Source organism: Aulonocara sp. 'chitande type north' Nkhata Bay, linkage group LG1, assembly GCF_057382095.1.
Source record: "Aulonocara sp. 'chitande type north' Nkhata Bay isolate Kocher_YH1m ecotype deep benthic linkage group LG1, A_spYH_male_GT1.1, whole genome shotgun sequence".
Classification (NCBI taxonomy): domain Eukaryota; kingdom Metazoa; phylum Chordata; class Actinopteri; order Cichliformes; family Cichlidae; genus Aulonocara; species Aulonocara sp. 'chitande type north' Nkhata Bay.
Genome location: NC_141344.1, coordinates 27,950,008 through 28,234,814, shown reverse-complemented (window position 1 = coordinate 28,234,814; position 284,807 = coordinate 27,950,008). Strand labels below are relative to the sequence as shown.

Below are 284,807 nucleotides of genomic sequence, written 5' to 3'. Positions count from 1 at the left end.
GAAGCTGCTCAGGACCAGTCATACACTGAATGTATTTGCACTGTGAGGATGCAATTACGTGCTTTTATAGTTTAAGATCGTGCCAGTGCGCTTTAATTTGCCTCAAAGACCATTCCATTTGCCGTCTGCAAACACTAGTTTACTTAGAGCTGTTCATTTAAATATATCCACACATTCAGGATTGGAGGATGAATTCAACTTTAAAATTTTCTCTCCTTACTCAAAATGGAAGGAAACTTTGACTACACATTAAAACCTTGCATCTGACAGTGACAGCTAGAGGGGGTGACTTGGTAGTCGTCTGTACAGGGGTCAGCGGAACCTCTGAAGCAAGGGGGGGGGCGGGGATTCCTCTGTTAAGTGCGAAAATTGGGCTTGAAACGGGCCAGAGGATTAACATTAGAGATAGCAGAAGCTTGGTGTAGAAGCCCACAAAAACAAAAAGTCATGGCAGAGAAGTTTGAGTCATTGATGAACATCCACGGCTTTGACCTGGGTTCTCGCTACATGGACTTGAAGCCTCTGGGCTACGGAGGGAATGGCCTCGTGTTCTCAGCAGTTGACACTGACTGTGACAAGCGTGTAGCCGTGAAGAAAATTATCTTGACTGACCCCCAGAGCGTCAAGCACGCCCTCCGGGAAATCAAGATTATCAGACGCCTCGACCATGACAACATTGTCAAGGTATGTTGGGAGGTTCAAAGTTTAAAAAAAAAAAAGAAAACGTTGCTATCTTTTTTTTATCTGGCTGTGACAGAAAATGAAAAGACTTCATGATCAACACATACCCTCCTTTTTATGGAACTAGGTGTTTGAGACGTTGGGCCCCAGCGGTCGCAGGCTAACAGAGGATGTGGTGTCTCTTACGGAGGTCAACTCGGTCTACATTGTGCAAGAGTACATGGAGACTGATTTGTGTCAGCTACTGGAGAGGGGCCTTCTCTCAGAGGATCACGCCCGGCTCTTCATGTACCAGCTCCTCAGGGGCCTTAAATACATCCACTCTGCCAATGTGCTGCACCGTGACCTCAAGCCTGCCAACCTGTTTGTCAACACGGAGGACCTGGTACTTAAAATCGGGGACTTTGGACTGGCACGCATTATGGACCCTCACTACTCTCACAAGGTAAGACCAATTGCAGAGTTTTGCTGGTCTGCTGTGGTTTATGATGGGTGGTTATAATGCAGCACAGGCTACAGCGCAAAGCAGAACAAATATAGCAGCGCTGGTGAACTCTTTGCCCATATACGAGTGCTCTGCTGCTCTGACACGAGATGTTTATTGCCCAGTAATGTGGTACTCCCCAGGGTGACTCAGTTTTTTGAGCAGGAAGTGAGCTAGAAAGGATGTGGTTCCTTGAGGTAAGGCCTCGCCTTCCCTTCTCATAAGTGAGGGTTGAAAACAAAGCCGTGGGAAACATTTTTTTCCATTATGTAAAAGTATAGACGATAAGAATTGGAGATTAGTTTGTGATAATGTGGCTTAATTAAGACGTGCTACAATAGGATCTCCAGCGGAGGGTGTGTGTGTGTGTGTGGGGGGGGGGGTGTAATGTTTTCACAATGACACAAAACCGGAAGAGTTCAACGTTGCGCCTCCATCAGCTTTTAGAGAAAACTGACGAAGGCTTGAGGCTGCAAAAATTTGTTGTGGACATCCTGCTCTTAAAAAATAAAAATTGAGGATTTGTTACATCTGAAAGGAGGATGCTTTGCATGAGTTCTCTTTGCATGAGGTCATTGCTCCAATAAGCAAATTCTCATGCATGAGACTTTTAGAAGTGAAGACATTTGTGTCCCTTGCTGTTTTCTTTGTTCATGGCTTTTCACTGGTTTCTGAAAGATGCTTACTGTAAACACGTGCTTAGAAAGCCAAATGCTGGCACGCCATCTGTTGAATGCACACATTTTAATGCTTTCTATAAAACCACCTTTGTTCTGTGAAGCAATGTAATTGTAGCATTAAAGAAGCTGTTTCTGTCTTCAGTGTGAGAAGAGTATAGATCAGCCTGTGTAATTGCAGCCACGTGGGAGGCCTGTGTAGCTCTTGTGTGTTGCTGTCACCTTTATAAAGGGATGAGGAAATTCCAGTTGATGGCCATATGGTGGTGTAATGTGAGGAAATCTAGGTTGGGAAGCCTGTCCCTCCCTCTGTGTCTCTGCCCGGATCTTCTTGAGGCGCTAAGGTGGTCAGATGCTTGCATGTGTCTCGGATTAGTCACAGAAGGGAAATGGGGCTCAAGTGATGGGTGATCTCACTGGATGGTACTGTCTCATTCATATCCATTACTCATCCAGGCTCCTGCCACACAATGCATCCCTCGAAATAGACTTACGCACCCTTGTTTACCATAACTGGCTTAATTGCCAGTTAAATACGAAAACTGCGTTTTGGTCATGTAGTCACATTTTCAGCTCTGACTGTTTTCATATGAGTCATGTCTTTTGAGACAGTATGTCACTGCGCACTAGGAAGAGTAAGGTAATAGTTGCTGGGAATGAATGAGAGCTTCACAGTTTAGTGTCTGTAGCAGGCCAGATGCTTTAGAGAAGTTTTTTTATTTTTTCCCTCCTTAAGCTGCTTGCCTGGGGTCAGAGCTCAAAGATGTACTGCAGCAGATTACTGCTGTTTTGCTCAAAGATGGAAACGCTATAGTCAGATTGACTAACTGGTTTTCCATGAAGCTCTCCTTACTGTGTTTTTGTTTGTTTTGTTTTTGTTTTGGGTTTTTTCATTGTTTTTGTGATAATAGCTGTACCAAGGGGCAAAGTTAAGCTAGTATCTTTACCAACCACCTTTTTATGGCTCCTAGACTCATTTAAAGTGAGTGTCTAAGAACAAATGAGGCGTGTTTAAAAATGAACTTGGCACCCCCAGATAACACACCAGTGGCACAGCGTGAAGGTGTTAAAAAACAGTTGGTTTTACTGTTGACCACATGCCACATTCACTGGGGGGCAAATGCTCTTTCACGACCACCCTCTACTTAGAGCATAGGGTCCGAGACGCAGTGCTGGAGTGCAATGTATTTGAATAACATCATTTCTAAAAAAAAAACAGCTCTATTTTTCAAGTGAACTTCAGTTTCTAGTTTAGCTTCGGTAATGTGATCTTGGATTCATGCATCAGTGGTGCATTCACCAGGCGTTTGTTTAATCCTTTCCTCCCACGCTTTTTCTTTCTTATAATGCCTTGGCTAAAAGACATCAACAGCTCATGGTTCCCTTTAGGCTTTTAATAATCCTGCATAGCTTTGTTTTAAGCACAACTACCTGTTTCTGTGGGGAAACAGTTTCTGTCTCTGTGAGCTTTGAGGTCTCGCCTAATAGTGGCTCATACTCAAGAATGACAAAAATTCACGTGTACTCATCCAACTTTTCCAACCCCAGTTCCCCTCCTTTTCCCAGCCAGCCCTTTGTCTCATTGTGGGAGCCTTGCTCAGAGCCTTATTTGAAGCTGATCTAAAGCCTGCGTTCGCTTTCAGTCTTGTCCCAAACTTTAGCTAGAGACTAAGCTGAACCAAAAGTCAGTCAAAGAAGCTTTTAACAGTTTTAAACAAGAATTGCTGAGGCTTTAACAATTTTTACTGTGTGTCTAAGTTAAGCAGTTTGAGTGTGTCAAAAATACATTCTCTAGAAGTGACATCCAGTCTAGTCTTCGCTATTCTTGTGATTTATCACTGAGAGATCGTTTGGCTTGGCAAACCATTTAAAGGTTTGTCTTTTTATGACGCCTAGAAAAAAGTGGCAAACTTGTCAGACATTCGCATAATTTTGTGCTGTGGAAACAGTTGTTTGCATGTTGCCTGTCAGACTATTGAATATTGAAAAAGTGTGATCTTGTGCTTGCCTGTGGTTTGGTATAATTTTCAGTAATTTGAGATGCTATAGAGGTGATAGCCGTGACGTTGTTAGGAATGTTATAAAAGACCTTCACAAGGTTTGTTTCTGCCACACATTCATCAAAGTGAACAATTCTAAGCCACAGCTGCAATAAAAAGCATACTTGACCCAGTTATTTAGCTACCACTGGGCCTGTCTGGTGCCAGACTTTACAAGATTCAGAATAAATGCAGCAAAGTTGACTTCAGGCTCGATGAGTTTTAGAGAGCTGGTTTTGATTATTCCACCCTGTACTTTCTTGATTTTAAACAGTAGTTTAATCTTGTTCTGCAGCAAGCAGATGTATCACAAATTATTCAGAGAAGCCAAAGATCCAGATGGAAATGTTTTTTTTTTTTTCTTATTTATTAGGCGCACATCCTCCTCATTTAGTACTTGACAGTTGAACTCGGAAGTGAATCTGTATTGGCAACAAAATTGATTACTTATTTTTTGGTCAACAGCTTTATCCTGGATTGGGAGGTGGGGGAGGATCTTTCTGATTCTCCAGAAGCCACCTTTACTGACATCTGGTTAAACCTGCTTGAGGTTGCTCTGACTAACCACAGCCTGTCACATGGAGAGGCCTAGTTATGAATCATTAAATGTCAGCCTGAGCTGTTGTAGATCCAGTAGTGAAGTTATTCACCAGCTGCTGCTGGAGGTACTGACATTGTTAATGCTTTAAAGCTTTATGGTGAATGGTCCGCTTGAAAATCTGTAAAAGAATTGAGCTGGAAGGTTCACCTAATGCACTTTATGCACTTAGCTGGTAGGCAAACTTTAATCTGTTCCTTTTAGTTCAGAGTCCATTACGCATTGTCCTTACTCTCTGCAATGACTCTTTCAAGCTAACCTAATTTACATTCTCTGTTAAGCTGGTTGTGTGTGTTTCTCCCCCGTAAACACAATCTCACAGGTCGGCTTTACCAGCTGCTTCTCAGAATGGGTTCTGGTCCCAGTCACTAGGTATGACCTGTCTATGTGCCAGACTATCTCTTAATTCCCCCCACCTCTTTACAATCTTTATAGGTCCCATCAAAACAAGGGCTTGCAGGCACTTAAGGATAGGATGACATCAAGTATTTGTGGCTAAATTTGGGCAGAAATGGGAGCCTCCCACAGTGGTGAGCAGTCCATTTTGGTCCCACAAACTACCACTCCATGTGGGGGGGAAAAAAGAGCGCAGCAAGGGTGTTGTTTTACCACTCCCCCTCCCCCCATTGAGTGTGTAGACACACATACAGAGGTCAGCTTCCTTTATGCTTGGTGCCCTCCTGGCCTTGTGACTAGTCAGGCACTGTTTGAGTGCAGGTTAGTGGCAGTGGGGTATTATCCTGCTCAGACTGCTGACATGGCCTGCTCTCCCCTCTTTTCATTGGTCTCTTCTTTTTTGGGCGGGGGGTCTTTGTATGCTGTGTGGTGTACGTGACCAGCACAGAGTACGGCTGTTAAGGAGATGGCACAGGGCTCTGAATGTTTAGCACAGACTTGCAGGATAGTGTCACATCTCCTGTTACCTGTATTGTGTGGCAAACGTGGAGGTACATGAAACAAGGGTAATCATAGCTTTAGAGCTGGGCGATATGAGATTTTTTCATATCACGATATGTTTTTTTTTTTCATTTCAGGCGATAACGATATCTATCACGATATAAGCCAAATAACTATATTTGTAAGATTTAAATGTGCCGTTGCTCACAAGTAAAATGTGAAATAATCAGCAGCTTGTTTTTATTTAAATATTTATTTCCCATAATAAGTTCAACAGGGTAGATGTACTTAAGGAACATGAGACTTTTTCAGATAAATAAAGGCAAGTATTGCAAACTACACAAAAGGCAGCCGCTAAAGCGTTTAAGTTTCAAAATAGAACAAACAAAACAGACTAAATTGTCAATTCCACTTAGAAACAAAATATTAATTCTAAAAATAAATCTTAGTTTGTTTTACAGAAGAACAGACAAAACTGACTAACTTTTGTCAATATCAAATAAACTGAGAACTAAAAGGAAATTCTCAATCTCTCCTTGTTGTATAGCTTAGCTTTTCAAACAGTTTTAACAGTTACTTTAGTCTGACAAAAGCCGAATGACGAATTAGCGCTTCCAGTCAGAGACTGAGGCTACGTCCACATGTACACGGGTATTTTTGAAAACTGAGATTTTCCGTTTTCGTTTTAAAAAATAATCCCGTCCACACATAAAGGCAGAAATGAAGGAAAACGCTGCTATGAACATGCCAAAGCAGCAGGTGGAGCTAGATTCCTAACCGTGCCGAAATGTTGGCCAATCAGAAGTCTAGAAGCCTCGGTGGGAAAAAGTAAACAAAGCTGGGGCATAGAAGCAGAACCGAGTCGTATGTGTGGACGGACAGTAACTGTGTGTATATGTAAGCATTTAAACACTGCAGAGAGTAGAATTAACAGTATTGTAGAAATTCATTTCACCGAAACAATAACGTGGCGCACAGTGTGACGCATGCACCAGTTTATTGTATTTCCAGACTTGCTTTCGGCACAATTTACAGTGCACGCTACTCTGTTTTTTGTCAGACTTGAAATAGCCGAAATACCTTCACACTACGGAACTTCTATGGCTCTTCCGTTTGACAATCTCTCCGGCATTGGAACCATCATCTGTTTTCTCTTCGGTCACGCTCGGTTGATTTTTCTAGTCAACACACTCATTTCCTCCATTACGCGCTGGCTCCATTACGCGCTGGCTGCTTCCCAAACAAACACACGTGCGGCTTGGCACTTGTGCTGTACGTAACAAGTCACGCGACGTGACGCTGTGGCTGTGATTGGTTCGGCTCTGCGCTACTTAATTTGGATTGGCTGACCTTTTATTTATTTATTTATTTTTGAGGACAAGAGCGGCGAGGTCTATCGCGATAGCTTAATTTCTCTATCGAGTAAAAGTTATATCGCGATACATGTCGTTATCGTTCTATCGCCCAGCTCTACATAGCTTTTATTGTGAATCACTGCAGACTTATGAGCATCTTACCTCTGAATGAAAACAAACTGAAAGTAACTTGTCACTCATAAAAAAATAATAATAACAATAATAATAATGATAATGCTGCACTATTTCCAGTACTGTAATGTATTTTTTAGAGGGTTACAATTAATGTCTGGTTTCCCACCACGACAGGGCCATCTCTCTGAAGGTCTTGTCACAAAGTGGTACAGATCTCCTCGCCTGCTGCTCTCTCCTAACAACTACACCAAAGCCATCGACATGTGGGCTGCTGGCTGCATCTTTGCTGAGATGCTCACAGGGAAAACCCTGTTTGCAGGTAAATGTTGACTCAGTTTGTTATGTCAGACTCACTCCTCACACCTTGTGTAAAATCAGTCTTTAAGGTGGCTCAAGTGACAGAGTTAAATGTCAAGTATAGGTGTGATGACACATATGCTAATTTTGTTTGTTAAACACATGGTAAACCAGACAGTCTGGTTTGACTTTGCGTATTCGGCCGGTGCAGGGAGAGACTGTTCTTGTTAAAACAGCCTTGAGCTGACCACAAGGCAAATGAAATCTCAATTCCCATGATCTGAAGCAGATCATGGGAATCGAGGCTGCCTCACTCAAACTCCCTCAGTCATGCAGAAGTTGAGTCATGGGTTCTCCTCTAAAAAACTCCATAATATTTCTGTTTGCTGTTTCAGGAGCTCACGAACTGGAACAGATGCAGCTGATCCTGGAGTCAATCCCTGTACTACGAGACGAAGACCGCCAGGAGCTCCATAGCGTAATTCCCGTCTTTATCCGCAATGACATGACCAAGCCTCACACACCATTGGCCAAACTGCTGCCTGATGTCAGTCCGCAGGGTAAGTACCACTTTAATTAATCAGAAGTACTTGGAGCCTTATGAAGTGCTTGTGAACCCAGGGTCATGGTCGTGTACTTCATAGATCACATCTCGTATTTCCAGCTTGATAATCTCATTGTCCTTCTCCTTTACAGCCCTTGATTTCCTGGAGAAGATCCTGACCTTTAACCCCATGGATCGTCTGACTGCGGAAGAGGCCCTGGCACACCCCTATATGGCTGACTACTCCTTCCCCCTGGATGAGCCTGTGTCTCTGCACCCCTTTCACATTGAGGATGAGGTAGATGATATCCTGCTCATGGACCAGAGCCACAGCCACACTTGTGACAGGTGTGCCTTCTCACTTATTTCCCTCTCACATATTCTCTTGGGATTAACTTCAGCGGAATTTGTTTTGCTGTGCTTGCTGCAAGTGAGCAGCTCTCACTGTTTGACTAGAGTTTATTTGCAAACTTAGTCTGTATATGACTGTTGCTAATGAAGTCTTTCTATTTCTTTATCCATTAGGTATCATGAGAGCCAGTTCTCAGAAGCTGACTGGCACTTGCACAGCACCCATGACCCAGACGAAGTTCAGGTTGACCCAAGGGCACTCTCCGATGTAACGGACGAAGAGGTCGTCCAGGTGAGTTATTTTTGACAAACGCTTCAAACCTACTATCAAAACTATTTTCACTGCTTTTTCAGAACCTTAAGGGTGATTAATTCTGGGCAAGGAAGCAAGTATTGGATTGATCTTAAAGCGGTATACATCAATAAAAGCCTTAAGGCCGGGTTCCCATTCATAGATTGAGCTTTATTGCTAACATAAATAAACATTATTTCAGAGGTGGCCTTCCTTGAATTTTACATGTATTTTTGTTTGGATAGGCTTAATCCATGTCTGAAAAAAGCTAGGTGCAAGAGAGCTCATTCCTTACTAATATAAATTGGATTTAAATCAGTACTGACTTAAATGATCAGATTCTGAAAGGTAGCTGTTGTCTTTTTCTAGGTGGATCCTCGTAAATATGCTGATGGAGATCGAGAGAAGTTCCTGGACGAGCCGTCCTTCGACTACTCAACCCCATTCCCACTAGAGAGATCTTGGCAGGATGACCACCACGAGAACAAATACTGTGACTTGCAGTGTAGCCACACCTGTAACTACAAGGCTGTGTCGCCCTCCTACCTGGACAACCTCATCTGGAGAGACAGTGAAGTCAACCACTACTACGAACCCAAGCTTATCATCGACCTCTCCAACTGGAAGGAGCAGCAGAGCAAGGAGAAGGCAGACCGCAAGTCCAAGAGCAAATGCGAGAAGAACGGGCTGGTAAAGGCTCAGATCGCATTAAAGGAGGCAGAGAAGAGCCCTGTAGAGAAGGACAAAGTGCAAGAGAAACACCAGACGGAAAAGCCTCAGAGCCAGCAGAACCAAGGCTTTGACTTTGACTCCTTCATTGCCAGCACCATCAAGCTGAGCCTGCAGCCGGAGCCCTGTCAGGAGGTGACCCTGCTCAACGATGTGGGGCTCCTGAATGAGGTGGGCCTCCTGAACGAGCTCAACTTTTCTGTCTCCCAGCTCGAGGCTCCTCGCTCAACCTCTATGTCCAAGTCCATAAGTCAGGAGAAGGAGGAGAAGTGCCTGGTAAATCTCGCCCAGCTAGGTGGCGGAGGGCTGGGAGTGGTCGGCGGGGACTGCGTCTGGCCTGCTCGCCCCTGGGAGAGCTCTGGGGACACGGTCGGAGAGAATGACATTTTGATAGACGAAGCGTGCTGGGACATTGGCAAAGAGGACCACCTCCAGAAGGAAAGCCCTTACACCAGCTACCTGGACCACCTGTTCAGCAGGAGGGAAGAAGCCGTCTCCGAGACTGCCAGCCCGCAGATTGGGTCCCCGGTGGTGAGAGAGCTAGACGAGAGCTTCCTTGACAGAAGCACGGAGATTGTGCTCAATATGCAGCTGGACTCTCTGGCCCTTCCTGGCTTTGACAGCACTGATGAACTGCCTCTAAAATCCATCCAGGCGTCCCTCACCCCCTGCGCTGTCAAATGCTCCCCACAAATTGCCCACAAAACGTACAGCAGCATCTTCAAACATCTTAATTAAGGAAATGTATATCTTCCTCACAGTGCAAAATCTAGGCAGTTTTGTTTTTATGTTGCTTTTTTTTTTAAAAATAATATGGTATACTGTACTTGAATCATTTCATACCTTTTTTTTGTTATTATTATGTTTGTTTGTTTGTTTGTTTTTTTAAAGAGTCGAAAAGGGTGATTTTATTTAAAGAGTTTTGATCATCACTCTGAGCCTTGATCACCAGGCCTTCATGGGTTAATGTCTACACCCTCATTGCTATACTGGCATGTCAGTCGCACATTTAAGTACTGTAGATGAAAGAGGAGCGGGAAAGAAGTATCTAGAGGAGGGAGGATGAGGTAGAGAGGATTTAAGAGATGAAGTTTGGCCGTTCTGGGTGTGACATAAAGAAGGAAGGTAGACGCTAACATTGCTGTGGGGTTTTAAAGTGCTCTCAAACAGCCTTTCCTGGGGTGGGGTGTCTTGTTCGTCATGTTTTTTTTGTTTTTCCTTCTTTTTAAAATATTCTTTGACCTTCTGACATTTTTTTTCCCCTGAAGAAAGCTTCCTTGAAAACCCTTTCATACTGTAAATCTGACACATGATGCCAGCAGCAACCATTATCGTAGGCGTTAATGTAAATGTGTTATCTACCTCAAGGTAACAGCCGCGAGAGACACTCGAAGCCGCACTAGTGCTTTACACACATGACCATCCTCATACCATGAAATGAAGTGGTCGCGTAGATGAAATCTGTCTCACTTTAGCAATTAACATAGTGAGGTGTTTCAGTAATCATTTATTTATTTCTAGCAAAATGTGCGCTATTTATTTTATCAAAATGTGTTATTTCAATGTGATTATTGAAGATTTGAGGAGTTGGGCAGACTTCCATTTTCATTTTTGGCACTATACGGGCGTGCAAGTGTTCTTTTGTTTTAAGGTAGGATGCATATTCATGTGTTATGTTGAAGTCGAGGCTTTCCATTTTCCATCAATACTGTTCTAATGGATATCTTTTTTTTTTCTTTTTTTTTAAAAAATGGGTGCGTTTTGTCTTTAGTGGAGAAAAAAATTATTTTATGGTTTAAAGAAGCGCCTAAAAGTCTTAATTTTTTTTTATCCAAATGTAAAAAAATAAAATAAAATTAAAGTTGCGTGCATGGAGGCAGGAGAAAGGTACAGTTAATGGTGAGTATAATGTACGTCAGTTTTAATTGTACTTTTTTGTTTTTTGTTTGTTAAATTTCTATGTACTTTTTCCAGGCAAGCATGATGAAATTAGGTTAAGGTGTAGCATGTAGAACACTTACGGACTTTTTTTGTAATCATTGGTTCCCCTGTTCTACAAAATATCTCAATAAAAATTATTGGCAGAGAGTTTAGCCTCCTCTTCCTTGTTCTTGATCGGGGATTGGCCCCGTCATAAACCTGGTCCTTGGAGAAGACGTGCCGCCAAATCTACGTGCCACTTTTAAAGTCCAAGTAAGCAGACTGGATTTCACTGGAAGTGCTGGGGACACGGGATTTGAATCACCAGCTAAATGTAGCTCTGGTTGAGACCACCATATTTCAAAGCTGCCAACTTGGTTTCCACCTGCTTCTCATATAAAATGCTACAGAGAAGCGAGCAGGATTACACGACAAGTACTTTTCCATTCTACAGTCCTGTTCTCTAACACCGACGCAGCATAACTACATTTCCAAACTTCCTGTTAGGGAACAACTTCACGAGATGAAATCGGACTGTGGAGAAATAATAGGTTTTTGTAGGGTGTGGTGACATTGTCAAAGTCACTCTGACAGTTCATTTTCACATCAATCGTGCAGGATCGTAGGGTTGTTTGGATTTTTGGGGGGTGGGTGTACTAAAATGTGCAAAGACAAGCTTGTCTGGCTCACATTAAAGGCAGTGATTCTAAGTGAGGTAGAGCCAGTTTTAATCAACCAGTGGGCTGATTGGGATGCTTTGGTTCATATTCTTGGATGGCATGATTTTGTCTTAAAGCCAAATCTTTCTAAACAAGTTAGTACTTGTGCACGAGAATGGGCATTTCTCTTTTAGCATTGGAAAATGTTTTAGTCGCTAAACACGGTTGTCTACAGTTTGTAGTCATCCATTTTCTTAACTGCTTATGATGTCCAGGATCACAGTGGAGCTGAGGCCTATCCCAGCTACATGGCGCAAAAGGCAGGGTACTTCCAGTTTATCGAAGAGCTGAAAACGGAGACGATTCACATCTTAATTAAACTACCTGGAGAGATTCTGTGTAGGCACGGGGACTGGGAGAAACTCCGGACCCCGCCTGGAGATCCTCTTGCTGTGACAGCGCCTCCCAGTTTTTATTCATTTATTCTCTGGCAGTAGAAACGCTTTGTTCTCCAAAACATGGCAGCATTAATCCACTGTGTATGTCATCACATGCAGAACAGTTTATCTAGTTGTCAAAATCTGCCAATGCCACTCCGTGCCAAGTCATGAACGTGAACATTGTAAAAAACATTTATAGAACTTGAGCGCAACAGTCGGATGAACATATCACAGGGAAACAGCCTGTCTGTGATAGGGGAAGAGGAGTGTGGTGGTGTAGCGAAGGACAGATAACCGACGCGAGGGATGCTGCGTAAACGGCGGTTCTTCCTCCGTTACACTGCAGAGGGACAGCACTGGGTGTGAGGCTGATTGAGTGACAGGCTGTCCCGTGATACCCGGCACTGTTACGTTACTGTAATACACTATTGCACACACATAATCCCTGTGGTTTGTTCTCAAAGTGTGTGTTTTTGATGTTCGTGGTCTATATAAGTTATGTGCAGTGCTTGTGTTGCTAGTTTACAGTACTGAGTCACCCTTAGAGGGTAAAAGAGCCCCTCCCAGGTCACAGTACACACCAATGCTCTTTCTCTTTATAAAACTTGAAATCCCCATTTGAACATTTTTAAATGTGATCCACAAAGTGAAGTGAAGCATATAAAGTCTGGTCACGCAGAAGCTGTTTTACCCAGTTAAGCACGTCTCTAACCCAGAGCTCACGAGCCTCTGGCTGACTCTTGGCTAGAATGCGTTTGTTTTGAGTGGCAAGGCTTCTCTTAATATGTTACTGTTTGCCCATTGAGGGCAAACTGCTTTAATACTGCCTTACAGTGTGCACAGTCCTCTGAGCAGGCAAGAGTCTTTATTTTAAAGTAATATTAGAGAGTGAGGGGGGGGGAATCGTGGTACAAAGGTTGGAACCCGTTGTCCCTCAGTAATCAGCTACAGCTGGGCTTGGATTTTTCACCGCAGCTACTTCGTGCTGCGAAAAAATTAGGCCAGCTCTGTCTTGTTTTTCTGCCTTCCTAGTAACGACACAAGACGCGGCCACTGTGATTAAACCCTGCTTGAATACTGAGATGAAAGCCAACACCTGATTTGCATCAAGTGCAAGAGTAAGAGGCGTGCCCAACAACCAAATGTAGGCCAAACACTCTGAAGAAAGCACTCTTTCCACCACAACAGCATGTATTCCACATCTTCCCTCTGCAGTATTTTTTTTCTTTTTACTGCAGCTTCATATTTGCCTAGATTTATGTGTCGATCCTCTGTTGTCATTCCCCACCCGAGGTCTTCCTCATGCCCTGGGCCTGTCAGGTGCCACCAGGTTAAAAATAAAATCCAGCAGCACCAGGATAAGCAGCTCAACTCACCATCAATCAGCTGACAGTAGCTTACCACATCGCCTCCTAATTCAAGGTTATGAATGCTATTCTCTTTCCTGGGAAGCCAATTAAAACTCCTAGATGAGGAACTGCTTAAGCTTCCACAGAATTTCCTTCAACGGCGAGCCCTAAAATACCTCGTGTAAAAGCGGTGACCTGCTTGGCACTGGCTGCAGGTTTTGCACTCGGGCTGAACAAACGTGGGGACAAAGCTTCCGGCAGTTATCTGCCACAAATCGAGACTGCTCATTATGGCTGCACGGTGTCAGGATGTGTGTCCATATTCAGACCAGAGCTGTGCTGAGCACCGGTCACTAAAGTTAGAACACAAAGTGCCTTTATAAATATAGACGTCGCCACTTTGAAAGCTTCGACTCTGGCCAAAATTACAGCCTGTCCCGACCACTGATATCAATGTGTCGTTTCTAAGCTTTGACATCACAGTTACAGATTCTCCTCAAACTGGGAGACACTGTATAGTGGAGGGGAACGAATATTTGCAGTACTTCTGACTTGAATCATGCACTTTATATTAATACATTCCAGCTTGGCTGCTTCTCCAGTAATGGAAATTAAAGCAGTCATTGTGTGGCTGGGAGGGCAGGGGGGGAGACACGAACCCTTTTCTGGCCTCCTAAAGGAGAAACGTGCTGGAGAGACTGCTGGATGCACAGCAGCCAGTCTTTCAGTGTTGTTTAAAACTTGAAATCCAAACTGTAGAAAAAGTCACAGTACGCAAAATAAAAGTCGTTTTCATACTCATCGTTTTAAGAAGAGAACGAAAACGCGCCGGCACTCACTTTAGGACTCGAAGCACTTTTGGGGCCGCTGTGATAAACAACAGCAGCTAACATCATAATAATGTGCCCTTAATCAGAGAAAAACAATCTAAAAACCCGTTGATATTCACAGAGTCCTCGTCACAAAATGTTCCCTGTGCCTGCAGAGTAGCAACAGCTGTTCCCAGTGAAGCCCATTTATTACACAGAGACGACCAATTTAGCTGAAGAGGGTCCATTATGAAACAATTTTCTTTTGTGTGCATGTGTGTGTGCATAAGCAACGGAAAGGACAAAAATATGACATTTTGTGGTGTTATACAATCAACATGTTCCATTTTACTAAGTTAGATTGTAGTAATAAAGTGATTTATTAGGACCAAAGTGCTTCTTGAAACTAGTCTGCCACTACTGAAATGCTTCCCAACACTTACTTGGGCAATTATGCTGAAGCTTGATCTAAATGAACTTTAATTTCAAGCATGTATTCTGAGTAGAAACAGCTTAAACAGGTTTGCAGACTTTGGCCCACAAATAAGGTTTTAAATATATCCGTGTTCTTTTTGGAGACCATCTTTGCTGTTGCACAGTTCTCCCATAAATCCCAGTGTTGGATTCTTTAGGTGCCATCATGCTCTCTCCCTCCCTCTCTTTGTTATAATATCTCTGACATGCATTCTGGGGAGAGTTTCCTCACTTCCCTCTCAGCGTGTCTGCAAGGAAAACAAAAAGAGTCCCTGAGAAGGAATCACCTGCTGTGTGCAGGACTAAAGGTTCAGGTCTCAGAAAGTCTACAGATTCTCACTGTGTCGACTGTTCGTTCATAATCAATTATTACGGCGATGCTTTAGATGAGGTACGCTGAGTCATAGATGCAACGTTTGTGTTATATGCACACCCTCTTCTGGCTGGTGCTACTTTAAGGTACCTATGAAATTTAGACCACTGTTATGGAGCAGTGTTAGCACAGCGCTCTTGGTATGTTTTTTCTTTCTTAGAATTGTGTAAAGAATAAACAATTCTGATTAATTACACAATCACTAATTATAAACTGTTTATGATATTTAATGGAATATTGCACTCCTGTGTTTCAATGGCACATTGTGTTATGCAAGTACATAATGTTAGATGGCTAGTTGATCATTAAACCATTGGGCTGAATGGTTTATGATTACAGTCTCCGAATAGCCGCAAAACTACCTCCTCCTGTTCACACTGCAGGTCTTAATGCTCAATTCCGATTTTTTGATCAAATCCGATTTTTTTGTTTGCTTGTTCACACTACAAATAAAATGTGACAGCAAACGCGCTCTAGTGTGAACCCTCAAAGCGGCCTGCATGCGCAAAAGAAGACGTCACACACAACGCGCTCTGTTTAGACCCAGACCAAACACTATTGTTTGACTGATGGCCTTAATATGAAACACTTGTTTCAGACTTTACGTTTTCCAATTTTGCTTTAAGTTATAAAGTTATGTTGTTATTTACATTTGGCCTAATAATGATCCTTATTGCTGTTTTAGAGGAGCGGTGCTTCAAAGGATAGTTGCAGATTTCTGTCAGAATCTGCAGATTATACAGTACAAATAAAATGTTCACGTTTCCACAACGCTGTCTTTCCAACAGTTTCACTAACATCTAGACTGGATGGCCAGGAAGCGTTCACGATGTCTTCTCGGGCGCTGATAATAGGCGTCTGTCTTGTGTCAGTGACGTAAAAGACGGATTTAATGCGACATGACCATTCACACAGCAGTCGCTTTCTAAAACATCAGATATGTATCAGATTCAGTACCACATACGAAAGTGACCCAGGTCGGATTTGAAAATATTGGATTTTTTGCTGTTCACACTGTCATACCATGATCGGATATGAGTCGCATAGGGTCAAAAAAGTCAGATTTGATGCGCTTTCGCCTGCAGTGTGAACGTGGCCTTAGAGTGCTAAGAACTTTTCCTTTTATTTGTCAGCCTCAGACATGGCACTGGTTTTTGCAGCTCTGTCTCTGCTGACTCTCTGACTGCCGTTCTGTTGAAAACATAAATATTGTGCAGGCCTCCCTCGTGCTCTCACCCATGTACACATGACCCGTTGGGTTGTTCTGTGGTGTCCAGCTTTGGGGCGTTGTGGTCTGGGGACTCCATGGATTGGGTTTGTTCCAAAGCATCCCACTGATGCTTTGCATTGACATCTGAGATGTTTGGAAGCTGGGTCAACGCTGTCCAGCTGGGCAAGGCTGCTGCCATCAGGGAGCATGATTACCAAAACACTGCACACTCAGTCAAAGAGACAGGGCCCAAAGTTCCCCAGAAGAACATTGCACTGTAAGAGGATAATGACTGTTATTCAAGTCATCTGTCAATGGTTTTAATATTGTGACTCCATTAGGAATTCATTGTTATTTAAACAATTTCTAATCAATATATTGTTCCATTAGACAATAATAAATGTGCTTTTCTATCAAAAAAGGATCTTTTGAAGTGATCCCAAGCCTTTGAACAGTAATGGCAGATCTGTATTTATGTGGCTGAGCATGACTGAGAAAAAAAATGAAAGTGAAAGAGTGAGTCAGAGAAAGAGGGGGAGAGAGAGTCTTATCAGTCCTCATTTTCCACACAGTGGCCAGTTTTCCAAGCAGGGCTAAAGAAAAAAACCCCAAAAACCTGCACACATTCCTGCCATAATAATGAGTCCTTATTTTTTCCAAAACAATGTTGACCTTGTCCAGGAAGTGGACTTTTTTCCACTGCGGTGTCATTACAGACACACAGAGAGCTCAGTTTACAACAGGGGTACACAGCTGATGCGTATCTCGGCAGCAGACTGCCACGCACATTACACTGTATTGTCTGACTGAAGCTCAGCATAATGCATTTTCCACCACAGAAGGCACAAAAGAGTACTACTTAAACATGCATACACGCTTACGCGTCCGTGTGTGTGTGTCTGTGTGTGTGTGCATGTTATAAAACCTACCAGGGTACACCTGCACTTTACAGAAAAACGTAGCGATGCAATGTTCTCTGCTGATTCATCCAGAAAAAAGAAAGACAGAAAAGAAAAAAATGAGGAAGCATCACAAATTATGTTTCACCTCCAGTGTTTACGTAATTTTGCTTCTGGTAAATATTTCCATCCGATCGTGACCTGAGTCGTTCTCACGCCAGTTTTCTTAAATTAGACCGAGGATCATCATCATCAGTTTTACTGCCTTCTTATTGACTGAGGCATAAACACATCTTCTTTCATAACAACGTCAAAGGACTGTGCCTAACTATTTCTGTAATTATTATTATAATTATTAATAAATCTTTAATTTAAACAGGTATTCTCAATGAAATCAAGATGTCTTTTTTTCCAAAGAGAGCTGTTTACAAAAAACTGAAAAAGTGAGACAAACACATGTTAAAATGACACAACAGCAATTAAGAAAAACACGGGCGAGAGTAGCCACAGATAAATACATGTAATCTTTTAGATTATCTTTAGACAGTTTGTTACCAACAGCTTGTTGCCAAAACCCCCTCAAAAAACAGATATTTTGCTCTCATTCTTCTATTTTAGTCCATGAGGAATGTCAAAGATAACACAGTCTGGCAGACATGAAATTTGCCGAAAACTTGGCAAGTGTTAGCATGGCATCCTAAAAAAATCTGAGGAAGTACTGAGAACTATCTGCAGCAGAAGAACTGAAAATCATGTCCTTATTAAATAGAGAAAATGTGGGAAACACCAGATATCTCACCAGGATGTGAGAGATGCATCTGGCTCTTCAGCTGATCCGTCTACTGTTCACTGAAGCCTCGCCAGAAATCATCATGTCATTCCTAAAGAAGGGAAACAGGAAGAAAAGTTGGAGTTATGGCAAATTACACATGAACTGACTGAAAATGTGGTGGCAACAGGTCTTATTGGGGGATGTCTGGAGGTCAGAAGAGAGGTATGACAGAAAACTGATGGAATTATGATCACAGAAAAGTGCTGTCAGATGATCCCAGATCCACCATGCAGTAGAAAAATCACACAGTAAACACTATCAGTTGTGGACTGGCCTCCCCAGAGCCTGGACCTCGACATTACTGAAGCAGTGTGTGATCGTGTTGAGAGAAAGTAGAACAAAAGGCAGTTAAAATCCAAAAAAGATGGAGCCCTACCAATTATTGACTTTCAAGATTGTACAAACTCAAACTCAAAAACAAAGAATACATTTTCTCTTTTTCTAGTCTAATCTAAAATGAGTCAGGTGCAAGCAGGGATTTGATTCCTACAAATATTTAACTCATGTAACTAGAAATTAAAAGATCTCAAAATGAATCTACAGTATAAGTGATGTTGGACATGGGCATGTGTGAAAGAGAACTAGCCTGTCATTTTCAAATGAAGAGACAACTCTGGATCATATTTACTTGGTTTAAAATCTGTGTTCATGTATTTTGCAGACAACAGAAGAGTTTCCAGAAACACGATGTGCAGGGTAGCTGATTTTCTGACCTGTCTTCAATCACAAACAGAACAAAGGAGAAGCAGAATGGGGGCAGGAATAATGTCTTCAGAAGATAATTTAAGGATTTGAGTGGTATTACGATGCAAACTATTGCCTATCTTCAAACTCCTACATGAAATAAAATCATCACCTTTTGGGGGAGTATTTTCTACTCGGTGTGTGGGAGACTTGAAGTGGACACTTCAGACTGAAACACATTTTGTAAACAGTGGTTATTTGATTATGTTTCTTTGGGTCTAAATGAATTAGAAATTAGACAAAGCTCAAAGAGTGTGCTGAAGGAGAGACGATGCCCTTTGATATTAATGGATTAACATATTTTAAGCGTAAAGTGGATGTGATTTATGCAAGAGAGCTTCCCGAGCCCTCGAGGTAATTGTGGGATTCTTCCACCCCCGGTGACAGAAGGCAGGGTATTATCACGACACTCGGCATATACTTTAGATCCGCTGTGGAAAAACACCTTTAAAATTCATCTCATGAGTTAGAATTATGCAGTTTTCCTACAAAAAAAAAAAGAAATGTGCCACTTTCTCAGAAAGAATGACGTCATTATAATTTTACAGAGGCTACAGGTAAAAAAATCAGGCGAGCTTTAATCAGAAAGCAGGATTGCCGTGAAATGAATGCGGGCATTCGTGAGGCTCGTGTTTGCAATTTAGATAGAGATGCGACACCCTCTTCGTTTTCGTCCTCTCTGCCAAATTTATCTGCATTTCACAGCCAGATCGCTTGTGATATTATCTGTGATTAGGGTTTCGAGCAGGTTATCTGTTCACATATGGCGAATGTTGGATCAGCTCTAACGAAGGCAAATACGTGTTTTGTCAAAACACAAAATGTTGGCTGAGTAATTTGGCTGGAAGTGAGCAGACTTAATTTCTTGAACTGATCTGGTGCTGTTGTTTCACAGAGCTGCTCGCAACAGCACCAGTGTCACTGAGGATGGTGAACTCAAATCCATGACACTGGAACTCACAGGTTCACACCGGTTCACGTCTGCACCTCTGGATCCAACCTCGCACCACCTACTGATAAGAAAAGCAGCAGTAGAGACAGTTTACACAAATGCACAGATGGGTGACAAATTAAAGGAAAAACCTGAACCATTAAATCACTATGGAAAAGGGATCTGGTGGCAAAAAAAAAAAGAGCAAATCATCTTCATCCTGTGATAAAACCCTTCTATCCTAATGGGAGCTGTTTCTTCTAGGATGGAAATGCCCCCATCTGTAGTGCAGAATCGTCAAAATAAATAATAAGGGAACATCATTTGTAAAAAGGTGTTCCATTCATCAAATACATTACTAGAAACTCAGTCACAGTATCGTGCCAAGGTGCAGTAAAGTTGTCCTAGTGGCACATTGGAGCACTTCCCAAGAAACTTCACATTGTTCTTTGTTTTGTTTTTCCTTTAATTCACCACTCATGTGGAACTTGTTATGTTTTAGATAATTCACCAGGGCAATCACTGCCACTTGTGATGCAGTTAATCTTTTTCTAGTTGCTCTTGAGGGACTTATATGTTAAATATTAAATCTTTGTTTGATCGGGGACATATTCAACAGAAATGCGCCTGCCTGCATGTCTGCCATCCTGGAGACAGATACACAAGGTCTCCCGCTTGATGGTTTGCTTTTTGGATAATATGAGCAGTCCATTTAATGTTTTACCAAAACTCAATCCTGAAAAACCTTTAAGCTTTTTCAATGACTTACCCAGAATTGGTAACTGTAGACTTTATGGCTGCTTACTATGTGGAGAACAAAAAACTATTTGGAGTAACATTTTTCTCTCCCACAAGGGAGGGAGTATACGATCAGTTGTGGTTTCTTTATCTGTTTGTTAGGAGTCTAGCAGCCACAGACTTCAAGATGTCATTTTAAAATTTTGTGGAATGGTAGACACCAGTAACACCTCAAGCTGACTTAATTTGGGTGAAAACTGGGTCAAGGTCACACCCTTTTGTGTGTGTGTGTGTGTGTGTGTGTGTGCTCCCTCAACAAATGTCACAGTTGAGGGAGCTATATTTGATTTCTTTGCCCGTAAGAAATGCCATCCATCTAATTTAGGGTCACAGAGCATGGAATCGATCCTGTCTGTCTTAGGACAAGAGGTGGATACGCACTGGACAGGTCACCGGTCTCTCACAGGGCTAACACAGAGAGATGACCATTCACACTCACGTTCACACCTATGGGCAATTTAGAATCACCAGTTAACCCACTAACTGCATGTCTTTGGACTGTGTGAGGAAACCGAAGCACCCGGAGAGAACCCAAACAGGCACAGGGAAAACATGAAAACTCCACACAGGAAGGCCCTAACTACATGGTGGATTTGAACCCAAGACCTTCTTGCTCTGAAGCAGCAGTGCTAACCCCCACACTTTTCCTCAATTCCTTCTAATCCAAAGTGGTGTCACCTTTACCCAACTTTCCCAATTCCTGCTGTTATTGATGCAAGTTGTGACCCTTGAGCAAGGCACATGAACTTGAGCTGTTCTGCTTGTTGGGAAACAGATCAAGCTATTTGCAGCTTTCAGGTCTGTTTCTCCAGGCTGCTGTGTGGATAAGAAAAAAACTGAAATCATACGACTAGCTTTCACAGCCATTCACTTTAAATATGTATTTTTTTCCTATTGCTTGGAGCCACAAAATAACTAATAAAAAAGGCAACCAAACAGAGCTCGGCTACCATTTGTTCTTTTAAGAGCCCAGTAATTGAGTTTTAATCACAGGTAAATTAACACATATTTACACTCATAGTTTGTCTCAGGTTTAAAAAAAAGCATTTTGGTTGAACACCCCACCCATATGATCCATCAAAACCACAAAGCTTTACCGGTATCTGCTTCCATCACTGGCCCTTTCACTGTTTTGCAACAGTAATCCAGACCTAAGATCATACCTTTGCAACTCCAACCGCAAAACAAAGCAACAATTACCAGCACACAAAATGAATGGGCCAACTCAATACTTAAAATGGATTCAACTGCACCTTTACTGCAGAGATCTGGGTACAATCCTGGATGCTGATCCCTTTGCCTTTGTGCATACAGGTTGACAGTCTTTACTTTTAATATGCTACATGGCTTTGTTCAAAACAGATCCTCAACATTTTTACCTGAAGGAGGGACTCCTGCTCTTTTCTTGCACCTTCTGGGGTCTCTTCCAGACCCCTGCCCCATTATAGACGTTTTACCGGCAGTATAGGGGTTGTTTCAGGAGGTTATGATATAGGGTGGAGTTAGGGACGTGTTGGATGCCATCACCAGTACCCAATACCAGTGAGGACACTTCAGCGGAAGAGAAACTGCCACACCTGGTCAGGTGTTTTAAAAAAATTAATTATTAAAAACAGATTAGAGCAGGGGTGTCAAACACAATACCCGTGGTCCAGAATCGGCCCATCAAAGACCCCAATCTGGCCCACAGGGCAGCTTTGGAAAATGTAACAGAGGGCATTGAATTTGGACTTTGAACTGTAGTTTCAAAGGTTTTACAACATTTCCTACTGATAAAGACCTCAATCACTGCCATTCAAACTACACCAAAGTAATTAAGTAATAGATAAACAATAACAATTACAGAAAAGTTCCTGTTTTGTTTTGAAAACACACAGTTTAACGTCCCTGGTAGGCTCCCATAAGCCGCACTGGTTCACTACAGAGCACCATCTAGTGGAGACTCTGAAGAACTGCATGTAGCTCAAACGATACCCGACAGATACACAGTAAACACATTCTCCGTGAGTTAGTTCTTCTTAGTGTTTTGCTAAATGACAAGTTAAATCCTGGAGTCACGCGCACCACAAGCCAGAAGCGCGTCACGAGCGCTGTGTTTACGTTGCCAGGACACAGTTGTCTGGCTACTGCGGATCCCAGGTGATTTACCTAAAAGCGGATTCTCCTGAGCGCTGGATTCACCTGAGGATCAGATGAACATGAACAGCACACACAGTTTTCCGGATAGCACACAGGATATTAAAAATACCGCCGTCTGAGGCTATCTCCTCCTTTTGCTCCCAAACAAATACATATTTTGAGATGGCTTTTTCTTAGCGCGCACAGGTTGAACGATGAAGGCCAAAGCTCTGTCAGTGAAGGAGTGCGCCTGGATGTCCGAGGACTGCCACCTGGTGGACATACCGCGTGAAGCTACCCAGAGGGACACCCTTTGCTTACCGAATATCTTCCAAAAGTCCAAAAAGGTGAAGCCTCTGACAAAGACTCGGCCCAGCCCCAATTGCCAGGTTTACTACACAGCCAGGGAGCTTCTGCTGGAGGTGCTGGACAGAGAAGCGATCCGGGAGCTGATCAGGAGAGCTGCCGGTGTGAAGGCAGGGCCAAATCGGCAGTCACACTGCCAGAGCAGGGAGCAGAGCACAGATGTGTCTGAGGAGGGGTATGCTGATGCAGTGACGTGGTTTTCTGTGGTCCTGCAGAGCGGCCTGTCTTTGGGGGAGAACTGCAACTTTGGGCATGATCTAAATGTGAAACTAGACGGATGGCAGGGCGTGCTAAAGAGAAACAGCATCCAGGCCGACCTGCTGTCTCTGACCAGACTGGAGGATGGAGAAAAGCTGGAAGTCCTCTCTGCTTTCTGTGGCCACATAACCCAGCGCTACCAGGCCCTCCATACGCCGGGGCCAAACCTGGCTGTAAAGAAATACAGACTGTCCTCTCAGCAGGAGCACTACTCTGTTTATCTCGCTCTCCTCTGTGACCCAAGCTCGGGGTTCATCTGTAACATGTATCTGTACTGTCCAGAGCAGCTCCAGAGGCAGAGTAAGAAATCTGTTGTCGAGCAGGTGGTCAGACACCTGCTGAGACCTTTCTGCAACCACAGGTGTGTGGTTCAGCTGGATAGCTCTGCCTGGATGGAGGAAAGGCTCACACACATCTTGTCTAGATTAGGGTTCACCATTCATTTTGTTCCCGCTGTTAAGAGGCCACCATCTTCACCACCTGAGGGCTCCATGATGTCTGAACTCATTGCCCACCTGCAGGGTTGGACAGGACCTGCCCTCGTTCCCCTGTCTGATCCAAAAGGAACAGGGGTGGATGTATTCCTCCCAGGCCTTTGGGTGACGCTGCATGTGATCTGCATCAACACATTTGTGCTCCACACTCTGCAGAGCCAGAGCTCAGGAAAGAAGGTCAACCTGACACAGTTCACCAGGACTCTGGCCTCTCAGCTGGCCATGAACAGCAGCACCGCCGTGCCCGTTCTGCCACGACTGAACAGCAGCTCATACCAAGAGAAAAATGTCTCAAATATTTGTAAGCAAAGGTTAGTCCCGCTTTTTGTCACAGATCTTCTGCAACGTCTTATGGCTGCTGCAATGTTTGATGAATGAAATAAGCCAAACAGAAAAAAACGAAATTCTGAAAACTTTATATTTAGCTTAGTATTTAATTTATAAGTGTGTGTTTTAGATCTTTGATCCCCACACTTATCACTGAGCCTTGAGCACCCATAACCCGATTCTGACTTTGTCTTCCTTCCTTGCTCATCACCCCACATAACCTGCCATAGAGCCTTATTGCTACTTGTAGCTGATTTTTAATTTCCTGTGTTATCTATCCCACCACTTGACACACCACATTCTAATGTGATAACCAGGGTTTTTAATATTGTGACCTTTTAATGTGAAGATTTGAACAAATAAATCCTGTCATTGATATATTTGATATTTTTGCTTGACTAAATTTTCCTGCAGGACAAACACCAACATCTGTGGTCAGGTGACGGTGAAAGGAAAACACAGGTGCAGCTCTGCAGTGAGGCTGCAGAACAACTGGAACAGACCAGGAGTGTGTGGGTTAGACAATTCTGGCAACTCTTGCTACTTAAATGCAGTGTTACAGTGCCTGTGCTCCACCGTGCCCCTCGTAGAGCACCTCCTGGATCAGGAAACACGCAGAGAACTGGAAAAGTAAGACTGAGCATGTCTAAGGATCTTGGAAAGAAAAGCGTCTGGACTTCTTTAAGTTGCTTGAAGACGTTTCACCTCTCATCCAAGAAGCTTCTTCAGTTCTAAGGTCAAATGGTGGAGAGTCTCAGATTTAAACCCAGTGGGAGTTTCCCCCGAAAGAGGGACAAAGGATCCCCTGATGATCCTCTACCTAATCACATGAGCCAAGGTGTGAAAACGGGTGTGGGTCACAATCAGCCAGGGTTTCGGGTGAGCTCATTGTGAAATCTGGCCCCACCCTATCATGCAATTTCCTGAGGTCAGATGGCCCAGGATGTGAGTGGGCGTTAAGGCGTCTGGGAAGGGAACTCAAAACTGGATTATAGATGGCAGACGGTGTCGTAAACCACCGCCTCTGTTCAAAGACGGTCGCTCACAGTGGACATAAATGGCTTCTTTCACTCCTCCTTCAAACCATCTGTCCTCTCTGTCCAAAATGTGAACATTGGCATCCTCAAAAGAGTGACCTTTGTCCTTTAGATGCAGATGGACAGCTGAGTCTTGTCCTGTGGAGGTGGCTCTTCTGTGTTGTGCCATGCGCTTGTGAAGTGGCTGTTTGGTCTCTCCAATGTAGAGGTCTGGGCATTCCTCGCTACACTGTACAGCATACACCACATTGTTAAGTTTGTGTTTTGGCGTTTTGTCTTTCGGATGAACCAGTTTTTGTCTGAGTGTGTTGCTGGGTCTGAAGTACACTGGGATGTCGTGCTTGGAGAAAACTCCTGAGTTTTTCTGATACACCGGCTACATAAGGGACATACATGTAAAGGAAGCACTCAAAACATGTGGTTATCCTATTTGGGCGTTTATAAAGTCAGCAAAGAGACACAGAAAAGAAGATCAGACACCAGCGAGGGAGGATAAGAAAGACAGACGCAACAACATTGTCATCCCCTATGTAGCCGGTGTATCAGAAAAACTCAGGAGTTTTCTCCAAGCACGACATCCCAGTGTACTTCAGACCCAGCAACACACTCAGACAAAAACTGGTTCACCCGAAAGACAAAACTCCAAAACACAAACTTAACAATGTGGTGTATGCTGTACAGTGCAGCGAGGAATGCTCAGACCTCTACATTGGAGAGACCAAACAGCCACTTCACAAGCGCATGGCACAACACAGAAGAGCCACCTCCACAGGACAAGACTCAGCAGTCCATCTGCATCTAAAGGACAAAGGTCACTCTTTTGAGGATGCCAATGTTCACATTTTGGACAGAGAGGACAGATGGTTTGAAAGAGGAGTGAAAGAAGCCATTTATGTCCACTGTGAGCGACCGTCTTTGAACAGAGGCGGTGGTTTACGACACCAACTGTCTGCCATCTATAATCCAGTTTTGAGATCCCTTCCCAGACGCCTTAACGCCCACTCACATCCTGGGCCATCTGACCTCAGGAAATCGCATGATAGGGTGGGGCCAGATTTCACAATGAGCTCACCCGAAACCCTGGCTGATTGTGACCCACACCCGTTTTCACACCTTGGCTCATGTGATTAGGTAGAGGATCATCAGGGGGTCCTTTTGTCCCTCTTTGGGGGGAAACTCCCACTGGGTTTAAATCTGGGACTCTCCACCATTTGACCTTAGAACTGAAGAAGTTCTCGGATGAGAGGTGAAACGTCTTCAAGCAACTTAAAGAAGTCCAGACGCTTTTCTTTGCAAGCTCCTTTGACTACCATGACCTGGATGACTGAGAACCTTCACAGACTAAGACTGAGCATCTTCGTTTTATTCTCGGACTCACCTGAGGGTTGGCAGTCATGTTTTTTTCCAGTAGTTTAACCTCTTTTCATGCAGGTCCAAGTGCCTTGTCGCTGAGGTGTTTGTCCGCCTGCTAGAGGAGATGTGGCTGGGGACGAACTCCAGCTGTGCCCCCGTAGAGGCCAGGTCGGTGCTGTGCTCCATCTTTCCCCAGTTCAACAACTACTCCCAGCAGGACGCCCAGGAACTGCTCCTCTTTCTCCTTAACACGCTACACGACGACCTGAAAAAGGTGCAGAGACACCTGCGCATCTGCACCATCACATAGCCTGTTCCTCTCTGTAATATAAACCTACGGAAACCATAACTGAGTGTGTTTTTGTGCGTATGTGATTGTTTACAAGGTTGCAAAGGACCAGATGCACTGTTCAATACGACAGCAAAGGCAAGAACACAATAGGTACTGCACCACTGAAAGCACCATTGTGTCACAGCTGTTTGAGGGCCAGCTGAGCTACATAACCCTCTGCATGCACTGCGATCAGCAGGCGTACAGCACACAAACGTTTACTGTGCTGTCACTTCCGATTCCTGCCGGCATCCTTAAGTGCTCCATTCAGGCAGGTTTTTTTAAACACCATTCAGGCAGGTTTTTTTAAACACCATTCAGACTGTTTGCATTTGATATACTGACGGTCTCATCCCTGCAGTTCTGTGCTTGTCTTTTATTCTCGTTTCATGTTGTGCAGGACTGTCTGTCGCTGTTCTTCGAGCAGACTGTCCTAACTGGGGGAGAGCAGCTGCTGTGTTCAGTGTGCAGGATGAGGAGAGAAACGGCGGTCATCACTAGTTTGGACAAACCTCCAGAGATCCTCATGTTACACCTAAAACGGTGAGAAGGAATGGATCGTCATCTCTTAAGATACTTTATTTACAGAGTATATGTTCAGTCGATAAAATCTTTAAATTTTATGAATGGATGTGTAACATTTAGCAGAGCATAATCTCACTTTAAGGTCCACTCAGGAGTGTAGCTGCTCTGAGATCTTTGATCTTTAGAAGGAGATGAACTTCAGCAGGGTGCTGTTTGAAAGCAATTAAAGGACTTAGTCGATGTTGCCTAGATTCAGTGTTGATCGTGAAAACGGCAGTGCACAAAACTTTCACATTCACGTCACATGATACAATTAATATCATCATGACCAAAATTGAGCAAAACCAAGAAGGCTTTATAGGCTTGAGGGGGAAAAAAACAGATGCTTAAATAAATTGGTTCTTCCCCATGTACAATTTTCTAGATCCGCCACTGCTCTGGAGACATTCATTTTTTTAGTGACCAATTTCAGTCTGTTTTTGGTCTATTTGAATTACAGCAACAAAGGTCATGACAGTAACAGAGAAGCAACAATATGCATTTGAATAATTCAAGGACTGAGTTTGTTAAATTATTAGACAATAAAGACTCAAAAAATTAATTAACTGATTTCCAATAATGGTCTTTTTGCTTGTAAGTACAAAAACACGAATAGCGCCATTTATCAGTATTGAGTAACCGACCTTTGCTACAAATAACATGTATTCATGCATGCATTAATTCAGCAGGCATCATGAATACTTAATACTCGTTATGCATTCTATTATGAAGTGTTTCTGCTTCCAAATACCCCGGAGATACAGGAAGGCTAAGATAAATCAATAACCCCCACTGTTTTTTAAGAGTCAGTGTTTCAAACTAAACTTATTTCCTCCGCCGCAGGTTTGGCTGTAAGGGGAAGAAGCAGGTGAAACTGAGGACTAATGTCGCGTTCCCCATGAAGCTCGACTTGACCCCATTTCTGTCGAGCTCAGTGCATAATGTCTCAGATTCTTCATACCATCTTTATGCTGTTGTGGTGAGTGAACATGAAGAAGATCGTAATATGAATTTGTGAGGTCATGTTTGTGTTTTGCCGAAAGATATTTGAGCGCACTGCAAACATCCACACTCGTAGATTCAAAGACTTGGGGATGCATGACTGCCGAGACCGCGAAGGCTCAGGGCTGTAAATGAAATGCATGACGCCACTTTGGCAGTCAGGGGTATGTCCAGAAGGGGGGCATGGGGTGGCAACAGCCCCTTCTGAAAGATGACTGCCCTCGGCCCTTGAGGACAGTCATCTTTGGCAGGTTGGACTAGAGTACTGTTAATCTTACAGTCCCCAACACTGTTATATAAGAGCATGAATACTACCAGTAGGAATGTAACGGAGTACATTTACTCCAGTGATTTACTGAGACTTATTTGGACGTGTTGTTGCTTTCTTCTGTTACTCCACTATATTTTGGATGCAATTACTGTATTTATACTATTTATTTTGCAGCTTTTTAAATCTTTGGTTATTAATTTCCTGATAAATTACATTATTATATAATTAAAATAATCAACAGCTGCAATATTAAAGAGACCATTTTAAAATTCCTAGGAACACCCCTGGTGCCAGACTTTTTCTTAGGCAGGGGCGCAAATCTCATTTTTCATCCTGGGCCAATTTGATCTTATGTGGGCTGGAGCAGTGAACCAATCCCCCTTCTAACAGTGTAAAGTAGTTTAATAATTTAATGTGAGATAACTCAGTATGAGGAAAATGAAGTGCAGCTTCAATAAACTGTCCCAGTTTTAATACGTGATAAAGAAATGCTGCTGCAGTTAATGAAACAAACCCAACTTTTTTGGGCTTAAATAGTAAAACACAAATCTGTAACATTACAGAAAAACTTTTGGCATTGCCACAATGTGCTTTGCATCATTTTAAGATCACCCAGGCAACACAAAGGGTTTAATGTTTAGGACTTGGCACCTGTTATGTAATTAAAACTGTAATATTTACATGAAATGACAAACTGTGTGGAAAACCATGGAGTTTTCACCACATCTGTTTTTTTTAATGTATTCATTTCATATTTTTTAACAGAACCACACAGGTCATCTGAACATGGGTCACTATACGGCTCTGTGCCACAACGCCTCAGCCCAGACCTGGCACTTGTTTGACGACTCGCTTGTCAGAGAGGTACAGGACACCCTGGTGCAATCTCCCAACGCCTACATGCTGCTCTACAGCCGCAAGCCTTTCCAGAAGCCAAAGATCCAAGGACTGTGAGCTTTGCAAATAGAAGACCAAAATCAGTTTCCCTCTTGAAAATGTTTCTTATCATCTGCATTTGGTTCAACATCTCTGCTGCTCTTTGTACTGTTAGCATCTCCATAACAATTAGAAATAAATTGTGAGTTCAGTGTTAATGTATAATGTTTAACTATCACACTATCTCCAAACCACAGGAAGACAGGGACATCAGGTTGATAAGGGCTTTATGACAGTACTTAATACATGCTGAAGATATCTTGGAACATTTGTTCACAAACACACACAGAAACTAATTTGAAGCAGTTTTAATAAATAGACATATGAGTTGTTTGAGATTAATATAATCGTTATATCTGAAACACTTTCAGAACATTGAGGGGGGGGGGGGGGGGGGGGGGGGAGTACAAGTGAAAAGAAAATAGCACATGATCTCATGCGAGGCAATAAAAACAGTCAGGAAGTTCAGAGTCTAATCCTACCCCTTAAGAGCTCTGGTCCATTCTAAAAAAATAATCAGCTTACTTTGTGCTTGCCCTTGTCAGTCGGCTGGTCAGTCAGGCAGAGTGCGTTGACCCTATCACACTCGTGTAAGTGGCTAAGGTCAATTTCTCACGTCTTCACATTCTCCAGCTCAATACTAAACATTAAAGTAATTCCTGAAAAAAAAAAAAAAAGAAATCTAACCAAGCCTCAAACAAATAAAGACCAAAAATCACTAGTATGAACCAAACAGGATGTCAATCTATCCTGATACATTTGCCTCTAAATAGTGTTTGAGTATAATCATGTAAAGAGTAAGTATGTTTAACTGACAATAACCTTTACAGAAGACTGTAGGGTTTCCTTTCATTAGCTGAACCGAGCAAGACAGAGAAGATATCAGCATCAGTTTAAAGCATTCTGAGTAGAGCGCTGAAATCGGCTGTTAAACAAATATGTTCTACATAAACAACTTAATGTGATTGCATAAGTGGATAAGTGCAAGAATGTGGCTAATATGAACAAGCAAAACTCCGTCCTTTACCTCAGGAAGAATGCTAAAAATCAGTCACAGTCTCTTCAACACCCCTCGTTAATAAACAAGAGAAGGCTCTACAGGTAAACCCCTAAAACATATGGTTTGCCTTTATGAATATGGAGATAATATAATGGCTGCTACTTTCACGAAAAAAATAATAATAATTTGGTCACTTAACAGATAAATATTTTGCCCTAAAGTATTTACATTTGTAATGTGCAACATCAGCGTAGGTAGGTATGTACATGCCACCTAACTGTTAATCCTGTGTATGCACAGTACAAGAAAGCTGAAAATCAGTTCTGCGATAGCGCTGTCCACACCGAGTGTGAAAGAAATGCGAGTGAAGAGCGTCTGGACCAGCGGTCAGCCCTACAGCACAACTATGGTAGAGAAGTCAGATTTAAAGGAGGATCCATTTAGTCTCTAGATGATCAGTAACGTGAACAGATGGCATATTTTAAACAGCTATGGCTCCTCTAGTAGCTGAAGCGTTGCACAGTGTGCCTGCACCGTTCTCCTTTCTGGGACAGACGAGATCTCATGGCCACTCGCTCGAGTAACTCCCCGACAAGTTAACTGCAGCTTTGTGCACCAGGTCCTCAGAGCTGTGATTCTAAAAAGAAAAAAGCATTGCTGCTCTGGTGTATTAGTGTGCCTCCTTTATGTCCCACAGCACCATCACAGGGTGGAGTAAAACAGGATATAGGCTGCAGAGGACTTGACGGAGGAGGTGGAAATGTCAGACACCTCATGGTCGTCGAACTTGTACCAGCGCTGTTTGGCGGCATTCTTACAGTAGGCTGTGTAATGGCCACCATCTAAACCCCCATAGTGGTTCTGGTAGTGGAAAAGCAGACGACAATCAACTGTTACTTAAGCATTACAGGCTGCTGTTTTCAATGTTTTAAACCAGGTTTTTTCTTTCCAATCTTGCCTGTATAAATATTTTACTATCCTGTCTTGCTGTTTAGGGACCAAACACATTTATGTACCAAAGCTACTGAGCCAGTACAGCTCTTGTGTTGCCTATTTGCCAAAAGACTGGCTGTAGTCCCCAAGCAGATCCAACTCATTGTTTTATCATTTAGACAATTGTTGATGTTACTTTGATAAACTGTACATCCACCTTGCTCCCTACATTTGTTATATTTGGGAAACCAAACAACTCATTTAAAAAAAAAAAAAAAAAAAAAAGTGTTCTTAGAAAGCCCAGGTTTTCACAGATTGATCATACAAAACTAAATGGCCCATGCTAGATCTATCGATTTAACGTTTACTGAAGCCTGAGTGGGACCAAAGATATTGCACCATGTCAAAATAATTGTAAAAATTCACCAGTTTTGTTCAGTAAGCAGACCTTAAACTTTGCATGTAGCAGTTTGTAATCATTGCTCATCTGCTGATCTTACCACAGATGATACCATATACAACTTGAGATTTTGACTATGAAGATATCAGAATTGGTATATATAAATAATTTGGTCATTCAGCCAGACCTTTAACGAATCCTGTGTCTGTCAGTAGAAGCAGCTATACCGAGACCAAACTACATACAAACACTTCTTTCTCACCAAAATAGAGAAATGGTATCATGGTGGTACCTGCTGAATTTACTGCCCAGGTCACAGGACCCGTTGGCATTATGCCTCAACTTAATACAGTTCAGGAAATCATATTTATATAGATCGGCTCAGAGGGTTCCTGAGCAGACTGTTATTTCAGAATAAAATGTTTATGTTAAAATTTTGTTTAGTGCATAAATTTAAAAATATTGGCAAAGGCCAGTGATTTGACCTTGAGGTCAAGGTTACTGAGATTGAAAGTGATCAAAGATTTTTAGTAGACACCACAATGGTATCAGTTTGAAAACCCTAGGTGACTTACTTCTCAAGTTATTGCAGGTGCAAAGATGTTCAGAATATGTGACCTCTGACATTTAGTTTGAGGTCACTGAGATTAGAAGAGATTTTTTTGTACATGTTCCCATGTTATCAATTTGAAGCTACTGCTCACTACTCACAGCTACATTCTCGAGTTATTGCATTCACAAATTTAGGTGTCCATGAAGCCCGCCTGCCTGGCGGGGTGACAACAATACTTCATCAATCTTTTACACCAGAGCAGTAAAAACAGCAGCAGTCATTTCAGTTTCACTTACAGACACTCCGTAAAGGTTGTATCTCTTCAGGCTCTGTTTGGGTCCAATGACGTACTGGGCCAGGTCCAGACTATCTAAAGGGAAGTCTACAGATGTCTGCAGTTTCTGCTTCCATCTACCCTCATAGGAGAACCTGCAGGAAGAACCCCCACAACAGGAAATAATGTTAATGTCAAAAATAGCACTCCTGTAAAGCTTATAAAGTGAGGAGTGAAAATAGACAGATAAAAACTGTTTTACTGCTTTGATTACAGACCGTTTCAAGTGCACCAGGAGGATGGGTGGGACCTTCCAGATCTCCAGTTTCTTGGTGGAGTCTCTGTGGGCTTTGCAGTGTCTGCAGAACACCTTGTTGTTGTCAGTCAGCTTCTCTTCCTTGGAGAATAGCCTCAGACAGTCCTACCCGGAAGTAGAAAAATCACTAATTATTAACCATAGTTATGCATTTAATCAAGAGTAATAATATCTACACAACCACAATACATTTAATTGGCTAGTTTGTCCGAATGAATTCAGAGAAACAAATGCTGTCACGATGTGAATATGTTAGATAACAATATGTGTGCTTGACACGAGAGCAAAAACATGCTTTGATATGCCCTGACCTGTAGGGAGCACTTGCTGGTGGAGGCCAGAGGCAGCGACAGGTACATGAAGGTCTCAAATGTCCGTGACTTGCGATGGCAAGTCAGACATTGCACAGTGGACTTGAACTGCCCCTGGAACAGTGCTACGATGATGGACTCGTTCAGAAGCTTGTGTTTGCTCCAGGCCAGGTCAGCACCCGTTTGATCATCCAGATGGTCATTTTCTTCTTCCTTGTACCGCTTCCTGTTGTCCGCCTGACCAGAAGTGAAAGAAAATAATTTAAAATGACACAAGCCTAAATTAACGGCTAGAGACACCTGCCTTTGTGATTCAATTAAAAATCAATGAATAATGGCAGATGTTCACTATACCACCTATCGATATCACGTTGCAGGGAGAAGTGAAAACTCACTAAAAACTACATGAAGAATTTTCAAGCCATAATCTCTGTATTCATCTCTCGAGTATTGTTCAGCTTATTAGCATGCAGTTCAGCCAGTTCACTCTCAGTATGACAGGCAGGAAGATATGGCAGGTTAACACTTGCTAATTAATACCTTATTAATTAGTATGATTTACAAAAAAAAAAAAAAAATCAATTATCCCAGAGAGACAGAGTGGACTGGGACTGGGCCAGCATGATGGCACACAGGTCAGAAGATCACACAAAAGGGACATGATGAGATGGCGTGCGTGATGACAAATGCACATCACCAGCTGCTACAATCGAATCGGCATCCTATGCTCAAAAAGAAAATGGGTTGATGTACTTCTGCAACTTAACCCCAGGTGGAGACAATTGTCACTGTATCACTCAGCTGATACTCTAACAGTATAAATAAAAGACCTTCAATAGGAAAAATAACTCAGAAAAAAAAACCCTACTACCTTTGTGGTTATAGTAAGTTTAAAAATATAAAATACTGGTGACTCCTCAGCCTCCTAGTAGACACACCTAGGGTATCAATTTCAAAAAGTCATTGCAGTCACAAGATTTTCAGAAATACAGTTATCAGAAGTACTCTAACCTTGAGGTCAAGGTCATTGAGATTCAAATGTATCCAAGATTATTAGTACATACACATACAGCATCATTTTTAAGGTCTTACATCACCTCGTTCTCGATCTATTGCTTCACAAATGTAGGTGACCACAATATCAGCCTCTTACAGCTGAGTTGTAAAAAAAACATACAATCACACAATTGCTTTGTCGTCATCCCCCCCCTGATCTAAATGCACATGAAGCCAGTAAAAACAAAATAAACGAAAGGAAAGACATCTGTTGATACAGGCAATGAGCATGTCTTGGGTCAACATGCACAGAGGTTCTGACAGAGCATCAGACCAGACAGATGCAGACACGTCACACGCACACTGCTGCAGGAGGACCAAAGACACACAGCTATTTACTTACTCTCTAATTTGCCATCAAAATGAAACCCAGTGAAAAAAACAGAAAGAAGGAAAATGATAAAAAAGACTAGGACTTCATTGTTAACAGGCAAGTGTGCAACAACATACAGGGATACTAAAAGGAAACCTGAGAAAGCTGTGGTTCAACAGAATAAAGGATGCACTGTTAATTTAGTCAATATTTAAATAAGAGTGAGAATATTTAGATGTTAATGGTTGTCTTTTCATGTAACCATTGTAAGACTTTGTTTATGCCTCACTGGTGGCTGTGGAATACCCCTTATTAAGTTTTCACACTACCTTGTTGAGGTCCTCATGAAGCCCATCCATGAGGAACAGCAGCAGCTCCTGGGAGTCTTGCTGGTCATAACCAGCAAACTGCTCATTGATCTTGCCTATGGTGATCTTGAAGTCACGTGGACTGATGCACTTGTACAGACCAGCCCACAAGGCCTTCATGATTACACCAAACTCCTCGGCCACCTCCCCTTTGTGGCCAAGAATATTGTGCCTGAAAGAGAACAGAGGCTCCGGTGTTATACATTCCCCCGCATACAGACCTCATTATGACCAGCAATTCCACTTATCTCGGATCTAACCTGTTTATATCCTCTAGGTAGCAATTGTTGTTGAAGTATTCAGCCAAGGCAGGAGTGTTGCAAAGAGACTGTAAGATTGAGTTCATATAACATGTGTTGCCCATGTTACGAAGGCCAGTCAGTGATGCGCCCAAACCCCCAAATGTGGGATTGAGGTTGCGAATTTTGGCTGCTGAAGGACGCGCAATCTCCACTTTAGAATAGACTTTGGCAGGTGCAGGTCTGAAAGAGAAAAGAGTAAAATAAGAGAGCCAGACTAGTTACTACAGATGAATCATCAAAGGAAGTACCACAGTGTAATATATACAAAGAATACAGGTCATACATACCATTGTTGCTTTAACAGCACAAAAAGCATAATATTTAATTGTAAAACAGGTTCAAACTAAACATGAACAGTCACTGAAATTACTACCTTATCACACATTTTCTGCTCATTTAACTAAACAGCCTGAGGAAATACTATCAAAAGCTACTCTTCTATCCACACAAACACAATCTGAATCACCTTTATGACACTCCAACACATCATCTTCATACCAGAAGAAGTATTTTGCAGGCTTCTATTGTCCTTTATAATATGCAGCTATTATCTGTTCACTTAAAACATATTTATAGGTGCACAGCGTGTCTTACTTGGTTTCTCTGTTGATTGTGGGTATGACAGCAGTAGCGGTCGGGGCAGTGGCCTTTTTCTGTGCCTCCTCTCTCAGGTCCTGACTGATGTCAGGGGAAGAGTAGGAGCGTTTCAGTTTAGACTGCTCCTGCTCTTGTTCACGGTTTGTGTCTGGCTCAGCTGGTCGTGGTGTTTTCTGTTTGACTGTTGGTGGTGTCGATGGTGGGGTCTGGGGAACAGTGACTTCAGGAGGGTACAGGTGGACACGATTGGTTGGCGAATGGTAGTATCGGTAGGTCCCCGTCACTGTGTCAAGGAACTAGCCAAGAAAATTAAGCGGAAGAAAAGAAAAGCATTTGGTAAAATTTAACCATAAACCTTTAAACTTTTTTTCCTTTGAACTTTCACCCTCAGTTATTTCAAATGAATCACTTATTTCAGGTTTGGTTATCTGGTACCTTCATCCAACCATCAGGAAGACCCGGTACACTCCTACCCATCTCTTCACTCCTTGCTCGGGTCAGAGGCTCCCTCTGTGAAGACACACACACAAACACACTTTATTTAATAAGATCATACAAAAAATTATTGTAAAGGCTTTCACAGTCACAGCAGGGCTGTGAGAGTCACAGTCTCTCACAGCCCTGCGGAAATCTAACAAACGCATTAAGTTTGACAGACAACACTAACCCCAAGTGTCCAGGACTTCAAATTTAATAAAGGACAAACTACAATTGTTTAGCAGTGGCTTCACTTCTCTATCAAACTGTTCCTCCATTTTGACAGTGACAGGTTAAACTGAAGGAAGCGATCAGCCTAAACAGGACTAGTTAGTAAAAATGGGGGGGTTAGAATCTAAAGTTTCAACCTACACATGCCACCTTTATATGAGGAGCATTACACTATTTGAAGTTTTATCTTTACAATCCATCGCCTTCAGATGGTTCAAAATGCTGCTGCTCGCCTGCTAACCGGTACCAAACGGAGAGAGCATATAACCCCAATTTTAGCCTCTTTACACTGGCTCCCTGTCCCCTACAGGATCCAATTTAAACTCTTACTTTTTGTTTTTAAGTCACTCAACGCCCGAGCCCCCCCCTACTTGTCAGAGCTCCTCTCTGCCTATGCTCCAGGAAAACCCACGAGATCTAGTTCAAAACTATTGTTGTCCATTCCACGGACTAACCTCAAATCTCGTGGTGATAGATCCTTTTCTGTGGCAGGTCCCAGACTTTGGAATAGTCTCCCCTTTAATATTAGATCTGCTCAAACTCTTGAGCAATTTAAATCTTTACTAAAGACACACTTTTACGCTCTGGCTTTTAACACATTATGACCCAAGCATTTTGGATTTATCTGAATTAGTTAGTATTGTTTCAATTCTTCTATTTTATTGTTTCTATTGTTATTATTGTATTACACTGTAGTTTTTAATTTTATTGTTATTGTTAAGCACTTTGTGCAGCATCGGCTGTTGGAAATGTGCTATATAAATAAATCTGACCTTGACCTTGACCTTGACAAATAATTGTTATTTGGGCTCTAATTGTTATACTTTAGCTCTAGGAGCCAAACTAGGTTCTAATCCTTTAACTCATTAAAACAGTTTAGTGGATTGTGTGTTTAAAAAAAAAAAAGTACATTGTTTAGGATGTGCAATTATGACGAAGAATTTTTAACATCTTCTTTTAACCAATGATTTAAGACACTAGGACCTTGTGGGATGACCTTAAACTTTCATTTGTTTGTGACAGTAATTATCTCTGACAGAGAAGAGGACTCACCTTAATCTCACTAACAATATGGTTGGGAGCCGGGGAATCCAGAGACATACTCTTAGAGGGTGTGTCAGAGTTCTGCTCTTTTCCTCTCCTGTCTTTTTCATCCCATGCTTTGTTTATTTTATTTTCCTCATCTTCTGCTTTTTGCCTTTCCAGTTTCTTCTTCTCCTGATGTCTTCTCTCCTCCTCTTCCTTCTTTCTCTTCTCACTTTCTTCCTTTTCTAGCCTTTCTTTCGACTCCTGTTTCTCCTCCTCTAAACGACGCTGCTGCATGCGTTTCTCCTGCTCCTGCTTTGCTTTCTCCATCAATGCCACTGCTTCGGAGTGTATCTGACTTTGTTCTTCTTTAGAAAGAGAAGCATTAGGAGCAAAGGGTGGTTTAACTGAACGGTCTGGGACAACTGGGCCATTCTGGGTAGAATCCTTTGCTGACCCGTTTTGGCTGGGCTTAGGTTCAGGTTTCTTGGTACGGTCAAACTGGGACAGGAGAAGAGTCATGTTTAGACACATTTGGAGTCCTTTAATGCTTTGCATTCTCTAAAGGTTTAACAGTTATCAGGGCAAACAATACCTGAGGGAATGCTTTGGGTGTTGCAGGTGACTGGCTGGATGTGCTTGCAGCAGGGGCCTTCTTACCCAAGTCCTGACCTGAATTTGTGGAGCCGGTGACAGAGAAATCAACACTGTCGGGCAACCTATCAGCGACTATGGAAGTTTTAGATGTTGGAGGTTCTGCTGGTGTGATCCCATTCACCAGCACAGGAGCTGATGGTTCCTGAGGCTCAAGTGAAACTTCAGGCTCGGGTGGAGGTGGGGTTGGAGGTTTTGGTTCCTCAAGGGATGGGTAGCTAAAGTTCACTGTTGAAAACATCAAAGAAAATGTCTACATGTAAGACAAGAGTCCAGTCACAATTAGGAAGTAAGTGAGTAATACAAAATTATATAAAGTATATTGTGGTTTTTATTTTCTATCTCATAAAATGAGAAAACATAGCATTAAAGGGCCATTTTTTAAATAAACTGTACTACTCATACTCACACTGAGGAAGGGTGTTGGTAATGGTCTGTCGAGGTGGTCTAATTTTAGCATTGGTCGTATACATGGGGTAAAACAACAGCCAGTTCTCATAGCCACCCTCCAGCACCAGCGGCTCACTACGCAGGATGGTGATGCTGTCCCACTGTGCAGTTATCAAACACAACATTGTAATTTTACATGAAAACACAGGTATTGATATTTACAAGCTACTGCATAAAGTCAACCACCCGCCAGACACAGTTACCTTAAAAAGAGCATCTTTGAGGCTCTGCAAGGTGGTCCCCAGTTTAAGGTCAGTGACAGAACTGAACCAATCCAAGAGGATGACATAATCTACAAATCCCCGCCGTTTCCAGTGCTCTTTGGACTCTTCTGGCAGCTTTGCCTCAATCTGATTCACAGTGATTCTGAAAAGTCAAAACATTTCATTATCCACAGGTTGACCAAACCCCCCCCCCCAAAAAAAAACACAGACACAAAAACAAACTGAAGGTAGAAAGATCAGTCCATTCATATTATTATTTGATAATGAATCACACATGGTGTGTTAGAACAAACTTCAATCAAGTTTGAAGCTTCGCTTCTCACCCTGGGCTAATGGCCTCCTCAGGCACGCTGATGCAGGTTTGAGCCGGGACCTGAATGTGAGACTCCTCAAAATCTCGATGGCTGCGTGCATCCATAACAATTATTGCGATAGTCTGGTCCTTCATCATGTTGAAAAGTTTCTCAGCCGTGATCCCACCAGCAGGCAGCGCAGCTGTCAGACAAAATTCATAACTCAGCACTAATAAATCAACTAAATTCAAAGATAAAAAAAAAGTGACTGCTTTGAGGTTTTCCACTTTACCTTTTGAGGTTGCATTCTTCAGTTCATTCTGTTCAGCTTTCACCTGCGACACACATCCACAAAGACTCATCTCATTAGCATGTTGACATAAACTGGATTTTTCCCCTTATACTAAAGGTACAAAAAAGAATCATTACGATTTCAATACAGGCATTCAAATATTAATTAAGCTACGGGTGTTTGCATTATTATTATTATTAAAATCCACTGTAATGCCCAGTAGGGCAAAGAAAACATTCGAAGTCTTTATATCTCACTTTATTTTTCAAAGGCACAGAAATGCTGTGTGCAGTAAATATCTCAATACCTGTAACCACCTGCAAAATTCAACTCTTATACTGTGCTTTAGTTTAGATCCTTTTGGGAGGGTTATTGATCGATGCAGTTTTTATGTAAGCGTAAATTTGGTAAACTATCGGAAAGTTACATATAAGACAGTAAAATACTCTTTTTGATTTGCAACATATTTCTAAAAAAAGTTGGGATAGTGGCAGATTCACCACTTTCTTGCATCACATTTCATGTTTAAAAAACTAATAAGAACTGAGGAGATCAGCTACTGTGGGAAAGTGCTTTCCAGTCACTATCTGAGTTCAGCTTCATACAGTTCAGAGTCTTCTTTGGCCTGTTTTGTTGTCCAAGTGTTTTCAATGGGGGACAGGTCTTGAATGCAGGCAGACCAGTTTGACAAACTCTATTATCTGAGTATTCCTTTTGTGATGTGTGCAGAATGTCCAGAAGGTGACACATCTATGTCATCTGGATGGAAGAATAATCCATTGCAAAGCCTATATATCTTACGTAAATGGGGCCCTCAAAAATAATTCCAAAACCAGCAATATACTTTGCAAAGAGTATACACACTGGCAGCAGTGTGTATACTCATTTCAAACCTTCACCTTTTTGCTGTCCTTCCTGTTTGTGAATGACGTTTTTGGAGAGCCCCGATCGCCATCTTTTTCTGTCATTTCCTCCCTCCTCTTCTTCTCCTCTTGTCTCTCCTTTTCCTCTAGTTTTTTTCTCACCTCTACCTCTTCGTACCTGTTCAAAATAGGTAGGAAATAAAGATCAGTTAAGTGAAACAGAATCAATATCCTATTTTACAGTGTCTGAATTAAGAAAGTGAGCATAATCATGACAGCTGAAACCTCTAACCTGAGTTTAAGACTTTCAGACAGCTTTTCAGCTTCTTCAATGGCTTTCTTAAAGCTGTTTGTCCCAAGCATAGTCACGTAATACTCCTGTGCACATCAGAGAACACTTCAAGTAAATAATCTGCCTTCATGTGAAAAAAACATTAGGTTAGCAATACAAAAAGAATGAACAAACTTATAAATATTAGGTATACCGGTTGCTGCTTGAACTCTGGTCTCTTCTTGATGATGTCATATACTGTCAAATACTTCATGTACAGTACATAAGCTTTCTCCTCATCTCTGTCCAGACGGCACTCCTCTGCCGCCTTGAATATTTTGCAGGCACTCTGGACATAACTACAAACACGAAAAAAGTATATGTAAGTTAAAGATTTTCATCTCCACATGACTGCAATGTGCTTCAGTCACAGAAGCCAGAAAATTGAGATCAGTGACAAATGTCTTTTTATTAGGTAATAATTTCTGCCCAAAAAAAATATAGTAACATTACTTTCTAGTGCTTGTCTTGTCTGGCTTAATTTCAGCTTTTTTATTGAGGTCCCCCAGAGAGGTGGACAAATACAGCTCTTTGACCCCGGTGGAAACTGCAGGCATCTTGGCGAATGTGTTGAGTCAGAGGTCACTGGCAGGCAAAAGGGTCAGTGGTGTAGACAAGCTCCGAACATCTCTAGATAAATGTTTGTGAAAGAGAAAAACACAAACACACGCCGTTTATACTAGAACTGCTGTTCTAGTTTCATAGAACAGTTCAATCTGCAAAAGAACATTTAAGCCACGGTTAGCAAAAACGTCTCAAAAAGTTTTCCCGTGCCGTCGGCGGTTGTGTAGTATTTAGAAATGTCTAGAATTAGGACAGGCTAAGCCGAAACGATGACACTTCGCAGATAAATCACTTATTGGCTATGACACGGCGCTTGGCTGTAGTCAACAGACCCAGGGCATGTCAACACTGACGACAACAACATAGTTTTCTCGCTAATGTTAGCCGCTAACCACTACTCGGCTGGATGCTTTTACGAAGCAGCTAAAGGTCAACTAAACTGACAGCATTCGGTTTAAACCTTAAACCTACTACTTGGCTGATAAAAAAAAACCTATTTAGCCCCTTAAATGTGCACCTGGCGTTGTTACCTTCCTCGTTAGCCTGCTAGCTACGTCAGTTAGCAAGCTGCGCTTGGAGCGCACGTAGTTAAGCGTTAAGGTTAGCTTATGAGAACTATTTCCCTACAACAGAGACAGTCGAGTACATAACACCCCCCATATCACTGAGGTCTATATTACTGTCTGACAGTTTGACAATATACATTTAGTTTTAAAAAATACCTCTTTATGATCCGTTGCTTACATTTTAGCCACTTTTTGACAGCTGATTCTGATTTCTTGTTCCGCTTCCTCCTTTTTTCCCCAACCCGTTCTCTTCTTCTTCTTCTTCAGCTAATTCTTAGACGTTGGCATCCTTACTATCACACTACCGCCACCTTCTGGAGTCATTTTTTTCTTTCCTGATACCCGTTTCCCACATCTTTGCTGCCAAACCACATATTTTGTGATGACTCCTGTATTTTATCTGTATTGCTCTGTGACTTTTAAGTGCACGTACTTACATTGTTCACTACTATAGTTTATAGCGCTACTCTTCAACTGCTGTAGATATATTCATAGCACTCTGTAGATCTGTTTACCACAAATTGGTACATATGTAGCATATCTGTATATTAGTTCATATTACATCTGTATATCTGCCCGTCTGTATAGCAATATAGAATATCTGTATTCTATACACCTCATCTGTATGTCTGTACATATGTATACATCAGTACATCTATACATTTGTCCGCAGTACATCTGTATATTTGCTCTCTGTATAGTTATATAAACATCTGTATACTTCATTTATTTGTACATAATCTGTACATAACTATTCCCACCTTTCATGCTACCCTTATCTGTATATAATCTGCTCTTAATGCACTTAATGCACCTTGCACTTCTGATTAGATGCAAACTATATTTTGTTACCCTGTATTTATACATGTTTAATGACAATAAAGTTGAATCCTATCCTATCCTACTGCCATAACTCTGTATAGTTAAAACAGTTTTATTCTGCCCAGTGATTAATATGTTTTTGGTTCTTTTGTTTATATATAGAGCCGTGTGAAAAAGTGCACTTCAGACCCAGCCACGCCGTCAGACAAAAACTGGTTTGTCCCAATGACAAAACTCCCAAACAGAAACGAAACCACGTAGTATTTGTTTGCAGTGCAGCAGGAGTACTCAGACCTCTACATTCTAGAAACTACAGCTACTCCACCTCAGCAGGATGAGACTCAGCTCACTCTTTTGAGGATGCCAGTGTTCACATTTTGGACAGACAGGACAGATGGTTTGAAAGAGGAGTGAAAGAGGCCGTCTATGTCTACTGTGCACCACCATCTTTGACTACAGGGGGTGGTTAATGATACCAACTGTATGTAACCTACTGTGCAGATTTGAGAACCCTTCCCAGGCACCTTAACACCCACTCAAGCCTTGTGTCAGTTAATCTCAATGAGTCACATGATGGTTTCACCCAAAACCTCTGCTGATAATGATCCACACCCCTTTTCACACTTTGGTTTGTTCGATGAGGCACGTGATCACTAGTGGGTCAACAGCCCTCTTAAGGGACAACTCCCACTAAGGTTTAAATACCTGGGACTCCCCACCATTTGGTTTTAGAACTGAAAAAGCTTCTCAGTTGAAAGGCGAAAGGGCTCGAAGAGACTTAATAAAGTCCAGTCTCTTTTCTTTTTAAGATCCATTACCTGGATGACTGAGAAGCTACACTGACATATTCTGAGGAGTACCATCCCAGTAAATTCACTCAAGGTCAGATCATGCAATGCACAGACAAACCAAGGGCTACATGTCAGGTTCCATTGGCTTGTTAAATGTTGAAAGCTGGTTCTCTCTAAAAAAGGACACAGCAGTAAGGATTAGGTTCACAAAGTTGCATCAGGACAAACCTTTGGACAGACAAAAACAAAGTTGAGATGTTTGCCCATAATGTACAACACCACAAGCACCTCATACCAACTGTCAGTGTAGCGGTAGAAAGGTGATTATTTGGACTTACTTTCAGCCACAGGACATGGGCATGTTGCATTCACTAATCAATCATGAACTCCATATACAAAGTGTTGTGGAGTTAATAATGAGATTATGATGAGTTAACAATCTTTCTAAACAGCTCAAGCTTGGCTGAAACTGGTTCACAGATTAGAAGAATTGTTGGTGTTACAGGGGCTCAGTCAAAGTCCAGACCTCAACTTGATTGAAATACTCTGGAGGAACTTTAAGAGCCCGAAAATAAATATTTGTCCGCAAACATAAATGACCTGAAGCAATGCTGTAAAGAAAAATGGGTCAAAATTCCTGAGAGACCAATAAAGTCATACAGAAAATAGATATTCCTGCTAAAGGGGGCTCTGCAAGCTGCTGAATCATGGGGTCTAATGAGTTTTCACAAGGCTGCATAGAGACTCTACCTGCTCTTCAAATGGACAGCTGAGAGGAAAATGATGAGCTGTTGAAGTCAACACAAAGAAAGCTTGTTTCTAAGTTGGCTCTGACCTTCAGCTTCTTTTCTTTCTTCTACTGTGATGGGCTTCCCATACAAAGGAATATATTCACATCTATATACAGTATGTAATTCCCTTTTACATCAAGGACATTGTATATCATGTATTGTACTGTACTGTAGTAATGGTCAGTTTTGAAACTGAAAATGAATCTTTCTTTTTGAAAGCAGAGCGTACTTGTATTTTCTTAGGACTGCCCTATTAACAGTAGCTTACAGCCATGCCAGACTGGTCTGCAGTTAAACCAGTCTGATCTGTTGTACACACAATGGTTCAAATGGAACGGATAAGTGCTGCTTTTGTCACATTCATACCATGATTTAATAAATCACCTGTTAAGTTGTGAGTTTTACATTAAAGTGATTTTAAAAAAGTGAAACAAAACAATAAAAAAGCAAAGCTGTTATTAGATAAGTGACTTTCTGCATTACATTTTTATTTGGTTCATTATTTTCTACCTCCAACATTCCTCCTATGCAAGGGGAACATGTTTAAACTGACACTTAGTTGCTTTTCCAATTTTTTTTTTAACCTTCAGTCACAGCCAGTCTCATCATTAGTCGTTAGTTTTTCCTCTCTGCTCTTCATGCTGTTGTTTTGCTTTTTTTGGTTTGCATTATCAAGCTCAAAGTTTTCTTTGTGACGGGCTTATGTTGCACAGCTATTTTCAGCTTATTTGAATAAAAGCAGCAGAATCAGACCAAATAAGAAGCACTCTCACTTTGATGTCACAAGGCAGCGATCAGGCTTCATTGCACAATAATGCTTAAACCCGCTTTCATCAGGCTCACCCTCTCAAATTTAAAAGCACACAAGGAGCACAATAGTCACAGTGTACTATGCTCCATATCACATAACACTTATTTCTGTGTATAGTAACACACCCACTCCTGCCATTAGTCATTGCATGCTACCAGTTTTCCTACATAAAATCAAAACTCTTTGTTCTTGATCAAATTTAAATAACCAGTTTGGCTAGTTTAGAAGAATCGTTAACCTATGTGACAGTTTGGAGACCAGATGTCAGATGTAAATATATCTACATAAACTCTTTAACCATTTTAACAGTAATAAACGATACTTACAAAATTGTTAATAAATGGCTTATAAACTGTCCATGAACATTTCTTCGCAACTGAGGTTAAGAAACACTGTAATTCATCTAGTAACACCATATGGATCGTTTTTAAAAATGTATGTTTTAATAAACAGTTACTTAAAGATTGGGCAGATAGTGTTGCAGTGACGTAGATCACAAGGCAGCCAGTCCAGAGACCATGTTTCATGTCCTGTGTCACTCTCAGATTGGTTGAGCTCATGAAAAGATTATGATTTTGGTTAAACTAGACCCATTCTCAAAATTAACCCTGCAGACTGGAAAATGTACGTACCTACAGTGTTGGGGAGTAACGGAATACATGTACCGCCGTTACGTATTTAAAATACAAAATATGAGTAACTGTATTCCGTTAGTTACCGTTTAAAAGGGTGGTATTTAGAATACAGTTACTTTGTTGAAATAAAGGGATTACGCGGCGGTCTTTTCCCTGGCTACGAGCCCGACAGGGAAACCGACGTGTTAGCCAGAGGTCCCTTTACTACGGTTTGGAGCTGCGGACCTATTTTATATACGCGCGGAATAGTTTTCTATATGAGATCGCTGCAAAAAGTGCAGCCTCACCTAATGTCCACCCTACTGTTACTCATTTTATATTAAGATTTAAAAATCTAGTTGCTATTGAGTAGCCTTCAGTAATAGTAATGAATCACACAGGAACAGGACATTCATTAGTTGTAAAAAAGCATGATAATATATTAAGTAATCCAAAGTATTCCGAATACGTTACTCTCATTGAGTAACGTAACGGAATACGTTACAAAATACATTTTGGGCCATGTATTCTGTAATCTGTAGTGGAATACATTTCAAAAGTAACCTTCCCAACACTGCGTACCTACTAGTACCTACTTAAATGTGACCCCAAAGGCTCCGTGTTGTGCACAAGGAGCCATGATTTCATGTTGTTTACACCCAGTTCTGACTCCACCATCTGAATGTGGCAGGAGAAATCTACTCATCAGACCCGGCAACACTTTTCACATTTTCTGCTGTCTAGTTTTGGTGATCCAGTACAAACTGTAGCCTCAATGTCCTGTGCTTAGCTGACAGGAGTGGGTATCAGTGTGGTCTTCTGCTGCTGTAGCACATCTGCTTCAAGTTTTTGATGTGAAGAAACTTTTCCCAGAGAAGTGCTCCTCACTGGATATTTTCCTCTTTCAGACCATTTCTCTGTCAACCCTCACACAGTCATTTAAATCACTTTTCTTTCCCATTAGATGCTGTCATGCTAATGTCAAATGGAGTTGTTGCTGTGTGACTGGCTCATTAGATACTTGCATTCACAAGCAGACAGTTGTATGTAAGAATTAGGAAGATCCACCTCACCTTTGCCACTAAAAGTGTGTCACAGTACCTGCAGCAAAGAACAGCCTGTGTGTATCTCTGGAACCACGCTGGGAATGTGGAGAAGTTCAGTGATGAAGCCTTTTCTTGCTCTCAAACCAGGCACATTTGATTAGAAGCTTCCATGCGAAGTTGCTTGTTCGCAGCTTTAATGAAGGAAATGATAGAATAAACACTGATGCAAGTGCATTTATGGATTTCTTTAACTTTGTGTGGTTCTTTTCATCTTATGTGACAAAACTAATGACATTTTAAATGAAAGAATTATACTATTATTAGAGAGCAGTAAATGGTTAATGGTAAAGTTTAATCAAGTACAAGCGTGCACAGTGTGTTACAAAAAATAACTACAAATGAATTAAAATAAATGAAAGAGTAAAAAAATAAATCTTCCGTTGTTGCTTGCCAGTTATTCATTTTTGATTCATGAATTCATTGATTGATTAGATATGTTTACATATGTCTTAGATAAACATGTTATTAATTTCAGTGTGCTTGCTCTTTCTCGGTGACTTACCAATAATGCGTGCTTTGTAGGTTTGAATTGTGGCTCGATTGTCATCCAGCGACTGGTTTCCCCAGAGCACCACATGAGAGCTATCACATGCTGAGCACAATGCATAGTAAACAGTGCAGTGTGCGAACAGTCCAGGTGCTGCTCAGGCTTTTGTCAGGGTTTAAAAGGCTGCAATAAGCTAATGACATAAATGGTTTTCCCTCATCATCCCAGTACCTTTTACTGTGTTTACATTTATTGTTTGTTTATTTTTTTTTTACTTTTATTACTTTGTGAAGAGTCATCATACATTGAAAATATCGCTCATCATGATCCATCATCATTCATAACCTGTTGGAGTAAGAAGAGGGGAGGAAATGAGACTGGAGGTTAATTGTATCGAATTGTGTTTCCCTAAAGATTAAGGGTCAGAGAGATGTCACCAAATATATAATTTACACACACGCACACAAAAAAAAAAAACAGAAACCTTGTGAGGGGGCCTGAACACCAGTTTGAAAATATAAGGGTCTCTGTATAATCTGATTTGACACATAAATTATTTTTCTGCATTACAGAGGGATTCAGGTGTAATGGTGAAAAAGAATTCTTCATAACTTTTATATAACCTATTACACTATTGATTATATTGTTCTAATCCTGTATCATTTCACGTGGATATGAAAAAAAAATAAAATCTCCGGCTGCAAGAGGAAAGTAAATATTTAGTGCAAATGTGAAGCCAGTGATGGAAAAAATACATGAAAGACATTTGCCTTGTGGTTCAAATGCGTCACCAATTTGGGGCGTGTTCTTCACAACAGGATCTATATAGTGGTGTAATCTCTGCTCCCAAATACACAAAGCCTCACTGCAGTCACCTGTTACACACGACAAAGTAACTCGAAGAGGTCTCATCTCCGAAAATGCAAGCTGAGGAATACAATCGCAGAGGTAATCATGGACTCATTTTGGATGATGTTGATATTTAACTTCAAATGCCAACAAGCACATAATAAAGAAAATGAATATGAATAACTTGCAGTGATCTCTTATTGATCAGGTAAGGAGATGGTGGACTACATCACAAAGTACCTGGGCTCCATCAGGGAGAGGAGGGTCATTCCTGATGTGAAACCTGGCTACATGAGGCAGCTTCTTCCTGAGGCTGCACCTACGGAGCCGGAGGACTGGGAGAATATCTTCAATGACATTGAGAAGGTCATCATGCCAGGGGTAAGTGTCGCAGCAAAACCCAATTTAAATTCACCTTGCTTGTTCAGTTCACTGAAATGATCATGAAATACATTTATGGCAAGCGAGTGTTTTCCTATCTCTCTGCCCAGGTGGTTCACTGGCAGAGCCCTCACATGCACGCCTACTATCCCAGTCTGACTTCATGGCCCTCTATGCTCGGGGATATGCTGGCAGATGCAATCAACTGTGTTGGGTTCACTTGGGTACGCAATGACCAAAAAGACAATCAATCACATGCTACCATCTGCTTCAGTGATGTCTTATTTTCTTGTTTTTTCAGGCCTCAAGCCCAGCATGCACAGAGCTGGAAATGAATGTGATGGACTGGCTGTGTAAAGCACTAGAGCTCCCCTCTTTCTTTCTTCACTACCATCCTGACAGCAGAGGTGGAGGCATCCTGCAGGTGTGCAACATCCTAATCTGTTTGCTCTAGAGCCACGAAGTTTACAGTCTTTCGGGGCCTCATTGTGTTTCTGACCTACTTGGCTCTCTCGTCAGAGTACAGTCAGTGAGAGCACACTGGTTGCTCTGCTGGCAGCCAGGAAAGATAAAATCCTGCAGCTGCGGGCCGAGCTTGACCAGGACGTGGACGACTCCGTCATAAACTCAAGACTAGTGGCCTACGCTTCGGATCAGGTAAGCTGCACAGGAGCTTCCTATCAGCCTGATAAACTGAACCGTAAAACTGATCAGATGTTGCTTTTATAGGCTCATTCATCAGTTGAAAAGGCAGGACTGATCTCACTGGTGAAGATCAGGTTTCTGCCGACCGATGACGAGTTGTCTCTGAGAGGAGACACTTTGAAACAAGCCATACAAGAAGACAGGGCAAGAGGACTTGTCCCCTTCCTGGTATGTGTGTTTGAAACCTCAATGGGACATTTCTGCAGAGAATTTAAGAATCCCCATATTGTTTTGAATCTAGTAGCTTACCTAATATGTGCCACAATACCCATCACATTTTTAAAAGCATATACTAACGCTGCAGTATATAAAAATCAGAATCGGCAGACTGTAGCATCAGCCAATCAGTGCCTTTGTTTGATTTTTCTGCTGCATGGCAAACACAGATGCATGCAGAAACTGTTTTACAATCTATTTTTTGATGATGCATTTAAAGAAAATCAAATGTCTGGAAGTTGAAGTTCAGCTTCATTTCTTTTAAAACTGAAAAGTTGTCCGAATAATTTCTTTTTAAACTTGGAAAAAAATATGAAAATAAGTAGCAAAACGTTGTACATCATTAATCGGGACACTTGTATATCATCTCATATCATGAGGAAACTGTGATTTTTAGCTTCAAAAGTACACAACAAACCCGTGTTGCATGTTGGATCTCATCTGACCCATTCTGTCATTTTCAGCTGTGTTCAACTCTGGGAACTACTGGAGCGTGTGCCTTCGATAAGCTATCGGAACTGGGACCAGTCTGTGTGTCTTTTAATTTTACTTCCAAATCATACTGCAGAGTCAGACTTATTTTTTTTCTTTGCATACATAAGATGAAGTTAGAAGTGAAATTGAAATCTTTTTGCAGGTGAGGAAGAGGGACTCTGGCTCCATGTTGATGCCGCGTATGCTGGCTCTGCCTACTTTTGTCCGGAGCTCCGCTGGTCAATGAAGGGCATTGAATTTGCACACTCTTTTGTTTTCAACCCTTCTAAGTGGATGATGGTCCATTTTGACTGCACAGCATTCTGGTGAGTAGAGACATTTAAGCCATACCTCAACTCTGTCTCTATAATATCTGCAAAATTACATCTGACAAAGTGCAAATTTAAACAGAAGAATGCTTTTAAGCTGGTGATTTAATTAACTGTTGATCTCAGGGTAAAGGATAAATACAAGCTCCAGCAGACCTTCAGTGTTGATCCTGTTTACCTCAGACATGAAAACTCACTGGCAGCCACCGACTTTATGGTTCGTCATCATTACTTATTCACCAGTTCAAAATGTTACAGTCTCATCTGAACACTACTTTTTTTCTTTGGTTCAGCACTGGCAAATACCTCTCAGTCGACGCTTCCGTGCTCTGAAGCTCTGGTTTGTTCTGCGCTCCTTTGGATTGAAAAACCTCCAGGCTCATATCAGACATGTAAGTGGCATTCTTCTAAAATAGATATCAATATTAGACTTCCATTATAGAAAGTGTATTTAATGTGAAGTTTTGTTTGTTTGCTTTGGGGTTTTTTTAGGGGATTGAGATGGCAAAACTCTTGGAGTCTCATATTAGGAGCAACACAGATTTTGAGGTTCCTGCTAAGAGGCACCTCGGCCTGGTGGTCTTCTGCCTGAAAGTATGCAACTTGTCCTTGTACCTGAATTGTGCAGTAAACTATAAATATGTTGACCTTATAGTTTTCACCAGAAAATCATTACTGACATGTGCTAAGAAGTCCCGATTACGCCTTGTTCAATGGTGGTTTGTTATATACCTGAATGTGGTCAGCTAGTTCCCAGATGAAATGGCAAAAATAGTAGGAAAAGGGTAAACACAGATGTCTTAGTAAGGGTTTTGTGGCTTTACACAAAGACTTATAAACATTTTATTGTATCTTCTTTTTGTTGGGAGGGAACACTTTGACCCAGGAGCTGCTGAGGAGACTGACCCGGTCAGGCACCATGTACCTCATTCCTGCGGATATTTATACCAAACGCATCATCCGGTTTACGGTGACCTCACAGTACACTACTGCCGATGACATCCTCAGGGACTGGGGCATTATCTGTAAAACAGCTTCCACTCTCCTGGCTGAGACACAGGCTTTGAATTATGCAGACCAGTCACAATCAGGGGAAGATGATGTAATAGGTGATGAAGAATACCAAGACCTGGTCTTAGACACCGGGTCTGATGAGAAAGAGGATGCTGTTGCCAGGCTGGAAAAAGCTCAAGTGGAGTTGTGGATTGACAAAGCTTGGAATCGGTCTAGAAGACCAATGCGATCTCTTAGCTGCAGCAGCGAGCCCCTGCCTTACACTTATATCAGGTCCCTGTGTGGCTATGATTTTGAAACGAGGCCTATAGTCGAAGATGCTGCTGGTGGCCTTCCTGTGCCTTCAACAACAGGATCTGGTGCAACAATAAATATTGAGGAGATGCCTTCAAATGATCTGGGAAAACAGGTCCTGAAAAAGCTGACAAAGTTCTACAGCGTTCCCAGCTTCTGTAACCAGTGGGTGCAGTGTGGTCGGCACCAGCTCTGCTGCCCTCTGAAGGTTTCTCCAGCAGCTCAAAAGCACTTACCCTCCACCTGCAGAAGAGTGAACTGTATGTCTTCCTCTGCCGTAACAAACACAGCCCCCCCTCCTACGCCACTGGAAACTTCCACTGCTCCTAAACTCCTCTGACGAGCCCAAAACCAGCACAAAGTGTACCTCACATCCACACAATAATTCACCTATTGATTGATAAGCAGTTTGCTTCAGCACACAGTCAACCAACACAGTCACCAAATAACAGTGTCGGCGATATGGGATTTACTCATATAAAAATCATTAAAAACAAGAAAGTATTTCAGACTAAACAGTTGAAATATAAAAAAATGAAATGCATGCCATTATATGTTTGTATATCCACAATGTAAAGATTAATGTAAACACTAATGTTTTTGAGACTGACAATAAAAAAATCAGCGCTGAACTCGTTTAAAGCCTGAGTCTTCCTTCTGCAATGCAGTTGAATAACTCCTGAGTCATGGGTATGTAGCCCTTATTGTCTTCCAGGTAAAACAGAGGATCCTTGATGAGAGCAGGGTTAAAACCTTCCTCTGCCAGCTTCACCTTCATCTGCTTAAAGGTGCTCGTCACTACCAATGCATCCTGCCAGAGAAAAATGAAATGGTTACGGGATTATTGCTAAGATGTATGCAGATATATCTTAATGTGATCATTCATTGAACTTTATTTACCTGTATGCGAACGAAGCGTGGTCTTGCGTAGCTGGGCAAGTAGTTTTTGACATGCTGATATAAAGCTTTGCCATCAAAGTCCATATTTTCTTTCAGTTTTAGCGCTGCCATTCCAATTCTTCCCTCGTGTCCTATTCAGTGAAGGTCAAAGTAAAAAGAAGAAAAAATACCCTCAGAATCCAGACATTAATCCAAACATTCAGAGTTTTTCCTCAGTATGTCAGAAATATGCGATTAATCTCAGAATTCCAAGAAAAAACTTCTGAATTCTGAGTTTTTTTCTTAGAATTCTGGAAAAAAAAGATGTTTGTAATATTTATGAGACATACATCACAATAATCTTGCTTTTAGTGTCATTATTACCTGGCACCTTCACACCATAGACATTAGCCTCTTCAACAAAGTCAACTGCGAGCAGGTGGTCAGCCACCTCCGTGGTTGCCACATTTTCTCCTTTCCACCTGTAACAGATATAATACAGAGTATTTGCAGAACTCAGCTGCAGTGTATCTTTTTTCAGCAGGGACACACAAAAGTAACAAACTTCCCTAAAACACTGAGATAATAGTTCATCAAAGATGTTTAGGTTTAACTATAAAGAATAAAATACTGAAAGCAATTAGATTAGACTCACCACAGTGTCCGTAATTCTGAAATTATATATGATATATCCTAAACTTGAGGGTTTTACTGTTTTTTCCATAGCTTAAATTCTATTTCAAGTGAAGAAGTAAACTTTCTGGCCTTATTTTACAACTATAACCCCAGATTGTAAGCAATCTGTTAAACATTCATCCAGCTGTTCCAGACAGAAGGACAACTGCTGCCTAAGCGCAAACCTGTATTGATCCCGTATGTGTCAGTAGTATTGGATCAGTTGAGATGCATTTTTTCTAAACACTGAGTCTCTGTGGCTTTTAAACCCCAAAACACGCTGCACCAAAAATTGGTCCACCCCACGGATCGGTTTTCCCAACACAAACAGAGTAATATAGTGTATGCTGTAAAGTGCCAGGAGGATTGCCAGGATTTATACATTTGCAGGGCAGTGGACACTCTTTCAATGATGACGATGTACACATCCTAGACGGGGAGGAACGCTGGTTTGAGTGCAGTCACTTGGATGAGTGACATAACGTTTCTCCCACTGAAAACGCTACATCCAGATTAACAGAATCAACTTTTTGGGGGTCACACTAAGTTGTGCTTTTAAGACAAAAAACACTCTCTGGTACTCCTTGTCCTGACCTTTCACCCAGATTGTCAAATTCATTTATTATGTTTCACAGACCTGAAAGTGTCTCCAATGCGGTCTTGAAAGAAGAGAAATCCCTCATCGTCAATCTTTAGAAGGTCGCCACTGTTAAAGTACATGTCGCCCTTCTCGAACACATCTCTTAGCTTCTTCTTGTCTGTCTGCTGCTTGTCCTTGGCATAGCCACTGAAGGGTGTTCTTTTTCCAATCTTTGCCACAAGCAGACCAGTTTCTCCTGCGAGTAAAAGTAACAGTATACGTTTAAATAGCAGCTTAAAAGGCAAGGCGGCACCTTAAGAGACAGGCTCACCTCTTGGGACTTCAACACAAAATCCTCTGGAGTCTCTGACTGGCTCCTCTTTTTCTGTGTCAAACCTTATGAGGGCATATTTGCATGCCATCTGAAACAGTTTACAGATACATTGAAGAGAATAAGCAGTTAGTCATATAAATCATGCCACATCTCCATATACAGAGGTCAAGTTAACCTCTGAAAAAAGGCTCACTGGCCTCACAGAGACTCACAGCCAATTGTCCACCAGTGGCACTAGTTTCAGCCATTATGCAAATGTACTCTTTATAAGGTTGTTGCATTCAGCTGAGACTGAAGTTACTTGAGTGAAAAAAAGGTTTCTCTAAAAAAGCTATGACTTAAGCCATGGTTCTTCTAAGCATGGCTTAGGTTTGCAAAATTCATCTGAACAAACCACAAGACCTTTGGGAAAATGAACTGTACACAGTGACATATTTTGTGAAAAGCAAGCACAGCATAAAAACTGTGAAGCAGGATGGTGAAGAGGAGATGGTCTGGACTAGTTTTGCAGCCAAAGGACCTGATCATCTTGCAGTCATTAAGTTGACCATGAACTCCTCCGTATACCAAAGTATTCTAGAGTCAAATGTGAGACCATCTGTCTGACAACTGAAGCAACTTGAAGTGACATTATAAAGAAAGGTGGACTAATGTTATCGTTTTATAATTATGTAACTTTAGAATTGAAAAAGGGTGTGCTTTTCTTTTTCACATCTATCCATCTTCACAACCTTGCGCCTCCATATTTATCTGATCTTTCCATACATACTCATCCCCTCGTACACTCCGCTTCAGCTTCCCTTCGGTCTCTTCCACCTGCTCGCCTGACTACCATGGGACTCAGAGTCTTTAGTTATTCTGCCCCGAGACTTTGGAATGCACTTCCACCAGATCTCTGGACTACAAACTCTCTCATTAATTAGAAATCACGTCTCAAAACCCATCTATTCAGAATTGCATACCCTTGATTCCGTCTCGGTCTATTTTTACCTTGCTTACTTTTCATACTTTCATGCTGGCTTTTTTCCCCTCATTTACCTTATGTTTAAAGTTTATTTTGCAATATTTGTTGTATTGTTGCATTGTTGCTACTTTTTTGTGACCTTGAGGGTCTTAAAGGTGCCTATAAATATAATGTATTATTATTATTATTATTACATCTTACTTTGTAGAGAAAATTTTCTCTGCCAACAGCTCCAACTTTCCCACCATAGTTGATAAAGCCAACATTCCCTTCAGTTGCTCCGTAGCATTCACAGATACAAATGTTCCCAAATCGCTCCAGGAACTCAACCCAGGTGTCTTCCCTTATTCCGTTCCCTACGGCCAGTCGGACCTTATGATCCTTGTCATTGTCTCTCTAAAAGAAGGCCAAAGGAGAGGTGAGAACATAAACAATGACCATAAGAAACAATGCTCCTGACTGAAGCAGGTTGGTAGAAATCATTAAAACAGTTTGAGCTTCTAATGCATATCCCAATATTGTCATCACTATGACCTTAAATTTGTGTTTACCTTTGGTGTGTTGCAGAGGTAGCGCATAACCTCGCCTATGTACTGGATGACAGTCACATTGTACTTTCTACAGTCATTCCAAAAGTTGGAGGCAGAGAACTTGCTTCTCAAAACAACAGTGGTGCCTAAAAATGGAAAGATACAGAGTTCAGCAAATATGCCGCTTCATGCTAAGAGTTCAGTGTTGTAAACTCTGCAAGGCGAACTTTAGGACTTCAAAGTACAAACAATGGAAGCGGGTGTAGTTTGAGGTCATGTATATGTTGGTTTAACCTGCAATAAATTCAGTGGAAATCTTGATTTGTGGTTTTATTTTTAGGTAATGTTTCATGTATTACCTCTTTCTATAGTTCCACAAAGTCCCATAAGAAAAGCAGCACTGTGATACAGAGGGAGATTTATGTAGATGACATCATCTGAGCGCACACCAGCAAAGGTCAGGAGAAAACTTCCCCTCCAAACCCTCTTGTGTTTAAGCACAGCTGCTTTTGGAAGCCCTGTAAAAACAGATGTAGCACAGTTAGTCCTCATTCTCAGGTGTCCCACCAATTTAATACTGTGAACTGTGAAAACTCCTAAAATATAACACTGTGCAGACATGGGTCAATATTCTGCTTAGATAAATAGATTTTTTATTTGTAATATTTTTCATTATAGGATTATTTCATTAATTTCTTTTTATTTAGTTTGGGTTTTTGTTTTTGTACACTAACTGGTACCTTACACCAGCGGTCCCCAACCCTTTTTGCGCCACGTACGGACCGGTTTATGCCCGACAATATTTTCACGGACCGGCCTTTAAGTTGTCGCGGATAAATACAACAAAATAAAACTAGTACCGGTACCGAAAAAAAAAAGATTTATTCATAAAACACGTGAAAAGACCCAGGAAAACCGAGTTAACGATAAAAACGATAACAAAGTAACGCTGAAAACCGATAAAAACCCTGAAAACCATACATTTCACACCTGAGCCTCAGTGTTGTGCCAAAAAGTGATTTCCAATGTTTCTGTGTAGTTTTTATGTGTAATATCTTTACGTATGTTCGTAAATAGACTTCGGTGAACAGGGTTTACAAAGGGGTTATATAGAGAATTAAAAAATTATCCGTTTTTCACGTATCTTTACAACTCTGTGTTACTTTATAACCAATCTGGCCCTTTATCCCCACTTAAATATTTTTACAGAACTATTGTAATATTTGCTACCATTTCTGCTGTGCTCTTGGCCAACTTACTCTTACAAAAGACATTTTTAATGTTAATGAGATTTTTTAACTGCATAAATAAAGGTTATATAAAAGTCACTGCCAAAAACTGATTGCGGCTTCTACCTTGTTACACGAATGTTGTTTGTGGCTCAAGATGACTTTATGTCATCCATAAGGGATGCATTTGACATATGTTTCACATATTATAGCCCAACAAGTTACTTATAGCAGTTTAAATACGAGCAATCAGTTTTTGGCAAATACCGGAAATCAGTTTTTGGCAGACAATCACTTTTTGACACAACACCGGTACCAAATGACTCACGGACCGGTAACGGTCCGAGGCCGGGGGTTGGGGACCGCTGCCTTACACCCGATACAAATAAAATATATTTTACCTTTTTGGATATACACGAATTTCACTTCTTATCTACACCGTATACCTATGTACAAGGAGTTTGGTTGTATCCTTACACGTTGGCTAAAATAATGCAAACATATTATTTACTCTTATAAATGAAGTAAGCTAACTAAAACAAGGAAAGTCAGACAGTTTCTTTCATGTGAGCGTCGCTTTGAGTTTAATTTCCAGCTGTCTCTCTTTTCTTTTTAAAATCCCAGACATCCCTCTTAACGGATCCATCCTACATCCCGCTCTGACGTCAATTAGGAGCGCGTGCACCTGGACCAAACCAAATGATGAAATAATGAGGGGGTTTTTTATGGTGATAGGTTAATAATTTTCATGAAAAAAGCTAAATGACTATTGTGCTGTTTTCATGGGATCCTGTCAGTCATTAGAATCGTCATCACTTTTCTCCCCACTGCTCCTTCAATTACTCAACCTCTGCACGAGGCCAGATAAGCCCTCGAGGTTACCTGTGGTTCCTGATGTGTAGATGTACACCGCAGGACTCTTGATGTTAATGCTGGCCCTGAGCTGACGGGACAGGGGCTCGTCTGACTCCATCTGAATTTTGTCAGAGAGGCTTTCGATGCCGTCCACATGACAGTGCTCACGGAGGATAAACACAAGGATACCCTGCTGCTTCAAAGTGGGCAGCACCTCCTCTATTGCTCCTTGAAGGTCTGAGAGCGAGGGAGGTAAAAAGAAAAGAGGTGCTGATCAGTCATTACAGGGTTACATAAATGTGTGTTTAATAAACAGTCGATCTATTTGATGGTGAAATTAATAAGATATACCCATGCAACTTTAGTGCAGTCCAAACCTCCCAGATTAAAAAAAATAGTCAGAGATACAAAAAGATCTTTTTAAATGAATTAGACAATATGATCACGTGATATTAAAAAACGAAAGATATGCGCACGTTTAAAGTTAATTTCATTAAAACAAACCCCAACAGCTTACTGCAGTATTTACGCAGCTTACCAGCGCCAGCGATCAGGACTTTGGCTTCACAGCAGGAGAAACAGTGCAGCAGGGATTTGGATCTTATGTTGACGTTGAGGAAGGACGCTGTGCATCCCAGCTTGGACAGTGCGAGCCACATCCATACAAACCACGGCTCGTTGCCCAAGAAGAGGGCTACCGTGTCCCCCTGCTTGAGGTGGGCATGCGTTAACAGAGCCCTGGCCACTTTGTTGCTTTCTCTGTCGGCTTGGCTGTACGTGTAGGAGCTTTCCTCGTAAACTATGAACTTCTTATGCGGATGCTCCGCCACTTTGTCCAGAAAACGATCTAAAATACTGTAAAACTTTTTCTTGATTCTACTCATGCGTATACCGACATAAATGGAAATAAATGTGTATGTTAAATCTTTCAAAAAATAAGGATTCCGGAAGTAAATCAGTAAGGGCAAGACTGCCAACGCGGTGCACAAAATATATGCAAGCATTTTTGTTTTTTAAAAAAGACGAATATGTCAGACCTGCTGCTGGATTCATACATCACCTTTCAACGGACTCCAGCCCTTGGATCATTTCCGTTTACGCCTCCTGAACTTTGAACGAGTTTGAGAGTTCGAGGGGTTAAAATGGGACGACACCCCCCTTTGCCTGCTGTGATTTGTGAGTCTCTTTCTTAACGTTTTTCCTTTTTCTTTCTTTTTTTCTTCTTCTTTTTTTGGCTGGGGAGGAATCACATGAACTCGATGTAGCAGTAGTAAAGTATTTAAAAAAACTGAGGAATAGAATTTTTAAATACATATTTTTCTTAATTTTATATATATATAGATAGATAGATAGATAGATAGATAGATAGATAGATAGATATATCAACTGACCTCGGCACACCTGCACCAGGGTAAACCTCCGCCTACCGTAGTCCTGCTTTACATGTGAAAATAGAGCAACAGGACCGCTGAGTCTTTGACTTTATTTATTTTCTGCTGTGTTTTACTTGCATCTATTTGAAAGAGTGAGTGTAAACACAAAAAATATTTTATTTTATGTGCTGGAATGTGCAGAAAATAGGTTTAAATGTTAAACTAATTTATTCAAGTCAGAGAATGTTGCATATAATTAAATTTTTGCTTGATGCATAAAGTTAAAAGATTAAAACTAATAAAACAAGTTAAAAAAAAGAGACTTTTCCATTTGATTACATTTTGTATGATGGATTATGTAGAAAAAGTAGAATTGGGCTGAAAGATCTATCGCTTTATCACCTCTTCAGGTTGTAAATCGTGTTTTTAAAAAGTAACTAAGTAATTAATTACTTTTGAAAATAAGTAATCAGTAAAGTAATGGGATTACTTTTTTGGGGAAGTAATCAGTAATTAGTTACTGATTAGTTAATTTCATTAAAACAAACCCCAACAGCTTACTGCAGTATTTACGCAGCTTACCAGCGCCAGCGATCAGGACTTTGGCTTCACAGCAGGAGAAACAGTGCAGCAGGGATTTGGATCTTATGTTGACGTTGAGGAAGGACGCTGTGCATCCCAGCATGGACAGTGCGAGCCACATCCATACAAACCACGGCTCGTTGCCCAAGAAGAGGGCTACCGTGTCCCCCTGCTTGAGGTGGGCATGCGTTAACAGAGCCCTGGCCACTTTGTTGCTTTCTCTGTCGGCTTGGCTGTACGTGTAGGAGCTTTCCTCGTAAACTATGAACTTCTTATGCGGATGCTCCGCCACTTTGTCTAGAAAACGATCTAAAATACTGTAAAACTTTTTCTCAATTCTGCTCAAGCGTATACCGACATAAATGGAAATAAATGTGCAATATAAATCTTTCAAAAAATAAGGATTCCGAAAGTAAATTAGTATGGGTAAAACCGCCAACGCGGTGCACAAAATATATGCAAGCATTTCTTTAATCAAGAGGAATATGTCAGACCTGCTGCTGGATCCAAACGATCGACTTTCAGGAGCCTCCAGCACCTGTTGGATCATTTCCGTTTACTCCTCCTTAACTTTCTCTCCCCTTTTCCTCTTTTCTTTACTGGTGAGGAGTCATGGGAATTTGATGAAGTAGTAATCATTTAAAAACCGAGGAATTATATTTTTTAAACATAGGCCTATATATCGCCTGATTTTTTTTCTTTAATGTTATTCACCTGGTTACTCCTAACAACAAGTTCACATTAGGGCATTCAGGGGCCATTCTGAGGTATTGATAGCTTATGTCTCATATGACCCATAGTTACTTCAAACCAAGACTGGATTTTGTTACTACACTACACACGGCACACACTCGTAGACATTTATTTTTATTTTATTTACACTTTCTATTCACACTTTAAAGAAATATTTGCCACATGTCATAGAAAAACTTTGTTTGCAGAAAACAGGTTCCTTTCTTGGTCTATTTTTTTTTATATATATTAAACCATCTTCCACCATCACTGGACCTGTTGAAGAGAAAAACAAATTATTAATTTATAGAGGGTTTATCTTTTTCATTGGATAGTACTGAGACAGATACTAAAAACAAACATGAGACTTATAATTCGGTGTTGTTTCTGAATTTTAATTACTAAAGAAGATCCACTTAAAAAATGTATATCATCATTTTCAGAAATATCTTAAAGGTGTTACCATATTCTTTAACTAATTCCGTTTGACAGATTAGATATAAAGTATGGGATCTAAAAGAATAGATTTCCAGAATATCAAAAAATAAAATCTATAGTAAAAAAGAAATTGAAACCTAATCAAGTCGAATTACAAACACCACCAAGTGTGGTACAATTCCTTAATCTCAAACCCCCCAAATTACTGTCTAAAATACATAAGACACTCTCTAAAATAGATGAGCCAATATCCCTCCCTATTGCAAAATGGGAAGCGGATCTATCAGTCATCTGGTCTCAAATATGCTTGCAAACCTTTAAATTGATTAGAAATCCCAATCTAAAATTAATGCAATATATTGCATTAATTTATGCATTAATTTTAATGCATGCATTAATTTTAAATGCAATCAATGTAGTGTTTTGTATACAAAACACTACATTGATTGCACAGTAAATGTCAATGGATGTTCAGGATGGGTTTTACGTCTTCTAACAACTGCTCACACTGTCAAGGCAATGCACCTGACAATTACATCCATGATCTTTGGTTCTGTCCACCAGTTCAGAGGTTTTGGTGCTCGATATGTGAAAACTTATCAAAGTGTCTCACTGACGGAATGATTTAACCAGAATTATTTAGTTATCTGACATCTAATGTATAATATACAGTTACATTCAATTCTATGCAATATGCACAACAATTACCTTAAAGTATTAGGATATCGTTGCTGTTGAGCAACGCAGCATCAACAGCGATCAACTCGAAGGAAAATGACAACAGAGGCAAAATATCCGGAAGGTCTTTGGAAATTTTATTACACACTAACACACATTACATCCTCTCTTCACGGCTGCGTTTTAGGGGTGTCGAACTCATGGCCTCGAGGGCCGGTTACAACCAGATTAACTCATACAAGGATTTTTACCTCACCCCTCTTCATAACCTTCTGGCTGATCAATGTAGATTTCATAATCGATGGAAGCGTGTAAACATGCTGTCTTCACATCCATTTGATGGAGTAACAGTCCTGCGCTGCTTTCTGTAACAGAACTCTTATGCTTGTTAAGTTAGCTGCTGGTGAGAATGTCTCTCCATAATCTATCCCCATCTTCTGGCTGTAGCCCTTGGCTATGAATCTCGCTTTGTATTAGTCATTTCCTTCAATGTCACTCTTAACGGAATAAACCGACTTTCCCCGCACTGTTTTCTTCCTCTTTGGTGAAGTGGTTTGGGTGAAAGTGTCGTTTCCCTTAATGATTGGATTTCTTCATCCATAGTTTTAATCCAGTTCTTTGAGTTAGATGATTCTAAATGTGTGTGGGACAGCACACACTGCCCTGTTATCAGTAGTCTATGGTAGTGTATGGTTGCTACCACTGTTGTCAGTTACAAAGTCATTTAGATGACTAAGTTTTCTTCTCTCCCTTTTTGATAAATCCATAACTGTTCGCTTATTACAGCATCTGTTCTGTGTTACAGCTGCTGTTTGGATAGGAATAGTTCCACAGGCATTTTGGTAGTGACTCTCAATTAACATGCACTTGCCCATTTCAAAAAGAGTACACTACCCCCTCGCGGCTGTACCATTTTGATGGGGTAAGTACAGCGCTGATGTCTCATGCTTAATGCCATTTTTCCTTAGCAGGGTTTGGAAATCTCTGCAGGTGAACTCTGTACCATTGTCCGATCTGATGCATTTTACATTGCCATATGGTGCAACATCTGCTAGAAATTTCTCTGTTTCTTGCAGTGTATCAGTTTTTTGTCTTCAGGAAATATACAAACACTGAGTTTGAATAATCATCAGTGAATGACTGCACATATTTGTACCCATCAATAGATTTAGTGGCCATCAGACCTGCTAAATCTGTGTGTACCATTTGTGAAGGAGCTTTTGCTCTTGTATTGGGATTTCTGTTCCGGGTTTGTGATTTCCCTGGATACACACTTCACATTCCTGATCAGGTCTGTCAGTTTTTCATGTAATTTGCATACCGTTAACACTCTGAAATCTTAGTATATCTTCATAGTTGCAATGACCTAATATCTCATGCCATCCCTGTTCGTCATGACAAGCATTACATTTATCATTACTCTCAACTTCAGTTTGCAAATATATGTATAATTTGCCATACAACTGAATGTTTGAATGTTTCGTCCTTGTGGGTCAACATGTCCTGCCCTTGTTTAAAGTTGACTGTTGCTAATATAGTGGCTGACTTTACTAAGAAAATGTCTTGGGGGTATGATGGAATAAACAGCGCATCTTTCAGCATTGCTTTGCATCACTGGCCTGTATCGTCAATCAGTAACATCTCTGCGTCCCCCTCTCTGTTGGGCGATGCCTCTGTACAGGGTACCATCTTCCAGCTCCTGTGCGTCTCTGGTTTGAGCTCTTGAACTTGGCTATGTCGTTAATGATGTGTGAGGTATCCCAGGTGCCCACCAGCAGACCTTTTGCCTTAATGCTGTATGCTGACTGCTGCTGCTGGACTTCGATGTCTGCACCCTTGATCCTGAAGGCATAATCCGACGCTTCTGCTTTGGATCCATTGCCGCTCTCATCTGCAACCTTCCTCAAGCCATCTTATTTGTATTTATGTCTAGATGTGATATCATTGTGTGTATTGCTCTTGCAATTACATTTTTTGCAGGTGGTAGCCTTTAAGTCATTGTTATTCATCCTTCTGTTAGTGAGGAAACTTTTCCTTCCGGGTCCTGCTGGTGCCATTGAGAAGAGCAAGCAGCATCTGCTAAGTGTACTTTTGGACCACTGAGTATTTGGACTACTTTGAAGTACTCACAGACACATTTCATATACAGCTCTATATTTATACACAATGTTGTTGTTTTTTTGCCAGCTTCTACATTGTTATTTGAATGACTATTTAAAGATATTCTCTTAACTTTTGCTGAAGACATTACAGTTTTGCCTTTGTACTTTGAGAGATGAGTCAATAACTTAAAGGAGGGGTTCTCGTTTTTGGGGGGGGACCAGGGAATCTTACACTGGGTAAAATTTTTCCGAGGAGCCCCTTGTAAACTTCATGCTGATAAAACTCTGGGTGCTTTGTAATGAGATGCAACTTTAGCTTTGCTGGCTTCATTACTTCATTTGCTAGCACTTAAGGGCACACAGCACATTTTGGTTTTCCTTCATCATTCTCTCTCTTTTTTTTTTAACACTTTCTCTTTATTGATTTTCATCTTATTTTACATACAGAACTAAAGAGGGCAAGGGAAACCAACACATTCACATATGTTCACATATTCCAAAATACACAACGCCTTGTTTTACTTACACAAATTACATATTACACAGGTGCATGTTCCATTCAAACAAATTCGCAGCTGTCTCTCTGCATTACAGAGGTATCAGTTTGTCTGTAACCAACACTTAGTAATTGCCTTTTTGCATGCAACCATAATTATTTTCATTAAGTATGAGTCTCTGTTATTTATATCCTCAGGGATATTCCCAAGGTACATGGTACTAAAGGAGAAGTCCAGTGTTACTTCTAGCACATCCATCACCATTTGTTTAGTCTCCTCCCAAAAGGTCTTCAGTTTAGGGCATGACCAGAAGACATGGAAGCAACCTGCAGCGACCTCCCCGCACTCCCTCCAGCATGAAGCGCCTGAACCACTTATTTTGGATTTCCACTTTGGTGTGATGAAGAATCTAATTAAATTCTTCCATCCAAAATCTCGCCATGTTAAAGAATTTGTGGTAGATAACACATTCTTCCACATCCGCAACCAATCTTCCTCTGAGATAGTTATACCTGCTTCTTTTTCCCATCGATGACTGACATATCTTGTTGAGGTCTTTTTCATAACTGTAAAACTTCTGTACATTTTGCCTATAGTACCTCTTATAATGTTCTCACCATAAGCATCCATAAATATTTGGATCACACCACTAGCATCTGCGTCAAGCATTCTAATTTCCTTCTGGAAGAAGCTCCGAACCTGTAGGTAACGATAAAAATCTTCCCTGCCGATCTCGTAAATCTGACACGTCCTCAAAATTTATCAGCTCCCCATGCTTCACTATCTGACAGATCGCAGTGATTCCATGCCTGGACCACTCCCTGAATTTATGGTCTAACAATGCTGGAAGGAAGCGTGGGAGATACGCTGGCCATCCCAGCAACCCTATTTCCCTATTAAGACCAAAAATTTTAATCACATCTGCCCATTTTTTCAGGGAAAAACTTACACATAAATTTTGCATCTGATATGCCTGTGGTAAACTCTCAAGAGACCCCAGAACAGACTGTATTGGGAAATCCATCAAAGAAAGCTCAATGTCCTTCCATTTTGCCTCAAACTTAGAGTTACACCAGCACACTAGAGGTCTGATCTGGGCAGCCAGATAGTAATCCTCAAAGCACAGTAGAGACATGCCCCCCCCCCGCGCTCACCAGGCAGCTGCATTGTTGCATATTTCACTCTCGACCTTTCATTTCCCCATACAAATCTTGAGCAATGCATATCCCACTCCCTAAATTGTTATCTTTATTGCTCTAAATCTGCTGCCCAGATCGAGGAGGAGCAGACCCCACCTCTCCAGATCTTCATATATCTTCTTGTTCACCTGGTTATAATTAACTTCATATAACAATGCAAGGTCTTTTGTCAGCAGGATCCCCAAATACTCCATTTGAGATTGATGCCATCCGAATCTATATCTTGCTACCAATTGTCTTGAGGGGTTAAAGAAGAATGTCAAGCTTTGAGTTTTTTGAATGTTTAGTCTATAACCAGACAGTCTGCCATATTCTTCCAGTATTTCCATAAGCAGAGAAATTCCCTCTTCCGGGTTTCCTAGCGCTACCAGCACGTCGTCTGCATACAAGAAAATTTTATTTTCCACATTCCCCGTTGTAACCCCCTCCAATCGAGTCTCTTCCCTGATGCATTGAGCCAACGGTTCAATGAAAAGGTTAAAGAGCAGCGGGCTCAACGGGCAGCCTTGCCTACAGCCACGTTGTAGTGTTATCCGATTTGAGAGGCTTCCATTAACTTTGATCCTTGCTGTTGGAGACATATAAATCATTCTTATACATTGAATAAACCTGTCACATAGCCCAAATCTCTTCAACACATGAAACACAAATTCCCACCCGACCGTATACGGTCGGTGGCAACACAAATTCGGGTGGGAATTTGTGTTGGCAACACTTTGCTAGATCCGCCCCTGCACAGTTACCAGCTGTCAGCTACATAGAAAAGGATCCTGGTGTTATTTGTCTCTCAGAAACAGTTCATAACTTCCCTTCAACTCATTCATGTCGCCTAAAGGGTAAACCTATTTCTCCATCACCTGTTCAGCTCTGATGATTCAGTAAGGACATCTCCTGGTTTCATCCTCATGTTTCCCTCTCACCAGATAACCAAACCGACATCATGACCAGCAGCTTTTACAGCTGTGGCTCCAGCAAACATCAGCTGATAGTAGAAATTAATATTAAATAAATTCTAACAACAGCTGATCAAGCTTAAACGTGCTGCTGTTGTTTAGCGCGACATCTGCTGGTTTCCTGTTTCTGGCGCAAAGTGGGCGATAAACAAACAAGAGAGACGATCAGCTGATCATTGATCAGTTTCATGATTGAAGTAGCAATAGAAGAGGCAGCTGTAAAGACAGAATAACTCCAGCTTTGTGTCTTTTTCCATCCTAGCTGAAGTACGGGACAAACTGCGTCTCTTCTCAGCTCAATACGAAACGCGTAATATTTTCTCTGAATGAGGGACCATTCCATTTTTTAAGGAGCTGTTGGCAACTCTACTAACTAACCTTATGAATAAAACAAAGTTCACTATCAGTAACATCATAGCAACCGAACAGCTGTATAGAAACTCCTCATGCTAGCTCACACAGTATGAGGTATTGTAACTGACTGTAAAAAGTTAGCACAACGAAAATAAACTGCACCTAAACTTGGTTTATATCGGACCCAGATAGACTGCAGGTCATAACTTCACCTGACACTTGGACCGGCAGCCACCTCGGGTCTCTCCTCCTGCCTCACCTTCCCTCATCCACCTGTTGCCTCTGTGGAAGCTCTCCCATAGCCACCACCAAACAACTGAGTTATTTTTACACATCGGCCAGCATCTGGCCAATCCACCACCTCTCATTGTTCATGCCATTACAAAAAAAAAAATAATAAGTCATCAGCCCACCGTGCAAATGTCCGATGGCTAGTCCAGCTATGTTAACTTGTTAATCTTTCACCGAAAAAATGTTTTCTGCGGTGCTGTCTTTCGTGCTTGGCTCTCCTACCTTTGCTAACATGATGCTCATAGTGCAGAATCCGGTGCTGCATTCACTTACCCTCGGATATCTGAGCTTCACTGTGAAACCATAATCATACATTTGATATTTCATTAAATTTTATTGTTTTAGCTTCGGGGTGGCACCTGGGGTGGCCAGTCTGGTTGGGGGGGTGGCCTGTGCACCCCCAGGCCACCCCGCTGGACACGCCACTGCCGGGGTGAGCTCTCTCTATCCCTAGGTTCTTCTCGCTGCCCAAGTCCACGCCGTCCCCCAACTCCTTTATCATCATGCTTTCCACATACCTTAGCATGGAGGTGCCTTCTATGTTCTCAGGGATGCCGTATGTTATTACGGCGTGAGCGCCCCTCCAAATCCGTAACCTTCTCTTGGAGCTGCCTCTGGTTATCCAGCAGCTGAACAATGGCATCCCTCACTCCAATGTCCCATTTCTCCTTCCCTACCATGTTTCTTTCCATTTTTTCCAGACGTTTCCCCACCTCCTCGATCCTGCTTGTGGCGGCGGTAACCTCATTTGTCTTACTCTCAAGTCGCGTTTCTAAGCTTCGGCCTGGGGCTCGTCCCTTCTTATTTTTATCTCCGCTCATTATTCTTGAGAGGAAAATCGCTTTGAATGGATTATATTCTTGAATTGCGGATTATTTTAGCTATCGATGCAGGAGCTCCTGTTTATGCTGCTACTCTCGCCACCATGACACCGGAAGTCCCCTCACTCCTCCTTCATCATTCTCAATAAACACAAACTCCAGGTAACTGTCATACCAGAATCAGAATCAAAATTGTGTTTATTGGCCAAGTATATGTGCAGACACATACAAGGAATTTGGTTCCGGTAGATGATGACTCTCAAGCACAGCAATTTAAATCACACACACACACACACACACACACACACACACACACACACACACACACACACACACACACGTCTATATATACATTATACATGCATACACATTGTGAAATGCACTACACACAGGTACACACACACACACACACACACACACACACACACACACACACACAGGTCTTTATCACATTTATTTATAGTTTTCCCTGGTTTATGACTGAACACAGTCTGACAGCTGTCGGTCCCAGCTGATTTCCCTCTCCCTCCGCTCCTCTCCATCTCACTATAAAAAGGGAAGGAAACCACCATCAGTCCAAATCGCCATCAGCTGTTCTCACCAGCATCTCCAGCACCGCCCCGTTGAGCTCACTGCACCACTCCTCCCCTGCAGCCGCGCCCGGGACCACACCTCCGCCACACACATACATACACAAAGCTGTGTAAATCTAAACTTATATACATAAAATACAGAAATGAAATGAGGTGGAATGAATACTACAACTGTTTAGAAGGGAGATGGCGAGGGGAAAGAAACTGTTCCTGTGTCGGGTGGTCCTGGTCTGCAGGCTTCTGTACCGTCTGCCAGAGGGCAGCAGATCAAAAAGTCTGTGTCCAGGGTGTGAGGGGTCTGTGATTATTTTCCCTGCCCGTTTCCTGGTTCTTCTCTAAGCTTTATTTTCATTTTTAAATTGGAAAACGAACAAAAACAAACAGACACACAAAGCAAAAAACAAACAAACAAAAAAAACCCCAAAAACAAACAAACAAACAGAAAACTCACAACTATGGGACAGAGCAAGTATCATCAAATAACCACAGCATGGCAGGCCATTGTGACCACAGAAGCACTCCCAGGTGCACACTCTTGTATCTATGCCTTTCAAGGATAACCTCAAACATCTGAAAACCAAACACAGAAAATACAGGCTTAATAATAATAATAATAATAATAATAATAATAATAATAATAACAATATTGATAATTACAGAAATTTAAAACAAACAAAAACAAACAAAAAACAAAGAATTCAAAAAAAAAAAAGTGAGCAAAACAGAAAACACATCATGTGAACCCCTCCCACCATCCCCCCACCCTTTTACCCCTGTATGGCTCTCAACCTCATCACATTCGTGTATCCAGACAGCCCATATTTACACCTATCTATAGAAACTCTCATGCACAGGAATCAACATCCCACAAGATAAAACTGCAGCATTCAGGAAATCGAGTCAGGAGGGCCTAACCGGGGATCAACTCAAGGCAGACCCAGGGGGATTTGCGTCATCTCTATGATCTGTTAGGTCCAAAGACGGTAGTACTGACAGGAAGGGGCCCCAAATTTTTTCGAAGGTTCCATATTTCCCTTTTACACTATGCAATATCTTCTCAGGTGTGCAGTAGGACGCTAGCTCATTAATCCAGTGTCTCAGTGTTGGAGCGTTTTCAGATTTCCAATGTAGCAAAATACATTTTTTCACTGCAGTACTCGCAAGTAAAATAAAATATTTCTTATGATAATTCACATTTATAGAACCTGTGTCACCTAGAATCCATAGTTTTGGGTCCAGTTCAATTTGGATCCCCATTACTCTTGAGATTATTTCAATGGCCCGTCTCCAGAACTCTTCTATCACTGGGCAATTCCACAGCATGTGCAGGAGATCACCATCTGTCACCTTACATCTCAAACATTTGGGGGAATAATTAGTATCAATTTTATGTAACCTATAAGGGGTGTAATATATCCTATGAAATATATTAAATTGCATTTGCCTGTGATTTGTAGAAATTAACATGGTCTGTGCCTGTTCCAATAAATGGTGCCATTCTACCTCTTCATAGACATAGCCCAGGTCTGTCTCCCATTTTCTTTTTATAGACGCTTTATTATGGTCAGGTAACTTTTCATTGATAATAGTATATATAGAAGATGCTATTCCTTTTATTGACTTCCATGGTTTGGTGCAAAGATGCGTTTCAAGAGGAGTTTCTTTAGGTATCTCGGGGAATAATCCTTTGGATTTCTCTTTGACCCAATCTCTTATTTGTAGGAATTTGAAGAAACTTTGTCCTGGGAGTTTGAATTTTTCCTTTAGTTGTTGAAAGTCAATAAATGTATCATTATTGTATAAGTCGGCAACAGTTCGAATATTTCTGTCCTTCCATCCCCGCAATATTGGGTCAGCAATATGATGAGAGAGATCAGGGTTGCCCCATAAGGGTGTCCTTCTAAGAAATGAGATATTTATTTTCAGAAGTGAGTGGGATTCCTGCCAGGCACAGAAGGTGTTTAATATTATCAAATTGTTTGTGAGCTTGGATAGACATTTTTTTGTACCTAAAAATGGAACATCTTTTAATGGTATGGGGTTCACCTCATGTTGTTCTATTGGAACCCATCGAACCTCACTCCTCTCTGCATGTAGCCAGATCCAAATTGATCGGTACTGGGAGGCAAGATAATAGTTCCTAAAGTTTGGTAAATTAAGTCCTCCCCTTGAATATGGGGCCTGTAGTGAGGAGAGTTTGACTCTTGGATTTTTCTTTTGCCATATGAAAGAAGTTATGAGTTTATTAAGCTCTTTGAAGAAACTTTTAGGAACATTTGTAGGGAGACATTGAAATAAGTAGATAAACTTAGGCAAAGTGTTCATTTTAATAACATTAATTCTCCCTATAAGAGATAATGGAAAATCCATCCATCTCTGAATATTAAGTTTGGTTTGCTCCAACAGTTTGATATAATTTAGTTTGAATATTTGATCCTCGGATTTACCAATTTGTATACCCAAATACGTAAATCCATTATTACACCACTGTAATGGGTCAGTAAGAGCTCTAATACGGCTATCTTGTATATTTAATAACATAATCTCACTTTTGGTATAGTTTAACTTGTATCCTGAGGCTGCACTGTATTCTTTAAGACACTTCATTAAAGAGGGAATTGATTTAAGAGGGTCCGTTATATACAGTAGGAGGTCATCTGCGTATAGAGAAAGTTTACGTTCACTTGTGCCAAATTTGATTCCAGATATTAGTACGGATGGCAACTGCTAGTGGTTCGATCGCAATCGCGAAGAGCAAGGGGGAGCTTGGACAACCTTGTCTGCAACCTCTAGTTTAAGAGAAAGTGCCTGAGAGCACATTATTTGTTATGATATTGGCTCTGGGGGCATTAAAAAGTGTCCTAACATAGCGGGTGAACTTTTCTCCGAAGCCCATGGCTTCCATTGCCTGAAATAGAAAGTTTGGCTCAATCCTGTCAAATGCTTTATTAGCGTCCATGGAGATTATTAGCAGTGGGTCTTGGTTTTTTTGAGCAGTGTTCAGTATATGGAGCAAACGTCGCACATTATCTGCTCCATGTCTGTTTTTAATGAAGCCTGTTTGGTCGGTATTTATTATCTTAGGCATAATGTCCTCCAATCTGAGTGCAATTATTTTAGATAATATTTTAAAATCTGCATTTAAGAGGCTGAGGGGTCTGTAAGAGTCACATCTCTGTTTGTCCTTGCCCGGTTTTGGCAGTAATGTGATTGTTGCAATTTCCAATGATTCTGGTAATTTATTTTTTTCTAAAGCTTCTTTAATCATATTTGTAAGTGGTGTCAATAATTTATTAGAAAAAGCCTAATAATCAACTGGGAATCCATCTGGTCCAGGGGTCTTATTATTTTGTAAACACTTGAGGGCTCGAAGAACCTCCATCTCAGATATATCTGCATCAAGCAGTTCTTTGTCCTCATTATGTAATTTAGGAAGGGTTATTCCATCTATAAATCTTTTTGCAGCAGTACTGTCGATCCCTTGCTCCTTATACAGATCTTCATAGAACCGTTTAAACTCGGCATTTATGAGTGCTGATTCATCAAGAAGTTTATCATCTTCCGTTAATATTGTCCGTATAAATTTATCAGATGTTTCTTTCTTAATTTGCCAGGCCAGTAGTTTACTTGTTTTGTTTCCAAATTCGTAGTAGTGATATCTAGTTCTGGCCATGGCTGCTTCTGCTCTGCTGGTGCATAAATTATCATATTGCAACCTTGTTTTTGTTAATATATTGAGGTATTCTTCCTTTTTGGTAGCAATATATTCCTGCTCCAAGTTTTTAATGTCAATCTCCAATTTAGTTATCTTCTCTCTAACCTTTTTAACCTTATTGGCACCGTATGACATAACCATACCTCTCATATAGGCTTTGAGAGCTTCCCAAATATTGGCATGTGAAGAGGAGTTTGAATTGGCATCTAGGAAAATTTCAATATTAGTGTTCATATATGAAATAAAATCAGAGTCTCCTAGCATATAATTTTTAAACCTCCACCTGTGGGTTGCACTTTGCGACATATTGGTAGCCCAGGAAAGTTTAATGGGATTATGGTCTGAAAAAGTAGTCGCTAAGTAGGAGCAATCTATCACTGTTGCCGTCATATTTTGTGGTACAAGAAACATATCAATTCTAGAGTGTGTATTATGTACTGGTGAAAAAAAGGAGAAGTCCCTCTGGCCTGGATGAAGGTTTCGCCTCACATCAATTATGCCTATATCCTTCATACCTTGGTTCAGTGCTGTTGCTGCCTTGGATAGTGAAGCTGTTTTGGGTGAGGACCGATCCAAAGAGGGATTTAGGACCAAATTAAAGTCTCCACCCACAATATACTGGCCCTCAATTGTAGCCACTTTCATTATTGATTGATTGATTGATTGATTGATTGGTAATTTATTTCAACATGTGAACAATATACAAGTACATTTAGAAAAGAAATGAGAGAAAAAAAAATATATACTATACAAATTACATACAAAAAAACATTCTGATTAATTTACATGTTGAAAGGGAGTGGGAAGAAGTATACACTTATTTAATCCCACCCCTGTCCCATAAATTATCAGTGAATATTTAGTCAGCTTCCTTACTGATATAATTTGTAATAAAAATAGTGAACAGATTTCTGATATACTATATACTATAATATCACATCATGAATTTTTTGTTTGTTTGTTTTTAAATAGAGACATTCACTTAATTTAAATATTTTCCTTTTCTTTATAGATCGAGAAGATCATATTTTTATAACTCTTTTTGAACAGTTTTATGTTTGGACATTGCTTTAATTCCATATTCAGTTTGTTCCATAGTTTCACTCCTTGAACAGAAACACAAAAGCCTTTTCTTGTAGTACGTACCTTCATTGTTTTGAAGTTACAAAAACCCCTTAAATTATAACTTCCTTCTTTCAAAAAAAACATACTCTGAATATTACCTGGCAGTTCTTTATTTTTTGCTTTGAATAGAATTTGTGCTGTTTGGAATTTCACTATATCGTCAATTTTCAATATTTCAGACTGCAAAAATAGTGAGTTTGTATGTTCCCTATAACCTGCATTGTGGATGATTCGAATTGCTTTCTTTTGAAGAGTAAAAAGTGAATGTAATGTGGTTTTATAGTTATTGCCCCAGACCTCTGCACAATAGCTTAAGTATGGTGAAACCAGTGAACAGTAGAGAATATGAAGTGATGTTCTGTCGAATACCTGTTTTGCCTTGTTTAGTACTGCAATGCTTCGTGATACTTTGGAATGAATATATCTTACGTGAGCTCTCCAGTTAAGTTTTTCATCTATTATTACCCCCAGAAATTTATTTTCACTGACTCTTTCAATATCAACACCATTTATTTGAATCTTTGCATTTGTATTTAAACTACTATTTCCAAATAACATAAGTTTAGATTTATTCAAATTTAATGATAATTTGTTTTTATCAAGCCAGAACTTCACTTTACTTATTTCATTAGTCATATCCTCCAATAAATTCTGCAGATCATCACCAGAGCAAAAAATGTTTGTATCGTCAGCAAAGAGAACCATTTTTAATACTTTGGACACTTTACAGATGTCGTTAATGTACAAGTTGAAGAATTTTGGACCCAAAACTGACCCTTGGGGTACACCACAAGCAATGTCCATACATAAGGAGCAACCACCATTTATTTTCACAAACTGCTTTCTGTCACTTAAATAACTCCGGACCCAATCTAAAACTACCCCTCTGACACCATAACGTTCCAGTTTTCTTATTAATATATCATGATCTATAGTGTCAAATGCCTTTGTCAAGTCTATGAATAACCCAGCCACATATTGCTTTTTGTCTATGGAATTTGTGATGTATTCTATTGAATCTAATAGTGCCGATGATGTTGATCTGCTTGATCTGAATCCGTACTGACTCTCAGTGAGTAGTTTATGTTTATCTATAAATTTTTCCAGTCGGTTTTTAAACAGTTTTTCAAGAACTTTTGAGAATTGAGGTAGTAAAGAGACAGGCCTGTAGTTTGTGAAATGGTGTTTGTTTCCAGATTTGTATAGAGGTATAACTTTTGCTATTTTCATTCTGTCTGGAAATCGACCAGTTTGAAATGATAAATTACAGATGTATGTAAATGGTTTTATAATAGCCTCAATGACTCTTTTAACCACTATCATATCAATATCATTACAATCCAAAGATTTGTGATTTTTACATTTTTTGACAATTTCAAGAACTTCATTTTCATCAACGGCTGTGAGAAACATAGAATATGGATTTCTGTCAATCAGTGTATCGGGTTTTTCCTGTGCTTTCCCAGGATGAGTGATTGTTCTTGCTAAATTTGGTCCAGCAGTTACAAAGAATTCATTGAGACTATTTGCCACAACATCCATATTGTATTCTTCATGGTCATTACAAATGAAATACTTGGGATAGTTCTTTTGTCCAGTCCCACATTTTATAACACTGTTCAGGATTTCCCATAATCTTTTATTATTATTTCTATTTATATCTAATTGCTTCTTATAGTATTCCTTTTTACTAAATCTAAGTATATTAGTTAACCTATTTTTATATCTTTTGTATCTGATTTCAGCATCTTTAGTTCTCGTTCTTAAGAACTCTCTATATAGAGCATTTTTCTTTATACATGCATTTTGCAGACCTTTTGTTATCCATGGACAGTCCATATATTTCTGTTTCCTACTATATTGCTTTATTGGACAGTTGGTATTGTACAGTAATGTAAATATTCTAAGGAAATTATTATAAGCACTATTAACGTCCTGTTCCTGATATACTTCACCCCAGTTTTCCTTCAATAAATCTTTTTTAAATGCATTCATTCTTTCTTCTGTTCTTACTCGTCTGTACTCTTTTTTACTGTCCATTTTATTGATCTTGTAATTCCTATCATAGATTGTAAAAATTGGAAGATGGTCACTTATGTCGTTAATCAGGAGTCCACTTACAGTCTTATTTTCAATGTCATTTGCAAAAATGTTGTCTATGAGAGTTGCACAATGTGATGTAATCCTGGTAGGTCTAGTAATTTTAGGGAATAGATTCATACAGTGCATTGTGTTTATAAATTCCTCAGTGGTTTTATGTTTATTTGGGTTTAGCAAATCAATATTGAAGTCTCCACAAATGAAAACTTTTTTGCGAGCTATTTCAATAAATGTTTCTTCTATCCAGTCTTTAAATGTCTCAATACTACTACCTGGAGCTCTGTATATACAGCTAATGATTACATTTTTACTTTTTTCTTTACAAATTTCAACTGTAATACATTCTAGTACATTATCAATCACGATCGTCATCTTTTCCACCACATTAAATTTCAAGGATTTGTCCACATACAAGGCCACTCCTCCTCCTCCTTTGTTTTGCCTAGTTATAAATGTGAATTCATAACCCTCCAGTTCAAAGTCTGTTCCTTTTTCCATATTGATCCAAGTTTCTGATAAGGCAATGACACTAAATGGATGTGAAAACTGGTTAAGATATTCTTTGATATGACTAAAATTAGCATAGAGACTTCTACAGTTAAAGTGGATAATTGATAATTTATTCTCAGTTTTAATCCTCTGATTGTAGTCTTTATTTGTATAGTAGCAGCAATTGTTATTGTTAGATGAGAAAAAGTTGTTGTCTGGATCTATTTCATATTCCAAGTCGTGTGTATTGTGATCCATATAGTTAAATGTTTTCAGTTCCAATTGATCATATTCTGCAACTGTCTGACTGATGCAGCTGATTCTTCCAGATGTATCTGAGTTCTTCCTTCCAGTGTGTGTCATAAGTGAGTGTGTGGTTGTCTGTTACCTTGTTTGCCGTCCAGATCGTGTTGCTCACTGATATTTTTCGAGATCCGCCATATTTTTAATGGTCAGAACTTTGGCTTCCTCTGGTGATCCGTTTAGTTTAATGAATATTTTGCAGTTCGTCGTCCAAGTGCCTTGGATTTTTCCCAGCTTCTTAAGGTGTCGCGCTTTTTTGGCTATTTCAGCGTTGTGTTTGGTTAGATGTTCATTGATAAAGACATTAGATCCTTTTAATTTTCTTCCTTGTTTCAGCAGCGTAATCTTGTGCTTTCGATTTACAATTAAGTTGTTAAAGAATAAAGGGTCGTCGTAGTTGGGCCCATATATATTTATCAAAGTTATCTTATTTCTATTTATTTCACAAGCTACAAGCAAGAATCTGCCATTTTTGTCCTTTTCAACTGAATTTAGTTGAAAGTTCAGGTGTTTATTAATAAGCAGGGTGACTCCTCTTGCTTTGGAAGTATATGGCGAGTAAAAAACATTGCCTACCCAATCTCTTCGTAATTTTAAATGTTCAGCGTCTGTGAGGTGACTCTCCTGGATAAAAGCGACATCTACACGCTGCCTCTTTAAGTATGTCAGCATTTTTTCCCTCTTAATAGGTGAATTAATCCCTCTAATATTCCAAGATATACAAGTTAGATGACCCTTAATTTAAGTTTTTTTTTTTAATATGAATGTCTTGGACAGGTACGTGTCATGGTATTCAACTCTGGGGATTTCTGAACACATTCCTGCTTTTCTGAGTTTCGATGTGGTGAAGCTCTGTCCATGGGTATAATAGTAAGATACAGCCTAGACCAGGGAGCTATCTGAACAGTTGCGTAAGTATGAGTAAAATTTTTGGTAAGAGACCATACATAACCCCAAAACGTTAAAATAAAAACCTGCCTCATAAAACCCCTATAACAAAACCACATTAGGTAGGTAATTCAGCTAAACAATAGTGGTGGCCCAGGCAGCTGTTAAGGTTGAAACTTTAGCCACTCTTGGTGAGATATTTACAGCAAAGTACTAAATTTTTACAGTCGGATACAGAACATAACTGTGTAAGGGACAAATAAACTGGTTGATCAAGATTTAATCACACTCATCCAGTAGGGGGTTGATATCATGATCATAAATGCACACAAAATCTGTACTTTTATGAATTCGTACACATTATTTTAACTGAGAAACGAGCAAATATTTATATTAGTTATCAAATACTGGATTACTATAAATCATATCTCCAATTCGTCTGAAAAGTGGAGGATGGAGAGTTTCTATGTCAATGCTTGATGTTATAGTCTTTTTTCCCTTCATTTTGCCCCCACCCCCAAAGTTAACAGTGGAGGGCTTCTCATCTGAGAGTACAAGAGCGAATTGCTTTGTTGAAATCAAATTAGATCACTTTAGTCTACTCACTCGGAAGATCTTTCAGATAACGTTGTGCTTCAGCAGGAGTGGGGAAAATTTTGATAGATCCCTGGTGCCTGATGCGAAGTTGCGCTGGGTACATCAGAGCATATTCAATCTCCTTCTCTCGCAGCCTCTGTTTCGCGTCACGGAACTCGTCTCTTCTGCGTTGCAGGTCTACGCTGTAATCCGGGAAAAAAGATATTTTCTTATTCTCATACGTCATCTCTCCCCTACTTCTAGCCAGTCGGAGGACTTTCTCTTTGCCTCTGAAGTTCAGAAACTTAGCAATGAGGGGCCGTGGTCTGTCAGACTTCTTCCTGACGTGGTGTACTCTTTCAAGGGTAATGTGTGAGGTGAAGTTATCATTCCCCAGGATTTATGGTATAAATTTCTCCAAAAATCCCACAGCGTCGCAGCCTTCTGCTTGCTCAGGGATGTTCAGTATCCTCAGGTTGGACCTTCTACTGCGGTTCTCCAAGTCGTCAATTTTGTCTTTGAGTTGCATTGTCAATTTCTCCATTTTATCGACACGGTTGTGTGCATCTTTAATGTCGTCTTCGTTTGCGCTCACTCGCGCCTCCATCTCCTCAACCTGCTCGGAAAGCGCATTAAGAGAGGATTCAATTTTCGTCAGGGTTGCTTGTATATCGGCCGTTTTTTTGTCAATATGTTTCGTGAGGTCCTCTTTAGTTTCCTTGATAGCATTGAGTAATTTGCTAATTGGCAATTCCTCCTCCCCATCCGCCATATTTCTTGTTGCCAATGTGTGCAGGTGTCCTGAAGTTTTAGCCGTTTTCTTTCGTTTTGAGTGTCGCAAATTATAACTTGCCATACAGAAGTTTCCTTAGTAACTTTGCCTCTTGCTATGGTCCGGAATTGTATGAGGGCAAGTCAGGATAAAGATAGATTCCTGGGCCTACCGCAGGGAGCTCACGAATACACGTCTACTCTCGTCCGCTGTCAGCCATCTCCCTCCGCCCCGTTTCCTGGTTCTTGAGAGGTACAGATCCTGGATGGAGGGCAGGGGGGCGCCGATGATTCTTTCTGCTGCCCGTACAGTCCGCTGCAGTCTGCTCTTGTCCTGTTTAGTGGCTGCACCATACCAGACTGTGATGGAGGAGCACAGGACAGACTCGGGTAGCTGGTGACACACTGAGCTGAGAGAGTTTTGAAGAGAGAAGTTCAGGCACGATGGTGTTAAAAGCCGAACTAAAGTCCACAAACAGGACCCTGGCATAAGTTCCCGGGGGGTCGAGGTGTTACAGGATGTAATGCAGCCCCATGTTCACTGCCGACCTGTTTGCCCAGTAGGCAAACTGCAGAGAGTCCAACTGGTGGCCTGTAATATCCTTCAGATGGACTAACACCAGTCGTTCGAAGGATTTCATGACCACAGACGTCAAGGCGACAGGTCTGTAGTCATTCAGTCTTGTGATGATGGGTTTCTTGGGAACAGGGATGATGGTGGAGCGTTTGAAGCAGGAGGGAATTTCACACAGCTCCAGGGATCTGTTGAAGATGCGAGTAAAGATGGGAGCCAGCTGTTCACCACAGGTTATGAGGCAGGAGGGTGAGGTGTCTGGTCCGGGGGCTTTCCTGGGCTTCTGTTTCTGAAATAGTCGGCTCACATCCTCAGTGTGTATTCTGAGTTTCAGGGAGAAGGAAAGGGGGGTGAGAGGTGTGATGGAGGTCGTTGAGTCTGGATTGGAGAGGGTGGTGGTGGTCGTTGAGTCTGGAATGGGGAGGGTGAAGGGGGGAGAGGTGGAAGGTGTGTTGGTGGTCAATGTCTGAAGCAATGTCTCTGGGGAGGGGAGGGTGAGGCGTGGGAGTCTGTCCATCTTAAACCTGCAGTAGAAAGTGTTTAACTCGTTGGCCAGGTCTTTGTTTACTTCAACAGTGGGTGGGGGGTGTCTGTAACTGGTGATTTCCTGCAGGCCCCTCCACACTGACAAAGGGTTGTTGGCTGAGAGCCGTTCTTCCAGCTTCTGGGAGTAGATCCTTTTAGCTGCTTTGATCTCTTTGGTCAGTGTGATCCTGGCTTGCTTGTACAGGGCCCTGTCACCACTTCTGTAGGCGTCCTCCTTGGCCTTACGAAGATGTTGGAGTTTAGGAGTGAACCACGGTTTATTGTTGTTGTATGTGCAAAAGGTCTTAGTTGGCACACACATGTCTTCACAAAAACTGATGTATGTCATATGTTCTAATGTTAGCCGATTTGGCTTTTGCATTTCTTGATGAAGTGGACCGACTTAAATATTTGTCCATAGCTCAACCCTTGATGACGCACATGTATTTACATGCCACTAGTTTGAGAGCCACTGACCTAAAGGACACATCCAGATGTCAAAGGATTAAGAAGATTGTAATAAAACACAAGTTGAAGAGTTGTGAATGATACATATCTATATATCTTCTCTTCATTTCAATTCTTATTATGAGTTAAAGAGGACAGATGTTCTGATTTTACTCGTATACGTCACATAATGACTCAGTGCAAAGTTTTTGTTATTGTTAGAGTGAGTTAAGTTACCTTTAAATCCCAAATGGACCTGAGAAAGGTGATGATGGTGACATTCTAAAGACACTTCTGGAACGTGGTCGGAATGTCTGTCAAAAAACTGCACAAACGCTAATGTCAAGGAAGAACACTGATCAGGTAATTTATACTGGTATTTATTTAAACTACTTAGCACCGTTACAATAAGCTAAAATTGTCTTTACTCCAGTTTTTGCTGCCGCTGCTAATAAGGAATGAGGGATTTCTGTGTATGTTGATTTACTCACTTATGTGGTTGTAAATCCAGCGTGGCAGAGCAGAGAATGAGGCCTCTTTGTCTCCTGCCTTCTCATTGGCTGACCTCCACTCCCGGTCCCTCCGCCCCCAATCCCCTATAACCCCGACCACCCTTCAGTTACAAGTTTTGCAACACATTCCTCGCAAACAGTGTTGCAAAAGTATCAGTCTATCAGTCAACACATTTGTGAATATTTTTTTCTGTAACTACATTTAAAACACATGTGCAGTGTGTAGAGAAGAATATGTACAGGTGGAAATTTCAAAGTACACGTTCACATTTTTTCTACAAATTGTTCCTTTTTATTCTACAACTTCTCATATTTTGCAACAATACTTTCATACATTCCCAGCTTCTGTAACCAGTGGGTGCAGTGTGGTCGGCACCAGCTCTGCTGCCCTCTGAAGGTTTCTCCAGCAGCTCAAAAGCACTTACCCTCCACCTGCAGAAGAGTGAACTGTATGTCTTCCTCTGCCGTAACAAACACAGCCCCCCCTCCTACGCCACTGGAAACTTCCACTGCTCCTAAACTCCTCTGACGAGCCCAAAACCAGCACAAAGTGTACCTCACATCCACACAATAATTCACCTATTGATTGATAAGCAGTTTACTTCAGCACACAGTCAACCAACACAGTCACCAAATAACAGTGTCGGCGATATGGGATTTACTCATATAAAAATCATTTTAAAAAAAAGAAAGTATTTCAGACTAAACAGTTGAAATATAAAAAAATGAAATGCATGCCATTATATGTTTGTATATCCACAATGTAAAGATTAATGTAAACACTAATGTTTTTGAGACTGACAATAAAAAAATCAGCGCTGAACTCGTTTAAAGCCTGAGTCTTCCTTCTGCAATGCAGTTGAATAACTCCTGAGTCATGGGTATGTAGCCCTTATTGTCTTCCAGGTAAAACAGAGGATCCTTGATGAGAGCAGGGTTAAAACCTTCCTCTGCCAGCTTCACCTTCATCTGCTTAAAGGTGCTCGTCACTACCAATGCATCCTGCCAGAGAAAAATGAAATGGTTACGGGATTATTGCTAAGATGTATGCAGATATATCTTAATGTGATCATTCATTGAACTTTATTTACCTGTATGCGAACGAAGCGTGGTCTTGCGTAGCTGGGCAAGTAGTTTTTGACATGCTGATATAAAGCTTTGCCATCAAAGTCCATATTTTCTTTCAGTTTCAGCGCTGCCATTCCAATTCTTCCCTCGTGTCCTATTCAGTGAAGGTCAAAGTAAAAAGAAGAAAAAATACCCTCAGAATCCAGACATTAATCCAAACATTCAGAGTTTTTCCTCAGTATGTCAGAAATATGCGATTAATCTCAGAATTCCAAGAAAAAACTTCTGAATTCTGAGTTTTTTTCTTAGAATTCTGGAAAAAAAAGATGTTTGTAATATTTATGAGACATACATCACAATAATCTTGCTTTTAGTGTCATTATTACCTGGCACCTTCACACCATAGACATTAGCCTCTTCAACAAAGTCAACTGCGAGCAGGTGGTCAGCCACCTCCGTGGTTGCCACATTTTCTCCTTTCCACCTGTAACAGATATAATACAGAGTATTTGCAGAACTCAGCTGCAGTGTATCTTTTTTCAGCAGGGACACACAAAAGTAACAAACTTCCCTAAAACACTGAGATAATAGTTCATCAAAGATGTTTAGGTTTAACTATAAAGAATAAAATACTGAAAGCAATTAGATTAGACTCACCACAGTGTCCGTAATTCTGAAATTATATATGATATATCCTAAACTTGAGGGTTTTACTGTTTTTTCCATAGCTTAAATTCTATTTCAAGTGAAGAAGTAAACTTTCTGGCCTTATTTTACAACTATAACCCCAGATTGTAAGCAATCTGTTAAACATTCATCCAGCTGTTCCAGACAGAAGGACAACTGCTGCCTAAGCGCAAACCTGTATTGATCCCGTATGTGTCAGTAGTATTGGATCAGTTGAGATGCATTTTTTCTAAACACTGAGTCTCTGTGGCTTTTAAACCCCAAAACACGCTGCACCAAAAATTGGTCCACCCCACGGATCGGTTTCCCCAACACAAACAGAGTAATATAGTGTATGCTGTAAAGTGCCAGGAGGATTGCCAGGATTTATACATTTGCAGGGCAGTGGACACTCTTTCAATGATGACGATGTACACATCCTGGACGGGGAGGAACGATGGTTTGAGTGCAGTCACTTGGATGAGTGACATAACGTTTCTCCCACTGAAAACGCTACATCCAGATTAACAGAATCAACTTTTTGGGGGTCACACTAAGTTGTGCTTTTAAGACAAAAAACACTCTCTGGTACTCCTTGTCCTGACCTTTCACCCAGATTGTCAAATTCATTTATTATGTTTCACAGACCTGAAAGTGTCTCCAATGCGGTCTTGAAAGAAGAGAAATCCCTCGTCGTCAATCTTTAGAAGGTCGCCACTGTTAAAGTACATGTCGCCCTTCTCGAACACATCTCTTAGCTTCTTCTTGTCTGTCTGCTGCTTGTCCTTGGCATAGCCACTGAAGGGTGTTCTTTTTCCAATCTTTGCCACAAGCAGACCAGTTTCTCCTGCGAGTAAAAGTAACAGTATACGTTTAAATAGCAGCTTAAAAGGCAAGGCGGCACCTTAAGAGACAGGCTCACCTCTTGGGACTTCAACACAAAATCCTCTGGAGTCTCTGACTGGCTCCTCTTTTTCTGTGTCAAACCTTATGAGGGCATATTTGCATGCCATCTGAAACAGTTTACAGATACATTGAAGAGAATAAGCAGTTAGTCATATAAATCATGCCACATCTCCATATACAGAGGTCAAGTTAACCTCTGAAAAAAGGCTCACTGGCCTCACAGAGACTCACAGCCAATTGTCCACCAGTGGCACTAGTTTCAGCCATTATGCAAATGTACTCTTTATAAGGTTGTTGCATTCAGCTGAGACTGAAGTTACTTGAGTGAAAAAAAGGTTTCTCTAAAAAAGCTATGACTTAAGCCATGGTTCTTCTAAGCATGGCTTAGGTTTGCAAAATTCATCTGAACAAACCACAAGACCTTTGGGAAAATGAACTGTACACAGTGGCATATTTTGTGAAAAGCAAGCACAGCATAAAAACTGTGAAGCAGGATGGTGAAGAGGAGATGGTCTGGACTAGTTTTGCAGCCAAAGGACCTGATCATCTTGCAGTCATTAAGTTGACCATGAACTCCTCCGTATACCAAAGTATTCTAGAGTCAAATGTGAGACCATCTGTCTGACAACTGAAGCAACTTGAAGTGACATTATAAAGAAAGGTGGACTAATGTTATCGTTTTATAATTATGTAACTTTAGAATTGAAAAAGGGTGTGCTTTTCTTTTTCACATCTATCCATCTTCACAACCTTGCGCCTCCATATTTATCTGATCTTTCCATACATACTCATCCCCTCGTACACTCCGCTTCAGCTTCCCTTCGGTCTCTTCCACCTGCTCGCCTGACTACCATGGGACTCAGAGTCTTTAGTTATTCTGCCCCGAGACTTTGGAATGCACTTCCACCAGATCTCTGGACTACAAACTCTCTCATTAATTAGAAATCACGTCTCAAAACCCATCTATTCAGAATTGCATACCCTTGATTCCGTCTCGGTCTATTTTTACCTTGCTTACTTTTCATACTTTCATGCTGGCTTTTTTCCCCTCATTTACCTTATGTTTAAAGTTTATTTTGCAATATTTGTTGTATTGTTGCATTGTTGCTACTTTTTTGTGACCTTGAGGGTCTTAAAGGTGCCTATAAATATAATGTATTATTATTATTATTATTACATCTTACTTTGTAGAGAAAATGTTCTCTGCCAACAGCTCCAACTTTCCCACCATAGTTGATAAAGCCAACATTCCCTTCAGTTGCTCCGTAGCATTCACAGATACAAATGTTCCCAAATCGCTCCAGGAACTCAACCCAGGTGTCTTCCCTTATTCCGTTCCCTACGGCCAGTCGGACCTTATGATCCTTGTCATTGTCTCTCTAAAAGAAGGCCAAAGGAGAGGTGAGAACATAAACAATGACCATAAGAAACAATGCTCCTGACTGAAGCAGGTTGGTAGAAATCATTAAAACAGTTTGAGCTTCTAATGCATATCCCAATATTGTCATCACTATGACCTTAAATTTGTGTTTACCTTTGGTGTGTTGCAGAGGTAGCGCATGACCTCGCCTATGTACTGGATGACAGTCACATTGTACTTTCTACAGTCATTCCAAAAGTTGGAGGCAGAGAACTTGCTTCTCAAAACAACAGTGGTGCCTAAAAATGGAAAGATACAGAGTTCAGCAAATATGCCGCTTCATGCTAAGAGTTCAGTGTTGTAAACTCTGCAAGGCGAACTTTAGGACTTCAAAGTACAAACAATGGAAGCGGGTGTAGTTTGAGGTCATGTATATGTTGGTTTAACCTGCAATAAATTCAGTGGAAATCTTGATTTGTGGTTTTATTTTTAGGTAATGTTTCATGTATTACCTCTTTCTATAGTTCCACAAAGTCCCATAAGAAAAGCAGCACTGTGATACAGAGGGAGATTTATGTAGATGACATCATCTGAGCGCACACCAGCAAAGGTCAGGAGAAAACTTCCCCTCCAAACCCTCTTGTGTTTAAGCACAGCTGCTTTTGGAAGCCCTGTAAAAACAGATGTAGCACAGTTAGTCCTCATTCTCAGGTGTCCCACCAATTTAATACTGTGAACTGTGAAAACTCCTAAAATATAACACTGTGCAGACATGGGTCAATATTCTGCTTAGATAAATAGATTTTTTATTTGTAATATTTTTCATTATAGGATTATTTCATTAATTTCTTTTTATTTAGTTTGGGTTTTTGTTTTTGTACACTAACTGGTACCTTACACCAGCGGTCCCCAACCCTTTTTGCGCCACGTACGGACCGGTTTATGCCCGACAATATTTTCACGGACCGGCCTTTAAGTTGTCGCGGATAAATACAACAAAATAAAACTAGTACCGGTACCGAAAAAAAAAAGATTTATTCATAAAACACGTGAAAAGACCCAGGAAAACCGAGTTAACGATAAAAACGATAACAAAGTAACGCTGAAAACCGATAAAAACCCTGAAAACCATACATTTCACACCTGAGCCTCAGTGTTGTGCCAAAAAGTGATTTCCAATGTTTCTGTGTATTTTTTATGTGTAATATCTTTACGTATGTTCGTAAATAGACTTCGGTGAACAGGGTTTACAAAGGGGTTATATAGAGAATTAAAAAATTATCCGTTTTTCACGTATCTTTACAACTCTGTGTTACTTTATAACCAATCTGGCCCTTTATCCCCACTTAAATATTTTTACAGAACTATTGTAATATTTGCTACCATTTCTGCTGTGCTCTTGGCCAACTTACTCTTACAAAAGACATTTTTAATGTTAATGAGATTTTTTAACTGCATAAATAAAGGTTATATAAAAGTCACTGCCAAAAACTGATTGCGGCTTCTACCTTGTTACACGAATGTTGTTTGTGGCTCAAGATGACTTTATGTCATCCATAAGGGATGCATTTGACATATGTTTCACATATTATAGCCCAACAAGTTACTTATAGCAGTTTAAATACGAGCAATCAGTTTTTGGCAAATACCGGAAATCAGTTTTTGGCAGACAATCACTTTTTGACACAACACCGGTACCAAATGACTCACGGACCGGTAACGGTCCGAGGCCGGGGGTTGGGGACCGCTGCCTTACACCCGATACAAATAAAATATATTTTACCTTTTTGGATATACACGAATTTCACTTCTTATCTACACCGTATACCTATGTACAAGGAGTTTGGTTGTATCCTTACACGTTGGCTAAAATAATGCAAACATATTATTTACTCTTATAAATGAAGTAAGCTAACTAAAACAAGGAAAGTCAGACAGTTTCTTTCATGTGAGCGTCGCTTTGAGTTTAATTTCCAGCTGTCTCTCTTTTCTTTTTAAAATCCCAGACATCCCTCTTAACGGATCCATCCTACATCCCGCTCTGACGTCAATTAGGAGCGCGTGCACCTGGACCAAACCAAATGATGAAATAATGAGGGGGTTTTTTATGGTGATAGGTTAATAATTTTCATGAAAAAAGCTAAATGACTATTGTGCTGTTTTCATGGGATCCTGTCAGTCATTAGAATCGTCATCACTTTTCTCCCCACTGCTCCTTCAATTACTCAACCTCTGCACGAGGCCAGATAAGCCCTCGAGGTTACCTGTGGTTCCTGATGTGTAGATGTACACCGCAGGACTCTTGATGTTAATGCTGGCCCTGAGCTGACGGGACAGGGGCTCGTCTGACTCCATCTGAATTTTGTCAGAGAGGCTTTCGATGCCGTCCACATGACAGTGCTCACGGAGGATAAACACAAGGATACCCTGCTGCTTCAAAGTGGGCAGCACCTCCTCTATTGCTCCTTGAAGGTCTGAGAGCGAGGGAGGTAAAAAGAAAAGAGGTGCTGATCAGTCATTACAGGGTTACATAAATGTGTGTTTAATAAACAGTCGATCTATTTGATGGTGAAATTAATAAGATATACCCATGCAACTTTAGTGCAGTCCAAACCTCCCAGATTAAAAAAAATAGTCAGAGATACAAAAAGATCTTTTTAAATGAATTAGACAATATGATCACGTGATATTAAAAAACGAAAGATATGCGCACGTTTAAAGTTAATTTCATTAAAACAAACCCCAACAGCTTACTGCAGTATTTACGCAGCTTACCAGCGCCAGCGATCAGGACTTTGGCTTCACAGCAGGAGAAACAGTGCAGCAGGGATTTGGATCTTATGTTGACGTTGAGGAAGGACGCTGTGCATCCCAGCTTGGACAGTGCGAGCCACATCCATACAAACCACGGCTCGTTGCCCAAGAAGAGGGCTACCGTGTCCCCCTGCTTGAGGTGGGCATGCGTTAACAGAGCCCTGGCCACTTTGTTGCTTTCTCTGTCGGCTTGGCTGTACGTGTAGGAGCTTTCCTCGTAAACTATGAACTTCTTATGCGGATGCTCCGCCACTTTGTCTAGAAAACGATCTAAAATACTGTAAAACTTTTTCTCAATTCTGCTCAAGCGTATACCGACATAAATGGAAATAAATGTGCAATATAAATCTTTCAAAAAATAAGGATTCCGGAAGTAAATCAGTAAGGGCAAGACTGCCAACGCGGTGCACAAAATATATGCAAGCATTTTTGTTTTTTAAAAAAGACGAATATGTCAGACCTGCTGCTGGATTCATACATCACCTTTCAACGGACTCCAGCCCTTGGATCATTTCCGTTTACGCCTCCTGAACTTTGAACGAGTTTGAGAGTTCGAGGGGTTAAAATGGGACGACACCCCCCTTTGCCTGCTGTGATTTGTGAGTCTCTTTCTTAACGTTTTTCCTTTTTCTTTCTTTTTTTCTTCTTCTTTTTTTGGCTGGGGAGGAATCACATGAACTCGATGTAGCAGTAGTAAAGTATTTAAAAAAACTGAGGAATAGAATTTTTAAATACATATTTTTCTTAATTTTATATATAGATAGATAGATAGATAGATAGATAGATAGATAGATAGATAGATAGATAGATAGATATATCAACTGACCTCGGCACACCTGCACCAGGGTAAACCTCCGCCTACCGTAGTCCTGCTTTACATGTGAAAATAGAGCAACAGGACCGCTGAGTCTTTGACTTTATTTATTTTCTGCTGTGTTTTACTTGCATCTATTTGAAAGAGTGAGTGTAAACACAAAAAATATTTTATTTTATGTGCTGGAATGTGCAGAAAATAGGTTTAAATGTTAAACTAATTTATTCAAGTCAGAGAATGTTGCATATAATTAAATTTTTGCTTGATGCATAAAGTTAAAAGATTAAAACTAATAAAACAAGTTAAAAAAAAGAGACTTTTCCATTTGATTACATTTTGTATGATGGATTATGTAGAAAAAGTAGAATTGGGCTGAAAGATCTATCGCTTTATCACCTCTTCAGGTTGTAAATCGTGTTTTTAAAAAGTAACTAAGTAATTAATTACTTTTGAAAATAAGTAATCAGTAAAGTAATGGGATTACTTTTTTGGGGAAGTAATCAGTAATTAGTTACTGATTAGTTAATTTCATTAAAACAAACCCCAACAGCTTACTGCAGTATTTACGCAGCTTACCAGCGCCAGCGATCAGGACTTTGGCTTCACAGCAGGAGAAACAGTGCAGCAGGGATTTGGATCTTATGTTGACGTTGAGGAAGGACGCTGTGCATCCCAGCATGGACAGTGCGAGCCACATCCATACAAACCACGGCTCGTTGCCCAAGAAGAGGGCTACCGTGTCCCCCTGCTTGAGGTGGGCATGCGTTAACAGAGCCCTGGCCACTTTGTTGCTTTCTCTGTCGGCTTGGCTGTACGTGTAGGAGCTTTCCTCGTAAACTATGAACTTCTTATGCGGATGCTCCGCCACTTTGTCTAGAAAACGATCTAAAATACTGTAAAACTTTTTCTCAATTCTGCTCAAGCGTATACCGACATAAATGGAAATAAATGTGCAATATAAATCTTTCAAAAAATAAGGATTCCGAAAGTAAATTAGTATGGGTAAAACCGCCAACGCGGTGCACAAAATATATGCAAGCATTTCTTTAATCAAGAGGAATATGTCAGACCTGCTGCTGGATCCAAACGATCGACTTTCAGGAGCCTCCAGCACCTGTTGGATCATTTCCGTTTACTCCTCCTTAACTTTCTCTCCCCTTTTCCTCTTTTCTTTACTGGTGAGGAGTCATGGGAATTTGATGAAGTAGTAATCATTTAAAAACCGAGGAATTATATTTTTTAAACATAGGCCTATATATCGCCTGATTTTTTTTCTTTAATGTTATTCACCTGGTTACTCCTAACAACAAGTTCACATTAGGGCATTCAGGGGCCATTCTGAGGTATTGATAGCTTATGTCTCATATGACCCATAGTTACTTCAAACCAAGACTGGATTTTGTTACTACACTACACACGGCACACACTCGTAGACATTTATTTTTATTTTATTTACACTTTCTATTCACACTTTAAAGAAATATTTGCCACATGTCATAGAAAAACTTTGTTTGCAGAAAACAGGTTCCTTTCTTGGTCTATTTTTTTTTATATATATTAAACCATCTTCCACCATCACTGGACCTGTTGAAGAGAAAAACAAATTATTAATTTATAGAGGGTTTATCTTTTTCATTGGATAGTACTGAGACAGATACTAAAAACAAACATGAGACTTATAATTCGGTGTTGTTTCTGAATTTTAATTACTAAAGAAGATCCACTTAAAAAATGTATATCATCATTTTCAGAAATATCTTAAAGGTGTTACCATATTCTTTAACTAATTCCGTTTGACAGATTAGATATAAAGTATGGGATCTAAAAGAATAGATTTCCAGAATATCAAAAAATAAAATCTATAGTAAAAAAGAAATTGAAACCTAATCAAGTCGAATTACAAACACCACCAAGTGTGGTACAATTCCTTAATCTCAAACCCCCCAAATTACTGTCTAAAATACATAAGACACTCTCTAAAATAGATGAGCCAATATCCCTCCCTATTGCAAAATGGGAAGCGGATCTATCAGTCATCTGGTCTCAAATATGCTTGCAAACCTTTAAATTGATTAGAAATCCCAATCTAAAATTAATGCAATATATTGCATTAATTTATGCATTAATTTTAATGCATGCATTAATTTTAAATGCAATCAATGTAGTGTTTTGTATACAAAACACTACATTGATTGCACAGTAAATGTCAATGGATGTTCAGGATGGGTTTTACGTCTTCTAACAACTGCTCACACTGTCAAGGCAATGTACCTGACAATTACATCCATGATCTTTGGTTCTGTCCACCAGTTCAGAGGTTTTGGTGCTCGATATGTGAAAACTTATCAAAGTGTCTCACTGACGGAATGATTTAACCAGAATTATTTAGTTATCTGACATCTAATGTATAATATACAGTTACATTCAATTCTATGCAATATGCACAACAATTACCTTAAAGTATTAGGATATCGTTGCTGTTGAGCAACGCAGCATCAACAGCGATCAACTCGAAGGAAAATGACAACAGAGGCAAAATATCCGGAAGTTCTTTGGAAATTTTATTACACACTAACACACATTACATCCTCTCTTCACGGCTGCGTTTTAGGGGTGTCGAACTCATGGCCTCGAGGGCCGGTTACAACCAGATTAACTCATACAAGGATTTTTACCTCACCCCTCTTCATAACCTTCTGGCTGATCAATGTAGATTTCATAATCGATGGAAGCGTGTAAACATGCTGTCTTCACATCCATTTGATGGAGTAACAGTCCTGCGCTGCTTTCTGTGACAGAACTCTTATGCTTGTTAAGTTAGCTGCTGGTGAGAATGTCTCTCCATAATCTATCCCCATCTTCTGGCTGTAGCCCTTGGCTATGAATCTCGCTTTGTATTAGTCATTTCCTTCAATGTCACTCTTAACGGAATAAACCGACTTTCCCCGCACTGTTTTCTTCCTCTTTGGTGAAGTGGTTTGGGTGAAAGTGTCATTTCCCTTAATGATTGGATTTCTTCATCCATAGTTTTAATCCAGTTCTTTGAGTTAGATGATTCTAAATGTGTGTGGGACAGCACACACTGCCCTGTTATCAGTAGTCTATGGTAGTGTATGGTTGCTACCACTGTTGTCAGTTACAAAGTCATTTAGATGACTAAGTTTTCTTCTCTCCCTTTTTGATAAATCCATAACTGTTCGCTTATTACAGCATCTGTTCTGTGTTACAGCTGCTGTTTGGATAGGAATAGTTCCACAGGCATTTTGGTAGTGACTCTCAATTAACATGCACTTGCCCATTTCAAAAAGAGTACACTACCCCCTCGCGGCTGTACCATTTTGATGGGGTAAGTACAGCGCTGATGTCTCATGCTTAATGCCATTTTTCCTTAGCAGGGTTTGGAAATCTCTGCAGGTGAACTCTGTACCATTGTCCGATCTGATGCATTTTACATTGCCATATGGGGCAACATCTGCTAGAAATTTCTCTGTTTCTTGCAGTGTATCAGTTTTTGTCTTCAGGAAATATACAAACACTGAGTTTGAATAATCATCAGTGAATGACTGCACATATTTGTACCCATCAATAGATTTAGTGGCCATCAGACCTGCTAAATCTGTGTGTACCATTTGTGAAGGAGCTTTTGCTCTTGTATTGGGATTTCTGTTCCGGGTTTGTGATTTCCCTGGATACACACTTCACATTCCTGATCAGGTCTGTCAGTTTTTCATGTAATTTGCATACCGTTAACACTCTGAAATCTTAGTATATCTTCATAGTTGCAATGACCTAATATCTCATGCCATCCCTGTTCGTCATGACAAGCATTACATTTATCATTACTCTCAACTTCAGTTTGCAAATATATGTATAATTTGCCATACAACTGAATGTTTGAATGTTTCGTCCTTGTGGGTCAACATGTCCTGCCCTTGTTTAAAGTTGACTGTTGCTAATATAGTGGCTGACTTTACTAAGAAAATGTCTTGGGGGTATGATGGAATAAACAGCGCATCTTTCAGCATTGCTTTGCATCACTGGCCTGTCTCATCAATCAGTAACATCTCTGCGTCCCCCTCTCTGTTGGGCGATGCCTCTGTACAGGGTACCATCTTCCAGCTCCTGTGCGTCTCTGGTTTGAGCTCTTGAACTTGGCTATGTCGTTAATGATGTGTGAGGTATCCCAGGTGCCCACCAGCAGGCCTTTTGCCTTAATGCTGTATGCTGACTGCTGCTGCTGGACTTCGATGTCTGCACCCTTGATCCTGAAGGCATAATCCGACGCTTCTGCTTTGGATCCATTGCCGCTCTCATCTGCAACCTTCCTCAAGCCATCTTATTTGTATTTATGTCTAGATGTGATATCATTGTGTGTGTTGCTCTTGCAATTACATTTTTTGCAGGTGGTAGCCTTTAAGTCATTGTTATTCATCCTTCTGTTAGTGAGGAAACTTTTCCTTCCGGGTCCTGCTGGTGCCATTGAGAAGAGCAAGCAGCATCTGCTAAGTGTACTTTTGGACCACTGAGTATTTGGACTACTTTGAAGTACTCACAGACACATTTCATATACAGCTCTATATTTATACACAATGTTGTTGTTTTTTTGCCAGCTTCTACATTGTTATTTGAATGACTATTTAAAGATATTCTCTTAACTTTTGCTGAAGACATTACAGTTTTGCCTTTGTGCTTTGAGAGATGAGTCAATAACTTAAAGGAGGGGTTCTCGTTTTTGGGGGGGGACCAGGGAATCTTACACTGGGTAAAATTTTTCTGAGGAGCCCCTTGTAAACTTCATGCTGATAAAACTCTGGGTGCTTTGTAATGAGATGCAACTTTAGCTTTGCTGGCTTCATTACTTCATTTGCTAGCACTTAAGGGCACACAGCACATTTTGGTTTTCCTTCATCATTCTCTCTCTTTTTTTTTTAACACTTTCTCTTTATTGATTTTCATCTTATTTTACATACAGAACTAAAGAGGGCAAGGGAAACCAACACATTCACATATGTTCACATATTCCAAAATACACAACGCCTTGTTTTACTTACACAAATTACATATTACACAGGTGCATGTTCCATTCAAACAAATTCGCAGCTGTCTCTCTGCATTACAGAGGTATCAGTTTGTCTGTAACCAACACTTAGTAATTGCCTTTTTGCATGCAACCATAATTATTTTCAGTAAGTATGAGTCTCTGTTATTTATATCCTCAGGGATATTCCCAAGGTACATGGTACTAAAGGAGAAGTCCAGTGTTACTTCTAGCACATCCATCACCATTTGTTTAGTCTCCTCCCAAAAGGTCTTCAGTTTAGGGCATGACCAGAAGACATGGAAGCAACCTGCAGCGACCTCCCCGCACTCCCTCCAGCATGAAGCGCCTGAACCACTTATTTTGGATTTCCACTTTGGTGTGATGAAGAATCTAATTAAATTCTTCCATCCAAAATCTCGCCATGTTAAAGAATTTGTGGTAGATAACACATTCTTCCACATCCGCAACCAATCTTCCTCTGAGATAGTTATACCTGCTTCTTTTTCCCATCGATGACTGACATATCTTGTTGAGGTCTTTTTCATAACTGTAAAACTTCTGTACATTTTGCCTATAGTACCTCTTATAATGTTCTCACCATAAGCATCCATAAATATTTGGATCACACCACTAGCATCTGCGTCAAGCATTCTAATTTCCTTCTGGAAGAAGCTCCGAACCTGTAGGTAACGATAAAAATCTTCCCTGCCGATCTCGTAAATCTGACACGTCCTCAAAATTTATCAGCTCCCCATGCTTCACTATCTGACAGATCGCAGTGATTCCATGCCTGGACCACTCCCTGAATTTATGGTCTAACAATACTGGAAGGAAGCGTGGGAGATACGCTGGCCATCCCAGCAACCCTATTTCCCTATTAAGACCAAAAATTTTAATCACATCTGCCCATTTTTTCAGGGAAAAACTTACACATAAATTTTGCATCTGATATGCCTGTGGTAAACTCTCAAGAGACCCCAGAACAGACTGTATTGGGAAATCCATCAAAGAAAGCTCAATGTCCTTCCACTTTGCCTCAAACTTAGAGTTACACCAGCACACTAGAGGTCTGATCTGGGCAGCCAGATAGTAATCCTCAAAGCACAGTAGAGCCATGCCCCCCCCCCGCGCTCACCAGGCAGCTGCATTGTTGCATATTTCACTCTCGACCTTTTATTTCCCCATACAAATCTTGAGCAATGCATATCCCACTCCCTAAATTGTTATCTTTATTGCTCTAAATCTGCTGCCCAGATCGAGGAGGAGCAGACCCCACCTCTCCAGATCTTCATATATCTTCTTGTTCACCCGGTTATAATTAACTTCATATAACAATGCAAGGTCTTTTGTCAGCAGGATCCCCAAATACTCCATTTGAGATTGATGCCATCCGAATCTATATCTTGCTACCAATTGTCTTGAGGGGTTAAAGAAGAATGTCAAGCTTTGAGTTTTTTGAATGTTTAGTCTATAACCAGACAGTCTGCCATATTCTTCCAGTATTTCCATAAGCAGAGAAATTCCCTCTTCCGGGTTTCCTAGCGCTACCAGCACGTCGTCTGCATACAAGAAAATTTTATTTTCCACATTCCCCGTTGTAACCCCCTCCAATCGAGTCTCTTCCCTGATGCATTGAGCCAACGGTTCAATGAAAAGGTTAAAGAGCAGCGGGCTCAACGGGCAGCCTTGCCTACAGCCACGTTGTAGTGTTATCCGATTTGAGAGGCTTCCATTAACTTTGATCCTTGCTGTTGGAGACATATAAATCATTCTTATACATTGAATAAACCTGTCACATAGCCCAAATCTCTTCAACACATGAAACACAAATTCCCACCCGACCGTATACGGTCGGTGGCAACACAAATTCGGGTGGGAATTTGTGTTGGCAACACTTTGCTAGATCCGCCCCTGCACAGTTACCAGCTGTCAGCTACTTAGAAAAGGATCCTGGTGTTATTTGTCTCTCAGAAACAGTTCATAACTTCCCTTCAACTCATTCATGTCGCCTAAAGGGTAAACCTATTTCTCCATCACCTGTTCAGCTCTAATGATTCAGTAAGGACATCTCCTGGTTTCATCCTCATGTTTCCCTCTCACCAGATAACCAAACCGACATCATGACCAGCAGCTTTTACAGCTGTGGCTCCAGCAAACATCAGCTGATAGTAGAAATTAATATTAAATAAATTCTAACAACAGCTGATCAAGCTTAAACGTGCTGCTGTTGTTTAGCGCGACATCCGCTGGTTTCCTGTTTCTGGCGCAAAGTGGGCGATAAACAAACAAGAGAGACATCAGCTGATCATTGATCAGTTTCATGATTGAAGTAGCAATAGAAGAGGCAGCTGTAAAGACAGAATAACTCCAGCTTTGTGTCTTTTTCCATCCTAGCTGAAGTACGGGACAAACTGCGTCTCTTCTCAGCTCAATACGAAACGCGTAATATTTTCTCTGAATGAGGGACCATTCCATTTTTTAAGGAGCTGTTGGCAACTCTACTAACTAACCTTATGAATAAAATAAAGTTCACTATCAGTAACATCATAGCAACCGAACAGCTGTATAGAAACTCCTCATGCTAGCTCAGGCAGTATGAGGTATTGTAACTGACTGTAAAAAGTCAGCACAACGAAAATAAACTGCACCTAAACTTGGTTTATATCGGACCCAGATAGACTGCAGGTCATAACTTCACCTGACACTTGGACCGGCAGCCACCTCGTGTCTCTCCTCCTGCCTCACCTTCCCTCATCCACCTGTTGCCTCTGTGGAAGCTCTCCCATAGCCACCACCAAACAACTGAGTTATTTTTACACATCGGCCAGCATCTGGCCAATCCACCACTTCTCATTGTTCATGCCATTACAAAAAATAATAATAATAATAAGTCATCAGCCCACCATGCAAATGTCCGATGGCTAGTCCAGCTAGGTTAACTTGTTAATCTTTCGCCGAAAAAATGTTTTCTGCGGTGCTGTCTTTCGTGCTTGGCTCTCCTACCTTTGCTAACATGATGCTCATAGTGCAGAATCCGGTGCTGCATTCACTTACCCTCGGATATCTGAGCTTCACTGTGAAACCATAATCATACATTTGATATTTCATTAAATTTTATTGTTTTAGCTTCGGGGTGGCACCTGGGGTGGCCAGTCTGGTTGGGGGGGTGGCCTGTGCACCCCCAGGCCACCCCGCTGGACACGCCACTGCCGGGGTGAGCTCTCTCTATCCCTAGGTTCTTCTCGCTGCCCAAGTCCACGCCGTCCCCCAACTCCTTTATCATCATGCTTTCCACATACCTTAGCATGGAGGTGCCTTCTATGTTCTCAGGGATGCCGTATGTTATTACAGCGTGAGCGCCCCTCCAAATCCGTAACCTTCTCTTGGAGCTGCCTCTGGTTATCCAGCAGCTGAACAATGGCATCCCTCACTCCAATGTCCCATTTCTCCTTCCCTACCATGTTTCTTTCCATTTTTTCCAGACGTTTCCCCACCTCCTCGATCCTGCTTGTGGCGGCGGTAACCTCATTTGTCTTACTCTCAAGTCGCGTTTCTAAGCTTCGGCCTGGGGCTCGTCCCTTCTTATTTTTATCTCCGCTCATTATTCTTGAGAGGAAAATCGCTTTTAATGGATTATATTCTTGAATTGCGGATTATTTTAGCTATCGATGCAGGAGCTCCTGTTTATGCTGCTACTCTCGCCACCATGACACCGGAAGTCCCCTCACTCCTCCTTCATCATTCTCAATAAACACAAACTCCAGGTAACTGTCATACCAGAATCAGAATCAAAATTGTGTTTATTGGCCAAGTATATGTGCAGACACATACAAGGAATTTGGTTCCGGTAGATGATGACTCTCAAGCACAGCAATTTAAATCACACACACACACACACACACACAGGTCTTTATCACATTTATTTATAGTTTTCCCTGGTTTATGACTGAACACAGTCTGACAGCTGTCGGTCCCAGCTGATTTCCCTCTCCCTCCGCTCCTCTCCATCTCACTATAAAAAGGGAAGGAAACCACCATCAGTCCAAATCGCCATCAGCTGTTCTCACCAGCATCTCCAGCACCGCCCCGTTGAGCTCACTGCACCACTCCTCCCCTGCAGCCGCGCCCGGGACCACATCTCCGCCACACACATACATACACAAAGCTGTGTAAATCTAAACTTATATACATAAAATACAGAAATGAAATGAGGTGGAATGAATACTACAACTGTTTAGAAGGGAGATGGCGAGGGGAAAGAAACTGTTCCTGTGTCGGGTGGTCCTGGTCTGCAGGCTTCTGTACCGTCTGCCAGAGGGCAGCAGATCAAAAAGTCTGTGTCCAGGGTGTGAGGGGTCTGTGATTATTTTCCCTGCCCGTTTCCTGGTTCTTCTCTAAGCTTTATTTTCATTTTTAAATTGGAAAATGAACAAAAACAAACAGACACACAAAGCAAAAAACAAACAAACAAAAAAACAAAAAAAAAACCCCAAAAACAAACAAACAAACAAACAAACAAACAAACAAACAAACAAACAGAAAACTCACAACTATGGGACAGAGCAAGTATCATCAAATAACCACAGCATGGCAGGCCATTGTGACCACAGAAGCACTCCCAGGTGCACACTCTTGTATCTATGCCTTTCAAGGATAACCTCAAACATCTGAAAACCAAACACAGAAAATACAGGCATAATAATAATAATAATAATAATAATAATAATAATAATAATAATAATAATAATAATAATAACAATATTGATAATTACAGAAATTTAAAACAAACACAAACAAACAAAAAACAAAGAATTCAAAAAAAAAAAAAAGTGAGCAAAACAGAAAACACATCATGTGAACCCCTCCCACCATCCCCCCACCCTTTTACCCCTGTATGGCTCTCAACCTCATCACATTCGTGTATCCAGACAGCCCATATTTACACCTATCTATAGAAACTCTCATGCACAGGAATCAACATCCCACAAGATAAAACTGCAGCATTCAGGAAATCGAGTCAGGAGGGCCTAACCGGGGATCAACTCAAGGTAGACCCAGGGGGATTTGCGTCATCTCTATGATCTGTTAGGTCCAAAGACGGTAGTACTGACAGGAAGGGGCCCCAAATTTTTTCGAAGGTTCCATATTTCCCTTTTACACTATGCAATATCTTCTCAGGTGTGCAGTAGGACGCTAGCTCATTAATCCAGTGTCTCAGTGTTGGAGCGTTTTCAGATTTCCAATGTAGCAAAATACATTTTTTCACTGCAGTACTCGCAAGTAAAATAAAATATTTCTTATGATAATTCACATTTATAGAACCTGTGTCACCTAGAATCCATAGTTTTGGGTCCAGTTCAATTTGGATCCCCATTACCCTTGAGATTATTTCAATGGCCCGTCTCCAGAACTCTTCTATCACTGGGCAATTCCACAGCATCTCAAACATTTGGGGGAATAATTAGTATCAATTTTATGTAACCTATAAGGGGTGTAATATATCCTATGAAATATATTAAATTGCATTTGCCTGTGATTTGTAGAAATTAACATGGTCTGTGCCTGTTCCAATAAATGGTGCCATTCTACCTCTTCATAGACATAGCCCAGGTCTGTCTCCCATTTTCTTTTTATAGACGCTTTATTATAGTCAGGTAACTTTTCATTGATAATAGTATATATAGAAGATGCTATTCCTTTTATTGACTTCCATGGTTTGGTGCAAAGATGCGTTTCAAGAGGAGTTTCTTTAGGTATCTCGGGGAATAATCCTTTGGATTTCTCTTTGACCCAATCTCTTATTTGTAGGAATTTGAAGAAACTTTGTCCTGGGAGTTTGAATTTTTCCTTTAGTTGTTGAAAGTCAATAAATGTATCATTATTGTATAAGTCGGCAACAGTTCGAATATTTCTGTCCTTCCATCCCCGCAATATTGGGTCAGCAATATGATGAGAGAGATCAGGGTTGCCCCATAAGGGTGTCCTTCTAAGAAATGAGATATTTATTTTCAGAAGTGAGTGGGATTCCTGCCAGGCACAGAAGGTGTTTAATATTATCAAATTGTTTGTGAGCTTGGATAGACATTTTTTTGTACCTAAAAATGGAACATCTTTTAATGGTATGGGGTTCACCTCATGTTGTTCTATTGGAACCCATCGAACCTCACTCCTCTCTGCATGTAGCCAGATCCAAATTGATCGGTACTGGGAGGCAAGATAATAGTTCCTAAAGTTTGGTAAATTAAGTCCTCCCCTTGAATATGGGGCCTGTAGTGAGGAGAGTTTGACTCTTGGATTTTTCTTTTGCCATATGAAAGAAGTTATGAGTTTATTAAGCTCTTTGAAGAAACTTTTAGGAACATTTGTAGGGAGACATTGAAATAAGTAGATAAACTTAGGCAAAGTGTTCATTTTAATAACATTAATTCTCCCTATAAGAGAATGGAAAATCCATCCATCTCTGAATATTAAGTTTGGTTTGCTCCAACAGTTTGATATAATTTAGTTTGAATATTTGATCCTCGGATTTACCAATTTGTATACCCAAATACGTAAATCCATTATTACACCACTGTAATGGGTCAGTAAGAGCTCTAATACGGCTATCTTGTATATTTAATAACATAATCTCACTTTTGGTATAGTTTAACTTGTATCCTGAGGCTGCACTGTATTCTTTAAGACACTTCATTAAAGAGGGAATTGATTTAAGAGGGTCCGTTATATACAGTAGGAGGTCATCTGCGTAGAGAGAAAGTTTACGTTCACTTGTGCCAAATTTGATTCCAGATATTAGTACGGATGGCAACTGCTAGTGGTTCGATCGCAATCGCGAAGAGCAAGGGGGAGCTTGGACAACCTTGTCTGCAACCTCTAGTTTAAGAGAAAGTGCCTGAGAGCACATTATTTGTTATGATATTGGCTCTGGGGGCATTAAAAAGTGTCCTAACATAGCGGGTGAACTTTTCTCCGAAGCCCATGGCTTCCATTGCCTGAAATAGAAAGTTTGGCTCAATCCTGTCAAATGCTTTATTAGCGTCCATGGAGATTATTAGCAGTGGGTCTTGGTTTTTTTGAGCAGTGTTCAGTATATGGAGCAAACGTCGCACATTATCTGCTCCATGTCTGTTTTTAATGAAGCCTGTTTGGTCGGTATTTATTATCTTAGGCATAATGTCCTCCAATCTGAGTGCAATTATTTTAGATAATATTTTAAAATCTGCATTTAAGAGGCTGAGGGGTCTGTAAGAGTCACATCTCTGTTTGTCCTTGCCCGGTTTTGGCAGTAATGTGATTGTTGCAATTTCCAATGATTCTGGTAATTTATTTTTTTCTAAAGCTTCTTTAATCATATTTGTAAGTGGTGTCAATAATTTATTAGAAAAAGCCTAATAATCAACTGGGAATCCATCTGGTCCAGGGGTCTTATTATTTTGTAAACACTTGAGGGCTCGAAGAACCTCCATCTCAGATATATCTGCATCAAGCAGTTCTTTGTCCTCATTATGTAATTTAGGAAGGGTTATTCCATCTATAAATCTTTTTGCAGCAGTACTGTCGATCCCTTGCTCCTTATACAGATCTTCATAGAACCGTTTAAACTCGGCATTTATGAGTGCTGATTCATCAAGAAGTTTATCATCTTCCGTTAACATTGTCCGTATAAATTTATCAGATGTTTCTTTCTTAATTTGCCAGGCCAGTAGTTTACTTGTTTTGTTTCCAAATTCGTAGTAGTGATATCTAGTTCTGGCCATGGCTGCTTCTGCTCTGCTGGTGCATAAATTATCATATTGCAACCTTGTTTTTGTTAATATATTGAGGTATTCTTCCTTTTTGGTAGCAATATATTCCTGCTCCAAGTTTTTAATGTCAATCTCCAATTTAGTTATCTTCTCTCTAACCTTTTTAACCTTATTGGCACCGTATGACATAACCATACCTCTCATATAGGCTTTGAGAGCTTCCCAAATATTGGCATGTGAAGAGGAGTTTGAATTGGCATCTAGGAAAATTTCAATATTAGTGTTCATATATGAAATAAAATCAGAGTCTCCTAGCATATAATTTTTAAACCTCCATCTGTGGGTTGCACTTTGCGACATATTGGTAGCCCAGGAAAGTTTAATGGGATTATGGTCTGAAAAAGTAGTTGCTAAGTAGGAGCAATCTATCACTGTTGCCGTCATATTTTGTGGTACAAGAAACATATCAATTCTAGAGTGTGTATTATGTACTGGTGAAAAAAAGGAGAAGTCCCTCTGGCCTGGATGAAGGTTTCGCCTCACATCAATTATGCCTATGTCCTTCATACCTTGGTTCAGTGCTGTTGCCGCCTTGGATAGTGAAGCTGTTTTGGGTGAGGACCGATCCAAAGAGGGATTTAGGACCAAATTAAAGTCTCCACCCACAATATACTGGCCCTCAATTGTAGCCACTTTCATTATTAAGTTGTTAAAGAATAAAGGGTCGTCGTAGTTGGGCCCATATATATTTATCAAAGTTATCTTATTTCTATTTATTTCACAAGCTACAAGTAAGAATCTGCCATTTTTGTCCTTTTCAACTGAATTTAGTTGAAAGTTCAGGTGTTTATTAATAAGCAGGGTGACTCCTCTTGCTTTGGAAGTATATGACGAGTAAAAAACATTGCCTACCCAATCTCTTCGTAATTTTAAATGTTCAGCGTCTGTGAGGTGACTCTCCTGGATAAAAGCGACATCTACACGCTGCCTCTTTAAGTATGTCAGCATTTTTTCCCTCTTAATAGGTGAATTAATCCCTCTAATATTCCAAGATATACAAGTTAGATGACCCTTAATTTAAGTTTTTTTTTTAATATGAATGTCTTGGACAGGTACGTGTCATGGTATTCAACTCTGGGGATTTCTGAACACATTCCTGCTTTTCTGAGTTTCGATGTGGTGAAGCTCTGTCCATGGGTATAATAGTAAGATACAGCCTAGACCAGGGAGCTATCTGAACAGTTGCGTAAGTATGAGTAAAATCTTTGGTAAGAGACCATACATAACCCCAAAACGTTAAAATAAAAACCTGCCTCATAAAACCCCTATAACAAAACCACATTAGGTAGGTAATTCAGCTAAACAATAGTGGTGGCCCAGGCAGCTGTTAAGGTTGAAACTTTAGCCACTCTTGGTGAGATATTTACAGCAAAGTACTAAATTTTTACAGTCGGATACAGAACATAACTGTGTAAGGGACAAATAAACTGGTTGATCAAGATGTAATCACACTCATCCAGTAGGGGGTTGATATCATGATCATAAATGCACACAAAATCTGTACTTTTATGAATTCGTACACATTATTTTAACTGAGAAACGAGCAAATATTTATATTAGTTATCAAATACTGGATTACTATAAATCATATCTCCAATTCGTCTGAAAAGTGGAGGATGGAGAGTTTCTATGTCAATGCTTGATGTTATAGTCTTTTTCCCTTCATTTCGCCCCCACCCCCAAAGTTAACAGTGGAGGGCTTCTCATCTGAGAGTACAAGAGCGAATTGCTTTGTTGAAATCAAATTAGATCACTTTAGTCTACTCACTCGGAAGATCTTTCAGATAACGTTGTGCTTCAGCAGGAGTGGGGAAAATTTTGATAGATCCCTGGTGCCTGATGCGAAGTTGCGCTGGGTACATCAGAGCATATTCAATCTCCTTCTCTCGCAGCCTCTGTTTCACGTCACGGAACTCGTCTCTTCTGCGTTGCAGGTCTACGCTGTAATCCGGGAAAAAAGATATTTTCTTATTCTCATACGTCATCTCTCCCCTACTTCTAGCCAGTCGGAGGACTTTCTCTTTGCCTCTGAAGTTCAGAAACTTAGCAATGAGGGGCCGTGGTCTGTCAGACTTCTTCCTGACGTGGTGTACTCTTTCAAGGGTAATGTGTGAGGTGAAGTTATCATTCCCCAGGATTTATGGTATAAATTTCTCCAAAAATCCCACAGCGTCGCAGCCTTCTGCTTGCTCAGGGATGTTCAGTATCCTCAGGTTGGACCTTCTACTGCGGTTCTCCAAGTCGTCAATTTTGTCTTTGAGTTGCATTGTCAATTTCTCCATTTTATCGACACGGTTGTGTGCATCTTTAATGTCGTCTTCGTTTGCGCTCACTCGCGCCTCCATCTCCTCAACCTGCTCGGAAAGCGCATTAAGAGAGGATTCAATTTTCGTCAGGGTTGCTTGTATATCGGCCGTTTTTTTGTCAATATGTTTCGTGAGGTCCTCTTTAGTTTCCTTGATAGCATTGAGTAATTTGCTAATTGGCAATTCCTCCTCCCCATCCGCCATATTTCTTGTTGCCAATGTGTGCAGGTGTCCTGAAGTTTTAGCCGTTTTCTTTCGTTTTGAGTGTCGCAAATTATAACTTGCCATACAGAAGTTTCCTTAGTAACTTTGCCTCTTGCTATGGTCCGGAATTGTATGAGGGCAAGTCAGGATAAAGATAGATTCCTGGGCCTACCGCAGGGAGCTCACGAATACACGTCTACTCTCGTCCGCTGTCAGCCATCTCCCTCCGCCCCGTTTCCTGGTTCTTGAGAGGTACAGATCCTGGATGGAGGGCAGGGGGGCGCCGATGATTCTTTCTGCTGCCCGTACAGTCCGCTGCAGTCTGCTCTTGTCCTGTTTAGTGGCTGCACCATACCAGACTGTGATGGAGGAGCACAGGACAGACTCGGGTAGCTGGTGACACACTGAGCTGAGAGAGTTTTGAAGAGAGAAGTTCAGGCACGATGGTGTTAAAAGCCGAACTAAAGTCCACAAACAGGACCCTGGCATAAGTTCCCGGGGGGTCGAGGTGTTACAGGATGTAATGCAGCCCCATGTTCACTGCCGACCTGTTTGCCCAGTAGGCAAACTGCAGAGAGTCCAACTGGTGGCCTGTAATATCCTTCAGATGGACTAACACCAGTCGTTCGAAGGATTTCATGACCACAGACGTCAAGGCGACAGGTCTGTAGTCATTCAGTCTTGTGATGGTGGGTTTCTTGGGAACAGGGATGATGGTGGAGCGTTTGAAGCAGGAGGGAATTTCACACAGCTCCAGGGATCTGTTGAAGATGCGAGTAAAGATGGGAGCCAGCTGTTCACCACAGGTTATGAGGCAGGAGGGTGAGGTGTCTGGTCCGGGGGCTTTCCTGGGCTTCTGTTTCTGAAATAGTCGGCTCACATCCTCAGTGTGTATTCTGAGTTTCAGGGAGAAGGAAAGGGGGGTGAGAGGTGTGATGGAGGTCATTGAGTCTGGATTGGAGAGGGTGGTGGTGGTCGTTGAGTCTGGAATGGGGAGGGTGAAGGGGGGAGAGGTGGAAGGTCTGTTGGTGGTCAATGTCTGAAGCAATGTCTCTGGGGAGGGGAGGGTGAGGCGTGGGAGTCTGTCCATCTTAAACCTGCAGTAGAAAGTGTTTAACTCGTTGGCCAGGTCTTTGTTTACTTCAACAGTGGGTGGGGGGTGTCTGTAACTGGTGATTTCCTGCAGGCCCTCCACACTGACAAAGGGTTGTTGGCTGAGAGCCGTTCTTCCAGCTTCTGGGAGTAGATCCTTTTAGCTGCTTTGATCTCTTTGGTCAGTGTGATCCTGGCTTGCTTGTACAGGGCCCTGTCACCACTTCTGTAGGTGTCCTCCTTGGCCTTACGAAGATGTTGGAGTTTAGGAGTGAACCACGGTTTATTGTTGTTGTATGTGCAAAAGGTCTTAGTTGGCACACACATGTCTTCACAAAAACTGATGTATGTCATATGTTCTAATGTTAGCCGATTTGGCTTTTGCATTTCTTGATGAAGTGGACCGACTTAAATATTTGTCCATAGCTCAACCCTTGATGACGCACATGTATTTACATGCCACTAGTTTGAGAGCCACTGACCTAAAGGACACATCCAGATGTCAAAGGATTAAGAAGATTGTAATAAAACACAAGTTGAAGAGTTGTGAATGATACATATCTATATATCTTCTCTTCATTTCAATTCTTATTATGAGTTAAAGAGGACAGATGTTCTGATTTTACTCGTATACGTCACATAATGACTCAGTGCAAAGTTTTTGTTATTGTTAGAGTGAGTTAAGTTACCTTTAAATCCCAAATGGACCTGAGAAAGGTGATGATGGTGACATTCTAAAGACACTTCTGGAACGTGGTCGGAATGTCTGTCAAAAAACTGCACAAACGCTAATGTCAAGGAAGAACACTGATCAGGTAATTTATACTGCTATTTATTTAAACTACTTAGCACCGTTACAATAAGCTAAAATTGTCTTTACTCCAGTTTTTGCTGCCGCTGCTAATAAGGAATGAGGGATTTCTGTGTATGTTGATTTACTCACTTATGTGGTTGTAAATCCAGCGTGGCAGAGCAGAGAATGAGGCCTCTTTGTCTCCTGCCTTCTCATTGGCTGACCTCCACTCCCGGTCCCTCCGCCCCCAATCCCCTATAACCCCGACCACCCTTCAGTTACAAGTTTTGCAACACATTCCTCGCAAACAGTGTTGCAAAAGTATCAGTCTATCAGTCAACACATTTGTGAATATTTTTTTCTGTAACTACATTTAAAACACATGTGCAGTGTGTAGAGAAGAATATGTACAGGTGGAAATTTCAAAGTACACGTTCACATTTTTTCTACAAATTGTTCCTTTTTATTCTACAACTTCTCATATTTTGCAACAATACTTTCATACATTCCCAGCTTCTGTAACCAGTGGGTGCAGTGTGGTCGGCACCAGCTCTGCTGCCCTCTGAAGGTTTCTCCAGCAGCTCAAAAGCACTTACCCTCCACCTGCAGAAGAGTGAACTGTATGTCTTCCTCTGCCGTAACAAACACAGCCCCCCCTCCTACGCCACTGGAAACTTCCACTGCTCCTAAACTCCTCTGACGAGCCCAAAACCAGCACAAAGTGTACCTCACATCCACACAATAATTCACCTATTGATTGATAAGCAGTTTACTTCAGCACACAGTCAACCAACACAGTCACCAAATAACAGTGTCGGCGATATGGGATTTACTCATATAAAAATCATTTTTAAAAAAAGAAAGTATTTCAGACTAAACAGTTGAAATATAAAAAAATGAAATGCATGCCATTATATGTTTGTATATCCACAATGTAAATGTTGTTTGTCATAAATCAACACTAATGTTTTTGAGACTGACAATAAAAAAATCAGCGCTGAACTCGTTTAAAGCCTGAGTCTTCCTTCTGCAATGCAGTTGAATAACTCCTGAGTCATGGGTATGTAGCCCTTATTGTCTTCCAGGTAAAACAGAGGATCCTTGATGAGAGCAGGGTTAAAACCTTCCTCTGCCAGCTTCACCTTCATCTGCTTAAAGGTGCTCGTCACTACCAATGCATCCTGCCAGAGAAAAATGAAATGGTTACGGGATTATTGCTAAGATGTATGCAGATATATCTTAATGTGATCATTCATTGAACTTTATTTACCTGTATGCGAACGAAGCGTGGTCTTGCGTAGCTGGGCAAGTAGTTTTTGACATGCTGATATAAAGCTTTGCCATCAAAGTCCATATTTTCTTTCAGTTTTAGCGCTGCCATTCCAATTCTTCCCTCATGTCCTATTCAGTGAAGGTCAAAGTAAAAAGAAGAAAAAATACCCTCAGAATCCAGACATTAATCCAAACATTCAGAGTTTTTCCTCAGTATGTCAGAAATATGCGATTAATCTCAGAATTCCAAGAAAAAACTTCTGAATTCTGAGTTTTTTTCTTAGAATTCTGGAAAAAAAAGATGTTTGTAATATTTATGAGACATACATCACAATAATCTTGCTTTTAGTGTCATTATTACCTGGCACCTTCACACCATAGACATTAGCCTCTTCAACAAAGTCAACTGCGAGCAGGTGGTCAGCCACCTCCGTGGTTGCCACATTTTCTCCTTTCCACCTGTAACAGATATAATACCACAATGTCTGTAATTCTGAAATGATATATCTCAAAATGAGGGTTTTACTGCTTTACTTATTTTTTTAAATCTAGCTTCACAGACAGTGTTACATCTATGTCAGTTTTTTATTGCAGAATAAAGTGTTTCATGTCTACTTTAAGGCAAAAACACTCTCTGGTACTCCTTGTCCTGACCTTTCACCCAGATTGTCAAATTCATTTATTATGTTTCACAGACCTGAAAGTGTCTCCAATGCGGTCTTGAAAGAAGAGAAATCCCTCGTCGTCAATCTTTAGAAGGTCGCCACTGTTAAAGTACATGTCGCCCTTCTCGAACACATCTCTTAGCTTCTTCTTGTCTGTCTGCTGCTTGTCCTTGGCATAGCCACTGAAGGGTGTTCTTTTTCCAATCTTTGCCACAAGCAGACCAGTTTCTCCTGCGAGTAAAAGTAACAGCATACGTTTAAGTAGTAGCTTAAAAGTCAAGACGGCACTTTAGGAAACAGGCTCACCTCTTGGGACTTCAATACAAAATCCTCTAGAGTCTCTGACTGGCTCCTCTTTTTCTGTGTCAAACCTTATGAGGGCATATTTGCATGCCATCTGAAACAGTTTACAGATACATTGAAGAGAAAAAGGAGTTAGTCATATAATTTGCATATACTATATAGGCTGTATACACCAGCAAACATTTGAAAAAAACAAAAACAAGAAAAGTCATGTGAAAAAGAAATTTCACCCACTCTTCACTTCAAAGATTTTATGCATCAAGACAAAATAAAATATATTAATCTGGTTTGGAATAGGTTTTACAATCAAGTAAATACAACATCAGACGAGTAACAACACACAAGATGTTACATTGTCATTATCTTTTTAACAAAGATTCAGCCAAAATGCGGAAGCAGTGTGTGGAAAAAGGAAGCAGACATTTCTGCAGTTTGCTGGTCTGGAGCACTTAAGTGTTGTGTTAACAGGATGCCATTAGGAAAGACATCAGCAGTGATCTTATAGAAGCAATTTTGGTTGCACATCAGTCTGGGAAGGGTTACAAGGCAACTTCCCAAAAATCGGAAATCCATCATTCTGCAGTAAGAAGATTATTCACAAGTGGCAAAAGATCAAAACAGTTTTCAGTCTTCCCAGGAGTAGACGTTTAAGTAAAAGCTCAAGCTCAAGCTCAGACTTAATGTTTAGAGCAACTACAGAAAAAAAAAAGTTGGAATGGCCAAGTCAAAATCCAGACCTGAACTTCACTGAAATGATGTGATTGGACCCTAATAGATCAATGCATAAATGAATGCTCCCAAACCTCAACAGCCTAGAATGACGTTGTAAAAAAGAGTGGACTAATTATCTTTAGAATTGAAAGAGGGTGTGCTTTCTTTTTCACATGGTTATATCTCCCAATCTACATCTTACTTTGTAGAGAAAATGTTCTCTGCCCATAGCTCCAATTTTCCCACCATAGTTAATAAAGCCAACATTCCCTTCAGTTGCTCCGTAGCATTCACGGATACAAATGTTCCCAAATCGCTCCAGGAACTCAACCCAGGTGTCTTCCCTTATTCCGTTCCCTACGGCCAGTCGGACCTTATGATCCTTGTCATTGTCTCTCTAAAAGAAGGCCAAAGGAGAGGTGAGAACATAAACAATGACCATAAGAAACAATGCTCCTGACTGAAGCAGGTTGGTAGAAATCATTAAAACAGTTTGAGCTTCTAATGCATATCCCAATATCGTCATTAGTAAATTATGACCTTAAACTCGTCAAAGGAGCTTGCAAAGAAAAGCGTCTGGACTTCTTTAAGTTACTTGAAGACGTTTCACCTCTCATCCGAGAAGCTTCTTCAGTTCTTCTCGGATGAGAGGTGAAACGTCTTCAAGTAACTTAAAGAAGTCCAGACGCTTTTCTTTGCAAGCTCCTTTGACTACGATGACCTGGATGACTGAGAACCTTCACAGACACCTTAAACTTGTGTTTACCTTCGGTGTGTTGCAGAGGTAGCGCATGACCTCGCCTATGTACTGGATGACAGTCACATTGTACTTTCTACAGTCATTCCAAAAGTTGGAGGCAGAGAACTTGCTTCTCAAAACAACAGTGGTGCCTAAAAATGGAAAGATACAGAGTTCAGCAAATATGCCGCTTCATGCTAAGAGTTCAGTGTTGTAAACTCTGCAAGGCGAACTTTAGGACTTCAAAGTACAAACTATAGAAGCGGGTGTAGTTTGAGGTCATGTATATGTTGGTTTAACCTGCAATAAATTCAGGTGAAATCTTGATTTGTGGTTTTATTTTTTGGTAATATTTTATGTGTTACCTTTTTCTATAGCTCCACAAAGTCCCATAAGAAAGCCAGCAGTGTGGTACAGAGGCAGATATATGTAGACAGTATCGTCTGAGCGCACACCAGCAAAGGTCAGGGCAAAAGCTGGCATCCATACCCTCTCATGGTTAATCACAGCTGCTTTTGGAAGCCCTATAAGAGCAGATGTAGTACAGTTTTATTGTCATCCTTTTACTCAACCTCTGCATGATAATTGTATGAACATAGATTAGAAGTCAAGGCCAGATAAGCCCTCGAGGTTACCTGTGGTTCCTGATGTGTAGATGTACACCGCAGGACTCTTGATGTCAATGCTGGCCCTGAGCTGACGGGACAGGGGCTCGTCTGACTCCATCTGAATTTTGTCAGAGAGGCTTTCGATGCCGTCCACATGACAGTGCTCACGGAGGATAAACACAAGGATACCCTGCTGCTTCAAAGTGGGCAGCACCTCCTCTATTGCTCCTTGAAGGTCTGAGAGCCAGGGAGGTAAAAAGAAAAGAGGTGCTGATCAGTCATTACAGGGTTACATAAATGTGTGTTTAATAAACAGTCGATCTATTTGATGGTGAAATTAATAAGATATACCCATGCAACTTTAGTGCAGTCCAAACCTCCCAGATTAAAAAAAAATAGTCAGAGATACAAAAAGATCTTTTTAAATGAATTAGACAATATGATCACGTGATATTAAAAAACGAAAGATATGCGCACGTTTAAAGTTAATTTCATTAAAACAAACCCCAACAGCTTACTGCAGTATTTACGCAGCTTACCAGCGCCAGCGATCAGGACTTTGGCTTCACAGCAGGAGAAACAGTGCAGCAGGGATTTGGATCTTATGTTGACGTTGAGGAAGGACGCTGTGCATCCCAGCTTGGACAGTGCGAGCCACATCCATACAAACCACGGCTCGTTGCCCAAGAAGAGGGCTACCGTGTCCCCCTGCTTGAGGTGGGCATGCGTTAACAGAGCCCTGGCCACTTTGTTGCTTTCTCTGTCGGCTTGGCTGTACGTGTAGGAGCTTTCCTCGTAAACTATGAACTTCTTATGCGGATGCTCCGCCACTTTGTCCAGAAAACGATCTAAAATACTGTAAAACTTTTTCTCGATTCTACTCATGCGTATACCGACATAAATGGAAATAAATGTGTATGTTAAATCTTTCAAAAAATAAGGATTCCGGAAGTAAATCAGTAAGGGCAAGACTGCCAACGCGGTGCACAAAATATATGCAAGCATTTTTGTTTTTTAAAAAAGACGAATATGTCAGACCTGCTGCTGGATTCATACATCACCTTTCAACGGACTCCAGCCCTTGGATCATTTCCGTTTACGCCTCCTGAACTTTGAACGAGTTTGAGAGTTCGAGGGGTTAAAATGGGACGACACCCCCCTTTGCCTGCTGTGATTTGTGAGTCTCTTTCTTAACGTTTTTCCTTTTTCTTTCTTTTTTTCTTCTTCTTTTTTTGGCTGGGGAGGAATCACATGAACTCGATGTAGCAGTAGTAAAGTATTTAAAAAAAACTGAGGAATAGAATTTTTAAATACATATTTTTCTTAATTTTATATATATATATATATATATAGATAGATAGATAGATAGATAGATAGATAGATAGATATCAACTGACCTCGGCACACCTGCACCAGGGTAAACCTCCGCCTACCGTAGTCCTGCTTTACATGTGAAAATAGAGCAACAGGACCGCTGAGTCTTTGACTTTATTTATTTTCTGCTGTGTTTTACTTGCATCTATTTGAAAGAGTGAGTGTAAACACAAAAAATATTTTATTTTATGTGCTGGAATGTGCAGAAAATAGGTTTAAATGTTAAACTAATTTATTCAAGTCAGAGAATGTTGCATATAATTAAATTTTTGCTTGATGCATAAAGTTAAAAGATTAAAACTAATAAAACAAGTTAAAAAAAAGAGACTTTTCCATTTGATTACATTTTGTATGAGGGATTATGTAGAAAAAGTAGAATTGGGCTGAAAGATCTATCGCTTTATCACCTCTTCAGGTTGTAAATCGTGTTTTTAAAAAGTAACTAAGTAATTAATTACTTTTGAAAATAAGTAATCAGTAAAGTAATGGGATTACTTTTTTGGGGAAGTAATCAGTAATTAGTTACTGATTACTTTTTTCAAGTAACTTGACCAACACTGGTAGCAAGCGAGCTAAGCACAGGGATGCATGTACCGTTTGCACAGTGTGGTGAACGAGGGAAAAAAGGTGGTCAAAGTATTAGAGCAATCCATCTTTAAAACATCTAAATGGGGCAAATTATAATTTTCTTTCAATTTTAAAATAAAAAAGATGCTGTTGATGTCATCCAGGGAAGGACGGACGTTGTTTTGCTGTGCTGTATTTTAATGTGAAGTGTACATATTTATTTTTTATATTGCATGCATTGGTTATATTTTTGTGCAGTGTTTTATTTAGTTTGCATGTTTTAGTTGCCGGCAAATTGTCCTGGAGAGACTCCGCCTTTTTCCCCGTTTTTACTAATTGGACACACCTGAGAGAAAAGAAAAGGTAATTTACAGAGTGCTCAAGGACACATAAGAGGTTTGGAGCCGGTGTTCAACGCAAATGGAACACGGAGAATGCGAGACAGACAGAGGAAAGACACAGACGATCAGAGGGGAGAGCGAGAGACGATCAGAGAGTAGAGATGATCAGATGGAGCAGACGACCAGCGACTGGGAAGAGAGATTACCAGCGACTGGAAAGGGGAAACGATCAGAGGAAAAAAGGCAGATGACCAGCGACTAGGGACGCGTAGCGGCAGTCTGGTGGCAATAACGACAAGAGCCAGCTCGTGCACTGCGGGAGAACAGAAGCAGTGAGACCGCGGTGCCGATTGCAGTTTGAGGAAGCGGCGGGCGGAGTTGAGAGCTCTGCCCACCCGGGTAAGTCTTTGACTTATCCTTTTTATAGAGTAAACTGCCAAAGGAATGGTGACTGCCGCCCCCTCCCTTTCTTCAGTGCACCAGGACGTGGAATGCGGGGAGGAAGGCGAGGACTCCGCTGGGTTTCCCTCTTTTAATACTACGCTGGACCTCTTAGTTTTCTGTGACTTTTAGGCCGTGGTGGATTCCACTGGACTTTTAATGTTGTGTGTTATTGATTTTTATTGTGTCTTCCCTTGGCCAAGGTTGTTTTAATTCATTTTATATTTTTAACTATTTAAATATAATTTATATTTTTAATTCTACAGTTTTTGTATCGTGTGCTTTTCCCTCGGCGGCTCCACTGCTCTGCCCGCTTTGAGGAAGGTTTCCTTCCTTTTAAAAAACACAAACCATCTTGGAAGCATAATCAGCCTTTCCGCTCCGTTACATTATCATTTCAAATAATAATTTTATAGGATATCAAGCATTTTAAGTAGAGATGGTGTTCTTCACAAACTAGCTGGTGTTATCTGTTAATAAGCCAATAAAATGCATTATCAAAATAACCCTATGACTTTCAAACTGGGGCAGCACGGTGGCACGGTGGTTAGCACTGTTGCCGCACAGCAAGAAGGTCCTGAGTTCAATTCCACCATCAGGCCGGGGTCTTTCTGTGTGGAGTTTGCATGTTCTCCCCGTGTTTGCGTGGGTTCTCTCCGGGTACTCCGGCTTCCTCCCACCGTCCAAAGACATGCAGCTTGTGGGGATAGGTTAATTGATTAATCCAAATTGTCACTAGGTGTGAGTGTGAATGGTTGTCTGTCCCTGTGTGTTAGCCCTGCGACAGACTGGTGACCTGTCCAGGGTGTACCCTGCCTTTCGCCCTATGACAGCTGGGATAGGCTCCAGCGCCCCCCGCGACCCTGAAAAGGATAAGCGGAAGCGAATGGATGGATGGATGGACTTTCAAACTGTTAGAATTCACTTTTTACTTAACATGTTTTATTTCATAGTAGTGGAGAAGTCCAGTGATATCTGATCAGGTCAGTCTTACAAATTGCTCTCCGATGCATCCATCGGAGTATGAGTGTGTGTGAATGCTACTTAGAAAGCGCTTAGAACAATGTGCTTGTGTGACTGGGTGTGAATGCACAAGTTGTGTAAAGCGCTTTGAGTGCTCAGAAGAGTAGAAAAGCGACCAGTCCAGTCCATCTGCCCACCCCTATCTACCATTAGGCTGTGGTTGTGATTCCCAGTCAGATCATACAGTCCACTATGATGGTAGATTTGCTCCATCTGTGCCTTTGTATTTCTTCAGTATTCTCACTGTTTTTGATTTCACTACAGCACACCATGTTCACTCACCTGAAGGGTTTACCAGTTCAGCCTCATGGCTCTTCCAGGTCCCAGCCGGTATTGTGCCTAAACACCTCAGCCTTACAATTATCTGCAGAACTCAGTACCAACTGAAAGTTCAATGGCCTGGTCATTCTTCACCTAGTCTGCACACCAGCATATTCCCTCTCCGGATGTAAGATGAGTCCATCTCCGTGAACAAACTAACACTGTGTTGCCTTTTCTGAGATTCTCAGTTCCTCTCAGCACTTTCTAAATAAACACTTGCATCTCACACACTGTTGCCTGAGTGTGCTTTCTGGGTTTAGAAAACGAGTAAACATGATATTGTCAGGGAACTCCCGAGTTCCTGAAAACATTGGTTCTATTCTAATGGCGCTCCACCAAATGCAAACTTCCACCCATGATTCAAATGGAATACCAAGTTGATGCATAAACAATAGGGATTTTTGAAACCTGGGCCAGGTATAGAACGTGTAAAGTGTAAACATCGGAAAACATGCTTATGTGCACTGTTATTTAACAATATCTGTTAATTACTGGTCAATCTAATGGCTTTACAGGGAATGCTACTGTCGTAACTCAAAGAAAGGTGTCAGGAAGGCTCCTTGTCTGAACCATGTTACTTTTAGTGTGTGTGGCAGATGTTGGATAACACCTTTGTCAGTATGAAGCCTGTAAAACTCTCGATGACTCTGGCTCGGATCAAAGTAATCAGATTGTCAGATTATAAATGTGACCTTGAGCTTCAGCACAGTGTCCATGAGAACCCATTAGGTGATTAATGTGAGCAAGTTTGGTTAAATTCTGACCACTAGTTGTGATATTTGTGATTCTTGTGAACTACAAATGGACAGACAGTTAGATGCCTCACCACAGCTCGTTTTGCTGGATGAGCTGAAAGTGTAACACCCCTTTCAACACTTTCAAGCTCGGGACTATCTGATCTCCATGAGTTGCACTCCAGTGCTTCCAAAAGTAATATGAACAGTGGAATAATTATGGTCTTGTTTTTCTGCAATTTTCACACTTGGCAAAGACAGGTAGGTCAAGTGGGTTTTGTCCAGTGGCTGCCAAATAATGAGCTGAAAACATTAACAGAGGATTTACATCAAAGATTCCTGTGCGGCTCTCCAGCCACCTTCCTTTAACACAACCAACTGATCATAAAAACATAAAAGCAGATAAGGCAGAAAAAACATTACACAACAGTTACACAGTAATAAAGCATTGGCTGCTTTTTCACCCATCCTGTCCTTGAAAATGGTACTTCTCCATTTTCAGAAAAAATGTGCAGAAATGCATGTATGTGTATAGACAACCTCGCTCCTTCCCTCCCCCACATTTAGTCTGGTGCTGATTTTCATGATTTGGTAAACCCAAGCCACATTTTGTGGCTGAACGTGAGGATAACCCAGGCTCTGTGGTTCCCACACAGTCAGGAAAGGGAGTAAATTCTAGATGTTGAAGTTAATTTACTGACTGCTGATTTGCTACTCTGTTTCAACCACACTGAGGAGTGAGGCTCAGGCAGTGTTTGTCTCCACCTAGTGACTGTTCCACGTCACATGTCACATCTGAAATTTTTGTAGTGAGCAAAATCAGAGCAAGCACAAGCACGAAAACTGCTTCTGGCTTAACTTTAATTCTGAAGAAAGCAACGCACATTTACAGTTACTGACACATTATTATAAAATGCATTAATATCATTCCCCTTAATATATAATTTTGTAAGTATTAAATGATCATGAGGTACTCATCACTTGAAGAAAAGCAAATAATTCTTGTGAAGTACATAAAAAGTAAGTATGAAATAAAGTATGTAAACTACACCGTCTATCCATAGTGTTTCTTCACCACAATTGTCGTACCATAACACATGAACACAACACTGAAAAAAAAGTACATGCATAAACAGAAGTCAGCGTGCGAGTAAATACACATTTATAGTGTGACAAACCCCGCCCCTTGTACACAGAGTCCCACGTGCTGCCTTAAAAAATGTGATTTAACCAACTAGAGCATTATTGAAAAGTGTGTGTTTCTTCCCTGAGCTGGAAGTTAATTCATTAAAAATACCAATTACCCAAAAAGCTTGCACATCTGGTGAAAACTGAGAGCCCGCTCATAGTTTCGTGCTTCCTGATATGATGGCATGATAGATCTGAGCTGTCAGTGGTACGTAGCTCTTGGCATTATCATCAAGGATGTAAAGAGGGTCCTGGATACGTCCTGGATCAAATCCCATCTCCACTAATTTTACCTTCATCTGTTTGAAAGTCCCAGTTACTTCCACAGTGCTCTACACAGAAAGAAATCATCAATATTGGATCAATGATTACTCTGTTTCTTTTCAAAAATTAAAATATGCCTGGTGTTTCATCCTAAACTGAAACAGAAAATTAAATTATCTGCATCCTTATAAAGCGAGGACGTGCATATGAGGGCAGGCAGCTGACCACATGGTTGTATATTTTACGTCCGTCAAACTGGACTTCTTTCTTCAGAGTGACAGCTGCCATCCCTATCCGCCCCTCATGGCCTACATAGCAAAACAAAGGTGGTGATGATATTCTTATAGAAATCATGGTGAGCTGAAAAAATACAGAGAAAGTAACAATCACCTGGCACTTGGACTCCGTAAACGTTGGCTTCTTTGAGACAATCACAGATCGTCAAGATGTCAGACACCTCGGTCGTGGCAACATTCTCACCTTTCCACCTGTGGGCTCACACAAGTTGCAACTTCATGTCTATTGCAGGGCTCTTTATACCAGAGGCGAAACTAAAATGTGCAAGTTCATCCATGTAGAAAAAAAAGTCCTGACAAGTATTGTGAACAAACCTTCTCAACAAGTAAATGTCCTATAAAACAATTACTGTACCAATTGTAAATCTGCTGTCAACACAAAACTGCTGTATTACTGTTAACGGTCGGGTTGTGTAATTAAAATAAACACAAAAAAAAGAAATCTAGTTTGAAAAGAGTGCTGTGTAAGAATCATGGGTTGTGTTTTCACAGCAAAAGGCTGATTATAAAACACGTAACCAGGATAATAAATTGTTTCGTTTCAACTTTTTTCCTTTTTAAATAAACATCATTTGCAGCATTCATATTCATATATACTGTGGGGGGAAATAATTAATCGATGCCATGCTGAATTTGTAAGTTTGCTCTATTACAAAAAAAACATCAGTCTCTAATCTTTAATGTTAGTTTGAGCTTCATGTAGAGAGACAAAATGTAAACAAAAAAGCAACAAAAAAAAAAACACATTACATAATAGTTAGAAATTGATTTGAACATCATTGAGTGAACACACTGATTCTATCAATTCCACATACGCCTGATCTCAACTCGTTCTATGTGTGTGAGCACACTAGTCCAGAGAATCTAATTCTTCCATTTAAACCTGTCCACCACCATGAGCAAAACCAAAGAACTGTTAAATGACATCTTGGACAAGGACATCATTCAGACCTGCACAGAGCTGGTATGGGCTACAAGACCATTAGCAAGACGCTTGGTGAGAAGGTGACAACTGCTGCTGCAATTATTCAGAAATGGAAGAAACATGAAATGATCATCTGTCGTCCTTGATTTGCAGCACCATGCAAGATTATGCCTTGTGGGATGAGGACGGTCCTGAGAAAGGTGGAGGATTAGTCCAAAACTGCACAGGAGGAGCTTCTTAATGATCTGAAGACATCTGGGAACACAGTCACACACTGCACCATAATAGACTGACATCCTACAGTGCCCGCTCAAGAAGGCACATGTACAGGACCATTTTAAGTTTTCCAGTAAACAATGACTAAATGACTAGGAGAAGGCTTGGGTGAATGTTCTGTGAGCCGATAAAACCAATATTGAACTCTTTGGCATGAACTTGACCAGTTATGTTTGACGGAAGAGAAACACTGAATCTGAGCCAAAGAACACCATCCCCACAGTCAAGCAGGGAAGGTGGATACATTATGCTTTAGGACAGTTTTGCTGCTAACTTCACCACACTGAAGGGCAAATGTACAGGGCCATGTGCCACAAAATCTAGATCTCATCATCCATGAAACATCTCACTGTAGGTTGGCAACTAGGGTTACTCCACCAAATACTAAAGCCCAATTTAGACTTTTGCAGGAAAAGTACATCGTAATTTATGACGTAATCAGAAACCCTACAAGCTGAAGACTGCAGGTGCACGCCAGGTTACATGGAAGGTTATGGCATTATGACGTAGACTACGTGCTGAAGCATAACTCAGGCATAAGGCATGCTTTGCTTGGGGATGAAATACTTATTCACTTAATGACATGAAAATCAATTTTTACCTTTTTTTTTTTTTCCCCTAAATAGTTGCCTGGTATTCTGGTTTCTCCATTAAAATGAAAATACCATGAAAAAATTGAGACTCTTCTATTTCTCTTTTTTTTTCTTCTTTTAAACGAGCCAACTTAACAAATTTAGCAAAGAATCAAATAATTATTTCACTCACTGTGTCTAATAAAGCCCGTTAGAATTAAGCATTTTATGCTTTTAGCAGTGGAAAGTCAGCCACCTCTTCAGGTTTCATCCATTTGTTGAAGTCTCATTTGTAATTAAATAATAAGGCTAATGCTTCAGCATGAACCTGAAAATTAGTTCTGTAAACAAAAATAATTTTCCAAATGAAATCATGGTGGGTTCAGTACCTGAATGTGTCACCTACTCGATCCTGGAAGTAAATAAAGTTATCTTTGTCGATCCTCATCAGGTCTCCCGTGTTGAAATAAAGATCGCCCTTCTTGAGAACATTGTGAAGTCTCTTCCGCTCAGTTTGTTCTTCATTCTGCGCGTAGCCAGAAAATGGGGCCAAGTTTGTAATCTTTGACACCAGCAGTCCTGGTTCACCTTTAAAAAAAGAAAAGTGAAGAAGATGCACGTAACTTGCAGAGAGTTTGTGTCTGCTGGGACAGAGTCCAGGCTCCATTGCGGATGAATTAATGGATGGATGTGCCATTCGAAAGAAGAACTGCAGTTATTCTTTACCTTTGCGCGACTCAATGCAGAGGCCGTTAGCATCTCGTACTGGCTCATCTCGCTCTGTGTCATACTTAACAAGGGTATAAGGGAACAGCTTCTACAGGACGAACATGATAATATGTGTTCAATACAATATTAAACCAACATAAAAAGTACTATCTACGCACATAATATCTCTTTTTGCAATAAAGAAAATACTTTCAATAGTTCATAAAATCAAGATAATTTATAACACGTGCTAATCTGTCAGGTTTGCTTGCACACTTTTCAAAGATTAATTATTTTAATAGACAATCTGTTAAATATTTAGTAAATCTGAAAACGTTCCATACATATAACATTAAAGAATGATTGCTGTTGGGATTTTTTTTTACCTGATGAAAAAAGTGGACTCGTCCAATAGCTCCAATTTTCCCCACGTAGTTCAAAAATCCCACATTTCCTTCAGTGGAGGCGTAAAACTCTCGAATCTGAATGTTCCCAAAGCGGTTAAGAAACTCTTTCCATATCTCTGCCCTGATGCCGTTGCCAATGGCCAGTCTTACTTTGTGGTCCTTGTCATTGTCTTTCTGTAGTTTGAAATAAGAAATAAAGAATGTGAGTCTTTTTGCAAGCACAGTAGAAATACATAGTGTCCAATTCAAGAAAACATCCAAAATACAAGAAGCTATCCATGAGCTTAGTTAATTTGTTTTTAAAGTTGCCATTTCGGATAATAATAATGGATTGGATTTCTATAGCGCTTTTCAAGGCACCCAAAGCGCTTTACAATGCCACTATTCATTCACTCTCACATTCACACATTGGTGGAGGCAGCTACGGTTGTAGCCACAGCTGCCCTGGGGCAGACTGACAGAAGCGAGGCTGCCATATCGCGCCATCAGCCCCTCTGGCCAACACCAGTAGGCTGTAGGTGAAGTGTCTTGCCCAAGGACACAACGACCAGGACAGAGAGCCCCCTGAGCCACGGTCGCCCCCCACGGGTAAGATAACAACTAGCCGAGAAATGTGTGTATCCATGGGCACTCAGCAAATCGCCATCTTTGATGATCTTTCGCCCTTAATACAAAAAGATAAATACACCATGTATGTATCAACCACAGAGCAGCACTAGTACCAGCTCACTCTAAAACAAAAGAAACTAATCAAAAACATTTTTAAGGGCTTTTAGAATAGAAATGAAGACTGCACACTTTATGAGCACACTGATGTCTTGTATTAAAAAGACATCAGACATCTAATAAGCCCTTTAATTCCTAATCTCTAAGTATGTGAGAATCCGACTCACAACAAAAAAATTTCAGTTGGATTCAACAGTACTCGGCACTTTAAGTACTGTACATGTAATTTCTAAGAAATATCATTTGCTGAAATAAAATTGACCCTTAAATTAGATACAAGAAGATTCGGTATGCAAAGTTACTTGATATGGCCGTCTTAAGTAAAGGCCAGCATCTATTCCTAGAGGTGACCAGATAAAGACAAACCACCTCATCGGGCTCGTGCAGGGTCACGCAGTAAAATGAGACTGTGCCTCATGTGATGCAACTGGATACTCTGAATGGCATACACGACTGTTTACAGTAGATCTAAATAAATACAAATACATATTGAAAATATCAGAAACACATGCAGTTAGTGGTGATATTTTAAACAACAGCTTGATTCTTGTTCTGCAGTTCAGAACCCCGCAGATACTGGCGCAGAAACCTGGAACCCGATAGTTGAGATTTAACGATTTCTATTTTGGTAAGCCAGCTGTGCTGAGCTTTGGGAATGTACAGATTTGGAAAGTTATCTCTGACTGGATAGGCCTCAGCAGCAACTTGCTGCAACTAGTTCCCAGTATTCTGCCTCTGCAGCTGTCTTGAAGAGCAAGTTTTACAGTATCTGAGAGAGACGAGGCGTGGTGCCCGTAAGCATCCCAGCCAGCGACTCCTGCGAGTTTATTTGAGCTGCAGACGCTAGAATGATTGCAAATGTGACTTTCAGCAGCAGATATTGAAGTTATTGCATCAAATATAAATGTTAAAAGCAGGTACAGTCCAGATAAATGCTGTCCAAGATAATATTACTTTAAAGGCCTTATCTATTCACGTTTCAACACCCCTGAGTACGAAGAAGTCCACCTTAAATCCCTCATAAGGTTTCAGTTAAGAAGCCGAGTTCTGCCACTTTCAGCGATCACATTATCAAAACAGTGCTGCGGAGGCTTTTCTACAACACGGGAGAAACTGGAATACAGTACTATGCAAAAGTCTCGAGCTACCCCTCATTTTTGTATAGTTTGTTTGGACGTTGGCTGCTTTTTCTACTTATTTTCAGGCCAGTCCTCATACCTGACCATTTTCTCTTTTTTTCCTTTTGTTTGTTTTTCTTTTGGTTTTTTTGTTGACATAGGAATCATTCAAGCATAAAAGGACACCTAGCACGAGGGATGAAGCAGTATCATCTCTACACAGAGTAGACAAAACAACCTAACTAATAACTTCTAACTTTAGGTACTTTGTTACTCGCAGTCTGTCAAAAAAACAAACAAAAACAAAACACAGTTTGTTCCCATTTATTTAGTTGAACCAAAACGGGATTCCCAAAGAGCTATTAGCTAAAATCTTGGCATATTTGAGGATGGTGTGCAGTGTGTTCTTAAAAAAAAAAATCTGAGGGAACTGGACAAATGAAGGTCAACAGAACTATCTGAAAATGATGCCCATGAGAAACAAGAAAGAAAATCCACCAAAAAACCTAACATGGGACCTACCTGTCAAAAGTTTGGACACGCCTTCTCATTTAATGTTTTTTCTTTATTTTTACTACTTTCTACATTGTAGCTACTTAATGAGGACATCAAATATATGAAGGAAGATATATGGAATTATATAGCAAAGAAATAATTGATACATAACTCTAAATATGTCTTATATTTTAGATTCCCTCTGCTTTGATGACAGCAGTGCAAACCCTTTGGCCTCCTCTCAATAAGCTTCATGATGTAGTCACCTGAAATGGTTTTCACTTCACAGGTGATTTGTGGAATTTCTTGCCTTCTTAATGGACCATCAGTTGTGTTCTGCAGAAGTCAGGTTAGTACACAGCTGACAGCCCCATTTGACAACTGTTAGAATTCATATTATGGCAAGAACCAATCAGCAAAGTAAAAAGATACGACTGTCCATCAATACTTTGTAGAATTGAAGGTCAGTCAGTTTGGAAAATTGCTAAAACTCTGAATGTGCCCCCAAGTGCAGTCGCAAAAGCCATCAAGCACTATGATGAAACTGGCTCACATGAGGACCGCCCCAGGAAATGAAGACCAAGAGTCACCTCTGCTGCTGAAGATAAAATCATTAGAGTCACCAGACTCAGAAATTGCAAGTTAACAGCACCTCATCTCTACATCAACTGTTCAGAGGAGACTGTGCGAATCAGGCCTTTATGGTCAAATAGCTGCTAAGAAACCATTACTAAGGAAAAGAAACAAGCAGAAGAGATTTGTTTGGGCCAAGAAACACAAGTAATGGACATTAGACCAGTGGAAATCTGTGCTTTGGTCTGATGAGTCCAAATTTGAGATCTTTGGTTCCACCTGCCGTGTCTTTGTGCAACACAGAAAAGGTGAACGGATGGTGTCTACATGTATGGTTTCCACCGTGGAGCATGGACGAGGAGGTGTGATGGTGTGGGGGTGCTTTGCTGGTGACACTGAAGTTGAAGGCACACTGAACCAGCATGGCTACCACAGCATCCTGCAGCAACATGCCATCTCATCTGGTTTGTGTTTAGTTGGACCATCGTTTATTTTCAACAGAACAATGACCCCAAACACACCTTCAGGCTCTGTAAGGGCTATTTGACCAAGAAGGAGAGTGATGGAGTGCTGCACCAGATGGTCTGGCCTCCAGTCACGGAGATGGTTTGGAATGAGACAACATGGACCGCAGAGTGAAATGCAAAAGGGCCAACAAGAGCGTCTCTGGGAACTCCTTGACTTTTCATTTCAGGTGACTACCTCATGAAGCTCATCGAGAGAATGACAAAAGTGTGCAAAGCAGTAATCAAAGCAAAGGGTGGCTATTTTGAAGAATCTAAAATATAAAACATGTTCTGAGTTATTTCACTTTTTTTTGTTTACTACATAATTCCAGATGTTTTCATTGATCGTTTTGATGCCTTCAGTGACAATCTACAATGTAAATAGTCATGAAAATAAAGAAAAAACATTACATGAAAAGGTGTGTCCAAACTTTTGACTGGTAGTGTACATCTGACCTTTCAGTTGATCCATCTACTGTTTAATGAAGCCTGACCGGGGCAGGGATAGCTCAGGGCAGGGATAGCTCAGTAGGTAGAGTGGTAGCCCCATGATCGGAAGGTCGGGGGTTCGACTCCACTGAACGGCTACCCTGAGGTACCCCTGAGCAAGGTACCGTCCCTACACACTGCTCCCCGGGCGCTGCACTGGCGGCTGCCCACTGCTTCACTGGGTGAATGGGTTAAATGCAGAGGAACTATTTCCCTATGGGGACTAACACGCACACTTTACACTTTACACTTTTGACCAGAAAGGTCTCAGAGTAAAGGTGCCTGTCAAGAAGCCATTCTTAAGGAAGGTCAAAAGGGGGAAAATTACAAAAGAATTAGACTGAAAATCAGTGGTGACAAGTCTTAATGGAGTGATGAATCCAAATTTTATATTTTTGGTTCAAATCTGTGTGGAGAGGTACACCTATTCATCCATCCATCCATCTTCATCCGCTTTATCCGGGGCCGGGTCGCGGTGGCAGCAGCCTAAGCAAAGAGGCCCAGACCTCCCTCTCCCCAGCCACCTCCTCCAGCTTATCCGGGGGAATACCAAGGCGTTCCCAGACCAGCCGAAAGATATAATCTCTCCAGCGTGTCCTGGGTCTGCCCCGGGGCCTCCTCCTGGTGGGACATGCCTGGAAAACCTCACCCAGGAGGCGCCCAGGGGGCATCCTTGTCAGATGCCCGAACCACCTCAGCTGGCTCCTTTCGATGTGGAGCAGCAGCTGCTCTACTCTGAGCCCCTCCCGGATGGCCGAACTTCTCACCCTATCTCTAAGGGAGAGGCCAGCCACCCTTCGGAGGAAGCTCATTTCTGCCGCTTGTATCCGCGATCTCGTTCTTTCGGTCACTACCCACAGCTCGTGGCCATAGGTGAGGGTAGGGACGTAGATCGACCGGTAAATCGAGAGCTTCGCTTTTACACTCAGCTCCCTCTTCACCACGACGGACCGGAGCAGCGTCTGCATTACTGCAGTTGCAGCCCCAATCCGTCTGTCGATCTCCGGCTCCCTTCTCCCATCACTCGCGAACAAGACCCCGAGATACTCCTCCACTTGGGGCAGGAACTCATCCCCGACCCGGAGTGGGCACTCCACCCTTTTCCAGCTGAGAACCATGGCCTCAGATTTGGAGGTGCTGATCCTCATTCCCGCTGCTTCACACTCGGCTGCGAACCCTTCCAGTGCGAGCTGGAGGCCCTCACCCGATGAAGCCAACAGAAAATCATCACCGCAAAAATCAGAAATACACCTATTCAGCAGCACCTAATCATTTTGGTGGCTTGAGACTTTTGCACAGGAAGAAAACAAAAACGATCACAAGGACTCTGTCTGTGTCCTAGTTACACAATACTGTAAGTCTTCAAAATGCTTTGACTGCAAACGCACGGTTACATTCTAACTGTTACAAGTGGGCGCCTATTAGAATCATTTTACCTTTGGTGCACAACAGAGGTAACGCATCACCTCTCCAATGTACTGGATAACAGTCACGTTGTGTTTCCTGCAGTCATCCCAGAACTGAGAGGCAGAAAACTTCCTCTTCAGAATTATAGTTGATCCTTCAAGACAGAAATTTACATTATTACACTTGAATAAATAAATGCATGCATATGCAAATTCATCTAGAAATGAGAGGCAATTAAGTCATTATGGAAATAGTGACTCCATCTAATCCAATAGGATTAAATTCAGTGCCGCATAACTGCGTGTGCTAAATAACAAAACAGTGACTGCCCGGGGCAGTGCTGAATCTTTACTAATAAGTGTGCAACGTGGCTGCTTAGTCAAACATATAAGAGCTTTGTGAACTTTAGCCTATTTAGGAAAAAAAGCTGTTTCATAGGATCTGTTCAGATTACAGGTTCACAGTGACAAAAGACTCTTTCACTTGGATTCTACCAGGGTAACAAGAAAGAGAGATGGCGCAGGGAGATCACTTCTATTTCAGTAGAAATTAGTTCACTTATACTTTTATATATTTTTTTTTTTTGCTGTGTACTCTCAGCTCACGTGAGGAGCTTTCATGGATCTGCATGATCTTCAGGGAGCGCAGTCAGTGTCTACTTGTGGTTCAAGAGAAATCAACTGCTTGTGATGATGCATTTGTTTTAGCTAATCCATTTGGGATTTGGGTGGTTTATTTAGCTTTACAGCACAAGTAAGAGAATGTTCTTAATCACTTAATCCATGGATTAAAACTATAAAATCATCAGACATGGAGACAAAGATTCTACTGTGTGTCAGTACTTTATGGCAGCAATGTGAACCTGAATCTGACGAAAAACTGTCCATTACATTTATGCACTAAGTTTGTGTGAAGGCCTGCTCTAATTATAGATGAATCCAATCATTTTTGTACAATAAAACCAGGTTTTGCTTCATTTTTCTTGATTTTAACATACAAAATGCCTTACCTGCAACCAGTTTTCTTGCAAACCAATCTGGATTGTTGGACTTGTTTGCATTAAAAACTACTGGCTTACATCTGGAGCCCAAATGCAGTCCACTTCATGGACTCACAGTCGTACAGGGGTGCAGCCCTTAGTGCAGATTCAATTTCTCTTGCTGTGCTCCAGTTTGAATTTGAATGCACAACAGCTTTTTTACTATATCTTTCTTCCCCTGACAGCATAGGAATTTCCTGAGGTCAATAATAGAAGTGACGTTGACCTCTGTACATAGCAGATGTCTCTGTTGTTTGACAAACTCTGAAATGTATGTAACTAAACAGCGCTTGTTATCTCAGTAGAGGATGAACCCAGCTCTCACAAAGTCTTATTTTTAACTTTAACTCACAGCTACTGCTCAGTCACCTCACCTGTCTCAATCGTGCCAATGAACCCAACAACAAATCCAGCTGTGTGATACAGAGGAAGGTTGAGATAGAAGACATCACTAGATACCACCCTGTTTGATGACAACACAGCCAGAGCTGTTAAGATGCGGTTCTGGTTGACCACAGCTGCCTTAGGAAGACCTACAGAAACACAACAAGCCGCAAAATTCTGAAACTGAACGACACTTTTAATGGGATCAACAGGACAAAGTCCTGCCACGTACCTGTGGTTCCAGAAGTGTAAATATAAACTGCAGGACTTTTGAATGTGATGTGTGACCTGAAGGATCGAGGGATGGGGTCATCCGATGCCTTCTCGACTTCATCAGAGAAGCTCTGGATTCCAGGCGTGTCACTGTTTTTGGACATCAGGAGGACAGTGACACCCTGCTCTATCAGGGAGGGCAGCACGTCTTCCACGGCCTCCTTTAGTTCTGGAAAGGCACATAAAGCACATTCATAAGGCAAAGCAGGACAAGCAAAGCAGTGTCGTGCAATAATGCAAACTTTGGTATCGATCTGATTCCAAGCAAACACAGGGCCAGTAATCCTGATACCAATACTGATATCAACTTTTAATTTAGCAAATTTTGAACAAATTTCAATGGTTCTAATTTTCACAATAATAAGTTAACACAACAAAACAGACCTTTCAGCTTTCCACGTGTTTTGAAACTGGGGTTTTTTTTTAGCCCTGGACTGTAAACATGCCTGTCTCTAAAGCATTTCAAGTCAGCTTCTGTTTAAAAGTGCTGTAGGTTACAAATAAAATAGCCAGGTTTTCCAGCACATTTGATGTATATTTTTCTTCATTTCACATAATTCAGGGCTGAAGTGGATAGAAACAAAGCATCAATCCTATTGCACTAGTATCGATCAGAGACCAATATCAGCGTTGGTATCAGTACTATTAATATATGAATTGATCTCACCTCTACTGCAAAGCCTTGTTGGAGGCAAGGAAAACCAAGCCAACTCCACAAGTTCAAAGTTACAGCTAGGTTTAATCAAAATCTGTACTGAATACCTAATTATGTGGATCAAAAGATAAAAGGTTGGTTTACACTATTTGAGCTTCTGAAAAAGCAGAAATAAAAAAAACAACAACAACAAAAACAGCTTTGAAGCAAGCACATGGAGGCATACCTGCGGCTGCTATCAACACTTTAGCCTTGCAGCAATTAAAGCAGTGCAACAAAGACTTGGTGCGGATGTTATGATTGAGGAGAGCTACAGGGGAGCCCAGTTTAGCCAAAGCCAGCCAGGTAAACAAGAAGGTGGGTTCGTTCCCCATAAAAAGCGCGACGGTGTCGCCACCTTTATACCCAGCGTGAGACTGTAGCGCGTTTGCAATTTTGTTACTCCTCTTATCTGTGCAAGCGTATGTGTAGCTTTCATTTTCAAACACTATGAACGTGTTGTCAGGATGCGCCTCGGTCTGCTCCAAAAAACGGTCCAAAACAAAGAAGAGAGGTCTCCTTCTGCGCCTCGCTACAAACTTTACCAAAATACGCACTAGATCCCCGAAATACACGATGTCCATCCAGACATAGGGGGAAAAGGTTTTGAGTGCAAACGGTATGATGAGCAGACTTGCTAAAATGATTGAAATATAGATTTCCATCGTGACCTCTCTCTCTCTTTTTAAAGCTTGGACAGAAAAATGTGAAGCCCTGCTGCAAAATGGGGAGTGTTGCAGATGAGGGTTTTGCTGAGTGGGGCGGAGCGTTTGTTTCAAAGAATGCGAAGATTCATAAGAAAAACAAGTACTTGGAATCACGTCAGTGAGAGCGGCAGCAGCAGCTACTGTAAGAGACGCCAATGAAACGCGCGAAGTAGGACGTGCACTCTAGATTGTAGCTGACAGACAACTGACAGCAACTTTTGGAGAATAACAAAGTCTTATGGGCGTTTCTAACGAGGCATGTGAGGGGTGAAGTGGGTACGTGCTACACAACATAACATCTTGTTTGAGCGGATGGTGTTCACTGGGTAGATGTCAAGTTTAAGGTTTGTATCCTGACTGAAGCTTCATCATTAGTCAAGGAGTCAAATAAAGTTATACCACTTGTTTATATAGCCTTCAGTTTGGTGGTTAAACTCGAGTTATCAATGAAGGCTTAAGCGCCATCCATGGAGTCACATGATGAATGTACGCCCACCAGCAAATATCTAATCAGCCAATCACGTGGCTGCAATTCAGTGCATTTAGGCATATAGACAGCTGAAGTTCAAGCTCAGAATCAGCATAGTGAAGAAAAGTAATGTGTCATGATTGTTGGTGTCAAATAGGCTGATCTGAGTATTTCAGAAGTTGCCGATTTACTGAGATTTCCCCATGCAACTCTCTATAGGGTTTACACCAATAGTTCAAAAAGATGAACTACATAATGAGTTCTCTGGCCCAAAATACCTTACCCTTGTCAAAGGTCAGACAAAACTTTCCAGACTGCTTCATGCTGATCGTAAGGCAACAGGAAATCAAACAAACTCTTATTACAACCAAAGTACGCAGAATAATACATCTGAATGCACAACACATTGAATCTTGAAGCAGATGGGTTACAGCAGCAGAAGTCAGCAGAGACTGGAGTGATGTTCCCTGGTCCGATGAGTGCTGCTGCAGTCAATCTGTAGGATCAGAATTTAGATTAAATGAAATAAAAGCATGGATCTTGCCTGTATCAACAGTTCAGGCTGGTGGTGTTATGGTATGGGATATGTATCATGGATGTGTAGCTGACAAATCTGCAGCAACTATGTCACGCTATCATGTCAACATGGATGAGGATATCTCAGGAATGTTTCCAGCACCTTCGTTTATGTCACGAAGAATTAAGTTAGTTCTGAAGGCAAAAAAGGGGGTTCAGCCTTTTACTATCAAAATGGACCTAATAAAGTGGCCAGTGAGTATATGAGTGACACAATCCTTGTTCTGCTCACAGAATATTGGGTCATTCCATCTCAAATCAACACAGGACTTCTCCTTCGCCATCTCTGATTCATGGCAATGTTTGAACATTTATATGTCATGAAAAACCAGCTTTTATGCTGGATTGAGCATAAAAGCTGCACCAAAACACAAAGTATCTGTTTCTCCCCGTATATGGTCTAAACCAAAAACTCAAAATTCTGAAATTTCCAGGTGGTACTCCTAACTGAAAAAATTTTTTTTAATTTTTGTAAATACATGCATTAATTTCCCAACAATCCTCCATACTTCAGAAACAATACAAGTATAAATTACTCCTGTATTTGGTTGAACTTCCAGTCCAGGTGACTACGTCCTTTTTTTATTACAGCCTGTGACAGGAACACTCATTTACTGCTCATTGCTAAAAGAAAAACGTTTGGGGAACGACTAGTCTAGTCTTTTATAGTTGCTGTATTATTATAAAATTAGGTATATTGCTTATCTGAATCTTTATCTTATGTGACCTGATATTTGATACTTTGTTAATCTTTGCCTCTGGTCCTGTGGCCAACATGCTGCATGCTAATGGTTGCATATTCATACAAAAATACTCACACACATGCACATAAAGTTTAAACACTCAGCTCTCTGTCGGTCTGTGTTGTAACTGTTGTGGATTTTTCTTTATTTAGTCTGAACATTTTTGCAAACTGTTGTAAAATTCCTGCAGGTGGCGCTCTTTTCTTTTTTGGCATTCAAATTTCATTCATTGTCATCAGTCTGCTGCTGCCTCAGCTTTCACTTTCCAGCATCTTGTTTAAGATAGAAAAATATAAAAGAGAACTGGGTAGGGAATAACTCTACTTTCCCCCTAACTTCATAAACATCATAAACATTGAAATCACAACTGAATATTAAATAATGTTCACACTCTTATGCTGCTGGTTACTCTTATTTGGCTCTATTGTGCAGATTTGTGAACATGTAAAAGATGAGTAAAGATTTTAAGGGAAATGTTTTCATGCCAAAGAAGATGTTAAAAAATATTTTTAATAACTTATATGACATTTATTTATTTCATTGGCATCTTTAATGATAAAAAGTACCCTAAGCCCTAATAACTAATGGAATTTTTGCCTTTTGAAACTTGTTTTCCAAAGTTTTCATGGGCTCATCATCATCATCATCAATCATGGGAGATGAAAAAATGGCAACACATTAGAAACTGTTTACAGTTTGCCTAAACGTCAACCTCAACCCTCGACCTCAGAGGATTACAGTTTGTTTAAATAGGGTATTCAAAATATGTTCCCCAAGATGACTTTCTTGAAGAAGAACTTTGGTAAAACTCAATCCAGTCATTGTTTAGTTAGGCTGGCTACAGTCTGCAGTCGTCTTTTTATCACAATCATATCAATTTATCTGCACAGAGAAAATGTGGATTGATATTAAGGATTGCTACATTTTTAAGGAGTCTGGTAAAGAAACATTTCTGTATACTTTTGGCAACTAAACCAAAGTCCTGTTCTGAAGTTTGTCGAGGTGGGGTGTTTACTGGAGGAGTTCAAAGATACAGACAGTATGTACAATAGCAATCAATGATGGGATTATGTGTACATGAAGGTACCAAGGTCAGACAGACATCTGACAACCACAAAGGGGTAATGAGGTCAGGGAAAAAGAAAAAGAAATACTTGATTGGTATGTATTACGCTAGTGTGCGGGCTGGTCTGTCCAAAGGTACAAAAGCCTTCTAAAGATAACCGGCATGCTTTAAAAAGACCATACTGAGGTTCCTGAGTTTGTACGTGCTAGACTACCTCTCCTTTACCATAAGGCAGACTTCAGGGACTCGCTGTACTTTGTACACCAGCTGTGTATTTATCTGCTTCGTTCAGTGCTTTCCCTCACCTTTTTGATAATGAATGCATGAATGGAGCCTGACATGCCAATGCATTTCTAATACCTTGTCACAAAATTGTCTGTGACTTTTTTAGACTGGTAGATGATGCTGTCTCAAAGGGATAGAGGGGATTGGGGTGGGTATCTGAAGGCATCATCTTAGCATATCCTTTGGGCATCAGCCAGAGATTTTCATTTTTTTTTAGAGAGCGAGGTAATATCCGGGGTCACTGAGGTCTCCAGGTTGTGAAACTCGTGTGAGCACAGTCCAGGGAAGCATGTGGTGACCCAGCCAACCTCTTTGATTATGCCATCTCCTGTTTTCACACTTTTAGGAGCTTTGTGAATGACTGATTGATACTGATCTCAACAGGCATCTTGCAATTTTATTGCTTTTATAGACAGGAGTGTACGTGCGTTTGCGTCACGATCCTGGGTCTTTTGACCCAGCGTTTTGAGTTTTAGTTTATGTTTAAGCCCTTCAGGTTTTCTAAGTTCATTTTTTATCACGCCTAGGTTGTTCTAGTTCTTTGTTATTAGATTCCCCTTGTGTCTTCCACCCCTGTTAAGTCTCCCTTGCCCTTCGTGTGTTTCATGTCTCTGTCTTACGTTGTCAAGTTCAGGTTGTCATGTCTGCGTCTTATGTTTCCTGTTTTATTTTGAAGAGGTCTTGTGTTCCTTTGTTCATCGTGTCTAATGTTACTCTTCCACTGGGACGTCGTTATGTTCATGTGTGTCAGCTGTTTACCCCATGTGTTCCCACTTCTCTCATTAGCCTCCTGTGTGTATTTAGTCTGTGCGTTCTCATTCAGTCTTTGTCGAATCGTCTGTGTTGTTCTCATGCCAAGTCCTGCGTTCAGGTTTTCATATATATGCGCTCATTATCATTGCCATGTTTAGAGTTTTGTTTTTCTGTTTGCCAGGGTTTTTCATAGTTCGTGCTTCCTTTCTAGTTTACCCAGTTTAGGTTATTGCTTAGTTTGCATTGTTTTTGCCCTTTTATTTTGTACTGTTCTGTCTGCCTTAATAAACAGCTCATCATCAGTTAAGTTTGAGTTTTAGAATGTCTGCACCTGGGTCCACTATTCACACTCCACGCAGTTAGAGTCCGAACCGCAAAAGAAGCGCGTGTTCTCGGAAAAGTTGCAGGGGGTAAGCTGGCTTCAAACAAATGATGTGGTGCAGAATATGCCTTGAAAATCCCACTCTAGCGGACAAAAACAGTGCCTTTTATATGTACGCAAACGCGCGTTGCAACTTATCTGGTGCGCGTCTTTTATTTGGACAGCGAATGCGCACCTGCGGCCCACTTATGTGCACCCCTGTTTATAGAGCATGCGCGACAAACTTAATCCTCTTAGCCGCTAAGAGTAGGACTGCTCTCAAGAGCTGGCAACAACGTACTAGTTTCACTTTGTTTAATTTAAAACACTTTTCACTATTCGTGCCTTTATTTTGTAATTGGAACAATAAGCGGGGTTAAAAGATATTTAAAAGGAGAATCATTTTAACCCTCGTTTAATAGCTGAATAAAATCTTAAATCAGTGGTGGGCTGCTTGCTTTATTTGTTTTTTGAGGCATTGTGTGCCGAAGCAAAGAAGATGCACCCCACTGCACTGCAGTACCAAAAATCGTTTTCATTTCTTTTTTAAAATCATAATAATGCTCGCACATGAGAATCTATATTTTTACAGATAACAAGTTTGCATCATGCACAAACCCGCTACAAGCCTGTAGTCAAAATAGCGCTTTTCAGATGTTCGCGGAAACTTTTAACGGCGCTGGTCCACCTGATAAGAATGTGCTGGCGTAAGGGATTGTGTTTCAGAAACGCGTTTTTCCTCAAGTCACGTTGCCCCACAACACAAAAGCGACCAATGGCCTAAGAGGCACGTAGTCCCACAGCTATAAAGTTGGCTTTGAGCTGAGGAGTCTTCATTCATGAGCATACTGAGAAGTGGATCCTGCGCTGCCGTTTGATTCCACTGACACACTCACTATTACGTTGGACAATGCTGCGAGTAAGATGCCTGAGAGGAGGTAGCAGGGGGGCCGAGGCTGCCCATCTGATCGGAGCAATGGTTGGTATTACGGTGGTTTAATGTCTTCTGTGTCTTTCTCTCGCGCTCGCTCACTCTCTCTTTTCTCTTAAGCAGCGTTTTTGTTATAAAGCACAAGTCAGTCAAAGCGAATAAACTGTGAAAATATGATTAAATTTGGCATTTCTCTTCACATCTGCCGCTGCACTTCATTGCTTTGTTCATTTGTTATTTGTCTAATTAACACTAGAAGCGCCGAAGCAGTCATAATGACCCCGTTTGGAGGAGACCGTGTTGCAGAAATGAAGCTGAGGGGATTTTTTTTTTTTTTTAAATCCAGTGCATAAATCGTAATTGCACCGATTATTTCCAAGAAATCTTCCTCCAGTGACTGGCGTGATTTTCTTAACTGCTGACAAAGCTTTTTTTCTGGTTGCCTGAGTGACAGTGAACAGCTGTTTGGCACAGATGCGCTCTCAAACTCAGTGACACTGAAGCTGTTCCCGAGCCAGCGGAGGCCACACTGTAGAGGCTATCGGTGGAGATAAGGCTTCTTAATAAAACGTGTACTTTGGCACCAAACCAATCAACCTCACGGAAGCTTTTTCGCTTTGAAACCCAAGGAGCCTGAATGTGTTATCGGTTAACACACAGATCAGCCGCTTTCTACGCGAGCTGGGGGCATTGAAATAAAAATAAAAATAAACACACCACTAAATAGGAACTTCATGTAGACCGATCTGTTACTGCACATAGTGTAAATATGTACTGAACTGATCCAAAAGGGGAAAACAAGATCTATTAAATCCAAAGATTTTATGCAAAAGTACATGAAATTTTTGTTCAGCAAAATATATATACAAAAAAAAAATCTTAATGTGTTTTCACTTCCATCAGCTTGGCCGGGCGTTGAACGGATGGGTGCAGAAGACCCTGCAAAGCACTTCAAGTGCAGCAGCTGCACAGCCACAGCATGTAGTTGAAGAGGAACATGTTACTGAGCCGGTTCCTCAGGAATGCCCAGTCTGCAGCTACAATGAATGGGACCCTCTGGAGGAGGTGATTGTGGGGCGAGCTGAAAATGCCCACGTGCCTCCCTTCACTGTGGAAGTGAAAGTAAGCAATGCTGTCAGAAGATGCTTTGACTCAAAGCATCCTTGTCATTTCTCTCAGCTGTCAGATTGACTCCATGTTGTTATGCTACAAACCTCTCATCAGGCTAACACATATGAGAAGTACTGGCCCTTCTACCAGAAGTATGGGGGCTGGTCTTTTCCTGCGGACCACTTGAAAAAAGCAGTTGCTGAGATCGAAGAAATGTGCAATATTCTGCGTCACGAGGGCGTCGTTGTGAAGAGGCCAGAACCCGTCGACTGGTCTGTGGAATACAAAACACCAGACTTCACCTCATCAGGTAAAAAGACAGAAATATGTGTGTGACAAATATGTGTGACATAAAGGTGTTAATGCATCACACTGCAGTTTATAAATGAGTCATTGTAAAGTAATTCTCTGCTGTTGACCCTCTTGTAGGAATGTATGCGGCCATGCCCAGAGACATCCTTTTAGTGGTGGGAAACGAGATCATCGAGGCTCCTATGGCGTGGAGGGCTCGTTTCTTTGAGTACCGAGCCTACAGACCTTTAATCAAGGAGTACTTCAGAAAAGGTGCAAAGTGGACCACTGCTCCTAAACCAACCATGGCCGACGATCTGTATGATCAGGTGAGGCCTTAGTTTGGGAGCTATAACATAGCCAGGTGGTCATTTCTCAAGGCAAGGACTTAAGTCAAAGTTGCATTAACACCTAAACAGCTTGTCTATGTTCTTTATAGCAAACCAAACCTCTTTGCATCAACTTTTTTATTGCTTTGTACATGATAGTGTGACAGCAGGCTATTCCTATATCTCAAAACGGGTGTAAATCCTTTTTATGTGTGCCTTTCAGGATTATCCCATCCGCACAGTGGAAGACAGGCACAAATTAGCTGCTCAGGGGAAGTTTGTGACCACGGAGCACGAGCCCTGCTTCGATGCTGCTGACTTTATTCGAGCTGGGACGGACCTCTTTGTTCAGAGGAGCCAGGTATGAAGGATATTTTGCTTATTTTATGACATCCTATGGGTGATATCTTCTGCTGAAATGGTAGTAAAATGCACAATAAACCCCCACACACGCATATATAGATCTCTCTTTTATCCATTGCACTTACAGAAAAAAAGAATGTTTCTCTGAATATGAATGTGAAGCTTGGATAAGCTCCTGAAACTTCTCCTTTCACACTGCTTTTTATTCAGGTTACAAACTACATGGGAATTGAGTGGATGCGCCGTCATCTGGCACCAACCTACAAGGTCCACATAATCTCCTTCAAAGACCCTAACCCCATGCACATTGATGCCACGTTTAACATCATCGGGCCAGGACTCGTGCTGTCAAACCCTGATCGCCCATGTCGCCAGGTACTGAAGTGCTGTGCTGCCCTCTTCTGGATACACTTGTACACACCACCACCACAGAGTGGCCCAAACTTACCAGTGCTCTTTGTCTTTTCCCTCAGGTAGACATGTTCAAGAAGGCTGGCTGGACAGTTGTAAAACCACCAATACCTTTGATTCCCGATGGTGGGTACTCAAAGTAAAAATTATTTTCTTTCACTCACAAAAAAAAGATGATATTTAGATTTATTTTTTTTTACTGAAAAATACCCCACTCTCTTGCTGAGCAGACCACCCACTGTGGATGTCCTCCAAATGGCTGTCCATGAATGTCCTGATGCTGGATGAGAAGCGTGTCATGGTTGACGCCAATGAAACCAGCATTCAGAAAATGTTTGAGAACCTCGGTGAGCCTCTATAAGCACCCCCACCTTCACCACCTTATTTATTTTTAGTAAACTCAATTTCAGCAAAAAATAAGAAAAAATGCTCCATAACTGTGTGTGTGTGTGTGTGTGTGTTTAAATGCAGGTATCAAGACCATAAAGGTGAACATTCGCCATGCCAACTCCTTGGGTGGTGGCTTCCACTGCTGGACAACTGATGTCCGCCGCCGTGGTACCCTGCAGTCCTACTTTCACTAGCCTTGCCAGAAACAGGCAGTTTTATTGAGCTTTGAATATAAAGCCTCAGTCCGGAATCACTGCAATAATCCATTTTTTATTATCAGTCAGTTTTAACCATCAGTCAACAAAGGCTGAAACTTTCCTAAACAAAAAGGCGATCTTTAAACCTATCTTTTTCTAAATGTGTATTCAGGTGTCGCCTGCTGAAACTCAAAGTTTTAATTCTTTAAACTGGCAAAAACAAATGATGGATAATAATAACGAAGACAGGTGGCACCGAAGCCTTTACCGGATTGTCTTTATATAGTAAACGAATATTTATGGATTGTTTTGATTTGACATTGCTGCACATCACAGTGCCTTTGCAGACAGCTTTGTTTGGAGACAATTAGAATATACTGGATAATCTCAATAGCAAAAAAATGAACATCACTTGAATCAGTGATCTCAATAATAACTGCATTTCTGGCCTGGCTGTTGTGAAGTTGAAGTTTTTATGGCTTTTACATCAAACGCCAAAGCTTTGAGGACAAGGTACAATTTGGTATGTGAATGTCATCAGACTAGGGCACAGGAGGAGGGAAGCCTCCTCATGAAACCTCAAAACCACAATCCTACCTTTTTCAAAAAGAAGAAACCAAAACATTTTTTTATTTAAATAAATGTACACAACTTTTACGTAGGTCATTAAACAATATTAACTTCAGTTTATTGAAAGAGGGGAAAAATGTTCTGTTTATATTTTCCGTATTCTTTATTGGATTTTCCCAACAATTCCCAAATGCATGAAAGTATGTGATCCATATCAGATTTTGTATACCTTTTTCCTCTGCTGTTTTCTCCTATTGCAAATCTGGGCCAGCTATATGCTAGTAGTCATTCTCACTAAAACTGCTTGGCTGCTTTTTGTGTCTTCAGGATGGAAGATGTTTTCTTGTGAAGATTTCTGTTTTTTTATTCCTTTGCCGCTGACAGGGTGGGATGTAAGGCATTAGCCTGTCTTGATATTTATTGTGAAACAATAAATTAAAGGGACATTGTGGCTCAGCAGAGGAATGCTAGTGGTGTTTTGTAATGTGCAATGTTAATAAATTAAAGCAAGTTGTGTGACACAGCTGTGATTCTGTATTTGTGTTTCCATCCATCCATCCATCCATCCATCATGAGGGTACAGTCTGTCACAGGGCTAACACAGAGAGCTGGACAACCATTCGCTCTCACATAAGATAAAAAAAAAAGATATTTTATTAGTCCCACACGTGGGAAATTTGTTTTGTCACAGCAGGAAGTGGACAGTGCAAAAGTTATATAGCAAAAATTAGAATACAATAAGAATAAAATACTGTACAGAATAGAATAGAATAAAAATAAAATAAAATACTATATACAGTAGAATAAAATAGAATAAAATATACAATAGGATAAAAATAGAATACAAATTCTATTTACACCTGAGTAAAAATACAACTTCACACCTGCAGTTTAGATAATAACAAATTAAGATAACTTGAGCATATTTTTTGGACTGTGGGAGAAAAATCCCACGCAGGCACAGGGAGAGCATGCAAACTCCATTTTAATTATACATTATATTCTATTTGATATACCGGTACCTCCGATTATAAACTGGAGAGTATTGCAGTATTGCATATCTTAATCAACCGTCCACTGCACCAGTGTCAAGAGCCCATGCTGTAAAAGCTGACTGGTATTTTGGTAATACAAGTTAAAGATGCCTCACTGCAAATAAAAGTTCTGCAAAAAATCTTTTTACATAAGTGAATTTATAGGACTATTCTCAGCATGGAGTACTCCTTGTACCGTACTATGGGTCCCTTTTACATGTTCACCACGGATTAATGTGTTAGCGGCTTTAATGCCATCAGGGTCCTGAACGATGTTACAAAACACACAAGCAGTTTAAAAAGTGCTCTTGTGTTTTGAGTTGAAACTTTAACCGGTTAGATTCTCAAACATAGTTGGAGCATAAAGTGACTTAAAACTGAAAATTCCAAAAACAAACTTTTAACTGTACTGTAGTTACATGCAGTACTGGAGCACATGCGTACTTTGTTACTGCTGATATCACACATTAGCTTGAGCAAAGAGGGCCACTAAGGGTAACACAAACCCGTGAACCTGGGACCCCTTCATCTGTTTGATAAATGGCACCGCAGTTTCCAGTGCATGTGGCACCACATTTACTGTAACACCTTTAAGTCTGTAAACATTAACCAGGCTGATTTGTCAGTGAGTGGAACATTGCATCATATATTATTATGTAAACCTGACTACTGCCAATAGAAACTACTGTAAAGGAAAAAAACATGATAATATCTGCTTTAGTCATTTATTCATTTACCTTAATTTAAAAGGCAGAATCTTGGAATATAACCATGAGCATGTTAGATTAACATTGTAGTTTGTGGACATTGGCACTGTCTTCTGTTAACTGCAGTTTTGTCTTTTAATATTGCATAAACTTTGTAATTAACTCATTCCTTTCTTTTATTCTTTTTTCGCTCGGGTTCAAATAAAAAGCCGGTGTTTTAAAATGTGTTCACCTCTCCGCGCTCTTCTTATGGGACTGAACAATGCTGTTACTGTGTAAGAAGTTTTAGATCTTAGCTAAATGGATACCACTGCATGCAAAGTAGAACAAGTCATGAATTAAATATGTAATGGCCAATTTCAGCAAATGAAATTGTTTTCCTCAGCATGCAAGATATTTAAGGCATTACTTTTACACTGAGAAGATGACATAGTGACAAAGAACATCAGGTGCTTGGCTCTAACAGCCTGCGGCAGCAGGATCACATTTCCAGGTCGTCAACTGCTGTTCGTGATTAAAACACCCTCACTTTCAATCTAAGTACATTTATTACTCTCGAACTTTAAGACTGTTCAGTCTTTGTTTCAGCACGGCATGTGCAGCCTTTACCATGTCTGTGCTCTTCCCACCTCGTGCAAGATGGCAGGACCACCTCAATCTGAAGTCATTTGATGCTGACCCTGAACACCATTAAAGATCTTCAAGTAATCTCCTTTGATGTTTGGCAGTTGCTGTAATTGTGCTGTTAGGAGGCTAAATCCTCAATTTCCTCAATCTAGTTAACATTTTTAGGAACCGCTGCGTTTGACAACAAAGACAAGACAAAAAACAGTTTGTTTACCATCCACAGACATATCCTGACCATGTCCAGCTTTCTGACTTTACTAATTTGTCAATCATGTTGGATTCGTAACTGATTCACCTTTGTCTCAATGTGGTTTGGATCAAACTATCAGGCTGAACCTGGTGCCTGTGGTGAGACACACACATATTTTATAACAGGAGAGGTTTACTTCGAGCCAAGTCACTTCTCTATGCAGCTGCTCAACTGTGTGTCTTTTTTTCTGATCCTATGTAGACCCGTGCAGATGGGCTGCTTGTTTGTACAGCTGCCTAATTGAGCAACAGTGCAGCTGCCACTGCCACTGTCTCCAAACAGGAGAATTGATTGGGATGTTGTAATGATCAGGCTTCACTGTAAGCAGGAGCACAACACTCACCTCCTCAATTCCTCTTATCTGAGGACGAGTTTAGGCTCAGAAACAACCGGCTGCTCAGTTTATACTCGTCAAATACATAAAGCAGTGAAAATGTAAGATATCTCAGGAGCATGGGGGGGAGGGGGGGTATCCACAGTGGTGTAAATAGTACAAAATATCAGGAATATATGACATATTCTAATGGTCTCTGGTCCATCAGGATAGATATAAGTATTAACACTATTACATCTGAACAGCGACTTTAAAGTAAAATGTGAGAAAAAAGTAGTCTTAAATAACACAGGGAGGCAGCAAATCTCATGTCACTTGAGTGGTGGTTTAAGCGTCTTGTCTCTGCCGATAGCAGGTTTAACAGGTTAAAGTGCTTTTTTGCATTTGCATCACCATAAATACTATGCATAACTCTTACTTATAATGGATGGCAACACTGCAGAGGTCAGGCTGAGTAAAAAGTAACTTTTTCAGGTGGCCGTGCACGCTCAGGAAAACACGCACACACATCGATTACATGCTTCTAAGGTGTCTGCAGACTGGAGAAAGTCTAAAAAGGTCAAAACTCCAGCAACACGTAGTAGTGGTGTATTGGACAACCTTATTGTGAAAGCATTTAATCAGGCTCACATGACACGTTACCCGATGAAGACAAGAGGAAAGATGAAAACCAAAACAACAGCATTGCAAGGAAACCCACTTCTGTGGCAGCCAGCACAGCTTTTTTTTTTTTTCAATGTGTTTTCAGCTCTGAGGGGCCCTTATTTGTCTAATGCACAAACCGAGAAGGTTGTAAAGCTTGCTAAGAAGGTTGCATACTCTCCTGTTTTCACCTTTTTAGTTAACTTTACCTTCTTTTAACTTTTTCTCATCATCCGATGGCCCCGACACAACCAAACACTAATGCGTGGATGAACATGTTAATATAGAGAATTATACCCAATTTCACGTGTGAATGACAAATGTGACCATGAGAAGCTGAAGCACTTTAGGAGCAGCCCTTGGTTGCACAGTCTAAATATAGGCTCAAGGTTGCACATGAAAAGAAGTCAAAACAATGTCTTAAAGCGCTCGCACCAGTGAACCGGCTGTAAGTACATAAGCATGTTGTTCAGTGAGCCTGATTATGTTTCGTCAGGCCGTGTCCATTTTTGGGGGACGTAAATGAAGTCCCCCATAATGTAAATCATTAAGCCATGGTTCAGGATGCCAGCTGTGATCGCTCTGCGTTTTCTTTTATATAGGAAGTTGGTTTGCTTGATATGCTGGAGAATTTATAAAATGGACTATAAAGAACAGGATTCATTCAGAAAACTGTCCTTAACCTGGAGAAGAAAAGATTTTTTGCTTTAAAGGTGTGCTTTAACAACTTCTTTCACTTTCACCACAAAGATTCTGCGAGTACAACACGTGAAGACAATAAATGATAAAGCAGTTTTCTCAGCATCTGAACATCCTGAGACGCAGCCGCCGAGCTGTCTCAGAATCACCTGAGGCATGATGCAGCTGAGCATTATTCCTCTGCCTTTTTAATATTATTGCCTGATAATATTCATGCTTTGTTTGGAAACTTGCATGGGTCAAAACGTAACCAGTTTCATTTAAATGCTTATTTTACAGGAGCTGCCAGTAGAGAGCAACAGAGCGCACTTTCCAATCTCTAGACAACCAAAAGATCCCTAAAAATGTTTCACTTGTGGTAAAAAGTTGGCCAACTGAAATACGTTATCTAAATATTTGGGCTACACTCCCAAAGTGACATAATAACTGGTCTGGAGAGATTCTCACTTCCTATTCTGATTTGATGTCCTAAAAACTAAAATAGTTTGTTAAGAAAACATGAACATTATCCTGGAAAATTAATCATTTTGGCGCCTCCTAGTGGAAGAATCGTGGAATAAATCTTTAGAGTCAAACGCACAGCCTTTCAGCAGATATCAGGCACTTACACAAAGTAATGTCGAGCATGAAATCAGTTGCAGTAAACCCATATGGCCCAAGTGGAGCAATTCTCAGTTCTTATTTAACATCTTTTACACACTTTACAAAGCCTCCAAAAAGTAACCTCTGCAAGGCTACACTTCCCATTTGAAATGATAAATGTTATGTCATAATAATCAAATCACTGACATGACTGGGCAGAAATTCATTTTCATTCATCGGTATTCTAGACCAACTTTAAACTTATCTCGAAAGATAAACATAAATGTCAGACTATGTTTTTAACATATTTTTTTTTAGCCTGTTTTCTTTTGCTTACAGGAGCCGCCTCTAATGTTATGGTGTGTTGTCGCTTTAGTGTCGTCACTGTGAGATAAATCATTGCTTGAGGGGCGTGTAAGTATGTAATGCCGTTATGAAAACTAATGAAATGAATTATGAAATAAAATTTCACAACAATTTTGCTAGCTGGTCTATTATTCAGAAACCGGTGATTGATTTAAGTGATTATTAACTCTGTGTTATTGTTGTTGTTTTAATTTACTTAATGCACCTTAGTGTCTCAATCCTTGAATATAACATGGATATATCAGTTTTAAAAAGCTGCAAAATATCAATAAGGTTAGAGTAACAGAGGTTTCCTTGGTGTTACTGCCTGACTCGCTGGCCACTTCATTAGGTACACTTGTTCAAGTGCTTGTTAATGAAAATATGTAATCAGCCAATCTCTTGGCAGCAAATCAGTTCCCCCAGGCATGCAGACATGGTCATGATAACATGCTTAAGTACAAACTGAGAATCAAAATGAGGAAGAGAGGTTATTTAAGTGACTGAATGTGGCATGGTAGAGAAACTGTTGATCTGCTGGGATTTTCCCACAAGGCCATCTACACATCTACATGGTCTTAAAAAGAGAAAAAAAAATGCCTTGTTGATCCCAGAGGTCAGAGGAGAATGGCCAGACTGTTTTGTACAGACAGGAACAAGAAAATAAGCAATCGTTTCAGTCGAGGTACGCAGAAGAGCATCTCTGAACATGCAGCACCTCAAACCTTGAAGCAGATGGGCTACAGCAGCAGAAGACCACATCGGCCTCTTCTGTCAGATGAAAACCGTAAACTGAAGCTACGAACTGGACAACTGAAGATTGGAAAAATGTTGCCTGGTCTGATGGCATTGTGGTGGTGGTGTAATGGTGTCGGGGATTGCTGCTTGCCACACCTTGGCCCTGTTAGTAACATATAGCGCCATTTTTACTGTATAGCCAGTATTATACACCACCATGTTCTGATGGCTGCTTCCAGCAGGATAACACACCATGTCGCCAAGCTCAAATCATCTCGTTTCTTAAATATGACAAGGAGTTCTCTGCGCTCAAACGGCCTCCACAGTCACCAGATCTCAATCAGCAGCAACCGTGAGATGCTATCATGCTAATGTGGACTAATATTTCTGAGGAATGTTTTCAGCACTTTGTTAAATCTGTAGCATGAAGAATGAAAGCACCTCTGACGTGAAGAATGAAAGCACCTCTGACCCCAAAAGGGAGCTGTGGTATTAGCAAGGTGTGCCTAATAAAGTGGCCAGTGAGTGTGCTACCACGCTGAATGGAATCACATGATGTCTAAGATGAGTTAACTCGACAGATATAAAATGCAAAAAGGAATTTTGCTCCTTGAGCAACGCACAATCGCTGACAACCTCAGGACTTTAGCATGTAGACAAAACACGCAGTTTAACAGTGAAGCAAACGTAAAGAAATGACAGCCTCACTGTCCTACGATGTCCCGGCTAAAGCATGTGGCAGCACAAAGTACAATGGTGATAACTGAGAGCCAAACATGCATAAATAAGAGAAGTGTAAATAAGGTAAAGTAAACATGTCATCTCTTCATGAATAATGCAGCCACTGTTACTGACAGCTTATAAAGAACTGAGCATGATCTGTCACCGGATTCATTTATGTGCTCTCATCTGTCAAATCTCTGACGTAGATTTATATAACACTTACATTCTTCACATTGCTTTTTTTCCTCCTTTTTTTATTGAGGCTGTAAACCATTTGAGGCTGGGTTTTGTTTGTGGGCCATGCCTTAAGGAAACTGAGCAAACTCTTATAATATGCTGCACAAAAAAAAAAGCTCCAAAAAGCAATTGATGGTTTTAATATTGAATCTGTGATAGAGTGCAATACAGCCATGTTCTAGCATTATAGCATTTTGTGGCTCTGGGACAGCTTTTAGCCTGTTGAAGCTCACTGTCATCAAAGGCAACACAGACACAGACTGAACTATGTTAAAGGGGAACGCTGCCAATTTTACACATAGAACGCAATTTACTTGTCATGGGGAGGACTATTATGAGTATGTGTCAGGGCCTTTCCTAAGGCTAAGAAAACACGTGTGAAGCCAAGTTTATCTGAGAGTATTTTTTAATAAAGTCTGCAGTCGGCACACTCAAAGGCACCCAGTTTAAATGATGGGTGTGTATAGGGAAATGTTTCTACTGAAAGGATGCTATTGGTGGTTTATAGGAAATGTCTTCTTCTTATGATGTACTGCGAGCCCACCAACTTAGCACAACTGCTAATACTTTTATTGTCTGCATCTTGCTCATTTTCAGCTGAACAGTGTCAGTTCATTGGACTCTGGCTACTGCCCTCCTTCTTATTCTTCACGTGCAACAAATCTCCACTGAAACATTTGTTATTTAGAGCAGCACATCTCGTCTAAATTTAGCTATCCACTTATAAACACTGCACATAAGTAAACAATGATTTTTCTTCTTCTTTTTTGCAGGCCCTCCGTCTGAAGCAAGAGGTTGTCAGTGGTGATTAAATGCAAAGAAACTAAATATAAAAATGTTTGAGCTTTTGAGGACAGACTAACACACTGACAGCTCTTCCTCCTCATTCTTCTTCCTCTTTTAGTTATCATTTTCATGCAGATGGCAGAAACGTTCCTTTAATACTGCTGTAGTAGTTACTAGAAATGGTGAGTATTTGTTCAATCACAGAAGAACGTATATTTGCACTTTCTTAAAAGATGTCTTCACTCTTTTACTGACGAACTTCAGCAAGAGTTTGATGTAAAAGCCGGCAATGAGATATATTCATTCAATCATCCAATCACCTGAAAAGTGATTTTTGAAAGTGCCACTTTTTATTGTACATGTTCCATATTTATCCATCTGTCCATGTACCCATTTAAAGTTCTGATGCTGGTCGATAAAGCTCTGAATGGTTTAGGACCAAAATACATCAATGACCTCCTTACCCAGTATGAACCTTCCAGATCCCTCAGGTCATCTGGATCCGGTCTTTTATCAGTTCCCAGAGTCAGAACCAGACACGGAGAAGCTGCATTCAGCTTTTATGCTCCTTATATCTGGAACAAACTCCCAGAAAGCCTCAGATCAGCTGAAACACTCAGTTTATTTAAATCCAGGTTGAAGACTCACCTGTTCTCAGCTGCATTTGAATAAAGCACCAAATCCACACTTTTAAGCTTAAATTTCAAAACTTACATTTAACTACTGATTTTATCTACTGTTCTGATTTTATCTGTTTTGATTTTATATACTGTTTTGTTTGTTTGTTTGTTTGTTTGTTTGTTAATTAGTTAGTTAGTTTATTTGCTTGTTTTAATCAATTTTAAATCATGCTTTTTATTTGTTCTTGTTTCTAATGTCTCTGTAAAGCACTTTGAATCACCTTGTTGTTGAATTGTGCTATACAAATAAACTTGCCTTGCCTTGCCTTGCCTTAAGAGTATTTTCGGACATATTTGTGCTGCTAGCAGTAGGTTGCCTCCAGTTCAAAAAGAAACTAAAGTACAACAAAAGATAAATAAATAAATCTAAACATACCACAGACTGGAAGCGCTGAAAGTCGTCACCAGAAGCACAAAGACGATCAGATAGTTCAAAGGGCAAGAAGCGGGACTATGAATACACAAAGGGGTTGATTAGATAAAAGACACATGTAACAAGCAAAGCTGAAGGGAAAAACACAAAGGCAGGAAGTAAAACAATATGGATGAAAGATGAGGGAATTTCAAAATAAAAGAGAAAGGCTAAACCTTGAAACTGAGACAAAATTAGTTTAAACATATGCTATGATAAAACTGAGTCAGAACACGTAAATAATAATAAAAAGGGTGTAAAGAACTCTGTACTCTGGATTAACAGTAAGGCTGTGCGGATTCTATAAGAAGCCCCTAGCTGCTCATCTCTCTGATGAAGAGCACCCAGCATGCACTGAGGTCTGTTTTTGGCCAGCTGTACGTTCAGAGCTGTTCAAAAGCTGAAGTCAAAGCTTATGACACAAGGCAGACTGTTTACTGTTTTATATCATACCCTTATTCAGTAGCTGAATAATGATGAAAAACATTAAACATCATGGGTTTATGCTATTATTAGCAGAGGTGGGACCAAGTCATTGTTTTGCAAGTCTCAAGTAAGTCTCAAGTCTTTATCCTCAAGTCAAGTCTCAAGTAATGTCAGGCAAGTCAGAGTCGAGTCTCAAGTCACTGGTGTAAAAGTCCGAGTCAAGTCACAAGTCTGAAACTTTGAATTTCAAGTCCTTTCGAGTCTTTAAAAAAAACAAACGAAAAAATAATGTTGCAGTTATATGCTAAATGTAAATATTAGACCATGTAATTTTAAAATCTGTGTTTTTCTCAACACATGACAAAATAGTGAACTTAGAAAATATACACAAATTGTGAAATTGCACCTCTTTAGAATGCAGCTCAATTAAACCTAGCTCCAAGAATAATTTTCACCGACAGTTCTGAGATAAGCTGCATGTTATTCTTGGATGCGGTTGTAGGACCGGCTTTAAAATCGCATGTCAAAAATATCATACATATTAAAAAAAACTGTATCACCAACGTAGCCTGGACAACATTTGCTAGTTGGATGAAGTCAGCTATCTCATCGTAGCATATTTATATGCATATTTATAATTATACGGTTCTTGGAGTGAGTGCATACACTCATGAAGTTTAGTAACTTCAGGTCACTGCAACAAGCCCAGGTACAGTTTACCGACGGATGGGTACATGACCTTGAAATGCACCGTGTAGAACGAAAGACCATCGTACGTATCATAAGTTTACCAGTCTCACAAATTGTCGTCATAAATACACATTCGTTAACCGTTTATTAATAGGACCTTTGAGCTCAACGGTAATTAATTAGTAGTGGAAATAATTTCTGGTAGCATCACAGAAATGTAGCAGTGACAATAATATTGTATGCTGTAATCGTACTGGACAATTGGTGATACAAAAAACCTGTTTTATCCTGTGAATAAAAGTATATGTTTTTATCAGTGTACCATAATAACAGAAGCGAAACGCAATATTGTGTCAGGACAATTCACTATTTATGCACAATAAACAAAGGAGCATAGCGCGACAATTTCTGTTCAGCGCCAGACTTGCTTGTAACCTATATCACCAATTATGTTATGAAAATGACGTATTAACTACAACAGCAGACTGACCTTCGTGTAAATGCTTGGAGCAGACTAACCTGTGAGCTGGAGTGTTCTGGGACGTTATATTTGATCTTTGAATGGCTGCAATCCAGGCCATCCGTCGCCTCTTTGTTACTTCGGAAACATGGCTCGAACAATTTCTCTTCAACGACGTAATCCGATAACAACCGATCTCTTTACCCGTCGGCTTCCCGTGGCTGTCATGCGACCGGCTATTGCAGTTAATAATACAACGGCTTCTTGACATTTTTGTGTTTCTTTTTATCGCTGTATAACTGATTTTAATTGAAAGCCTGCGTGCGCTAGTACCGCTTGCCACGAGTTCCCAGAATCCTTTGCGGTTCTACCCGTGAATGACGTCACATTTTCAATCTCTATATAATATGCATGTTAAATTTTATATTTGGGGTAAAATATCAAGTCTTTTCAAGTAAACCGGTTCAAGTCCAATTCAAGTCCCAAGTCATTGGTGTAAAAGTCCAAGTCAAGTCACAAGTCTTAGAACATTTTTTCAAGTCAAGTCTAAAGTCATAAAATTAATGACTCGAGTCCAAGTCATGTGACTCGAGTCAACACCTCTGATTATTAGGATTTGCAGGGGCAACATAGGAAAGGGGCTTGTCTGCTAATTAAAAGGTCGATAGTTTGATCCCCGTCTTCTTTAGCCTATGTTTCACAGTATCCTTGGGTAAGATACTGTATCACGAGTTGCCCCCAGTGCATCTGATATCCCTGTCTTAGTGTTAGTTACCAACATTGTAACTGACCAGTGACATTGTCTTAGCATTTGGTTAGCATCAGCCAAGAGGTTAGCTAAATGGTAAATGGCCTGTATTTATATAGCGCCTTACTAGTCCCTAAGGACCCCAAAGCGCTTTACATATCCAGTCATCCACCCATTCACACACACATTCACACACTGGTGATGGCAAGCTACATTGTAGCCACAGCCACCCTGGGGCGCACTGACAATGCTCTCAAAAAATGATCACTAGCAAACCAGATTATATATATATATATATATATATATATATATATATATATATATATATATATATATATATATACACTCAACAAAAATATAAACGCAACACCTTTGTTACTGCTCCCATTCCCCATGGGATGGACGTAGAGACCTAAAATTCATTCCAGATACACAATATAACCATCCCTCCCAAACAGTGGTCACAAATCAGTCCAAATGTGTGGTAGTGGGCACATCTGCTATATTGAGATAATCCATCCCACCTCACAGGTGTGCCACATCAGGATGCTGATCTGACATCATGAGTAGTGCACAGGTGTACCTCAGACTGCCCACAACAAAAGGCCACCCTGGAATGTGCAGTTTTTTGCGCTATTGGGGGTCTGGGGACCCAGAACCGGTCAGTATCTGGTGTGACCACCATTTGCCTCATGCAGTGCAACACATTGTCGCATGGAGTCTATCAGATTGTCAATTGTGGCCTGTGGAATGTTGGTCCACTCCACTTCAATGGCTGTGCGAGGTAGTTGGATATTCGTGGGAACTGGTACACGCTGTCGTATACGCCGGTCAAGCACATCCCGAACATGCTCAATGGGTGACATGTCCGGTGAGTATGCTGGCCATGCAAGAACTGGGACATTCTCAGCTGCCATCTGCCCTGAACAATGTGAACCATGATTCATCCGTGAAGCGCACACCTCTCCAACGTGCCAGACGCCATCGAATGTGAGCATTTGCCCACACAAGTCTGTTACGGCGACGAGCTAGAGTCAGGTCAAGACCCCGATGAGGACGACGGGCATGCAGTTGAGCGTCCCTGAGACGGTTTCTGACAGTTTGTGCAGAAATTGTTTGGTTGTGCAAACCAATTGTTCCAGCAGCTGTCTGGGTGGCTGGTCTCAGACGATCTTGGAGGTGAACCTGCTGGATGTGGAGGTCCTGGGCTGGTGTGGTTACACGAGGTCTGCGGTTGTGAGGCCGGTTGGATGTGCTGCCACATTCTCTGAAACGCCTGTGGAGACGGCTTATGGTTGAGAAATGAACATTCAATGCACGGGCGACAGATCTGGTTGACATTCCTGCTGTCAGCATGCCAGTTGCACGCTCCCTCATTGCTTGTGGCATCTGTGGCATTTTGCTGTGAGACAAAACTGCACATTTCAGGGTGGCCTTTTGTTGTGGGCAGTCTGAGGTACACCTGTGCACTACTCATGATGTCAGATCAGCATCCTGATGTGGCACACCTGTGAGGTGGGATGGATTATCTCAATATGGCAGATGTGCCCACTACCACACATTTGGACTGATTTGTGACCACTGTTTGGGAGGGATGGTTATATTGTGTATCTGGAATGAATTTTAGGTCTCTACGTCCATCCCATGGGGAATGGGAGCAGTAACAAAGGTGTTGCGTTTATATTTTTGTTGAGTGTATATATATATATATATATATATATATATATATATATATATATATATATATATATATATATTTTTTTTTTTTTTTTTAATAAAGAAAACACGTAAATACTCCCCCTCCCACACACACACACCCCACACACACTGCAAAGTTATGACATCACAACAACATGATTGGTCAGTAAAGTTGCGATGTTGATCCTGGACCAACATTATTACGATGATGTAGGAACAAAGCCAACACGAGGGCATCAGATACACCATGTCGGCAACATAATTAGGCATCGAAAAAAGCACTTTGGTGAATGAAATGCTAAAATTGAGTAGAAAAAGTCCTACACAAGTACCAGACCATATTATGGTCATGATATTCTTGTGTCGGGTGCCTTTAAGTACTTGAGTATTTTAAAGTTATCTAATAGAAATATTAAAGAAGGAATACACACAAAGCCTAAGAGACAGAAGAGGGAATGATTTGAAAGCCATTAGAAATCTGACTCTTCAGACCAACGGGCACAGTCACTACAATATATGACCTGTTGCAAATACACATTTCCATGCAGAGCATTGCAATTTTGCTGCTTTTTTGAATTCAAAGGAACTAGGCCACGCTCAGTGGGAGGTCGTGGGGTCACTGGCCTTTCGCGCTAACCTGAGGTATTGTTCTCTTTGAGGTTTCAGGATGAAGCAGACATTTGTTGCATTTTTTTTGTTTTTGTTTTTTAGTCCCTAAATATGCTTTGTGGAGTGCTGCGGAGTTAGTGAAGCTTGCCAAAGAGGTGAGCGAATGAGTTTCACAAAATAAAACAGCTCATCAGGAACAAACACTGCCAAAAGTGTAAAATGTGAGAATAAAAGAATAAATATAAAAACATATTTGGATTTTTTTTTTAAGCAACGCAATAAATTCTTTAAAGTTGTGATAGTTGGTCTTACTTTTTAAAAAATTATTATAAACTATGTGGCACAATGTGTATCATATTAACCAAAAATGTAAAAAAAATCGCCCCATGGTCGCTTAACATTTCATTATCAGCAACAACGTCAGTGTGATAATCTCTCATTACAGAGCCTTTTAATGGATTTAGATATACATTAGTGTGTTTTGTGTGTGTTTTCAGACATATTTGCATAGACTTCAACTTCATTATGTGCATTCAAGCGTTTTCCTGTGTATTAAAAATTGTAAATGTGTTTTCCCAGATTCAGCAGGGCGACATACTCATCCACAGCCACAGTATCTGCGGTTTGCATGTGCTACGTGCTTTGAATAAAGAAATGAAATAAATAAATAAATAAAGGTAAGGCTACCTGCAGCCAGCTCAGCGTTGGTTGGCCAGGGCTCTTTTTTCCTCTTTTCAAAGTTCCCACAGAAAGCAGAGGACCGCCCAGCGGCGCCGAGCGCGCCTCTGATTGGCTGCGCGCAGCTCATTTGCATTAACGTCAGTAAAGGCTGTAGGTCAATCCTTGCGGGTGCTTTTATTGGATGTGCCGCTGTCAAGCAGTGCTGAAGAATTGGAAGGGCAAACGCCAGAAAAGGCAGAGAAAAGACAAACATTAAATCAGCATTATGTAGCTCGATCTTGCCTTACTTCCGCTCTCGACAACCTCAAATAATCCTGCCGTGCCCGATTTCGGATCTGAAACTTGTGGACACGGAGCGGTCCTTTTTTTTTTTTTTTTTTGGGGGGGGAAGATTTTTTCTCTCTCTCTCCCTCTCTGTGTCTCTCTCTCAGAGCGATCGCATTCTCCAGAGGTGGTACCTCACAACATTACTCTCTGACAGCCTTTACATCCTTTTTTCTTCTCTCCCTCCTCCTCCAGAATGACAGAAAATCGCGGAGCCTGCTAACACTCTTTACTGCACCCGGGTTTGGAGCTCTTATATCAGTCGGATCATCCTCAGCCGGCCAGCGGATGCCTGAATGGAGATTGCGAGCCATTCACCAAGATTTCTCCGCGTCCTAAAATTGGTGATTTGGGGCTTATAAATGGAGTGTTGTGTCGGGCAGTATGCTTCACGAAGCTTGTTTGACACCGGAGCCACTGGCCAGAATAACGCTCTGCAGTGTGAATATTTCAGCCTGTTGATGATGAACCGCTCAGGACTGGAGCAAAGTGTCGTGAGAACCGGTTTATGGGCCCGTGTCTTGAGCTGAAGTGGGCAACCGGATTGTTGAAGAGAAGGAGAGGAGAGGACAGGGGGGGGGGAGAGAGAGAAGGCATCGTTTTTGATGGCTCCGAGGTGGTGGAGGACGACTACACATGAAACCTTGGCCGCAAAAAATGGATAAAACTATTGCATGAAAGCTGGCCGGGGAGGGGGGAACTGCATGGTGTGTCTTAGGCCTACTTGATAACACTGAAGTTGAAGGGGGGAGGGGGGGGGGAGAGAAAAATGAGAAAATGATGATGTGGTACGAGGAAGGCGAGAAGAGGAGCCGGAGTGAGGGATAATAATAATAAAAAATAAAATAAATCGTCCATGGGGATCTCAGCAGCGGAAGAATAACGGAATCCAAGTTTTCGAGGACAAGACAGCTGCTTTGATTGAAGCTCTCCAATTAACTTCATGTGAAAAACAGAGGGAGGAAATCAGCTTCCTGGTCGGGGGTGGGGGTTAGAAAAATATATTATTCATGCCTTGTGTTAGAGCAATTGCAGAACCGGCTTTGCTGTGGCCTAGATGATATTTACATATATATTTATATATATGTAGCCTATATTTAAACAACAAAGAAAAAGTATGAACCTTAGGAGGAAGAGTGGACTTTAAGATTACAAAAAGAGGGCGAATGACACTCTTGTAGCCTCAAAGTAAAGCACTTGCGCAAAAAGGAAAAAAAAAAAAAAGGCTGAAGTGGGTTGAAGCATGGGCTGTGCTTCAAGTATTCATATCTCTGATAGGGTGGTCTACCACAGTGGAAAAGAGTCCGAGGATTCCCACTCACCCCAGCAGACTAATACCACTCAGCATCAAGGAAATCCTGCCTCTGGACTACCCCTAAAACCCCCTAGCTGCAAGGTGAGGGACTCTACATTCATTTACATTTACACAGACACAGATCCACTATGTATGCATGTGTGTATCTATGTGTGTGAGAGAGTCAGTTGCTTGTGTATATGCATGTCTAAAGCTGTTCAACAAAAAACCTCTGCTCTATAAACTACAGTCTATTTACTTAAAAAAGGTTATTGAATAGAAATATTAAAGAAGGAATACACACAAATCCATGGAGACGGGAGAGGGGATGACTCCAAAGCCATTAGAAATCTGACTCTTCAGACCAACAGGCACAGTCACTACAATATATGACCTGTTGCAAATACACATTTCCATGCAGGGCATTGCAATTTTGCTGCTTTTCTGAATTCAGAGGAAATAGGCCACGCTCAGTGGAAGGTCATAGGGTCGAAAGCCCTTCGCGCTACCCTGAGGTGTTGTTCTCTTTGAGGTTTCAGGATGACGCAAATATTTGTTGCACTCTTTGTGTGTGTGTGTGTGTGTGTGTGAGTCCTTAAATATCTACTCTGTGAAGTGCTGGACTTGACAGATCTAAAAAATCTACGCACAAGGCAGCAACATGTTGTCAAACGTGCTTCTTTCAGCTGTTTTCAGCTGACTTAGCTCTGGCCTCTGTTTCACCTTTCCACCAGTTATGCTTTTCAGTAGGATGTCCTCTCTTGCGAAATCTTATTGCTGTCTAAACTTCATGCACAAAAACCTACACAAACAGCTATCAGTACCCACTTTGACCGTGCAGAGGGATCTTTGCGCTACAAGTGGGGAAAGTGGGTAATGAGAAGGATGGCGGTAGGATTACACCAGAAAGTCTCTCATTGAAAGTGCTTCATCACTGGCAAAAAAAAGTAACAGTCCCATTTGTGTATTGGACCAATAATAATTACACTAAATATAACAAAACAGGCCGTGCCTGCTTCCACTCAGGGACTAAATAGGTGTTTCTAATCAGGATGATTGTTTTTGGCCTTTTTGTTGTGTAAGAGATTACACATGCACATAACAATTTCTGTTATTCAGATTAAGACGTGCGTTTTGGGGTCAGATAGGTGTAACTATCTGCAGCAAACTGAAACATAAAGATCCATTTTTTTTATGTTTTTGTGCTGGTTAAAAGCGTAATCTCGTCAGCATAAAAACTTGAGCAATATAGCGTTGGGAGCTGTCATCGTGTCTCTGAAGAGTCCATTGGTGGCACATTTATGATGCAGTCAAAGCTGGTCTGTACTGTATTGTTTTGGTGTAGATCTGCAGGCGTCTGTAAGCACAAAGCGTTGGTTTAAAGAAGAAGAAGGTGGGATGTTGTGAATTTAGTAGTGCAGCAGTGTATCTGTGTGTTTATGGGAAAGTGTGCGCTTGTCCGACAGGCCGCGGGCTATCTGAGGGCCTCTGTCAAGCTGAATTTTGTGGCCAAATGTCACCCCAGGATGCAGTGAGAAGTCTGTGTGACAGATGCCCCCACGTCAAAACGCCCACTGTGACTCTGATTGAATTAGTTCCCTGATTGAGTTAGACTAATGGTATACAAATCTTCTTGTGCTGGAAATGTTAATTCCTGCTCTGTAAGGTGTCATTGCCGAGATCCGCCGCGCATTTTCTGAGAGAGCGGCCGGATTTATTTTTACCACAATGGACAGAAAAAGTATTTTTATGGTTGCTTTTCATTAAGAACCACACATGCGTTAGCTCGCCATGATGCATTCAAGCCTCGGGAATCCACACCACTTCTGATTGTTGTAGCTTTTTTCTTTTTTTTTTAAAGGGGGGGGGAGTCTCTTAAAAAAAAAAAAAAGACCAATAACAGACACCTGCAGCACTTTGATTTAATAAAGCAGTTTTTCAGGCAATATCATTGAAAAGCACTCATTTCTTGCATTTCATTCAGAAAATATTTGGAAGAATAGACCTAATGAGCAAGAAAGCATTTACACTGTAAAATAGATCCCTGAGATGATGAATGTTTCATATCATTTCATGTGACACAGCCCTATTTTATTTATTTTTTTATAAGTACATTGAATTGACATATAAATCACTACAATTTAATGTCAAATACTTCTTCTGTTTTATTATTATATGTTCTGGGCTTCGGCTTTGAATCACTGTGATTCTGAACAGAACACACGCATTCGTGCCCTGAAGGATAATAATATTCTTTCAAATAAACACACAACTGGCAGTAAGTACAGCAGTGTACACGTTTAGCTCATTGCAAAACTGTGTTAGGCAAATGTGAAATCTGCGCTGTACCTCTGCTTACTTTGTTTTATATCTACATATGAGTGAGGGAGGCAGGATCAGAACATGTGCAGGCATCTACAGCGTGAGAAGGACTCAATAGAAGTTTGGGAGTGTGATGTGAGTTATTGTCAAGGGTACGTTACCATCTGGGCTGCTCTAGTGATGATAAGGCTCAAGTACAAGGTCCTGTGATAGTAGGCTTTGTGTGTGTGTGTGTGTGTGTGTGTGTGTGTGTGTGTGTGTGTGTGTGTGTGTGTGTGTGTTGGCCTAAACAGAGAGAAAGAGAGGCCTTAGCCAAACACAACATCATTTATCTGGCCTTGATTTTTCCAGTCTGATTGCCCCCCACACAAGGAAATCAAGTAGCCCCCACTCCCAGATCAGCAAATGTAAAATCAGCTTCACGGTTACCTCTTAGTATGAATGAAAAAGGGCAGTAAAGGGTGCTAAGCTTACAAGTGTGTGGAAAGCAATGCCATCTTACTTACTGCCTGATTCCAGCCTCTGCGTGTATTAGCATAAGTGGTATCACTCAGGCTATACCTCAGACTCCCCCCTCGTCATTTAACCCTCCCATCCCCGCGGGCGACCGGGCACATGAGGTTTTCTTTCCTGTCGGCTGAGAAACATTTAACTGCTGCTTATCTGAAACACCAACCTGATCCACCGCCGACCTGAGCACACTGTCTGCATTTGTCAGTATTCGCTCCTGTCGTTTCCGTGCGAGCTCTCTATGGCCAAGTTTGTGTGTGTTTAGTCCAAGTTGAGAGTCATTGGGTAATTTATTCCAGAGGAGGGCAAAGGCTTCGCATGGTGATGAATTAATCCACTGTGCTTTTTCTGCTGCCTGAGAGGAAAGAGACTGATATGGGCTCCTTCTCTCTGTCTTTCATTTTGGCTATCAGACATGGACCTTTTTTTTTTTTCTTTTTTTTTTAAATTATATACCTTTTACTTCTTAGGTGATACTCTTCAAATTCTCTCTGACTGCCTTCATTGCCACAATCGCACACGACTGAATGCACAATAGTTGCTGGTCTCCCTCTGAGCAGCCTCAGAAGCATCTATGTTCAGTTGACTTCAGCATTCATGCTGTTTTCTTTGTCTTTACAGCTGCTGTATGGATCAAATGATGGATTGTGTTTATCCGTGTCTATCAAAGATGTCATGCGTATATGTACAGTGGTCTTTTATAGCCCAGAGCATGGCACTCCCCCCTGGCGTGCTGCCACAGCTGGCCGTTTGAATCCCACTGGGGCAAAGTTCCTGTGCTATAAAGCATTATTTAAACAAACAAAAACAAAACAAACTCGGTGATCAGTTAGATTTAGAGGTGCTGGTAAATGGGTTTGGTTACATCTGGACAGAGTTGGATGAGCAGTTTCTCCCTGTTTCCAGTCCCTGTGTCAAGATAAGCCAACCAGCCTGTGACCGTAGTTTCACATTTAACTGACCGATATGAAACTGAGCTCTTGGCAGGCGAGGACGCATACGTATTTCCCCCACATGTCAAGCTAACGTTTCTTTTTCTGCAGTAATTTTTCTTTTAAACTTTGGCATGAAAAAGGAAAATTGCAAGCTTCTTTAATAAGTTTATTTTATCTTTTATTCAAACAAAATGTCAGCTGCAGTGTCCCTGTGTTTCCCTTCCTGTCTGGAGTGCCTGCAAGGGCAGTAAGGGGGCAGCAAGGGGGGGATTTTTTTTTTTTTTTTTTTTTTTTTTGGTTTTTTTGCTATGTCATTTATCTCCACTAGCACATGAGCAGAAGGAGCTCAGAGGAGGCAAGATGGGGCACATGGCACAACCACACTCCTCTGGTTGATATATAGGGCGCTCTAGTGCTTATCAACCATGTTTGCATAGCGTTAGATATCCAAGAGTTCAGGGCCAAATGTACTACAGTATTCATACATTTTAATTCCCACAACCACTCTGTTCTTGAACATTAAGCAGCTCACAACACTTCATATAGTGTCACCCTGAGTGTTAAATTAAATTAAGATAAAATGATAAATCTCTTTGTCACCTTAGGTGTAGCTACAGTGGGTCTCTTCATCTCACAGGACTTCCTTACTTGTGGGGTGTATACCGGGTTACGTGTACTTGTGAAACAGACCCTCCCATTGTTTTTCTTGTTTTGTTGTTTTTTTTTTTAAACTGGTCTTAACAAGCAAGGCCACATTCAAAGCTTGTTCTGCTCCCCCTCCAGGTTTAGAATTTAGTATCATAAGGTCGGCATGTGACAGTTTCATGAGATTACTGAAATGGTATTCTTCCAAAACGAGGCGCTACAAGTGTTTATGTTGCTGCAGCGCTCTCTGTTCGCTCTTCCAGGAGCTCACAGGAATGTAGCTGTGAGTGGGCCCTGGTCCGCTGGTGGCCTTTCATGCTCTTCCTTGAATGCGCCTCTCCCAGCTTCTGGGCTTTCTAAGGTCTGAGCATCTGCTCTGGCTATGCAGTCATGCCACTTGTTCTCCAAGCATCCAGACTTTTAGGCCTGGCTGGGCTGGAAACAGATTATTTTAGGATTGCTTTGGTCTGTTGACTGTTTAGGTGTCAACTATCACTGATGTCATTTGTCCTGATCGGTCGATCATATTTATTCATGGGGATGGAGCAGAATGAGGCGTCATCATTTCTTTTTCACTTCACACTTAACTTTCCAATATTCGTAGTGCAGCAGAATCACAGTTATTTGACAATAATTGCGCGGTCAGACAAGGGTGTGGGGAAACAAATTGATGCAGTATATTTTGCGTGGCAATATCACATTGATACACGTAAATCAAATATAGATATTTATTAAGGAAATTAAAATACTCTGGGAATACTATGAACAACAGGGCTTATCTTATGTGTCATCATCCTGAGATGTTGTTAGCCGAGCAAATTTTGATCAAATCGGCTCTGTCGAAAAACTATCCAACACTGGAAACACTTAGCTTGACAAAACTACTTCCTAACTCAGAGAAAGTTAACGGCTCCATCACACGAGTAGAAATGGGACAGCAGCCTGTTTGCATCTACAAAAAAAAAAAATCGGTGACTGTCTGTTTATTGCGTTGAATTTTTTTTTTCACATTCCGCAACCATGGTTGTCCGCAGATTGAGGGTGTTGTGCACTCATGACTGCTTTTGAGTCCAAGGCTATTGCTCATCTGGCCTGGTATGAGGCAACCTTTCTGCAAAACAGTTGCAATCTGACTTGGACTGACTGCAGTCACTCTCAGAGAGATTGTTGAAGGTGTGCAAATAATTGTTGTTTAATTTTTAAATGCAGGCAGGTTTCCAACATCCTTCCATCAGAATCAGTTTTTATCAGTGAGCACAACTCGAAAGGACTTCCGGTAGCTGGTTGTCTTCTGGATATATTTTTATTGAACAGGAAGGCTGCTGAGCACAAATATGATAGTTCAATTTGAATTTCTGCTAAATTTCTCCTTGTAAATTTTTGTCTATGTAGATGGGCAATAAATGGAAGATTTCTGACCATTTACGCTGCAAATCACCAATTTGACCCCATTCAGTTGCAGACTGATATCCGACTGCTAGCAGACTGACTTTGTCATGTGGCAGAAGTTCCATCAGGATTTAGCGACAATGTTAATATGCCTGGCAATTTAATTTTGCAGCAAAGACAAAAAAAAAAGCAGAAGTGAGATAATGTTATCTTATTGGATAAAACTGATAATGACCAACTATAGTATACGTTATTGTAAAATGTTAAAAATCACAATAATGTGATATTCTCAGTGAAGTACACTCCCGCCTGTACATAAAATAGCAGTATACTGAATGCACAAAGTATCTATGCTCGTCCTCACTGAGGCATGGCAGGGCAGGTGAAATAGTTTCTGCATGTTGTGGCAAACGTGAGCCTAATGATTGGAGTGCTGTATTTTAACTTGTGACACATTTTCAAACAGAAAACCATTTACAAGGATTTAAAGGACAGGTTTGACACTTTAGAAACCTCTAGCGGCGCCCTTAAAGGTTACAAATTAACACATTATACGCTGTTTGCTTATTTGATTCAAAACCAAAGGGTCAAACCTGTGAGCTGTGGTTCTGTGGACTGTGTGATGGAGTATTTCTTGGCTTTGATCATTGACACAACTTTACCATTTATTTGAAATGCAACATGTTAACTGTTGAGCTTTAGAGGGGCGGCCAGAAGACGGGCTACTTCTGGCTAGAGCCTGTCTTTATGTTATGTTAGACTAAATAGCTGTTTGTGAGAGGACTGATTACAGCCATCAACAGCTAGTCCATAAAGATTCCTTAAAAAGTCACAGTATTAGAAATGCTCTTCTGTATATTTAAGGTTCTGCGCCATCTCTCTTCTTTAACCTTATCTTGCCTAGTTTATTTGTTGGCTTGGTAGTATTATCACCATTTTCTGCTTAGACCACCTTTTTTTGTTTTTTTTCTTCATGTGAATGAATGTTTAGGATACTACACTACTGTCACATGTGACCCTCTATATTACACATTAATCTCTTGAAGTCCCACTCCCACACCTATGAGCGATTATGAAAAGCACATAGTGTAAAAACACAGCATCATTGTTCTTCCAAAGGAAAAGTTCACCCCAGTGTCATCAGTCTTGGACAGCGTCCGTGTCCACAGGAGTGAATCTGCTCTGGAATGGAGCCTTTCGTAGTGATTGTGTCCTGATGTAACCACACACAGCACATCATCTTAACAAAGCTAACAGCCATGTTAATAGCAACTGGTTACTGGAGTACTTTGGACATTTTCACGCTTCATCACACCGCTGTCTTCGCTGCCAGAATATACTGAAGAAACTGAAGGAATGTTGCCTGTTGGAAGGTTTCCTTCTGGGGAAGGATATACAAAGCACCAAAAATTATTAGATTTAGTGTTGAATTGTAAACCTGATGGGTATTTTATTGCAAAAACCTGGCAATTGATATAAAAATAATTTTACAATCAAAGTGCTCCAGAGGCACTGATTTCTTTCTGCTGCCTTTTTTCACTAAATAATTGCTGAGCTGACTAGCTTTAAGGCAAAAAGGCCTTCAGCTTATTGTAAACACACAAGACACTCATTCACCTGCTGTGCACCCCATTAAAGTAGCGCTGCTCTCCTCCTCCTTTGTTTAAAGGGACATTAACTCTGATGCAGAGCTCTCTGGAGTCTATTCTGTCTTTTGCTCTTGAGATGCACTGTACCCTCAGTTGAAATAGCCCTAACAGTGTCGGTGGGGCGGAGTGTAGATGGTGCACATTGTTTTTGCAGTGTCCATTGCGTGCTTGTAACAATACATGTAGGCTGGTGCAGAAATTCAGTCAGAACGCCCGACTAACTTTTTGATTTTTATAGGCAAGTTCAAATCATCTCTTTTGACTAACTGATCCCGTCAAAGTCTTACTTGATTGTAACAGAGCTGTAGTAATCCAAACCGTTCGACCGTGACATGCAAATAAAATTTGTAGCTAAGTTTCAAAAACATGGAGTGAGCCAGTCACTATTGGTTAGCTCCACCGTAACACCCCCACCCCAGAGAAATTCAAGTTTAAGTTGTGGAAACTTTGATATGTCAAAACCGCCTTTTCTTCCTAAAGGTCAAGATGAATATACCCAAATATTAAAGTAATTTTTCCATTCTGATTCTCCTATCGAGTTGATCTAATTTTGCATGTCAGAGAAGGACACTTTGGCACAACCTTTGCTAGAACACTTGACAGTGGTTTTATGCTTCATATTATTTTGCTTTGAGGTGATAAGGTTGATTCAAGATAGACTGTATTACTCCAGGCGCATACCAGTTCGGTTTCATAAAAACAGCATTTGAAAACAGTCACTGAAACTACCTCTAAGACTGCCTGTTGGACACTTTAGGAGAGTAGAAAATGATTCAGTGGAAACTATGAAAGGACACACCCTAATAAAGTCATTGATGACAGTGGAGCATGTTTGCATGGTTCTAATAGGAGTGACACAAGTGAAACATTCCTGCGTGATGTTCACGAGAACCCGTGCCATTTATCATACCTGTTGCACCTGCCTAATGACATTCCTCCACAGACTGCCTGTATTACTGTGTGCATTGCAACAAGAACAGCTGCTTATAGTTGTGAAATATTGTTCTAGATATTTCTGCTTCAACAAAGTCAGGAAGGTTGAAGAGCTGCAAGGCTGCCTTTCTACCTTAAGTAGCAACAATCTGTGTACAAGAAACCAATTTCTGCTTAACGTGTAGGGAAGAATAATCAGTCACATAAAGTTAAGAGAGATTTTGTGTTACCTTTTTGACTGGTTACCTAACAATATTGCGTCACATCACTCATTACCTACTATCAGGCATCTTGGGTGCGTAGGAAAATGGCAAGCCCTAGAAATACCTGCTAATCGCTAGAAAGAATTTTCTCTGTACACATGTGTTGTCTTAAACAGTTTCTGTTTAATGATACGATGCATTTGCAAATTTATTTATTTATTTACCAGCAATATTGGATGAGGTGAAATGGGTTTTGTGCAGAATGCACTTTCAAGATGGAAAAGGGTGTATTAGATGTACTAAATCCTCTCTAAATGTAAATGACATCATGACATGCTGGAGATTAAATTGCAATCTCCAGTTCTCCATTTAAATCAGTATTGAGCGTATGTAAGTATAAACATTTTAAAATCTTTCCTTTTATAATGGCCTCCTAAAGAAAGCAGTTGAAACGCCAGCGTTAGTACGCAAGAAGAAAAAACCTGCTCAGGTTTCAGTGATACAAGCAGCTGAAAGGTGCAGTGAAATATCTGACATCCACCAGAACTGATTAGGTCTGAATTTTGAGAATTAACCAGTTGAAAGTGTTTCCAGGGATGTGGTCATAAAACCATCAGTGTAACTTTGTACTAAACATTGGGGGGGTCAATATCTCTGTCTAAATAAATAAATCTGGGTAAATTCCCAGATGATTAAACATGCAACTATTTTGCTGGTAATACCTGAAATGAGTAAAGAAAATCAACAGCCTATTTATGCAAGATAATTCATAATTTTATTGGGGGGGTTATATTGGTGGGGTCTGATTATTGAGGGGGTCATAACCCCTCTAACCCCCCTGGAAATTACGCCCCTGCGTGAAACCCAAATAATTTAGACTTTTATTAGGAGTAAAGCTTCTTTTAATGGTCCTTACAGTGGTAATTAAAATATGCACAAAGGGAAACGTGATTTCTAAAATAATTCAATAACAATATTAGTTTTCTTCAGACGGGAAGTTGCTGTCGGTCTAGTTAAACTTTTTTCCCCATTTCTGTATTTGCATATTTTCTAAGGGTACACTGGGCCGCATGTCTTTGTGTTTCTTACAAACTCCCTTTAATGTTTCTGTTGGCGTGCAGTCATCCTTATTCAGCGTTTCGTGTCTCTGTGTGTATGTTTGTCTGTGATTCCAGTATAGTTTGTGTGCCAAGCCCCAGCCCGTGTCGCTCACTAATCCCTCATGCAACAGTGACATCAGTGGTCCTGTTTTAGCAGGCGAAGAAGACGGAGGGGGGTCTGGTGATTATCTAATGCTCTCCCAGCTATCTGAGGAGCCCAGGAGAACCACTTCTGATATTTTTACTAACATATAAGCTGTTTTGGAGGGCTAGAGTCAGGCAGAGTTACAGACGGAGCAGGAGTGCATTTTTTTTTTCAAATTCTAATCCGCTCTTTAGGCCATGGGGCCGGTGTGGTAATTAAGATTGCACTGTTGGGTATGGATCTGGCACGAAAGTTACTGTACACTAATGATTCCCGATTCTTATTTGTGGTGCCTGTTGTTTGGACTTGTTGTCATGTATTTGGCTGGACTCAGAAGGAGGGGGGGCTGACTGCTATGGAAAGGTTCCCGATAAGATTACAGCACGCTGTAGTGTCGCTGGACCGGGCAGCGTCCAACTTAGACTGTCCTTCTGCTTCACTGGCCTTTGGCTTTACCTGGACTGAGAGGGAGGAATAAAAATAACACACACCTGATCAATAGTCACACATGGTTCACAGTAAAGATAACACACTGATGACAGGTGCTGTAAGTAGAGGATTTACAGTTGATAAATGATAGTGGGGGTGAAAGGAAGAACGTGTAATAAAATTGAGGGGTTATTTAGGAAGAGTAGATGTGAACATAAGGGAAGGTAAAACAGGCCTGCGGTGTAGTTGTACTAGTGTTGAAGTAGGCCACTGGAAGAAGGGGAGGTTTTGGTTGCCCCAGAGCCCTGGATAGCTTAGGATTGACCAGGTCTTACAGGGATTTCATGGTAATCTGGATAAGGACAGAAATACCTTGAAGGTGAACGCAGGAGAAAGTGCTCAGCTTCTTGTGGGTCTGTCTTTAATTAATTGTCACGCACTGGTGGTAGATATACAAAAACACAATATTTAACATGTTTGGAAAACATTAACAGGAGTTGTGCAGTTTGAAAGAAGCAGTTATTTATGAGGCAGGGAAGGTGTAATCAAATATGCCATTGTGTGAGATATGGTGTTTTACAACCTGAAATATTTCAAGTACTGAAGTTTTGTTTTGTTTTTTAAAAAAAGTATTATTATTTTTAAATATCTCCTATATAAATAAATGACCACGTTCACTCTTTGATCTTATACACTTTCTCCTCTTTAGTTTGTCGATGCTGCCTTTAAAGATCAGAACTTTTTAAAGTTGGATTGTGCTTGTGGTTCTGTAGGATCCTAAAAAAAACAGATGGTGTGTGGTTATAGTGTGAGCACACTTTGAACTTACGTGTATTCGGGTGATTTGAAATGATGGAACATGATTGGAAAATGGACATATTTAGAAAAGTCCAGCCACAGGAGATGCATAAAAGTCGACCTGTGTCGATGTGATCTGTCTTTGCTGGCATGCAGTAGTATAGTAAACATCCATGAGAAGTGTTTCTCTCCAAGTTTCATGAATGCGACTCTTTTCTGCTCCTCATACAACCCTCATCACTTGGCCTGACGGAATGAGCTGCTGCTCAGCCAAGCCTCAGTTACTCTCCTTGGCGCTGTGTTGCACAGATCACATACAAACTCTGATGGATACAGCGAATGCATGCATGCAGGCAGTCCTGGGCACGTCGTGAAATGAGGGAATGCAGCATTCACTTTGACTTTGCAAAGACACTGTAAATGACAGACATTGCACTAGACCAGCAGTTCACACAACCCCGGTGGGTTCTGGGAAATCTGAAGCATTGCTTGCTAACACCAGTTAGAAACAGGGACAGGTCACAAAGGATGCAGTAACCTATCCGTTTTCTGCAAACTCTGTATTTTTAAACCACAGACGTCACTCAAAGGCGTTTGGGACTGAATTCCAGGACAAGTTCAGTCTCTTGTGTGTTTCTCAGTGTCTTCCCTTTGTGTGCGTGTCTGTGTGCACATTCCCGTATGCTTGAGTTTCCGCACTATCTGGTGAGGTAGGAGAGATTTCACTGCAGACAGAATAAAGGTCAGGGTGTATTCTGAAAGCACCCGCTCGAAAAACAATGAATGTGTGTGCGTGTGTGATTAGAAGTTTCAGTTTTTTTGGACAGCACGTGTAAGCAGTAATTCACAACACTGCAGGAAAAGCATTTCAGGTGTCAGGTTTTTAAAACTTGACGTCAAGCAGCATTTTCAGAATTTATTTAGACCACAGTCTTTAAATTCATGCCATCATGAATTCCCTCCACAGAGCAAATACTTACCTTTACTTACTGTAAATGTACCAAAGAAATTATCTAGCTGCTGCTAGCTTCCTTAGCTAACACTACAGATCAGGAAGAAAAGCTATTCTCACTCTCTCCTGTCAAATTATTCAACTGAGTAATTTCACCACTTTTTAATAAGATGGTAGCAACGGGGGAAATACTGAAGTGGACAAGGGTACAAAATTTCGAGTATTTGAAGGGGTGTGAAAAAATCTGTTTTGTATTGTGATTGCTGCATAACAGAAGTGATGCTCTGACAGATATGATGCTAGATGGCAAATTATTGACATAAAATATGGGAAGAGTGGCCCTAATATGTAGGAGGTGTGCACGAGGAATGTCATAACACCAGAAATGTAGTCGTTTGTATCAATATCATTAGAACTACATGACTGTCCCTCCCAATACTAAGGGATTTATCTCACGTACTTAAACATAAAATACTTTATTATAAATTCCATTATTACTTTACTCCTTTATTATTAAATAGTATTACGATGGACAGGATTAGATCATTTTAAACTGGGGGGGGTCATTTCAAACATGTAAATCTAAAAAATAATAACATTTATGGGAAAGTAATAGCCCAGTAGTTCGCAGCCGAGTGTGAAGCAGCGGGAATGAGGATCAGCATCTCCAAATCTGAGGCCATGGTTCTCAGCCGGAAAAGGGTGGAGTGCCCACTCTGGGTCGGGGATGAGTTCCTGCCCCAAGTGGAGGAGTTCAAGTATCTCGGGGTCTTGTTCGCGAGTGATGGGAGAAGGGAGCCGGAGATCGACAGACGGATTGGGGCTGCAGCTGCAGTAATGCGGACGCTGCACCGGTCCGTCGTGGTGAAGAGGGAGCTGAGTGTAAAAGCGAAGCTCTCAATTTACCGGTCGATCTACGTCCCTACCCTCACCTATGGCCACGAGCTGTGGGTAGTGACCGAAAGAACGAGATCGCGGATACAAGCGGCAGAAATGAGCTTCCTCCGAAGGGTGGCTGGCCTCTCCCTTAGAGATAGGGTGAGAAGTTCGGCCATCCGGGAGGGGCTCAGAGCAGAGCAGCTGCTGCTCCACATCGAAAGGAGCCAGCTGAGGTGGTTCGGGCATCTGACAAGGATGCCCCCTGGGCGCCTCCTGGGTGAGGTGTTCCAGGCATGTCCCACCGGGAGGAGGCCCCGGGGCAGACCCAGGACACGCTGGAGAGATTATATCTCTCGGCTGGCCTGGGAACGCCTTGGTATTCCCCCGGATAAGCTGGAGGAGGTGGCTGGGGAGAGGGAGGTCTGGGCCTCTTTGCTTAGGCTGCTGCCCCCGCGACCCGGCCCCGGACAAAGCGGATGAAAATGGATGGATGGATGGATGGGAAAGTAATTTTAAGTAAATGAAAAAATTACTAGAATGGTGGTCGCAGACCGCTTATTTAAAATCTTAACCATTATATTTTGTTGACAGGACGCAGACTAAATTGTGAGGATGCTTGCTGGGTAACCTATTGATGCTCCTTTGAGATATAAGGTTAGCTACATGATGTGAGTTTAAGCACTTGTATAACATTAACAGCTGCTAGCATCTGAACTTACAGAAAATAGTTGATTTCACAACAGCAGTGTCAGCTGTCTCAAACAAAATGGTAACATTTAGGAAGGATAATACTGTGATGTCAAACTGAAACTCCTTCACCCCTTTGAACAGGTCTGGATGCCGGTCTTTCAGGTGTGTCGCTGAATTAGAAACATTCCTCCCTTGGTCTGAAAAGCATAATAGCATTTTTTTTAATATCGCTTTTTTGGAAATCGCTAATCAGTCAATTCATCTCCCTTCTCATCAATGAGTCAGGGTGGCATCTTCCACATGTATGCTCCATTACATTTAAATCATGAGTCGGATTCAGAGATGGAAGCCACGTCATTCTCGAGCTGACGCAGTTCCAGTAGTAAAAACAGAATATCAAGAAATACAAGATCTATTTTACTCCTAGCTAGGTAGAGCCATTCATCGGTCACTAGCAGTCCAATGCAATGGTCATTTCTGTGTATGGCTTATTTAATGAGTCACACATGCACAAAAGCACAGGTTCCAGGTTTTACAGTTTTATGGGCACTGTGACACCCTTGTGACACAGTGTGACCTTTCAAAGTTGGAAATCAAAGCTTCTGCTTCAAATGGAAGGCAGCAGTTGTTTTTCCTTTGCTTGTGGTTATTTAGCATGTAAGGATAGATTAGACCACTTGTAGGCTTAAGCTGCACCCTTAATATCCAGAAGAGTTGCAACCTTGGCTCATATGCTTCCTGTTATACTATACGCTGTTATCATAATTGTCGACTCTGACAGTGATGTGGTGACCAGAGCTGTGGATTACTGTCGATTAGACTTGTAGTCAAGACCACCTAAACCAAGACAATACCAAGACCAGAGGGTATTGAGAACAAGACCAAGACCAAAGTCGAGACGAGACCGAGACAAAAAAAGTCTTTAAACTGCAGCCAGATGCTGCTTCGTTTGCGGATGTCAGGCATATTTATGTGTTTTTGCGATGCACTCGCACAGCCCTCCTCACCGCTGTCTACTACTACTCTACTACTCACTTACTGAGAGGACAGACGCACGCTCCACTTGACTGTTGCGTCTCTTACCCTCTCTGTTTTTCACATAATGATATTATCCTATATCCTCGCATGTGATTGGCCACAATGTGGAGGGATTGGAGCATAGCTGAGCCACTATGTGAGAGCTGAGCAGCGAAAGGAAATTAAGTGAGGAGCCGGCTCTCGCTCAATGGGAGTCGACTCTTCTGATTCACTACAAAGCACTCTCTAAGCACGGCTCTTAGAGCTGATGCTTTTGCGCAGGACACATTATGGAACGTTACTTTGTGTGTCATACTGCTGGCTCCAAATCTCCTGACCACTATGTCGATCTGAGACAGCAAGACCGAGACAGCGAGACCAAGACAAGACCAAGACCACGTAAAAGTGGTCTCGAGACATCCAACTCTACTGTTGATATTTGGTGACTTGTAGCAATCACGATTCAATAACCGTTGGTGAGGAAAGGCAGTATTCTCTGAGAGAGAATCATTTGAGGGTTTCTCTGGGGTCCTGACCCAAGACATTGGCAGCTTCATTTGGGTTCTGTGGATCAGGCCTATCCCTTGAGTACTTAAAGATCCTGAGAGTTTGGAGGCTGGGTAAAAGTTGTAGTTGCTAACTTGTCTTTAGCTCGTCTGGCCAAAAAAGACAGTGAAGTCATACCTGCCCACAATTCACAAGAACAGCTAATCTCCCTGTTGTATTGATCATCTAATGGGTCATCACCCAAATTCTGCAAAATTGTGGTTTTGCAGTCTGTGAATTGTGATAGATTGTGAGGCAAATAAGCTGCTACGTCACTGAAGCTCTGGTTTAATGTGGTGCAGATCACTGAGCAGCCACTGGGAAGGCCACTGAGATGGAGGGTGCGCTTGGCCTGCAGTAACATTTAGGTTGATGTCAAAGTAACATCCATATCAACCCAAGGATCCAAGATTTCCCAGCAGAACTTTGCATTTTAATGAGAATATCAATGTAATTTACTTGGTCCACCAGTGATTTTAACATCATGTCGTGTTTTTAATTTACATATCTACTCTAAGGGTACAATTCTATTGTTAGCTTAACCACAAGCTTCTGTAATTTGTCTTTTTCTCATTTTTTATAATCTTGAATGTAATGGTACTCACACAGTGGTATTCAAACAGTGACCTCATTTCCAGAGCCTTAAATGATATCTAGTTTTTAAGATTTATGGGGTCCTTAGGAACTTTTTTGTAAAGCTCTTTGTGAGTTGCACATAATTTCACAAAGATATCTTCACTATTTTGGATAGTTGGAGACCATCTCTTATCACTTAATATGAGATTTTGATTATTTTAGGAAAATAAGATGGTGTAATTAAGATTTTTAAACAGTTTGCAGTTGAAAGAACTACATTAATCTGTTTATGATAACCTATTAAAGTAATGAATTTTTTTTTTTTAAATGGAAAGATGTTTAATAGTTACCCGTTTGTCCAAATAGCATGGTTTGACTTGCATTACATCTCACTGTGATGTAAATGTGAACCCTTTTTTTTTCTCTGTTTTTCTTTATTTTCCTGCAAACAGATTTATTCTTAAAATTCACCAAGAGCCAATTAATGAATACTAATTATTAGTTGGAGGATGACCTTAAATTGGTTTCCATTCAAAGGTAGGAATAGTGAGAACTATCATCAGTTTCGTAGCCAGGCTAGAGAAGAATTAAAAAAAGAGAGATAAAAAAATTAATCGGTTAATGTAAAATTTATATTCATTCACTGTGGCAGCTTATTCTGCCCTGTCATGAACACATAACTGAACAATTTGCATAGTAAATGCAAGATGCTTGCATTGTTAATCTCAACATTGCATGTGAGTCACACCGTCATATATCTAAAGAATGGAAAGAAAATTAGTTGAATGTGATTATTCATTTCATGTAGTGTGTGTGTGTGTGTGTGTGTGTGTGTGTGTGTGTGTGTGTGTGTACTTTGCTGGACATAGTTTTTGTTTCAGGCAATTGGTCTTTCCTCCGTGTGTGTTCTGCCAGACTGAGAAAGAGACAGAGAGAAAGCATGGATGTTCTGGGACAAACCGATCCACAGTGGCCTAGTTTCCCTCACTCATGCCAGCGACTCAACTAAAGTCTTCTGCCTGGCTGACTGTGGGGTTGGTCACTGTGGATAAAACATGTGGACAGAGCCAGAATACACGTTGGCGTAGTTATTTTTCAGAAAGGATGGACTGTAATTACATTAGCACATTAATTGCATTTGTGATTTTATTATTTGTCCTTTTTTATCTTATTCAGTGGTTATTTTATTACTTTTTGAGCATAATAAGGCAATGAAGGACCTGATGGATGAATTGAAAAATTCATTTGTCTTTTATTTGAGATGTAATGTCGGATTAAGCTAGACTGATTTCCAAAATGCTTTTAACACACGATTTTATCCTAGAGTGCAAAGGGATGGATCCATGTGCCATAAATAAGGCAACAAAAGAATTCACACTGTGGACAGTTTTTATCTGTTAACCTCTGCATGTACAAAAAGTATTTGCCTCCTTCTTAATTTCTATGAAATATGTCACACTCAACTGTTTCAGATCATACAACAATTTTTTTTAGACAATGATAACCTGAGTAAATATAAATATAAATATAAAATGCATTTATAAATTTTGATTTCATTTATTATGGGGGGGGTTTACCAAATTCCCCTGGGTTTACGTGAAAAGTAATCGTGCCCATGAATCATGAATTAACTGATTAACCTCTAAGAGCTCATCGACTCAAAACAACATCTAAAGAACTTCAAAAGCATACCAGCAAACCCACCTCTGAATGTCTCAATAAAAGCAAGTTCTGCAAAGAAGAGTGGGACAAAATTCCTCCAACGTGATGTGAAAGACTCACTGCCAGTTATCGCAAACGCTTGACTGCAGTTCTTTCTGCCAAGGGCAGAACCACCAGTTATCAGGTTTTGGGGGGTAGTTACTTTTTCACACAGGGCCAGGTAGGTTTGGATAAATTTGAAAACATTACTTAAAAATGCGTTTTGCATTTACTTGGGTTACATTTGTCTAATATTAAAATTTGTTTGCTCTGAAATTTTTAAGTGTGACAAATGTGCAAAACACCAAAAAATTGGGACGGGAGCAATTTTTTCTTTTTTTGTTTTCACTGCACTGTAGATGAAGACACTATGTTTTCAGAAAAATTAAAGAAAGAGTGGAAGTTATAATATCATACCAGTACTGAAGGCTTTTGACGAATTTTGAAGATTATATATCATAATTTTCTTTTTTTTTTTTCTCCACCACGGTGTGTTTCCCAGTTTTCTGAAGTACTATAGGTGCAGCTTGTTGTGGAAGTTTATTGTTTATGGCTGTGGTTGTGTATTCGGGTTTGTTGGTTGTGAGAAAAGCATTGATGAGTCATCTGACACTTTTCTGATCTGTCGTTTGTAGTTTGTTCACAAGGCGCCAATTTGGCTACGAACACTCACGCAGTACTCCCCGAGCTGCAGTGAAACTGTAAAAAAAGTGCAACACAAGACCGTTTGTCTTCAAAGTAAAGGTTTTTACTTTACAATGTTTTGGGTGCAGCAGAACTTTTACTTTGAAAGCATTTCTCTAATTTTGTACGCTCATAAACAATCAAAAGGAGGTTTTTGGTCCAGTACCCTTTTTGCAACTGATTTCAGCTATCAAGCACTCATCAAACAGCTGGAGATTACACGTTTGCGGTTGCTGACCGGTATTTAGACCTGTGTGACTGATAGGCCTCAGATGTCTTATCAGTGGGAACTATATGGATGGATACTGTTAAAGTACACGAATAAGTAAAGCTATTAATTTGCCTAACATGTCAGTCTCAAGAAAGTCTTTGAAATAGTCACAAAATAAGTGAATTTGTGTTCATGGAGACCAATTACACTGAGCCACACACTGAAGGCATTAGGTGAATTTCTCATAAAATTTTATATGACAGCTTGTGAAATAGTGATGAAACTGTATCTATTCATTACTGAAAAATAATACGAATTGTACCACTTTTATTTTGACAGCGTAACAAAGTGTGGAGCAGGAGACAGGATGTGGTGATAAATCACTCATTATTTATTTAAGAGACCCTAGTTACCTTAGATTGGTCGACCACCATTCTTAATAAAGGATATGCTGCTGGAATGAGATAAACTAATGTGTTTTACGCCCTTTTCCTTAAGACCAGGCTGGTTGTTATTACATATTTTGTGCATTGGTACTTTACTTAAAGAAATTTCGATTTAGTTCAGCTGAATTTGTTAAAGGTTTTAAATATCGGCTTGGTAGTCGATTCATCTCAGCTGGATATGGTCACAAGTTTGAAACTTCTCTGTTACTCTTGGTTTCGGGGCAGATCTATAGGCAGTGGCCACACATGAAAGTGAATTATTCTCTTTGAGGTAACACACCCAGCATGGGCAGCTAGCAATACTATCTGAGTGGCTCAGCATGTGGTGAGGTTGATGTGTCAGGCGGTGCCATTTAGCCCATCACTTAGCTGAGTGTGTGTCAGGGTTGGTGTGTCCGACTGTGTGTCTGTCTGGTACATAGTGTGCATCCACACCTGTGGCTGGGACTGCTGCCCTTAATCAGTCCTAATCAAGTACATTGATTCATCTCCATTTGATTCACACTTTTAGACAGGAACATGCACGTACACATACACAAACACACGCATGACACCCCACCACTGGTTGTGAGGCCCAACACTTCTAAGGAAGAAAGCTGATCTCATCCTATGTTACTGTGCCATCAGCTAGGCATATCATATTCTACTTAACCACATGTAGAGAAGTTTATAAAAGGAATAAACTCCTGAACTGATGAAGTGGTTTGAGGGAGCGGTGAAACGAAGAGAGAGTGTTAGCTGCACGTTAACTGGAGAGGGCTTGTCAAAGCGAAGGATCTGGAGAATATGGAGTAGCCGTTTTTCTAAGAAGTACGAGCAGGGCAGGCATCCCAAGATTCCCTGCATCCTGGTCCCAGCTCTGGGGTGGAGGAAGCTGTTTACTCTTTCTACAGTATCTCTCACTGCTGACGTCGGCGCACCGAACAATGTCATCCAATTTCCTGTTTTTCACTTTAGTGGAAAGCCACTCTCCCAGTGTGTATGGTCTAGTCTGTGTGTGTGTGTGTGTGTGTGTGTGTCTGTCTGAGACAGAAGAGCTGGTGGTCTGGAGGAGAGGAGGAGGAGATCTATAGGGCCGGATACACTGGAAGCAGGATATAGGGTCAGAAGCAGCCCCACTACGTAAATACATTAGGTGTATCAAAAGAAAGTGGCAGCAGGACTTGCCTTGTGCAATAGCTAGATTCTTGTAATATTTCAAGATCACAATCATGAGAGGGTCCATGCCAGGCTTCATGCTATGCTCTGGTAGGCACTCGGTGAGATAAGTTGGTGAGCTATTAGGAACTACTGGCCAATAGGGTTAGCCATGTGTTACATATTATGAGACAGATGGTTTATCTAATCATGTGATGGATATTCTGTTTTATACCCATCATGACCACCTACAGGTTCTTTTTTTAGCTCTGGTAAAACAACAGCTTCCTGTGGTTTCACTTTGTAGTCCATTAAATGCTATTAAATCAGGAAATGTGTAGGTTTTCACATTAAAAGAATCAGTAAATATGTGTGACTGTGAAAATTGTTTGCTCATTGGCTAACAACTTATAGCATGGATGATCCTCATTTTTAGTGCGACCAAGATTGTCAAAATAAGTATGATTTTATTTATTTTACCTTTTACCAAGAACCTGAGCCCATAAACTCATCAGGAAATGTTTGGCACAAGTTGAGACAGAAAGCCAGTTTTCCGTAGATTTCTTTAAGCAACCACAGCTACAGCCATCTGGTGGTCTTCAGATAAAATATAAGTTTAAGGCACTTATGCGTTTCTCTTTATGCTATGGCATAATTTTTCAGACCCTACTTTTATATACCTATGACTTCAAAGCTTCAAAACAGGATTTCGGGTGCCAGTGGGTGAAATCATGGTAGCTGAGTAGCTGTCTATGGTTGACAGCTGAACGGTTATTAAAACAACTCACAGTAGGTGCTTGTGTATACACTGATCTGAAGTCAGTTTGAAAGGATTTGGGTATAAATGGTCACAGTGGTGGGGTGGTTTTTGAAAATGTGTTTTATTCATTGTATATTTTCTTGCAATGTAGGTTTACCCATAGATTAAAACAAAGAAAAAATCAGGGGTACTGCAGACTGTCTTAAATACTTCTCTAGATGACTGCAGATGCCTAGTAGCTGTCATGTTTGGTCATATTGGCCCAAACGAACAAAAAGGTGTGATATCACACGATATAACTTTCTTTGAAGTGGCCAGCCTGCAAAATGGCCTCTCAGTGAATGAAAAAACAGACGCAGTTCTGTGAATTTTAGTGAAAAATTTTTTAGGAACTTGTCAAAGTGGGTTAGAGGGCCTGAAGATTCCAAGTTCACCATGTGCCAACTGGTGTGTTGTAATTTGATTTTGCTCATGCTCGTATATCGACATAATGTGACCCGAGCTGAGTGTATCAGATTTTGGCCATGATGTTACTGATCTACATTAATTCAGCATCTGTACTGAGCTGCTTTAGTCACTGTGTGCTGCTGACTCAGTGTTTGGTACCACTGCGTGTCTGGCTGAAAAATTACTCCAATAACTTTACAGATTGCCATACATACTGAAAATATTGAGGGATAAGATTTGATCATGGTGCTTAAAACTAAAATAACGGCTTATTTATGTGTTTATTTAGTTGTGGTTTATACTTCAATAAAGCACAAATCGTGACAGCTTTCAAGGATAGGTAAAGAATAGGTAAACCCATTACCTATTCTTTAATATAACATCCCTTATTTAATGCTTACCCAGTGTAAATCCTAAATAGAATTTTCTCAGATTACTGCAAAATAATTACTTATTGGTAATTAAAATAACCCGCCAGCTTTTTAAAAAATATTCTCTAACATTTGATTATAATGAAAACTTTTTTATATTAATAAACAATATTTATGTGAAAGAAACACTTGAACCATTCACTTAGGTTTTGTTTTTTTTTGTCTAATAACTGTGTCTCTGAATCAGTCAGCAGGAATTTGTATTAAGATTTGTAGAGAGATGACATGATAATATCATCATGAAGGCCCCGTGTACACATGCATGCATGCGCGCACACACATGCAGGCACAGACTCTGACACAAACACAGATTTCCCAGTGTGACTGGTATAACGCGGCAGCATATAGGGCGGGACATTGCTTACCTGGGTGCGCACACTGTGTCTGTACTGCCAGGCTGCCTGGCCTATATGCTCACTCACTTCCCCTGTTTTGTTTGCTCCTGGTTGAGGGCCAACATGATGTCTGCGGGATGCAAATGCTTGTCTGAATGATTCATTGCAGTGTGTGCGTTTGTGTACTGTACAGGAGAAGTATGTTGCCTGAAGAGGCTGGCAGACTGGTTCAGGTGTGTGTGTGTGTGTGTGTGTGTGTGTGTGTGTGTGTGTGTGTGTGTGTGTGTGTGTGTGAGAGAGAGAGAGAGACTAGGGCTGGCTTTGTGAGTTACACAATCTCAGCTGCAGTTGTATTTGTTGTATCATTGTCAATTGAAGACAAGTCTCTCCGGGATGGTGAGACTCTGGTGTGTTACTGCTTGTGCTACGCCTCAGCTAGCTGGATACTTTATAGCCAAATGCTACACACTAAATGAGTTGTATATAGTACTGTATGATTTATTGAAAGATAGCATATGAGGCAGAAATTTAGTTTGTACAATTCTTATGAGATTGAAAGTCAGCCTGAACTCTCTTAGGGAGCTTTCTTGTCATTTCTCTAAGTAGTTGTCAGGAATAGTTCTCCACACTTTCTGAAGGACATTCAAAGCTCTTCTTTGGATGTTGGCTGCCTTTTGTTCTCTTGTCTGTCAAGATGATCCCACACTGCTTCAATAATGTTGAGGTCCGCGCCCTGGGGAGGCCAATCCATGACTGACGGTGTTAAATTGTATTTTTCTATCCAGGTATACTTTTACTGTATTGGCAGTGTTTTAGGGATCAGTGTCATGCTGAAAAGTTAAAATGTTGCCAATCAAAAGCTTTCCATATACTATTGGGTGTTGGATCAAAATCTGAATGTTCTTCATTCATAATTCAATCAGTTTTGACAAAATCTCCAACACCACTGACTGAAATGTGGCCTCAAACTATATTTACAGTGTACACTCATGTACTGTTATTCCTCTCTCCTGACATGCTGATGTCAATTTGAACCAAAAATTTCTAATGTGGATTCATCACTCCATAAGAACTGTTGGCACTTATTTTCAGTTCTTGTGTAATTTGGCATACCTGAGACTTTTCAGACTCCATGTTTCCCTTCCTTGAGAATTACTTCTTGACAGCCATCCCTCCACTGAGACCATTTCTGATGAGACTTGTCCAGTTTCCCAGTTTCCTCTTTTACAGCTATAATACACACCATGTTTTCAGCTAATCACTCACTTGTTGTTGAAAAATTGTATTTTATGGCTGTCAAATTTTTTGACAGATTCAACTAAAGGAATGGGAACAAATTATGTATATTATTTCTAACCTAGGTTGCCTGTTATGTGTAGACCCAGCACTGCTTTATTGCTTGAGTTAGATGCCTTTTTAATGATTGAATAATTCATAGACCAGTGCTAAACTGCTTCAAAAACACAAAAAAAACCATTCCCCTGAAAATGGTCAGGTACAAAGACTGGACTGGAAATAAGTGAAAAAGCTGCTAGTGTCCAAAGAAAAACTTTGAAAGACCTTCAGAAAGTCTTGAGAACTGTTGCTCGAGACCACTTTTAAAAAATTACAAGAAAATCTGGCTTCTTAAAAACAAAATGTAAAGAAATGAGGGGTAATTTTTGCGCTGTACTGTGTACTTTACATGCATCTCGGTGTCATTTACCCAGCTGCAATCAAAACAAGAGAGAGAGTTCCGGTTCATTCTCATGGCAAAATGAAATGATTGAAGCAGAAGATGTTATTTGCTCTGGCATGAGGGCAAAGAAATCTAGCAACAAAATAAACTAGATGTTGTTGAGCTAAACCCTTCTAGAAGAGCATGGGTTTATGATGTTTCTATATGACTGTGCAAAAATGTAGCTGGACACTTCTTTATGTGTGCGCATACCACATCAGGCTATTTTGCTACCAGATCCTAGTTCATGTGAAAGATCAGATGATCACAGAGCATCACAGAGCTTGTAGCCTTTCTGGTCCCATACTTCTTGTTTGTGGTCAGCTACAACAAACAGCCTAGTGTCATGATGATGTCAGTTTGGCTACAACCCAGGGCTAATCAGCTTCCCCCCCTCTTTGTTGTTTCATGGAGCTTTCAGAAGGCTTACAATTTAGCAAGAAGTGATTTACTGCAGCCCAGCACACTCTGAAATTCCTCTCTGTATTCCTCCTCACATGTGTAGATTGTTTACGGAGAAGAGGAATTCTAGAGGGATGGCGGTCCGCAAGGGGCTTGGTTGCTATGGTTACTAACCCCTGAGCTGGGTTCCATTTAGCAGGAAGGAAGCTAAATTATTTGCAGACAGAAATGAGAAAGCTCATGTAAGGAAAGTGTAATGAGTGAAAAACCTGTCAGTGTGATATTTGCCCTTTAAAAAAAAGTTCTTTCAAGTCTCCTGTTTAGGAGAAATTGGATGACTAAATTTCAAACATTTGTTTTAATTGAGTTGGTGATGAGAGAAGTATGCAGGTATGTAATACCAATTATATAGAAACACAATACAAGGTTATGCAATTTAAAATTTTGGAGTGCAAAAATGTTTTGCACTCCAAATTTTGCAAATCTTTTTTTTTTCTTTTAAAAAGTATCTTGATTATTAATTAAGAAAAATCAAAATTGGTTAAAAGATATAGTGTGAATGTTAAAGAGGGTTAGAGGTAGTGTTATATTTCTAGTTGAACAGAAGTAAAATGTAGCGTCAACTGAAAATATTACTTGAGAAAATACTTGTTTATATTTCACTGCTGTCTTTAATGAGATGTCAGATAAGTACATTTCAACATGTTGCCATATCTGTTATATTTAATAGCTCATACTTTAATACCTTTTAGAAATTTTGTTAGATTTCCTTATAAAAATTTTAAACTGATGAGAATGTGTTTCAGAAAAATGAGTTACTGTTGTTTTGTTTTTTAAACAGGCTAAGCTCCTGATCTGTTGTTTTCATATGAAACAGTATCAGTGAATGATTTATTTATTTTTTATTCATGAGCCAAAATATAAGTGAAATCACCATTTAGGATCACTTGCAGTGTATTTCTTTGTCTGTGAATCAATAAACAATAATATTTACATATAATATGTGATACATTCCTTTGGCATTACAGCAATTTTTTTTTTCTTGGTTAAGTATGCATGGTCAGCTTGTAACAATGAATATAGTTATTTATGTCAGTGCTTTCCTGCAATATTAAGGCCAGAAGAAAAGATAAAGGTGCGACATTTTGCTTAACTTTCTTATTTCTGGGAAATTACTGGGATCTATGGAACCATTTTAAACTGAATGAGTGAAATGCTTTTTTTCTGATATTCTTCTAATGCCTGTATTCTTTTTGTTATCTTTCAGACCACATTAACAGAGGTGCAATTCGGACCAATGAAGTTATTTAAAGACCCACTTCAGGTATTGTAAAACAATAACTATGACATGACTGACGCTCCTGTGCTTGAGTGTTTGAAGGCCTTCCGCGAACAACACGAGTGCTCCAGGAAAATATTCATGTCCATTCATTAAGAAGCTTTTAGCTAAGTTGTAAAGCAAAACTTGGTGTGACTGTGAATATTTGGTGGAGTTGTTTTTTGCATTTTAGTATTTAAAAACTTTTGCTTGGAGTTTGGTGGAAATTCTTAAAGACCCCACAGCATGTCCCATGCAAAGATTCGAAAAGAGGAGAGATGGGCATTAAAACTGTTAATGGGCCTATTGTGTGCAGTACACCCCTGGGTTGTCAAGGCAACAAGGCCAAACATTTGTGACGAAGAGCATACCATAATGAACAATGCACATTATGGAACAGCTGCACAGAGGGTCCATGGACCGGTTTCATCGCTGCCGACATTCTCAGATGTTCAGTGGGTCATTATACAGTTCGTGTGCGTTCCCTCGCCATATGTCGCTGCTGTTGTATAAAACCTCAGAAACGTCAAGCTTTCAGCCATTTACGCAGTGTGGTGTGGTCTTTTTGTTTGTTTTTGTTTCTTCAGGGGTTTTGACATTTATTTTATTGTTTTTATTAGATTTGTTTAAGCAGAAATAAGAATTTACTGTCGTTCTACCCAGTAGAACATACACGGATTATGAAAAGAGGATAAAGTGAAGTGGCTGCAGAAATGCCTTAAAACTGCATTTTTGCTAGTAGCTAGCAGGGGGCAACTCATCTGGTCCCAAAAAGTAATTGTCCAGTTGTATAGAAGGTTTTACAGTCGCATGATGTATATCTGTCCGCCATCTTGGACGTATGACAGTGTAGGATCTCCAGCCACATGGGCCTAGAGACTGATCGTGACCCCCTGATGGCGGAAAGCTAGGGAATAATTTATGTTTGCCAGTTGGCGAAGAACCACCTATGATTGCTTTGGTTGCTAGCATGTTGCAATAGTTTGCATGGAAGACACTGATTTGTCTGCAAACACTTGCCAACTACTCTTCAGGCAGTAGTGAAACTGAAAAGTGTGACACAAACCTTGAAACATGTTTGCTGCAGTGCTGAGGCACTGTTTTTAATGTGAAGGCAAACATTTCTATTTTTTGCTACTGCTCTGCTAGTGGTTAGCAAGTGTTTGCAAATAAGTCTGCATTTCTTATGCAAACTACAGGTGATCACAGAAATCTGCTAACAGCCAAAGCAATAAGATTGAGGTTTTTGGTGCTGCACCTAAGGTGCAACTAAGTTTACCTAGCAACATTTAAGGAAACCCCTGTAACTGTTGGTTGCAATGACGCCATGCAGGAAATCTCTATAAGAAAGCGCTCAAATGTATTGATGAAATAATGAAATGATATTCTCAGTTGCTAGTAAATCATGGCTCTGCATACAAAAGAATACAAGGTTAAGCTATGTATGCTTTAGGGTGTGGCTACAAGATCAGAGTGAACCTGCATTGTCCCCAGGCTTCTTAGTCAGAGTCACCCTGTGCTTGTCACACCCTCTTTTAAAAGGCCAAAATGGAGATGACTAAAGGACTCATGTCGAAGCCTCAGACATACCGCATGAATGAAAATAGACTAGTTGCACAGCTGGGGCATAGCATGTAACATGGTGCATTTTTACAAAAATAAAATTGCAACAAATTCTCATAACAGTGATGGTTTGAAGGTGCTGGATATATTAGAAGTTGTGCATTGTAATGACACATATAAGTGCACAGACTGCTTCATTGTCTGATGCGCTCCACAGTGACCACAGTAGGAAAGCGAGGTAGAGAGATATCCCCTTCCTGTTTTTGTCACTCACAGCTGATCCTGTCATTCCCTCCTCCTCTCTGCTCCTCCTCTTTTCTCGCGGTCCACAGGATCTGGCCGGGCCCTCTGTTTTCAACAATGATGTTTTCTAGACTGAGTGATCAGACTCTGCCAAACCGCTCACTACCCCCTTCAAACTATTTTTTCCCCTCTGGATGTCATTGTCTGTCTGCTACTTTCTCTTTCTGGTACATCTGACTCTTTGGAGCATGAGCAGGGTATCCTGATTTTCAGAAAATTTTTTTCTTTAAATGTCCTTTAAGATTATAGATTTTATTTTTCCCTATCAGCTGTAACTGGTTTTGTTATTATAAGCAAGGCATATCTGTCTAGGCCCAGGAAGAATCCCCTAAGCAGACCTTATCGTGGCCTATATTGCCCCGTTCTTCCAGCTCTGCAGGAATGTTGACTTTTCTACCAACATCCCAATGTGGAATTCTGATCTAATTCCCTGTGCGTACCGAACATAGCTCTAGGATTCAGAGGTGATGTATTTATGACCCGGACACTTAATGCCGCTTGTAGGAAAAATGCTCACATGAGAAATATGGCTTGGATTGGCAACACCTCTCTCAGACATAAGGACTCAGTGCTTCGAGCCTGAGGCTATGTTTTGCTACTTAAATAATGCCATGCCAATTGTCAGCATGAATGAGAAAGACAACTGTCCAAACAGCCAATCCTCTATCCCCTCATTGTGTGGAGGACAGAGCTTCTACTTTTCTCAGCAAAATCAGGTCTTTGTATCCTAACTCAACCTTACAGGTGTGATGCAAACTTAAAACTGCAGAACAAGCTTTCTTTTCTTTACGTTCACACTGCTCCCTGCCAACAGTTGGAGATGACGTCTGTTTGAGAGGGTGACTCATGAATCTACTCTTAGTGCGGCACTGCTCTTGGAGGCAGGCCTAATGCTCTGGTCCAGTATTTGCGCATGTAATGGGGTTATTTGAAAGTACGGTGGCAGAGAGAGAGAGAGCCTATTCTCAGGTTTGACGATAGCAGCAGCAGCTCGTTGGGCCACAGCCTTGGCAGACTGGTGGAGGGGCCCACAGCCAGTGAAGGCCACCGGGATTAATTGTGCTATAGCTCATGGCAGCAGACAAGAAAATCTCATGCATCTGAGTACAAGCTGATCAATCAGGGCCTACCCACTGGAGACCTGAGGTCACACTGCAGGCTGATTGTGGTCATTTGCATGTGTCATTCAAATGTGACAGTGATGTTTTGACAATTCGGATCCCAAATCCCTGTAGCCATTTTTATTTTTTTATTTTATTTTTTTTTTTGCTACAGAACTGATGATATAGGGCCAGGGTACATCATTTGTGATTAATCTAATTTCCTTAATGGAATCACAACTTCATGACGATTTGCACGGGACTTCTCCAGGGTTGTGCAATAAATCTTTTCAGATTCCTTTTAATAATGCAGCTACTCTGTAGTTGTCACACATCCAACCAGTAGAGCATAATTTCATAGACTCACTTTGTTTAAAAAAAAAAAAAAAAAAAAAAAAAAGACTGATTATATGAATCAACAGAATCATTATCACAATTCTTTAGGTCAGATGTTTGAGTGCCACAGTAGATTTAGTCCATAGACTTTATATAATGGTATTGTCCTAATTACTCCCTTACTATTTGGATAATATCAATTACTAGTAAAAAAAAACAAAACCCAAAAAACCCCAATAATATTTGAATCCATCATGGCGTCACTCAATGGTTTTTGAAGTTCTGTTCCAAAACCTTGAGGGTGGCACTATGGCTGGCACCACCTTACTTTTAGAACCAGGACTGACAGCCACTTCTCGGTCCTTAATGTTTCGTAAATATAAGCCACGATGAATTTTACACAGCAGAGATGTTTAATAAGTGTCCGGCACTTTAATGTAGACTTATCATTTACCCACCGAAGGTTGCCACTTGCGTGCTTTTGTCTTTGTTGTCCATGCTAGCAAACAGAGTGTAAAATCTGTTTGCATACATCATTTCTTACTTAGGAGACTCTTTTAATGTGTTCGTTTTTACCCCTCCTCATTTATTATTACACTGGAATATTAACTGTGGTACTATTAGATGTCTTTTATATTACCATATGTGCTTACCCGTGTCTCTTTTGCAGGTACTTTTAGTTTTTGCCAAAGAGGATAGTCAGAGTAATGGCTTCTGCTGGGCATGCGAGAAGGCCAACTTCAGGTGCAGCATGGCGCGAACGCCGGAGTCGGCTCTTGAATGCTTCTTGGAGAAGCATCATGACCTCGTCATCATTGACCACAGACATTCCAGACACTTTGACGCTGAAGCACTATGCCGGTAAGCAAGCTCTCCCATCATCTGTTTCTTTGAGTGATGCGGTGTAGTGATCTGCAGCTTTGTTTTGTCCAGTATACCCGCACAGCTCTTTGCAGATGGTCAAGTATCTATTCCTCTTGCCATTTCTTTTTTTTATTTTTTAAAGCTAGATGTCATTTAGCATTATTGGTGATATGAACATTGATACTTTTAAGCTGAGCTATCAGTGATTGACCAGTCAGGAGTTGAGTTTGCATTCAAATATCACTACCTCGTAAACTGTGACCATTTGTTCGGGCCATTACTTACTGAGCCACTGACTTATTGCTATTTTAGCTGTTTATACCCAGTTTCCACAAGCTTCACATCATTTACACCTCTTTTTTTTAATCAACTTTTTCCATTACTTTTTTGCAGACTGTTTAGACATGCTTTGTAAATTGTTTTTATGCACTCTAGATCATAGGACCGAGATAAAGTTGTGCATATAAATTTACTTAATCACGCTGTGATTTTTGTTTTAACCAGCACAGCTGAAGTGAATTTGTTAGTGGCTGTCCTCTAAGGGCTGTGACTGAACAATTATGGAACTACTTTTCATGTGTTACAGTGCATTTGGTACAGCACTGGTGATTATGACTCTATGTGGGGGTAAATGGCCAGCTCACTTTGGGTTCCCCGGCTACCACTGCGTGCTACCTAGTGGAGTCATGTCACTGAGAAATGAGCAGTGACTGCCTATACCACTCTCTATCTTTAGCCTCTGCTCAAACCAAAAACACATTGACAAACATTCATTTGCCCTGCCCAGCGTGTATGTTAACCCTATTCATTTTGGCCGATCCATATGTTCGGTGTACACGGGAACTAAAGGGCCTTTATGACCACTGGCTGGGGAAAACCACAGGCGGATGAGTGGCCCTGTACACTGCATTCTTTCAGAGGCCTCTGCCCGCTCATAGAGCTCCACCAGTGGGCTCTGCCTGCCTGCGAGAATCGGAGCGTGAAAAACTGAAAAATACATTGATTTGATGCCATGGGCTTTTCCACCAGCCTGCTTACCAGCTAAAAGGCTCCCTCTGTTTACATTCAGGTCAATTAGAGCAGTAAACTCTTCAGAAAACACTGTGATAGTCGCCGTTGTGAAAAGGTATGTAATCTCTTTATTCCTTTTCGTCACTGTTTGAAATGATTGAAAATGCTTGGCTTGGAGCAGGTCCGTGTAACCCTCTGATGTTCTTTAAACAACTGTTTGTCTTGTCGATGTTTCGGTGCTTACACGTGCTCTCCTTTTAAGGCCAGACAGAGAGGAAGCCTCTGTGATGCCACTGATCAATGCTGGCTTTAATAGGGTGAGTGACTCTGTCTTTAAATGTGTGTCTTCTACCAAATGCGTGCGTATTGATGTACTGATGCGTTTTAATCTATCGGTATATAAGGCCGGAGTCCAGATTTGGACTGTGCATGAATTGCAAGTGGGATTTCTTTTTTTGCCTTTTACCTGTGTTGCTCTGACTCTCAGAGATATGTGGAAAATGCCAATATGATGGCCTGCTACAATGAGCTGCTACAGTTGGAGCATGGAGAGGTGCGGGCACAGTTCAAATTGAGGTGAGTCACGCCATATCGGTGTGATGTCCTGTGCTGTAGTTAAATACACAGTGCCCTTATTTAAATGCTCATGCACTGAGAGCAAGGCATCGGAAAGAACATGCTGACTTTCAATCCCAGTTTTAACTCCTGCTACATTTTTCTTGAAAGTTAGTAAATGTTAAGCTACTTTTGCATTTCTTAACAATAATTCTGGTGCTGTTGTGTCTCTACACAAGGGCTGGCAATGCTATTTTCACAGCTCTAGAACAAAGCCAAGAGGCCATAGAGATCACTTCTGAAGATCAAGTTATTCAGGTGGGCTTTTGATAAACTTTTGCTTCTAGCTCAATTTTTGTCTCTCTCTCTCTTTTCCTGAACTTCCCTTCCGGTTTCTTCCTTTCACAATCTCTCCTGTTTAAGATCCTGTTTTCATTCCTGTCATCTGAATGACCCATAATACTATAGCCTGTGTTCTCATATTTACATATACAGTAGTATGTGTAGTATGTGCGAAGGTCTCGAGCTACCCCTCATTTGTTTATATTTTAATTCCAAGAATCCAGACTTTCTTGTATTTTTTTAAGTGCTCTTGAGCAGTAATTCTCCAGGGTTTTTGAAAGTTGTGGATACACATACTGGACAACTCAACATCTAAAAAATTGAAATTATGTCTATAGGAACTTTGTTACTTGCAGCCTGTTGCAAAAAATAGATAATTTGTTCCAGTTTCTTTAAATTAATCTATGAAAAATGCTAAAGATTACATCATTTGACAGACATATTATTTTTGCACTAACAGGGTGATTCCCAAAGACCTATAAACCAAAGATTTGGCTTACCTTGGCATGGTGTGCAGTGTTTCCTTAGAAAAGTTGAGGAAACTCAATAAGTAGAGGAGAAAGAAAGAAGAAGGCCTAAAAGAAAAGGCTACAGCAGATGGACAGTATCTAAAGGTCATGTCCTTTAGAAAAGGCAAAGACGAAATCTATTTTTCAAGGGGGTAATAATAAGTCATAAATAAACCTATTATAATTATGATTATAAAAGGCCATTCTTAAAGGAGGGAAATGGGAGGGAAAAAAATTAACCAAGAACTGGACTGAAAATCAGTGTTTATAGAGTGATCAATCAAATTTTGACATCTTTGATTCATTTTAATTAATGATTTAATCACTGAGCACAGCCTTGATTTTATGTTTTTAACTGAAACTTGGTTGGACCAAAGTAACAGTGGAGCTGTTCTCATCGAGACGACCCCTCCTAACTACAGTTTTATCAGTGAGGTCAGGGCGAGCAGGAGAGGAGGAGGGGTTGCTGTCTTATTTAATGAATCATTTCAATGTAAGCAGCTATCTCCTGGAATTTTTCAGTCTTTTGAATATGTGGCTTTACAGCTGAAGGCCCCATCCAAAGTTGTGTTTCTTAATGTTTACAGGCCTCCCAAATACTGCATAGACTTTTTTAATGACCTTAGTGAACTGCTGTCTGTGATCTGTGTTGATTTTGACTGTGTAATTATTGCTGGGGATTTTAACATTCATGTGGACAACCCTCAGGACAAAGGGACTAAAGACCTGAGTAACACTCTGGGCAACTTTGGGCTGACTCAGCATGTAACAGAGGCCACACATAATAGAGGACACACTCTTGACCTACTGATCTCCAAAGGCCTGAGCATTTCAAAGGTTACTGTGTCTGATGTGGGCCTGTCTGATCATTACTGTGTTTTCTTTGAAAGTAAAATCTCAGCCCACACAAATATATCAACAACAGTGATCACAAAACGGTGTATAACTGAACACAGTAGTGCAATTTTTAACCAGGTCTTCCCATTAACACCTGACCTGTCCAGAGGGTCAGTCAATGAGCTCGTCAATAGCTTCAATGCTAACATGTTAAATGTAATGGACACTATTGCTCCCATTAAGGTGAAGGTTATCTCTGGAAGGAAAAAGTCTCCATGGAGAAACTCCACACTGGTGAAAAATGAAAAAAGAGAGTGTAGGAAAGCTGAGCGCAGATGGAGAAAAACAAACCTCCAGGTTCATTATGACATTTATAAAGAGAAACTTCACAATTATAATTTACAACTGAGGAATGCAAGGAGGTCCTACTTCTCTGACATCATCACTAAAAACAGCCATAATGCTCGGGTCTTATTTTCTACAGTTGACAGGCTAACAAACCCTCCTGTGTCAGTGGCAGCTGAACTTCATTCGACCATGGCCTGCAATGACTTTGCCAAATTCTTCACTGAAAAAATCCAAAAAATTAGACAAGCAATTGGTACATCAACAGCAGATCCAGGATATGTACTGTGTCCACCAAAAAACTGTTTAAACACCATGAAACAGTTTCAACCTATTAACAGCAAAGACCTGGAGGACATCTTAGGTCAACTGAACTCCTCCTCCTGCTGTTTAGATGTCCTGCCAACAAGTTTTTTCAAAAAGGTCTCAAAGACTTTAGAGTCAGACCTGTTACAGATCGTCAACTTTTCTTTATTATCAGGTGTGTTTCCAGAATCACTAAAAACTGCTGTAATCAAACCTATACTGAAAAAGGACAATCTTGACAAGACAGAAATGAACAACTACAGGCCGATCTCAAATCTCCCGTTTTTAAGTAAGATCATTGAAAAAGCAGTTTCTCAACAGCTCAGTTACTTCTTAAAACAGAATAATTGCTACGATGCCTTCCAGTCAGGTTTTAGACAGAACCACAGCACTGAAACCGCTCTGACCAAAGTGTTTAATGACATATGTCTGAATACAGACAGTGGAAAAATGTCAGTCTTAGTTTTACTGGATCTCAGTGCAGCATTTGATACAGTTGACCACAACATATTACTCAAACGACTGGAGAACTGGACAGGTCTTTCAGGAACTGTACTAAACTGGTTCAAAACATACGTAGAAAACAGGAAATACTTTGTATCAATAGGTAACTTCACATCTGAGCAGACAAGTATCACATGTGGAGTTCCCCAAGGTTCCATCTTGGGACCCCTTCTGTTTAACATCTACATGCTCCCACTGGCACAGATTATAAACAACAACAAAATAAACTATCACAGCTATGCAGATGACACACAAATATATATCACAATGTCACCAGGAGACCGAGGCCCTGTACAGGCTCTTGGTAAATGCATTGAGGAAATCAATGACTGGTTGTGCCACAATTTTCTCCAGCTAAACAAAAACAAAACTGAGGTAATAGTCTTTGGTGCCAAAGAAAAACGATTACAGGTCACCAGAGAACTTCAATCTATACATCTAAAAACCACAAACCAGGCGAGAAATTTGGGTGTAGTGATGGATGCAGACCTAAACTTAGAAAAACACATTAAGACAATAACAAAGTCAGCTTACTATCACCTCAAGAATATATCAAGGATAAAAGATCTGATGTCTCAACAGGACCTGGAAAAACTAGTCCATGAATTCATCTTTAGTAGGCTTGATTACTGTAACAGCATCTTTACAGGTCTACCTAAAAAATCAGTCAGACAACTACAGCTCATTCAGAACTCTGCTGCTCGAGTCCTCACTAAGACCAAAAAAGTGGACCACATCAGTCCAGCTCTGAGGTCCTTACACTGGCTGCCTGTCCGTCAGAGGATAGACTTTAAAGTTCTGATGCTGGCCTATAAAGCTCTGAATGGTTTAGGACCAAAATACATCAATGACCTCCTGACCCAGTATGAACCATCCAGATCCCTCAGGTCATCTGGATCCAGTCTTTTATCAGTTCCCAGAGTCAGAACCAGACACGGAGAAGCTGCATTCAGCTTTTATGCTCCTTATATCTGGAACAAACTCCCAGAAAGCCTCAGATCAGCTGAAACACTCAGTTTATTTAAATCCAGGTTGAAGACTCACCTGTTCTCAGCTGCATTTGAATAAAGCACCAAATCCACACTTTAAGCTTAAATTTCAAAACTTACATTTAACTACTGATTTTATCTACTGTTCTGATTTTATCTGTTTTGATTTTATATACTGTTGTTTGTTTGTTTGTTTGTTTGTTTGTTAATTAGTTAGTTAGTTTATTTGCTTGTTTTAATCAATTTTAAATCATGCTTTTTATTTGTTCTTGTTTCTAATGTCTCTGTAAAGCACTTTGAATCACCTTGTTGTTGAATTGTGCTATACAAATAAACTTGCCTTGCCTTGCCTTAAGAGTTCAGATTGTGTTGAAGGATAAAAGGTGGTCATACCAAATATTGACTTTCAGCCTCATTAGAACTGTATAAACTCTGTTTTTCCCTTTATATACTGTGTTTCCATGTATGTTTGCACAGGTTTCAATAAATTGCTCCACCTGTTTCACTTTTTTCCTGGCAAAATATAAAGAAATTGGGGTTGCTCAAGACTTTTGTATCTTGTATCAGTAGAGGTAGTGGTCTTAACTCATGGTCCATCTTTTAAACAGCAGACAACAGTCTCTTGTTGCCTCTCCTTGACAGTATGTGAATCCTGCCTACGAGTCCATTATGGGCTACCAACAAGGCGAGCTAATAGGGAAGGAAATAATAGAAGTGCCTAAAAGTGAGAAGAATAAGCCTGATCTCCTTGAAACGATAAACTCCTGCATACGCAAAGGAAAGGTAAAGTGCATTTATCAAATCGTTTTATCGTTCGCATCTCACATTTCAGGTCATACACATTTTTTTTAAATGTAGTTTACTTCATCACAGACTTAATTTCATCAGGCAATATGTGAGGAGCTTTATTTCTGATTGGTTATACATATACAGTTTTGGCATGTCATGTGTGTGCTGTAAGTCTGCACCACCGGTCATCCAGTACCTCCGTTTCATGTGCATAAGAGCAGCGGTTGATGCCTGTGCTGTAATCTCACTACACAGAGAGCGAAGGTCAGTCGCAGACAGGCTAACAGCAGGAAGGGTCTTTTCAAGCTACTAAGGTAGTCTGTGTGGGGGGGTGACATGAAACAAGAGCACTGGACTCCAGGAGCGTGCCCCTTCCCCATTAAAGCAAGTGGCTGCCATCTGACATACACTGACCCACCTCCCCCCCTAATCTGCAGCGCAAACACCAACCGAGCTCCACACCTATTTATCGGATGTTTTCAAGTCTTATATTTTCAGTTTTTGTGATAAATGGTTAAATAATTGGTCACATGACTTATTTTTATGTTTTCCAGGAATGGCAGGGGATCTACTATGCCAAAAAGAAGAATGGAGACAGCATTCAGCAAAATGTGAAGATCACACCTGTAATTGGGCAGGGAGGGTGAGTGGATGTTTTGGAAATCTTGCTCCTGTAGTCTGATTTAATGTAAATGACCTGTTCAGCAACAGAATGATTACACTGTAATGATTATTGAGTTTAGGTTTCTCTTTTGTGTTAATATGCTTTTGTCTTTCACAGAAAAATCAGACACTATGTGTCTATCAACAGGCCTTTAAATGATAATAATAAGGTGAGATGTGTTTCTAGTTGTTAATGAAGAATGATGTGAGCTTTTTGCTTTTCATCATGTTGCTTTTCCACTCTGTCCATGCAGACTGATAAATCCAGTGAACGTGTGCAGGCAGAGTCTCAGACAGGTGAGGTCCATTAAATGCTGACCATATCCTCTGTTCAGTTAAAATTTGTGCCAGAAGTCACACAAGGTTCGAAGATTTGATGGCCAAGCTGCTGGTCATTAGAAAGATCAACATACAGTGCTTTTTTTTTTTTTTTTTTTTTTTTTTTTTTTTTTTTTAAATAAGAATACATGCATTTGGGAGTTTTGTGAAGTCTTACTTTGGAAATATTTTAGCAAATATATTGCACCATGCCAGCAAAAATTATTGCTTTCTATAATCACAACCCAAACTTTAAACCTTAGATTAACAGAGTGTGCAGTCCTGCTTTATCTAGCTGAGAAATATCTCACGAGGAATGATTGTTTACCTTGAAAAGGTCATTCATATTTTCACTTTCTCTCAACTGGACTATTGTTCCTCGTTGTATTGTGGACTGAAGTGTAAGGCCAATTCACAGCTGCAACCGATATCAAAATGCAGCAGCTTGACTTCTGACAGGCAAACAAAACGGGGATCATATCGTTCCTGTGCTGGCGTCACCAGCTCACTGCGAAAAATTGATTTTGAAAATCTTGCTTCTTGTCTGGGAAGCCTTACAGCTACAAGTAAAAGTTGGTGAACTCTTTCAGATTACTGGAAAGTGCAAGTGACATTTAGCATACAGACAAACGGGGGGAAAGTTCCTACTGTTGATAAATTCAAATAAAATTCAATGATAATTAATGAAATAAACAAACAAGAGGGTGTTATCCAAAAGCACTTTCTGTGTAGCTAAAACATGATGAGATCTTTTCCCCTGATAGACTACTGTTGATCTAAAACAGTTTACAACCCCATCAACAAGCTACACCATTTTCTTCATTGCCTTAAAAACACACACTTCTTTTTTCTGTTGTTATTTCAATTATATTTGCATGTTTGAAATAAAATTATATCTTTTTTTAAAATGGATAAAAGTACAGATTTCTACATACTGAGAAATTTCTTCCTCTAACCAAAGATCAGTCATATTCCTGCCACATCTCAATTTTGTCTGCCTGCATTTGCTAATGAAAGGTGTTTTCTTCTCCCCAGACATACAATCCAGTAAGCACAAAGACCGGAGGAAAGGCTCTCTGGATGTAAGATCCACAACATCTCGAGGGAGCGATGGTGAGCGTGAAAGGAGACAGATGATGGAAACTCTGGGCGTTTCGTGTCAGCTTATGAAACATTCCCTATTGTCTGTTTACATCAATTGTTGATTGGATACACACACAAACACACTAATTAGAAAGTGGTTGGGGAAAACTGCTGCCTACCTAACTTGTGCTTGAACTACACAACTTTCACAGTTTGCTGAAAATCAATGTGATTTTTTTTTTCTCTCTTCTTCTTCCAGGGAGCTCACAGCGAAGGCACTCGTCAATGGCTCGTATCCACTCCATGACTATAGAGGCTCCCATCACTAAGGTGGGTACATTTCCTTCCTTGTCCCTGTCAGCCTCCATCATATGATTAGCACTTTGTTTTGATGTTTTGGATCTCATGACTGAACTCTTGGATTATAAAAATTGCCTTGACTGCCATGAGCACTTTTCGAAGAGCTACCAGCACTGAGTGTAGAGGTCACACACACTATGTTAAGAGTAGACAAGCTGATAAAATACCAGATTTTATGCACAAGACACTAAAACATGTTGGACGGGAATGACCTGCTGTTTTACTGGTTTATGCCGTTTGCAGGCTGGATAGTCGGAACAGAAAAAGTCCCCAGGGATGGGTCATATGACACACTGCTGTTCCTCTGCTGTATCATTTGACTGTGTAGTCAGTCCCTGTAGGCGTCATCCTCACCAGAATAAAGCGCTGATAGAACTGCGGGTACTGTGTGTGTTTATATGTGTGTATAAGCGAATTAACTGGAACTTCTGTTCTTGCACATGTTTGCTGACCTCGCCCATAGGTGCCCATTGCTAAAGCCGCCTCAACCTTCTGAGTAGAAATGAAAATATCTCTGCTTTTGAACTCCTATTTAAATACTAATTTACTTAAAGAAACATTTTGATATTGTACTGTTATTAGTTACTGAGCAGGAGCAGGTCATACAGACATATGAAAAAGAAAGTACAACCTTGACAGAGGGTGTACTATGTATCAGGAGATAAAGAATTATCTGTTCCTCAGCAGGTTTTGAAATTTGGTAAACACAACCCCAGATGGAAAACAAAACGTGACATATTAGATGGTAGCAGTATTTATTTAACAAAAACTAAGCCAAAATGCAGAAGGTTGCATGTGAAAAACAAAACAAAAGAAAACCTACATGCATGCTTACTTCTTACACAGGAAGATTGAAGTCCCAGTTTTGGCGGTTTACTGGTCTGGAGCATTCAGGTGTGCCAAAGATGAAAGACATCCGCAGTGATTGTAGAGAAGCAATTGTTGCTGCTGTGACGCTACATTGTGTATTATAGCTAGAGGAGTGCGCTGGTAATCTGCGAAACTGATGTTTGTTTGGTTTTTATTGTTTTTATTTTTTACAGAGGATCCATTTACTTTTCACAAATAAACAAAATTTGTACATTTCCAATGAGTCATCTAGCTGTATTTGTGACCCTTTTTTCTTTCCAATTTACACGTGTGTATGCCTGAAACTACAAGGGACAGAGCCTTTTTAGTCTGGCCCCAGAGGCTTTCAAATGGCCCAAATAAAGTGATGCTAGTTTAATGTGCATTGTTTGAAACACACTTTTATTGGAGAATTTATGATTATTTTGAAAGAATTTCTTTATTTTATTTGTACTTGGTTCAACGTACATGTCATTAATAATCATCATGTTTACAGGGGGACTTTTTACCTCTCCTGTATATACTACATCATAATAATAATAATAATGACAATGATAATACTTACAATATTTCATTACACAGGTAATCAACATCATTAATGCAGCACAGGAAAGCAGTCCTATGCCTGTTGCTGAGGCCTTGGATCGGGTACTGGAGATTCTAAGGACCACTGAGCTCTACTCTCCACAGCTGGGAACCAAGGATGAAGATCCCCACACAAATGACCTTGTAGGCGGGCTGATGACGGTAAGTCGCAGATCCTTTAAGAAGTTTGAAACAACCCGTTTCCTCCATCTGCCAATGAATCAGTTCCTATATGACGACTCTTGAATAGCCAGGATACCTGCACTATGAATGCCCACGATGTGGTAACGTAAAAGCAAGCATTTTGGGAACGTCCTTGAATGTGGCCCTCGTATTTTTGCAAATATATCAATTCGTATTTTGGGAGACTGTAAGAGAGCGGGAGGCAAAAAGCGACTCACAGACAGCAATGGTGAAGAACAGAAGTAGAAAGAGTGCCAAGTTGGCAGTCTTGGCAACAACTCCAGAGGAAGTGTTAGATTGTCCTTTGTGCTCCTGTAGGCTGGAGAGGAAAACCCACCCCACCCTTTCTTTCTCCCCCCGCTCCCTCCCTCTCTCTCTCTCTCTCTCTCGCTGCACACATGAACCTTTTCCTCTCGACTCCACAGGCCTGGAAACATCCTGTTCTTTGGATCCGATGAATAAGCATGGCTTTACTTATATATGTCCACTGCGGAAACACAAAAGCATAGAGGTGTTGGTCCTTCGCCAGAAAGATTTATTCTGCATAGGTGATAAAGCTAATGGAATCCGAAAACCATGAGGTGTCTGTGATTAGAAGATTATTTATACACAATCGTACTGGTTTATGAGGTGCCTAGCTGAATTTCTGCTTTGCTGAAATGATAGGTGTCCAGTTTGTTACGGTGAACGGGATGCTGGCTCTGAACTTAAACCGCCCAGTGAACATTAAGAGAGGAGCTGTCATTTTTCTGGGTGAAGAAGTCTTAAAATAGCCAGCATGTAGCAGAGGCAACGCCACCATGAGACAATGCGGGGGTCAAAGATGAGCCAGTCTCCTCTTCCTTTTTCACTTGTGAAGTAAACATTTCACTGTGTGACACACACCCATGGACTCACCAACACCCAGTAGATATATCTAGCATGGGAATGACTGGATGATAGAAGTCAGTAATTTTCATTGCTGGCGAGTTGGAGAAAGAACTTGAAAGTTGATGTACATAATGTTATAGATGAATTCTTTTGTGTTGTTTTTTTTAAATTATTATTTTCCATCAATGTGTCGATCGTGCCTTTGTCGGCCATGCTGACTTTGGCTGACTTGGGAAATTTGAAATATAGTTGAGCAGAGACAGACCAACTGCTACAAAGTGATGGGCAACAGGTGAACGGCTTTATATGTAGATAGGGCTCAAGGTGCTATGGCGACTCAGGCTTTGCTTTGAGTTGCATGGCTGTCCTGTTAACGAGCAGGGAAAGCCAGCTGATCCGCATTGTGTCCAAAATGTCATGGCGGTCCATTCAAGAGCTATTTATAATATTTGTAAATTACCTTTCAAATTCTTAACACACAGTGTATTCATCACAGCTGGTACAAATCACAGTCCTAGCAGAGCCGGATCATTACGCTTCTCACCACGTGTTTGATTATTTGGGTGATGAAGTGTTACCCCACTGATAAGCTCCATTTGCTATCACAGCATGCATCAATGCCCAGAGGAAGACAAATGTCATGATGAAATCATTCGATGCAGATTATCTGACCTGCGAACATAACTTATCACAGTGTTATTTCTGACTCGGTCAGTTCAGAAATATGTTTCTCTTTTGACTGCGTATTGGTGTCATTAATAAGCTCAATTTGGCCATGTCATCCCTCTTTGTGCGAGTGGGGAAAGTGGTGCGAACTGTCGGCTTAACATGGCCTTTAAAACATTGTGTCACCGCAGCACAGATGGAAGAACACTCATAAAGGCAGGAACAACAGGTCTATTTCTACATTTGTCATTTTTTCTTCTTTCTTTTTTGCACTTCCTTAAAGAGCTGTTGAGACCAATCCAAAATCCAACCACCTGCTTCTTATTTAAATCACATTAAATGCAGGTGATAGCTGACGTTCATCTTTTGAACATGGGTTACTGGGACTGCTGTTTTGGTTTAATGATTTACTGGCTCTTTAACTACCAAATTAAAATGACTCAAAGGTTGTGTGTAGATAATATTACATTTTTAATTTTTTTTTTATTATTTATATTTACTATTGGCATGGAGATTCCTCCTGACTTGTGGCTCATTCATGTCATTCATGCTGTTTTGTGAGTCGCTAAAAACATCTGTGATGGCTGAATCCAGATGTTCAGGCTGATCTGGCACAGATTTCTTTAAAGTCCGAGCGTGTGTGTGTGTGTGTGTGTGTGTGTGTGTGTGTGTGTGTTCGTTCCAAATGGCTTAATTTTCAAAGATAACTTTTATATAACATCTAATGCAAGCGTAAACTCAGAGCATCCTAAGAGTTTCACTCTCCAGATAATTTTGACAGTACGCCGCAGCATTTATTATAGAGGTGATGCTGGTGCTCCTGACAATGAGCTGAAGTCTTCAAGTTGCGCTCTGAAGAAAGCTAAAGGATGGATTTATTCATTCTGTGCATGCATTTTTTCAACTCTTTCTCTCCACCTGCAATCCCTAAAGCTCTTTGTTTCTGGTTTTCAGGATGGTTTACGCAGGTTGTCAGGAAATGAATACATCTTTTCCACCAAACGTGAGTTTACAAAATGCATAATGCAATTGTGACACAGAGTACAGATTTTTCATTACATTTTCTTTCCAGCTTGGGTGTATATTATATATTTTTGTACATTTTGTGTATTTTGTATCTTATATTGTTCAACTGCCTGAATCTCTAAAAAAAAAAAAAAAAACAACATCCAGTTCCCTTCTTCCCTTTCCTCTTCATTTGAATTCCTCCTTTGTCATGTCTTCCTTTTCCTCACAGAGCCCCACCATCTCCCCAGTCACCTGACAACTCCTCTGTCGTTAAACGACATCCCCCCTCGAATCGCCCAGACCATGGAGAATGAGGACTCTTGGGACTTTGACATTTTCAACTTGGAGGCGGCGACCCTGAAACGGTGAGGCTGAACCTGTTTAATGCTGCAGGATTGATTTGTGTGTTTTTTGGGGGGGGGAAATAAAAAGAAGACTCGCGATGACAGCTTGTGTTAAAGTTTCATGTTCAATCATCCCACAGGCCTCTGACCTACTTGGGCCTGAAGATCTTCTCCCGCTTTGGGGTCTGTGAGTTCCTAAACTGCCCTGAAGCCACTTTGCGCTCCTGGCTACAAGTCATTGAAGCGAACTACCACTCGAGTAACTCCTACCACAACTCTACCCATGCAGCTGATGTCCTGCATGCAACGGCCTATTTTCTCTGCAAAGAGAGGGTCAAGGTAAATTAATAATGTTAGTTTTAAAAAGTATATTACAAATTAAGCTCATATTTCCTAATTACTTGTATCATTTAGAATTAAAAACAATGTTCACTTGTGGTTTATTTGAATGATCTTCGGTCAGAACCAGATGCTATAGATGGATAAAATAGTTTTTTAAAGCTTCAGCAGCCTGCCCTACTTTTGTTTGCAAGAGTTCACCATTTCTGATTTTTGGACCCAGACCTCTACAAGTAACTAAATGCTGGAAGGTAACACAGTCAGACAGAAGTCTCAGCACGGTCTTGGGTGTCACTTGTCTTGTCTGAGTCTACTTTATCCTAAAAAGTCTTGGTTTTGTCCATGTGTGTCAGTAGCTCAGTAACTGTTGGGTGATGTGCAGTGGCTAAAGCTGCTTACCAAACAGTCTATTTCTGAACTCAGTGCAGTGATCTTTCATTGGCTTAGCCCATAAACTGTGAAGTTATAGCACCATGGTTAATAAATCCCTTGAAATCTGCAGGGTTAGCAGGTTTAAAATCTGTTATGTACTGTTGTATAGCATACTCTTTAAATGTGTTAAATATACCTCAAATCAAAAGTAGAACAAAGCTTAAAAAAAAAAAAAACAACCCAAAAACCAAGTGCTTTAAAGACTAAATGATTTTTGTTTTCTGGCTAGCATTAGACATGAAATGTGTATTGATAAAAGAATAGTGCAAAAGTCTTGAGCCACTCCTCGTTTCTTTCTGTTATGCTTCCAAGGAGTCAGACTTTCTTGTGTTATTATTTTTATCATTATTATTTTATTTATATTTTTACAGCAGCCATATTTTACTCCATTTAACACTGACCTTTGAATCAGCTCAGCATAAAAATGCATCTAGCTTAAGCAATGAACCAGCATTGTGTCCACACGTAACAGACAAGTCAGCAAGCAGTCTGTCACAAAAACAATATTTTTTCCCACTTTTTCAGTCGAATCTATGAAAAATATCAAAGATAACTCAGTTTGATGGACATATAGCTTTTCCTCACCAACACGATGATTCCCAAAGAACTGTTTGCTGAAATGTTCTTAAAAAATGTGAGGAAATTGGACAAATGGGAGGCAAAAGAAGAAATGACAGCCCTAAAAACACTATATAGATGAACAGTTTTTGAAAGTCATGTCTTTAGGAAAGAGGAACCAATCCAGCAAACGATCTGAGAGATAAATCTGAATCCTCAGTTGATTCATTTCCTGCTCACTGAAGTCTCATCAGAAATGGTCTCAGTGGAAGGGTGGCTGTCAAGAAAGCTTTTCCTAAGGAAGGGAAACGGGAAGAAAATTACACCAGAACTGAAATGAAAATCAGTGACCACAGGTCTTAATAAATGATGAATCCAAATTGGAAAATTTTGGTTCAAATTGTTGTTGTGTGTACGGAGGAGGTCAGGAGAGAGGTACAACAATGAGTGTGAGCAGCCATCTATAAAACACGGTGGAGGTTCTCTGATGGTTTGGGGCTGAATCTCAACAAATGTTGTTGGGAATATAAAACTGATGGAATTATAAAATCTGAAAATGCTTTCAGATCTTCTATGCAAAACCAGCTGGAAACATTGGCTTCATCTTTAGCACACTGCCAGTGCAGTAAAAGCAAACCTGGGTAGAAGAACGCACAGTGGAACAATATCAGTCATGGATTGGACTCCCCAGACCCCAGATCTCAACATTGTTAAAGCAGTGTGGGATCATCTTGACAGAGAACTGAACAAAGATGGAAATGTTTGTTATATAAATGTTATAATAGTAGAAGGTTATACTGTGCCAACTGTTAGTATAACTTATCATTCACCTGATAACGGTTAGGCTATTCAAATGCCAACCTTTAACTTCATTGGCTTCTACCAACAGCAAAGTCTGGATCCCATTGATGAGGTGGCCGCCCTGATTGCTGCTACCGTGCACGATGTGGACCACCCAGGCCGTACCAACAGCTTCCTTTGCAATGCAGGAAGCGAGCTGGCCATCCTCTATAATGACACAGCTGTACTAGAGAGTCACCATGCCGCACTGGCCTTCCAGATCACCACGAGAGATGATAAGTGCAACATCTTCAAAAACATAGAAAGGTAGGAGATTTATGATGTGGCCGTCTGTGCGCTTGCTTTTACTGCCAGCAGCTCTGTAAAACACCACAAGTTCCCCAAACATAAATGTATTAGGTGTCCAGACTTTAAGCTTTTTCCCTAATAACTGAGTTAAGAGGAGGAATTTTTAGGATGTAGCTACATTTGAAGCCTCAAGGCCTAAATTAGTTATCGTTTAGACAGCTTGATGTCTAGTATAATCTGCTGTCACTGTGTGCTCAAAGGACTAATATTTGCCACACAGCCTTTGCTTGCACAGAGTTGGAAAACTGATTACTAAATTTCTATTTTGGGATTAATTATTTATTTCAGTTTAAGTGAATTTGCTGACTTTTGATCAGATAAACCATGATTCCAGGTATTTTATTTTACGTTTTTTTTTTTTTTTTTGCACGCTCTACAAAATCTTTAGATTTTGCAACATGCAAGGTCAGGCTCATTATATTTAACATATGGAAGCACTTTGAGACACGCACATGATCTGAAGTATCATAGGACTTAAGTCTCCTTATGCACTGATGAAAGTGATACTGTGTGTTTGTGTGTGCTGACAGCAGCAGGGTAGTAATGTGATTTGAGTCCCAAAACAGAATAGCTCACATTTGCTGGTCCCCTCCAAGGGGGAAGGTGAACAAAGCATTCATTCATGGCCACTGTCACTGTAGTGAAGGGGAAAACTGTTCACACGGGTTTCCAGGCTATTTACCACACTGTCATCTCACTCTCTGTTTTCACTTCTCCCCGTCTTTCTCTCCCTTACCCACGTGATTTCTCCCAACACTTTCTCTCAAGGAATGAATATCGAACATTACGACAGGCCATCATTGACATGGTGCTCGCAACTGAGATGACCAAACACTTTGAGCATGTCAACAAGTTTGTCAACAGCATCAACAAACCACTGGCTGCTCTGGAGGAGAATGGGGTGAGAATGAAACTGGAACACTCTCAAATGATTTTTAATATAGATTTCATACCTGTGAGGAAATATAATTTCCCTTTTTTCCCCTTTCCCCCCTAAATAAACCAGATAATGATACACCAACAGTAAGCGAGCCACAGTGTCTTAAGGGCTTAGGGAGATGATGATACTGGTGTTTGCTGTGGTACAGATGTCTTTGTGGGGGGAGAGTTTTGCAACTTGCTACCATCTTTCTCATCCCTGTGTGGAATGCTCAACACAGACATTTAAAAGCTGTATTGCTTTTTTAAGTGTAGGATTTTTAGAGGGCTTGTGCGTTTGTGTCTGATGTAAAATGTGATGAAGGTCAGGTTTGGTTAATAAAAGAGTGCCTTGAGGGAAAAACATAATATCGTTTGACTGTAAGACAAAACACAAAGATCGGGAATAAAATAACTCTGCTAGGGGAAACGGATCTTCTTCTGCAGGTTGGTTTAACATTACTCTCAGTGAATTCAGTCTTGTAACATAAAGTACAACCCATATGTTGTGACTTCATGAAGATTGCTGTGCTCATTTACATGGAAGTGTAACGCATAATTAAACGTCTAGAAGACTAAACCCTATCAGCTGCCAGGGCTGCTCTTTGTAAAGACATATCAGGTTATTCGTGAAGTAGTACACTTGTAAGGTGCTGTTGATTTTAACTAAAAACTTGAATTTGAGTTTATTTTGTGGTAAATGTTTGCTTTTTCTTTTCTTCTTTCCTTATATACAGGGAAACAACGATGAGGAATCTGTCAAAAGCGTCTTGACATCCCCCGAGAATCGCATCCTTGTCAAGCGGATGCTGATTAAATGTGCAGACATATCCAATCCATGTAGGCCTCAGGAGCTCTGTATAGAATGGGCTGGACGAATCTCAGAGGAGTATTTTGCACAGGTGATTAGAAGGGGCAAAAAATAACATGGTGTTGAATGCGTGTGGAAATGGATCCAGCAGGAAGCAGCTGTAATGTGTTTACTGGGATTGATGACTCCTTGCGCTCTTATCTCTGATGCAGACTGACGAGGAGAAGAGACAAGGTCTACCGGTGGTCATGCCTGTGTTTGACAGAAACACTTGTAGCATCCCAAAGTCCCAGATTTCCTTCATAGACTACTTCATTACAGACATGTTTGATGCATGGGACGGTAAGTCTGCACAGCATGACATAAAAAGTACTTTTATATCTATATTTGTGTCAATTCCTATGCATGCACAGGACCAATATTCGTAGGAGGTTCAGTTATTCGCTGTAATGTGATTAGGTGGCATTTGTCTTTCACTGCCATAATAAAATTCTCACTGTTATTAGATCACAGCAAGCATACTCGGTGTTTGGTGCCATCAAACATGGCCTTTTGTTGCCTTGTAAAGAAATTAATCCAAAGGCTCATACTGTAGGCAGATACACTATAGATGTTATCATCCTGGTAAGCTTGCTAGTGTTGTCTAGCTTGGATGGATTGGCACGCCCGTAGACTGTTAGGGAGCATCGCATGCACATAGATGTCTTCTAATTAGTGCTAACTCACAAATAAAATAGTCCTACATTTTCACACAGCCATGTTATTATCAGATAATCATTAAAAAAATGCTGCAAAAGGCACCGAAACCACAAACACAGTTGAGAGGACTAGTTCAGTGACTTCACTTGGTGACACAGCTTGCATTGGCTGCTGTAGCAGTAGCCGTGCTCTATATCTGCTTGTATACCAAGAGGTTATTCACTTGGGGTGGGCTGTGATGCTTCAGTTGTTTAGAACCACTCTCAAGTGGCAATTAGGTTGCTCTAAAGTCCAATCGTGCTCTTTTCTCCGTGTCAAAGCCGACAGCTGACACACCATTGGGGGCAGAGGAGGTTACTAATTCTCCATAATGTGCCCCAAACATACAGGGGACAAAAAAATGGAGTTTATTCCTCACTTTCTGTAATGGTAAATTATTACTTATAAAGTGCTTTTCTACAAGCCTCATTCACCCTGTCATAAAAGCACTTTTTTTCCCCTCCACCTAAGTGCATTCATGCATACACTCACACTCCAGTGCATGCATCAGGGGCAACTTTGAGTTCAGTATCTTGCCCGAGGATGCTTTGACGTTCAGAGAAAAGTAAATGGTAAATGGCCTGTATTTGTATAGCGCTTTTCTAGTCCCTAAGGACCCCAAAAAGTAGCCGGGGAATCGATCCACCGACCTTCCGACTGGTTTGCGACTCGCGCTATCTAATTAAAGTTAGTGCCGACATACAACGCTAACTGATTTATCCCCCTGTAATTAGTTAGCATGCATGTGAGTGGAGGGATGACAGCTGAAGAGCCAAAATGGTGGATTACGTCAGTATTATGGTTTCATTCTCTTTTCTGTTTTTTTTCCTGTGTGCCCGTGCACACACACACGTCTGTATTGCAAGTATTGGTTATTTGTGCAGAAATGACATGAAACTATAGCGAGGCAGATTCAGTTTATTATGACTCTCATAATAATAATAATATTAATTTGATCCATCACTTTTATTGGGTATTCGGCCATTGGTAGAACCAAAGTGGCCGTCGGAGGAACAGCAGTTTTTGTCACGTTCCGCTGTCTTCATTTTTCAGCACCAGATGCTGCTGCTTGTTTTTATACTGTGACAGTGAGATAGAGATGTTTATTAAATATAAATGTGTCGTACTATCTTTGAAACAAAATGTAATCTTTAAGCCTCATCTTGATCTTGCTTTTTCTTCTCCCCAGCTTTTGCAGACCTCCCCAATCTTATGCAGCACTTGGACAACAACTTCAAGTATTGGAAAGGCCTGGATGAGAGGAAGCTGCACAGCCTGCGACCACCTCCCGAGTAGGTGCTGCAGTGTTTGTGCCCTGGGACTCTGTAATCTGAGGCAGACCTCCTCTCTCTCTCTTGGCTGGGGGGGGTCTCTCTCCCTGCCAGCCCAGCCAGCCAAGGGGCTTCCTCGCCTTCACTCTCCTGCTTCCGTAGCACACCGAGCGTCCACATGTCCGTCCATACAGAGAACCACAGAAGGACTTCCTTCCTGACAGGCAGTTGCAGCTGTAATGCTGCGGGCTTTACGAGCCTGTCGTACGCGAACTGTGACAAACAGACACGGACACGCAGCATCCTTACGAACTTCTTGTGCCTCTCAGGCAATCACAGTGTAGCTGGTCAAGTGACATGACTGAAAGAGGGTCGTTAGCGGTCTTCTGGCGAAGCACCCGTCCCTCCCCGATCGCCACGTGGGCACTCCTGTCTGCCTGTGAAGTTGTTGTTTGAGTAAAAACTGCTTGTTTACTGAAAAGACTCGATGGAAGCGTGGTCTGGATGAAAAAATGTATCTTTTCAAACCAGGCTGTGAAATCACTTTTGACCTCCATTCCTGTGCTCGCAGCAAGGCAGGACTGCTCTTTCAACCCCCTGGAGGTCACACCATGAAAGAACACTCCACTGCTTTCCTTTGTTTTGTTTGTTTGTTTGTTTTTGTTTTTGTTTTGGGGCAATATTCACACGTGTCCGAGAGAAACCCAACCAAGTTGACACATAGCTATCTTAGTAGACATGTGAGAGGAGATGCTTTCTTTATGGGTTGGGGGCGGTGGACCTTTCTCTTAGGCCACCGCTGAGAGACAAAAACCTCAACATCACAATCGTAGGTATCTAACTGCAGATGATTTGGTGTGTACATTTTTCTTAAGATGTTCCATATTTTCTATATAAAAATTCCTAAATGAATTAGTTGACGAGAACAAAATGAATTTATGAAGAGCGAGAAAAGCCAAAGCTAATGAAGACAAATACTACTATAACTCTCGAAAATTCACAATTATTATTCATATGAAGCATTACCATATTAAACTTTTTTTTTTAATTTTTTTTTATCAAAAGTACAGTACCAGTTTGAATGAACACTTTTGTATTGCACTGTAAACAATATTAGAAATGTCTACGTCTCAGTGATTTGTCCAGGGATGGGATGTTGCATTGGAGAATAAGCTGTTATTGTTGATCATCGGGAGTTTGCGCGTGTGTGTGTGTGTGTGTGTGTGGGTGGGTGTGTGCGCGCATGCGCGTGTGGGTGGGTGTGTGCGCGCATGCGCGTGTGGGTGTGTTTTGGTTGTTGCTGCGAGTGCGTGGGTGTATTCATTGCTGCAACAATCCCTTGCTCTTGGTTTAATGCTGTAAACCGCTCGACATTTGACAACAGCAGAAATATGTGAAAACATTTTGGACTTGAAAAATTTTGTCTCCCAGAAATTTTTGTATCTGGTTTATCCTACTGAAAAGACTGCCTTATTTTATACAATATTTATACAGTACATCCCACTGTGCAACTGCAACAGACATCTGGAGTTTTTATTATGACATAGTCAGAAGGTTATGTTCAAGGAAATCTCAATATTTTTATAGACAATGAATTTTACACTGGATTTGCAGCAAAAGAGATCAACCATTATAGCTATCTGAATACTTTTGAATGGGATGGTCACGCAGAGCATGTATACAGAGAACTAAATGGTTAAGAAGGATGTGGATCGCAGAGTTGTCTATCACTGTCTTTAAGCAGTCTCCTGGAGGCCACCTTGTATTGATTTTCTTTTTTCTTCTTCTTCTTCTTTGTTTTTGGATCAAACATCATTCTATTTTGGCCACTTGTCCAACATCCTTCTGCACAGACCCAGGGAACAGCTTTTTGTTCAAGGTTGGATTCAGATTAGGATACTAATATATGTTAAAGATTGTCGCTTATTAAGAATATTTCCTCTTTAAACAGTATATTAAATGCCATAACAGCTAAGCAAATGGTGGTTAACAAGATGCGCTGACCACGATTATCGTTGTTTCTCTCAAATGACAGAAATGTACACGCAATCAGGGGATTTGTTTGTTCCTTCTGATACACATTGGTCTGAAGGCACGGAAAAAAAAATTAGAAACTATTCAATGAAAAATAAAATAATGTCAATTATATATTTAATGTCTATGATTCAATGCCTTTTTTTCTTTTTGACTTGCTCATTTATTTCATGCCTGCAGTAAGACTCTGTGTCTGCCTCTTCAGGTTACTTCCATTAGTTTATTCTTTTCTTTTGACTTAATTTAAATAAAAGGTTTTCAACATTTTGTGAAGCATCTCAAACTACATGGCAGCCGGATAACACCCCGTGTGACACACTTCAATATAGTATAAAATAGTGAAAAAACAAACACAGTAACATGTGACTGAGGCTACTTTTTTCTGTAGCACTTTCTTTTTAATCTACAAACCTCGAGGAAAAATAAGACACGTGTAAGATTCTTATTTTCATTTTCTTTTTGATCCTCCCACATATGGTTAAAACGGGACTTTTTAACTCTGGTTCAAAGTACATACTCCTTAATTATTTTTTTAAGCTGCTTCATTGAGGTATTGGAGAAAGAACACGGTCTTGCTGGTTGGTAGGAAATGGAAAATAAACAACAGTCTTCAGTGTTTACATCACTTAGCCGACCCATATATCCACCACAACCTCCTCCCTTCAAGGTTTTGCCTTTTTACAGACAATGTAGTTCAACTTCCAACTTCTTTCCCAGCACATGGGAGTCAATAAGTCACACTGCTGCTGCTAGAGATCCTTGTCAGCTAAATATAAACACGGGTCATTTAAAGTTCATCCTCTTCCTCTTTAACAGTGTTACAAACTGTTAATTTCTATAGAAACTGCTCATAACACACACTTAATCCATGCTGTTTGTGTGAACAGGTGAATATGTGTGGGATGGGGTTGTTTTTTTTTGTTTTTTTTGGCTACATTGAACATAGTCTCCAAGTCCTTAAAGGAAATGCATGAAGGCTGCCAGTTCTTACTGTCTGTGCCTAAAGTACAGTTATACTAGCTGTCTGTTTAACAAAACTGACCCATATATAGCCTGTCTGACGGATGTATTGCCTGGTTACTATATACAGGCACTAAACATTGAGCTGCAGGTACAAGCATACACACAACAATGACAGGACGGTTTGTGCATGGTAATATTGGCAGCAGAAATATGGCACTAAATTTTCATAATGTCTCTCTTGTAGACACAATAAGGTACGCAACGCGAGCAAATGCGGAACTGTACAAAAAGACAGACATGTTGTATTTGATGCTTTCGGCCTGAGATTGCATGCAAAATGGGAAAATAAGCGCTTTGTGTTCGCGCTGTCCTTGGTTTAAGATGCTGGGGGGAGAAAAAAAATAAACTTTTTAATGTGTTTCTTTTCTTTTACTTTATTTTAAATCAACAGGCTAGCATAACGCTACGTTAACCAGGTGAGCCTTGATTTGTTATGAAGCGTACTGAAAGTGAGAGAGACTCTTCCAGAACACGAGGACAGCTCCGCTTCCGCCAAGTCAGACTTTGCGACAAGTCGTCAGAAGAAATCGCCGGAGCAGGAGAGAAAGAAGACCGATGGCTAAGGCCGTGTAGCTTTTGTACTGTATCCGAAAACTAGTATCAATTTACTATCTATTTAGTGGAGTTGTGCTATGTCTTCAGGAATGACGGGGCAAACACCGTGAGTGTCTGTTTAGTTTGTTAGAACTGAGTAGTCGTTACACAAGCTAACGCCACACTGCAGAGTTCACCGAACAGTAAGCTAGTGTTTGTTAGCTTAATCTGCTAACTGCCAGCACTACCATGGCCTGTTAGTAAAAGTTAGATTGCAGGGTGTTATTTGACGCTAAAAAAAATTCAACAACATACATGGGTTACTCTGAGCTTATGTGTTCAGTGTACACCAAAATTATATTTTATTGGAAAAACTCGTGAAACCGTATCGTAACTTGATAGCTAGCTAGCTTAGCTCTCGGCGTCTGATAGCTTAGCAATGACTAACGCCGTCTTATTTGCTAATATGTTAGCTAACAGCTTCTACCGTTACCAGAATCCACAGATTTTACACACGAAAGATTGTTAAAACATTGAAATGCACCGGTATGACAGATGTCTAGTAACGCGGAATACGATTGGCTAAAATAAACAGCTATTCACCACGTTTACTGTTTAGCATCATCAGCGAAGTGTTAGGCAATTTGTCTTGTGATACCACAATGTATTAGTGTACGGTATCTAAACAGATCGTTATAGCACAGACAAAATGTTGTGCCGATACTTTAAATTCCAATGACTGGTTTGGACAGTGGTAATATGGGTGCTCATGTAGTATTTCTCAGGCTGTCCTTAGGTTAAAATACCTAGTCCCCTTTTATTTGACGTCACGGAGTTGTTTTTTGTTTATATTTATTTTAGGCAAATAATAATAATAACTTTATTTGCGTAACACGTGTCAAAACAAAGTATTTCCCAAGACATAATGGAAAACATTTAGGAAGAAATAAAGATGAAAAAGCGTTAGGTATAGGAATACTGTCAATAAATAATTTGATAAACTTGGATTGTTATAGTATTATAGTTATAGTATGTTATATGTTATAGTATATCTTTTTTTCAGGTGCCTAACCAGCCGTTGGGATAAGCCAGCCCAGCCTAAACAGAGTGTAGACATACAGCAGCAGAAGAGCAGTGAAAATGCAGCCCACCCTATCTCATTGTCAGGAGTCGTTTCTGGACCAAACAGCACAGTTTCCCAGGCACCAGAAACGGGAGGAAAATCTCCTCAGGGAGGAGTTGAAATGGCTGCAGCAATGGCTGCTAAAATAAATGCTATGTTGATGGCAAAAGGAAAGCTGTTGACTCCTCCACCATTACTTGCAAAGGTGTGCAGTTAGAGAGCTGCTTTGAATAACTGTATCATGTATGTTTTTGTCGTTATTAATGGAGTTTAAGTTTTCTGTGTTATTTCATATATTTTAGACTCCTCCAAGTGTGCCTGTGCCAGCTGTTACAGAAGAGATGGTGGTCACTGAAGTCGACATAAATGATGTACCACTCAACTGCAGGGACCTTCTTACTAAAGGCAAAACACAGGAGGAGGTTGGTGGAAAGTGACCATAGCAGTGTTCCATTTAACACTTTTGTCACACTTTAAGAACTTTTAAAACAAGTTGTCTCTTAAAATATCTTTTTTTTTTTTCTTTTTTAAAATCTTCTTTTACCTTTTTCAGATTCGACAGTTTAGTGGAGCCATCGTTTCAACAAAAGGTCATTTCATGACAGAAACTGAAAAGGGAATAGCAGCAGGGTATGTGTTTCAAGTCTTAATACTTTGTTTCTGCAAAAGTAGACCCCCCCCCCTTCCCACCCATTTGCATATTGTGTCTTAAGAAAATCTACATTAATTATTTACTAGAATAGTGAAGTTCATCTAATAAAAGTAAACAGACAAACCTGAATTAATGAGTTTTGCAGTGATAAAGAGTGTAAAATGTTGTCCATGACCGATTTTCTTTCCTTTAGACAAAGACCTTTGTATTTGCACGTTCAGGGAAAGACCCAAGAACAAGTCAACAGTAAGTAGCACATTTTATTGGCTTAATATGCTGAGGCTGACATCATCTAATGTAATTCACAAATGTCACAGCATGTAACAATTGATGTGGCAGATGCTCAAATATTGGTCACTTTTCTTTGCAACAGAGGCTGTAATCAGGATAAAGGAGATCATCTCTGAGGATGTGATGAGGACCTCAGCAGCCTCGGGGGGACAGCAGGTGCCTGTAATTCCACCGCTCACTCTCTACCCTCAGCCGCCTCGACCTGTCGTTCCTTCTACTGTGCCACGGATGCCCAATACCACTTCAGTGCCAGCCCAGGGTCATCGACCAGCAGCTCCTCATTTAGGGGTAGGCAGATGATTAAAAAATAAAGTCAAATTTGTGTGAACTCATCAAACCCTAAATATCAACAACTTGATCTTTAATTTTGTTATTTATGTCTCCTTAAGTATTGGACAAAGACAGATAAGCTGTACATTGTAACCAAAGGTTCAAGACTAACAGTGCTTAGTGAGAAAGATTCTGTAGTCAGGCAGTAAACTGAGGGACACACAGTAGTAGGATTGTTTATTTGGGTGTATAACAATGCTACATTACTCAAAACCTAAGATAAAGTTAGGGTTATGAAATATAAAATTAATTATGCAGACTAGGTTATTGGGAGTGGAGGTAAAGAAAGTGAAGCAAGTGGAGACTATGTTGCTTTCACTGATACCTGCCTCCAAAATTAAGGAGCAGAGAGAACGTCCCTGGTCTACAGTGAAAAGCCTTGGATTACTGCATCTGCTTACAAAGCACTTCTGCCTAATGTCAAGCATGATTTCACTAAACAGCCATAAGGTACATGGTATTGGTAAGGTAACCATGTCTTTATTTCTCTTCAGAGTTTTGTGCACACAAAGATTTTTGTGGGTCTGGACCAAGCGTTGCCTTCATTCAATGTGAAAGAAAAGGTTGAGGGTCCAGCAGGTTCGTACCTGAGTCACATCCAGACAGAGACGGGAGCTCGAGTCTTCCTCAGAGGAAAAGGTTCTGGCTACATAGAACAAGCATCGAAACGAGAGTCCTTTGAACCTCTTTATGTCTACATCAGGTATGTTCATTCTAATTGGAAGAGTCGTTAAATGACATATACACACATTCAGTATGTGCTGTGTGGTTTCAGTGTTAGAGCCCTGCTTGCAGATGAATGGTCGTTTGCTGCATGGCTTTTGCTAGTTTTACTAACCTGATGAACACTGCGCATCTGCAGCATGTGCTAAATGGTTCAGGTGTAGGCCAGAGTTGTGTCTCTTCAGACCATTGATGTGGGAGAGATCCAGAGGCACAGAATTCATCCAAGGAGATTTCTGCTTTTTGAAAAGACAAAACTTTCTGTAGAAACTGGAAAAACAGTTTTAATGACGTAAATCCTGTAAATTACCTTTCCTATTGCTATTCCAACAGTCTAGCAGCTTATTTTTGTTTTTTCTTTGCCAGTGAGTTGAGCTAGCACGTATTAAGCACAAGTTTTAAAGGTTATGGCACAGTGTTGGCTTCACAGTTGGTCTATGTAATGATAATATGTGGCTTTAGTCCTTTACTAAGTCTGTTACATCCTGTTTAACAATGGACCTTTGTTACAGCCACCCAAATGCAGCTGGATTGGAATCGGCAAAGAAACTCACAGAGAGTCTCCTGGAAACCGTAAGTACACACTGTTATCACTGTATTTGTGTCAGAGGGGATTTGTATTGCATGAAAGTCTTACAGGAGGTGTAAGAAAGTGAAGCTACTAAAGCGTATAGTTTTCACTGATACCCACCTCCAAAAGTGAAAGTGGTAGTGTGAACCACCTGATCTCCAGAGATAGGTTTTGAGTGCTCTGCACCTACCCACAAAACTTTCTGATTATAGAGCTGCAGTTTTGTCTGGTTCATTACATCATTTTAATGTTTCTTTCATTCTTTAGGTGAGAGCTGAGCATGCACGTATGGTGTCGATATACACAGCCACGGGCTCGACACAGTGTGAGTATTCTTCTTAAGTCTTGTAACTAAACAGGCAAATTCCAACAGGGTGACCAAATGTAAGGTACTGACTAACTTCGTTCTCCTTGTGGTAATTAATCCTCCCGTGACGTCTTTAGTGGCTCAGCAATTGCTTGAAATAGTAGGTCACAGTTGTCAAAACACCCTGTTATTGATCCATGTGATATGTGCTATTAACTCAGGGTTCTATACTTTCATTTCAGCATACGCAGTACATGGATTTCCACCTAATAGCAATTACTCTAGCCAGGGGTCCTGGTATAACTACCCAGCAAATGGGTATGCTGGCGGCTATTCAGCGTATCCAGGAGCCACTGGTTATTGGAGTAAGGCAAATGGTCCCCCAAGTCATTCTAACTTGTCGACAAACCCTCCATCTTCTCAGGCAATGGTTCAGTATCCGGTGTGTCCTAGGAAACCGCATCCCTATCTTGTTCAGGTAATTATAAAAGTCTAAAGCTGCCACTACTTAAAGTTCCCATTTATTAGTCAGCTGATTTAGAGTGCTACATTTTTAATTGCTTGTTGGAAGAGCCATCAAAAACTGTGACATCATATAGCTAAAACCACTGAATAGATTAATCAGTTTCCAGTTTCAGTGCAAGTTTACACTAGAAGTGCAATAAGACATGAAAGTCATCGAGGTCTTTAGGAGGAGTTTTAGTTCTCTTAAAGTCCTGTGGCAGCATCAATGTGTATGTGTTGGTTTTGCCCTACCCAAGGATCCAAGCAGCAGTGAGACAGTGGAGCCTGAAGGATCTTTAAATACCCCCCCTGACTCAGGAAGTCCCAAGCATCAATTCCAGGAGGGGGCTAAGGATGAAAAGGTTAGCTGAAAAGTAACATCTGTACATATCACTAATAGATAATTCTGCCCATTTTAACATGACCATTACTCACCGATAAACCTGTCTGAATTGCAGCTGATTAGTCCATCTGGTTTTAAACAGAGAAGCTTCAGGCATCACTGCTAAACAACCAACATTGGACAGAATTACACATAATTATAGCTCATGAAATTATTGTATGAAAATATTAGTTTCAGTTTGTTCAGCATAAATACTGACCGTCTCTTTTGCTTTCTGTTTTCCCAGTTAGTTGTTTACCAAATTACACAAGTGTTTAAGCTGAAAGTTATTGTCTGTAATACAAATGGCCATCAAACGGAGCTAAGCAGTGTTTTTTGATCACAGACATTAGTTTCATCTGTATCACTGTGTTAATTTAAAAAAAAAAAAAAAAAGATTAATACGGGGAGGGGATCTGTGACTTCTGCCATTGCTATTTGTGTTTTCGGATTTTCAATGGTGTCAGAAATATAGGCAATCACTATTGTGCTAATAAAACACCAGCAGTTCCACTCTACATGTGCATGATCATTTAGAGCCCATGCTGGAAAAAGTGTGTGTTAAAATTAGGGGTGCAACAATACTCGGATCGATATTGAACTGTTCGATACAGTGCTTTCGGTTCGGTACGCATATGTATCGAACAATACAAAATTTTTCATTTATTTTATCAACTTTACTTCTGACGATGCTGTCTGTGTTGAGCGCTCAGTGGATCTGCACTCGACAGTGCAGCCTAGGCAGAGTAGTCGAACGCAGATTCACTGAGCGCAGGGCAAGCTAGTGAGACAGAAGTTAAGCTGTCGTTGCAACATGGCAAATTGAACCTCCCCCACCCTCATTCAGATCTGGCGTTTGGAACTATTTTGGTTTTCATGTGACGTATGACCCTGAAGGTCAGCACGTCATGGACAAAAGTAAAACAGTATGTTGGATGTGCCACGCAATGCTCAATTACATGGTGGGAACTAGTGTGTTAGCGCAGTTAGCTCGTTAACGTGTTGGCCGTCCAGCCCCATGCACGGGGCGATCCACGGTAGCTCGTTAACGGAGATTTGCGGTGTTGTGGAGTTAACGTCATTTCAACGAGATTAACGCTGACAGCACTAGTGGGGAACACAACGAATATGACTGCACATTTACTCCGACATCATCCTAGTGCAAAGACAAGTGGAAGCAGACAAAAACAACAAGCACGCATGCTACAAACTTTACCCTAGACAGCTGTTAGCACATGATTCTCCTTATGGGGACCTGATATGTTTAATATGCTGCTGAGAGTATAGCCCAGAAGAAGTGTATAGTATAGCTTTTATTTTGGAAAGAGCCATTTCTCTGTAATAAACTCTCTTTTCCAAAGATGAGTGATTTCTCGATCAGATAAAAAAAATTTTTTATTACTTTGTTGTTTCAGCAACATTAAATTTAAAAACTGTACTTTTGAGTTAAAATATATATTTATAATTTTAATAAATGACAAATTAAAAAGGCATGAACTTTTTTTTTTTTTTTGTATTGAAAAAATATCGAACCGTGACACCAAAGTATTGAACCGAACCGTGAATTTTGTGTATCGTTGCACCCCTAGTTAAAGTATGTCCTATTATAGGCCAAACTCGAAACTTCCATTTTTATCAAAAATTTTAGAGAAAGCAGTCTGTCTTCAAATACAGGCTTACTTAGTTGCAAATAATATTACTGACAAATACCAGTCTGACTTTAAGCCACACCATAGCACTGAAATGGCCCTTCTAAGAGTCTATAATGATCTTCTTGTATTTGCTGACTCTAGTCGCCCTGCCGTTTTAGTTTTATTGGATCTGTCTTCACCCTTTCACATGGTTGATCATAATATACTCTTGAGGAGGCTAGAGCATGTTGTAGGCATCAAGGGTTCTGCCCTTAACTGGTTTAATTCTTACCTCACAGATAGATCCTTCTCTGTTGTGATGGGAGGATACTCTTCCTCTGTTGCCCCTCTCTATTGTGGTGTGCCCCGGGGGTCTGTATTGGGCCCTCTATTATTCTCTTTGTGTATGCTACCCTTGGGCTCCATATTTGAAAAATACAATATTTCTTATCACTTTTACACTGATGACATTCAAATCTATCGTCAACTGACTGATGATTTGTCAGCATCATTGAACTCCCTGTACGATTGCCTGAGAGAGGTTAAAGATTGGCTGTCAGATAATTCTCTCATTTTAAATGAGAAAAAAACTGAAGTTACGGTGTTCGACAGCCATATTCCTTGAGACCAGCTTGTTGCCCTGCTGGGGCCCCTAGCTAACTGTCTCTCTGATTCTATGCGTAACCTGGGTGTCTATTTGGATAGCTCCTTTAAGCTTGATAAGCAAGTATCATCTGTAGTTAAATCTGTTTTTGGTTTTTTTTGTTTTGTTTTTTTTCCAACTGCGCCAGATTTCTAAAGCTAAGCATTATATACCACACAGGGACCTGGAAAAACTTATCCACGCTTTTGTGACCTCCAGGTTAGATTACTGTAATTCTCTCTACTGTTCTCTCTTCAAAGGCTGCGACTCGTTCAGAATGCTGCGGCTCGCCTTCTTACTGGAACTAGAAAATTTGACCCTATTACTCCGGGTCTTGTTGATCTACACTGCTTACCAATCAAATATCGCATTGAGCTTAAAATCTTGCTACTCACTTTTAAAATCCTGAATAACATTGCGCCCGGCTACCTCACTGACCTCCTCAATCTGTACACTCCTTGTCGTGCATTAAGATCATCAGGTCAATTACTCCTGGCCCAACCTAAGTTTAGACTGAAGACCATAGGCGATCATGCCTTTGCTTCAGCTGAACAAAACCTTTGGAATAGCCTCCCTGCTTCTATTCGAGCCATGGACTCTATCCAATCCTTTAAATCAAGATTAAAAGCATATCTATTTGACTTGGCTTTCCTGACCAGTTAATACCCTTTTAAATCTTTTAAATTTTACACTTTTAAATCTTTTAAGTTTTATTAAATTTATTATTTTATTATTAATTTTACTGCTGTTTTTGTCTTCTTAGCAGATTTTGTATTTATCTAACTCTTCTGGTCTGTTAGTGCCTCTATGCTGTCTGTGCTTGTGCCCGATTTGTACCCTGTTATTGACTTATGCTGACTCTCCATATTACTGTGAAGCACTTTGGTGTGCCTTCGGGTTTTTAAATGTGCTATATAAATAAAATTGTATTGTACTAACAACATGTTCCAATTAGGAAGATAACCTTAGATTACTGTTCAGTAAAGATGTGAAAAGTACAACAGGTTTGTTTTGGGGTTTTTTTGTTTTTGTTTGATTGCATTTGGCCACAACTTTGGCTTGGATGAAAATCTGATCATGTTTTATCAGTGCTCAGTTCAAAAACAAACTTTATTGAAGCTGTAGTGCCTATTATCTCCCATCAAAAGCACTTTGGGTTGTAATTTATAAGCAGATTTCTCTCTAGTTGCTCCCTACTATAGATCTGCCTTTAAATTCAGATATTTTAAAATAGAATATTAAAGATTTTAATGCCTTAGTCCATGCAAGAGGTCTGTGTTATACAGCGGGGGAAATATTAATTTGATCCCCTGCTTGAATTTGTTAGCTGGCTCACTTAGAAACTGCATAAAAGTTCTGAAATGATTTACATGTAGATGAGTGAAATGAATATTTGATCTCAAAGTATAGTTTGACAGTAGTAAGATGTGTCTTTGTAGTTTGTCACCATGTTTGCACTGTTGTTTGGTCTTGCTCATGATGGTGGACAGGTTTAAATTGAAGTAACTGGACAGGTTTGCTTGATACACATAATGAGTTGAATGAGATCAGGAGTAATTATTTGTCATCTCTGTGCCACACAGCCTATCTGTGGGATCCGGGTTTTATGGGATAGTCTATTGAATAGTTGTTTTTTTTTCCTGGTTTCTCTCCATTACATTGGAACTACCATAAAAATTAGCAACTGTTCATTTCTTTGTAAGTGAGCAAACTTGCTGGATCTTGTTGCAGCCTTAGCTGAGTATCAAAATAACTTGAAGCAAATGGGAAGCTCTGAGTGTCTTCCAAGGTTTTCACATGCTAAAATAATTTTCTTTTGAGACAAGCTTTTTCTTTTGAAAGTTTGTAAAAAGGCTTGAATGTTCTGTCTTTTTAGCCCTACGCCATCTCTCCAGAGGGTCCAACTCATCAGGAGTCCACCCTTCCTGCACCCAGTGTTGGCGAGGAGAAAGAAGTAGAAAGGTCTGCTCATAGATCATTGTTTTTCCCTTGTTCTTCATGAGTCTTGTGTAGCGTAGATATTCATATTTTTCTCTGTTCAGGTTTCTGATGCCTCCCCCGCCACCTCCCTGCGTGGCTCCCGCCGCTGTTGCACGCAAAAGGCCAAGAGATGCCGTGACGGATGATCCAGCGAGTCTGCCCAGCAGCACCGCGTCATTGGGTATGCTGTTCTTTATTTCCTAATACTCTGAGAGCCTGAGTACTCAGATATTTCTTCTGTGGTGTTGTCTGTTACATGAAATGGCATCTCCCCCCCGTGGAGCAATGGGGGAGGAGTGGAGACCTGTGTGAAACCTTCCGCTGGTGAAACTCACTAACATGCTCTTCTTGTATATGTTTTTTGTCTTTCCCTTGTTTTCTCTCTCAACATGTGTCCCTGGACCTGCCTGTTATGGATGTGTGATCTGCTGCCGTTTCATTTGATATCTTCCCTCCCCCTGGCTGTGGATCAAACGAACTCAAAAACCACCGCTAATATGGGGCTCCTCAATGGGTTTCCTTTTTGTTTTCTTCTCCTGCTTTGTCTACTCCCCTTCTCTTTTCTCTTTTTCTCTTGCTCATATCTCCCACCTTTCTTCTACTTCTCTCTCTCTCTCCATTTTTCTTTTTTTCCTTTATTGTGCTCTTGCAGGTGTTCAAGACGAGGTGTGCGAGAAGAAGCCTAAAGTGTTCAGTGATACATCAGGGTTAGTGCCCTATGGAGGGGATTCCTCCGATGAAGAGGAGGAGAGGAGCCGTAGCAGTAAGACAGATAACTCATAACCTCTGCCCCGTCCCATCCCCACTGTCCAGGACATTCATAGACCACATTCAGTAGATCAGCAAGTTTCACAAACTCAAACCGCATCAAAGGAAAAGTCCACCCTTGTATCATACACTGTTCTGGCATGTTACACCACATTTACTACAAAGACATATATTTGCTGACAACTGCCTTCGCACAAAGCAGGGGAGAGTCCTTTTTATTCTTCCGTTTTTCAGAACAGATGCATTTTTAATTTTAAGCTCTGTCAGGATCTTGGAGACAGTTCTTTGAAAGTTTGTGTACCCCTTTTACTATTGACATACCTTTTAGATCAGGTAGCCAACCTTCAAAGCCCATCAGTCTTCATACAGCATTCGTAACATGCTTTTAAAAAAAGGACACATGTGGAAATAGAAGGTTTTTTTGGGGGGGAGTAAAGTAAGGGGGGGGGGCGTATTCAAACTTTCTGCTGCCTATGTAGAAAATGTAAATATAGAAGTCTAGATGCGAACTATTTCAGCGTCAGTGTGGATTTATGTTAAAATGTCACACCTCTTTGGGCTACATTTGTGGGTTTTTTATTTTCATTTTATTTTTTTATGAAATAGTGATCTGATTGCAAATTCAAACACATCATCATTAGCCACTTTATACAGTGTGTGGAAGTATTCTGGGTGGACTTTCCTTCTACATATGTGAATATAGTTGTATTATAATTTCAATTGGTTTTTTTCCCCCTTTCATTTTTTTTCTCAAATGCATTTTTTTTTTTTTTTTTGGTGGGAGCGCAAAGAAAAGACAGCTCCTTATTTCCCCCTTTGGACTTAAACACTCAAGTCTGCTGCAGTCACAGGTGGTTTAAATATTGTACAATTTAGTGAAACCTTTTCTTATCTTGGAAAATGGTGTATGCCTGTTCCCATGGAATACTATAATAAAAACATTTGAAAGCAGTGTGTTGTCTTTAGTGAGAAAGTTCAGTTTTTAATGGAGATTGGCGTTACAAACATTGGTTTTGTTCGATGTCACCGAGCTCTTTGGTAAGTATTAAAGTCGATAATTGTTTTGTCCTTGTTGCCTGGGTTTTTATTTCTTCTTGATACTTCTGATGTCAGATGAATGTGTATTCAGGAGCTTCTATGCTGTTGTGTACAGTAAGCGCTCCCGGGTTGTCCAGGCTAAAGCAGGGGTGGACGTAATTTTGGAAGTGACAGTGGAAGGTGTGCAGATGTTGTTCCAGATTTACGTTAAAGAAAGACAGAGTCCCTCTGTCGTAGTCGAGTGCCACTCCAATCCGTACGGGGTTCACAGTGATCCTCAAGTCAGGACTCCAGCCGTTGTGCAGAAACTCGTATTTATGCCTAACAAAGGGAGAAGCATTATTATTGAGTGTGTCAAAAAGCAATTTTATTCATACTGTTGATGATTTTCCCGCTCTGTCAGCCATTAGGAAAGCAGATGCTGAATAATGAGCCAACAGCAGGATTTCAAATGGCTGCAGCTTAAAGAAAATGAAAAATGTGCTTGTTAAATTGTGCGTAGGCAGAATCAACAAGAAGATGTCCACAATGGGAGCCATATTCAGGGCTCGTGTGATATGCTGCTGCGAATGACTCGCTAAATGTGATAATTCATCTGTCCTGCTTTGTTCCAAGAAGAGTTGCCATAGAAACTATTATAAAGTAACAGATATTCAGCTGTGGGCTTTTCTCCCTTCAATGGGCTTAGTTTCACACAGAACGGATGCACTTTTTTTTTTTCTTTTTTTTTTTTGCTTAGGAAAGGGAAAATTTCTGAATGCTAAAAATAAAGTCTTGGCCCAGTTTCTGAGAACTGCAATAGTAGGCCCTCAGAGGATCCGCATGTTAATTCTGCTATCAGATTGGTGGAAAAGTCTGCATCTATTAGGTCTGTGGAGTCCTGTGAAAATGTCTGCTTCTTTTCAGGGAACAAGTATATTTAAGAAAAATGACTGAGCAGAAAACCAAAGCTACTACAGCACTTGTCTTGAAAACACGCAGACGCTGTTCAAACTGAGATGATTAAGATGAAATATATGGGGACTTTGTTACAGCAATCGGATACAAGTATTTTGCGGTTCAGCAGTTGTGCTTTTGTATATTTGCTAAACCGTTGTTCACAGGCATAGTTTACCTATAGGATCCCTGGTGTGCAGTTATTTTGGAGGAGTACTAATGTGTAAAGAGTACTGACAGGACATCACAGGGTGTTCAGCAGTGAAGCTGATGAAAGAACCCTGGCTGGTACTGACTGCTACCTGGATGGACTCAGGATGTGTCTCATACACCACGAGGTACTGTTGGCCCCAAGATACGAGTTCCTCTCTGTGTCCTCATAGGCAACTCCGATCCGGAACTCTGTCCCATCATCCACCTCAACTTCCCAGTAATGCCTTCCTCGCACTGGAATCAGATCCCCAAGGACAGCTACACATCTGTAAAGACACTGACATTTAAACATCTGCAAGTGTATAGAGTCATCTTTATAAGTCAAGGTTCCCATTATTCGCACCTGGTAAAGGTGTTGTCATCTAAGGCCATGGCACTTATGGGAAGTTCTTCATCTCCATAAAAGATTGTGAAGCCATCTTCAGAGATGGACAGGCAAGGATGGGCAGTGTCCTCCAGGAGATAGAAAAATGTACCTGCACAGGTAAATGGGTGTTTGATTGCAAAGACTGCCTGAATCCATGTATGTAGTAAGAAGGTATATTTATTTAAGCTACGGCTTAAACACAGGACATCAGATTGATTTATTCTAATCGTGCAACCTCTGTTTAAACAAGGCTAACAATAAATAAACTTATATGCTCTTTCTAAGCGAAAGGAGTCGCAAACATGATGGGGATGATCAACAAGTAGATGCTTAAAGTTACAAACAGACATAACTGTTCTGCTTTAAACGATAAGGTCCATACCGCCTATGAGTGAGCCAAAAACATAATGAAAACGCTGATCCCAATTGTTTCTCACCTGTCGTGGTGATAGAAATTGGTTCACTCCTGTCACTGGGCCCTCCGATGTTGACCGCTCTCACAGAGATGAGGTAACGTTGTCCTGGCTGCAGCTGGATCAGACACTGACAGGTGGGCACTGCTACAATAGACCTGGGGTTGTAATTGAGACATGAGGGTCACGCGTCTTCCTTTAAATATATAGTAAATGCAGAACACTGATCACTTTGTGAACTGTATTTTATTGTGTATGGTTACCAAAACATAAATCACTGAAAGATCACCTTGAAATTCTGGTGGTTAAACAGAAACTTATATTTGTATATACTCATAATTGAACATTTTCTTTAATTTAAGTCTAGCTTGAAAAAAAAAATCATAATAAAAAGAGAGTTTACTGCACAGATAAATGTTTAAAGTGTTCTCCAGAGCGACTGGATAAGAAATGAAAATGACCCCAAATGTGGGCACAGCATTCTAGCTGAGGCCAACAGCACTGCAAGGGCTGAAGCTAAGAATAGATTTTCTAGGACAGAGTGCATCTTGATTCAGCAGCTCTATATCCATGGGACCTCAAAAAAACAAAACTTCCCAGGCAAGCACTAACACCAGCTTGTTTATTTTGAAGCAAAAGCCTTATCAAAGGAAAAAGCCAGTGGAGCCTAATATCACGGAGTACTGCGTCTTTGAAGCTCTGCGTTTCCAGCCAAGCGCTTCTATTTTTACCGAGCTATTTTAACTTTAACTCTAGGCGTGGCCTTTTCAAAGTGACAGATTTCAAGGAGAGGGCACGGTTAAATTTTGAGCTTGCCAAATCGGTCTCGTTAATAACACCTCTTACTCGGTAATGCTGCTCTCTGTGCCGTCTGCACCCATCTCCCTGAGCTCCACCGTGTAGGAGTCTACGGGGTTGGTGTTTCCTGACTCCCAGCGGATCAGAGCAGCCTCTGGACAGCTACTGCACTCCCTCTGCTTAATCACTGGAGGTGATGGCACTAGGGGAGAGAGGATTTAGACTTTTATTCCCACCAACACACCACTTTGGAGTGATTGCAAAGCTGAGGAAAGTGGCAGAACTATTATTATTTTAAACTGCCACAAGTTTAAGAACTCCTCACGTAGTTGGAGAGTGACATTTGTTACCCGTCATGTATAAGGCCTTCTCGCTGGCTGGGCTGATGCCTGTGGTATTGGTAGCCGTCACCCAGAGCTCGTACTGAGCATTGGGCAGCAAATCTGCAACAGTGCAGTGCGTCTCCTTCAACGTTACCTTGCTCACTTAAATAAAAAACAAAAAGATGAGCACACCTTTAGATCGCAATATTTTCAGGGAGATCAGTAGATACAAGTTGAGCAGCAGATGGTGACATTATCATGCAGTGCACATCTACAGGGAGCGTCTCTGGTTTATACCCTGCGGTGTGAAGGTGCTGTCTGCTGGTGTATCCTCCAGCACCGGCCTGTAGTAAAGCTCGTAGTACTCCACTGTGTCATCAGAGAACAAGCTCCAGCACACGCGCAGGGATGTCTGAGTGGCAGAGTTGGGCATCTGGGGATTGATTACTGGGGCAGATGGAGCTGGGGGTTGTTTGATAGAGATTCACTGTAAATTCAGCACAGTTATCAAGAAGTCTTTTTAAAGTACAAAAATCTAAATGTTAAGACAGCTCTGTTCTGGTTGAAGCTCAACACTGACACCTCTGTGTGATTCCTATTATTAGGATTCTCATTTTCAGTGACGCAAGACACGGCGTGTTGCTAGATTTGTATTTTTCAAGTGACAGAGAAGGAGGCGGAAAGTGAACCAGAGGAGGCGATTTGTAGATTCAGACCTGGAACAACGTTGATCGAGTCCATCATGGTTTTGACATCCGACAGGTCAGCGAGCGGTGTGTTGAATTCAAGACATGTAGACAGCGTGAGGTCAACCTCGTCTTTGGCAAACTCCTCGATTCTAGTGTGGTACAGAACCAAAAAAAAGCCCTGATTTTAAAAAACGTGCAGTGCGTTATCAGGCTAATGTTCAAAATTTGACCATAAAATAAATACTTTACGTGCTTTTCATCAAGCATGCAAGCATGTTTTGTACAGTGGATGGAGTTTGTTCAGCAGAGTTGTGTCTGTGGGTTGTGCCCATGAATGAATATGAATGATTGAAGTCTGAAGAAACAAGACATATTGTCAGTTTAACAGCATTTGTCGCAAGTCAGCCAACACAACCATATTGAGATGCCGTCCCACAGCAGCGTGTGACCAAGCTGGTGACCAGCATGAGGAGGAGGTGCCAGGCTGTTGTGGCTGTGTGTGGATCTTCCACGTGCTACTCAGGGCCCTGTTTGTTAAATGAATAAATTGTTTCTTCAGACTTTAATCATCCAGTCCAATAAACTACACCAAACAAGAGTCAGTAGCAGAATAAGCTGACTGGTATTGGAAGAGGAAATTTGGCAAGTGTTTCACGGGCGCGACCCACATACTCAACTCTGCTGCTCAGCCCACAAATGCATTTTCCCTAATAAATGTGGCTACATTTAAGGGGAAATAAACAGGCTTTCCAACGTATAGGTCTATTGGCAGGAAGCAACCTTACAAAAATAAATAAATAAATAAAATAATTGACCAAATACAAATTTCTTTACTTTTTGTGCTAGGTTCAAGGTTCTTTTTTTGTTTTTATTTGCTAAGTTCAGTAAGTGGACCTTCAACTGGGATTTTAAAATATATCAAGTTAAATAAAACTAAAGTCTGAAACTAAAGGGAAGACAAATCTCACATGTTATTGATGCTCGATCTCTTAATATCACACCTGCAGTGTCACACTGTGCAGACTCACTGTGCAGCCTCATGCTTACCTTTTAATTGTGGGCATAACTGTCTGTCAATAAAATCCAAAGAAGTAATTTCAATAGCAAAATAAATAAATGAATAAATGCTAATCAATGCTTCATATCCACAATTGCATTAGCTGGCCATGTTTTATTTATTTATTTATTTTTGGGGCCATCTGCAAATATGATCCAGTGGAGTCATTTATCACCTTCAAAAGAAGCCTCTTGTCCTGGCTGCGGTAGACCTCCTGCGCTGTCTCGATGAGCTCCTTGGAGGCATCGAGTGCCTGACCACAGGCCAGCAGCTGACCGTACAGGGCTTCCAGCTTACTCTTCTTCTCCTCCTCCAACCTTGCCGCGCTCTCATCCTGTCGCTGAGACAGTGTCTGCAGCACGTCATTGTAGTGCTGCTCCAAGTGCTGCTCTTGACGGCCAAAATTCTCCTGTACGTGCAATAATATGAGAGAGTTAGAGTGTAACACATTTGTTTTACAGGAAAGAACAAATTAAAAAAACAACAATTTGATGTAATAAAATGGGCTTGTGATGACTTTATTACTGTCTATGAGTAAAAAAAAAGGAAAAAAGCATCTCTGCATATTCATATGATAATAAAACAGTAAAGTTATGTCAAAACAAAGGAGATCAGACTAGACGTTTGAGTAGTACCTCCACTGTAAGGAAGATCTCTTCCAGATGACCAGCAAAGCTCTCCATCTCTGCAACCTTCTCTTGCAGCTGATCGCGAATCAAGATGATCTCCCCCTGAAAGCAGTCATAACGCAAGCTTGAGCTCTTTTCACATTTAATTCAAACCTGCAACACAGACTACAATGAGGGGTAACAGTTAAGAGTTTATGTTGCTGTTTACTATGAGTGTATCTTAATCAGATGTTTCCCCTCACTCAGCTATTTATTTTACTCTTCTGTATTGTGTTGGCATTCTCTCAGAGAAGTGATTAAATGCAATGAGACGACTGTGGCTGAACATAGGTAGTTAGTTTGTGTCCTCACCTCAGTTTCTCCCTCCTTAAAAGCATCCTCCTCACCATCACTTCCATCTTCTGCTGCAGTGGGAGATGGAGGTGAGCCTACATTGTAGGTCTCCATAGCAGTAGACTCTCTGCTTAACTCCTGGAGCTCGGCTTCCTCTGCAATTACACCCAGCCTGCCTCCTCTGATCTCATACAAGTCCATGATGACAAGGACTCAGGCGAGGACTGAGGCTTAAGTATCTGTTAGTGTCCTGAAACTGCATCGGAGGAGAATTTAACAAAGCAGAACTGCTATAGTGAGCAAGCAGCTGATAACAAATTTACCTGAAAATTTAAGGGAGCCGTTTGGTTCTTAGACAGCCTTTTCAGGCCAGCAGCAGTATCCGGCAGGACAGCAGTGACAGAAATAGATGGGACTGTGTTTGCTCACATTTCACAGGCATGCCAAACATCTACACAGGAAGTTCGTTATTAATGAAATAGATTCATTAAACGTGGTCGAAAGTCTGCAGAGGTCTGAGATATGCTGACATTGTAAAGGAACAACAACTAAAAGTTAAATGCTTTAATTTTTAGGATTTGGAAATCCCCGAACATGTGATTTAAAGGTCAAAGTTAAAGGCAGTACCAGAGGCTTATGGTGCATTCAAGGTTCCTCGTAAACTTTAGTTTAAGACATATCAAACGCATTGGATTAGACATTTCTGTAATGGGACCCGCCTGCTCTTAGTGACCCAGTCTAGGTTTTTCGTGGTTACCATTCTTTGTCAAAACAGCGTATTCTTTAAAAGGTAGATATCTGTGTTAGTAAAACCGTTAGCTCATATTGACCGATAACTTCCGGGGCTGGTGAAGGCAACTGACGTCACACAAATGGCGGACGTTGTAAACAGAGCCAGCAGCTTCTCGGCCAGGGTGAAATATCTCTTTTTAAGATGAACAGCATAGAGTGTGAGCGGCTAGACAGTCTGGAGGGGTGGGTGGCCGTTAAAAGCAACATATTTGAGGAAGATGAGGCCTTTAAACTGGGCTTCATCGTACAGTGGAACGTTATCGAGTGTAAGTTCGCCGTCACCTGCCATAACCGGACGTTACAGCGGCAGAAGCGCAAATCCGAGCCTGCCGCCGACGACCCTCAGATGAGCTGGGCAGGACTCTTCTCCGTCAGCGATCTGAAGCACGTCCACCAGCAGTTCACCTGCGTGGCCGACGTCCTGGGAGGCTGCTTCCCGGATTTGACGGAGTTTGAAGAGGGCAACATTTGGGACTTGCTCTTCCTGAATAGGAGATCAGGTCCAGACAATGACGAGGAGAAGGACTATGACACCCCGTGTAGGAAACTCGAGAAGTATTTCAGCACCGCTATTGACCTCTGCGGACGGAAGATCGTTCTCGACACCTTGTTCGCACAGGATGACCGAGATGTCGAGGAGTACTTTGAGAATTTACAGGAGTTCAAAAAGAAAAGCTTGCAGGAGGAGATGTCAAGGGCCAAGGGTCACCTGAGACAGGTGAGGCGTAGAGGTGGGCGGATCGATCTAATATCGATACCAACGCGATAGGACTGAGACTGTTTTTGTTCCCTAAGTGCAGTATGCCCACTGGATTTTGTTAAATAAATGTGCACATTTACATTCCAGGTCTCCAGAAAATCAGTTTCCAAACACCTTGTGTTAATTAATTAATTAATGTGGAAAGTAAAAATCACAGTGATTTAGTGGTCATTAAAATGTGTTCAGAATGTGTAAATTAATGATGAATCAATCAGTAATCATGGTACACTGTTCTCCCCTTTGTAATCTACATTTTATAGGGCAAAAGTATTGGCATCGGTATCAGCAACACTGGCCCTGTATCTGTTTGGTGCCCCATCTATGATAGAAGTCTTACAACACCTTAGAAACATGAGTCCCTGAAGTCTGAAGTCTGAGAAAGACTGCATGCTCTCTAATCCCAAGAAGTTTAAAGGTCTAGTCTGCCATATTAGCACCTCTAAGTGGTGGTGTGAGCCTAAATCAGGTCTACCATGACACAGCAAACCACAGCTGCTGTTCCAGCCAAGGCTCTAGATGTTGCAACACCACCAGCACTGGTCTTTGTTTGCTGCTTCAACCTGCAATCTGACCCTTTAGCTCTGTTTAGTTTGTTTCACATGCAAATGGAAGTAAAAGCAGTCAAATGACAGCCAATAGACCAATGAAGCATTTGAAGAGCATAATACGTCAGCTTGACATCAAAACAGAAATCTAGTTCCATTCGAGATCCACTGGAGATCGCTGGAATGCATGCCTCCAAGCTTATCATATCCTTTTATCAAAATAATGTGGTCTGAGTTATGGTAGCTGAGTTTTTACATGCCCACACTGTACCTGTTTCCACAGACATCATGATGTAGCTCGCTGAGCTGAAAATGTGCTTGTTGTGCTGGTTTGTTTCCTTACACAGATGTAAGGTTCTGATCAAGAATTGGTCACAGAAACAACGAGCAAGTGGACCTGTAAGAAAAACTGTTGATGGCACCGCTACGAGTAGAATAAATGTATCAGAATCTGTACTCGGTGCCGGTATTATGTCTACATAAACCACTGTTACGGTTCTGCTGTAAATGATACCTTTATGACATCTTATCCAGCTTTTGCTTATGCTGTCTCAGATGCAGGTTTGTGGTGCTGCGTTGATTGTTTTTAATGGCTAAAGCAAACATTGTTCCCATTGTATGCTGGAAGATGTCAGGGCATAGATAACACTTGATTTTCCAACTATTTACATATTTTGAATCCAAGCGATTTAACATTTTCTTAACCAAGATCTCACTCTCCAAAAAAAAAAAGTCTCAGTTCCAAATATTTCATCACTCTCACATAAAATGTTTTTTAATACCTGAATTTGTTTGACTTCAGCGGTCAACACCGCAGAACCAGGTCCAAGAATCCCCGTGGTGTTCAACCACTAACCTCATCTTGAAGTGTCTTCACAAGTCTACCTTCAGCCCACCCAAGTTGTATTCTGAAAGGCCTAGTTATCGACTCTTGTGTTAGCTGGCACGGATTGGATTGGTTCATTCTGAGTATGAAAAGTCATACAGAGCAAAACTAAGCTGTGTGCTCAGGGTAAACCCAGATCATGGTGTTTAAGTTTTTTTTGTCTCCACAGCTGCTACAAAGTCACAGCGGTGCTGACAGGATGGTCATGCTGCTCAGCATCTACGAGGAAGAAGACGAGGCCTACCAGGACCTGGCGACTGTCGCCACGACTTTCTTCCAGTACCTGCTTCAGCCTTTCAGGGACATGAGAGAGCTGGCCTGCCTTTACAAGATGGACATCCTTGTAAATACACACGTTGTCAGAATGTTTTACACGATTATATGCAGGGGATGTACTTAGTGTTAATATCAGAAATTTAAGATTTTGATGAAAATAAAAAAAGGGAGGATTTTACAATACTGTGCAAAAGTCTTGAGCCACCCCCTCATTTCTTTATATTTTGCTAGGAAAATGTGAAATATTGCAGTGATTTATCAAAACATATAAACATAGCTAAAATATACAGTATGTGAGGCAAAAACAGAGATTGACTTTTAAGCTTGTTAGAATTGTACAAAGTTTCTTCAACACAGCCTGAACAATCTCGTAATTTCTTTAAGTAGTCTTCAGGAATAATTCTCCAGGCTTCTTTAAGGACATTCAAAACTTTTCTTTGGATGTTTGCTGCCTTTTGTTCTGTTGTCTGTCAAGCTGATCCCGCACTGCTTCAGTAAAGTTGAGGTCCAGGCTCTGGGGAGGCCAGTCTGTGACTGATGGTGTTTTATTATGTGTTTCTCTATCCAGGTATACTTTTACTGCACTCACAGTTTGTTTGGGATCATTGTTATGATGAGAAATGAAGGCGTTGCCAATTAGGTGCTTTCTTGATAACATGGACCAAAATGTGATGGTACTTTTCTGTGTTCATAATTCCAGCAGTTTTGACAACGCCCCTGAATGAATCGTAGCCCCAAACCACGATGGAGCCTCCACTGTGTTTTATAGATGGCTGTAAACACTCACTGACAGTGATTTGAACCAAAAATGTCAAATTTGGGTTCATCACTCCATAAGATCTGTTGTCAGTGATTTGTCAGTCTAGTTCTTATGTAGTTTGGCACACCTCAGCCTTTTCTCCCTGTTTCCCTTCCTTAAGAATCGCTTCTTTACTTCGTTGACCAGTAGATGGATCAACTAAAACATCACAAGGATCTCTCAGATCCTGTGTCAGGACTTTGCTGGATGTATTCCTGTTTCTTAAAGACATGACTTCCACATGCTGTTTACCTGCTATAGACAGATTTTAGACCTGCCACTTCTTCTTTTGTCCTCCACTTACCCAGTCTTTTTAAGGACACACTGTACATGATGCTGAGCTGCTGCTAAGTCTTCAGCTAATAGCACAGTGAATAAAATGTTTTTTTACTAAGTTGTCTCTTCTGTGTAAACACTGGTCCATGCTTCAGTAATTCATGCGGCATTGTTAGGTGTCTTCTCTAAGTCTGACTCCTTGGAAGCACATAAAGAAATGAGAGTTGGCTCAAGACTTTTGCACAGCACTGACCGATACGTCCTTTAGTGATCACATAAAGGTCTCTTTCACTCTTAACTGGTTCATTCGTTATTGCTGAGCCACACACAGCACTCATGAATAGACTGACCTGTTGCATCACTATGTCCAGTGTGGTTCTCAAACTCTGTGATGTAGGTTAAAGAACATTATTTTTTAAAGGGAATTTTTAGCCTTTATTTTGATAGGACAGTAAAGAGTATCAGGAAATTGGGGAGAAAGCAAGGGGAATGACATGTAAAAAGTGAGCGTGGTGTAGGGAAAATATTTATGTCCACTTAGAGGGAAAAGAGAGGTCAGAATTTGTTTTTACACTCATCCAAATATGAATAAAGCTCCCATGAATGCACAGTTAATACATACTTCTTACGGACAGGTAAGCCCTTGAGTAAAGACCGTTTTGCTTGCTGTGGTTGTCTGCAGAAGTCTTTGGAGTTTGAGGAACTGGGTCCTAAGAGAATTGCAGCTCTGGAAAAGGAGGCGGAGGAGTGGAGAAAAAAAGCAGAGGATGCAGTCGCCTCGATTCAGGACATCACTGTCACCTACTTTGCACAGACTTCAAAGGCTCTGGCTGGTATAAGTTGCTGTGTTTATATCTGCGTGGATGTTTCGGTTAATTATGAAATGTGTAAATGATCAAAACCTCCAAAAAGATTGTTTTCAGAGGAAATGGTTTTAAAAGAAAAGCCTCCATGATTACGCTATGGGATTCATTTCACACTTGTAAGGAAAAAATTATAACCGTTATATATATATGACAGCTCCTTGTGCACATTTCCAGGTATGGTGAAACAGATGGAGGAGGATAAGTGTCGTTTTGGACCCGCTGCCTGGGCGTCAGCGGCTCCCAGGCTGGAAAAACTCCGTTTCCTATTGGCCAAAGAAACCCTGCAGCACATGAGAGCCACCGAGATGTGCCTCAGCCGCAAGAAAGACAGCATCAAGGAGAGGGTGCGTGTCCATTTTATCTTTCGTTCTTTCTTTTTTTCCATTAGTATCAGCTGCTTTTCCAGTGGTTCTGTAATGACTCAGCACATTCGGTAACATCTTACTAGAGTGTGGTGCAGTTGTAAGACTTTCATTATCATTCATGTCTTTATTTCCGTGCCAAGGCCAACGCTGCTTTTGTAGTGGTTGTAAGTCAGTAGAGATGTGACACGGTGCCTACTCGCTCTCATGTATCATTCACTCGGTACTCCAGTCTGATGTGAGTCTGTGGCTGCTCTGTTCCTTTTGATCTATTTATAAAGCTTCTCTGAAAACATAGAGAATCCCCTCAATACACCCCCATCCCGATCACAAAAAACCCCCTCCACGCATGAATAAGTGAGTGTGTCTGGGTGCATATATGCATACTCAAAATATGCCAGCTACACACAAATGTGTGACTGCACCGGGAGGATGTTTCTCATGTCAGGATCACGGCATTTTTCGGGATGGTATGGCACCGGATCACTTGCTGCTTCACGGGGGTCATGCTGTGCGTTTGAGCTCTTGAAAAGAGCAAGGAGAACAACCGCAACACCTTTACCTTCACACGGCTGCATTCCCATCCCATTAAGCTTTTTAAATAATAAAAAAAAAAAGTCAGGTTTGAGGACGCTGGCGTCATCCGTCACTGTGAAATCAACCCGAGCCTTTACATCTGCAGCTGTGTGCGAGTGTTCATAACGAGATCGGCGAGCTACACCTACGCAAACTCTTGCGCTGGTGGCAACACAGCTCGGTGACTCTTTAGAGCGTGCCAGTATGCCTGCGGGTATCCCAGATGTTTGCGTGAGTGTACCGCTTCAGTCTCTGTGGCAGCTGTGTCATATTCCAGCAGTGTGTGTATTTGTGTTCGACATAATTAAGAGCATTTTAAGGCTGTATTTTGAATGCTTTGAATGCAAAAGCTCATGCATGGCACATGCTGCAGGTAGCTGCTGGTTTCAGCTCATTTCATCACAGCATGAAAGCTTGCAGAGATTAAACTGTCTTCAGACAGGCAGTTCATCACAAATGCTTAATTTTTTATGTCAGATTTATCTTGTGTGTGTGTGTGTGTGTGTGTGTGTGTGTGTGTGTGTGTGTTTGCCAGTAGCGTGGCTGAAAGCAAAGCCTATTTTGATCATAATGTTCAAGGACAGGTAGCGAGCTGTCAAAAAGTAGCACTTGCCTCACAAAGTATTCACTGTATATATACAAACGACTGTTTTTTGTTTTTTTTTCTCCCCACAAACGACCGCTATGATCCTTTCAGCGGGGCTGATGTAACATTTTTCTGTCGTTGCCTTGCAGCTGGAGAACCTCTCCGTGAGAGCCCAAGGCCAGAGGGCCGATTTAAGGTCTGCGTTTGAGGACGGCCAGAAGCAGGACACTGTGGACCAGCTGGAACTGCAGTTCTACGAAACCCAGCTAGAACTCTACGACGCCAAGTTTGAAATCCTGAAAAATGAAGAGCAGCTCCTGGTGGCTCAGATAGACACCCTGAGACGACAGATTAAAGGTATCCTCACATTTACATAGCTGTGCTGTACAGCAGATTTATTTTGGGTATATATACACGTGTTTTGCAAAAGTCTTGAGCCTCCACGGTGACAGAGTTTCTTGTTTTTGAAGCAGTCTTGAGCAACCAGGCTTTCTGAAGGTCTTCCTTCTAGGACCTGGCGTCCACATATGTGGACATCACATTTTGAGTTGTCTAGACCAAAATACTGAATTTTGCTCTACAAGGGCCTGATATCCACTTACGAGGGCATTATACTGCCACTGTACTATCGAAATTTTAAACAAATATATTCATATTAGGATAGAATTTTTCCAATATTCTAAACGCATCTTACGATATATCCCAACACTACAATTCCCACAGCGCTGATTCAGCACCCTTCAGACTCTGTGTCAGTTATGATTAAAATGACACATTACACAATGCCCCCCTCCCCGCTGCATTATAATGTGTTGGATTGTCAGGCAGTGTGTTGTGGAAAAGAGGTGCCTTCTGGGAAATGCTGTATTTTGTTCGTGTAAATGTTTCTCTAATTGTTCCTCGCGGGAGGGGGCATGTTTGCTTCCAAGGTGTTTGCGTGTGCATCTTGCTGTCTGTGTCTGTGGTGACTTTGGCTGTGGGCTTATTTACCTTTACAGCTCTCAGGTGTAGTTTCCTAGCTAAGAAACAGCAGCGCGCCCTCTGTCATTTGTTATTCGTGAACATAAAGTTGGAGGACTGAGGAAGATATGATGTTCTGTAAATAAGGAGAAAGCTACTGCAATGCAAATACTGCAATTAGTGCAGTTGCCAAGGAGACCCAGAACGTTTCATAAGCAGCTGAGGAGATGCTTTTATAATTTAGCAGTAATTTTACCAACGTTAAGCCGCTTACTCTTAATCAGATGTAAGTTTGCTACCTAAACAGGAAGTAAACAGATTTCTTAACTTCACGTAAGCTGCATAACTACAGTTGGCACAAAAGTAACCTTGGCACTACCTGTGACAACTACCTGTGCTGCTCGTGAGCAGTGGGCATGACACTGGTTATTTAGGTTGTCTGATGGGATGCGACAGCTGACGTACAGCTGGAGAGGATGCCATATAAACAGAAGACATGTAGGAGTGACTGGGCTGCGTTTGTGTTTCAGAGCTGAAGGAGGAGGTGGTGTACTACGATGTGTGCGAGGATCCGGAGGAGTTGCAGAGCATGGTCCACACAGGTATTCATCAACCAGACCCTCCAGCTGTCAGTCAGCTCAAAAGACGCCTACAGACCCTGGAAACCAAGAGGGGCAACATCTGTGCCCGCCGAGCTTACCTGCGTAACAAAAAGGTGTGTGCGAGTGCTGCTGACATGAAATCATTTCATATTCTGTGGTCCTTTCAAGCGTTTTGGGGGTTTTTTGTCCAAGGAAAAATGTATCGATCCTTCAAAGGCACATCTCCGCCTGCCTCGTGTGCCAAATGCTGGGTTTTTAAAATGTTTTTACTACATTGGTTTATTTTTAGCTGACATAGTAATTGAAGCACTTGGCATGTTTTCCTCTTTTGTTGGCTGCTTGCTTATTTGATTTTTAAAAAAGTATTACTCAGAGCAAAAAAAATGGCAAAGGCAGCCTGGTTAAAGACTCTCGATAGTTAATTCCAGTAATTCACAGGGAGGGAATGCAGTTAAAAAAAATAGGGGCATTGGAAAATTACAAATAACGGCCTCCAAATAAAATCCGGATGTGTTGCAGTTGCATTTTCTCAAAGTTTTTTAACCGTTTGCTCAGACAGTCGCTAATTTCTGACAGACTAAAATGTATTTTCGAGCGATTAAGTGATATGTTTTGTCTCTCTTTAGGATCAGTGCACAGATGCACATGAGCAGAAGCACCTGGTGGAAAAACAGAGCTCCATAGTCTTCAACCAGCATCACCAGGTCCACCTCGTAAGTCAGCCAGGTTGTTGGAGCCGCAAATGAAAGCCGCTGTTTCTCTCCTGTGCCTCTCAGTGTCTCCCTCTGTTGTCTGCAGAAACGAGAGAAGAAGAAGGAGGAGGAGCAGAGGAGGAAAGAGTGGGTGGACAAGGAGCGGGAGAAAACTCTGAGCCGATTACGATCCTTCAGAGAGGTCAGGCGCTCTCACTCGTTCTGCTCTGCCTTCGCCTGCAGCTCTCTCTGAGTTAATAAAACCCGGGGGGACGCTGCATCGTACCCTCTTAATGTAATAGTTCACCTCAAAAATAAAAGCTCAGTTATTAGCCACTCGACCCCTCGCGTCGGAGGAAGTCCTGATGACGGCGTGCTGTGGCTGTGGACGGGCTTGTTAGTAATGAGCTGTCTTACACCAGAGCTTCAAACTGTGCGTGGACGACTGCTCTTTGTTGGCTTCTAACTTCAGTGACCCAGTGATATTTTCAGTGTGACAGTCAGACTCTGTTTTAACTTTAAATATAAATATAACTAATGACATTTCCATCAGCTTCTCCTTTACAGTGTGCTGACTGCTAAAAAAGACTTGATCTTAAACTAGCATGTTAGCGATGCCATTGTCAACACCTAATCAAGAATGGCATTAGTATTCAGCTGAAGCAACCTCAGTGCTGCTAGAATAGCTACGAGCCCAGGAAGAGAGCCCTGCATCAGTAATAATGACTGGGTAATGATGATGACTACATCATTTGGCGGCACAGTGGTGCAGTGGCTGGCATTGCGTCGCCTCACAGCGAGAAAAAGGCCGAGCGGGCGATTAAGGATTCAAACCTCCTGGGGTTATCCGTCTTCCTCCAGCAGTCCAAAGACATGCATGTTAGATTAACTGATGATTCTAAATCGGTAGATGCAGCGCTCATGTGCACAGGATGAATATGTATGAAAAAGAAGATGGGGGCTTGTAGTTTAAAGCACTTTGAGTGGTCAGAAACTACTAGAAATCATTCCATTGATTCATGTGACTGAATGAATGGTCCTGCTTTAAAACAAAACATTGGCCTGCATTTGTATAGCGCTTTTCTAGTCCATAGGACCCCAAAGCGCTTTACACTACATTCAGTCATTCACCCATTCACACACACATTCACGGCAAGCTACATTGTAGCCACAGCTGCCCTGGGGCGCACTGACAGAGGCGAGGCTGCCGGACACAGGCGCCACCAGGCCCTCTGACCACCACCAGTAAGCAAACATGTGGTTAGTATCTTGCCCAAGGATATTTGGCATGCAGCCAGGAGGCAGCCTGGGATCGAACCACCGACCTTCTGATTAGTGGCTGACCTGCTCTGCCACCTGAGCTACAGCCACCCGACATTAACGCTCTCTTGGTATTTTTTTAATGCCTCCATAGTGTAGTGGTTAACAAATGTGCATGGTTAGCAAAAGGTTGCTGGCTCAATTCCAGGTGGAGACTCACATCCCATTTGTGGTTGTGTCAGGGCGTCATGGCAACCAGATGTAACAATGATGTTGGATCTCGGTGGTCAAAGGTCACTACGAAACAAGTTTTTGGCCCCAGGAAATTCTCTCTCTGCAACACATGCAGAAAGTCCAACACTGTGATGTCGTTCCACCTGCACACAAATACACCCACAAGATTCCAGACGGCTGATTCTTGTGTTTAAAATCACTCCCTTGTGTCCTCTTGTTCATGAGCGTCTACATGCTCCGCTCACTGTTGACAGTACATCTGTATATTCCATAGTGAGCAGGAAAATCAAACCAATTATTATGTATTTCAGTCGAAATTGGTCCTTTTTAAGCCAGAACTGAGAAGCCTTTGTGGTGAGACTATTTTGTTTAAACCAGGGGTGTCATCATAAGGCCCGAGGGCCAGAATCGTCCTGCCAAAGACTGTAATGTGGCCCATTGGACAGCTTTGGAAAATATGAAGGAGAACTAACTAATAAACTAATAAAGACCTCCACCATAGCCATTTATACAGACTCTAAGGCAAATAAGAAATAGATGAATGTATCTGCTAAGAAAATCTGTAAAAAAAAAAAGACATTCAATTAACAAAAAATGTTCTGTTTTCTAATCACAGGACAGTTTGCACTAACAGATGTTTTCATTGAATTTTACACATTTATTTCTCATATTTTTATCCCATTATATATCATTTAAGCCTATGGAGTCATGCTGCCAGTTTTCTTTCATTTATTTACAGTAGTATTTCTTAATTATGTAGAAAAACTGACGCACCCCCGAAATTACACTTAGTTTTCTTATACATGAGAAATGAAATGTGTAGTTTAACCTTACATTGACAGAAAGTGGAGGTCCAGCCTACTTAGGATCAAAGTATGTGGCCAACATTATAAAACGAGTTTGACATCCCTGATTTAAACGATCAGCTTTTACGTCCGTGCTTAACTGTGCGGGGCTTTGATGCACATCTGCCGCCACTTTTTTAAATCTCATGTAGATGCCTGTTTAAAACAAAACATTAATGCATGAGCTTCAGCTGATGGGTTTTTTTTTTTCTTCTTTTTTTTTTTTCCAGAAGCGACCGGGCCAGTACATCCTGAAAGCGCCCCAGTCCAGGCCTTCGCCGTCTTCTCCAGAAAGCCTGTGCCCCTCGCAGCCGATGTCCATCATCAGCCTCAGCCCTGCTCCCTCTTCTCAAGGACCCCCTCCCTCCATCCGACCCGCACCAAGGCGCAAGAAACCAGCCAAAAAGCAGCAGCTGAAAGACATGCCTGTCCAAATCTACGCTGCGCCACCTCCTCCAACGGCCATCCCCCCTCCCCCAACAGCCCCACCCCCTCCTCCTCCTCCGCCACCACCACCACCACCACCACCACCGCCACTGTCACTGCTGCCTCCCCCCCGAGTGTCGCCCTCATCAGAGGATGCCCCGATGCCTCTGAGTGAAAAAGAGGGCCCTCCATTTCCAGCCAAGAACACGCTCAAACAAAATATAGGTGAGGGTGAAATACGTGCAGTATCATTCAGATCTTCATGTCCAACAAAACCAACGAAGAATAAAAGAATGGAGCAGGATACGTGATTTTTGTTTGGCTGCTGGGAAGGTTGTGTGTGTGTCTGCACATAGTGTTCTGTCCTAAATTCCTAACTTCTCTCACAGGGCCAGAGGAGGCATTTTACCTGCAGTAGTGGTCCTGGTTATATACGCTGTCTGCTCCAAGGAGACTCTAACGTCCAGCAGAGCTTCTTTTTCATAAGATCATGTGAAACGGAGCACACTCAACAAAACTGTTTCAATAATGTTTCTTACAGCGAGCTAAGAACCAGCTCATCAGCAGTGTAGCTTCTTCCCCTACACTTTAACAGTGTTTCTCCTTTAACTTTGGTATTTTTGTAGGAACCATGGACGAAGTGTTGGCTTCGCTACAGCGTGGACAGATTAAGCTTCGAAAGGTCCCCGCGGCCAGCACGCCGAGCCCCACTGGGGACGCAAGGAGCAGTCTGATGTCTGCCATCCGACAGGGAGTCACCCTGAAGAAGGTGAGATGTTGATACGTTGATCGGCTAGCTTACTGCAGAACGACTGCATCACCGCATGTGTCACTTGGTAAAAATGTGATGACAGTTGGTTATTCACCTGTGGGGAAAAAAAGCCAGTGTGGCTCAGTTTGTGTCAACCCCCCCCCCAAAAAACCCTTCCAAATATCAAATATCAGTCTTTACTAAAGAATTAATCTGCATGTGAAAATGCTACCTAACAAATGCACAATTTATTTGTGTTTGTGTAATATGCGATCATCGGTGTTTAGGTAAATGTGACACGAGTTTCATTTTCACTAAGGACCACCGGTATTTTTGCTATGAGCCGTTTGCTGTGGACGTGGATCACATAAATTAAACCTCGTTTGTTCTCAGTGTACAATATTTCTTTTTACTGACCGACTATTAATGGTGAAGAACACATTCGTGAGGTAGTTAAGCTATAGGAGCTGTCACAAAAAGCCGTTCACGTCCTAATTTTTGATAGGAGACATGCTGTATGGGAACTTTGAGTGCACTCTTGTGCACAACAAACAGCTCCCCCGTGTGGATTCTTTTTTAGCGCAGCAAAGGAGTGAATTATTGAACAGTGCTAGTAAATTTAAAATTGGGTATTTTGCTTCTAATTTTAAACAAATGGTCGATGAAGCTGTTCACAGGTTGTGCGTGTAAATTCCTTTTTTATTTTATGAGAATGCAGACGTCTCCTTTATAAGCCCAGAAAGTTGATTTTGTGGATGATGTTAGCCAAGTGACCTCTTCAGCGCTTCACCCACTGCAAACCCTACAATACAGATCAACAGAATCAACTTTCACAAGTATACATGCAACATACTTTAGGCTCTTCCCTTATTTCCCGAGGAGCCACCACAGCGGATGGAGCCACATATTTGATTTGGCACAGATTTTAGACCACACGCCCTTCCTGATGCAATCCTTCCATTTATCCAGGCTTGGGTCCAGCACAGGGAGTACACTCGCTTGTGACCCCCTGAGGCTGGATCTGTGTCTCCTTCTGGTCTCGACCCAGGGATCTTTCACATATTAGACAAATGTGCTAAACTGCTGCACCGTGGAGCCACAGTTATGCATACGTAAAAACCTATGCTATAACAGACTAGAATACATTTAGCTGTTCTAGTTCCAGGGTCGGGTGTTATCCCAACGGGGTCATTGCTATGTAGCTCTCTACTATAATGTTATTAGCTACTTTTTTGGTACTGATTACAGATTTCACAGCAGGCGCTAACTTAAAATGTGAACTGTATTTCTTTGCCGTTGCCTAGGTGGTTCCTGCACGAGCAGAAGTCCCGAGCGGCGGAGACAACGAGCTGGAGCGCAGCATCAAGGCCGCCATGATGAGGATGAAGAAGGTGGCGGCTGATTCGGATGAGGACGACAGAGGGGACGAAGAGGGACGCAGTGCAGACTGGGATAGCTGAGAATGCGTGCGCACTCACGCCGATGAAGCTGCCGTCTTATGTTAGCTCCTCTCAGTCTTCCTCACAGTTATGAGCTTCAGCTCATTGTTGCCAATTTTCCATCGGAAAACAAGAAGAAAAAAAAAAAGCTGCTTGTTTGACAAGAACAGGATTACGCCTCCTCAGACTTAAACGTTGCAGTTTGTTGAAGTTGTTGCACATTTAATCCCTTGTGTGTGTGTGTATGTGTGGGTGCTTTTGTTTTGTAGCCCTGAAACGCTGTAATACATCCAACACTGCAACTAACTAGCGAGCGGCAGAATCAGGACTTACTCTCCTCTAAAACACTTTCCAATTTTCAGAAATCCCAGTGAGAGCGAATGAGCCGCTTTGTTTTTAACGCTCCTCTAATTATTGAATTTCTCCTAAATCTGTGCCCGAAGGCCTTTTGTGACAGTGTCACACAGCAGGGGGGGAGTGGGGTGGGAGCTTGTGCTGCGGGCGGTGAAGACAACACTACGCAAATTGTCGTTTCGCTCGCACCACTCGGTCTGATCTCATCATTTTGAATGTAATTAAATTTGAACAATTGTTTATTTAACCTAACCCCAGTAAGGCTACAGCCACGTGAAGGCAGCGCTGTTAATCATTCAAAGCCTGCGTGTCTGAAGTCTTTGTCGCTGTTTGCGTTGCAGGCCGTTTCACGCTGCCCGCAATTTTCCCCTTCCCATGTCAGAATTTTGGGACCGCTTTAGGATTAATCAAAGGGCACTTTCGAAGTGAAATACACAAAGACAAATTGAGAATATTAGGCTTTAATTTAAGCAATGGATTAAAAAAAAAAACATTGCAAATCGCTGTGTGATCTAAAGAAAAGGAAAACGGGGGAAAGGTTCCTGTTGTTTAAGGCAAATTGACCTTTCAACCTGTGACAGCACATTGCTTTGTTTTGGGGGGTTTTCCCTCCTCAGTCTTTACAAGTGTTCCTTACCTGAACCTGTCAAACAGTTAAACTGTGTGATAGCAGCATTAAATGCTTTACAGGATGAATTCAATTTTAGTTTTATGAGTTAATGATGTTCGAGGCCGACACCTGCATTGCTGTGTTTTAATAATAAACTAAGAGGCATCAGGTCGTCATCAAACGTTGGCGTTCCTTTTTCCCTCCACTTTCATTCAAATACATTCATCTGAGCTCTTTGCCACTTGCTTTGCTCACGCTGGTCCCCGATCTCCAAAGTCTTACCTGTGCCCAGGCCCTCATTCTTTAAACAAAGTCACATCAGACCTGCACCGGTGAACCCCTGGCGAGTGGGCTTTGGTGGATGAAGCCCACAGTGATGAGTCACGAAGTAATGTCCATCCTGGTAGCGCTCGCTCTCACACATCGGTCTCCTGCAGTGACAGCTCAGACATCCCCAGCCAGCTGCGATTGAGTTTATTCAGCTCTGCGTACTTAAGAGAAGCCACCGTTTTTGCGGGGCTGCTGTCAGTCTGTGTGCAATCTGTTTGCAACATCCACGCGATTCAGGTGGAGACGGGTCACGCACCTCGGGGTGGGAGGGAAGGCGCACACGGGGGTATTTAGACGAACACCTCCATCCAGTATAAACAGAAATTTCAGCAGCCTGTTACTATGGCAACAAGAAGTGTCAGCGGTAGTGGCCTGCAGTGCCATATCGCTCTCTTGCTCGCTCTCTCGCTCACATGTACAGAGCAGCATAGTCTCTTGATGTTTCACCAACTCGCCCACTTGTCACCAGTCACACAATGAGAGCTGAGAGTCAGACAGCGATGACAGCAGAGAGAACGAGAGGCCGTTTTTGCTCTACCAGAATCGATTGGGAGCGAGGCTGAAAGTTGAGGAGCAGAAGTACAATTTTTTTTTCAAATTGGTATTTAAGCCCTAATTGTGTGTAATGAGATCCAGAGTTGAAACTTTAAAGCAGTGCTGACATTTAGCAGATCATTATCAGTATGCGTGTCAGATATATGGTCAAAATGGCGACCTGCTGGTGGCGCCAAACAAAAAGACTTAAGGGTGACTTAGGTGAGAAGGGTTCATCCTAAGGTGGGCATGAATATCTACCCAGATTTCCTGCTTTCATGGCGGTCCATTGTGTAGTTTGTTACTCTGGCTGACAGTGTTCAGGTGTTCAGTAAGGCTGCAAACAGTCTGGGAACCTATCTGCTGACCTCAAGGACATTCATGTGTATTCATGTGACATTAATTAAAAAATAAATTGTTCATAAAATTAGTAAAATAGTAAAAAATGTTCACCACACCATTTTTTTTGTTTAACTTAATATACATTTGCTGACCACTTTGTTGGGTACACCTGTTCAACTTCTCATTATTACAAATACTGTATCTAATTGGCCAGTCGCATGGTAGCAGCTCAAAGCCTTTAGACATCCAGACATGACCAGGTCGGCCTGGTGAAGTTCACCCTGAGCCTCAGAATGAAGAAGAAAGTGACTTTGAAAGTAGCACTCTTGTACAGCCATCTCTCGGGTTTACAGAGGATGGTGTTAAAAAAAGAGCTGAAAAGTGCTGAAATCATGAGCGACAGTTCTCTTGGCAAAAATGCCTCAGCAGCTGAAGACCACACCAGGCGCAACAACTACCAGCTGAGAACAGAAACGGAGGCTACAGTTCACACAGGGTCACTAAAACTTGACGACAGGAAATTAGAAAAATGTTGCTTGTTCCGATGAGTCTCGATTTCTGCAGCAAAATTCTCATGGAGTCCGAATTTAACAAACGTGGAAAAAGAGATTCACCTTGCCTCCTATCAGTGGGTCATGGTAGTGGTGTAAATCCCTCAGTACCAGATGAATATTGTGTACCCATCTTCTGATGGCTACTTCTAGCAAGATAATGTGCCATATCAATAAGCGCAAATCATCTCAAACTGTTTTTTTGAACAAAATGAGTTTACTGTGCCCGAATGGCCTCCACAGTCACCAGATTTTGCTCCAGCAGAGCACCGTTGGGATGTTGTGGAACATCATGGATGTGCAGCCGGCAAATCTGTGTGATGGTGTCAACTCAATATGCAGCAAAATATCTGAGGAATGTTTCCAGTACCTTGTTGAATCGGTTCCATGAAGAATGAAGTCAGTTTTGAAGGTCCAACCTGGTAACGTGTCTGTTACGGTGTTTCCACAGCTGTCTGAACTTTACTAAACTCTGAACCAAAAACAATTCTAAAAATGAGGAGTCGCCATATCGGAGTCTCTCATTTAAATAATGTCATTGTTGGTTGTTATTCAGTTGTAGCAGTTTTCTCTTTTTTGAATCACTCAAATGTCTTTGGATTCTGCACTGTTGGCTGCACAAAAGACGTCTTTTCAAAACGTCTCAGATTTGACTTTTTTTTCCTTTTACATTTCATATAATAAACAAAGTGATTCATCAAAAAAGTCCGAGTAATTTGCAGTGAAAATCATAGCTGCATTCCTACAGCAGTTAATTTCCAATTGACTGAATTAATTGGTCAATTATCCCATCATTTTAACACTAAATTGGTGCTTAAACTGCGTATTGATTAATTTCCCCCTTGTAAACCAGCTGATCTCTGAAGGTGAAAACAAATTAGACTCTAAATGGGAGTCCAGTTTCCAAGGGTCTGATTGTTTTTTTTTTCTTGTTTTTTGTTTTTTTAAATCAACCAAGTAAAACTGGTACATCCCTCAGTCCATCATTCACACAGTTATTTACACAAGAAAAATAAAAGTCAGTAGGATTAAGTTACCAAGGCAACCTGTCCTCTGATCCACTACTGCAGTTATTTTCTCTGAGCTCGGAGGACGTTTTAAGGTGTTTTCCATCAGTCCTCAAACCAGCTTTTATCTTTATGTGCTTTATTTGTTCTAATCTCAGAAATTGATACATCATTGACTGATTGAATCCCACCTCATCTGCTTTGCTTATGCGTGGATTACAGCTATATTTAGTGGTATGTAAATCGTGCGGTGGCGGAGCTTCTGTGCTCGACGGGACTCAGCTCTGGCACTGTAGGTTCATTCCACCTCCTCTGTGCTTCTCGTCCAGGAAAAATGCCTAAAGACTTATAAAATGTCAGGCAGCGTGTTTGTAAGCTTTTCTTTTTTTTTTTTTTTTAAGTTTCCTACACAGAACCCACAGCACTAATATGCAGCTAAGTAGGTATTAGGGAAACTTCCCATCTTCTCTCTGTGGAGCCCTTTCCAAAAATGTATCCCCCTACAGAAAAGACACTAACTCAGCAGTGTAATTAAACTAAATTTTACCAATTGTCAGTTCTATTGTACAATATTGAACAGGAATCACAAAAGTGCACAAGAGGCATCGGTTCAAAAGGAAGGATCATACATCGTGTTATCCAGATTCAGGTGAGTTACAAACAGGAGGGCAAAACAGAAAGAGAAAAAAGCGAGAGAAAAAAATCCCTTCATTCGATATCTCAACTTTAAGACAAGATTGAAACTGATGAAAAATAAAAACTTAGTACCGGTATTACAGAGTAAATATGTCACTACAACATGTGCCTTTGATTTCAAATGGAGCAAGTTTCAAGATGGACTTCCTAGAAGCAGCTGTGGCACCATCCTGAAAACCTCCTGACTTCTTTAATATGTTATCGTACACCTGTGGAGACATTAGGTTAAGGTTGATTTACTTCTTACGTTCTAGAAATGGTCGTTGTAGAGAGGCACCAAAAATAAATAAATGCATAAAACATCCCTCTCCCCTTGCAAAAAAACAAAACAAAACAAAATTTTGACAAGTTTTTAGTGAAAAGCCCCATGCCATCTAAAGTGAAGTACACTTTCACATCATCCACCCATCGAGCAGCACCGAGTCCCCTCACCCAAAAATAACCACCACCATAACAAAAACCGAGTGTGTAGGAAGCACATCGAGAGCCTTGGAGACATCTTTGTTCTGCAAATGAGCAATACTACTGCGCGCACACACAAAGTCCTTTAAACACTACACTCATGGCTATACGGGGTTCCCAAAATTATTCTGGCTGTTCTGGAAGGAAAGCTCCTGGGAAAAGTTTTTTCCTTCTTTAATCTAATCAAAAAAGTGTTTACATAAAAGAGAGTTGATAAAGTCAGCTGAGGGCTCTTATTTTTAATTTATTTATTTATTTTTAAACATGGCTTTCATCATTTACGTTTCTCATCTCATTAACATCCTCGGGGTGTGCATGCTTGTCTCCTTTTTCATCTCAGTTTATTAGCAAGAATTTTAATGCATCTTCAGGTTTCCTCAACAAGAAAAAAGAAAAGTTGTTATTATGGTGATGGTCATCGATTGGCCAGTTCTCCTCACCAGGTAGGTTTAAGCTCACCTGGAGGCACTTTGTGTCACGGCCATTTGTCACATATGTGCATATAATCTAATAAGTACAAACTGTCTTCCAACACACCTGAGATAGAAGAGAGGCAACAGCGAGGACAGCCTGTACAAAGATTTCATCTTTAATTCTCGAGCGGGACACAAAGATTAACACCAATTATTACTTGAGTGATGCTGAGCAGCATTGTCTCTGTTGTTCATTTTAGCCCTTTAAGTCCCCTCCTCTACTCTAAGCTCAGACTTCCTTGTGCAGAAGTGCTGCCTTCAGGAAAAAAAACAAAACAGAAGAAAGACAGATGGACAGAATCTAAGAACCCACCACCGGCTTTTTAAACCTGTTTTTCCCCCACAGAAACGGTTAAGTAAGCTCAAAGTGTGACTCTTGATTTAGTTTTGCAATGCCAGCACACGAAATCGAGCCATTTGGTGGAGTGCACTGGCCTTCCTCCCTCCTTTTAGTCTGCCAGTCTCTCTCTCCCTCTCTCAAAAACATCTTTCTCACAAGGTAGTGTTTATTAGAAGCCAAAGCTGAATTGTGTCTGTGTGGACGTCACCTTGGGGGAATAGGTGCCACACAGTTTCTGCCCTGTAGTGAATCCTTCGTACCTGACCTCCGACCCTTTTAGCTCAGTGCTACTTTTCCTCAGTTATCAGCACCCAGCTTAGACAGCCCCTGCCTGAACTCTTGCAGCTCATCTAGCTTTCCATCTAGAACATCCATCAACTTCTTCAGCTCGATCTTCATGTTTCCTTGCTTTTGTCGGCTGTCGTCTATGTCCAGCTGAAGACCCTCTATTCTCCCCTCCAGCTCCTTGTTTCTTGTCTCTGCAGCCTGTGGAAAGATGTCGGGAAAACATTAACGTTAACATTTGATGTATCAGCACAGCTGGTTTGTTGTGTGTGTTTGAGCTGAAATGAGCAAGAGCTTTTTCACTTGCAGTAACAAACAAAAGCCTTCCCATGTTGCATGTGCAGCTACACAAAGAGAGAGATCCACTTGCTGTAGGTTGGGACGGGAAAACATTTATGTGAAAGAAACGTGTTTGCATATGTGAATGGGACATGAAAGTGAATCTTTCAGACTAACAGGCAACACGAGTGACATGTTAATAATGCTGAAGATAGCAATGAAGGGAGGGATTTAAAATAGGAGTGCTAAAAGGGTGTTGCGCCTGCATGACTATGTTCCAGCTGACTCCTGAAACCTGATCTCCATGAGGGCTGTCATCTTTAAATAGAGGGCAGCCGTAACCACAAACACAGGGGTAGAATAGGTAGACTTTTTTTTTTTTTTTTTTTAAAAAGCATCAACTCTGCACCAGCAAAGATAATTTTTTACAGCATTTCTGTCTAAATTGAGTCAAATTCAGCTTTAGGCTCCATAGTTGGACAAAAGGTATTGGAGAAACCCCATCGTCTATGCCTCTTCTCAGTTTGGATAACTGGTTAGATAAACTCCGGCTTGAGCCATTTTTGCTGTCTTTCACCCAGCTGGCTGCTGCAGAGACAAACCATGCCGTCGAGCGTTGTAAAGCACAAGAACTTCAGGCATGCCACTGTTGGTTTTATTCATCACTCCATGCCCAGATTGAAATGGCAGCACATGCACTGACAGCTTGGACGATAAAAATCCCGATCTGAGTCAGTCAGCACAGGGCGACATGAGCGTCAGTATCAATGCAGCTCATGTCAGACTTGGCACTAACAGGACACACGGTGATCCAAAGAGCCTGGCTCTTCTAGTTCTACAGAAAGTCTGATATTATTCAGCGAGGAGTCAGCTTTGAAGAACAGGTGCCCTTTGTTACAAAGAAGACGTGAGGCTTCTCACAGGCACAACCCACACACCTACAGAAATGTTATAAGAGCTGATCATTAAAGCTTTGAGCAGAGCTCTCAAACTACTTCAGCTGTTTTTATAGCAAAAACAGATCAAATCTGCACCAGCAGGAAACTAATAAGCTGTGACAGAGACATATCTCTGTTCCACTGAAGAGGGAGAAAAAAAAAGAAAAAAAAGAACCCTTTTCAAAGAGGCAATAATCCTCTCTGCGTTGTACTGGGGACGGACCTTTATTATTAGATACAGTAACGACGACAATGTGCGTTAGTGAGACACGTGATAGGAATGTTGTGTCACCAGCCCTCAGGCAGAATGATGAATAGCAACTCTTATTGTCTACCTTCATCTGAAAGCGCTGCTTACGCCTCAGAGCCCGAGTGTTAGCTCGCTGTGATAGCCATTGTGTCCTCACGTGTGTGTTAGGTCTAGACAACTCTCAGCCTGGTCTCTGTACTCTGCAGTAAATCACACCTGAGGGGGGGTAAAAACTAGGGCTTGTGCCGGGTGCTTTTGAACGTACCTGCAGTTTCGAAGTGATGCTCTCACACTCCGACATGAGCTGAGGGATTATCTCTGCCTGCTTCCTCAAGTTCTCCAGCTCCTGGGAATAATGTTAATAATAAAAAAATGTAAAATCCAGCGATTCCGATGTCAGTCAGGGTCTTAGGAACAATCTAAGTTATTTAGCTGAAGGACCTTTGAAATTTAAAATAAATCATTCTTAATTGCTTTTTTGTATAAAAGTATGTAGATAGACTGACAAGAACAGCACCCAGATAAAACGGGACATTTAAGCCAGTAATTAACTGCTTGCCAAGAAAAGAAGAAAAAAAAAGTGTGATGCCCAGCATAAACCCTGGAACATAATTACAGTCATGATTTTATGTCAGTGTTAATTAAGGTGCACCATCCTTTGTAAATAAGCCAACCAGGAAAAATGAAAAAAGGTCAAAGTGGTACAAAGAAGGCAAAAAGGACATCAAGATCAAGAGATAGCCTTGTGATCATGCCTCCGTCTCCTTCTCAGGTAAACATCTCAGTTACTGCTCTGAAAACCTCCTCCCTGCTTTAAGCAAAACACTATGCGGCTTCATGGCATCTGTTACCGCTTCGAGCACATTTTCGCCAAGTAATAATTGCTTGAGTCTTTGTAGTTACCTGCAGTGGCTTTGTTCTGTTAGTTCACTGCTGGCCAGCACAGGGGTCACAGCAGTCAACTCTTAATAATTCATAGGCACACTTTTAAGTTTGAGGCGATGAGGATGTGGATTTCTAGACAGGGAGGGGGTGAGTCACTGTGCAGGTGACCCTCTGTGGGCCGCCTGCGGCAGCAATGTTGTGCACACAAGGAGACTTTCTCTGCAGACCCCATGGTCGGTGTTCACAGCGTTATGGAGGATACACAAGAAAGGCAAAGCCGAGCTCCCAAAGGATGCCATTCTTTGCTCATCATCTTTCAAATTCAGCTCCAGCTCTTTGAACTACTTCCCTTCCTCTTGTTGTGTAAAATATATACCGCCTTCGAAGGAATGATTTATACGTTCTATTAATACTCTGGCCGCCATGTGGTAAACTAGAATATCCCAGACACTCTTTACCTCAGGCGATCTGAATGGGACACAGTAAAGCTGTTATTGCCACTGAATTGAAAGAGAGGGCATTGCACTATATGAGACAGATGCACAGATGACCCCAAACCAGAAGTATATAAAAATGCATACATATCCTACTTATGGTTTTCACACGTTACTGATTGCGTCTCCCTTTCTTGGCATCGACAGGGAGACGCAGTCGCTGATGAAAAGGGCAGCAAGACTCTTAGATTGGCAGAAGTCAGTTCTAATTTGTCTGCGGTCAGAAAACGGCATCTAACCAGCAATAAGCAAAGGTTAAAATGCCGCGTGGTCGCACAGAGTTCATCCTCATTAGAAAGAACAGCGCCATTAGGCCGTGCTGAGCTGACAGTCGGCTAGTTTGGATTATGGATGATTAATGTAGGAGACACAAGGTGGTTTCTTTCAGGTTTGACTAGAGTGGATTAATTTTTAATTTTTTTAACAGTACAAAAAAACCCAAAACAGTTTGATCAATCAAATTGAGACAACGGGGCAATATAAAGAGCTGTCTGGGATTAAAATTGGAAAATAAATAAATAAATAAATAAATAAATAAATCCACACAAAACCCAAAGCAGAATCTAACATTTCCTATTGAGGCCTAATCACTTCCTCGGGGAAATAAAAAGGCACTAGAACTAGTTTGTAAAACAAACTCTCCATTGCAGCTCTGCAGACCGACCATTGTGATGCACGTCTCACCTGCTCCTTGTCCTGTAGCTCAGCCTCCAGCTCCTTTACCCTCACGGTCAGCTGGGCGTTTTTCTGTCTCTCTTGATTGGCTTCATTGCACTGGGCTTCTAGTTCAGCAATCTAAAATACAGGGGGGGGGGGGGGGGAGTTAAAAGAAAAATTAGGCATTTTTCTTAAGCTAATCAGATTTTTTTTTAACATATTCCTCCTTGTTAAGCGGAAGCCTGGATTTGTTGTAGAGTATAATGGCAATTTCAAAACTGATACCAACAATTAAAAAAAGGAAGGGTTAGAGAATAACACTGGTACCACACCAGCCCAGCTGCAGAAACAGCCCACGTTGATTATGAAACTAAAATGATTCTATTTTTAGCAGACTGAGACTGCAGGCAACACAGAAGCTAATGAAATGTACAGTACCTACAGTGTTTTGCTCTGTACAGATTTTGACCAAACCCGTGGCAGAGAACTCTGTGTGTGCAGTTTGTGATAGAGTTTTCTTCTTTTAAAGCAGCGGAAACGGTTTATCAAACCTGTCACTTTTTCCTCAATCAATGGGCTAGTCTACATTGTTCAACTTCCCCGTAGGAGTGCATGAGTGTATTACCTTGTTCCTGAGCGTGTCACTCTCCTCCTTGCAGGCACTAAGCTGTTTCTTCCAGCTCTCTACATTAGCTGAAGACTCCTGCAGTGCATCCACCAGCCTGGCATTATTTTCTCTTAAAGTCTGAAGCTCTGTTTCCCACTTCTTGGCGTTGGTGTTGCTGTCAGACAGGAGCGACAGAAAGAGATCCAGCAGGAGAGTTATTAATGGAAGTAAAATTTTATTTCAACCACTCCGTTTTGAAAAGCTTGTGAGTGCCAACACGGAACATATTTCTACAAACTCCTTCCAGACACATCTACTTAATTAGTATTGCTGCACATTACGCTGTTGAGAGATGTTTAGACCACAATAAAAAAAAGAAACAAAAATTTAAGCTAGAAGTAGATAAAATTCCCCCAAAATCCAACAAACTGGCACCAGCATGTGATTTGTTATCTTTCATATCACAGTGAGTGTATTCCTATCTTATCGATAAGGATGGGGAGATATGTGATGTATATTTAGTATGCATCACTGTCCCCACTTCCTTATGCATGGCTGGGTTGAAGTGTTTTGCTCTATCATCAAATGTGGACAGACTGGCATTGCAGCATTCTGCAGTCCTCTGCTGTTTCACTGCTGTGACACTCTCCAACAAAAACAAAATCCAACAGTTCTGTGAATGCATGGGAAAATGCACACAGAGAGACAATTTTACATCCAGAAGCTAGAGATATTTAGATGCCCTTATATGAAGTGAAGCGCTTCCTTCAGCAACTGTTTCATATCAGTGTTGTATTAAATTCTCAATTATGACTTTTTGATTTTGTAGGTTTGTTTATTAGGATAATTCCTGAAAAGAGCTCTGCAATCAAAATTTGGACTTTATTAGTTTACCAAAGGAATTTTAATAAGTGAACTGGTCAAGATAACCTCAGATTCTTTAGATATACAAAGGGAGCACTGTAGAGTGACATTTATGCAGTGTGGTTGTTGTTCTCAGCTGGTGCTTTGAGAAAAAAAAAAAACATTAAAAAGAAACAAAACAAGTCAGAAAATAATAATCCATGCATTTACTTTAGTTTTTTATAATTATTTTATAGTTTCATCTTAACGATTTAGCACAAGTACAAACATTTGTTACAAAGCAAACATACAGTGGGGCAAAAAAGTATTTAGTCAGCCACTGATTGTGCAAGTTCCCCCACCTAAAATGATGACAGAGGTCAGTAATTTGCACCAGAGGTACACTTCAACTGTGAGAGACAGAATGTGAAAAAAAAAATCCATGAATCCACATGGTAGGATTTGTAAAGAATTTATTCGTAAATCAGGGTGGAAAATAAGTATTTGGTCAATAACAAAAATACAACTCAATACTTTGTAACATAACCTTTGTTGGCAATAACAGAGGTCAAACGTTTACTATAGGTCTTTACCAGGTTTGCACACACAGTAGCTGGTATTTTGGCCCATTCCTCCATGCAGATCTTCTCGAGAGCAGTGATGTTTTGGGGCTGTCGCCGAGCAACACGGACTTTCAACTCCCGCCACAGATTTTCTATGGGGTTGAGGTCTGGAGACTGGCTAGGCCACTCCAGGACTTTCAAATGCTTCTTACGGAGCCACTCCTTTGTTGCCCGGGCGGTGTGTTTTGGATCATTGTCATGTTGGAAGACCCAGCCTTGTTTCATCTTCAAAGTTCTCACTGATGGAAGGAGGTTTTGGCTCAAAATCTCACGATACATGGCCTCATTCATTCTGTCCTTAACACGGATCAGTCGTCCTGTCCCCTTGGCAGAAAAACAGCCCCATAGCATGATGTTTCCACCCCCATGCTTCACAGTAGGTATGGTGTTCTTGTGATGCAACTCAGTATTCTTCTTCCTCCAAACACGACGAGTTGAGTTTATACCAAAAAGTTCTACTTTGGTTTCATCTGACCACATGACATTCTCCCAATCCTCTGCTGTATCATCCATGTGCTCTCTGGCAAACTTCAGACGGGCCTGGACATGCACTGGCTTCAGCAGCGGAACACGTCTGGCACTGCGGGATTTGATTCCCTGCCGTTGTAGTGTGTTACTGATGGTGACCTTTGTTACTTTGGTCCCAGCTCTCTGCAGGTCATTCACCAGGTCCCCCCGTGTGGTTCTGGGATCTTTGCTCACCGTTCTCATGATCATTTTGACCCCACGGGATGAGATCTTGCGTGGAGCCCCAGATCGAGGGAGATTATCAGTGGTCTTGTATGTCTTCCATTTTCTGATGATTGCTCCCACAGTTGATTTTTTCACACCAAGCTGCTTGCCTATTGTAGATTCACTCTTCCCAGTCTGGTGCAGGTCTACAATACTTTTCCTGGTGTCCTTCGAAAGCTCTTTGGTCTTGGCCATGGCGGAGTTTGGAGTCTGACTGTTTGAGGCTGTGGACAGGTGTCTTTTATACAGATGATGAGTTCAAACAGGTGCCATTCATACAGGTAACGAGTGGGGGACAGAAAAGCTTCTTACAGAAGACGTTACAGGTCTGTGAGAGCCAGAGTTTTTCCTTGTTTGAGGTGACCAAATACTTATTTTCCACCCTAATTTACGAATAAATTCTTTACAAATCCTACCATGTGAATTCATGGATTTTTTTTTCACATTCTGTCTCTCACAGTTGAAGTGTACCTCTGGTGCAAATTACTGACCTCTGTCATCATTTTAAGTGGGGGAACTTGCACAATCGGTGGCTGACTAAATACTTTTTTGCCCCACTGTATATGCCAAGAACGGCACCGCTATAGTTCAGCTGGTTAGGCAGGTTAAGCAGGAAAGGCTGCAGTGGCCTTTGTGTAATTAGTACCAACTTGCAGTGACTTTTTCAACTTTGTCAGTTTCTTTCTAGGGAAATTAATGAGAACTACAAGATCTGTAAAAATGAATTGTTATCCACACCACTCATGCAAATGTTAATGTAGTTCTTACTTTTTTTAGGGGTCTGTTGCTGCCAGTAAAAATTTGCAATCCCCTCCAGTCCACCCGCACATCTGGATCAAATAAATCCAATATGATATGGGATTTCATTTTATTATTATTTTTTCCCCCAATTTCCTCACTGTGGTTTTAATTGACTCTGATGGCCCGGGGCCCAGGGTCATTTTAATCTCATCTGGAATCACATCTGGCATTTCATGCAATTACCAATTTGTACACTCTACATCTGGATTATAAAGCCCAAATAACCAAACGGTGGACTGGAGGAGCATCACTCTTTGGATTATATGCTTTCTGAGCCCTTTTGGAGTCATTACTGCTTTAAGTAACAGCAATAAAATAAAGAGAGAGAACATACGAGCACAGTTTAATATGCATGAGTGTGATCAAGAGCTGATATGATCTGGATTGGGTTTACACACTTGCATGCTTGTAATATAGTAGTTTATATGTATAATATAATAAATATTGAGCAAGCTGTTCGATTGGACGAGTGTCATGCCATAATTATGCAGTACCTGTCTCACTGAAGTGTGTCCAATCTGCTTATTTTACATTCAAACAGCCAGATTTCAAACACCTGTGTGGTTTCTGTTTGATGCCACAGGAAAAGTTTATACAGCACTTGCATCAGCAGCAGCAGCTGCAGGCCAAGCAGTGTGTGAATTTTTATTACTTTTTATTTATTTGGTTGTGATGAAACAGTTGCAGAGAAGTAAAATCAGTTATAAAGTATGTGTTTTAGTTGGTTTGCATCATCACACAGTACGAAAGTTCTTGTTTGAACCAGCTGTTTCCAATTCGATTTTTCTATTTTTATTCTTTTTTTAAAAACTGAAAAAAGAAAATTGTTGGAAAATGTGTTTTCATTTGGTGAATACAAATTTAAATATAAGCACTTTGATGCAGCCCGGGATGTGAATCTTGAGACTGATATTTAGTAGATTTGAAACAGGATTTAATCACATATGATTTCACATTAAGTTGATGAAATAAAAATCTTACCTCTGCTCTACTGCACTCTTGAGACGTTCATTCTCACTCTGTAGGAGAGCAGCCTCCGGACCGACGTGAGAGATTTTCTCATCATCTGTCCCATTAATGCTGGATGCCTGGTTGGTTGAGGGTGTATCACGACCAGATTCCGACTGAGAAATTGAGGGAAACTTTTGTTTCAAAGCAGGTTTTAAGGAGGCCTGTGGTTAACATGCAGCCACCTAAAAGGGTCTCATGGGTTAAAAGACAGAACTCTATCTCAGAAATCCTGCTCTCTGAAAAAGGGCCCTAGGCTTCTTTTGGCAAAACACCCTGAAGACGTCAGCTATGACAGCCAAGGGTTGAGGGTAAATGCTTGCCAGTATCTATCATGTCATATGGGCCAGAAGCTTTGTGTGCTTCAGGGCTGATCCTTAGCACCTGGAGCCAGAGCGAGTAGAAAGCAGGCATGTTAGTTGTGGGTGACTGTGGCATGAACCACTAACTATCATTATCATTTATGTAGATCTGAGCAAATTTACTGTCACTGTTTATAGCTTCCTTATCCTCTAAGTTACTATTGTGCCTGCAAGGTAGTAAGGACGATCTTTGACCTCTTATTCATGACGGCTCACACTACTCCACGATTCCGTTGTAATATTTAAACACGAGATCCATTAATATTTGAACATATTTACATACATAATTATGCCAGAAGCCATTTCTAAACACAGAAAGTGTATCATTTGGTGTTTGTGAAATCATTTCTCATTTTCTCTGTGGCCCTGTAAGCTTTCTGGAAGCCAACACACTGACTGTAGATGAAACGGGTGGAAAGCCAAGGAGATGAAATGAATCAGACTTTCATACGGCACAGAGATATTATTTACCTGGGAGTGATTACTCAATGTCTCCACCTTCTCTTGAGATTTGTCCCTTGCTAGCTTAGCCTGTTCTTTTACCTCCTGGAACTTCTCAGCAAACTGAAAGTACAAGAAGATATGTCAGGAAGCTGTGGTTATTAGTGGCAAGGCGAGGTTCATTTTTAAACATTATCTAAGGATGGTGAGGATCCGCGATACCCTTAAATATATATCTGATCGTTCCAGTTCTCTACCAATTTTAACTGATAACAAAGCTGCACTTTTCCACACTTTGATTTTACCACAGATTCTACTACTATTACTACTACTATTAATAATAATAATAATAATAATAATAATAATAATAATAATAATAATAATAATAATAATAATAATAATGATAATAATACATCAACAACTACAATAACATTAATAATAAAGAAAAGCTAACCATTAAAAAAACCCCAAAAAAAACCAAAACACAGATTCAGTTTAAGCCCTTCAACCTCCAAAGCATGATCCCCTCTTGAAAACAGTTAAGAGCCCCTGATCATAATGTCAGAGAGGCTGACCGTTAGAATAAGGGCTCAGCAGGTTAACTATACAACATTTTAAATTGATTCTGTGATTCTGGATTTTACTTTGAACCAGCAAAGAGAATCAACGAAAGGGGAAATGAGCCATCCATCAGCTTTATGAAGGATCTGCTACAAAAACCTCTCACCTTTGTGAGCTGCTGCTCTGAAGCGAAGCCCAATCCAAACACTGTGTTGGCCCTGCTGTCGGCCCACTGGCCAAACTTCTGTGATGTCTTGGTGAACGTCATGTTGGGTGTGATTGTGCTGTTGATGATGACCTGTTGGGAAATAACACATAGATTTTCTAAGCCTATAAGAGACCATACTGTTATCAATACAGAGTACAGTTAGAGTCATGTGTAATCCTCCCAGCATAGTTCTCAGGTCTTTCTGACACTCCTCATAAAAATAACTGATGTTGGATTTCAGCAGTACAGAGGTTGGAAAATTATGCGTCTCATTCAGCCAAGACATATTACAGAAGCTGTTCCAGCAGCTGCATTCACATAATAAATAGGCCCACCAATTTAATAAAGGACAATCCTCTATTGTAGCTCCATTCACACCAGACTACACCTGTAATATGCTGATGGCTGTATGCCAGTGCCCACACACGGCATATTGGATCATTTTAAAAGAAATAATAAATCCTATAAAAAGCAGATTTATAAGCATGTCTCTGAAATATATAGCAGTTATGTGTTCACAGCTTAAAGAGTACTAATCTTTGATTATTGTTAAACCAGAGGGCATACAAGGTTTCCACATTTATAATTTAGGATGCTGAATAGCAAACACTTTGTCAACCCAGAGTTTTAAAGTTTCGACATTGTCGCGTGAATCAAACGTACCATTTTTAATACACTCCAATAACCTGTGTGGGACATTCATGTGTTCCCTTAATGTTTAAAGGGTCACAACAGAAGATGGATTTGCACCTTTGATTCGGCAAAGATTTCACACAGGATGACCTTCCTGATGCAACACTACCATTTATCCAGGATTAATTATCCTAAAGCTTATTAACATCAGGTTTGGTTAAGGATTTATCATACACCAGCAATCAGGTTGAGCTATTTGCAAAAGTCTTTATTGCATATTCAGCTCCACGCAAAAGACCTCCACTACTTTGTGATACTGATTTAAATAAAATAGTTGCAGACCGCTGCCTCTCTCAACTCACTCGTTTCATTCCCCAGTTACAAATAAAGTTTTGTTCACTAAATAATTTACATGCAAATGTAAAAAGCACACACAAATGGAAAAACACTGACTGCTGACCCGCTAACCTCTAAGCAGTTGAAGTACAGTCTCTATATTTGCCATGGTATCTGTAGCACTCTCGTGTGATGCGACGAGCTAATAATCACTCTCGATGTTAGTCCGCTGTAAAACTTTTAATGCGTACTCCAGCACATGACAAAACACACAGACCGCCCCGGAAGAACAAAACTCCCCCCACCATACTATTCCGGTTGGACTAGTCCCCCACAGTTATGGCAGGTCCGCACAAACAAATATTGCTTGGTGATCATTTAACCAATGATCTACAGTATCCATTCACCTGTTGTAGCCATGCCACAACTCAGATGCCAGAAAACATCTGCTGCAGTCTAAAATTGTAACGGGTGCATGTGTCAGTGAAGAAAGCAACACGTGTCTAAACACCATGTCAGCCTGACTTCACCGATTTGTATATCGCATCACAGTTCATATTAGGGCTGGGCCATATTATACCGTTCACGGTAATACCGGTATAATGTTAGGCAATGATAGGAAAATGAAATATCGCGATAGAATGGGAGTAAAACGCGCATGCGCAGTGCCTTTGTTTTCATATGCACATGGCCGATTGTTGAGTGAAACAGATGAACCAGAATTGGTTTGTAAAAATGGTGCAACTTCAGTGATGTGGAACTGGTTTGGTGTTTGTCCGTCAGATACACGACAAAGCACATTTTTTTGCAGAACATGCAAGCGGCCGTTGTTATTGTCATATTTGTCGGACTAAGATGCTCTTAAATCTGGGAGTAATCTGGGTCCTAAACTCCGTATACTTCAGGTCAAACAACACTGCAGCATCACTTAGAGTTAAAAACTGTCTAAATTCTTTCATCTTTAATAAAACGATCAGCATTGCTGCTTTACCAGGTGTAACTATAAAGTTTAACTTCCAGGCATCCATGAAAACAAAAGTTATTACATTTAACGGAGTTAGAAGTTAGCAGGAAGCTAGCGGAAGTTAGCTCGCTAGTTTCGCTAGTTACCTAAGCATGATATAGCATGTTCTGACGGAGAGATTTCTGAAAAAAATCAAACGTGCAGCTCTGCTATCACTTCCAACATAAATGAAGACAGGAAACTAAACAGCATTGACGTTTGTAGGGTTACTGAAGTTGGGCTAGCTGGTATATAATGATGTGCTACGTGATCGCTAGCGACACAGCTATGTTAGCATAACATAAACAGTGAAGCTGGAGGACGAACACTAACACTTTTCCACTTATAAAAGTTAACGTGAAGGTTCTTCATGGTTAGAGACAAATGCAATCGCATGGCAGGATGCTGTAAACGGACCAAACTTCAGTCAGGAGAACAACTGAGATAATCCATCCACAATACGAGGTTAGTCATTAATATACTGCAACAACATGGGAATAGAGCAGCTGCCAGAGAATTCAACATTAATGAATCAATGGTACAGAAGTGGAGGAAGCAAGAAGAATGAGTTTAATAAAGTTTGATTTATCTGACTGCTTTGTTTCGCTTAATGTGCCTTATAATCCCGTGCACCTTATGGTCCGAAAAATGCGTACTGCACACTGCAGCTTAATGTTGCAAAGCACCTCTTTTTAACTTCAGTGGATATTATACATGGTTATGCTCAGGATATGTCAGCCCATTTCTACTGGAAATGCCTTTTGGTTAAACTTTCAGCAAGGAATTTGCATTTGCACTGTTACATTTTTATAAAGCTTTAATGTACATAAAAACCAGCTTCTTGTTTAAGTGAAAATAAATGGAAGGTTGTCTTTTTGCGCTAGTAATGTTGTGGAGTTGTATTTTGTCTCGCATCAATTATATCGTCGGTTATATCGTTATCGCAAATTTTCAAATATATATCGTGATAAATATTTTTGGCCATATCGCCCTGCTCTAGTTCATATAGACAACTCTGATCCTCTGTGATGCTAGATGTGCATGTAAACACAAGCAGCTTTGATTTATTGCTGCATGCACACAAACCCAGTCTCACTACAGAGATATAACAGAACTTAAAACCAGCACACGCAAATTATCCCAACGATTAAGAAACAATAGAAGACAGTCTAATGGCAGAGCAGCCCTTGTTTCATAGCAACATGGCTCTGAATACAGGATCTGAGGATTTAAACTGCTGACAGACTCGTGTCCCATTCTACGCCCCCACTGTCTCCCTCTCCATCTTTTTAGTGGCTGAGGTGTTAAAACTCTTTATACCACATCATTACTGGACACAGCGAGCCAAAAAGCAGAGGAGCCTGAGCGAGCGGAATAAGGATCATTAGTACGCAATTAATGTTTGTCCTCTATTTAGATCAATGCTAATGGCGCCTAGGGAGAAAGATCACAACAGGTGAACAAAAAAAAAGAAAAAAGAAAAAAAGACGACCATCAGGCAACACAGCTAAAGATTACAACTGCAATCTTTGATGCAGGCATCATTCCCACATCAAGGGTTTATAAGGAGACTGGCAATTTACCAAGGCACTGCTAATCTGATCTTAAAAATCATCACTCTTTCAGAGGCTTCTTCAAAACAAAGGTGACCCAATTTCCCCTGAAGTGGAACCTGGGTAAAGCCTGAACAACACTCCTACGTCTCATCTCTAGCAGTGAAGTGAATATTTAACAGGGCTCATAACTCTGGCTCAAAGAGAAGTGTTAAGATAAGATGAAACTTTAATGATCATTGTGGAAAAAGTGGAGTGCTGCTGCGGAATAAAGCGAAAAAAGGAAGGAGTTAGGTAAACACGCAGTAAATGTCTGCAACCAGCGGTGTATAAAATGTGAATTTCCTTTGGAATAATAATCCTCTCTTTTTTATCTCGTGTGTGATGAATGGTTTCAGATAATTCTCAAAATAATTAGGAGAAATTCTGTTTGTTTTGTTTTTTTAAGAGGTAGAAAATTTTTTTTCACTAAATTTAATTTTATTAAACAAAAACATAATGCAAGATAACTCTTGCTATAAGATTTGAAACACAGCATGATGACGTTTATACCACTGAAGCTACACACTACAGGTACAAAGACCTGAACGCAGTCAGTGCTTCTCAAACATTTTACTCCCCGCTAAGTTTTCTTAAAAAATTCATTACCATAAAATTATTTCATAATTAAACGTACAATCGGCATGTGGACTCTTAAATTGCGAGTAATCGGCAGTTCTCTGGGTGAAAATGTAGACTGCTTTGAGGTGAAGACAATATCAATAACCACTTGTTCTAATCAAGGTAAGCAAAAAAACATCTGTGAAAGTACAACAAATCGACCCTTGAAGCAGATGGGCTACAGACTACACCGGATACCACTACTGTCAGCCAAGAACAGGAAACTGAGGCTATAATTTGCTTGGCCTCAGCAAAGTTGGACAATAGATCGATAAATGTCACCTAACCTGATGAGTCTTGACTTCCGCTTCAACGTTCAGATGGTAGGGTGAGAATTTGGTGTAAACATGAAAGCCATCCAGCCTTGGTTCAGGTTGCTGGTGGTTGTGTAATTGTGTGGTGACATATCAACAGATCTTAAACCCACAGAACTTTTGGGATGTCCTGGAACAGGAGATTATCATCACCTGCAGCCTAGGAATCTGCAGCAATTGCATGATGAGGCATTTCTGAAGGCAAGAGGGATTTATTTCTCCCCGTTTTTTTTTTGTTGTTTTTTTTTTTAAACCAAAACAACAAAGCAATGTCAAACTATTCCATTATTTTCTGCCATCTTGAATACATCTCATTGCTGTTTTATACTATATATTAATAAAGAAAAACACTGAGACTAATTAAACTACATACCTGTAACTTTATACCTACTGAACTAAAAGTATCTGCAGAGAAAGGCTCAGACATTGCATTTACAGTATCATCTGTAATGTAACATGGGATACAAAGTTACCCCCACGAGACCTGTGACTGTATATTTGGCACGCATATGTAAACGACCCAGTGAGCAAGCCAATGAGAGAGTGGGAGGGTGTGACGGAGGAAAGGGAGGGGGTGCAGAGTGACGCTGGCAGCTGTGTGGATGGTGAGCCGGGCTGTGGATCAAGTGGCACAGGAGGCACAGAGTGAAGCTCGGCAAGCTAATGGCCTGAGGGTCAGCTGGAAACTCAGAGACAGCCAGGAGGTTATAAGGGAAAGCTTCCTCGGCCGATTAGGTGTCTGCAGAGTGCACAGAATCTGCAGAGTCAGTGATTAGGAAAGGAGATGTAGAACATGAGAGATCAGTTATCAAGCACCAAATACCAGATGACTTTTTCATGGTTGGAAAGGAAAAAAAAAAAAAAAAAAAAAAAAAAACACCAGCTGAAGTTATCTACTGATAATTAGGACGAACAGGAAGGAATCTTTTTTTCTTAAAAGGACATACAAAAAAATAAAAATCTGAATTATGGTGACAAATGCGCAGTGAGGATAGTCATTATGATGCTGTGGTATATCTGAAACACAGCCAATGATAGGTGAGACAAAGTCTGCCATGTCCTGTCATTAAACCAGAAAGCAAAGTGGAAAAATTGCGATTGCTCATCAGGTAGAGGTGTGATGCAGATGAAAAAATGTTCAGTATTTCTGTATGTCTGCCAACTGCTTTAATGTCCTGATGCATTTCATCTCACCATATATTAAGAACTGCAAAAAAACAAAACACTGTTCCTCGGTGGTGATGACGCAAGTTTGGTTACCTAACACCACTTTTAACTCAACTTAGCAGAATGTATTTTTTTTTTTACAGTTTTTGTGTGAATTATATTTGTTTTGTACATCTGCTGATGTTTATGACGCAGAAAGTTGAATTAATAAGTCTGCTAGTTCAACATCCCGAATGTAGCTTTTGATCTCTGAGAAAGCCAAGACCTTCACAAGGTCTTTGCAGACCTATAAATCCAGGTGTTGCCTGAATAGAGGGTGTATTTGTACCTTGAGTCACAATAAATACAACACTTCTGTGTATTTATGCTTCAAGTCTTGACAGTTGTCTGATGAAGTGCAGCTTTTTAACTGGCAAAAGTTCAAATGCGTGCTTTTAGATTTATTTATTTTTTTATGTTTCCTGTCCTCGTTTGTTTCCCCTGTTGAAAGAGTCACTGATCTGCAGCTTTGTTTACAATACAGAATTTGCTGATGCTGGGACTTCACACTATAAAAGGTTGGTGCAACTGTGTCATAATCCTTATGGATAATTGTGCTGGGACTGATAACAGCCCAGTGCATTCTCTCTGATGACAGCTGGGCATACAGCACAATATCCAATCGACTAGCTTGACGTACCAGACACTGAAAGGTGGAGTGTGCATATCCCCTAGATCCCCAGGTTTATCGGGGAGGGTGTTAGTTTTTTGTTTTCTTGTTCTTGGATGGAAACAAACATTTATGGCTCACAACTTCAAAAAAAAAGGAAAATTAAAAAAAAAACAAAGAAAACTTAGTGTACTCTTTATGAGCAGATTGATGATAACAGGAAAACTTGACTTTTTGATAGTTTGATACAAACTATGCTGTTTAGGCAAGACCAAAACAACTTTAAAAAGAATGAATAAACCTGATCATCTTGTTTATGTTCCAGCACAATTAACCCTTATTTTTCCACTTTCACAAACAACATGTCACTGGTAGCACTGTAGAATACTTAGCACTTAATAAAATAATTATTTCAGAACCTTCAGGTTTTGGAAATTTTTTTACTCCTTTCTTCCTTGGTATGGGCAAAGCAGCTGAATGCCAACATTTCCCAGCACATTAATGAGCTCTGGCTAGGTAGCAGAATATATATTTGTTTGACAGTTTTGTATTTAACAGTCAAAAGTGACGATTGACAGGAACAGCGAAGAGAAAGGAGGGTATGCCATGCAATGAAGATTGCCCTGGCTTAACAGACATTGTAATAAGCAGACAAAGTGAATGAATACAATGAAATTACTAAATTACACAAGCATTTGATGAATAAAAAGCTCATTTGAATTCTTATTACTGGCGGAGACATGTCTTTTAGCCTACAAGCCAAACTCATAAGCTCATGAGCTTTAACGTTAGTGCTAGAAACTGGCTGTGCCAAAAAAAAAAAAGAAAAAAAAAAAGAAGAAGATACTTAATGAAGTGTCAGAAAGATAAATCTAAAAAGAACTGAGTGTTTTAGGCATTACCTCACAAAGTTATCATACTGGGAATTATTTATAAAGTACAGCTAGATGTGTCCTCACTGTGTTGTCACAGCACTTGGTACATCGTTGCATGAGAAGCACGATGCAGGCTGAGCGACAGTCAAAAGTGCTGATGCGCTCCTCTACTTGCCATATCATCATCAGCCAGTTGCCCAGACATCATAGGTGGATGAATACAAGCTGATGGTCTGTCATAGTTAGTGCGTGCAACAGCACAGAATTCTTCTAGACAGACCTGTCTCCCTTGCAGCAACTGTGCAAACTAGAAACTATATTTAACATCTATTTGACATGACTCAACGTTTCTTCGCTTTTGGTTACTTTGCTCATATCGACATCACTTTGACTCACTTAAATTAAATGGATAGGAGGATAAAATTAAAATCAGCAGGAGTCTGCTCCTTTTAAATTGCGATAACATTTGAGAAATTCCTTTTCCCTGTACCTCGCGTACAGCGGTTCCCTGCAGAGATTTTATGACACATAATGTTCTGTTAAGGTTACAGAGGAGGGAGGAGGAGGAGGACAACAACAAAGATGACAGGAGAGGGAGAGAAGAGAGAGAGCACTCATGGCCTTGAGGAAATAGAGGACAAAAATTGATGCTTTTAGACATGAATAAATAATAGTCCCATTATCTTTCTCACAAATAAAACAGACATGAAGTAGTAGATATAGTTTATCTTTAGTAATCTATTGTCAGCTGTTGTCATCCCTGCAGATCCATAAGTGCTGGCTGATGACATAACACATTAAAGTCTTGCCTCTGTAGCTGTAGGAAGAAAGCTTTCAATGCTTTGAAGCTAGCAGAGCTTGACTCAACAATGCTTTGCTGGAGAAGAGAACCGATGCTTCTTTTACTTAAAATTGTGCTGTGAGGCTTAAACTGCCCAGAAAAGTGAGTTACAATTCTAAGAATGAACACAAGCTCTTTACAGTAGAGCCAGATGGTCAAAAACATACAAAAAGAAAAAACAAAAACAACAAAAAAACATGCTTTGCACTAAGAAGACAGCAGGACATGCTTGCTGTGCAAAAAACTCAACACCGATATGCTGACTTCCTGTGAGAAAGCCACTCATCGCCTGCTGATAATCTTAACTCCTCAATCCTTTCACCGAAGCAGAGAATTGAAACTATCAACCAATCCAAACATCTGTCAACACACCCACCCTAAAGTGGCTCTGCAGGTAAACTATTTGATTTAAGACTCTGAAATGTGGTTGCCTAACAGTGTCAACAGAGGAATATCGCTGTCCTGAGGCTCCTCTAGCTTTCTACACAGACAGAAAACTGATCGCCATGGAAACGCATAATGTACTTTTTCAGCAAGCAGAGGAAGACTGTGTGAATATGGGATGTAGACAAATTCAAGTGGTGTCCATCATCACTTGTATTATTTAATCTTAGCACTATGCTCACAACTACAAAAAAAAAAATCACTATAACACAAGCAAAAGTTGACACTTTCCCCCTGCAGTGTGGCCAGTCTTTAAAAACTCTACCACCCTCAGAGTATGACGACTGTTGGCTTTTTGTTGATGACATGAAATTACAGATAATTGAGTTTAATTGTGACTCCACAGGTCGGCAGCTCTTTGATACTCTTGTTAATCTATTAGAGGGGAAGATTGCTAATATTTCAACTTACATGGCAGTTATTCAAGTTAATGTTATGATTAACATATTTGTTTTGCAAAGCTCCATGTCTGGAAACAGTTTAACTAGGCAGAAGATCCTAGGTAAGCACAGAAATCATCAATGTGTGTCCCATATTCATATTTTTATGTGCTGTGTGTGCTTTTAAATACATTAAATCCATGGAAACAGCTGGCAAATAAAAATGCAGAGCTCACACTTTTTTTTCCTCCCTTAATTGGACAGTCAACACGAACATTTTTATTTTATGAACTGTAACACTGCATTAATTTAAAAAAATATTTTATTAGATGTATGTTTATACAGTTAATGGAAAGTACAACTGTTTAATGGGCAATTCTGAATTTTAAGGTCTCCAATTAACATTGCTATAACAAGTATACACAGTTTAAACTGTAGCAGTACCAAATGCAGCAACAGTATAGAAAGTCTGTTTCAATGTAGTCTATTTATTACATTTAAACTACAGCCAACCTTTACATGACCTCATTTCCACAGGCTCAAAAGTAATTGGACAAACTAAAATAACTTTGAAAAGTCTTTAACATGGTGATGAAAATCCTTTGCAGTCAATGATTACCTGAAGTCTAGAACCCATGCTCGTCACCACATGCTGTGTATGCGCTCTGCCAGGTCTCGACTCTCACTTGTTTGTGGGTGTCTCTGCCTTCAGTTTTGTCTTCAGTAACTCCAAAGTGTGCTCTGATGGTCTGAGATCAGGTGACCAACGTGCACATTGAAAAATATCAAATTTCTTTCCCTTGAGAAACTCTTGGGTTGCTTTCACTGTATGCTTTGGGCCATTATCCTTGTGTACTGTGAAGCACCGTGGGATCAGTTTTGATCTGAGCAGAGAGTACAGCCATGTACACTACAGAGTTCATCCTGCTACTTCTATCAGCAGTCAGATAATTACTAAATACTGCTGAACCAGTTCCACTGGCAGCCATACATGCCCATACTATAACAGTGTGTTTGACAGAATAAGTGTTGTGCGTCAGATCATGTTTCTCTCCTTACCTCATAGATTTCCCTTCCTATCATTCGGGTACGGGTTAAACGCGTCTTCATCTGTCTAAAGATTTTTATTTCAGAATTACGCCAACACGTTTGGAGATCTTCCAGCGAGGTCTAATCTGGTTTCTTTCAGTTGCATCAACAACTCTCACATAGACAGTTCCAGTGAACTGAATGCAAGTTCAATACTTGAATCAACTCCAGAATGCTTAATTTGTCATGGAATAAATGGTGAACAAGCCTGACAAGACATGAAACAACTTGTCAGTCAACTGTTACTTTTGAAACTCTGAAAATGGGGGACTGTGCATAAAATGACTCTAATTACTGAACAGCTAATGCAATGGTTTTGTCAAACCCCTTTTTTAAGCTAAAAGTCTGTACTTCAATCACATCTTGATCATTTGATCATTAAAATCCACCGTGGTGATGCACAGAGACAAACCTAGAAAAACTGTGTCACTGTCTGACACTTATGGACCTAACTGCAGGTGTCAGCCAGTCCGGTTAGACAGTTATTTCAGCTTAGCACTACATGAGTAGACTAAAATTTGACGCTTTCCCCATAAAGATGAAGTTTGACCTCAAGCCTCCTGTTACTAGGGCTGCTCCCAGTAAGTAGGCTTTCAAGGTGTAAAGAGTTAATCATACAACAATTCTAACTGCTAAATATTGTGACCTCAAATAGAGCTGATGTCATCTTTTTCTTTGTCATTGTGCAATAAATTTAATATCAAATTATTCAGACAAACGCAGAGGAGTTGCAGGAAACCTTAAACATTGCCATGTTGGACTAACGCTAATCAGTGAGAGCAGCAAATGCAATACTGACATGCTTGGCAGCACCTTTTGTTCAATACTATTAAGTGTTTCTCTCGTTCCATGTCTCCCGAGGGCAGTTATTGATATTGATATTGTTACACAAAGATACAGAATATGCACACACATACCTTGGTTCCATCGACACTGATAATGCGGTAGCTGTTACGCGTGCTGTCATAAAAATAGGAGACAGTGACAGCCTGCTTGCTGGCAGGAACCCAGTTCTTCTTGGTAGTTGGGTCGATTTGGAAGACATGGGCCCTGGTGGTGTAGATCGGCTGCTCCCTGAAGAGCAGAAGACAGAGCAGAGGGACGATATTAGAGGGCGATTGAGATAAGACACAACATGGAACTACAGCTCAAGATAACATCCACTGATAAACGAGCCAAATCTCTCTCACACACAACACACACAAACAGAGCTATAGGGTGAATAAAAGCTTTATCACATAAAGTCTGCAGAGACCGTGTGCTTTGTGTTCAGAAATGCAGAGTCCTGAGAGTCTTAGTGTGGACAGGCAGGTGATAATGTAACACAAACCCTTAATTCTCATGGCAACCCAAAGCCATTAGCACATTAACACCCCCCTTCCCTCTCATAGGTGTCAGTAACACACTAGATGTTTGGACTGTGCACTTTTATGTGTTTAGAGAAAGATTTTTCTAGTGCACCACAGTCAGATAATTGACTTTTCTCACACCAGCTGCCTACTACTGGATGCAATGTTAATCTAACCAAGTGATCACATTGTCAAAACAGTTTTTACACTAAACATGCACAGTGCTAATGGCAACATGTCACTCTGATAATGCACATAATGCTTGCCCATTTTCTTAGTATGTTATTATCATGTCACATTTGCAATTACCCACATCCAAAAGCAGTTTTTGTTTTGTTGAACAGTTTATATATTGCACAGCACAAGGCACTGAATTAAACATCAGTTGGATTAATTCCTAATTATGATTTTGCATACATTTGCCATCATCATGAGTCATCTTTTATAATCAAAGAAAACTGCTTTGTATTACTTCGCTTAGCTTGAATGGTAGCACGTTATCCATAAAACACCGATATTAAACCTGTAAACTAATGGGGATTCTTAGGATTTATCGGCAAACGACTGTACTGGGAAACATCGGTAAAATGGATTCCACTCATTACGGGAATTATAAGTAGATAAAAGCTCTGCTGAGCCCGTCTCTGACTCATTTCAGTGTCCACTTTTAGAAAGTATTCACAAGCTGATTCAAGTTAAGCTTTTGTCCAGCCCAGTTTTACTGCCACGTCTCTGTCATTATACTCAAGCAGTTCTCTCTCCATTTTTAATCTCTTACAGCCTCATTATAGTTTAATCATTTTTAAGTGAAAAGGTGAAACCACACTCGACTTAAAAAAAAATAAAATAATAAAATGTATAAAACCCAAGTCAGCAATAAATGTGATGGAGAAAAGTTCAAAATCATGTCATCTATCCGTGGGAGTGAAGTAATCTGCCTCTCAGCCATGAGCTGCACACCGCCCTTGTGATTCAGAAGAGCATCAGCATGAGGAGCAGGATCAAGGCGGCTGTTAAACTTGAATGACCGCAGACTAAATACAAATGCTCCTCCTCTCAATGACATCCACAGACACACCTTTATGATTCCGATGACAGTCCTGCTGTTACCTGGAAACATAGCCTGACTCAGTAAGACAAGAAGTGGATTTTCAGCTTTCACAGCTTTTAACAGAGGAGAAAAAGAAGAGAAAAAAACCCTAACCTTTTGCAAATAATTTGAACCCCACGCTGAAATAAAAACAGTACAAAGAAAACACATGAAATAAAACCAAAATTGATGGCCTGTATTTGTATAGCGCTTTACTTAGTCCCTAAGGACCCCAAAGCGCTTTACACTACATTCAGTCATTCACCCATTCACACACTGGTGATGGCAAGCTACATTGTAGCCACAGTTACCCTGGGGCGCGCTGACAGAGGCGAGGCTACCGGACACTGGCGCCACCGGGCCCTCTGACCACCACCAGTAGGCAACGGGTGAAGTGTCTTGCCCAAGGACACAAGGGCCGAGACTGTCCGAGCCGGGGCTCGAACCGGCAACCTTCCGATTACAAGACGAACTGCCAACTCTTGAGCCAGAAACTGTCATTTAAATGTTCATCTATTACTTAATATTTTGGTGTAGTATGAATGACCCAGAGGTTTTTAAATCAGTACGGTAAGATGTAAAAATGTAAAAACTTTAAAACTAGTTAAAAGTCCAAAATGTATGCCCCTTTTCACATTTTCCAAAGTCTTTGGCGGGCCAATTCTGGGCCCCAGACCGTATGTTTGACACTCCCCGATTTAAAGAATGCAGACACTGAGTGATCTTCAGGTGACACTGTATTAAAATAGACATGACTCTGTAAATCAATTAAATTTCAAGCCATTGTGATCGCTGGGTTCAGTAAAAAGAACACATCGGTATCTACTACACTATTACACAGTTTCAAAGCTTGTGGTTAAAAATAAATAAATATTAAAAAAAAAAAAAAAAAAAAAAAACTCCATTTGAAAGCAGACCATCCATTTTTAGTGTTTCAAGGCAACTATGCAGAAACCTAAGACTGAAAGAGCACTGCCGCTAGAAGCAAAAAAGTAATAAAAAACAGTCTGCCTTCTCTTTAATGATAGTGCTTTAAAAGGACTGGACTCAGGAGGGTTAAAATTTCCACTGGAGGTTCTCATTTCAAAAGGCGAGTGCAGGTGGTTGAAATACTCCTCTATAACGTTCCAAGAGTGAGGAATAATTAAGTGGAGTGGCTGAGATGAGAGGGATCATAGGACACCTCAAGAACTTAATAATGGATACAAGCTGAAGAATGTGGGGAGACAGATTCAAAGTACTTGTTGGAAATCAAAATGTGAATTAAAAAATACTTTCAGAGACAAAATATAGATTAGAAAGATGCCACTGCTTGGTACAAATAACTTGACTGTTGTCAATGCTTTGTTATTCTGATTGCAGTATATTTTAGTAGCTTGTTCTGAGCACATACTGATCATTTTGTTATACTTTCTTTAATTCCAAGGGCCCTCCAACCACCTCCAACTGGCACCAAAAGTGCTTCTGTCCCACAAGGCACAGTCAAATGCATTGTGAAAACTGTGCCTTCACAGAGGAGTGAAATGCAATGAACCGTGCAAACATGCATAACACACTCATGAACAATCCTTCCTCAAAGGCATCCAAAACATTGCAAATGGTTATAGAAACAGAAAGTGACATAAGTAATTGTGTCAAGAAGGGGGATAAAGCCTCTGGGGAAAAAATAAAAACAAATCTACAGCTGATCATCAGTTGTATGAAATGGGTGTTCTTGTGACTGTCGCTTTAGGAAAATAAAGAAAATGTTGGATTGCAGCCCCCCCTCAGTGCTGACATCGGGGAGTAAGTGGGCTTTCACATGCTGTTCAGCCATCTGAAGAGCACTTCAGTGGAAGCATATTGATGCCTTGAGTAGTGAGCTACAGTACAAGCACAGCACAGTGCAGTTCGTTCCCACGTTCCTGGAAAACAGGGAGAACAAAATGTTTGCTGGTATTACATGTATTTTGCTGCGGTCCATAGTGTGTCGGACCCACACATTTACACAAGCCCATACTGTAGATTCTAGTCTTTTGTTTTGGATTTCACCTTCAATTCTCCATCTAAAGCTAAGACCTGGCTAAAATGCACTAAACGCTGAACTCTAATCAGAATCAGAATCAGAATACTTTATTGATCCCTGGGGGAAATTATTTTTTGTTACAGTGCTCCATTTTAAACCAACATTAAGACAAGACAGACAATACGCTAACTAAGAATAGTACAATATATACACATATATATACATACATACATACATAAGTCACTTATAAATAAATAGTTGGAAAAGAAACATGTGTAGTTGTAGCAGCAAACAGTGTGTAATGACTGCAACGATAGTAAAACAGCCCTTTTGAGTCAGAAATTTGGATGCTGTGATGTATGAACAGCCCTCAAGGATGATCTGTATGTTACGCCATATCTTAAGCCAACATCAAACTCCAGAGCAGAAAAATTAAGTTGTCATTTCCTCAAATGGGCACTTCAGGATATCTCTAAAAGCCACTCCACCCCCACAGAATCCCAGGTTAAAATACTCAACTTTACAGCCGAAACGTGTCTCTTCAGGCTGTCTGTTTTTCTGTCTCTATAGTAAATCCACCTGTTTGTGACCACTGCACAGAGTGAATTTATTTTTAAAAACACATCAGTTTAAATTGTGTTGAGGCTTCGTGGGACTGGCAGCATTGAGTCACATGCGGATTTCTCTTAATCAGTGTCAGGTAGTAAAAGACAAAAAGGAGTCAGCTGTTAGTTTTTCTGGTTAGTAGATTTAATATAGTGTTTTTGCTAGCTTAAATTAGCATCTCCTCTTAATATCAAAATGAGTAGAGTTGAATCCCGATAACTAGTCTAGCTAGCCAGCACAAGCATTAGCTCACCCAAACACAGTCATGGCCAGTTTGAAGAAAAAATGATCAAAATACCACCATTTCCATCTTATAAGCATCTATAAGAGTCATTCTGTCCTCTGATAATTAGTGATGATTTAATGATAATTTTATTCTCTGTAAAATCCCAAATGTGCTTCTAAAACATTGTTTACATATCACTTATCTGCCTCCACAAAATCTTATCACTTGGACTTGGACTTTTATGGCACTTTTCTACTCTGAGCACTCAAAGCACTTTTTATTACAAGCTGTATTCACCCAATCACACATTCATTCAAACAAGACTAGACTTTGTCAAGCATTCACAATCTTATGGACGCATCGGGGAAAACTTAAATTCAATATCTTGCCCAAACCAAACTGGAGCAGTTGGGATTGAACCACCACAGCAACAGAACCACACAATTTTTTCTACTGCATTATATTTTCTTTGTTATAACCCTTTTTACTGTTTCATTACATTCATTTTCTTGGGCTGGTATCTTCCTTCCTTAAACATATGTAATGGTTCTGAGCTAGATACAATGGTACAGCTGCTGTAATGTGATGCCAACAAATCAATTTTGAACATTTTAAGCACGGGGATGTGCTTAGGAAAATTAATCAAAATCATCTGAGTTTTTTTTTTTTTTTTTTTATTTAAAAATCTGAACAAACAATTTTTCATGCTGAGAAGCGTACACATGTTTGATTAACAGGGTACAGATGGTCCCATTGTTGTTGCAAAGCTTCACTGCAACGGGCAAAGTGACATGTCTCATGGACAGAAATACTTTAATGCACTGTTATGAATTGCCGGTGAAAATAATGTCAGACAGACAAGCTGGCAGGCAGCACATATTCATGAGCTAATAAAGCTTTTACTTCCATTGGGATTATGGTTCTCACAGAAATGAAAGCCTAATAAATTCACTGTCCCCTTTAAGCCTAATCTCGGTCTTCATCTGCTTTGGGAACAACAAAACCCATTATACAGATCACTGTTGTCGCTTTACATAGCCACACGCGCTGACCTTTGCAGTGCCAGTGTCTCGAGCCAGCTCAGACTGGCAAGGGAAGGAGGAGTGAAAGGCCGCTGCTGAACACATGGATGCACTCACACAACTGTTTAATGGATTTGTCTGATCTGCTTTTCTCAGATAAAAAGCATTAGGTTGATTGATTTTACTAGATATAAAAAAATAAATGAGGAAAAAAAGAAAAGAAAAAAAGACGACAACATTTGGGACTATGACCACTGGATACTTTGTCCCGCTGCCTGTCAGGCGTTCTCTGTCCCCATCTGGTGCTTTGAATAATTTACAGGTGTGTGTGTGTGTGTTTCTATGTGGGGGTGCAGGTCTGAGTTAGACTGCACTGTCTATGCTTACATACACCTACATACGCACCTCAGGACTGTACACACTGATAACGCAGCAATCGTGTTTGTTGTGTACCAGCAATAAGATTTAAAGTGAGCTGACAGACAGATCCGTCTACTCAGAGTACCCCACCTATAAATACATGCATTTTTAACCCTTTCACACATAGTGGTCACTAGAGTAGACAGCTATTCAAAGGCTGTTTTCTTGTATCAGCCTTTCACAGAGTCAGTGTTGATGGTATACTTGCACATAAACCACTACATTGGACACTGATGTGTCACTCCATACCCTGCCACCCACTCCAAAAGATGATGTTGTCCACGTAAGTGGACAAGTAAAAAAAACACTCTTTGAAAAGTACATTTTTTAAAAAATGAAGCTCAAAAAACTATTTTTTCATGCCTAAGGTGAATAAAAATCCTGATTGAGATTGTTTTTAACCCTTTCATGCATGAATTATGACAATCTTGCCTTGAGAGTAATAACTCACAAAAACTTATAACTTAGGTAGGTAGCGATTAGTCTAACACCATACACAGCTAAGAAGGATTATCATGCAGCTTAAAAAAGACATTTTAAGATGATACAGGATGGCATGGTGTTCTGAGAGGAAGTGTGAATAAACAGCAGACAGCTTCTATCTTTGAACAGGAGCCTGGGATGGTGATTTTCATGCAAGCGCTTGCAGTCACTTTGCACTTGTGTGCTGCTACATCTGTGCAGATCAGGCATGTTTTTCTTTCAGTAACAAAGACAAACAGCTTTGTCCAGATTCCTGAGTATAGGAATCCACTCCGGGCTTACCGCACCCACAGACAAACTTTGCTCATCGAGCTCTCGGTCTGATAGAGGATTTAGAAATCTGAGGTTAAACGCTAAAGCATTTAACGTCACTCAAACAGGCTTTGAAACTGGTTTAACAGAAATCTGCTGCGTCAGCAGCTTCAGCTATGCGAACTGCATTCTTTACATCCCTACAGAAAGTTAATGTGTCTCACTAAACACAAGGAAGCTCGTATCACTGCAGTAAACCTGTGTGACAGTTTAACCTCACAAGGTGGTAATGTTTGAAAATTAAATGTGGAGCCAAGGGTGGTTATGTAAAAACATATTTGGGTAATTTTTCACATCTTAAAAAAAGAAAGGTTGATCACTTGTGACAGTAAGGCCCGATTCTTTAGAAAGTTCAGTGTCATTTTTTCTAGCCTGCAGTACCGTTACAAAGGTGTCAGATCGCTCACTAAATAGGTTAGAGAGATGGCATCGCCACACGCTATCTGGGTTTGCACCATGTCTCGGGCATTAAATGTGCAAGAGATGAATAAAGTAGTCACTTTTACATGGGTGCAATTCCAGAGGCATAACAATATGTTTGAGAATAGTAACCTATAATATAAGATAACCTCTTTAGTCTCTTTGCCAGTGAGACTTCATATTTCATTCCTTTTGAATCCTCTAGAGACTGGACCACATTATGCTCAGCTGCCTGATGTGAACACAAACTGTGCAACCATCTCACTAATAAAAAGAAACATCCAACATTAGGAAGTCAAACTATTTTTTTGGTCTTTTACTCCATTATTATTTTATTTTTTTATTCCTTTAGAGACAATTTCACCACAGTGAAAGTTTTCTTGATGAAACGGGCACTAAAGCAGGACAATCAGCAGGCTACCCCAGTTACTTAAGCTCATTATATCACTCATAGAGTAAGTATAAAGTGCTGTCCTTGTCCCTATGTGGTCTGAAAAAATATATATATATGCAGATTTCGCTGCCTGCTCGAAGAACTTTAGTGACAAATGGGGCATTATTCACTTGTCAAATATCCACGGTAAAGTTGCAGAAACACTCACTGGGAGCAGTTATCCTTCCTCACTTTCTCTGCTGGTCCTGTCAGTAGCACTCCACATTACAAGAGGCTTTAGAGTGTAGCACAGTAACAAAAGGACATCTTTTCCCATATGAAAAAAAAAAAACTGTGTCACAAGGTGTACTGTTCAAATGTGGCAACATGAATATGGAAAATTAGAAATGAGTGTATTAATTTGCTAAGCATAAAACACTAGAAATCATCAACTTGGATTCTCATTATCCTTTTTTTGCATGTTAGGTGAGCACCGCTGAGGCATGGTGTTATATTTTATCTGCGGGTCCTGATGGAGAGCGGCGCCGCCTTATTAGCGAGAACGGCGTGTTGTCTGTGTGAATGAGCAAAGTAAGCAGCGGAGGAAATTCTCTCTGGGTTCATTACTACTAAACCACCTGGGCTTTCCCTGCAACAAACACTTTGCTCAACTAATGATGTCAACAGGTCAAAGGAGGCCACTGTATATATATATATACTGTATGCAATAACAGACTTCAAGGTCTAGTTAGCAGAGAACTACAGCTCTATATTATGCTTTCATTTTCTTTCTCCTGACATTTACAAAACAGGAGCATGATGTCTCAGCTTAAAACCACTCGCATTAAGTCACTGTTAAAGGTTATTTTATGGCATCTCTTCTGCACTACACTATCCAGTGCAGGAAGAAACAACCGTTAGGAGGGAAGAGCAAAATAAGCCCAAATTCAACACTACTGCTCATAAACTGACTAATTACAAGCATTTCTATTTTACTAAAAAAAAAATTCCCGTATTACCAGAATTTCCAATCTCTATAAAGCTATAGTAAAAATTTGATATACATGAGAGATACTATTTAACTCCCGTGCCTATTGTAACTCAGTACTGCAATACGGTATCCACAATTAGGCATACAACGTTTGATGCGTCGCGAGGCAATTATCCAAACATACATCAAGACATTTGTGCAACTGAAGAGTAGTAAATGCTGCTGTTATGCTACTTGGTTTGTTTACTAGCATTAAAATCAGTTAATTACAGTAGCTCTCTTGCTTTAATACACAGTCCACCTTTGTCAGGGAAATTAGTTCAGTCCACCTACATATTCAATAGAAGTATCTATAATTGGCTCCATGCTATCGACGATTGATGATCTCAAGATAAAACACTTGTTAATATTTTGTCCCACTCCTTCCACAGATCATGATCAGGCTCTGAGGGCCGAAACATTATAACTTTAGTAATCGGGCTGTTTCTCATTTTGGCAAATTGGAAAAACAGCTGGAAAAATAGTAAAATAATCTTTACATATTGCTTTAATGCAGGATATTTTAATTTTGTAGAAAACATTCTGTCTTAGGCATGACTGTGGTAAACTTTGTTTTATTCATTTTACCAATGACCTTCATAATCAATGCCAGGTCTGGCATCACTGAGTGTCCCATGCAACACAGGCAGCAGGCCAGAATCAAACAAGCCACCACAGCAGGTCTCCCTCCACCACACTGAGGCGGCAGGACACAGAGCCCAACGTAATGTGAGCGCTCCAAGGAAAAGGAAGTGAGGAAGTCTCCACAGAAGAACAGCATGGCAGCAGATGGCCTCCTAGGCTTCAACCATCTGGTGATGAGACGTCCAATCCACCATCAGCCTGTCCCCTTTCATTTACACATGATTCTTTAACAGTAAGACCTGCTCCTATTCCCCAACTGCACCTCTACAGCCATCCCCTCCAGCCTTCGGACACAGATGGAGAACATAGCCTCAGATTAAGCTTACAGTCCACTCTCCTGTCAGGGCAGCCAAAGGACCCACTGTCACGTCACATGTCACAGAGCCTAATCAATGAGTGTTAAACCTTTATATGCCATTCTCTGGACAGCCAGGAGATTATCATCTATCCCTGTGTTAGGCCTGCTCCCAGCATGGCTTACTTTAAATAGCAATATGCTGATTGCATTGCTGTCTGTGTGGCTGCCTATTCAGTAGGGGCTTTCAGGCAATCTAGGCTTTATGTTGGAATAATTCCAGAGATGCAGCCCTTAAGCTGCAAAACTGTACTTAGAAACAGAATTCTCATCGCTTTCTTTCCCAGTGCTACCGTCTGAATTTCCTCCCCCTCTCCAATTCACCAGTCTTTAATTACATAGGCTTGATTTATTCTTTTTTAGGACATGCCGCACATGACGTACACATACAAATGCACACATACAATGCTACAATTTGGACCAATATGTAACAGTATATACTCAATAAATCGTGTGGAAATGGCATGAACAACAAAAAGTGTCTCAGGGTCAAGAGGGTACTGATAGATCATTTGCTCAAAGAAATATGGTAATAAAGGGACACGTAAAGATAGAAATCGAGGGCGTTAATGTGTGTGTTGTCTGACTTATAGTTAATCTATAACTTCATTTAGGAGACAGGAGCTTCAGGGACAAAGACACACACACACACACACACACACACACACACACACACGACAAATGATCTACAGCTCCCTCCACCAAACACAGACTCATTCTTATCTGTTGATTTGCTGCTTCGTGCAAAACACATTGCATCATTAGCAGGTGTGCTCAGGTAGTAATATATACACTGCAGAATTAGCAACACATCTGCTAATTATTGGAAGGCGAACAAAAGAATTCCCCTCCCCTTTCTTTAATTTAGTCCAGTTACTTCAAGGTTTAAGATGTGATAGGCATTGTTTTTTGGGTCTTGTTTTACACAAACACACAAGAAAACTGCAGATTCATCAGTAATCTCCATCATTCAGTTGCAGCGTAATGAGCAACAATCATTAAGTTATTTCTTAAGGAGAAAGTTTCCAGTTTCAGTTCTCACATTTGATTCGCTATTACTATTATTATTAAATATTTTGTTTGCCTTCTATGAGAGTAAATTTCATTAGTTGTGATTTGGACTCCTGGTCAGACAATCTAACACAGTCACAACATGCTGATTCAATCACTGCTGTAATAGCTGCTGATTCAAATGCATCAAAGCAACAATACTGAATCAAGTGTAGGAGATTGGATTTATCAGCCTTCCATAGTTTTGATTTTTCACTGCTGCTCAGGTATTGCAAAAAGGAATTTTAAGATTTTTTTTTTTTTTTTTATACAAGCAACATTTGATTACCCCGAAACTAATTGGAATGACAAAGGCAGCCAATGTAGTTTCAAGGAAGTCCTGTGGGATAAAATTTCATAGAAGCCATTTGTGCCCTCCTTCTTAAAAAGGTATTTAGCTGACAAGTGACACCACTGCTTAGCACTGAGTGAACATAGAAAAGAAAAAGGGAACTTTTGTGCCTGTGAGTAGGTGGGAACTCCTGCTTTGGCCTGGCTGCCATGCTTGTCACAGATCCACTGCATGGGTCAGTTTCATGACACAACACAGCTGAGTCCTTTGAAACCGGCTGGGTGAGTACACCAAACTGGCGAAAGGAAGTCAGGACTGTTGAACTGGTTTCTTACGCATTAAAATACTGAGGAAAAGCAATCACTTTGGTATGGGGTGGTACTCATTACATAATTGAGCATTTATGCAGCTAGTGATTCACGCCTCACATCATAGTTTCCATAAATCCAAGTTTTGTGTGTTACAAGTGGAAGAATTCCTAAAATAAATAAATGAATAAATAAGTGATCTAGAATGAGGTTTAAGTCTGAAAAGTTTTCCCTTTTTTGTGTGAAATTAAAACAATCCAGCTGCTTGGAAAGCATAGACAGGGATATATGTAGATGTGCAGAAAGAGGGAGAGATGGTGATTGCATAACTGTGGCAGTGAGCCACAGAATCAACATTCATACCACAGTATAGAGGCAAAATACTGTACGGTACCATGTAAAACTACTGTGGGAGTACACGCCACTACTTCCAGTACTGTGGACAACACACATACGTACAAATACACACTTCCACAAGTACCACCATCTCTCCTCATTAGTGGGCAGTGTTGACTCTGACACCTCCATATCATAACCCTCTCCAAACCATATTCCTATCCTGAAGAAAAGGAAGAAGCGGAGCACTCAAGAATGATCCTTTTGAAATTCTGCTCATAAATAAAACATAAATCCATAATTATAAATATGGCATCAACCCCCCACCGCACACACACATATACACACATCTGAATAGTCTCACTGACAGTCCAACAAGAGTCACCTCGTTAATTTCCCCACATTGCAACACAATCTGGCAATAAAACAGAGGTGATCTTCTCACAACCTGGCGCTTGAAATCAGCGATATTTAGAATTAAATGTATTTGAGGGCTGACAGGTGAAACGGGCAGCTCTGGGGGCATATTTGCCGTCTTTTCGCCGCACAAACACATTTTTAGTCAGCGCAGGTGTCATGAGAGGCGCTCTGAAGGGCAGCGCTTTCTGGATTACTCACCCCATTGCCGCGGACTTGAGGAACAACTCCTTATTTTTTTCTTTAATCTGAAGGTTATGTATTGGCTGGGTTGAGAGGAAAAATAATGTTTCAAAAGCGCAGTCCGTAGATGATTAGCGGTCCAAAGAGTTCATAACCCCGTGTGCCAGCTCCGAACAAGTCCTCTTGCCGCTGAGAGACAGCTGAGATATGGGGGAGAGAGAGAGCAGTTCTTCGCAAACTCGACTCACCGGGCTGTCAAGCTCAGTCTCACAGAAGCCCGTTCAATTCAGGAAGTTTTTTCCTCCTCTCCTCCTTTGTTTTTCCTGTTCACATGGGCGGGTGTGAATCCCACCTTGGCGTGGCTTCTCCCTCGCCGCCTTCAAACAATCGGCGCTGGTGAGTTAAGTTAATGTTTGCATTTCGCTGCTCTACGCTGAGCTTCTTCCTCCACAACGGGCTGTTTCATATCAACGGCAGCAGCAGCGACACGGGGCGGCTTCCACCTGCTTTCTCCTTTCAGCCACCCACTGTTTCCTAAACCTGTCATATCTGTGGTGGCGTCTGCGGTTTTAGATGGACTTTCAGGCCAGACTGGAGTTTTTTAGTCATAAACAAAAAAAAAAATAAAATAATTTTCAGTTAAACCCGACGGTTTTTTAAATAAAAAATAAAAATCTGATGCACTTACATGTTTCCATTTACTGTGCTGGCTTCCACCAGTTTGCCCTTTCTCCCAAATTAAGCGGAATAACTGTTAAAGCAAACTTCGCTACGCCACTTATTAGCATGTAATTGTGTCAATTAATAGGTCTTGAATCTTTTCATAATGGTTGTTGGACTTTTTTCTTCTATCCCCTAACTGCCAGGTAACGTTCATTAATCTCTGGCAGGTGCGCGCGCTCCCAGAACCGTTAAAATTTGTAGAGGTTTGTTCCGGGGGGGAAGGATTTCAGCGACGTACGACACTGAAATTTCAGAAGTGGAAAGTGTCGCTAAAGCTAACGACGTACTTGTCACATTAAGGTATTTTTTCAAAGCCAGAGATGTAACTGTTTTTAATCTAGTTTTATTTTTCGTTGTTTATATGTTGGATAACTACTATTACTGTCCAGAATAGTTATCTTATTGGGAACACGCGGTTTAGCAAGACCAACAGGGAATACAAACACGACGCCGCGATAGCAGCTTTTCTGTGATATTAAGTATTTCAATAATTTGTGTGCTCACAGAATGACCGAAACTGCGGAAACCCAGCAGAACTACGAGGAGATGTTCGCACACAGGTTCTCCTCGGAGGATCAGGAGTACCAGGAGTACTTAAACCGTCCTGCAGACCGCCCTCCCATCGTGGAGGACTGGAGGAGTCGTGGGGGAGGAAACCAGAGAGGCAGAGATAACCGGTAGGGCTGCTTATTGATTTCATTTTGTCATTGCGAAACTGCTAACGATTGAGAAACTGCTAACGATTGAGAGAAGCGATAATGATAGAAACACCGCTGTAATGTAGGTGATAAGCGTTAGAAAATATTAAGGAGAATTCCCCTAACCATCGTGTAGCTGGGATAAGGAATGAGAGATTCTGTTTAGATGCTCTGAACCAGTAAAGAAGAATGCAAAAGACTTCTCATTAAGTAAGGCAGTTTTCCACTGAAAAATGACAGCAAGATAGTCAGAGGGGTGAAACTGTCCTTAAAGATCAGTATTCCACTATACCATTGATCTGGACAGTGTACTATGAAGTACGTTCGAGATACCGCTGATATATTTTGAAAGGCATGGCACTGGCAGCATCTACCCAGTCGCAAGCCCCCCCAACCAACCAACCACACAGGACTCCAATGATCTGTGTGACTGTGAACCAACACAGACTCATTTATTCTGCCCTTCACCCAGGACCAGTTTGCAACTTGGAGCAAATTACTTGAGACAGCACACAAACTCCTCCCCTGTTATAAGGTGGTGATTTGTGGAGTGGTGAAAAAGAACTTCCTCCATCCTGAGAGAGAGAATGAAAGCTCGATCATTCAGGTGGTGCACAGAATAAAGCCGCTACTTTCACACATATCAAAAGGAGCCAGTTGTGGTGATTCAACCATCTGACTAGTTTCCCTCCTAGGTGAGGTGTTTAGAGCATGTCCTACAGAGGAGTTTCCAGGGCCAACCCAGGACAAGTAATTTCTTTAGTCATTTCAAGACTTTGTCTCTCAGCTGGCTTGGGAACACCTTAGTGTCGCAGCACAAGGGCTAGAGGAGGTGACTTAAAAAAAGGGAGGTCTGGGCATATCTGTTTAAACTCCTCCAGGAGCCACAAAAGAATGCTGATGAAAATGAGGGCTCTGTAAATTATAAGTCTGCTGTAACGAATACATCTGATGGATTACAATTGTTATGCAATGAAATTAATGTAGTGTCTGTAAGATGGTTTTAGTTTCGTTTGTAATTCAGATGCAAGCTTTGTCTGTGAGCAAATTTGATGTAAGGTTCATAAATGTGTTGTGTGACCCCATTAATAATTGTGTACTGAAATTCTCCAATATTTGTAGAAAATGGCACACACACAAAAATCAAGGAATAAGGCTAGATCTCAAAATCTGTGTTTTATGCTCTTAAGAAAACTTGGCCCCAATACAGTCTGCCCACAGAGGTCAGAGGGATCTTCCAGGAATGTTGACGCTATTTTCCAGAGAACCGATTAATCCATAGGTGGTAATTTTGGACCTGTTAATATCTAATCTGGAGCATAGCCTGCAGGTTAGGTTGGTAGAATAAGTTGCCATGGCGATGTACCCCAGTAAGAAGTGAACTGCCTTCATAAAACTGAAATCCCAGCATTAACACGGAAGTTTCTGGAGGAGTTTCCTGGTATTTTTACCTTCTTGTAAATGAGAAATCTATTTTTAAATTGTGATGAGAGATTAGAGAAACCCAGTAAGCACGACTCACAATACCATAGTAGTTTATGAGGACAACTTAAGCTAATGTCTATCAATCACTGCCTGTTGTTTGTTAATTTTATGTCATCATCAAGGTACCATGACCGTGGTCACAGAGGACGTGGATGGGGAGGAGACCGCGGTTGGAGACGAGATGATCGTGGACAGCAACATTGGCACGACAGAAACCGAGACAGAGAGCGAGACCGAGACAGAGACCGGCACTGGGGTCATGGAAGTGGGTCTTATTCAGGGCGGCCAAGCTCCAACCAGGGATACGTCTCCCATCAGAGACCACATCATGATCGCTACTGATCTCTTTTGTAATCTCTCAGGTGTTACAAGTGTTTAAAGTATTTGTAGTCTTTCAGCTCACATTGTAGTACTATATGCAGGAGTGTGCAACTAATATTTCTTTCAGTGATTCAAGATGAGCAATGTATAAACAAAAAAAGTCTTTTGTGTTTATCATTTTATTTTTGATGCACTGATTTTTACTCTCCAAATTAAAATTCCTGGCAGGTAAATGGGACTGTGTGAATCTGCTGGACTTCCACTTAGCGCGCCCCCCCCCCTCGTCATACCTAACCACAGTAATGTTTTCCCATGTTATTTCACACTGCTCAGCCCTGTTGTCATATTTGGATGTCTTAACAGGAGATAGATTTGCAGTATTCTGCAGTGGAGCTCACACTGACACTGAAAATGACTGTTTCTCTCGGGTTTGTGGGCTGCCGTATAATTTCATTAGCACATTATTGCTCTGAAATTTCACAGGAGCATTGTTTTGTTTATTTTCTGCTACTGTTTTATATGCTTTGGTATAAAATTGTGTGGTACAGTGTTGTAACAAACACTAAACCAGAATTTGCAGCGAAAACGTGTAAGCAACACAGCTTCAGTTTTCTGTGTCAGAATGTTATGCAAGGACATGTAGACTTAAGAACTAATCTGCTGTCAATAAACTAAATTAAAAAAACAAACAAGAGATTTCTGGAGGGGGGGGTTGAGTTATGTAGTTTGATATTTTTTTTTTTTTTTTTTTAATAAAGAGTCTTGTTCCCAGCAGAAACAGTTGCTAATAATTTATTGGAGATAATTTATAGGGATGTGTCTAAAAGTTCAAAAATTGATAAGATCAGATATTGGCCTTTGGTCTGTTTGCATTAAACATATTTCATTTTTCTACCGTATGCTATTTTGTTATTTTCTTTCTTTCATTTAGTCGCACTAAGCTGATTCAGGTTGTAACACCAAAGAATCACTGACCTTGTGTTACATACCATATAAATAGTAGTTTTTCATAATGTGTGTGTGTGTGTGTGTGTGTGTACACGCACACACCCGTTCAGCTATCTTAGTGAGGACCATCTTGTTCTTTTTTTCCTGAGGTAGTTGTGTTGTAGCTTGGACTTATGTTTTGGGTCATTATCTTGCTGTGGGATGAACCCATAACCAACTAGGTGCATACCACAGGGCATTGCATGGTGCTGCAAAATGATATGGTAGCAGTTTTGGTTCAGGGTGCCTCTCACTTCGTACAAGTGACTGACCCTGGATCCAGCAAAACAGCCCCAGGCCATCACACGTCATTCTCCATGTTTGACAGTTGATGCAACACACATCCTTTCTCCTACCCGACAGCATACAAAGATCCTGCATGATGACCCAAAGATTTCACATTTTGATTCATCAGTCCTTAATACCATCTTCCAGTCTTCAATAGTCCAACGGACAATCAAATCTTTTTATCAGTTCTGAAACAAATGAGCAACCCAGTGTAGGATAATCAGAAAGTAATGGGTTCATGCTTCATGCTGGGTTCATGACCTTTGTTAAAGATTAGCTCACATTTTAACACTAAATAAGCGAAACCTTACTGCAAAATTCCTCAATAAGTGGTCCAGGCTTATATCTTTATTGTATTCAAACACATTTCAAAATAACCCAATCAGTATATTCCAGGAATTTTGATTTTGGGACCACTGTGAATTTGCTAAACCAATATTGAGATGGCTTTGGACACATTAGCCGTCTCTCCAGCGAAGCAGCAAGCAAATCGCCGCACTGTTTCATCACTGCCTGGATTCAGTTCTGTGCTTTCTATTTATGGACCTGGTAAAGACAGGGTTAACAGTTCATTTGAACTTCAGCAGTGCAATCAGCTGTGATGATAAGCGAGGGAGGGAGGAAGGAGGTTAGGCCGTAAGTGCGTGGGGGATGTGCTGAAACTGGCACACTGTGGAGAACGCTGCCATCACCACTGTAATCAGTTTAGATTAGAGAGTTGTCACCCGAGACTGCTGTGTCTTCACAGCACAGCGATGTCTTGTGCAGAGTAGATCAGTAAGTAAAGTAGGGGTTTATTTACAGAGAAATATCTAAAAATTCCAGACTTGTGTTTACGTGGCACAGGGAAGGAGTGTAGATATTCCCATCTTTCACGGTCATTTCACTTTCTTTGTTATCAGTGCTTTGGCAAATCATAAAAGTATAATCTGAGGAGAGTTTACAAATCAAGGTCAGCAGATTTATATGCAGTATTATAAAGAGAAACCCAAAACATCACCACCCAGCAAGCACTTGGCAAACAGTGGGCAGTAAGAAACTTCAGTCATAACTAAATTCAGGCTGGGCGGCCGGCTGTCTTGACCATTTGGGGTGAGCGGAGAGAGAAAGGATGAGCGCTGAAAAACAATAAACACTGAGCAGATTGGTGGTGCCAGTAAACAAAAGATTAGGAACACACAGCTCCAGAACCAGACGCACAGGCTCTGGAAAGAGAGGGGACAATGCAAAAACTATCCAAAGTGAATGACCTGCAATAGTCGTCAATCAAATTAATTTACATTGAACGAGAAGAGAGCAAAGCCAAGATGATAGGTGCACTGTGGGAGGTCCCACAAAAGAAGGGCCTATAGCATCATAAAAAAGGATTTTTCAGGGAACCACCTCTTATTATAGGTTTTCATCAAAAAGGAAAGTTTTAAGCCTACATGGAAACACAGTATATATGACAAAAACATTATATTGAATTATATGCAATATTATAAAGAGAAACCCACCCACACTCAGCAAGCACTTGGCAAACAGTGGGGAGTATGAAACTTCAGACAGAACTAAATTCAGGCAGCAGCTGGCTCCCTTGACCATTTCGGAAGGTCGAAACAGAGTTTTCACAATTTCAATAATCTTGAAAGTGTTAAAGCATGGGTGTCAAACATAAGGCCCAGTTGCCAAAATTTAGCTCTCCAGAGACTCCAGTTTGGCCCACTGTACAGCTTTGAAAATGAAAGGAGCATACAACACATATAGCTCATTAATTGATGTACTTTGTAAACTGGTACTACTGAAGTTTACTATGGTCACAGTGAACAAACACTTCCCAGTGTCTCAAGTTATTACAAGAGTAAGCTAAAGTCATATTTCTTATGGTTTGTCCCTGCTAATAGCATGACTCTCTGGATGGCATTGCTGGCAAAGACTCTATAAGGACCCACACAGTGTTGTTCACTCTGTCATCAGTCTGGATGGATAGTGCCTGCATTTTATAGAGGATATATGATACAGAATTTGGTGTTTTCCCCTGACATTTCCTTCTCTAACACTAATGATAGTTTTTGCTTTTCATGGATTGTCAAAAAAGTGGGTCTTCGTGCTCGAATCCTGCTTTGAATGTGTTTAGCTTACGTAGTATAGAATTTGGTGCTGATATTAACACATCACATCAGAAGGACTGCCTGTCAGATTGAGATGAACTGACACCCCCTTTGAAATCCTCAGAAACTAGACTCAACATAAAGTTCACACAGCTAGAAAGATTAATCCAAAGGTCAGCATGTTAATCCGGTCCTTTGTGTGACACAGAGTGTTGACTGTACTATCCCTTAGCCAACACATTCATTGCACTCATCTCTTAATGCAGCATAAAGCATCTGGTTAAGCAGTTTTTGACACATTAAGAAAATAAATGTGCTGCTTACTGTTATTTCTTTGACTACCAGGTGGAGACCTTTTGAATCCCCCTCTAATCAATCCCATCATGTTTTAATTGCAATTATTACGCTGGTAATGCATGATGAGACTTGGAGATTGTAAGAAAAGGAAAACAATAGAGAGAGCCACAGTGAGGGACCGACAAGAATATGCCCTCGGTGTGGTCTGCCGGGCTGTCAGGCTTCATGTGGCCTGTTTGTGACGATGCAATGTGACAGCAATGGAGACAGTGCGCTGGGGGCCATGTCCTTGATGATGAACTCATCCACTACAATCATCACTCTGCCCCCCCCTCCTCTTGGAAGAGCATGCACACATGCGCTTGTGCGCACAATACACTACAGCCTCCCCGGAAACACGCACAAACACGCAGGATCCCCCAGCCCCCGGAGCACTCGGCGACCTACATCTGGTGTTGGAGAGTGCAGGGGCTAAGGTTGGTCCGGGCCAGCCAGCCCCCAGCAGACAGTGCAGAGTGTTCGTGTAGCGAGTAGCGTGTGTAAATGGCAAAGCGCTCCTGCTCTGCTCTTTTGTGTTGAAATGAATGCCTCCAGCATTCAAACAACACTGTGCACAAGTGTACCTTGTGTGCACGAGCACACGTGCAGCTAGAAGCCACGTGATCATATATGCACTTAATTAACAATTAAGAATAGGTCGCAAAGTGAGGTTTGAATGCACCCTGGTGCTTTGCTCATCCGAATGCACACTCTGTAACTTAATCATGCAGCTGCCCAGGTCATCCATGTGAAGACGGTGGACTGTGGTGCAGAGGAGCGCTTGTTAGTCTGATTATATCAGGTGGTACTCTAGTGGCACACATAGACAGCTCTAGGAATACTTGGTGGAAGAAGCATTCAGACCTGATCCTTTACTAACCTGGTGAGAGATGTATTCAGTAGTGGATGTGAAACATAACAAGAAGCAGCTTTGGTGCCACTTTTTGCAAGCAACCATAGGCCAAAAAGGTTTCTCATGAATTAAAAGCTGATGCTGTTATTATCAAATTCAGCATATGTAGTAGAAAGCCCAAATTGTAAATTCCCATGTTATAAATAAAATGCAGGTCATGAAAATTCAATGTATTTCTTCTCTCATGGGAATACAGACAGAAATGGCTTTTCTCTTGTTACCAAAGATGGCTCCATCTTCCAAAACCTTAGATGCTCCGCTCAGTCCATCTGTGTCTTCCTCATGCAAACCAGTGATTGGCCGAGGGACAGGCTGACACACAGAACTACACCGAAAGCCTTTTCATTGCAGTAAAGATGCTGGTTTGTAATTGATGTTGATCAAAAATGCAACATCTGAGCCATCTGTTTTTCTTGTCTCATTCAGGGTAAGGACATTCTCAGATTCAGCAGTCTGCGAAATGGGAACGATTTTCCCTCATTCTTCAACCTGCCCTGTGCTTACTGCCGTCTAGGCTGCAATTACCCTTCAAGATGACAACCATCAGCGTCCTACAGAGCAGCACATCGAACCACTGCTGATAATTTACATTGTTGAATATTAATAAAAGTCAGATTCAAGAGGGAAAGGTGCAGATTTTTTGTGAATAGAGAAAATGTCCCTTTGTTTAAAACCAGTTGCCCAAACAGCTAAATGTAGGAAATATGCCTTTGTTTATCCTTTTCCTGATTGACTGTGAATGAAATACTTATAAAATGAGTCAAAATTTTAAAAGCACATGGTAGAAATGCACAGTTATAAATAAATAAATAAATATGGATTTATTTTATCGAGCTACTTCAGTCTCTGATTCTTGGTGTTGTGCATGCTGCTGCACTCCATCATTTTAGCTACGTAAATAAAAGGGTGCCATCTTTATTCTTATGAGTGACACTCTTAATTTTCCTCCACTGTTGAATATGCAAAGGGAAAAAAACTTAACATAAAATTTCAAGAAAAATCTGATGATGAAGGCGACAAGTCCGAAATGAAGGCATGAATGGTGGAGATGCCACAATGAATTTGTGAAATTGAGAGTTTTGTGTACATTTTTTACTTTCAGTACTCACTGTTAGAACTAACTGATTTTTTTTTAGCACCACAAGTGAAGGCACATGCCTATGACAGTTTTTTTTTTCTTCCACTTTCATCAATAAGTCAAACATTTGGCTTAATAGCTCCAATATTTGTGAGGTACCCTCTAAATGATGTAAATGTTTGGGTTGGTCTGGGACTTACAAACTTGAATTGTTGAGAAAAAATTCTGCAAAAAAAACTTTTAAAAAGTTAAATTTTGAGATAATAACCAAAAATATTTGAATTACAAATAGCAAAACAATTGTATCTATTTCTGTTAAGTGAAAAAAAAAACAACCACGCCCTATAATGTAAATTTCAAAATAAATGAAATGTTGATTTTAATTTTTATAACAGTTTTTATATAAAAATCATAAATTGGGCTGTTGTGTGTCATTTCGGTTTCTCCTTTCCTCTTCAGCATCTCTCTATGAGGAGTGCACGGCCTGATCGCTCTACTGTCACTCTAATCGCACAGACATGTATTCTCCATCAAATTCAGAGTTCTTTAAAACGTGCACTGCGTACAGTATAATAGAATATGAAGTGAGAGGCATCGCAATTTAGCAGGATCAGTTCAGTGATGCTCACCACACAGTCATATGTCAGCAAGCACTTGGCAAGCAGTGGGGAGTATGAAACTTCAGGCAGAACTAAATTCAGGCAGCAGCCGGCTGTCTTGACCATTTCGGAAGGTCGAGTTTTCACAATTTCAATAATCTTGAAAGTGTTAAAGTGTTAAAGTCATATATATATATATATATATATATATATATAAAATTAATTATCCAACTGTCTCACAACACTGGAATACAAATTACATAACTCCCACCAGCTGGACAAGTAGGTGAACACAAACACACTCACACACTATCCATTCTGCCTGCAGGTTAAGTCGTGATGGACACACACACACACACACACACACACACACACACACACACAGAAAGCTGGATCTTGACGAGAATATTTAAATAAATGTAGGTGCTAAGATGCAGTACACTGACAAACAAGGATAGGCTGCACATGCAATAAAGCTAAAATCCAGGATGAGTGACTGAGTGGGGACCTGGACTGACCCAGGTAACATTTTAGGATCAGCATCTAAATGTAGCCTTAAAAATGACTTTGTGTGGTTTCAGTTAATCAACACAATTGTCAAGACACAATAGGAGTAAACAAATCACTGAACTGAATTTCCTTTAGGGAAATCCAAAAAGATCCTAGGGACTATTGCCACAAATGTGAAAACAAAGGTGTGTAAAACCCCTTGTATTTTGTGTGTAGAGAAAGCTGCGTGAAGTCTGGGAAATTGGCTCAACTGATGTAGTCTAAAAATTGCTTGGTGTAACACTTACCACACTCAGCTTTTGACCAAAAGAAAAATATTTCAGGTTTTCCTGATTCAGTTTTGACACTGATGTGATTTTTGCTGTTGTTGCTTTGTGTCTTCAGATAAAGACAGGAGTGTGTGCATCCTTTAGGTGTGTTATATTACCACAATTACATCTGGGTACATAATGTAAATGACAAATACACACTGTAACCACAGACACATCATACACATATGATGCATGTCTTTGGCAAACACAAAAATGTGTTTTTATAAAAATGCTAAAAACCAGAAAAGAGAGTAAAGACCTTGCTTCACTTCACTTCCTTCACAACAGAAGAACCACATGCAGGTAATACTACCTGCTCATATGTCAGCATCATTTTTTGGTACTGTGAGAGTTTTGCTGCACAACATTTTTTGCAGCCACACTAATTAGAGGAACCATTTCTAGGCTGAGTACTAAAAGTGGGGTTCCTGATTATAATCATGCTTCAGCACCACATAAACCATTTAGTCCTGTACAGTCAGTGTCATTTGTTGTCAAAAAACAGCAGAGAGAAAAATCCCCTCTCCTGTCATCAGTGTTCATGTTCAGGCTCACTCTGTGAAAGACGGCTCATTCATCTGCCATCTAACCAGCCTCACACCACCCACACATCTAGAAAGACAAGCGCACACATCAGAGAAACCACAAATCCCTGTCATGGATTTGTAATCTAATAAGTGCAAGAAATCATCCTTGTGACCGAGTTATTCCCAATAAGCTCCATGTTTGCCTGTTTGTGGCAGACGTAACAGGAAGCCTTTATTAAGTTCTTTGAAGACTTTAAAATATATTTTTTAACAAAGTACAGGTAAAAATTAGAGGACTGGTAGTGCTGTGGACTATCTGTCCTCCTGGTTCTTGAGTGTTTTGTGTCGTGGGTGGTGAAAAAAAGAAAAAAAAAAGCTGCCTCAAACTGATTTTCTTGGTTCTTTCTCTTATGAGGGCCGTCTAAGTGGGCAGGCAGCAGAAGCTCTCAG

General features: G+C 40.8%; 16 protein-coding genes and 1 long non-coding RNA gene across 31 annotated transcripts in view; 8 read left to right on the top strand and 9 right to left on the bottom strand.

Moving 5' to 3' along the window:
* The window catches only part of mapk6 (mitogen-activated protein kinase 6), a 15,332-nt gene extending 4,165 nt beyond the window's left edge, over positions 1-11,167 (top strand). For all 3 annotated transcript variants that reach the window (XM_086291664.1, XM_086291673.1, XM_086291658.1), the window contains exons 2-8: positions 1-684; positions 809-1,126; positions 7,041-7,185; positions 7,559-7,723; positions 7,860-8,055; positions 8,233-8,350; positions 8,720-11,167. The exon at positions 1-684 is cut by the window's left edge and continues 230 nt beyond it. In XM_086291664.1, coding sequence (XP_086147790.1) covers positions 448-684; positions 809-1,126; positions 7,041-7,185; positions 7,559-7,723; positions 7,860-8,055; positions 8,233-8,350; positions 8,720-9,817 — 2,277 coding nt within the window. In that variant the 5' untranslated portion in view covers positions 1-447 and the 3' untranslated portion in view covers positions 9,818-11,167. The remainder of the gene's footprint in view (positions 685-808; positions 1,127-7,040; positions 7,186-7,558; positions 7,724-7,859; positions 8,056-8,232; positions 8,351-8,719) is intronic.
* Positions 11,168-14,464: 3,297 nt separating this feature from the next.
* On the bottom strand, positions 14,465-26,648 carry LOC147339268 (uncharacterized). Of its 3 annotated transcripts, none has more exons than XR_015129079.1 (5): positions 26,496-26,648; positions 18,012-18,093; positions 17,243-17,292; positions 16,340-16,588; positions 14,465-14,978 (listed from the first exon to the last, which is right to left on the bottom strand). It is a non-coding gene; the product is annotated as an uncharacterized LOC147339268 (long non-coding RNA). The 3 variants fall into 3 exon arrangements; XR_015129078.1 differs by lacking the exon at positions 26,496-26,648 and adding an exon at positions 22,666-23,831 and having other exon boundaries at positions 14,466-14,978; XR_015129077.1 differs by lacking the exon at positions 26,496-26,648 and adding an exon at positions 21,897-23,830 and having other exon boundaries at positions 14,467-14,978.
* LOC147339267 (uncharacterized) lies at positions 22,474-29,890 on the top strand. 2 transcript variants are annotated; one of them, XM_086291646.1, is made up of 7 exons: positions 22,474-24,064; positions 24,495-24,596; positions 26,549-26,744; positions 26,857-27,072; positions 27,202-27,344; positions 28,209-28,344; positions 29,404-29,890. In XM_086291646.1, exons 1-7 carry the CDS (start codon positions 22,851-22,853, stop codon positions 29,590-29,592), a joined length of 2,196 nt encoding a protein of 731 aa, XP_086147772.1. In that variant the 5' UTR covers positions 22,474-22,850; the 3' UTR covers positions 29,593-29,890. The 2 variants fall into 2 exon arrangements, with proteins under 2 accessions (XP_086147772.1, XP_086147763.1); XM_086291637.1 differs by having other exon boundaries at positions 22,476-24,064; positions 24,495-24,710; positions 29,404-29,888.
* usp8 (ubiquitin specific peptidase 8) lies at positions 29,187-42,281 on the bottom strand. Of its 3 annotated transcripts, none has more exons than XM_086291615.1 (19): positions 42,147-42,281; positions 41,292-41,468; positions 40,993-41,137; positions 40,800-40,885; positions 40,544-40,685; positions 39,645-39,687; positions 39,383-39,554; positions 39,039-39,201; positions 38,795-38,936; positions 38,327-38,613; positions 37,759-38,232; positions 36,433-36,507; positions 35,995-36,293; positions 35,359-35,580; positions 35,057-35,270; positions 33,362-33,598; positions 33,013-33,155; positions 32,757-32,889; positions 29,187-31,435 (listed from the first exon to the last, which is right to left on the bottom strand). In XM_086291615.1, the coding sequence occupies exons 2-19, from the start codon at positions 41,393-41,395 to the stop codon at positions 31,277-31,279; spliced, it is 3,240 nt and encodes a 1,079-aa protein (XP_086147741.1). In that variant the 5' UTR covers positions 41,396-41,468; positions 42,147-42,281; the 3' UTR covers positions 29,187-31,276. The 3 variants fall into 3 exon arrangements, with proteins under 3 accessions (XP_086147741.1, XP_086147734.1, XP_086147750.1); XM_086291608.1 differs by having other exon boundaries at positions 42,125-42,255; XM_086291624.1 differs by having other exon boundaries at positions 29,201-31,435; positions 35,060-35,270; positions 42,125-42,255.
* A 5,974-nt stretch (positions 42,282-48,255) lies between these two features.
* On the top strand, positions 48,256-52,443 carry hdc (histidine decarboxylase). Its single transcript, XM_086291517.1, is given in 13 exon segments — positions 48,256-48,338; positions 48,448-48,620; positions 48,731-48,844; positions 48,922-49,044; positions 49,140-49,277; positions 49,350-49,493; positions 50,006-50,072; positions 50,179-50,341; positions 50,471-50,561; positions 50,638-50,736; positions 50,837-50,937; positions 51,209-51,927; positions 51,930-52,443. Coding segments are annotated over 13 exon segments (2,013 nt in total). The 5' UTR covers positions 48,256-48,310; the 3' UTR covers positions 51,983-52,443.
* Positions 52,107-60,119, bottom strand: LOC147339264 (long-chain fatty acid transport protein 2-like). Of its 2 annotated transcripts, none has more exons than XM_086291503.1 (10): positions 59,654-60,119; positions 57,726-57,935; positions 55,974-56,132; positions 55,636-55,760; positions 55,286-55,480; positions 54,118-54,208; positions 53,844-54,042; positions 52,916-53,013; positions 52,553-52,683; positions 52,107-52,463 (listed from the first exon to the last, which is right to left on the bottom strand). In XM_086291503.1, the coding sequence occupies exons 1-10, from the start codon at positions 60,117-60,119 to the stop codon at positions 52,290-52,292; spliced, it is 1,848 nt and encodes a 615-aa protein (XP_086147629.1). In that variant the 3' UTR covers positions 52,107-52,289. The 2 variants fall into 2 exon arrangements, with proteins under 2 accessions (XP_086147629.1, XP_086147620.1); XM_086291494.1 differs by lacking the exon at positions 59,654-60,119 and adding an exon at positions 58,237-58,825.
* Positions 60,120-66,566: 6,447 nt separating this feature from the next.
* LOC147339263 (uncharacterized) lies at positions 66,567-80,405 on the bottom strand. Its single transcript, XM_086291480.1, has 4 exons — positions 80,316-80,405; positions 80,062-80,149; positions 77,538-79,854; positions 66,567-68,881 (listed from the first exon to the last, which is right to left on the bottom strand). The coding sequence occupies exon 3, from the start codon at positions 79,757-79,759 to the stop codon at positions 78,791-78,793; it is 969 nt and encodes a 322-aa protein (XP_086147606.1). The 5' UTR covers positions 79,760-79,854; positions 80,062-80,149; positions 80,316-80,405; the 3' UTR covers positions 66,567-68,881; positions 77,538-78,790.
* Positions 80,406-80,624: 219 nt separating this feature from the next.
* Positions 80,625-87,690, bottom strand: LOC147339262 (long-chain fatty acid transport protein 2-like). The gene is made up of 10 exons (XM_086291467.1): positions 87,112-87,690; positions 86,601-86,810; positions 84,849-85,007; positions 84,511-84,635; positions 84,161-84,355; positions 82,993-83,083; positions 82,719-82,917; positions 81,791-81,888; positions 81,428-81,558; positions 80,625-81,338 (listed from the first exon to the last, which is right to left on the bottom strand). The coding sequence occupies exons 1-10, from the start codon at positions 87,575-87,577 to the stop codon at positions 81,165-81,167; spliced, it is 1,848 nt and encodes a 615-aa protein (XP_086147593.1). The 5' UTR covers positions 87,578-87,690; the 3' UTR covers positions 80,625-81,164.
* An 18,268-nt stretch (positions 87,691-105,958) lies between these two features.
* Positions 105,959-110,621, bottom strand: LOC147339261 (long-chain fatty acid transport protein 2-like). The gene is made up of 10 exons (XM_086291454.1): positions 110,043-110,621; positions 109,531-109,740; positions 109,261-109,419; positions 108,923-109,047; positions 108,359-108,553; positions 107,449-107,539; positions 107,175-107,373; positions 106,839-106,936; positions 106,476-106,606; positions 105,959-106,386 (listed from the first exon to the last, which is right to left on the bottom strand). The coding sequence occupies exons 1-10, from the start codon at positions 110,506-110,508 to the stop codon at positions 106,213-106,215; spliced, it is 1,848 nt and encodes a 615-aa protein (XP_086147580.1). The 5' UTR covers positions 110,509-110,621; the 3' UTR covers positions 105,959-106,212.
* Positions 110,622-115,690: 5,069 nt separating this feature from the next.
* LOC147339260 (long-chain fatty acid transport protein 2) lies at positions 115,691-127,477 on the bottom strand. The gene is made up of 9 exons (XM_086291443.1): positions 126,832-127,477; positions 125,910-126,119; positions 125,668-125,826; positions 124,284-124,408; positions 118,920-119,114; positions 118,552-118,642; positions 118,215-118,413; positions 116,147-116,244; positions 115,691-116,064 (listed from the first exon to the last, which is right to left on the bottom strand). Exons 1-9 carry the CDS (start codon positions 127,307-127,309, stop codon positions 115,925-115,927), a joined length of 1,695 nt encoding a protein of 564 aa, XP_086147569.1. The 5' UTR covers positions 127,310-127,477; the 3' UTR covers positions 115,691-115,924.
* Positions 127,478-132,421: 4,944 nt separating this feature from the next.
* Positions 132,422-136,719, top strand: gatm (glycine amidinotransferase (L-arginine:glycine amidinotransferase)). Its single transcript, XM_086291431.1, has 9 exons — positions 132,422-132,583; positions 133,439-133,657; positions 133,760-133,955; positions 134,075-134,265; positions 134,489-134,626; positions 134,839-135,003; positions 135,102-135,165; positions 135,270-135,386; positions 135,511-136,719. Exons 1-9 carry the CDS (start codon positions 132,515-132,517, stop codon positions 135,621-135,623), a joined length of 1,272 nt encoding a protein of 423 aa, XP_086147557.1. The 5' UTR covers positions 132,422-132,514; the 3' UTR covers positions 135,624-136,719.
* A 14,671-nt stretch (positions 136,720-151,390) lies between these two features.
* Positions 151,391-202,994, top strand: pde8a (phosphodiesterase 8A). Its single transcript, XM_086291307.1, has 22 exons — positions 151,391-152,024; positions 177,179-177,235; positions 181,202-181,392; positions 182,465-182,521; positions 182,669-182,723; positions 182,894-182,982; positions 183,201-183,279; positions 187,436-187,576; positions 188,137-188,225; positions 188,364-188,415; positions 188,500-188,542; positions 189,599-189,676; positions 189,906-189,976; positions 191,438-191,602; positions 194,114-194,162; positions 194,397-194,532; positions 194,652-194,850; positions 196,730-196,947; positions 197,758-197,890; positions 198,645-198,809; positions 198,931-199,060; positions 200,646-202,994. Exons 1-22 carry the CDS (start codon positions 151,872-151,874, stop codon positions 200,750-200,752), a joined length of 2,457 nt encoding a protein of 818 aa, XP_086147433.1. The 5' UTR covers positions 151,391-151,871; the 3' UTR covers positions 200,753-202,994.
* Positions 202,995-204,268: 1,274 nt separating this feature from the next.
* On the top strand, positions 204,269-214,665 carry LOC147339257 (KH homology domain-containing protein 4-like). 2 transcript variants are annotated; one of them, XM_086291356.1, is made up of 14 exons: positions 204,270-204,445; positions 205,382-205,646; positions 205,744-205,863; positions 205,995-206,071; positions 206,287-206,339; positions 206,467-206,672; positions 207,209-207,417; positions 207,950-208,010; positions 208,276-208,333; positions 208,558-208,793; positions 209,077-209,181; positions 213,352-213,437; positions 213,518-213,636; positions 214,108-214,665. In XM_086291356.1, exons 1-14 carry the CDS (start codon positions 204,417-204,419, stop codon positions 214,236-214,238), a joined length of 1,755 nt encoding a protein of 584 aa, XP_086147482.1. In that variant the 5' UTR covers positions 204,270-204,416; the 3' UTR covers positions 214,239-214,665. The 2 variants fall into 2 exon arrangements, with proteins under 2 accessions (XP_086147493.1, XP_086147482.1); XM_086291367.1 differs by lacking the exon at positions 209,077-209,181 and having other exon boundaries at positions 204,269-204,445.
* Positions 214,666-215,179: 514 nt separating this feature from the next.
* fsd2 (fibronectin type III and SPRY domain containing 2) lies at positions 215,180-222,628 on the bottom strand. Of its 3 annotated transcripts, none has more exons than XM_086291342.1 (14): positions 221,647-222,628; positions 221,343-221,470; positions 221,038-221,275; positions 220,693-220,788; positions 220,233-220,466; positions 220,048-220,070; positions 219,028-219,149; positions 218,609-218,773; positions 218,339-218,473; positions 218,037-218,190; positions 217,215-217,348; positions 216,754-216,886; positions 216,500-216,676; positions 215,180-215,582 (listed from the first exon to the last, which is right to left on the bottom strand). In XM_086291342.1, the coding sequence occupies exons 3-14, from the start codon at positions 221,218-221,220 to the stop codon at positions 215,333-215,335; spliced, it is 1,806 nt and encodes a 601-aa protein (XP_086147468.1). In that variant the 5' UTR covers positions 221,221-221,275; positions 221,343-221,470; positions 221,647-222,628; the 3' UTR covers positions 215,180-215,332. The 3 variants fall into 3 exon arrangements, with proteins under 3 accessions (XP_086147468.1, XP_086147472.1, XP_086147457.1); XM_086291346.1 differs by having other exon boundaries at positions 221,850-222,628; XM_086291331.1 differs by having other exon boundaries at positions 222,094-222,628.
* Positions 221,865-236,084, top strand: whamm (WASP homolog associated with actin, golgi membranes and microtubules). The gene is made up of 11 exons (XM_086291320.1): positions 221,865-222,529; positions 224,172-224,345; positions 226,036-226,186; positions 226,394-226,563; positions 227,893-228,100; positions 229,234-229,418; positions 229,932-230,018; positions 230,104-230,199; positions 232,567-232,987; positions 233,389-233,531; positions 234,818-236,084. The coding sequence occupies exons 1-11, from the start codon at positions 221,954-221,956 to the stop codon at positions 234,971-234,973; spliced, it is 2,367 nt and encodes a 788-aa protein (XP_086147446.1). The 5' UTR covers positions 221,865-221,953; the 3' UTR covers positions 234,974-236,084.
* On the bottom strand, positions 236,046-274,399 carry homer2 (homer scaffold protein 2). 3 transcript variants are annotated; one of them, XM_086291380.1, is made up of 10 exons: positions 274,180-274,399; positions 273,510-274,082; positions 261,487-261,643; positions 250,584-250,715; positions 249,887-249,979; positions 249,027-249,169; positions 245,065-245,221; positions 244,467-244,577; positions 242,669-242,749; positions 236,046-241,137 (listed from the first exon to the last, which is right to left on the bottom strand). In XM_086291380.1, exons 2-10 carry the CDS (start codon positions 273,512-273,514, stop codon positions 240,949-240,951), a joined length of 1,068 nt encoding a protein of 355 aa, XP_086147506.1. In that variant the 5' UTR covers positions 273,515-274,082; positions 274,180-274,399; the 3' UTR covers positions 236,046-240,948. The 3 variants fall into 3 exon arrangements, with proteins under 3 accessions (XP_086147506.1, XP_086147521.1, XP_086147514.1); XM_086291395.1 differs by having other exon boundaries at positions 273,740-274,082; XM_086291388.1 differs by lacking the exon at positions 273,510-274,082.
* LOC147339253 (RNA guanine-N7 methyltransferase-activating subunit-like protein) lies at positions 273,708-277,617 on the top strand. Of its 2 annotated transcripts, none has more exons than XM_086291419.1 (3): positions 273,708-273,887; positions 274,721-274,891; positions 276,520-277,617. In XM_086291419.1, the coding sequence occupies exons 2-3, from the start codon at positions 274,722-274,724 to the stop codon at positions 276,737-276,739; spliced, it is 390 nt and encodes a 129-aa protein (XP_086147545.1). In that variant the 5' UTR covers positions 273,708-273,887; position 274,721; the 3' UTR covers positions 276,740-277,617. The 2 variants fall into 2 exon arrangements, with proteins under 2 accessions (XP_086147545.1, XP_086147535.1); XM_086291409.1 differs by lacking the exon at positions 273,708-273,887 and adding an exon at positions 274,371-274,514.
* The last annotated feature ends 7,190 nt before the right edge of the window (positions 277,618-284,807 follow it).

What these genes read in the sequence shown, in the direction of transcription:
- LOC147339267 (XM_086291637.1), top strand. Translation starts at nt 22,851, where the DNA reads ATGAAGGCCAAAGCTCTGTCAGTGAAGGAGTGCGCCTGGATGTCCGAG. An exon ending in ACACGCAGAGAACTGGAAAA is followed by an intron (nt 24,711 to 26,548) that starts GTAAGACTGAGC and finishes CTTTTCATGCAG; the next exon opens with GTCCAAGTGCCTTGTCGCTG. An exon ending in ACCATCTTTATGCTGTTGTG is followed by an intron (nt 28,345 to 29,403) that starts GTGAGTGAACAT and finishes ATTTTTTAACAG; the next exon opens with AACCACACAGGTCATCTGAA.
- usp8 (XM_086291615.1), bottom strand. Translation starts at nt 41,395, where the DNA reads ATGCCTGCAGTTTCCACCGGGGTCAAAGAGCTGTATTTGTCCACCTCT. An exon ending in TACCTAGAGGATATAAACAG is followed by an intron (nt 35,271 to 35,358) that starts GTTAGATCCGAG and finishes GTTCTCTTTCAG; the next exon opens with GCACAATATTCTTGGCCACA. An exon ending in ATGAGGACCTCAACAAGGTA is followed by an intron (nt 33,599 to 35,056) that starts GTGTGAAAACTT and finishes ACTTCTGGTCAG; the next exon opens with GCGGACAACAGGAAGCGGTA.
- LOC147339264 (XM_086291503.1), bottom strand. Translation starts at nt 60,119, where the DNA reads ATGCTTGCATATATTTTGTGCACCGCGTTGGCGGTTTTACCCATACTA. An exon ending in CTACACATCAGGAACCACAG is followed by an intron (nt 56,133 to 57,725) that starts GTAACCTCGAGG and finishes CTGTTTTTACAG; the next exon opens with GGCTTCCAAAAGCAGCTGTG. An exon ending in GAGAAAATTTTCTCTACAAA is followed by an intron (nt 54,209 to 55,285) that starts GTAAGATGTAAT and finishes AAACTGTTTCAG; the next exon opens with ATGGCATGCAAATATGCCCT.
- LOC147339263 (XM_086291480.1), bottom strand. Translation starts at nt 79,759, where the DNA reads ATGCAAAAGCCAAATCGGCTAACATTAGAACATATGACATACATCAGT.
- LOC147339262 (XM_086291467.1), bottom strand. Translation starts at nt 87,577, where the DNA reads ATGCTTGCATATATTTTGTGCACCGCGTTGGCAGTCTTGCCCTTACTG. An exon ending in CTACACATCAGGAACCACAG is followed by an intron (nt 85,008 to 86,600) that starts GTAACCTCGAGG and finishes CTGTTTTTACAG; the next exon opens with GGCTTCCAAAAGCAGCTGTG. An exon ending in TTGTGGAACTATAGAAAGAG is followed by an intron (nt 84,636 to 84,848) that starts GTAATACATGAA and finishes TTCCATTTTTAG; the next exon opens with GCACCACTGTTGTTTTGAGA.
- LOC147339261 (XM_086291454.1), bottom strand. Translation starts at nt 110,508, where the DNA reads ATGCTTGCATATATTTTGTGCACCGCGTTGGCAGTCTTGCCCTTACTG. An exon ending in AGTCCTGATCGCTGGCGCTG is followed by an intron (nt 109,741 to 110,042) that starts GTAAGCTGCGTA and finishes CCTGGCTCTCAG; the next exon opens with ACCTTCAAGGAGCAATAGAG. An exon ending in GAGAACATTTTCTCTACAAA is followed by an intron (nt 107,540 to 108,358) that starts GTAAGATGTAGA and finishes AAACTGTTTCAG; the next exon opens with ATGGCATGCAAATATGCCCT.
- LOC147339260 (XM_086291443.1), bottom strand. Translation starts at nt 127,309, where the DNA reads ATGGAAATCTATATTTCAATCATTTTAGCAAGTCTGCTCATCATACCG. An exon ending in TTACACTTCTGGAACCACAG is followed by an intron (nt 125,827 to 125,909) that starts GTACGTGGCAGG and finishes GTGTTTCTGTAG; the next exon opens with GTCTTCCTAAGGCAGCTGTG. An exon ending in CGAGTAGGTGACACATTCAG is followed by an intron (nt 116,245 to 118,214) that starts GTACTGAACCCA and finishes GTGAGCCCACAG; the next exon opens with GTGGAAAGGTGAGAATGTTG.
- gatm (XM_086291431.1), top strand. Translation starts at nt 132,515, where the DNA reads ATGCTGCGAGTAAGATGCCTGAGAGGAGGTAGCAGGGGGGCCGAGGCT. An exon ending in CCTTCACTGTGGAAGTGAAA is followed by an intron (nt 133,658 to 133,759) that starts GTAAGCAATGCT and finishes ACCTCTCATCAG; the next exon opens with GCTAACACATATGAGAAGTA. An exon ending in CTGATCGCCCATGTCGCCAG is followed by an intron (nt 135,004 to 135,101) that starts GTACTGAAGTGC and finishes CTTTTCCCTCAG; the next exon opens with GTAGACATGTTCAAGAAGGC.
- pde8a (XM_086291307.1), top strand. Translation starts at nt 151,872, where the DNA reads ATGGGCTGTGCTTCAAGTATTCATATCTCTGATAGGGTGGTCTACCAC. An exon ending in CTGAAGATCAAGTTATTCAG is followed by an intron (nt 183,280 to 187,435) that starts GTGGGCTTTTGA and finishes TCTCCTTGACAG; the next exon opens with TATGTGAATCCTGCCTACGA. An exon ending in GCAGGCAGAGTCTCAGACAG is followed by an intron (nt 188,543 to 189,598) that starts GTGAGGTCCATT and finishes TCTTCTCCCCAG; the next exon opens with ACATACAATCCAGTAAGCAC.
- LOC147339257 (XM_086291356.1), top strand. Translation starts at nt 204,417, where the DNA reads ATGTCTTCAGGAATGACGGGGCAAACACC. An exon ending in GACCCAAGAACAAGTCAACA is followed by an intron (nt 206,340 to 206,466) that starts GTAAGTAGCACA and finishes TCTTTGCAACAG; the next exon opens with AGGCTGTAATCAGGATAAAG. An exon ending in CAGAGAGTCTCCTGGAAACC is followed by an intron (nt 208,011 to 208,275) that starts GTAAGTACACAC and finishes TTCATTCTTTAG; the next exon opens with GTGAGAGCTGAGCATGCACG.
- fsd2 (XM_086291342.1), bottom strand. Translation starts at nt 221,220, where the DNA reads ATGGACTTGTATGAGATCAGAGGAGGCAGGCTGGGTGTAATTGCAGAG. An exon ending in ACAGAGAGCAGCATTACCGA is followed by an intron (nt 217,349 to 218,036) that starts GTAAGAGGTGTT and finishes TTACAACCCCAG; the next exon opens with GTCTATTGTAGCAGTGCCCA. An exon ending in CACATCCTGAGTCCATCCAG is followed by an intron (nt 215,583 to 216,499) that starts GTAGCAGTCAGT and finishes TCCCTTTGTTAG; the next exon opens with GCATAAATACGAGTTTCTGC.
- whamm (XM_086291320.1), top strand. Translation starts at nt 221,954, where the DNA reads ATGAACAGCATAGAGTGTGAGCGGCTAGACAGTCTGGAGGGGTGGGTG. An exon ending in CCTGAGACGACAGATTAAAG is followed by an intron (nt 228,101 to 229,233) that starts GTATCCTCACAT and finishes TTTGTGTTTCAG; the next exon opens with AGCTGAAGGAGGAGGTGGTG. An exon ending in CTTACCTGCGTAACAAAAAG is followed by an intron (nt 229,419 to 229,931) that starts GTGTGTGCGAGT and finishes GTCTCTCTTTAG; the next exon opens with GATCAGTGCACAGATGCACA.
- homer2 (XM_086291380.1), bottom strand. An exon ending in CAGAGCAGCAGCTCACAAAG is followed by an intron (nt 249,980 to 250,583) that starts GTGAGAGGTTTT and finishes TTGTACTTTCAG; the next exon opens with TTTGCTGAGAAGTTCCAGGA. An exon ending in AGCTACAGGACAAGGAGCAG is followed by an intron (nt 242,750 to 244,466) that starts GTGAGACGTGCA and finishes CATTATTCCCAG; the next exon opens with GAGCTGGAGAACTTGAGGAA.
- LOC147339253 (XM_086291419.1), top strand. Translation starts at nt 274,722, where the DNA reads ATGACCGAAACTGCGGAAACCCAGCAGAACTACGAGGAGATGTTCGCA. An exon ending in CAGAGAGGCAGAGATAACCG is followed by an intron (nt 274,892 to 276,519) that starts GTAGGGCTGCTT and finishes GTCATCATCAAG; the next exon opens with GTACCATGACCGTGGTCACA.